This window comes from Odocoileus virginianus, unplaced genomic scaffold (genome assembly GCF_023699985.2).
Source record: "Odocoileus virginianus isolate 20LAN1187 ecotype Illinois unplaced genomic scaffold, Ovbor_1.2 Unplaced_Scaffold_6, whole genome shotgun sequence".
Taxonomy (NCBI): domain Eukaryota; kingdom Metazoa; phylum Chordata; class Mammalia; order Artiodactyla; family Cervidae; genus Odocoileus; species Odocoileus virginianus.
Window position 1 is genome coordinate 1,830,030 of NW_027224268.1, and position 288,358 is coordinate 2,118,387.

A 288,358-nucleotide genomic window follows, 5' to 3' on the forward strand; every position below is an offset into this window, starting at 1 on the left:
GTGCTAGATTGCTCCCTGCCCTGCAAGCCAGGTTTGAATTCGACTTTATTCCAGGGAACAATTTAAAGGCTTAGAGTAAGTGAAAGTTCAAAATTAATTTAAAATATATCTTCCTGGCTAAGTTTTAGAGAATGAATTGAAAGGAAGTAAGTCTGGTATGGGCAGACAAATTGACTATTTCAATAATTGTGAACCACAAAAATGTTTGATCTTGAAAGAGTTTATTGAGTCTGGTGTTGATGTTTTCTGGTAAAGGACTTTGCATTTAATCATTGATTTTTCCTGGATCAGCCAGAAGACTTAGCTGGCATTTTTCATGAAAGAATGGGGAGGTTCGTGGAGCTGCTGGTTTGCTTTTGTCGAGTATCACCCATTCCTATAGTAGGCAGATGTTCTGCAAATGTTACTGTAAAGAACACAGAAAAAGCCTGAGGGCCACTGTCCAAGCACCTGTGACCATGATTCCAATACGTTAGTAATGGAAATGCAGGCCTATGCTTGGGCAAAGAGGGCATCCTGTATTCTCTCTGGTTAGACATGTGTCTCCTCTATGCACTGAGACAGTTCCATCTAAAATGGTACTTTCCTCATATTATGATTAGACTTCCCCCAGTGTGCTCTATTTATTCACCCCCACCCAGGGTTAGCCATTATGTCTACACTATGCATAGCTTTAGAGTGCCTCCTTCTTCACTCTTTCAGTACATGCCTGTCCTTACCAGCAAGGATCACAGCTGTCTGAAACCTGTTTCATGTCTATTCCCCGTGTATTCACTATCCACCCATCATCACCCTCCACTCATTTCCCCCAGTATGTCATAATTTTTCTCTCCACCATTCACTAAATCCCATCCACTCTATCTCAGAAAACCCTTTCAAGACCAGTTTTTGCTTTCCACACCTACTGTTGACTTTCTACCCCTTTTTTCATGCACTTACCTTCTCTTGAATGACTTGGACAGAATGACCCCAGATGACTTCCTTGCCCAGGCTCCCTACCCTACTTCATTTTTTTTTCTTATGTCAAGAAAATAATGTCTTTTGGACACTTTCCTTTCACCTACACCACAATCAGGATTCACTTTTAGAGTTTCTGAGACTGTTACTGCCCATTCTATAAAACCTATGGTCACTATTCAGAAAAGTGAAGAGATACATGAACCGAGAATAGACTTACTTTCCTTGGGGCTCGTCAGAGGAGGCAGTTGTTTTTTAGCAATTCGAAAAGTTCAGTCTTTGCCCAGATGTCATAATCATGCTGCTAATCCATTGTCTACACACCTTCCCCAAGTCTGTGAAGGTTTAAGTACCAGGACTCCCTTCAAACCTGTTCCTGGTGCTATCACTTAACCTGGATAACAATACCATCTTCTACCAGCACTGTGTCCCCAACTCCTTCTGATCTCTCACCCTGCACCCAATCATGAACTGCTCCCCATTCTGTTTCAAAAGCTCATATCATAAAAAGCTTAGCCTTTTTACTTCTTCCTCCATATCCAGACCCTTATCATCTCTGGAATCATCTGCAACTGACCTCCCTGTCACCGCTCCCCCCTTCTGTAATATTTACAATTATCTAGACTCTTCCACAAATACTAAACTGCTATGTTACTCTTTAAAACTTTTGAAGATTACCTCTGTAATCTTCATACATATATATATATATATGTATATAATACATATATTTTACGTCTATTTAATTGTATTCATTGTACAGATATACTGTGCTGTGCTGTGCTTAGTCACTCAGTTGTGTCCAACTCTTTGCGACCCTATGGACTGTAGCCCGCCAGGCTCCTCTGTCCATGGGGATTCTCCAGGCAAGAATACTGGAGTGGGTTGCCATGCCTTCCTCCAGGGGATCTTCCCAACCCAGGGATTGAACCCAGGTCTCCTGCATTGCAGGTGGATTCTTTACTGTCTGAGCCACCAGGGAAACCTGTGAATACTGGAGTGGGTAGCCTATCCCTTCTTCAGGGGAACTTCCTGTCCCAGGAATCAAACCAGGGTCTCCTGCATTGCAGGCAGATTTATTTTTTTACCAGCTGAGCCATCAGGGAAATCCCATATAGATATACTACATTTTGTTTATTCATATATTCATGAATGAACATTTCAGTTGTTTCTAGATTTGGGGGATTATGAATAGTGTTGCTATAAATACTTGTGCTCAAGTTTTTATTTGGATACCTGCTCTCGGTTCTTTTGGGTCTATATTAATACCTGGGAGTAGAATTGCTGAGTTGTATCATAACTCTGTGTTTAACTTCTTGAGTAACTACTGCAGGGGCTACATTGTTTTACATTCCCCTCAGGGAGGTATTGATCTCAGCGAGGCAGCAGTGAGCAGTGGCATGAAGTGAGATCTTAATTCCCTGCCCAGGAACTGAACCTGGGTAGCCTGAACGAAAACCAGGAATCCTAGCCACCAGACCAGCAAGGGCTAGAGGCTAGAAGCCAAGTTTCCCTGGATCTTTGACCAGTGAAAAATGCATTTCTCATGGAGGCAGAATCGGTAAATGCAGGTACAACGTTTATTATTAGAGACATAGCACAGCAACAAGTGGGAGAGCACATAGAGAAACAGTTTGTTTAGTTGAGATAGAAGCAAGGCAGAGATGCACACCTGGGAGAGAAAGGGTGTGGGTGTCCCCCTTAGTGAGGAGGACTGCAGTAAAGAGGATGGTTAAGTCATTTATATAGGTCAGTTCTTCTGGGTCTTTGTCTTCCTTCAGGCCAATTATCTGGTTTCTTTTTCCACACCTGACCTACCCTGGGACCCTCCCCTGGGTGTGCATGCACCCCTCAGCCAAGATGGATCTCAAAGTGAAGGCTTCTGGGAGGAGCAAGACTCATTATGGCCTGGAGTTATTTCTTGACTTTTGACCCACAAAGAGCCTTTCTGCACATGTGTAGTGTCTCCCTTGTCCCAAAAGAGGGGGAGCAGAGATCCCTTAATCCTTTACTCAAACAGGATTTTGCCCCTCTTTGTCCTTGCCGTGACTATTACCTTAAGGTGTTTACAAGAGACAAACACTGGCTATTTACCCTGTTTCTGTTGTTACTTCCATTTTGGAGAGCAAACAGGAGGCTGATTGTAAATGCCTCAGTTGGAGCCCACCTATCTCTTGCTTCAGGAAATGCAAACCAGAGGCTGCTTGTAAATGTCTAACCTGGAGCCCAGCAGCAAACGGCACCATAAAGAAAGTGAAAAGACAGGGCTTTCCAGGTGGCTCAGCGGTAAAGGATCCGCCTGCAATGCAGGGACGCCGTATGTTTGATCCCTGGGTCGGAAAATCCCCTGGAGGAGGGCATGGCAACCCACTCCAGTATTCTTGCCTGGAGAATCCCCTGGACAGAGGAGCCTGGCGGGTCACAGTCCACAGGGTCTCACAGAGTCAGACATGACTGAAGCGACTGAGCATGCGTGCAACGTGGAGCCCATCTATTTCCTGCATCAGTATGACGGCTCTAATATATCTACATCATTGTCATCTCTACATCTAATATTGTTAGCTGTTATTTTCTGTTTATTTTTTTATTGTAGCCATTCTAGTACATGTGAAATGGTATCTCAGTTTGACTTTGACTTGCATTTCCTTAATGATTAATGCCATTGAGCGTCTTTTCATGTGCTTATTGGCTTTTTGTACATCTTTTTTGAAGAAATGTCTCTTCAAGCCCTTTGCCCATTTACACATAGATTTATCTTTTTTTTTTTTTGCTGTGTTTTAAGAGTTCTTTATATATTCTGGATATTAAACCCTTATCAGATACATGATTTGCAAATATTTTCTCCCATTCTGTAAGTTGTCTTTCAATTTATTTTTTAAAAAATTTTTGGCTGTGTTGGGTCTTTGTTGCTGTGCATATGCTTTCTCTAGTTGTGATGAGCAGGGGCTACTCTTCATTGTGGTGCAGGCTATCTCATTGTGGGCTCGAGAACTTGGGCTTAGTTGTAGCACACAGACTAGTTGCCCTATGGCATGTGGAATCTTCCTGGACCAGGGATCAAACCCATGTTCCCTGCATTGGCAAGCAGATTCTTTACCACTGTGCCACCAGGGAGTCCTGTCTTTTCACTTTCTTTATAGTGCCATTTGCTGCACAGAAGTTCTCAGTTTTAATGAGGTCCAATTAATCTATTTTTTCTTTTGTCATTTGTGTTTTTGTTATCATAACTAAGAATATATTGCCAAATCCAAGGCCAAGCCTACTTTTAATTTCCGTTTCCCACCAAGAACCTTCATCCTGTAGAGTGATTAACCAAAGTGAATCTCTAATGAGTCCTTGGACATGCAGCTTCCTTTACCTGGCAAACCTCTTCTTTTCCTTCCACATCCAATTCAAATATCACCTTAGTGAATTCTCAGTGTCCACAAGGAATGATGCTTTTTCGAATACTCACCTCCTTCAGGCACTGATCCTGTCTCTGTATTAACCTGGTGTGTAAATTTATCTGCGTCTTTTTCTTCTTTTAAGGTTATGGTGCTTTGAGCACAAGGATGAATTTTGTAGTGTTCTGAAGGCTATCAGTTCAGTTCAGTTGCTCAGTGGTATTTGACTCTTTGCAACTCCATGGACTGCAGCACGCCAGCCCTTCATGTCCATCACCAACCCAGAGCTTGCACAAACTCCTGTCCATTGAGTCAGAGATACCATCCACCCATCTCATCCTCTGTCACCCCCTTCTCTCCTGCCCTTCAATCTTTCCCAGCATCAGGGTCTTTTCCAATGAGTCAGTTCTTCGCATCAGGTGGCCAAAGTATTGGAACTTCAACTTTAGCATCAGTCCTTCCAATGAACATTCAGGACTGATCTCCTTTAGGATTGACTGGTTGGATCTTCTTGCAGTCCAAGGGACTCTCAAGAGTCTTCTCCAACACCACAGTTCAAAAGCATCAATTCTTTGGTGCTCAGCCTTCTTTATGGTTCAGCTCTCACATCCATACATGATGACTGGAAAAACCATGTCTTTGACTAGATGGGACCTTTGTCAGCAAGGTAATGTCTCTGCTTTTTAATATGCTGTCTAGGTTGGTCATAACTTTTCTTCCAAGGAGCAAGTGTCTTTTAATTTCATGGCTGCAGTCACCATCTGCAGTGATTTTGGAACCCAAGAAAATAGTCTGTCACTATTTCCATTGTTTCCCCATCTATTTGCCTGGATGAAGTGATGGGACCGGATGCCATGATCTTGTTTTTTGAATGTTGAGTTTTAAGCCAGCTTTTTCACTCTCTTCTTTTACTTTCATCAAGAGGCTCTTTAGTTCCTCTTCGCTTTCTGCCATAAGGGTGGTGTCATCTGCATATCTGAGATTATTGATATTTCTCCAGGCAATCTTGATTTCAGCTAGTGCTTCATCCAGTCCAGCATACCCTTAGTAAATGCTCAGTTTGTAGAATGAATGGATGAATGAGCATTTATGAGAAATAACACATTCTCTTGTCATATAGTTTTAAAAGCCATATAAAATCTATACATTTTGTGGAAAGGGGAGATAAAATTCCCACTGAAAGGGTCAGATAGATACAAAACTGATTGGATATGTGGCATTATCATTTATTACTGAACACCCAGCAAGGTCTTCTCAGCTCACCTACTTCCTGTGGTCCTTTTTGGAGATCCCTCAATTTTCTAAGGCTGCTTATGACTCTCTTTACATGAAAAGTCAGGAGAAGGGAATCTCATAAGAGATCTAATCTGTGCTTCATATTTCTAAAGAGGTAGTCCACATCTTATTTAATTTAAAGCTAGGGACATGCTATCAATAAGGGTTAAAAAGTTAGTCATGGGATTCAGGAACTCTTTCACAGACGTATATAAAAAATGAGTGCTGTCCAGCTGGCTGAATTTTAATATATTTCCTGATTTCAAAATAGTTGTAATAAGACTTAAGACTAACTTTACCTTTGCTTCTTATTTCTTTCTCCTTTTGTTTCTCTTCAGTATCTCATGCTCGCTCTTATTCTCCCCTTTTGTGCTAGTATTGGGGTAATTAGATTATGCTGTTAATAGAACATCATTTTGTGGACTTACGGTTTTTGTAGTTCATGATGTTGGGAACATTACCTTTCAGAGGAGCAGGATCTCCCCATATACATTGATAGAGCTCTTAGGTTGAGATGAGATGTAGCCCAGACTTTATACTTTTTTTTTTTAATAACCACTCAATACCTTTTTTTATATATATATTTTAGTGGTTTTGTCATACATTGACATGAATCAGCCATGGATTTATATGTATTCCCCATTCCGATCCCCCCTCCCACCTCCCTCTCCACCCGATTCCTCTGGGTCTTCCCAGTTCACCAGGCCTGAGCACTTGTCTCATGCATCCAGCCTGGGCTGGTGATCTGTTTCACCCTTGATAATATACATGTTTCGATGCTGTTCTCTCAAAACATCCCACCCTCGCCTTCTCCCACAGAGTCCAAAAGTCTGTTCTGTACATCTGTGTCTCTTTTTCTCTTTTGCATATAGGGTTATCATTACCATCTTTCTAAATTCCATATATATGTGTTAGTATACTGTAATGGTCTCCATCTTTCTGGCTTACTTCACTCTGTTTGATGGGCTCCAGTTTCATCCATCTCATTAGAACTGATTCAAATGAATTCTTTTTAATGGCTGAGTAATATTCCATGGTGTATATGTACCACAGCTTCCTCATCCATTCGTCTGCTGATGGGCATCTAGGTTGCTTCCATGTCCTGGCTATTATAAACAGTGCTGCGATGAACATTGGGGTGCACGTGTCTCTTTCAGATCTGGTTTCCTCGGTGTGTATGCCCAGAAGTGGGATTGCTGGGTCATATGGCAGTTCTAATTCCAGTTTTTTTTAAGAAATCTCCACACTGTTCTCCATAGTGGCTGTACTAGTTTGCATTCCCACCAACAGTGTAAGAAGGTTCCCTTTTTTCCACACCCTCTCCAGCATTTATTGCTTGTAGACTTTTGGATAGCAGCCATCCTGACTGGCGTGTAATGGTACCTCACTGTGGTTTTGATTTGCATTTCTCTGATAATGAGTGATGTTGAGCATCTTTTCATATGTTTGTTAGCCATCTGTATGTCTTCTTTGGAGAAATGTCTGTTTAGTTCTTTGGCCCATTTTTTGATTGGGTCATTTATTTTTCTGGAATTGAGCTGGAGAAGTTGCTTGTATATTTTTGAGATTAATCCTTTGTCTGTTGCTTGGTTTGCTTTTATTTTCTCCCAATCTGAGGGCTGTCTTTTCACCTTGCTTATAGTTTCCTTTGCTGTGCAAAAGCTTTTAAGTTTAATTAGGTCACATTTGTTTATTTTTGCTTTTATTTCCATTATTCCAGACTTTATACTTGAGCAGCCATGACTTCACAGAGAAGCTCTACCCTAAGTGGTACTAAACTCAGCTCCTTTTGAAGTAGCGTACATGCCCATGTGAAACTGTGGCAGTGTAACCCTTGTGGTATCTTCCATTGTTCTACACAATTTTGCTAATTCACAAAAGCCCTTACATCTCTCTAAGGGGACTGGAGAATGACAGGTCACTCTCTAGCCATGGTAACAATCAAACCTCAGAATAGGATCAGTTTTATTCATCACTAATTACTCTCTGAAGGGCAACCAATCGGCAACAATCTCACACTTTGACAGTCAGCTGATGGAAACCTGCTGATTCTTCACGTTTCTGAGGCTGACCACTCCTGTCTCTTTGACAAATGTAACCTGGACAAACCCATCCCCTAAATCAGCAGTTTATTTTTCTCAGGGAGACTCTATCTGACTAGTAAAACTCTCCCTTACTTATGTAAGAAAGAAATTTAGGCTCTTGGTTTCAGAAATTGTGTGATAGTCTTATCCTTTGTCAGTTTTCCATTGTGTCTTGAATGTCTGCCTATGCCAGTATTACAGAATACTATCTGTATAGGAAAAGGAGTACGTCAAGGCTGTATATTGTCACCCTGCTTATTTAACTTATATGCAGACTACATCATGAGAAACACTGGGCTGGAAGAAGCACAAGTTGGAATCAAGATTGCCGGGAGAAATATCAATAACCTCAGATATGCAGATGACACCACCCTTATGGCAGAAAGTGAAGAGGAACTAAAAAGCCTCTTGATGAAAGTGAAAGAGGAGAGTGAAAAAGTTGGCTTAAAGCTCAACATTCAGAAAACTAAGCATCATGGCATCTGGTCCCATCACCTCATGGGAAATAGATGGGGAAACAGTGGAAACAGTGTCAGACTTTATTTTTTTGGGCTCCAAAATCACTGCAGATGGTGATTGCAACCATGAAATTAAAAGACGCTTACTCCTTGGAAGGAAAGTTATGACCAACCTAGATAGCATATTAAAAAGCAGAGACATTACTTTGCCAACAAAGGTCCATCTAGTCAAGGCTATGGTTTTTCCAGTGGTCATGTATGGATGTGACAGTTGGACTGTGAAGAAAGCTGAGCGCCGAAAAATTGATGCTTTTGAATTGTAGTGTTGGAGAAGACTCTTGAGAGTCCCTTGGACTGCAAGGAGATCCAACCAGTCCATCCTAAAGGAGATCAGTCCTGGGTGTTCATTGGAAGGACTGATGCTGAAGCTGAAGCTCCAATACTTTGGCCACCTCATGCGAAGAGTTGACTCATTGGAGAAGACCCTGATGCTGGGAGGGGTTGGGGGCAGGAGGAGAAGGGGACGACAGAGGATGAGATGGCTGGATGGCATCACTGACTCGATGAACATGAGTTTGAGTAAACTCCGGGAGTTGGTGATGGACAGGGAGGCCTGGTGTGCTGTGATTCATGGGGTCGCAAAAAGTTGGACACGACTGAGCGACTGAACTGAACTGAACTGTTCTATATAGGATATATCATGCTAAAAACAATAGTTATGGAACATAAAGGTTTAGCCTTGCTATGTACACGATGCTGAGTCTTTTAGTTACTGAGCACAAATCAAAGTATGTTTTACACAGTCACCGGTTAAGAGAGGTATTATATCTCTATAAGGGGATTGGATAAGTATTTCTTGTATTCAATTTTTAAATGCTCTCTGTTCTTATAGGTTGATTTTTTAAATTTTAGTTTAGAAAAGTCAAGTTTTCCAATATGGCCTTTGGGCCTACCTGAGCCTGAAAATTTGCTCTTACAAACACTTAAACCAATATTTAGAAGTCTGGAAATTTCACACTTAAGTCTAGATTTTGTTATTTAAAAAAGCAAAAGTCAGCATGGTATTCCAGGGCCTCCCCTGCTACCTAGCAGCACTGAGCATCAGGGAAAGGGAGGATCATTTTCCCTTTATCAACATTCTCTTTGTGTTGTTTTTCTTGTAATAGGGACCTATCACTCTACACAGAACTCTCTGTCATTCAGTTATCTGTGTTGAGTGCATTTAAGCTTCCGTGGGTGAGCATTCCAGTTCATTTACAGCCTTTAAAATGTGACCCCTTTGACCAATAAAAACAATCCAGGTGACAAACCCTTTCCTAGTCAGCTTGTGTTATAGATCCTTTTCCCTTACTGGTGTTGCATCTTCATTTCAAATTCTTTCAAGTCATACATTTAGGTGTTTGTGTATCACTGTTTTGGAGGCTTTTGTCTTGTCATTACTTCCATTAATAGCAAATTTTCTTCCTTAAAAATGACAACAACAATTTTATCCCCTGCTATGATACATTGTGAAAATGGCTACAATTTTTCTACTTCTATCCATGATCTGGTGGCGCGCTCTCCCTCACTGACTCCTGACTGGCCTCATGACTTCTTAAGTCATCCTTGTCACCCCAGCCTGTGTTCAGCCAACTTCCAGACACATGAAAGAGGGCATCCTAGGCCATCCAGCCCCAGCCAAGGCGGCCCAAACCAGAATTGTTTAGCTGTCTTGCGGAGTTGTGAGAAATGATAGATTTTTCTTCTAATAAATTTTTGTTTTAAGCTTCTAAGTTTAGGGATGGTTTATTATATAGCAGAAACTAATTTGTACAATCTAAGTCAAAGAATGTTCTGTTACCAAAAAGACCTACATTTTTCAAAAATGTCAGTATCATAGAAGAAAAGAAAAACCAAAGAACTGTTCCAGATTGGAGAAGAGTAAAGATGCATGAAAATTAAATGTAACACATCATACTGGATTAGGTCTTGGACTGGGTGGGGGAAATGTTCTAAAAGACATTGATGGGGACAATCAAAAAAATTGGAATATGGGCAATAGAATAGAAAATTGTGACACTATCAATCTTCTTAAAGTTGGTAATTATATTGTGACTGTAAGAAAATATCTTTGCTCTTAGGAAATAAACACTGAAGTGTAATGAGGTAAAGTGATATGATTTATGCAACTTACTCTCAGAGAAAAATAGCAATAATTATATTTTCTCTTAAAGAATAAGTAATAATAATAATGTGTATGAGAGAGAGAGAAAGGAGGGAGGGAAGAAGAGAGAGAGTTAGAAGGAGGAGGAGGAAAGTGGGAGGAAGAGAGAGTTATAAAGCAGTTGGGGCAAATGTTAAAAGTTGATCAGCCTAGATAAAGTTATATAAAGGTTTTTATACTATTCTTGTATCTTTAAGTTACAAAATATTTTTAAAAAGGAGAAAGGAAAAACTCAACAATTGAAGAAATAAAATATTAACTGATGTAGCTTTCTTCAGAAACCCCTAACAACATTATCTCAATACATTTGTTGTAGGCCAAAGCCAAGATAGGTATTTATATAGATATCAGATCTAGGGGCTTATGATTGAAATGGGAAATGGAGGATGCTAGAATATTGTTCATTTTATGCCCAAGACATGTGGAGGTCAACAGAAGCTCTTTAAGAGGTAGTGAAGAGGCTGAGGGAGAGGGGGCAGAACATCTGGAATTTTGTCTTCTTTCTGCCACAGCTATCTTTAAGTTTTAAAGCAAGTTATTCAACTCTCTTCGTCTCAGTTTTCTTTATCAATTACATGGGAAAGTAATCTCTCACGGGTCCTACTAATGCTAACATTTACAAAATACTTATAAAATGAAGCCAAATGTGTTGATCAGTGACTTCAAGTGTTGTAATCTCAGTGACCCTTTGTTACTCTGTAATAACTACCATGTATTTATGGCTGTAGATAGGTGCCTCATTATGTATATAGAAGTATAGTGGGCATGGGCTTGAGTTATTGCATGGTTCCCCCTGTAGAAGCTAGGCTATCTGGGGTGATATTAGCAGAGAATGACGTTTACATGATCATGATGTTGGAGGGCCTCATTGGTGATCGGGATAAGTGATATAGATTACAAGGACTGGCATTAGTCAGGATCAACACCTTCTCCTCCCTCTCAATAAACACACATACATATAACCCTAGCTCCCCAAACTGACACAGGAGAGAAGAATCACAATGACAGAAATGACAGGATGGCATATGGAACAGAAAGACACATTATAATCTGGAAGACATGTGGTGGAGTGCCCATAGGAAAGATTTGTATTTTTAGCAGCATTAAAACTTAGCCCAAATAAGAATACCAATGTCACTGTGTAACAGGGGCTTGGACCCTTCTGTTATTGTCTGGGATTTGGGATACATAACACAAAATGGCATTTTTTAGAAAAGTGGTAGATATCTCTGGTTCTTGGTATTCTGCAGCCTTATTATGCATCCTAACCATCTCCCCTTCTCTTTATGGCTTGCTTTCACATTTCTCTCCTCCTGATCCTTTTTGCACCCCACCCCTCTTCAAAGGCTGGTGGCACTCAGGAGCAATATTTAAACACTTTGAGAGTCTCTCAAGGGAAGGATGCAATTTGTAAAAAACCTTTTTATTGTTGTAAGTACAGCTTAATGACTTTGCACACGCTTTGTGACACTGGCATTTTGTTGCCAGGCACCCACCCCCAATTCAAGAGGACACTACCTGCATCCCACAAGCCATTCTCACTCTATTCCTAGTCAATAGTTCCCTCTGAAGGTAGCCATCATTCTGACTTCTCATAGCATATAAATTTTGTCTCCTTGGAACTTTCTAATGTATTTGCACATGACTTTTATGGCCCAAGCACCTTCCATGCCATCCTACATGAAGCTTACACTGCTTCTGAAGACACTGAGGTTTAGAAGGGTTAAGTAAACTGTGCAGAGTCCCGTATTATTTGGATTAGAGCAGAGATTAGAATCCAGCCTGACTTGACTTCAAAGCTTGTTGTTGTTGTTATTTTTAAATGACACCTTACCGTAAGCTTACCTACATCTGATCTCAGATTTAGAGCTATGCCACACTATTTTCATATGATTTAACGATAAATGGTAGTGTCTTTCCAAGCAATGCTCTTTATTTTATCGGTAACATTTCTAGCTATAAAAACTTTTAATGTGTGTATTATCTAGAAATGCTGGGAAAAGAAAAGAATGCAAAATGGTAGAGATCTGTGTTCTCTGTTCCAAGGTGAGGCAGAGATGCTACTCATTTTCCCAAAATTTGAGCTCCCTTGTTGTAGTGTTGAGTTGGTGCTGGCAAACCAGAATCTATGTTTCTTATCTTGCTTGTATCTATTGGAACCACATGACAAATTCTCACTACAGAAATGTATGTGATAGTGATGTGTGTCATCTCCAGGCATAAATGGTTCAAAGCTGATATTCCTCCTTCTCCCTGTCTTTTTCTGCATATCAGACAGACATAGACAATTCAGTGTGGGCCTTTATGTCCATGGTGATGCTGAAGCCTTCAAGGGAGTCTGAGTCCCAAATCACAGCTTGAAAGAGATGAAAGCTACCTGCGCATCAGGAATGCCCATTTGGACTTTGCAGGAGTGAAGAACAATAAACTTCTGTTGTGTTAAACCTCTGAGATTTGGGGGCTTGTCTGTTACAGCAGCTATTGTTACCTTAGGGCTTCCCAGGTGGTGCTAGCGGTAAAGAACCCACCTGCCAGTGTAGGAGACATAAGAGACATGGGTTCCATCCCTGGGTCAGGAAGATCCCCTGGAGAAGGTCATGGCAACCCACTCCAGTATTCTTGCCTGGAGAATCCCATGGACAGAGGAGCCTGGTGGACTATAGTCCATAGGGTTGCAAAGAGTTGGACACAACTAAAGTGACTTCACACACACACACACACACACACACACACTTACCTCAACTAATACACATGGGACATCTCCAGGCTCATCTCACCATTTCCTCCTACTTCCATCATTTGGATTCTGGTAATTTTTTCGTGGCTGAAACCCTGAAGACTAAATTCCCTGCCTTTTCTGACTGGCTAGAATCATAGGAAGTAAATGCTGTGCTCTTGTAGGGCCCTGATCTGATTATCTTTGTGAATCATCTTAAGCCCCATTATTTATTACGTGTGCTGTGACAATGTGATGTAATTTAATGTAATTTAGCCTTTGAACCTCTTTGTTCTTTGTGAAGAAAGCCATTATAGAATGAAAAAAAGGCCTTTTTGTGGCAACAATAGAAAACTTAGTGGAACCTTTTTTATATATAGCTGTGAATTTGTACAGCTCTTTTATGCTTTTCAAACTTCAGCCCTCACAGAAGCTTTGTGACATGGGACAGGCAGCTTTTATTATCTCCAGTGGGCAGTTGAAGAAAATGAAGTGCAGAGAGGTTCAGTCATGCTGAACTAGAAACCAGACTAGTGACTGCAGTCCACTGTCCTTTTGACTCCTCTCTGATGCCCTTATGTCTGTGTCAGGAGTCAGAGAATTATGGCAGAATCTACCAAACCTCATTATGATCGGCTATTATTACATTTAAGATTCTTTAATCTGGGTCTGAGGAATTAGTAATTTAAAGAAATCAGTTTCCTAATAATTTCTTTATTGTTGACTTCTTGTGGGTTAATTTTACATGTTAGTTCACAAAGCCTTATTAGACTATCACAGGGCTGTGTTGTACAGCATTGTAGACGGATCACAATATAACCTTATCTGGCAGCTCATATGGTCATAACAATGACAATACTCTTGTCACAAGATCTGGGTAAGGATTTTGGCACATTATAAGCACAGATCTGAGCCCTCTATCTATAGGTGTAAGCCCTTCCTCTTTTCTTCTACTTTAAGACTGGGAAACAAGCAAGGTTTCCAAATTCTGATGCTCATTAACTTTTTCTGCTGGCCTTTTTTTCTTTTTTCCTCCCAGTTTTATTGACATGAGGTTGACATATAGCACTGTATAGGTTTAAGATGTACAGTGTAATGATTTAACTTACATCATGAAATGATTACAAGTTTAGTGACCACCTATCATCTCATACAAAATTGAAGAAATAGAAATTTTTTTCTTATGATGAAAACTCATAGAATTTACCCTTAAGAACTTTCATGTGTAACAGTAGTGTTAATTATAGTTATCAAGTTGTTTATCACATTCTTAGTATTTATTTATTACTGAAGTTTGTGCTTTTTGACTGCCTTTTATCCAGTTCTACCTCCACTGCCTACCCATTTTTCTTACTTCCAGATTCACTCTGGCTACCTGCTATAAAGTCTCATGCGAATATTCCTTGCTTGGTTTATCTGTCCACCAAGATTTGTCCTTTTTCCTCTGCTGACTTCTCTTCCTTATAGGTCCAATTTCTTTGCAAGGTCTTCCCACCCTTAGCTTTCACATGATCTTCAAGTTAATTGACCAAACCATTAAGATTTTAATTCTCATGAGGTGCCCTCCCATCACTATTTTTCTGTCATACGCCCCTTGTATGTAATGCCTTCCCTCATCCAACCTACTCTTCCTAGCCCTGCTTGAGCCTTACTTTCTATAATCAGAGTTTCTGCAGCCCTTCTCATATTCCTGTCCTCTAAACACTGCCATGGGATGCTGCAGAAGATCCCTGGAGAAGGGACCAGAAGTCCTGGATCTACTCTGACACTTCCAAAGACTTTGTGGCCATGGGCAAGTCACATAGTGCCTCTGAGCCTCAGTTTCCATTTCTATAAAATGAGGGCATTTGGCTGATGATCTCAAAGTTCCTTTCCAGAAGGAAATTCTCTGAATTTAGGCTTGATTTACACTGATGGGATCCATCCAATTTTGGGGCTCATGCCCTGTTTAGTTTTCTATAAACACCAGAGCAGATTCAGAAAGTCTTGGTTGATTTCCTAGCAGTAAGTACCTAAGGATTCAAATCAGTTGAGCTCTTTGGGGAATAATTTGTCATGCATTTAATCTTGCTCTAGCATTCATTTACTGAATGTATTAGTTATCTATTGCTGCACAATAAATGTCCTTAGAATGTAGCAACTTAATACAACTAACATATATTTTTGCCCAGCTTCTGTGGATGAGGAATCTGTACAGGGCTTAACTGGGTCCCCTGGCTCAGAGTCTCTTACGAAGCTGGAATCAAAGTGTCAGCCAGGACTACAATCAACTTAAGGCTCAAACAGTGGAGGATTTGTTCCCAAGACCATTTATATGATTATTGGCAGCCTTCAGTTTCTTATAGGCCTCATAGGGTCTGAAGGGATTCAGTTTCTTGCTGGGTGTTGACCAGAGACCTCCGTCAGCTCCTTGCCACATAAGCCTTCCTGTAGGGCAGTTCACAACATGGAGCTTGCTTCTTCAGAGCAAGTAAATAATAAAGAGAAGAGAGAGCAAGACAGAAATCACAGTCTTTTGTAACCTGACCCCAGAAGTGACATCCTGTCCCTTTTGCCATATTTAATTTATTAGTGGAGACCAGCAAAGAGCTGTCTGCTTTTTCCATTGAGTTGTGAACTAATTGAAAAGTCAGACAGATAGGTAAGGCAGATGGGAAGGCCAAATGCAGACATCTCTTGCTTAATACTGGTTTTCTGTTAGTTAAATTATATGTTCTGCACACAAATTCTAAAGGATCCCTTTCTCAATTATTTTAAGTGGGAAAAAATATTATGTATTACTAATCAACCCATGCCCCCAACCAACTAAAGCACATTAAAATGCCCATATGTAAAGAGCAAACTCTCATATTATGAGGTAAAATGCTTAAAACATGGCTTCCTTGACACCAATAGTTAATATGGTTGTTAACAAGCAGTTGCTTTGTCACAGTCACCTCTTAGTGCCAATAACATCCTGGCCCTTTGTTGACACTCTGCAGAACATTACAATGTCTCTGCGTGCTTCTGATTCATCCAAACTTGATTTATTCTAAATGCCAATTGTATTAGGAGTGAAACTTGAGAACGTTTCTCACACACTCTTTTGTTAAAAAGGTTTTTATTGATTTTTAAGGCATAAATGTAATTTTTTAATACAACCCTCATTCCCCTGTAAAGTATTCAGGTGAAATTTCGATATTAAAAACCAAGAGACATTTTCCTGAGAAAACATTAACCAAAGATACATTCTGTGTGGTATATACCTGTGTCACTTTTTTTGCAAATAGTGCTGATATTGGAAAATGTGATTTACATCTGTGGGTGTGCAGGCTCTAAAACTCTGCTCTGTAGAATTATTCAGACTTATCTGTTGAGTCATACATCATGCTGAAGAACCGTGGGCTTTCCCTAAAGGGAAATGTTGAAAACATTTCCTTTATGGGTAACATTTCCATTATGTTGAAAGCATATGGCAAGACCAGAGTACAACATGTAATTTTGGAAGATCAGCCATTCCCCAAGAGAAAGGAGAGAGGAGTGGGCAGGAAAACACTTTCAAACTTCCCAATCAGATTCAGTCACTTTTCCAGGAAGGAGCTGAGAGAGGCCAAAAGAAATACCCCAGTAAGTTCTCTCCTCATGTAAAGAAAGCCCCTGAGTTTGGGAGACAAGACCCTTGCTACAAATCCTATAGTTCTAACACTTTACAAAATTGAATCTCACAATGGTGTTGCAAATCAGGTGTTGCTATCATTATTGCTATTAGAGATGGGGAATCTGAGACTGTAAGAGAAAAAGCGACACATCAAAGGACCTGAGACAAAAAGGGACAGAGAATGACACATTTGAGACTTGATCCCAGTCCTATCCAATGCTAAATCCTATAACCACAGAGTGATAATACTGTATTGTTTTGTGTACAATACTTAAATCTTGATTGTAACCAGAAGTGAAATGTTGCTGAATTTTTAGCTGATAACATGGTGAATTTAGACAAATTTTAACTAGTAAAAAATTGTATCTACATTTCTAGGATCTATTTTGTTTATGTCTTTGTCTAGGCCAGAAGTTTTCCTCCTTTGCTTAGGTTATGTTCAGCAGTAGATGAATCTTGTCAAGTTACAACAGGAATATTTAATTTAAAAACTTTAGAGATCACCTCTCTTTCATCTTTGTCTGATCTCCTTTATACTCTGCAGCCGGAATTATGTTCCGAAATGCAAAATCAATCTTGTTCCTCCCCTGCTTAAAACCTTATAATGGCATACCATTACTTACAAGAGAAATCCCAAGGTCCTTAACCAGGCATGCAACGTTATATTTTTCATCCCCACTTTTATTTTTCTAGACTTATTTCTCATTCCCATTCCAAAATAAGAGCCAGCCATTTTAAGTTATCTGTAGCTGGCATAGTTTCTCTATGAAGGAGAATGTGGAACACTAATAGTGAACACTGAATGATTTAGTAAAAATATAACCATAGGATCAGATCCCCAAAAGGTCTCAAATACAGCTCCAACTTGCCCACTAAGTGCCCCAAAGTACCCCTAAAATATTCATAATTACTTAAGACTGTTTCATAAAAATCCAGAGTCCCCAGCCATCAGTTTCAAGGCTTTTATTGTGTTTAGAAGTGACCATACGCTCCCAGCAAAACATCAGATTGTTTGTTTGTCCAACTAAATGGGAAAGGTGAATGTCATTGTTGGATTCTGAATACTTTGGAAGGCAAAGAAGCTGAGAAGATATAGCTGGAATCAAGAAAAAATCATATCCTCAGTGGGACTAGAAAGGAAAGTGGGACTATTAAGTCAACCTTAATTCATTTTTAATCTGAGGTTTAGAGTTCTATTACCCCTGCAGTCAACCCACAGACTGGATGGAGCCAGGACACAGTAACTTCAGGTTGATATGTAGCCTGGTGTTGTCTTGCCACTTCATTAACAGCTTGTTAAACCAGTCACCAAAGCCATTAAGAAAATTCCTGGTAAGAGGGAACCAATAGAAACACCATGCATTGAGCATATTGAATGTCACTTTGATATCTCCCAGAATTCACTAACAGAATTTTTTTTAGCCTGTCTTGATGTGTGATGTTCTTATATTTGCAATCTGCAGACTCTTAAATGTGAGCCCATTTTAATGACACTGGAGAGCAAAAAAGGGGAAAAAAATGTAGATTCAGCCAAGGCTTTCTTGAGATCAATACCATAATTACATTTTAGACCCTCCAGGTATTAATCTCTTTTCTTTCAGAAAAGCAATTCAATTTTCCTAGCATTGGTCTCTTAGAAATATTACTGCTTCTTCATGGCTCTGTTGAATTTTTTTCCCCTTGAGGGAGAAGGAAAAGCAAGCTTTTGTTTTCACTGTCTTTGCTCCTATAGCCCTTTTCTTTTTTAAATTGAATGTTCATTCATGCTCTAAAAAGACCATGCACAAAGAAAGGGCTAATGTGACAATATTTTATAATATCAACAGCTTGAACATAAGCTGTTTTCAGTGCTTTCTGACACTCCTTGATTTCATTATTTTATTTAGCAAATGCTGTGTTTTTTCCTCTAAAAATAATGCTAATACTATTTGTTAAGCACTTGTTATGGGCTAATGATTTTTCTAAACACTTGTCATGAATTGACAAATTTAAATCGCATTAGAACTCATGAAATAAGTACTGTTTTCACATTAGAACTTCAATGCACATAGAGTTTGGAACCTTTGCCCAAAGGCTCACAGCTAGTAAAGGCAGAACTAAGATTTGATCCCAGGCAGTCTCACTCTAGCACCTGCATGCCCAACCACTAAGCTATATATGGCTGAATCTATATGTACCTTACACTGCTACATGCATAGAAGGTGGTAAAAAATTAAACACAGTTGGTGCATATACTGGGTTGAGTAGTGTTTCCCCCAAATTCATGTCCACTCAGAACCTCAGATTGTGTCCTTGTTTTGAAATTGGATCGTTGTCAATGTAATTAGTTAAGATGAGATCATACTGACCTATACTCTGAAAACTATAAAACACTGATGAAGAAAATTGAAGATAATGTAAAGAAATGGAAAGACATCCTGTACTGTTGGATTAGAAGAATTAATATTGCTAAAATGGCCATATCCCCAAAGCAATCTACAAATTTAGATACTTTTGACATCTGTGGTTTCATTTTAGTCTCACAGCATCCTTGAAAGGTGGGCAGGTGAGGCAAATATCATCATCATCATTCTGCAGACATTGCCTAGTGTCACATGCTAAAACATAGTGTCGTTTCAATTTCTTTCTCCCTAGAATGATAATGGCAGTGATGATGATGGTTGTCATGCACAGATCAGGCTAGGATCTCTGATGGGAAAACATTCTTCTCTAGTTTACGGGAGAATAAACTGAGGCTATGAGAGAAACTTGCCCAAGGCTGCCATGCCTGTGATCACAGGATGATCTGGCAGAATTTTTTGTGAAAGCAATTTGTAAACTGTCCTGGTGCTGCACAAATGTTAGTTAAACACAGCAAAAGTCCCAATAACTTCCTCCCACTGAACCTGGTATGCCAACTAAAACATTTTCAGCACTTCAATCAGGAAAATATTCTCCTCTCTGTAATAGGTCAAAGTGAAACTTCTATTTCCCCCTTTTACCAAGGATGTTTTTTCAGACTATCTATATAGAAAGGGTCTTTTCACTTTTAGTCAGGCTTTTTGATGTTTAGATGATAATTTAGAATTGTAAGAGTTACAGTAGACCACACAAGAATATATTTCGTTCACAGGTGGTAGATTCTGAATGATGTCCTAAGTGAAATAAACATTCATTAAAAGTAGACATAGAAGGAAATTAGAATTACTATTTATTCAGGTACCAATCAATTTAGCTCTTACCTACAATTGTATAAGTAGATATTATTATGTTATATATATTTTACAATATCTTCAGTACTGTGACTTAGAGACATTAAAGCTTTGCCCAAGGTCATCCTGACAAAAATGAGACAAAGGGAGAATTTGAACTCAGTTCTCACTCCACAAACTATGCATTTATAACCATGCCACCTGCCTTCAAAAAGGATGGGCATATAATTACATAGAGGTAGAATCATTTGAGGGAGAAAAATTCCATTTCGGTTTCTACTTGGGATACATGGAAAAAGCTGGTGGGAGTATTTAGAAAGGAACCAAGATAGCATTCAGGGGATTTTGCTTTGAGCCCAAAGTTATACCTATATGCTGTGTGGTATGAGGCATGTCACTAATGCTATATGTCTTGGTCCTGTCCAGTTCAGTTCAGTTCAGTCGCTCAGTCACATCTGACTCTTTGTGACCCCATGGACTGCAGCACGCCAGGCTTCCCTGTCCATCACCAATTCCCAGAGCTTACTCAAACTCATGTCCATCGAGTCGGTGATGCCATCCAACCATCTCATCCTCTGTCGTCCCCTTCTCCTCCTGCCCCTAATCCCTCCTAGCATCAGGGTCTTTTCAAATGAGTCAGTTCTTAACATCAGGTGGCCAAAGTATTGGAGCGTCAGCTTCAGCATCAGTCCTTCCAATGAATATTCAGGATTGATTTCCTTTAGGATTGACTGGTTGGATCTCCTTGCAGTCCAAGGGACTCTCAAGAGTCTTCTCCAACACCACAGTTCAAAAGCATCAGTTCTTCGGCACTCAGATTTCTTTATAGTCCAATTCCTACATCCATACACGGATACTAGGAAAACCATAGCTTTGACTAGATGGACCTTTGTTGGCAAAGTAATGTCTCTGCTTTTTAATATGCTGTCTAGGTTGGTCATAACTTTTCTTCCAAGGAGCAAGTGTCTTTTTTTTTTTTTCCATTTATTTTTATTAGTTGGAGGCTAATTACTTTACATCATTGCAGTGGTTTTTGTCATACATTGAAATGAATTAGCCATGGATTTACAGGTATTCCCCATCCCGGTCCCCCCTCCCACCTCCCTCTCCACCCGATCCCTCTGGGTCTTCCCAGTGCACCAGGCCCAAGCACTTGTCTCATGCACCCAACCTGGGCTGGTGATCTGTTTCACCCTAGATAATATACATGTTTCAATGCTGTTTTCTTGAAACATCCCACCCTTGCCTTCTCCCAGAGTCTTTTAATTTCATGGCTGCAGTTCCCATCTGTGGTGATTTTGGAGTCCCCCAAAATAAAGTCTGTCACTGTTTACATTGTTTCCCCATCTATTTGCCATGAAGTGATGGGACCAGATGCCATGATCTTAGTTTTCTGAATGTTGAGTTTTAAGCCAACTTTTTCACTCTCCTCTTTCACTTTCATCAAGAGGCTCTTTAGTTCTTCTTCACTTTCTGCCATAAGTGTGGTGTCATCTGCATGTCTGAGGTTATTGATATTTCTCCCGGCAATCTTGATTCCAGCTTGTGATTCATCCAGCCCAGCATTTCTCATGATGTACTCTGCATATAAGTTAAATAAACAGGGTGACAATATATAGCCTTGATGTACTCCTTTCCCAATTTGGAACCAATCTGTTGTTCCATGTCCAGTTCTAACTGTTGCTTCTTGACCTGCATACAGATTTCTCAGGAGGCAGGTCAGGTGGTCTGGTATTCCCATCTCTTTAAGAATTTTCCACAGTTTGTTGTGATCCACACAGTCAAAGGCTTTGGCATAGTCAATAAAGCAGAAGTAGATGTTTTTCTGGAACTCTCTTGCTTTTTCAATGATCCAACGGATGTTGGCAATTTGATCTCTGGTTCCTCTGCCTTTTCTAAATCCAGCTTGAACATCTGGAAGTTCATAGTTCATGTACTGTTGAAGCCTCCATTTGTTTACATATTCTCTTAGTTTTCACACCATAAGAGCAGGTTGAGTAATTTTAGCAGAGACAGTATGGCCTACAAAGCCTAACCATTTTACTATCTGGTCTTAAAAAGTTTGACCACTCCTGGTCTAGGGAAGAGTGCCAGCAGAAGAAATAGCACCAGCAAAGGCTCTGATGTCGAAGTGTGGTTGGCGTGTTTAAGCACTGGGCACTATGCCTGGAGGGAAGGGGCGGAAAAGGGTTAGGGGGAGCTCAGATCATGTGGCCACAGTGAAGGTTCTGACTTATTCTCTAAGTAAGATGGGACGCCACTGGAGGTTGAATGTAGAGTGGAATGATCTGACTTATGCCTGGCAAGGAGCTTTCTTGCTACTGTCTTCCTTTTATCTCTTCTGCCTTTTTCACTACCCTGCTCCTAAAGCCTTCTCCTCAGAAAGTAGGGCTAGCTTAAGAAATAATTATCCATGGAAGGTGATACAGCCTTGGTTAATCCTAATCCTTGCATATGAAGAGTCTCCTATCTCTTGATTCTGTCCTTTTTGAGGACCAGGAACTTCTGATGAGACTTCAGTGTGTGTGAGGACTGACTGAGCTGTCTACTCCACAACCAATCTTACTGGGAAAAGGCTGGTGTAGCACGCACTTCACAAAGAGCAACCCAGAGCTTTGCTCTCCTCTTTGAAGACAGATTCACCTATTTATGAATCATTTATGCCAAATTAATAATGAACTTTCTAAATTCTGGCTCATGGTCTAAAAACATCTAATGCACACTACCCTCACCTTGGAGGAAGCTGAATTGCTTATGATTTTTGAGATGCATTTTCACCAAAGTAGCAATATTGCATCTTTTCTTCAGTGAGGACATGTGTGACAGTGTGAAGGTCATTTTCCCTCCTTCAAAAATGGGAATAAATACCTTCTAAACTAAATTCCATTTGTCTTTTTGTCAACTCCAGTGTGTTTTGGATCATTCAGTAACACAAGACATATACTCTCAGTGAACATGTTCTTAATACTATATGCACCATTTGTACTACCTCTCTTAGGCATTTTCAACAGAAATGTTGTATGCTGTCCTTTACCAATTTATTTTGTTATCCATGAGTGTGGGTCAGTGGTACAATGACTTTTTACTTTCCAGGCTTTTATTTTCTTAGGCAGTGTGGTCTCCAGGGGATCTTCCCAACCCAGGGATCGAACCCAGGTCTCCCGCATTGCAGGCAGATTGTTTGCCAGTTGAGCCACAAGAGAAGCCCATGGATATAGTAAAAGGAAATAGTCTGAGGAGTTAGGAAACAAATGTGGCAGATGTTCAACCTCTAATATGTTAGATGACTTGAGTAAGGTATATGATTCCTGGAGCTTCTGTTTATCAATTCTTTGTGATCTGTCTACCTTGGATTATTATTAGAGTTGAATGCTGTTGTAGACATAAAATCATGTTTATATGTTGAAAGCACTATATGAGTATGAAGTTGTGGTGCTATTTTCTACTTTGTAATCTGTGAAGAGCATATATTACTTGAATCATTCAATCTATACTGCAAAAAAGAGAAAAAAGCCAAACCCAAACTGGTGAAAATAAGAAACAGTTTAAAGCAGAAGTTAAAAGTAATTTAAAAAGAGCATTTGGCAGATATATTGTTTATATTCATTCAACAAATTGGCTTCAGGCTTAAACTAGGAGATGCAAAAGTCCTAAAAAATATTCCAAAGAGGTTTTTTTTTTTCCTTTTCCAAAGTGGTGAATCATATGATATGGAATTTTATGCTGTGTTTTAGTTAGAACCTACTTATTTGATATTAAAGGAGTAAGCAAAATGTAAAATGATATTCATTTAATCTTTATTGGAGAATTTGCTTTCAGAATTTGACTTTTTTTCCGGTGGCATGGATGCAGCATGTGTGTGTATGCTCAGTTATGTCCGACTCTGCGACACCATGGACTGTACCCTGCCAGGCTTCTCTGTCCATAGATGAGGAGCTTAGTGCTAATACTGTTTGGAAGGATTTTTAAAAATCAACAGCCAGTCTGGTTTGTAGAATCTATTTTGGACCAAGGTGTTTGAGAGTGCCACAAAGAGTCTTAAGCCTTGAATCATCTCAATCTGTTCTTAAAACCAAGTGGTAGGAATTGAAAAATGTTTAAAAGTCAAATCCCCAAGTAATCCATTATCTGAAAAGTGGTAGCAGTAATTGGTTACTTTTCATTGCTTAATTGGAAAAAACTTATATAAACTTTGTCCAACAGGCACAGCATAGCCTCCTTCACCAAGTTTTCCCTTAGTGATAGTAATGATACTCATCGAGCATTTCAGCTTTGGCAAGCAGTACAGAAAACCTTAGAAACATAACCATGTTCTTCCAGAAGCTTCCAATCTAGTGAAAACTGGTGGTAAATTCTTTTCCTCAGAGCCATGATTTTACTTTTGAACTATTTTCTTTCAAGTACTATTGTGAAAGAAAAAATATCCTCAATTCTTCCATTATAAGGGAATTATGTATTTTGTCAGAATATGTGGTGCTTAAAATCTTTCCCTTGAGATTTTATTTATATAACCCAAATTCAAGAGTGATTTCTAATGAAAGGCAAATTCCATATGATGTAACTTATGTGTGTAATCTAAAATACAGCACAAATGAACCTATAGACCAAACAAAAACAGACTCACAGATATACATAACAGATTTGTGGTTGCCAAGGCGGAGGGGATAAGGGAGAGAGAAGAACTGGGAGTTTGAGGTTGGTAGATGCAAACTGTTTTATATAGGGTGGATAAGCAACAAGGTTCTAATGTATAACACAGGGAGCTGTATTCAATATCTTGTAATAAACCATAATGAAAAAGAATATGAAAATGAATATATATATGTATATATAACTGAGTCACTTTGTTCTACTTCAGAGATTAACACAACATTGTGAATCAACTATACTTCAATTTTTAAAAAAGTTCTTCCCACTGAATGTGGACTATAATTAGAGAAAAGTCAAGAACACTTCTTGCCATCTAGGATGTCTTTATCTACTTGTGTGGCTGGCAGATACATTTAGACGTGAATATTTAAACATTTTTTCTAATGTGGGGACTACACCCTCCCTCTGAAAATTATACAGTCAGTATACACTTTAATTAGACATGATTGTTCAGCTTTGGATTTTCCTCCAAGGTGCCTCCCCATCCCACCATATGTAGCCTCAGGGCTCTTCCTAGTACACTTATGTGGTCAGGCCCATCTTTGGGAGGCATTTTAGCCTCAATTTTACTACTTTACCGTGGGAGCAAGAGATTTGAGACCAATCAAAGACTTTGCCTTATTTGTTTGGGAAGGAATGAACAATAAGACAGAAATAGTGTTTTGTGAAAGAGGCAAAAAGCATGGCATTAATCTAGCCGAGGCTAGGAATTGTATAGCTTCTTACCCAGTGTAGTACAATTCATAATAATAATACTGATTTTATTATTATCTGTTAGTTATTGAGAATTTACTATCTGCTAGACCCCAAGTTAATGGCTTTACTTGCATTTTTCTCAGTTTATCGTTTTAAAAGTCTCTGAAATAGGAGCTACTCAGAAAAATCAGGTAACTTATCTAAGGTAACCCTGTTGATAGGTGGCTGAGCTAGTCTTTCTGTCTCTAAAATTCATGCTTTTAGCCATTCTGCAATATTCCTTTCTATGGAAATGATTCAATATTTGAATAGGTTTAAAAGGCCATAAACATCAGCTTAGAAATCCACATCTTCCTGAAAATTTTATGATGGATACCTTTAGTTAACAAAAATCTACAAGGGCCAAGATGAGTTACCTCTATTTCACTGGGGCTCTCGGAATTATTTTTCATCATGGAACTCTATTCCTGACAAAAGCAGGGTGGATAGGTGAACAGGTTGATATTTTAAATTTCTTTTCAGTTTGGTATTTTTTGATTCCTAAGTGCTCTTGAAAGTGTTCTGTATCTCATATCCAGCATTAGCTTCTGCTTACAATGACTACTAATACTTCCTTGTCTCCATTTCCTTGTTTCTACAATGAGAATGATGTATTTTTTCTTTCTTCATGGAGCTACTATGAGCTACATTTTTATATTACAACAAAAGTATAATAGCTATGTAAGTACTTCAAGTTTATGAGGAAGACTAGAAACAAAAGTCTAAGTTACCATTCTCATCTAAATTATTTACATTATAATGCAAGAGTGGAAAGACTTAGCTTCTGTGGCACACTTAGCTTTATTGAAATTGAACAAATATTTTTAATAACCCCTTTTACAGCACATGTAAAATTTAATTTTTCATTATATTTTTTACAGGTTGTCTTTTATCTGAGTAAGCAAAAATACGTCTTTTTTTTTTTTTCTTACTTAAAACATGTAGCCAGGATTCAAACCACATAGCTCTGGTACCAAAAAGGAAACAGGTTATGAAAATCACAGTACAACTTTAAAATTCTTTAAATTAGTTAAAGATATTTCAAACAATATTCACTTGGATTGACAGTAGAAATCATGGGTCAGTTGACATTAAGATTAATAGTTATACCTACAATGAAAGCAGAAATGGGAAGTTCAAGCTAATATGAGCTACATTGTTTAGGACACATCATCTTCATAAATACTGTGGCTGAGAGGCTGCAATGGCTAAGTCACACTTGAGCACTTAATTGCACATAAATATAGGCAAAGCGGAAAAAAATGTTGTGTGCTAACTTGGATCTAAAAGAAAATGGGCATTTATTTTCAAGAGGGCATATGATCAAATCAACTTCACAATATACAATTCAAATCCCCAAATTGCATCTCGGAAAGAAAAAGAATATTAAAATGCACACTTACACAGACAATAAAGTAGAAACCTGTTCTTTGTGATTGGTATGTATTGTTGTTGTTGTTTTCTCAATAAGAAATTATTTATGACCACAAAAGGATTTCTCAGGTGAAACACTAATTACAGACATTGTAAAGAACATAGCTCAGGAGGCTGTTTTAAAAACAAGGCAGCATTTTCCTGAAAAATTTTGGTCCTCAACTCACTATAGTCTAGTCACTATGGTCAGATGGTAAGCATTTTCTGTGTGTGTGTGTGTGTGTGTTCAAACTATCTTTTCAGTACCAGAATAAGTCCAAACCAAACCAAAAAACAAATAGCCCTCAAGTACTTGACCTTGCATATCATGTCTAATTAATGCATCATCTGAAAGAGCAATGCTAAAGACTATGAATGTAATTATGCTCACGTGATTCTGCAAAACCTTAATTTTGTGCAAACATTTTCCTTCATTGCCCGGATAACTTATCTTTATTCATGTAGGTGCCAGGAAACCCACCCCCATGATCCTCCCTCCCCCCTCCCCCAGTCTTCTCTGTCAAAGTGATATAAAGACAATTTCACTGTATTTACAAGCACAGCAGTTAGGCAAGAAGGTCCCAGGATCTGAAGAGCACATCTATTTCTTATGGACATCTTCATGCCGAATGATCTTGTATGTGATCCAGTAAAAGATGTTGAAAATGAGGAAGGCCAATGGGAAGGCAGCTCGAGAAATCGTGTCAATCCTTTTTGCCCGGTCCACAAACTTCTTCTTGATGGCATCTGCATCTTTGGGGGGCTGTGGGAGCTGGTTGGCAGGTGTGGCCTTGACAGCTGCTCCATCTTTCACTTGAAGGCAGTGACCCATTCCATAACCACTGAAATTAAAGCGACTTTCACGAGTAACATCTTCTTCCTGCGAGAATAAAGACAGAGGAAGTACAGATTGGTTGTCAGTCAAATCAGATGGAAGATGCTTAAAATTCTTCAGAAGTAAAAGGATAAATCACAGTTAACTGGTAGTGTGGGAGGCTTTTGGAATGGGGAGTTGTCTTTCAAGTTCAACTCAATTATTCATGGAACAGATATAGTTCATTAACATTGCAGGCTCAGAAATTAAGGGTAAGAATAATGACTCTGTGGTCATTTTAATTAAATGAAAAATAGAAACACCTGCATTATATTCAGCACTGACTTTCCTGAAATCTAGTTTATTAATCCACAGCTTTGGATAGATTTGTTTTTAAAGCCAAGTCTTCAAATCCCAGTACTGTACTCTAAATTTCTAAAGAGGACAACTCATTCATTCACTCATTCACTCAATCATTCATTTACCCATTCATTCATTCAACAAAGCATTTACTGAATCCTCGTCATGTTCCTGAGCTGTTGTGGCCCATTCACAGCCCAGTTCTTTCCATAACCTTGGCTTTAATATTAGTGTTAGATTTAATAACTCCTTAAATGTACACCTTTCCCCCCTCCAACCCTCCAGTTCATCTCAGTTGGATAGCAGAGATTAAATATTCATTGTTTGGTGTCCAATATTTCTACCATAGCTAATTTTTCTGTCAATTTTTTACATTGCTTCTTTGGCTATTCATCTCTACCATATTTAAACGTATGTCATTTTAGCTCATGTCAGTACCTCATTTCTACATGAATCAGATAAAAGACTGCAAAGTTATAACCTCTGGGTAAAGAGAAAATACCCTTTACAGAGACAAAGGTATGGAATTTTGGTGTGTGGTTAGGTTGAAAAGGTAGGATTGAAATGATCTGCTTAAAAAAATTTAATTCTAAATAGTCATCAATTGAACCATCTTCTGCAACTAGATTAGTGCTTTCTACAATACTGTGCCACCCTTTTGACTCACCAAAGATATCGCACTCTTTATCTTTCCAGAGAATAATATTATGTTAATTAATTTGGTTACATTTTTCCAAAAGACAGTAAAATTCGGTATTTTATTTCATCACTGTTTATTGCATGTCAGTTGTGCCTTCACGCATATAAAAGGTATACTGAATGAAGGACTTCTTAAAAAAATTTATTGGAGTTTAGTTGATTTGCAATGTTGTATTACTTTTAGGTGTAGAGCAAAGTGACTGAGTTATACATATAGGTATATCCATTCTTTCTCAGACTTTTTACCCACATAGGTTATTACAGAATATTGAGTAGAGTTCCCTGTGCTACACAGTAGGTCCTTGTTGGTTATCTATTTTATACATAGTAGTGTGTATATGTTAATCCCAAGCTCCTAATTTATCCCTGCCCCTACCACATTTCCCCTTTGGTAACCAAATTTGTTTTTGAAATCTGTGAGTCTATTTCTGTTTTATAAGTAAGTTCATTTGTATCATTTGAATGAAGGGCTGTTAACATAATATTAGTGAGTGCGAGCCCAACTGTAATCCAAATGGTACAACAAAGGCAAATTTAGGTGAGGAAAATCAGGCCAAAGCTCTTCTTATAACTGTAAAACTACTCCTTTATAAAACCATCTTCCCAATACTTTTATGTATTTGAGACTGTCTTTCACAAGTTGGTTCAGGATACTCTGTCTCATTTCTTAACAAATATAAGTAAGATTTTTGATTCAATAGTTAGTTGTTGAGTGTTGAGTTTATGGCAAGCATTTTGCTAGATGCTGGGAGACAGTTGATGAAGTTGGACAAGAGCCCTCCTTGCATGGAGCTTTTAGAACCAAGTGGAAGTGGCCAAACTAAAGACATTTTCATGTAAGGAATGTGGCTAAGAAAACCCAGCTGGATATTCGAGTACTGCTATGTGCTCAGCTCTCGAAGTTCTATAATAGACACTTCAACTGGACTCAGATTCAAGTAGTAAATCTGCTTTCTTTGTCTTAAAATGGGAATGATATATTTTATAGGTGTAAAAGTTTCAAATAAGTATTTTAAAATGTGGAATAAACAGATATATTAATCATTACAGTGTCATTGAAAGACTTATTAGTTAGCAAGTAAAGAAACACACAGGTCTCTTGAAGGAGGGAATGTGTTAGTTATGAGTTATAAGCAGTCTTATTGTTCCTACCTACTAATTAGATAATTAGGTAATTAGATCTGAACCAGTGTGTGAGAGAAATAGAAATGGTGTCAATTGGTTTAGTAAATAGATCTAGACTAGGAATTTGACTGTTTGGGTTCTAAGCATGTCTCCAAGGGTTATAAGCTATGTTTTTCTTAGGCAGGATATTTATTCTTTCAAGGCTTGGAGACCTCATGCCAAAATATTGAGGCTTGGCTAGGTCTGTGGGTCTCAGCTTTGGCTGCTAGGGAAATTTTACAAGTTATATTTATACCTGCTTCCCCTCCCAGCCTCTTCCAGGTCAAGTGAATCACAATCTCTGGGAATGAGAACTGATAATCCATATATTTATATATATTTTTTTCATTTATTTTTATTAGTTGGAGGCTAATTACTTTACAATATTGTAGTGGTTTTTGTCATACATTGACATGAATCAGCCATGGTATTTACATGTATTCCCCATCCCGATCCCCCATCCCACCTCCCTCTCCACCCGATTCCTCTGGGTTTTCCCAGTGCACCAGGCCCGAGCACTTGTCTCATGTATCCAGCCTGGGGTGGTGATCTGTTTCACCCTGGATAATATACATGTTTCGATGCTGCTCTCTCTAAACATCCCACCCTCGCCTTGTCTTCAATACAAGTGGTTAGAAACCAGTGGCCTAGATCAGCTCTAATGTCCAGCTCTAAAATGCTGAACCTAGTCTGTTATTAAGTCTAAGATAACTTTTTAAAGTGAAAATCAGCCCTCAAAATATATTTCCCTTTATCTGCCTAAAATTACTGTGCTGTTTTTCCTTTCCATATCTGTAGAATCTTACAAATTGCTGTTCTGTATCAACACTTAGAAAGTCATGATTAAGTGTGTAGTTCACTGCCTGAGTGAGATAAGATTCTTTTAAAATTCCTGGGTCCCTGAAGAAATAAAAAAGGGTAGTTAGCTGGTAACTGGTTTTTAGCACATGAAACCAAAGGAAACCTAAATACATCCATTTTTTTTCAGACTGACTCATTCATTTAATTCCTGTTGTCTATTGGCATACTGTGAATGGACAGCTGGAGAGGTTAACTCATTCGGTTAACTAGCAGGACTAGAATAGAATAATGCCAGATTAGGTTATTATCATGTCATACATTGCCGTGAAAACTGTAGGTGCTTAATAAACTTTCATTGACTAATGAACAAAGGAAATTTTAAGAGAGTTTTCTCTCTGCTTGAAAATACTTTCCCTTTCCATTCAATGGTATTTCAAATTATACTTCTGAGCATAGTTACAACTAATTAAATCAATTCTTTAAAATTATCCACCACAAAATAAATCTGTCGTAGGTAGAAATTATCCATTTAATTTTTCATGTGCAGGAGATATGAATGCTAGTTTAAGGGTATTCTTATTTACCATTATGACTCATTGAATGCATTTTAAATATAGAACCTTAAATTACCCACATCAAAGGGCTTAATTCAGAAAACATAATTGCAACCACTTTGAATTTTTGTGTTATAATGAATGACTAATTGCCTTTATAGCAGGTTCAGAATAAAATGCTATGGTATGCCTTTATAGCAGATTCAGAATAAAATGCTATGGTAATATGGCAAGATTCCCATATGAAGGCAAAATGGAGATGAGCTTGAGTCATGGATAAACTAAAACTGACATAAAGAACAATCTGAAGGCACAGCTTAGTTGAATGTTTTCACTGGGAGAGTTGGTGTGATCCTCTCAGTGAGGAAAGAATTTCAGGCACATATTCTCCATTTCTTCTAATTAGCCAGAAAACGAATTACTTAATTATTGCTGCTGACCTGCCATCTTCAGTATCTTTGAGCAGTGAATACATCTAGCTCACTCTGTTTTGTTATTCACCGATTCAATTTCATAGAAAATGAATCATCCAGTCAAAGTTTCAGTACATGCAATTTCTGTATCCCACTTTGATAAAATCTCCTTAAATCCTGTCTACATAGAAAGCACTGCCATGGCACTATGCAATTCATTGGAGCCTTATCACCTTATTTTACTTATCTTAGCCATTTGTTTTACTTATTATAAGATTTACCCATTCCTGTGTTTGGAATAACTCTTGTCTAGATGTGAAATTGAACCTAAAGCTCAGCAGAATTGCATGGTACTGAATTGTTTGTTATAAGCAAATTATTTCAATATAATTAAAGATTATGGGACTTATGCAGTGAAAGATTTCAGTGGGACCAGCATTTCTAATTTGTCTTTTATGTCCTAAAAAGGAGGGAAATAAAAGGACTCCTATAAACTGAGGTGGGGAAAAACTCCATTCCATTTCTCACCCAGATTCTTTGATTGAATCTTCAGTCTTCTGGGCCAGGATATGGCCCAGTTGGAGGTGAAAGTTGCAGTGAGCTTCAGTCAATGCAAGGACATAAGGAAGTCTTCAGCCCTACTTAGGAAAATGAGTCCAAACACAAGCAGATTTTCCCCCAGAAAGTCACCTGAGCAAATGAAGCCTTGCGTGCATGCTTTGTTGCTCTGTCATGTCCCACTCTTTGCGACCCTTTGCACTGTAATCCTCCAGACTCCTCAGTCCATGGGATTCTCCAGGCAAGCATACTGGAGTGGGTTGCCATTTCCTTCTCCAGGGGATCTTCCCAATCAGGGACTGAACCCACATCTCCTGTGTCTCCTGCACTGTAGGTGGATTCTTTACCTGCTCAGCCATCAGGGAAGCCCAGTTCTGGGTGGTACTTAATTGTAGACCTGCTGATTTCTATCACCTAGACTTGGAGAAGAGGGATGGCTTTGAGAAATTCCCAATTCTTATGGCCTCGGTTTTCTTCTCTGTATCATGGGGACTTGGGAGTAGATGTGAATAATAGATACCATATATTGATTATAATTATAAACCATGCACTTAAAACCACAGTCAATCCTATCACCAAACTGTCCCTACAAGTCACAAGGTTTCAGAGGAAATTGAGCCTGAGAGAAGTTATGTGGCTTCCTGAAGTGATATTGCTAACAAATGTGGAAGCTGAAATTCAAATCTGATTTGTCAGATCGCCAAACTCTCTGAACACTCTGAACAAACATTCTGAACACTCTGAAAGTCTCTGGTTTTTGTGAATTTGTCTCTATCAAGCCCCAAATGACTTCCATTCAAGATTATAGATGAAGAATCCAATCGAAATTTGTGGAACGACTGATCTAAAATAAAGTAAGCCAAATATAATTCCTTGTTGCTTAATGATGTGGCAAAATGAATTAAAACTGTTGCAGTGTCATTTGGGGGTGGACAGTGAATAGTATTGTTTCCCAAAAGAAAGCCATATCAGTGGATCATCTCTTTTTCAATGCAGGATATCAGTATTATTGATTTTCCTTTTTAAATTATTTTTAATTTGAAGATAATTGCTTTACAATATTGGACTGGTTTCTGTAACCTCCCTCTTGAACCTCCTTCCCACCGCCCACTCCATCCCATCCCATCCATCTAGGTTTGAATTCCCTGAGCCACACAGCAAATTTCCACTGGCTACCTATTTTATACATGGTAGTGGGTGTGCTTCCATGCTACTCTCTGCATTCCTCCTATTAATAGTGATTTTTGAAGGAGAATGAACTTCTGGTGTTCATTTCTTGAGCAGTTGCCATTTATGTATTCATATTTCCAACAAATAATTCCTTGAGCCAGGAATGTGGCCAGGAATTGTGTGCCAGGTATGTGGTGAGGATACAGCAGTGAACAAGGAGATGAAGTCTCTTCATTTTTGGAGTTTACATGCCATTGGAGAAAACAAGTAACAAGTAGAGAAATCATGTGTACACACACACATATTTATACATATATATACATATACACAGTTAAGACACTCCCACATATTTGTGTACACACACACACAGATAATGATGAATGCATTGAAATAAAACAATCAAGGTAAGACACCTAAGAAAGATGAAAGGCAGAGAAATGGGTGTTTTAGATTGAATGGTCAGAAACGTCCCGAGGACATGCCAGGCACTATGCCATTTGCCAGGAATCCAGTGATGAGCAAAACAGATGAGACTCTTGCCTTCAGGTAGTTCCCAGCCTTGAGGTGAAGACAAACATTTATGAAAGAATCACATGAATACAGAATTACTAACTATGATAGGGCTCTGAAGGAAAATTATAGGGTGCTATGAGAGCTTATTAATAGTGGTCCTGGTCTGATCTGGCAGATAAGAGAAGCTTTTCCCTGGGGAAGTGATATTTCATTAGAGGTTTGAAAAAAAAAATGAGAAGCATTAAAGAAGGGACAGCAGAGTTGGGAGATGTCTGAGATCAGAAAGTTTCTTGCAGTTGAGAGATGGTAGGATGGCCCGTGGAATGCAGAAAGAAAGGGGGGTGAGACAAAGTTTCAGAAATGGCCAAGGACTGGATCATATGAGGCCTTGCAAGCTATGGTACTGGTTTCGAGCCTTATATTAAGAACCAAGAGAAGGAAAAAATGAATAAGACCTTAGGTTTCGGGGGTCATGAGAACTGAAGAGAATGATATGAGAGAGATATGAACAAAGGTTTATTGGGGCTCAGGTGAGCCTGAAGCCTTTAGAGTTGGTGAGGGTATGGATGGTAATATTACTGAGAGATATGCAAGGCAATGTGCAAATCATCTATAATCCCCTGATTCTGAAAGAAAACTCTGTAGCTACCTATTGATGTTTAGAATTTGTTTCCAATTTTCTTTTTTATTATTATTTAAAATTTTTGCTTCCCAATCATATTAAAGAATAGGTAGACAAAGTCTCTGGATTGTGATAGCTGATTCCCACTACTGTCTTCATTCACCAAAGGATAAGCTCTTGAGAGTGTGCCTGAGTCATTTCTGTACCCTTCTTCCCTGGCACGATGCTAGGCCCATGAGTTATTCTAAAATTGTGCTTGGAAAGATCCTCTTGATTCTGACAAAGGTCTCAGAAAGGATGTGCTCCCTGGGGGAAGGGAGGGGACAGCAATTGTCTCCTAGCTGATTTCCATTTCTCGGTCACTTGCAGTCCTTTCTACAGCCTCTGGATCAGTCTTGCCCAAAGAACTTCCAGCCTATCCCTTTCACTGCAGACTCACTAGCCTTGACATTGTAGGGGAGGAGGAGACACTAGGATAGAATCTAAAAGGCTTGGATTGAATTCCCTCAGTCTCTCAACATTTTTGGTCTCCTATTTCCTCTTTAAAATGAAGAGATTAGCCATTTGGCCATTTTCTGAGTTTGAGTATGGGACTATAATGCTATCTAGTATATTGCCTCGAGACTAATCTCTAGCTGGTTGATATGCTTAAGACTTTTCTTCTCAACTACAGACTAGACAGTATGCAAACAAAGGTCTTAATGTCTTCTTCCTCCCCCTGCCCTGATGCCTTCTGGTAGTGTTGGCCTTGTGGGCAGGCATATGTGCAATCATACACACCCCAGTGCTTTGAAGGGTCCTATACTTGGTTTAATGCTTTGCTGTAGCCATCTTGAAGTTCGTAATGGTTTTTGAACAAGCACCCCACATTTTCATTTTGTACCAGGTCCCACAGATTTTGAAGCCAGCCCTACTTTCTGCTCTAGTGAAATTGAAGGAATGCACATTGCTTCCATTCCTGGCTTAATACTTTTTAGCAGTTTCTCATCTCTTTAATGACCACTCCCAAGCTCCTTTGTGACTTTCGAGGACCCACCATGTCTTGTCTTATACTTGATTATCTCATGGTGTTTCATGGTCTTTGGCTTTATTTTTTTGCATAGAATAGTCCTCACCTCCCTCTACCTGGTGAGCTCCTGCATGTTCTTCCAGACTCTACTCATCTCTTTCAGGATGCCTTTTCTTGACCCCTGTGCCTGGGCCATGGGTCTGTAGCCCTGAAGCTGACCCCATAATGGAACCTGTTGCATCATACGTTAAGATTAGCTGCTTATATGTCAGCCTCTTTTATGTGACCTTCAAGTGTAAGGACCCAGTTTTGTATACCTTGATTGCCCCAGTACCTAGATCAGTACTGGGCTAAAGTTGCCTATGTTGAATACTGTTGGTAGCTCAGCTGGTAAAGAATCTCCCTGCAATGCAGGAGACCCCGGTTCGATTCCTGGGTCTGGAAGATCCCCTGGAGAAGGGATAGGCTATTCACTCCAGTATTCTTGGGCTTCCCTGGTGGCTCAGTTGGTAAAGAATCTGCCTGCAATGTGAGAGACCTGGGTTCAATCCTGGGTTGGGAAGATCCCCTGGAGGAGGGCATGGCAACCCACTCCAGTATTCTTACCTGGAGAGTCCCCATGGACAAAGCCCTGGTGGGCTATAGTCTATGGGGTCACAGAGAGTCTCGGACACGACTGAACGACTAACCACATATATAAGATAAATGCTTCTTAGATGAATGTTGGAAAAGTCTTTCATGATATGAGAAATGCTTTTCTAGCTTACTTATTGCATGGTCTGTTTTTGCATATTGAATTTATAGAAAATTAGGGCAAACCTCAACTCCACAGTGCCACTCAAGAGCTGAGGTATTTATGATCTATATTTGAAACACTGTCCATTTTTTTTGTTCCAGTGTTAAGTTAGTGAGTAGACCAGATACTGTGAAAATATATAAAATTAGATCCATCTTGTTAACAATCTTAGCAAAAAATATGTACTTCTTTGCAAAGAAAATAAATGGAATAGACAAGCCAGAGTACAAGAAATAGTTTTTCATTTATGCATCTACTCACAAATCAAAATAATAAAGCTAGGTAAATGAAAAGCCAGTATGTTTTATATACATGCAAGTATTTTACCAAATAAATGAGACCTTATCAGTTATTACACATAGCAAAGACTAAGGAATATTTGCATAATATTAAGGGTATTTGAATTCATATGCAATCCATTTGGGTTTGATGAAGAGAGTAAAATTCTTGTAGATCTACAGTCATCACCGAACAGCTTTAAGTTTTAAGTCTTGAAATTTTAATTAATAGAACATTTTTCTTCACAAATCTCTTTAAACAAATTAATACCTGCACTGTAGTGCTCTGCACCATTTGCCTGTCATTACACAAAATCCCTTTCATCGTCTCAATCACACTTGTTATTTTTACAAGCTTCTCTGTGTGTGTGTACAGAAAAAAAGGCAGCAGAGTTTCTTATTTGGGACAAAGCTCACTTCCAATAACTGGGGAAAGATATGTGGGCAAGAGAGAACAAACAGGATTCAGCTTTGATATGAGCTGGGATTCCAAAATTGCTGTTGCCACAGCCTGCAGATGCCTTGCAGGAGTTAGGGCACTGGGAGTTGAGCTGGGCTAAGACTCCTAGTTATCCATGAAAACCCATCTTTCTTCTTCCATTAGTGGGTCTTTCTTGAGGTCAAGGTTCCTTACCTATAGCATTGTTGACATTTGGGGCCAGGTAATTATTTTTGTGGTAGAGAACTGTGTTGTATATTTTAGGATATTTAGCAGCATCCCTGGTCTCTATCTGCTAGAAGCAAGTAACACACTTCCGCTGCAGTTGTGACAATCAAAAACATCTCTAGACATTGCCAAATGTCCCTTGGGGGGCAACATTGTGCCTACTCAAGAAGCTCTGCTTTAGTTGGTCATACATGTGCACGACTGTATCGAGCCTCCCCTGCACCTGGCGGCGGCGGGGCGGGGTGGGGGGGCATGTAACATATCTAGTACCGGGAAGTCTAACCAGCTCAATCTCCAGACCAGAGTCTAGGCATCCCTTAATAGCTCCTCCACTCCTTGTTGGTCTGAGCCACCTTACAGTGGTTCATCAGAATCATTTCCACCAGAATCACAGAGATCATCTTCTATCTGATCCCCTGGCTTCTAGACCCTCCCTCCCAATAAGAACGTCTATTCTTAATCCAGCAACTAGAGGGATACTGTTAAAATGTGAGTCAGGTCAGATCTTCATGAGCTCAAACCTCCAGTGGCTCTCACTTCAGTAAAATACAACTCTTTGTAATGTCCCATTTACTTCTCAGGGCTCAGCTCTTGCTGCTCTCCCTCTAGTCCAGGTGTCAGCAAACATTTTCCTTAAAGGGCCAGGTGTAAATATGTTAGACTTTATGGGCTATCCTGAAGATATAGGTCCATTTAATGCATATTTTGAATCTAATTTTCTAAAGTGAGCTATATACTTCACTCTACTTTGGACCACACCTCACCTCCAACACTCTATTTTTTTTTAATAGACTGAAAGGAATTATTTAAAAATAATTGACTTTTGACTCAAAATCTATAAAACAGAAATATTTTCACTTAATGTCAGCTGCAGTCTTAGAAAGTAGTTTAGAAATCAATAACATGGTTGTGATGTTTCAATGCCTCGAGAGGGAAGCAATGCCTTGCATATGGAGATTCTTTTCTAGTAGTCTCTGTCAATTCTGGTCTGGTCAGAATGCTCAGAAGACACACTAAAGTCTAAGAAGCATGAAGGTGAACGTCTTCCATCTGGAGTATGAGCTGTTCAATTATTAACATAGCTTGCCATCTGTTCAGGCTGTAAGCAAAGTGAGTGTTGAGAGTGTCTACACAGCACAGACTGGAGGGGACAGGTGATCAGAGGGTGAGTCCACTGCCAAACTAAAAGCAATAGCAATAGAAACAACAACCCATCATATCAAACACTCACTTGCTTTCTTATGTGGATGACTGTGACTGCCAGATTCTTCAGACTGTTGTCATGCTTTGATCTGTATATGTAACATATACACTTGGTGTCAAAAAGTGGTTACTGTGTGAGATTATCTGTTGTTTACCTGGCACTTCCACTCCTGGAGAAGTGCCTGCCTACAGCTGGAAAAAACTACATTGCCCAGAATTCCCTCTTTGATTGGTTCCAGGTAAGGGTTTGCCAGTGAGAGGAATTTGGGAGATCTGGAAGGTAGAAGGGAAGGAGAGGCCATTAGTTTGGAGAGTGTTTGGGGGTCAGATGAGGCTGATTTGTTGGATAGAGTGGCATTCCACACCTTTCTATGGGCTCCAATTTTATGATCCCACTTTGGAGGTGAAATATGGTAGCTTCTGAGATTTTCCTGTGAATACCTGCTTACCTCACGAGAAGTTCTGTTTAAAGTTCTGTCTTCTGACTGTAGCCTTCCGGACCTTCCTTTCCCCAGTTACTGTCATATTTATATAAATTGTAATTTCTACAGTAAACCCCTTATCCTAGTAGTATGTATAGTGTCTCTGTTTTCCTGACTAAACCCAACCAGATATGGATATATAGGTAATCAAGGCTTCCAAGCATCTTGATGCAAGTTACTGTAGTTTTCTTCAATTAAGATTTATTGAGCATCATAATGTACCAAGTATTGGAAAGAAATAAGGGTACAAAGACAGAGCCCTGCCCTTGAAGTCATTGTGGGATTGGTGTAAGAGGTCTAGAATATGTGGACCAGTGGCTTTCAACCAAGAGTGATTTTGCCCCCCACCCTCCAGGGGACATTACATAATGTCTGGAGACGTTTTTGGTTGTCACAGTGGAGCAGAGCGTGCTTTTGGCATGTAGTGGGTAAAGGCTAGAACACCGTTAAACACCCTACAACACACGGGGCAGCACCTCACAACAAAGCATGACTTATCTAGCTTCAAATGTCAATAGTGCTGAGGATGGGAAACTATGATACAGACAAATGATTCCAGTATAATGTGATATCTGCTACCTGATAAAGGAATGTACAGGCCACAAGATACTATAGAAGAGGTGATGTTAGGCTAGAGTAATTAAAGGACAGCTAGATGGCAGGTTTTTTCTTTAATAATACCCTGGAATGCACTGCTTCTGGAAGAATACATGAATATCCAGATATGTTATAGAATGTAAAAGCACTCTCACCTGGTACACTGACCCTGCTTTTTAGTGCAACTAGAGAGCAGCTCAGAGACACTTGTCTGTGCTATTTAGCCAGGTGAGCTGACTGTGGCTCAGATCATGAACTCCTTATTGGCCAAATTCAGACTTAAATTGAAGAAAGTAGGGAAAACCACTAGACCATTCAGGTATGACCTAAATCAAATCCCTTACAATTATACAGTGGAATGAGAAATAGATTCAAGGGATTAGATCTGATAGACAGAGTGCCTGAAGAACTATGGACAGAGGTTCGTGACACTGTACAGGAGGCAGGGATCAAGACCATCCCCAAGAAAAAGAAATGCAAAAAGGCAAAATGGTTGTCTGAGGAGGCCTTACAAATAGCTGAGAAAAGAGAAGCTAAAGGCAAAGGAGAAAAGGAAAGATATACCCATTTGAATGCAGAGTTCCAAAGAATAGCAAGGAGAGATAAGAAAGCCTTCCTCAGTGATCAATGCAAAGAAATAGAGGAAAACAACAGAATGGGAAAGACTAGAGATCTCTTCAAGAAAATTAGAGATACCAAGGGAACATTTCATGCAAAGATGGGCTCAATAAAGGACAGAAATGGTATGGACCTAACAGAAGCAGAAGATATTAAGAAGAGGTGGTAAGAATACACAGAAGAACTGTACAAAAAAGATCTTCATGACCCAGATAACCATGATGGTGTGATCACTCACCTAGAGCCAGACATCCTGGAATGCAAAGTCAAGTGGGCCTTAGGAAGCATCACTATGAACAAAGCTAGTGGAGGTGATGGAATTCCAGCTGAGCTATTTCAAATCCTAAAAGATGATGCTGTGAAAGTGCTGCACTCAATATGCCAGCAAATTTGGAAAACTCAGCAGTGGCCACAGGAAAAGGTCACTTTTCATTCCAATGCCAAAGAAAGGCAATGCCAAATGAATGCTCAAACTACCACACAATTGCACTCATCTCACATGCTAGCAAAGTAATGCTCAAAATTCTCCAAGCCAAGGCTTCAACAGTATGTGAACCGTGAACTTCCAGATATTCAAGCTGGATTTAGAAAAGGCAGAGGAACCAGAGATCAAATTGCCAACATAAGTTGGATCATTGAAAAAGCAAGAGAAATTGCTAAGAAGTCCAGGAGGGCAAACCACATTGAAGGTGCTGACCCAAGTGCTGGAAAGATTTACTTAGTAAACTGTGCCCTGCTATGACCCTCATTATCTCCTGGAAGTTTCTGGTCATTCTGATCCCATTTTGAGAAATTCTGCTCTAATATAATCAGCACACAACAACAGTTTGGTTCCGGTGTATTTTCTCTTTTGATAATCTTTGATTTGCATACTATTCTATGTCATCATTTCCAAGGGTTTCACTTAAGCAGCAAGTTGCTTGCTGCCGTTATAATGTTGAAGAAGATTATAATATGTAATATGTGTATGTTAGTTGTTCAGTCGTGTCCAACTCTTTGCATCCCCGTGGACTGTAGCCCACCAGTCCCTCTGTCCATGGGATTCTCCAGGCAAGAATACTGGAGTGGGTAGCCATTTCCTTCTCAAAATATATAAAATATATAATATGGAATAATTTTAAAAAACATAAATAATAATGTGTAACCTCGTTTTATGTAAACTAGGCACAGAATGGATTTATTTTTAGAGGTCTACACAACATGTTTGTGGAGGTCTCTCTCTATCATAGCCAGTTTTGACAGCCTAGAGGCTCCATACTATAATAACACCCTTCCAAATAGCCACTTCTTTCTTTCTCCTCTTCCCTCCCACTGCTCCATTTCTGCTGAAAGCTGCTCAGTGGGAGAGCAGTCAGTGCCGTTGGCTGTCAAAGTTTGGCAAACTGTTCATTTCTGCAGGGAGCTCAATAAACTCAAAAACTGAGAGCTCTATCCACAGAATTGGACCTATATTTGGTCTTGCCCTTGATCCTTTCCTCCCAACTTTGAAGAGGAAGGTTAACATCATGATGAAATCACCCAGGTGTGACTTGGAGAAGCCTTAGGAAGGTTTGACAGAATGGCAGTGAGGCGTATCCTGAAAAAAGAGATGTCTCTGGGCCATCACTTCATTGCTTTGCACAGTTGCAGAACAAACATGTTTTCTCCAGGTAAAAAACTGTAAACCTACTTTCTGTGGCTGATCATATTTTTTGTGGAATTTGAATGATCCTCATACGCTAGGTCTACTCTGTTGAATATGGATGGACTATAGGTTCTGTGTTGAAATTAACAGCAAATGAAAACTATAAACCATCAGGAGGCACTTTCCTGTTGCTTCTTCCAAGGACATGCAAGGCAGTGAAGTGAACCAGAAACACAATCTATGCTCCATTCTTCTGGATGATTGTTTACTTCTGTAGATCATCTGTGCCTCAGCTTTCTTCATCCTTCCCTGAAACCATTTATTCACTAGCACTTCAACTGTAGTTTCTTGTAAGCAACTCTTGCAGAAAAAAATATAGGAAAAGGGAAATGGAAAATAACAGAGTTTTTTTTTTTTTTTTAAGTATCTGTGCTGCATTTCCAAGATGTCCCCTCCTTCTCTTTCATTACTATGGTTACCAGATCTGAGATTTCAGGCAGAAAATTGTCTGTAGGCCCAGAGGGAAGATTTATTGCAGTAAACTCAGAAGACAGAGATTGGGCAAAATTTGAAAATAATACTGGAATCCGTTGATCTAATTGTCCACCAATCAAGTTTCTAATTAAGAGAATGTACATGAAGGTAGGTAGCATAAGACATGGCAAGTAATGGGGACTCTGCCTCCTTTTCCTTTTCAAAGATGCCAATGCAATAGTTATAATCAGAGTCAAAGAGGGAAACTTGAGTGGTGATAAGAAGAAACATTTTCATAGAAAACAGATGGAAATCCTGAGCAGATGTATCTTTTTCCCCCAGTGTATGCCTCCTTATGACACAGCTTCCATGCTATAGACACAGGTTACTTCCTGGTGAGCCCATAGGGTCTTGGGCACCACAGTCATCAGGTGGGGTGTGGATGGGGGCTGGTACGTAGGACAAGGGGTTCAGTGCTTTGTGGTGAGGCATACTAGTGAGAGCAAGGTAAGCCATCTGTCCCTGTCGTCATAGCAACCAAATAAGGACCCTGTGCTACTGGAGCTTGTGACTGAGTCTTAAGGGTATTTGAGAAGGTTTAATCCAGGAAGGCTCAGATGAACTTGTTTACCTAACCTGCTGTACCCTGAAGTCACTTCTTTGCTGTGACCCAAGATAGAACACATATTTTCCATTACCAGCCAGGCCATGCACACACATCCCAAACACACTGATATATCTAACAGAAACAAAAGGTTTGCAAAGTGATATTTAATTTTCCAAAACAGGATGCACTCTGGCATTTTCTAATTTTTTTCTAATTTTTATTTTGCAAAGAAGCTGGTAGTAAGCCACTGAGCTGATTTGATGACCCACAAGTCACTCACAGCCCACAGTTTGAAAAGTAGTATGTTTAATGGTCTTGGTTGGTTTCTTTGCTATCATTATTCATTTATCACATCTTTACTGAGTATCTGCTATATGATAGGCATGTGCTATGATGGGTACATGCTTGTCACAGGAAAATTTAAAAGAGAGGCTTTCAGATCCACAGAAGAGTCCTGACCAAGTGTCACATGTTCTGTTTAAATACATAGCTGCTGTCATCTGTCATGATTGAAAAAGTGCTGAGGTTTCACAGGGAGACTGGGAGACAGCCTGCTGTGATCAGGCATGGTGGTAGGCCCTGACACTTCCTGCTGAGCCCTAGACTCTATATACAGCTTTTGTTTGATTTTACCAATGAGGTAGCAGTAAATGCTTCCAAGTTTTCAAGAACTTCACAGGGGAAGCAACTTTTTGTTACAAGAAATAAGATCCAGTGGTGAAAGTTTCTGAATTCACTTTTCTGGTTATCCATGAACTGATAGTTTCCCTCCAGGATAAATATCCAGATCCTGTTGGCACAGATTGCTAGGCCCTTTATAATCAGGCCCTAACAGATTGTTTGAGTTTCACTTTCCATTGTTTCTCATGACATACCCTTTGCTTTAAAAACTCTCTGTTCCCTCAATAACCCAGACTTTTCTTCCTCTCTGGGCCTTCCTTTTCTCTTGCACTCGTCTGCCTGATGAATGACAATTCAACCTTCCATCCTTAGCTCCAGAATGATAGCTCCCTCCCAGAGGCACTTCCTCCTGCCACCTCTAGCGGTAGCCACACCTTTTCCCTATTCTCTCCTAAATGCTTCCCTTTTTTAGGTTAGAGTTGAATAATATAGTTGTGAGCCTCTTATGCACTGAACAGTAGGCAGTGAAATTAATCAAAATAATATGCAGGATTGTTTTCAAGAGTCAGAGGAGCATGTGGAGATACTTTTACATCAAGAACTCAATTATAGTATTCCAGGTAACTGTCTATTCCTTTCCCCGTAGATTTTTGTGTGGGGCTAGAAGTCAGATGCCAGTGGGCTGGATTCTTGTGAAGACATAATTTTGGATCTTTAAAATGCCCTGCATAAGAAATGACATGACTTCTAATGACTTATTGCTGACTGGTTTCCTACCTTCAGGCCACTGAGCAAGGAGCCCTGAGTTGAAACCAGCAATTCATTCAACATTTCTCAAGAACCTAGTATGTACTAGACAATGTGACAGGCTCTTCAGATTGAAAGATGAATGATAGCCTCTGCTGTTTAGAAGATTGCTGATGACCTTTTCTTGTGGGCTTAAAAAGAAACAAGACAGACAAATGAAGAGAAAGGAAATATTTGATGAGTGTTGGCTGTGTGTAAGGCACTGTGGTTTGCATATGAAAAGTGAAAAATCTCTCAGTCGTGTCCAACTCTTTGAGACCCTATGGACTATACAGTCCATGGATTCTCCAGGCCAGAATACTGGAGTGGGTAGCCTTTCCCTTTTCCAGGGGATCTTCCCAACCCAGAGATTGAACCCAGGTCTCCTGCATTGCAGGAGGATTCTTTACCAGCTGAGCCACAAGGGAAGCCCAAGAATACTGGAGTGGGTAGCCTATCCCTTCTCCAGCAGATCTTCCTGACCCAGGAATCAAACTGGGGTCTCCTGCATTGCAGGCAGATTCTTTACCAACTGAGCTATCAGGAAAGCCCCATGCATAATCTTTATTGTTGTTAAGTCCTAAACTCATGTCCGACTCTTTGCAACCCCATGGACTGCAGCACACCAGGCTCCCTGTCCTCCACTATCTCCTGGAGTTTGCTCAAATTCACGTCCATTGAGTCAGTGATGCTATCTAACCATCTCATCTTCTGCACCCTCTTCTCCTTTTGCCTTTGATCTTTCCCAGCATCAAGTCTTTTCCAGTGAGTTGGCTCTTTGCATCAGGTGGCCAAAGTGTTGGAGTTTCAGCTTCAGCATCAGTCCTTCCAATGAATATTCAGGGTTGATTTCCTTTAGGATTGACTGGTTTGATCTCCTTGCTGTCCAAGGGACTCTCAAGAGTCTTCTCCAACACCACAATTCAAAAGCATCATTCTTCAGTGCTCAGCCTTCTTTATGGTTCAACTCTCACATCTGTACATGACTACTGGAAAAAAACCATAGCTTTGACTATACGGACCTTTGTCAGCAAAATGATGTCTTTGCTTTTTAATACACTGTCTAGGTTTGTCATAGCTTTCCTTCCAAGGAGCAAGCATCTTTTAATTTCATGGAGTACATCACTTCAAAAAAGTGTTTCTACCCTGGGCTTGTTACTCAAACTGGGAGAATATATAGGAATCCTCGCTCCCTATACTAGCACAGGAATTGAGAATAACCAATAACAAATGCACTTTCCCAGTTGCAGACTGTAATCAACAACTCACTGGAGTTGCTGGTGTATGGACTCCATCTTGACTATCCTGCTCTAGATCAGTACTTCTCCAACTTTAATGCACACGAGCATCATTTGAGGCCTAGGTAACATACCAATTCCCGGGCCCCAGCCCAAGAGATTGTGACTTTGTAGGTCAGAGCCTGAGACTTTCCCAACAATTGTGTGCAAGGTAATGCTGATGCTGCTAGTCCAGAGACCCATTCATTGGGTAATGAGGTTCCAGAGAACTTCTAAAATGCCTTTCAGTAATAAAATGCCATGTTTGCCTCACACCTTTGCTATAAATGTGTGTGTAGTCATGTCAAGGACATTAACCCCACAGAGTCCATGTTGGGAAACTAGCCATTGAAAGATTAACAAACAGAAAATACTTTATAAAGATATTTTTAGATTGAAAATGCAAGGCTCCTTTTTTTTTGGTCCTTGAATGGAAGTTTTCTTCTTTCAAGACAAAGACAGTAAAATAGTGCATGTTCTCTTCAGTCATTTAGCATTTTTTCCATATTCTGCCACACGTTTGCACAAAGTGTTTAAAGAGGATTTCATAGATCATTAATTAAGGTAACAACTGCTTCCTTAGCAAGCAGGATTTTGAAGAGGTTGTAAATGCTTAGCCTGGGAGGTAGGTGGCATGTTTATTTTTTGTCTTAAAGGTTGAGGGGTTTAGATGAGGCTTTAGCAGACCTGAGTGGATTAGGAGTTTGGACTTAATTGTGAAAGCCAGCAAGAAAAAATAAATGTCATGGTGCTTTTTAATCTCCCTATATCATCAAGGTAAAGAACTGGTGCTTGTCAGGGGTATATAGTCCTAAAATATTTTTCAGATGTTCCTTCTTCCAAGTTTTTTCCATGTTGTTAGTTATTATGATTGACTGTTCTTCCAAGTTTTTTCCATTTTGTTAGTTATTATGATTGACTGTCCTTTTAGGGCATGCAATATGGAATTCCCTTTTGCAAAAAGAAAAGTGACTTGCAGAAGCAGCCTTGCAAATTAAATCCCTGTCTTTTTACTGTTTTCCTCCAATTCTTTTATCTCAGGCTATTTACCATTATCTATATTTTCTTTACTACCTTCCTTCCTACTGGGTCATATCCGATTCTGATTTTCTTCTCTTCAAAATTATTCTTTTCCTTTGCTTTGAGACTATTTTATTGATTCATTCATTCATAGACCCAGTTTAGATGTATTGCATACCTTCTATAGTTCAGTTCAGTTCAGTCGCTCAGTCGTGTCTGACTCTTTGCGACCTCATGAATCACAGCATGCCAGGCCTCCCTGTCTATCACAAACTCCTGGAGTTTACTCAAACCCATGCCCATCGAGTCGGTGATGCCATCCAGCCATCTCATCTTCTGTCGTCCCCTTCTCCTCCTGCCCCCAATCCCTCCCAGCATCAGGGTCTTTTCCAACGAGTCAACTCTTCACATGAGGTGGCCAAAGTATTGGAGTTTCAGCTTCAGCATCAGCCATTCTCAAAGTTTGCCCTTGAGATGCTTACAGTCCAGGGAGAGACAGAAAATGTGTCTGCTCACTAGTCTATGTACATATGATAGAGGCTGTCATGATATCATGATAGAGGCTGTATGTAAACACTGTGGATGCCTCACCCATATCCCTGCAGCACTCACTGTACAATCATGGTTTTCTGCCAGAAGCTCTGCTCTACCTTGTTGTGAGAAAAAGGGTAGTATCTTAGGCCCCAAAAGTATGCTCAAGTTTTGCAGGGCAAGCTGGCAATGCTGAGGGCTTACTCCAGAAACAGCCCTCCATTAATACCAGTTGAGGGCAGGGGATAAATATCCCAACTTCTTCCCTCTGAGGCTTGTTCTACACTGGCTTGCAGGGATTCCAAGAGTGGGAGTTTGGGATTAGCAGATGTAAACTATTATATATAAGACAGATAAACAACAAGGTCCTACTGTATAGCCTCTTGATGAAGGTGAAAGAGGAGAGTGAAAAAGCTGGCTTAAAACTCAGCATTCAAAAAACGAAGATCATGGCATCCGGTCCCATCACTTCATGGCAAATAGATGGGGAAACAATGGAAACAGTGACAGACTTTATTTTCTTGGGCTCCAAAATCACTGCAGACAGTGACTGCAGCCATGAAATTAAAAGACGCTTGCTCCTTGGAAGAAAAGCTATGACAAACCTAGACAGCATATTTGCAGACAAAGGTCTTTATAGTCAAAGCTATGGTTTTCTAGTAGTCATGTACGGATGTGAGAGTTGGACCATAAAGAAGGCTGAGCGCTGAAGAATTGATGCTTTCCAACTGTGGTGCTGGAGAAGACTCTTGAGAGTCCCTTGGACTTCAAGGAGATCCAACCAGTCCATCCTAAAGGAAATCAACCCTGAATATTCATTGGAAGGATTGATGCTGAAGCTGAAGGTCCAGTACTTTGGCCACCTGATGTGAAGAGCTGACTTATTGGAAAAGACCCTGATGCTGGGAAAGATTGAGGGCAGGAGGAGAAGGGGACGACAGAGGATGAGATGGTTGGATAGCATCACTGACTCAATGAACATGAATTTGAGCAAACTCCGGAAGATAGGGAAGGATGGTGAAGACTGGCATGCAGCAGTCAATGGGGTCACAAAGAGATGGTCATGACTGAGTGACTGAACAACAACAAGCCTTTGGAGAGGCAGAGAAAGGTGTTCAATTCAGTTCAGTTGCATAGTTGTCTGACTAAGAGAAAGGTGAGAGGCCTTGAAAAGCAAGATTCTCAAAGGTTGACCATACTCTAATTATAGTTCAATGGATTCCCCATTTGCTTAGATTTGTTTGGCGGTTAGGCTTAGTGGTAGTGATGTCTGCATTTCAGCAGCGTTCTTTTAAAGTCCATTTACATTCTAATTGAATTGGCAGGGTCTTTATTTTGTAGATAAGAAGCGATTTATTAGAATAGGATGCTTATGAGGCTTACAAGCAAGCAGACTTGAGGATGGAGTTGGCAGCGTCTTAATGGGCTCTCTGACTTTGAGAAAAGTGGTCTTGTGCTGACTGACTGTGGCTAAACTACATCTTAGCAGTGGGAGGTAAAATGGAAGAATTCAGGTTGCCCTTAATGTTTCTGCTTCTCTTGTGTAGACACTAGAGTAAAAGCGCAAATTCATTATTTCAACTCTGTGATTATAAACATAGCTGTACTTGGGACATCTTGCTGTGCGATCTGACTTCCCTTTGTGAAAGAAAGATAAGAGGAGTAAAAATAGGGGAGGGCGCATGTTGGCAGCCTATTGCTGTATTCTAAGATAGTTGATTTTAATCTGAGAATGTGTGTGTGTGTGCGCCCTCAGTAGCTCAGTTGTGTCTGATTCTTTACGACTCCATGGACTGTAGCCTGTCAGGTTCCTTTGTCCATGGAATTTTCCAGGCAAGAATACTGGATTGGGTTGCCATTTCCTACTCCAGGGGATCTTCCTGACCCAGGGATCGAACCCATGTCTCCTGCATTAGCAGGCAGATTCTTTACCACTGTGTCACATGAGAAGCCCAGTGTATAGAATATGTTCTCTCATAAATTGAGCAAAACCTTTATGACCCTGTTCATAAAGGATACACATACCTTAGAGGTGAAGAAAGTGGATACTCAAACAAGCACTCATTATACATAGAACTTAGCACATGCCAGGGCCTGTTGTAGGAGCTTTACCCATGGAAACTCATTTTTACCACAGTCCTATAAGATAAATACATTTTAATTCTATTTACAGATGGGAAGACAGAGGCACAGAGACTCTTTTTAAAAGTAACCTGCTAAAGTCACATAACTGGTAAATTACAGAGTTTCTGTTTGCATGTTGGTGGTTCAAATCATCTTGCAGAATACCATCCTCAAGGTTACTCTGAGACTATGATCAGAGTAGTGAAACAAAACAAGGTCACTTCATAATGTTCGCTAAGCACAGATGAGAACAAAGTCACTATGACACTCAGAAAATATTCAAAATCTTTCTTTCAGTTAAAATGAGTGATTCCTTCTTCTTTACCAAATAAAATTTTATTGTAACTCTAGTCTTCCCTCCTATAAATAAGATTTACTGAGATACCTAATCCTAGAATTTCCCCTGCTTTCTGACAGCATCCAGTCTAGAGCAGACCTCTGCTTCCTTAGACTTTCTTCCCAAATTGCCCAGTTTAGAGTTCTCTCTATAGTACATGTTCTTCCTTGCTGCAAAGAACAGTAAGCCTAACTTAATTACTGGCTTGTTCCTGGTGGCCTTTGCTTGAAGGGCATTGGCACCTATTTGTCAGTGTTAAAGAGCTAGATGTGGTAGCTAATTTTCCAAATGACTAAATCACTATCAAGAAGATTAATGCCATCTAAAAAATGGGCCAAATTCAATGAGGTAAAAATTTGTAACAATAAATATAAAGTCCTTTGTTTAGGTTTGGAAAAAATCAAGTGCATAATTAAGAACAGATAACTTGACAGCTATTTGTATTAATAGGAAAAAAGACTTGGGAAATGAACAAGCATTAGTAACATCAAAATGAGTCAAATGTGAAATATGACTACTGAAAAGCACTACTATAATTTAATGTTCTATGAAAAGTGCAGATGAACATAGGGGATATTACTGGTTTTCTGTGTTACATCCCGATCATGCCTGGGCTGTCACATTCTGTGACTCATTCTTCAAGATGTCACTAGCAAACTGCAGAAAGGGTGACCAGTATGCTGAGGAGCTATAAGCCGTATCATAGGACGGACTCGGTCAGTTTAGCCCAGAAACTTTGAAAAGGCCTTCCAGTTCACCATCCATAAGTGTTTAAAGGGATGTCTCCAGGAAAAGAGGAAGGAGACTTTGGTCCTTAAGGAGGGGTATTGGTCTGACTGGGGACCTTCCAGGACCCCATGGTTGTGAAAAGCCACTCCTGGATGAACATCTGCTCCGGGTCCCTATGGTCTTCAGGCTTGTGGGCTTGTGTCCCACTGGGGTGGGCTTTGAAACACTGGGGAGGAAATAGTGCAGAGCTCCTGGACCTAGTGAGTGGAGGGACAGGGCTTCTTCTAAGTTGTTCTCCTCTTGAGGCATGGCACTGGGATTTGAGGCTAAAGCCTGGATAATAGTAAAAAAAATTACTGTGCTTGTAGGTTTATTCTCCTCTAATAGGTCAATGGGAAGATAATTAGTTGAGAGCAAGATTCGGGTATTTCTAGGTACAGTGTCCTAAATAATATCTACAATACATTTCAATTTTATATTCTGTAAAACATGCAATAATGGGTAGAAACTGACACCTTATAAAAGGAACAAATTAGGTAATATGGATGCATCCTTTTAGCCCTATAGGATCAGGAAATTATTTTTTTTAATTGAAGCATAGTTGACTTAAAATATTGTATTAGTTTCAGGTGTCTAGCAAAGTGACTCAGTTATATGTATACATATTTCAAATTAATAAGTTATCTTTTGAGAAATTAACAATTTAGCTAAGAATTGAAGGACAGATAAATGAAGGGAGGGAAAGAGAAAACTGCAAAAAATGAGTACTTTCCCAAGTTACTTTCATGTGAGACATTTTGGTCAGGGCCTTACATTCTTACCCTGTTGTCTAATTAGGTTAAGACCTCTTATTTTCTTCTGGGGAGACTGAAATCTAAACAGTGTGTTTACAACATTCCCTTTAAAAGGTTGCTCAGCCTTCAGTGGCTTAGAAGCCATAACCGTGTTCTCAAACAGCTTCAATTTCTGTTTAGTCACTGAAAATAAAAAAGTCAGGGCTCTATAGGTAACTGGAAACCTCTGAAATCAGGCCCAATGCCAAAATCAGGAGTGGTGTGGCCAAATATAAAAACACAGGGTGAGTGAGGCACAAGTGAGGCTTTAAAGTTCTTATGGAACAGTTGTTAAACTATCACATGGTGTGAAAACTTACTGGAGCTGAGGATATAACATAAAAATAGGATTTTACTACATAGACCCTGGACATCAACTTCTAATAGACCAAGCTTGGCCCAATCATAGGGATTTGCAGGATCTATCAGTGAAGATCTTGGCTTGATTGTTACTGAGAAACTCAGCTTTGATAAACTTGGCTGCTTTTTGAGATGTAGAGTAGGAAAAGCAAATGTACCTAATTGCAAATTGTCTGGCACCTCCGTGACAGTGACCCTATTTCATAACTTGTTCAGTAAGCACCAGATATTCTTCCCACAGAAGTAATTGTAGTCTCAGGGGCTCCCTCCATAAACACCTTCCTTGAATAAATCATCATGCCAGTGTCACTTTGGCAAGTAATCTGCTCTTGGATATTCTTACACCGTCTAAAGAATCAACTGTATTGTGCTGGGGAGGTCAGTTTCCTAGTGGGAAACTAAAGAGATGCCTTTTTTCATTGGAGACATTGAACATTTATAAATGGTGGCTTGTTTTTCTTTTATATTCAGGCTACAACCTAGTAGTGAAAATTTAATAGTTCATCACCAGCTGGGCTGAAACTAGAGCAAGGTGAGTAAGGTCTCGGGTGCAAAATGTAAGGGGTGCCAAAACCCCAGTACTTCAGGGCATTATTTTAATGCAGTATCTGAAAAATTCCTTATTACTGCAAAAAACCCATGGTGGAAAAAAAATACCAGATTTAAATAAAAACCAGATCTGACCCTGTCCTCATATGACTAATTGCACTTGCCTCACTCCAACCTCATCCCTGATGGACTGGCCTTAAAAAAACATAATAGAAAATATTAGGGTACATTAGAGATGTTTAAGTGTGTGAGTGAGCGAGATACTGGATCAGAATGTAAGATGTAGAACATGATATGTGCATAGCAGCAGCTGAGGTCGGGGACCCTGGAGGCAAGTTGCCTGCATGTGTGGCTTTGGTTGTTTTCCTTAACCTCTCAGTGGTTTCCTCTTGCCATCTGTAGGATGGAGATAAGAATACTGCCTTCATTATTGACAGGATGACCACATTTTATCTCAACGAGGACAGTTGTGATAGTGGAAAGTGGCACGGACCATCCAGCTCTATAATGATGATGCTTTGTTTATTTTACAGTAATTATCAAATAATAAGGCAATTACCGATTTAAATGATCAAAAAATCACAAAGCCATTCAATCATGAGCATTCAGATGCCCACAGCAAGACTGCTCAGCCTCTATGATGATGGCCTCATGTTCACCAAACCTATGATTTTCCCATGTTTTCTGCTGACCCCACCAAGTAGTTGCCTAGTGGCTTAATGGGTTTTTCATGCCATGTCATGGGCCCAGGCTGGTGCCCCAAATGCTTGTTAGCAGGACAGAAGTATCTCACCACTGACAGACCAAATCAAAGATTTATTTATCCCCAGCCTCTTTTGTCTGAGTGCACTTCATTTTATCAGCAACTTCTGTTCCAGTTATCCTGGAAAGAGTCTTAGTTCTGACATTGCTTTTGGAAAGGTTCAAGAAAAGAAGCCACAGATGGTGATTTTTTTTTTTTTTAGATTTCAGCACTTGTTGAAGTGAGAACTTGTGTACTGCACCTGTATGTCCCCACCCCAGAAGGTCACACCATGATAGAAAGCAGATGTATACAGAGTAAAGGTCCACCAAACCCATCTCAGTTTATTCTAATGCAACTATTAATAGGTGTTTTATTTTAGAACTAATAATTCAGGACAAATGCCAAATTACACAGGGCATCAGAAACATAGGCAGAACTAGGACTTTCTGTAGTAAGCCAGCTGTATGATTACAGCACTCACAGTTGTCGGGATTAAATCAATTCCTGTATGGAAAGTATCTAAATTAGTGCCTGGTTTATAGTAAGCCCTCAATCACTGTGAGTTCTTGTTACCATTTTTTGTTAACATAATTTAGACTCAAAAAATTTGGAGAAGGCGAGGGTGGGATGTTTCGAGAGAACAGCATTGAAACATGTATATTATCTAGGGTGAAACAGATCACCAGCCCAGGCTGGATGCATGAGACAAGTGCTCGGACCTGGTGCACTGGGAAGACCCAGAGGGATCGGGTGGAGAGGGAGGTGGGAGGGGGGATCGGGATGGGGAATACATGTAAATCCATGGCTAATTCATGTCAATGTATGACAAAAACCACTACAATATTGTAAAGTAATTAGCCTCCAACTAATAAAAATAAATGAAAAAAAAAAAGAAAAGCACTGGCTTGGAAAGATGTCATTTCCTAAGGGATAAATAATTGGAAATGCCTCCTCCTCTTTTTTTTCCCCAAATTTAATTGTCAATGGTAGTAAGAGCCTTGACTACAAAGGGTCACACACCTGCTTGTTGTTTTAATTAAAGTTTTAAATTTCAGCTTAAACTTTAAATTCATAGCCGCAGACCTCAGATGCAGTCTCCCACTACATCTGCCTCAGCATCCTGACCCCATCGCTCTCTTGAGAGCATTGATTTTTTACTCTCCCAAACTACTATTTAATATCGTATCTCTTTCCTCCTTAAACTTTATATATTCCTTCTTTCCATCCCATTTTCAGCTTATAACTTCCCTGATAATCCTTGGAAATGATCGGAGCAATTAGGAGTTCCTCCATTGTACCATCATCAAACTACCAATGGATCAGCACCCACTGTCATTCTGCCCTTTTGTCGGTACAGTGGTAAAGCACATGGTCTCTGGAGACAGTATCACACTTCAGATCTTGCTGTGCTACTTCATGGCTCATGAGCATGGGCAAATTTTTTAACTGTTTTGGTATCCTCATAAATGAACTGACCCTAATTTAAGTCATTATTAAAATGGCTGAAATATCTGTCCCCATGTAAGGTTAACCCTGACCTTGACTCTGAATTATCACCCTTTCTTCTCAAGGTGTTTTTTTCTCTTGAAAGTATGGTGTTCTTTCACTGCAGTGTTGATTTTTCCCTTTTAGCGATAGTATTCCTATTGTTAAACATGTTCTTTTATCTTCCATTTTGAAAAAAGGTTCCTCCCATTATCCCACATTATCTTCCATGCTATCTTCTGGGCTCTCCAGCACAGCAAAGGCAAATGGAAGTGATGTCTAAACTCTGCCATCATTTCCTTTGTTCTAGACAGGCTTTTTAAGTGGTGGACTGTTCCATTCTCAGAGCTTTTTTTTTTTTTTCCTTTTCTTTGAGGAATGATTTCATTACTCAATGTTGTAATTAAGTTACCCCCCCCAAACTTTATAATTGACAAATAACAGTTGAGTGTATTTAAGATGTACAGTGTGAGGTTTTGCTATAAGTGTAATGATTATAAGTGAAATGATTACCAAAATCAAACTAATTAACATATCCATCACCTCACATGGTTACCTTTTTTGTGAATTTACACTTAGGAGGTGATCTTACCCAGTTTTGTGGATTTAAAACATTGTTTGCTGATTACTCTCAAAGATCCTTTTTCAGATTTCCTCTCTCCCTTAGGTGTGTTTATCTGTATAATTACTTGCTAACCCTACTGGCATGTCTTACAGGCATCTAAATTTAATGGCATCAAAATGACCTGAGTTCCACCCCAAGTCTGCAATAGTCCCCAACATAAACACTACCCATGAATTTGTTGAAGCCAAGAATATGAGACATATTCCTCTCTTTTCCTCACCTCCCCACATCAAATGCATCAGCATGACCTCTTGGTTTTACCCCAAAAGGATAACCACTAGAATGTAAGTTTCATCATGGAATTGCAATTTGTCTGTGCTGTTCAATTATGTATTCTAATGATGTATATAGCTCCTGGCACACAATATGAATCAAATATTTTTGGAATGAATGAATGAATCTTGACTCTGACCACTTCTATGACCAGTACCACAGTCTATGCCAGCAACATGTCCCCATATTTCTGTAATAGCCTCCTGACTAATCTGCTTCTCATGAACTACCCACTCAACATCCTGATATTTGCTATGTTGAATCTAGCCAGTGATTCTAATCCAATCAGAATAAAATCTGTTCTTTCATACTGGTCTACAAAGTCTTATATGAACTGGAAATTACCATTCCTCCAACCTCATTTCCTACTCTTTTGTCTTTCCCATCCTCTACCACTGCTCTAATACTGCCCATGTTTCTCCCAAACAACCTTATCGTAGGACTCACGGGGACACTTGTGAAAAGTAGTAATTCTCGGTGACCTCCCTGCAGACTCTGTTTCACAAGATTTGGGGTGTGACACTCTCTCTACTCTTAACAAGCATTCTGGGTGACTTATGATAAGATACAGATACAGCCTAAGAATCCTCCACACAGCATTTCATGAAAGTATTCCAGTTATTCAGAATCAGGGAGCAAAATGAAGCTCCTTTTCTATTTCTGGTCTGGGAGAGCATACAGTCAGTGGGTAATTACTAAGCTAAACCAGGGAATTCTGAGAATACAGCTTGTGTAACTGTAATACCTTTACATTCTAGGAATATTTCCTGAGTGGCGACCTCAAACTTCTGCCACTTTGTGCTAGACACCTATGGGAGAGGTTCAAGAAATGGTTATCACCAACAGGAAAGTGAAAAGTGAGAGAGGCTTCATACTGAACAATGTGCAGCAAAGGGCATGCACTTGTGTGTGTTGTTTCCTGGGATGAGGGAAAGAGAGAAAGCGGGCACACACAGGGTACCAGCCCAGAGTATGTGAGGAAACATTTTGACACATGATGTAATGACTCAGTTTTTACACGTATAAGCTCCTCAATGTAAGCAACATCTAAATTGCAATGTTCGGACTTCTTTGGTGGGCCAGTGGTTAAGAATCTGCCTGACATATTAATGATGCTCAACATCACTCATTATCAGAGAAATGCAAATCAAAACCACAATGAGGTACCATTATACGCCAGTCAGGATGGCTGCTATCCAAAAGTCTACAAGCAATAAATGCTGGAGAGGGTGTGGAGAAGAGGGAACCCTCTTACACTGTTGGTGGGAATGCAAATTAGTACAGCCACTATGGAAAACAGTGTGGAGATTTCTTAAAAAGCTGGAAATAGAACTGCCATATGACCCAGCAATCCCACTTCTGGGCATACACACCAAGGAAACCAGATCTGAAAGAGACACATGCACCCCAATGTTCATCGCAGCACTGTTTATAATAGCCAGGACATGGAAGCAACCTAGATGCCCATCAGCAGACGAATGGATGAGGAAGCTGTGGTACATATACACCATGGAATATTAATCAGCCATTAAAAAGAATTCATTTGAATCAGTTCTAATGAGATGGATGAAACTGGAGCCCATTATACAGAGCGAAGTAAGCCAGAAAGATAAAGACCATTACAGTATACTAACACATATATATGGAATTTAGAAAGATGGTAACGATAACCCTATATGCAAAACAGAAAAAGAGACTCAGATGTATAGAACAGACTTGTGGACTCTGTGGGAGAAGGCGAGGGTGGGATGTTTCAAGAGAACAGCATTGAAACATGTATATTATCTAGGGTGAAACAGATCACCAGCCCAGGTTGGATGCATGAGACAAGTGCTCGGGCCTGGTGCACTGGGAAGACCCAGAGGGATCGGGTGGAGAGGGAGGTGGGAGGGGGGACCGGGATGGGGAATACATGTAAATCCATGGCTAATTCATTTCAATGTATGACAAAAACCACTGCAATGATGTAAAGTAATTAGCCTCCAACTAATAAAAATAAATGGAAAAAAAAAAAGAATCTGCCTGCCAATGCAGGGGACATGGGTTTGATCCCTGGTCCAGGAAGATTCCACATGCCACAGGGCAACGAAGCCCATGCTCTGCCACTAGAGAAGCTACTGCAATGAAAATCCCGTGTACTGCAACTAGAGAGTAACCCCCACTCTGTGCATCTAGAGAAAGCCCTTCAGCAGCAAGGAAGACCTAGCACAACCAAAAATTCATAAATAAAAATGTAAAAAATAGCATACCTTACAATATTCAGCTTTACATCTAGGTATTTGGAAGCATTAAAACTGACAATGAAGCATTTTTGGTTTTGCTCCAACAGAGTAGTGTATAACTATACTTTACCAGCGGGTTCAATTTATCATTTTTTAGGGGGAGGAGATTTTGAAAACTGTCTTTCATCTCCTGTGTGTAAAACTTGAACTTCAGTTCTCTAGTGATATTGTTACAGGCACTAATGTTCTACATACCAAAGATCATGTTTCTCTCCTGGAATCTTAAACTGAAAACAAGTGCAAGGCTTCTGGAGTGCTATATGAATTTGAATTATAAACCAGACCACTGGTTCCCAAATGCGTCTGTACATGGAATTACCTGGGGAGCTTCAGAGATACTCCTGTGCCCCATTCTGAGACTGAGATTAATGGGTATGAGGTATGACCAAGGTTTGGGATTTTTGAAAGATCTCCAGCTATTCTCATGTGCAGGCAAGTTTGGGAACCACTGAAGTGGAGATTTTGAGCCATGTATTTCCAACTTCAAACTTCTAAGTAATGTAAATTTGGGGTTTCTGCATTAAAATGTAAGTTGAGACAATGAAATCAGTCTATTTGGACTTATCAGGTTGAAATCAACATGATTGGGACCTTATTTACATAAAGCCAAGCAATTCATGAAAAAGTCAAAGTAGTTTTGTGCGCAAAGACACACAAATTATTAATGTTCAAAACAACAAGGTTTTAAAGTAATTTTGTCAGATGGAGTATATATCTCCACTACAGTTTCTAGGCTGTAGCAAAACACAAGGCTCTCAGTTAGATTTTAATTTCAGATAAACAAGGAATAATTTAGTAATATAAGTCTGTTCCATGCAACATCTGGGATGTACTTGTACAAAATATTGTTTATCATTTATCTGAAATTCAGGCTTGTGTGCCCTATATATATTTTTAATTGAAGCATAGTTAATTTACATTGTTGTGTTAGTTTCAGGTGTATGGCAAAGAGATTCAGTCATATATATGTGTGTATATATATGCAATCTTGTTCAGATTCTTTTCCATTATCAATTATAAGATACTGAGTAAAGTTCTCTGGGCTATACAGTAGGTCCTTTGTCATTTACCTATTTTATATATAGTAGTATATATATGATTTTTGGCCTCTTTTAAAATTATTATTATTTTTTTAAATTATTAATTGGAGGATAATTGCTTTACAATGTTGTATTGGTTTCTGCCATACAACAATGTGAATCAGTCATAAGTATACATATGTCCCCTCCCTCTGAGCCTCCCTCCCACCCCCTGACCCCATCCCACCCCTCTAGGTTGTCACAGAGTACTAATTTGAGTTCCCTGTATTTTAAAGTAACTTCCCACTAGCTATCTGTTTTACATATGGTAATGTGTATGTTTCAGTGCTACTCTCTCAATTTGTCCCACCCTCTCCTTCCCCTGCTGTGTCCACAAGTCTGTTCTCTATGTCTGTGTCTCTATTCCTGCCCTGCAAATAGGTTCATCAGCACCATTTTCTAGATTCCATATATATGTGTTAATATATGATATTTGTTTTTCTCACTCTGTATAACAGGCTCTAGGTTCATCCACCTCACTAGAACTGACTCAAATGTGTTCCTTTTTATGGCTGAGTAATATTCCATTGTATATATGTACCACAACTTCTTTATCCATTCATCTGTTGATGGACATCTAGGTTGCTTCCATGTCCTAGCTATTGTAAATAGTGCTTCAGTGAACATTGGGGTACATGTGTCTTTTTGAATTATGGTTTTCTCAGGGTATATAATGCAGGGGACCCAGGTTTGATCCCTGGGTCAGGAAGATCCTCCGGAGAAGGAAATGGCAACCCACTCCAGTACACTTGCCTGGAAAATCCATGGATGGAGGAGCCTTGGTGAGCTACAGTCCATGGGATTGCAAAGAGTTAGACACAACTGAACGACTTCACTTTCACTTTCAGAGTACATGCCCAGTAGTGGGATTGCTGGGTCATATGGTGGTTTTATTCCTAGTTTTTAAAGACATCTCCACACTGTTCTCCATGGTGAGTAGTGTGTACATGTTATTCCCAGTTTCCTAATTTATCCCTCCTCTCCCTTTCCCCTTTGGTAACCATAAGTTTGTTTTCTATGTCTGTGAGTCTATTTCTGTTTTATAAATAAGTTCATTTGTATCATTTTTTAGATTCCACATATAAGTGATATCATATGATATTTGTCTTTCTCTGTCTGACTTACGTCACTTAGTATGATAATATCTAGGTCCATCCATATTGCTCCAAATGGCATTATTTCATTCTTTTTATGGCTGAGTAATATTCCATTGTATATGTATACCACATCTGCTTTATCCATTCATCTCTTGATGAATTTTCTTTGTTAAATGTGACAAATCTGTCCCAATTTTAAAGGACCAACCTGAGCAGTAATTCAGTACAGTAGGATGAATCAGGACAAAAATTAACTTCAGCTTCTTGCTCACTATGTGTTGTTCTGTTTTCTAAATTACATTGACTGGTTAAACACCTCAAACTCTGCCTGACTTTGTCTGCACTCAGAGTCAACGGTACCTTATTTTGCCTCTTCTGTCTTCTCCGGAGCCTCAGAAACTCCTTGTGCTGCCTGGAGACAAAGTTCACTGCTGCATATTCCAGTAAGGCTGCAAACACAAACAGAAGGCACACCGCCATCCAGATGTCAATCGCTTTTACGTAGGAGACCTGAGAGAAAGGGAGAGAGAGAAGCTCCTTGAAAACTGGTGGCAAAACCGGGTTCCTATGGTGTGAGCAGCAGACAAACCTCAGTTCTCTTCAGCAAGGATTATTTTCTAGACTTTCCTTAAGAAAATACTTAAGCATTTTCCATCCCACTTTGCAGATTCTGAGCAGAGCAGTGAGAATTACAGCCCCCTCTCCAACCCCCGCCCCAGGTCCTTCTGTCTTTCTCAGTATAGTTCACCTACTCAAGTAGCCCGAGACCATCCCCAAAGATAACTACAAGAATTGCTTTGTGAAAACAAGGAAGAAAAACAAAACTTTGAGGTAAAACAGAGTCAGGGTTACTCTTGAAGCTGCTCATTTCCTTATATTTTTCTTAACATTTAAAAACTCATTAAGATAATTCTAAAACTCAGATGAGAAATAAACTATATGTGGCCTTGGGTCCTTGAAAAACCAGTTTGTAATTTCCATTCAACTTTTGATCCTAACTGATGTGGAAGCACATTTTTTTTCTTTTTTTGTTGAAGTGTACGATAATATAGGTTACAGGTGTACAGTATAGTTATTCACAATTTTTAAAGGTTTTGCTCCATCTGTTGGTTCATTTCCAAGGCAAACCATTCAACATCACAGTAATCCAAGTCTATGCCCCAACCACTGATGCCAAAGAAGCTGAAAGTTGAACAGTTCTATGAAGACCTACAAGACTTTCTAGAATAACAACAAAAAAAGATGTCCTTTTCATCATAGGGGATTGGAATGCAAAAGCAGGAAGTCAAGAAATACCTGGAGTAACAGGCAAGTTTGGCCTTGCAATATAAAATGAAGCAGGGCAAAGGCCTACAAAGTTTTCTCAAGAGAACATACTGGTCATAGCAAACCCCCCTTTTCAAAAACCCAACAGACCACTATACACATGGACATCACCAGATGGTCAATACTGAAATCAGATTGATTATATTCTTTGTAGCTGAAGATGGAGAAACTCTATACAGTCAGCAAAAAGACCTGAAGCTGACTGTGGCTCAGATCATGAGCTCCTTATTGCAAAATTCAGGTTTAAATTGAAGAAAGTAGGGAAAATCACTAGGCCATTCAGGTATGACCTAAATCAAATCCCTTATGATTATACAGTGGAGGTGATGAATAGATTCATGAGATTAGATCTGGTGGGCAGAGTGCCTGAAGAAATATGGACAGAGGTTCATAACATTGTATAGCAGGCAGTGAACAATCACAAAGAAAAATAAATGCAAAAAGGCAAATTTGAGGAGGCCTTACAAGTAGCTGAGAAAAGAAGAGAAGTGAAAGGCAAAGGAGAAAGGGAAAGATAAACCCAACTGAATGCAGAGTTCCAGAGAATAGCAAGGAGAGATAAGAAGGCCTCTTAAGTGAACAATGCAAAGAAATAGAGGAAAGCAATAGAATGGGAAAGATTAGAGATCTCATCAAGAAAATTGGAGATATCAAGGGAACATTTCATTCAAGGATGGGCACAATAAAGGACAGAAATGGCAAGGACCTAACAGAAGCAGAAGAGATTAAAAAGAGGTGGCAAGAATACACAGAAGAACTATACAAAAAAGGTCTTAATGACCCAGATAACCACAATGGTGTGGTCACTCACCTAGAGCCAGACATCCTGGAGTGTGAAGTCAAGTGGGCCTTAAGAAGCATCACTATGAACAAAGCTAGTGGAGGTGATGGAATTCCAGCTGAGCTGTTTCAAATCCTGAAAGATGATGCTGTTAAAGTGCTGCACTCAATATGTCAGCAAATTTGGAAAACTCAACAGTGGTCACAGGACTGGAAAAGGCCAGTTTTCATTCCAATCCCAAAGAAGGGCAGTGCCAAAGAATGTTCAAACTACCATACAATTGCACTCATTTCACCTTCCAGCAAGATAATGATCAAAAATCTGTCAAGCTAGGCTTCAGCAGTATGCAAACTGAGAAATTCCAGATGTACAAGCTGGATTTAGAAAAGGCAGAGGAATAAGAGATCAAATTGCCAACATCTGTTGGATCATAGAGAAAGCAAGAGAATTCCAGGGAAACATCTACTTGTGCTTCATTGTCTATGCTAAAACCTTTAACTGTGGATCGCAACAAACTGTTGACAATTCTTAAAGAGATAGAAATATCAGACTGCCTTACCTGTCTCCTAAGAAACCTGTATGCAGGTCAAGAAGCAACAGTTAGAACCAGACATGGAACAATGGATTGGTTCAAAATTGGGAAAGAGTATGTCAAGGCTGTATATTGTCACCTTGTTTATTTAACTTCTATGCAGAGTACATCATGTGAAATGCCAGGTTGGATGAATCACAAGCTGAAATCAAGATTGCTGGGAGAAATATCAGCAACCTCAGATGCTGCAGATAATACCACTCTAAAGGCAAAAATTGAAAAGGAACTAAAGAGCCTGTTGATAAGGGTGAAAGTGAAAAAACTGGCTTAAAACTCAGCATGCAAAAAATTAAGATGATGGCATCCGGCCCTATCACTTCATGGCAAATAGAAAGGGAGAAAATGGTATCAGTGGCAGATTTTATTTTTGTGGGCTCCAAAATCACTGTAGATGGTGACTGCAGCCATGAAATTAAAGACACTTGCTCCTTGGAAGGAAAGCTATGACAAACCTAGACAGCATATTAAAAAGCAGAGATGTCACTTTGCTGACAAATGTCCCGATAGTCAAAGCTGTGGTCTTTCCGGTAGTCATGTATGGATGTGAGAGTTGGACCATAAAGGATGAGCGCTGAAGAATTGATGCTTTTGAGCTGTGGTGCTGGAAAAGACTCTTGAGAGTCCCTTGGACAGCCAGGAGATCCAAACCAGTCAATCCTAAAGGAAGTCAACCCTGAATATTCATTGGAAGGACTGATGCTGAAGCTGAATGTCCAGTATTTGGCCACCTGATGCAAAGAGCTGACTCATTGGAAAAGACCCGGATGCTGGGAAAGATTGAGAGCAGGAGGAGAAGGGGACGACAGAGGATGAGATGGTTGGATGGCATCACCAATTCAGTGGACATGAGTTTGAGCAAACTCGATGAAATAATAAAGGAGAGAGAAGCCTGGGGTGCTGCAGTTCGTGGGGTGGCAAAGAATTGGACGCGACTGAACAACAACTCCATTTGTAGTTATTGTAAAATACTGTAAAATACTGTTAAATAAAGTGAGAGTGGGCATCCTTGTCTTGTTCTTGATCTTAGAGGAAATGTTTTCAGCTTTTCACCATTGAGTATGATGTTAGCTGTCAGTTTGTCATATACAGCTTTTATTATGTTGAAGTTAAATGTTTTTAAGCTATCACAATTCAGGAATATTCAGCCAAAATAAAATATCAGTGTTCTGGGCCTTGGGAAGGTATCTGGTTAGAAAGGAAATTTTCATAACCCTTTGGTGATTGGTTGAATATTTCATATGAAATACCTCATATATTTCATTATAATTTGATAAAGCAGAATCTGAAAGCAAATACTTTTTACTTGCAATGCAAATTTTCCCTCACGTCACTCAACTTCCAATTATTTTTTAAAATATGAGGGGAAAAATAACTAGATAAAGTTGTAACCTATTGGACAACAAACTACAAAGCTACCAGCTGTCTGTGTGAATGTGTACTGTGCTGTGCTGTGCTTAATCGCTCAGTTGTGTCCAACTCTTATGCTACCCCATGGACTGTAGCCAGCCAGGCTCCTCTGTCCAGGGGATTCTCCAGGCAAGAATACTGGAGTGGGTTGCCATGTCCTCCTCCAGGGGATCTTCCCAACCCAGGGATCAAACCCGGGTCTCCTGCATTGCAGGCAGATTCTTTACCATCTGAGCCACCAGGGAAGCCCATGAATGTGTACTATCTAGTTCCAATTTTAAATAGGGTTTCCAGAGTTTTGATAGCTGACACTGAATGTTTGCCAGTCAGAATTTTAAGCATTTTATATATATATTAATTTTCTAACCAGTATAACAACTGTATTACCCCCACTTTGTGATGAGGAAACTGGGTTACAGAGGTTAAATTATTACTGAAGATCAGAAAGCTAAAAGGTGGCAGAGCTAAGATTAGAATTGGAACTCAGTCTGACTGGTGATTCTTCTTTCTGAACATACACAAACATACTACTAGGATTATACCCTCTGTATCTTACATTTATTTCTCTTTGATCTTTATAGTAAGCATTTCCCATGTCATTTGACTTTCTTCTAAATCATAATTTTCAATACTTGTGTAATTGTCTAAACCATCATTAATTGTTCTGTATGATAGGATATTTAGGTGATTTTTTTGTTTTATTTTATGCTACTATAAATTCGGGGGCTGTGAATATCCTTCCCCTAATATTTGGCTGTATTTCATTTATTTGCTAGGTCAACTTTTAGACTTGGGACTATGGGAGTAAATTGTAAGAAAATAGGCTTCTGACTTAGAAAGTGTTAGGAACATAGAAGATGTAAAAGCAGAAACTCTAGAATAAGATGCCTGAAGTTAAGAAACACTACTCTTTTCCTTACTCTGACTTTGCCAGGTTGTTTAACCTCTCTTTGCCTCCCCTCCTCATCTGTATAAAGGAAAATAATAGTAGCTATTTCATAGAGTTATGTGGATAAAATCACTTAATGTATGCAGAGTGCTTAGAGTAGTGTTTGGCATAGAGTAAGTGCTATATAAATGTTGGCAATTATTTGTCTACATAAGGGTGTGATTTTGTTAAAGAAAAATCTTGGAAGAGACAGAAAAACAAGAAAGAAAATAAAAATCACCTACAGTCCTAGGATATTCCAATTATTATTTTTAAGGTTACCACTTGCCTTACACTATTTGTCTCCATCAATCTGAACTACTTGTCAGTCCCACATATGTTGTGACAAAGTGGTACAGCACCTGGGATGCTTATTCTCAGTCTTTCTGATTAATCGTTGACTCAGAACCCTTCATGAGTTGGCTCAGATACCAGCTTCTCCGGGAAGCCTCTGTAAGATTCCTCCTACTTTCGTCTCATCTGGGTTGGGGACCACTTTTCTTTGCTCCCTTATAACTCTCTGTTGAACCTGTCTGTTTCGTTTTAGTCCACCAGATTCCCTACTCCAACACTAGACCCACTAGACTGTAAACTTTTTAAAGAAAGATCCTATATAGTATTACTCTGTGTATCACCAGTCCAGGACCTGGCAAATAGTGAGTAGACATTGGATGTGGGATGAATGAATAAACGGATGTTTGAATGACAGAAGGAAGGGATGAAGGAAATACCTCATTGTCTTTCCTTTTTGTCCTGTAATTTCAAGAATTCTTCACTATATAACATTACCCACAATTGCATATATTGAATATTTCTGAGAGTGGACTGTTAGTGCAGTTTAAGTCTCTCTGTTCACCAAGCATTCCTGGAATGTTTCTTTCCTTAATAAGCAATAATTTTTTTTTTTTGTATTTGCTGTTCTGGAGCAGTCCTATTCTCCTGTAATAATAGAATATTTCCGATCACAGCATTCCTGGTTATATATTATTCAGATGGCCTTTAAATGTTTTAAGACCTAATAATGAGAAGAATTTGTCAATGCCTGTTAGATGTTCACATGAAGAAAGTCCAGTAGAATTCACCATCATTCCTCCCCTTCCTGATGTTTACAGCATTCAGTCATTTGTGAACCTAGCCCCCCACCCCCCTTCTAGCCATCAGCAGACCAGGCACATAAATGGCTTCTTTTATAACCGCCTATAAACGAATCCTCATCTCTTAATCATTTTGGCTGGTCTCCAAGTTTCCTCCAAATCATGATCATCTTTCCAGCATTGAAGTGCTGGTATTAAATGCATTATTCACACGGACTTAGAAGGTACTGTGAGACATCTATTACATATGATGGGATGTCCTTCCGTGCCGCTCTCTCAGGACTGAAATGCCTTTTTGTTACTTTTATCCAGCTCTGATGTCAGATTCTCTCTCTTTGGCTGCTAATTCTTACATGTTTTTAGCTCATGTTTTTTCCTGTCATATTATCTTTATGATTTGGGGGCTTACATGAGCCATTCCTGAACTACTTTACTACAATCTTGCAAAATACTTTTTGTATAAATGAAATTCTCAAAATGCTATTATGATTCATTGAATTGTTAGTTTTCCAGGTATATTTAATTCAGAAACATAAACATTGAGGGCCTACTATGTGAAAGGCACTGTAGTAGGTGCTGAATGGAAGACGGGGCAGAAGATATGAGAATAACTAAGATTCACATCTGTTCTTCTCAGGACTCCTCAGATGAGACTTTGGGGAACCTGTTCACATGGTTCACATGCTCCAGAAAATGTCACTCACGTAGGTCAGTTCAGTTCAGTCGCTCAGTCATGTCTGACTCTTTGCGACCCCATGGACTGCAGCACGCCAGGCCTCTCTGTCCATCACCAACTCCCAGAGTTTACCCAAACTCATGTCCATCAAGTCAGCGGTGCCATCCAACCATCTCATCCTCTGTCTTCTCCTTCTCTTCCCACCTTCAATCTTCACAACAAACTGTGGAAAATTCTTATAGAGATGGGAATACCAGACCTGCCTTACCTGCCTCCTGAGAAACCTGTATGCAGGTCAAGAAGCAACAGTTAGAACTGGACATGGAACAACAGACTGGTTCCAAATTGGGAAAGGAGTACGTCAAGGCTGTATATTGTCACCCTGGCTTATTTAACTTATATATGCAGAGTACATCATGCAAAATGCCAGGCTGGATGAAGCACAAGCTGGAATCAAGATTGCTGGGAGAAATATCAATAACCTCAGATATGCAGATGACACCACCCTTATGGCAGAAAGTGAAGAACTAAAGAGCCTCTTGATGAAAGTGAAAGAGGAGAGTGAAAAAGTTGGCTTAAAACTCAACATTCAGAAAACTAAGATCATGGCATCTGGATCCCATCACTTCATGGCAAATAGATGGGGAAACAGTGGAAACAGTGAGAGACTTTATTTTGGGGGGCTCCAAAATCACTGCAGATGGTGACTGCAGCCATGAAATTAAAAGACACTTGCTCCTTGGAAGAAAAACTATGACCAACCTAGACAGCATATTAAAAAGCAGAGACATTACTTTGCCAACAAAGGTCCGTCCAGTCAAAGCTATGGTTTTTCCAGTAGCCATGTATGAATGTAGAGTTAGACTATAAAGAAAGCTGAGCGCTGAAAGAGAATTGATGCTTTTGAATTGTGGTGTTGGAGAAGACTCTCCAGAGTCCCTTGGACTGCAAGGAGATCCAACCAGTCCATCCTAAAGGAACTGAACCTAGGACACCAGTAAACTAGAATTTCCAGTTCAGCTGGATCCCCAGTGGAATGTGGGAAGAAATAATACACACTGCTTTAAAAGACACAGGGCCACTCAATTCACAGTGTAATGTAATGTGAGAGAGACATAAATTTTTATTCTATTAAGCCATGGAGATTTCAGGGTTTTGTGTTTCCCACACTCAAGCCCATCTCTCAGCCCTGATCACTCACCAGCATTCTTGTACTAATTCTAAAAAGCCCAGACAATTCCCTGGTGGTCCAGTGGTTAGGAATCTGTGCTTTCACTGCAGGGGACCCAGGTTTAATCCCCCATGACAAAGAATTATACAGTTTCAAATGTTAGTAGTGTTAAGGTCTGAGAAATTTGGTCTACACTCTTCTCCTAGCATGGAAGTTCTTCCTCCCTTTTCCTGCTTTCTCTGTCTGTTTAGCTCAAAGTCCATCTCCATGCTTTTTCTGCCTAATCTAGGCCACAATAACCTTACTCATCTTTAGCATTTGTAATACACTTATAGTGAGGATCAGATAGTTGAGAGTTTGCTAAATGTTTGCATGTGTTATGTGTCCAACTAAAGTATAGGATGCCTGGAGGATAAAGACTGAGGGATGTCTTTTGTATCTATACCACCAAGGGCAAGTCTTTATGCATTAAGTGCCTTATAGTTTCTGTTGGTTGACAAGTTATTCAAGCTGCATATAAATTCAAATTTCTTTCACAGTCACTGAAGGGAAAAAAATTATCTTACATCTTTTAAAGCCAATAACTGATGATATTGAGATTACTCTAGATTTATTTTCACTAAGGGAAAGAAGAATACTTACTCTGTTGAATTTACAATTCAAGTACTTTACAAACATATCTGATGAAACAGTAGAGTAAGTGAAGTTGTTTAGGTTTTTGTGACACGAAATAAGCATTTATCTGATATTTGAACAGATTAGTTAGTTGGTGCAGTTTAGCTCATTGCTCAGTTACTTTGGCATCATGTTGACATTTCCTAGAGATGTTTTTATTAGTGTTTTTTTCCCAACACTGTCTAGGTATGTTTTAAAAACTTGGCAGTTTTTCTTAAGGAAATCTTTTCATTAATTATATATTCAGATTAGATTCAAAATGGAGAATCAAGCCATGAATGTATTTACTTTAGTCCCATAATTTGTTTTGTCTATATTTGTCTATATAGTCTATTCCAAGACTATACTATTTCTTATGTCATGAAGCCAGTTATTCATGAGTTGGGCCATTTTCTACCCAATGAATATTGCCAGCATAGAAGAGTGGCTTGTTGTATAAAATTGCCTAAATGTGCTTATAGCATGTATGTCTTCTCCACCCATCATGAGCAAGGCACTCCTATTAGACAGTGTGCCAACTAAAATATATCCACATTCCCAGCCCCTAGGCTGACCCCAGAGAACTGTGACAGTCCTCCAGTAGCCAGTCAAGGAGGATGGGTTATGAACAAGAATGGACGGAAGTTCTCTACAATAGAGAAAAATCACAAGTGATTGTGGTAAACCAAATATTATTTTAATAGAAAAGATACAAAATGGAATTTATAGGGCAATCTCAAAATACTAAGATATTTTTCTTGCTTTAAGTGGAATGATGTCTCACACCCATCTGCTTGAGTTAATGTTTAATTATTCTCAAAGTATGCATACAAGCCCTTGCTAAACTGGAATAGAAGCTTTTCTGCTCTGTACAGTACAGTTTATTTTTATCCAATTTAGAGAGAAAAATTTTAATTAACCCTGATTAATGCAGCTGTTGAAATGGATACCTATTGGTCACAGTAGCCTGACTTGTGCTTCCATTACACGGAACAAAAGATTTTGGTAGCTTCAATCAATTTGTCTTTAATTGAGTGCTATGAAGTATACCACCACCCTCTCCATCCTTATTTTATGGGGAGAAAAATAAGTTTATTAAATGCATGTCTCACCCTTATACAGGTAGCAATCAACAAAGATGAAAATGAGAATTCCGGCTTTGACTTTTTGTTTTGTCTCTTACCTACATTCAGTCATGGTAAAAAATATCATCAGAAAAAATATAGACAGTCGAATTAATCCTAGTACCAAAGATTCATGGTGTTGTACATTTTTATCTTTACAATTTTACTGTCAAGATGCCATTTTTATTGCCCAATTAAAGAGCTCACATCTGCTGTTTGATGCCAGGAAAATCAGATTTCCTTGGCAGAGAAAGATGGTGACAGCACTGACTACCTGGCCTGTCCCAGTGTAACCACCCCCACCCCGTTTTCTCTCCATGTCTTAAGCTCTCACTGGGTTCTGGGTAGAGTACTGAATAAAGGAAACTCTTATGAGAGTGCTGTTTGTAGAAACAGCCATTGGGTGGCAGTGCCTCCAAGCCTGGTACCTGCAGGATCCAGCTAGTTACCAACAATACTTAGATCATCAGGACAGGATTTGAACATCATTCAGGGACCAGATAATTTTGGTGTTGAGAGGCACACAAGTCTCGTTAGCTGGTATTATCTCCAAAGATGAATAAGTTTCATTATGGTAGTCAGAAAACTGTTCAAAGCCAAGCACACTATTCATGTGAATTTTGTGAGTGGAGAGGTAGGAGAAGGGCAGAACGGCCAGCCCCAGAATGCACAAGTAATCCTAGGTGACCACCTGCTATGAGAGGCATCATGGGGACACCCTGGGCTTCCCTGGTGGCTCAGCAGTGAAGAATCTGCCTGCCAATGCAGGAGATGCAGGTTCAGTCTCTGGGTCAGGAAGATCTCCTGGAGAAGGAAATGGCCACCCACTCCAGTATTCTTGCCTGGAGAATCCCATGGACAGAGGAGCCTGGTGGGCTACAGTCCACGAGGTCACAAAGAGTTGGACATGACTTAGAGACTAAACAACAACAACAACTTGACACCCTAGAAAAAGGCACCCCCCAAGGCTCAGCAACTGTAGGCATCTGGGTGAGGGAGCCAAGGTGAGGAGAGAGTGGCATCTGAAGAAGGGGAGGAAGCAGGACTAGGGGAGATCTTCTTCCTTGTGCTGTGTCTGCCACATGTCTCACCATATTCTCAGCTGATAGACAGGAATAGTGACTCCTTCCATAATCTGCTTCCTATGGGCGTACCTTCGATGACAAAAGAAGTGCAATACATTGCTTCTTAAGCCAGGGCAGGAATGAGGAAGGAGTTGGGAGCAAATTGCCCATCAGTGTAAGAATAACTGCAGTGAAGAAAAGAGCCAATTGGATGGTCTCAGTTTTGGAAAGACAATCACAGGGTTTTGCTGGATAATGAGATGATGCTCCACTGAATAGATATCTGTGTAGTCAGTGTGTGTGTGTGTGTGTGTGTGTGTGTGTGTGTGTGTGTGTGTGTGTCTGTTAGAGAGAGAAGGAAAATTGGGGAGAATATGAAGATGGGAAAAGAAGAAAGGTAATGAAGAGCTTTGGAGCCAGACCACCTTGGATTTGAATCCTAGCTGAATGACCAATGAACATTTTGGAATCTCAAGTTTGTCATATTAAACTAGGGACCCAAGGATTCCAGTGTCATTGAGAGATTGCATAAAACACTTTAGGTAAACCTTAACGCTTAATTGGCAGATTGTAGACCCTCAGTCACATTGGTTTGCCAGGGATGTGTTCTGTAAGACATTACATAATTCAAAACTTGCATAATTCAAGACAGTCTTCCCTGGAGGTATAAATGTAAATTTGTTGTATTTCATGTTCTGTGCATGCAGTAAGACTTTATTGGTATTTTTATACTGCCCTATTTCAAATTCACATAAGCTAAGTTCACGTAAAATGGCACCTCATTGTAGTGAGCACTCATACATGTCAGGAGGGCTGAAATGTGCTACTACAAAAACCAAACAACAAACTTTCACCACCATCATCAGTGAAATGCTTGCAAGCACACAACTCTATGAGTTATCTCTGAGACAAAGATAGGAAAACTGAGTTACTTGTTAAGTTTACCAAGATCACACAAGTGGATGAGCAGCCATTCACATGAACTGTGGCTTGACTCCACCCTAAGGGGTTTTCTGGTTCCCTGATCGCTGTGGAAACTTCTGTCCCCAAGGAGTGAGTCAGGAGAATTATAGACTGTGATTTCACCAGAGGACAACATCTGATGTAAAAGAGGTAAGAGAATCCAGGCAGTGGGCTGGGTGATTACAAAAGAGCACAGTCACACCTGCAGCCATGGAGCTCCCATGAAAGGAAATGTTGAAAGATGAACCACAGTTTTCCATTTTCTTTCTCAGCCATGAGTGCTTTTCCTACATCTTTGTTTACTCACCACCCACCTCACCCCAGGTTCAAATTTCATACTTGTGAACAAGGAAGCAGAGGGGAGAAATGTGGTAAAAAAAAAAAAAAAACTGTCCAGTCTCCTTCTTTGGAATAAACCTGAGGGAAAGGCCTTGGAATGGTGGGTAGGTTTTGCAGTGATGACAAATGTTTTCTCCTGCCCTCCATCCAGTGCTCCCCAGAGAGGAGGCTGGAAAGGAGAGGAAATCTGGAGAAGCTGAACAGTCTCACCCCCGAGACTGGGCTCATTGATTTATGATGTCCAAGTTGGCTGTGCTCCCTGGAGTAAGATGTGGAGACTGGATCAGGAAGGCAGCACAGGCCAAATCTCTCACCCCCAACCATTTCTGAAACCCTGAACCTTAGCAGAGTGAGTGGGTGGGCCACTGTGGGACATGCACAGGCTCTGTATCATCCCAGAGCAAACATGATGGTAGACTTCTGATGCAAGCAAATTTCTGAGATGCTTGGGGTTGGTGAGATAGATGGGCAATGGATGATTCTGCACTACAGAACCGTGGCAGTCTGAGAAGCCTTTTTCAACCTGCAGTGATACCTCCAAGAACATCTGGGATCCTGTGATGACTCTGGGGTACAAAGAGTCTTCTCCAGGTGCTGGACTTCCCCACAATGCACCTGAATTCTCTGAGTACTGGGACGCCACTGCCTGTGGATGAGGACGGGTATTCCTTTGGTGGAGGACCATAGTGTTTCACAACTGAGATAGCGGTATCAATTAAATGGCAGTCGGTGGTAGCCAAGAAGCTTTGCACCCACCCCTTGGCCTATGAGCTGGTTTAGCATCAGTTCTGTACTTTATTGTGAGCTCATGATGCAGGCAGCAGATCAGTGAGGATGGCACCACAGGAGCCACCTTAACAGAAACCTTCCCTTCTTGACTTGAGACCCTGGGCACTCGTGCCTGGGACATGCCAACCTCAAGCTCCTGAATCAAATCGGCTCCCTACGGTCTCATAGCATCCACAATGAACCTGACATGGAAATAGTCCAGGCCCTCATCACATTCAAGTTTACATGTGGGGAGAAGAAAACAAGAAAAAGAACTGCAGGTCAGTCAGAGGCTGGGAATTAACGTGATGCAAGAGTCTCTGGCTGGGCTGGTGATCTCACTTTTTGTTACTGTAAATTACCAAAGAGCTAGTCTCAACTGTGTCCATTTCCTGAGCAGCATTTTGATGCAAGTCAGTTCCATGTCTTTCTCCTCACCACAAAATGAGAAGTTTTACAAACTACCCACTAAAAATTAGACTTATTTACACTAGATATGAGCCTATAGGAGTCTGTTTGTAATTCAAAAGAAATACTACAGCATCTTGAATAAAATGACACAGAAAAGCAAGCTCTTTGACAAAATTTAAAAGGCCATGCCATCAGGAGGCATTTTAATATTTCAATATGTTAAGTGTACAGAATGCTTAAAAAAAAAGAAAGAAAAAATGGGAATGTGGAAAGATTTGGGTTGGACTTATTGAGCACATCAGTTTCTGATATGTAAGCTCCATATATCTGCTTCACACAGTTTAAATGAGTCCTACTCCTTTGGTGGAAATCAATCCTGTAGCATTACAGAAGCTAAGAAAAGGCAGCAGGGCTGTGATGGAGAGAACAATGAGAAGATGCCAAGGATGTGAGTCTTGGCTTTGCCACTGGCTGACATTGCAAACATGACCACATTATTTCACCCTTATGGGCCTCAGGTTCCTTCTTGGAAATATAAAAGTGTTGGATGATCATCTCTAAGGTTTCTGATAATCTATCACTCAAGGGAAAGAGAAAGTGATGAGAGAGGAAACCAAATCAGTAGCAGGACGGGGTCTCAATCTCAAGGTAACAGGGGCCATGAGTACCAGAACCAGCCTCCAGGCTCTCTGGTCTGCCATCTTACAACATTCAATGTCATCCAGTAATGTGTATTCATTGAGCACCTCAGTGTTCTAGGCAGCGCCTGCCTAAAATGGTGAATTCCTTGCTCAGAAAGAAATTGTATTGATAAAAACATTTATCTGCATAAGGCTGTGTGGAGCAAATGTGCTACGAGTTCATCTGCAAGTTTAGTGAGAGAATCTCCTGTAAATCATTAAATACTTTAAGCTTTTGAACCTTGCTGCTTTTTTGCCTAAGAGATTTTTTGGGGGGAACACTTTAATAACTCTCAACTTGCATACAAAGAAGCTCTAAACCATAGAGGGATAGGAGTTGATAAGGCTGAATTTCTGGTTACCTGGTGGGATAAATCTGATAAGAATTCTATATGATTTTCAAAGGATCCCCAGCAGGATTGAATTGCACTTGCTGCTCATGGTAAGTGATTCAGTAATAGACTTTATTGGCTTTTCTCGTTTCCTCGTTTACTCTCCATGTTCTCTCACTAGCCATTCCTGAGACTGCCTCCTAAACACTTGTTATGCAAGTAACATCCAACACTTGTTATGTGATCTGTAGTTTTCTGAAGCAAGTGGCGCAAACCTACAATTAAATCGAGGAAACCTGATGCGAAAGTGATGCCTGTCATATATGCACTGTTTAGAACCAGATTAGCAAACAAACCACAGGTCCTCCTGAAAATTCCTTTCCCATTGACAAAAGCCCTATACCTGGCTGGTTTGCACATCATCAATGACAATGGAATGTCAACACAGTTCAGAAACCAATCTGGAGAAGTAAGCATCAGAGCAATTTGGGATCTATATTACCTATGCAATTTAACAACCATTACATCCCCTTTTGCTCTTCACAGCTAGTTTTAAATTGACAAAATTAGAATTATGTAACTATAACAAAAACTAATTTCCAATCTATTACTACACAATTCTGCATATACCAACCCTCCTGGGGCCAGGGAAATAATGAGAGTAGCTTATTTGTAGAAACATCATAGAAACTGTTCCATGCTAGGTATGCAGTTTGTTAGGGAGATTGAATCACAGTTATATTTTGAGCCCAAAAGGATGTAGCTATTGTTTTATTTTTATTTTTTATTAAAAAAATTTATTTATTTATTTTAATTGGAGGCTAATTACTTTAAAATATTGTAGTGGTTTTTGCCATACATCGACATGAATCAGCCACGGGCTGTAGCTATCATGAAGGAGCTATTAATCATTGTTGGAGGATGGAGGGAATGAAAAGTTCCCATAGAACTGAGAAGGCATCTTGAGACCAAAAAATGAGGGAGGCAACTCCATATTATTAGTAAATTAGTTTATTATAGGGTAGCATACTCACAGGGTGAGATCAGGATCAGGCAGACAATGAACTGGAAGCATATGCAACTGCACTCCACATGGCCAAAGGGCCACTGGTACAGATTTACAGTTAATCTGGAGTATAGGGGTAGGGGCTTGGAAATAGGACATGCCATCCTAAGTCAGAATTCATGAAAGGGTAACTAGTCTGGTGGGTGCCAGGAATATGTCAGCAAAGATTTTCATCATTGTTTGGGGACTAACAGACCATAAAGGCCATCTGGGTTCTAATGATTATTAAACAATTGTTGGAGAAGACTCTTGAGAGTCCCTTGGACTGCAAGGAGATCAAACCAGTCAATCCTAAAGGAAATCAACCCTGAATATTGCATTGGAAGGACTGATGCTGAAGCTCCAATACTTTGACCACCTGATGCAAAGAGCCGACTCATTGGAAAAGACCCTGATGCTGGGAAAGATGGAAGGCAAAAGGAGAAGGGGACAGCAGAGGATGAGATGGTTAGATAGCATCACCAACTCAATGGACATGAATCTGAGCAAACTCCAGGAGACAATGAAGGACAGGGAAGCCTGGTGTGCTGCAGTCCATGGGGTCACAAAGAGTCGGACACAACTTAGCGACTGAACAACAGCAGTTAATTACAAAATTCTCTTGACAGAGAAGAGCTTTACTGCATAATATAGTTCTGGGCATGATCAGCTAAAGGACAGAAGAAACTAAGGGCCCAAGATGGCCTCACTTGGGCTGGCAGCCATACACTCTGATTTTCAGGACATCAATTAAAACTGTTAATGGCATCACACTGAAACACCAATGAAAACTTGGTTTTACTATCATGTGGTAGGCAGCCTTCTAAAATGGACCCCAGTGATTCTTGCCTCCTGGTATTTATATTCTTGGCTAACCCCCTCCACTTGACTGTGGGCTAGACCTAGCAACTTGCTTCTGACATACAATATGGCAAAAATGACAGGAAGTTACTTTCATGATGAGGTTGTAAAAGATCGAGTTTCATCTTTCTTGCACTTTCTTTCTTGCTGGCATTCTCTCTGGCTCTCCTCATGGCTTGCCATCACAGAGAGGGCTGCCTGGCAAGGAACTGAGTGTGGCATTCAGTCAATAGTCAGTGAGGAATTGAGGCTTCAGTCCAACAGCCCAGGAGGAACTGAATCTTGCCAACAACTACTTGAGTAAGCTTGAAAGTGAATCCTTTTCTAGTTGGGCCTTAATGTGAGACTGCAGTCCTAGCTGACACCTTGATTTTAGTCTCCTGAGAGACTTTGGCAATATGTGCATTTATTTATTTATTTTTCATTTATTTTTATTAGTTGGAGGCTAATTAGTTTATAATATTGTAGTGGTTTTTGCCATACATTGACATGAATCAGTCATGGATTTAGACTTTGAAACAGAGATCTCAGCTCTGTTGTGCCTGGACTCCTGACCCACAGAAACTGAGAAAAAAAATTTGTTGGTTAAGCTTCTAAGTTGGGGCAGGTGGGAATTAGTTAGGCAATAGTAGGTAACTCATAGATGGTGTCATTAGGAGAGAGTGGAAGAGAGAAGAGAGATGAATTGTTAACTTTTGACCTCATGAATCTAGAATTTGGTAAGATTTGATGGTTTATTTTGGATTTTTTTAAAAAGGAAAAATTTAAATAAGAAACCTAGTAAGATATCTGTGAGTATAATTGATATAAGAGAACAAGAACCATAGTGTGTGTGTGTGTGTGTGTGTGTGTGTGTGTGTGTGTGTATTTACTTTTGAACTAAAATAGTCCTTGGGAAATTTTTTTTAACATTTTATTTTGTATTGGGGTGTAGCTGATTAACAATGTTGTGGTAGTTTCAGGTGAACAGTGAAGGGACTCAGCCATACATATACATGTATCCATTCTCCCCAAACCCCCTCCCATCCAGGCTGGCACATAACATTGAGCAGAGTTCCATGTGCTATACAATAGGTCCTTGTTGGTTATCCACTTTAAATATAGCAGTGTGTACATGACCTTCCCAAAGTCCCTAACTGTCCCTTCCCCCAGCAACCATAAGTTCGTTTTCTAAGTCTGTGAGTCTCTTTCTGTTTTGTAAATAAGTTCATTTGTATCATTTCTTTTTAGATTCCACATATAAGGGATGTCATATGATATTTCTCTTTCTCTGTCTGACTTACTTCACTCAGTATGACACTCTCTAGGTCCATCCATGTTGCTGCAAATGGCATTATTTCATTCTTTTTAATGGCTGAGTAATATTCCATTGTATATATGTACCACATCTTCTTTATCCATTCCTCTGTTGATGGACATTTAGGTTGCTTCCATGTCTTGGCTATTGTAAACAGTGCTGCAATGAACATTGGGGTGCATGTATCCTTTCAGATCATGTTTTTCTCTGGATATATGCCCAGGAGTGGGATTGCAGGGTCATATGGTAGCTCTGTTTTTAGTTTTTTAAGGAACCTCCATACTGTTCTCCATAGTGGCTGTACCAATTTACATTCCCACCAACAGTGTAGGAGGGTTCCCTTCTCTCCACACCCTCTCCAGCATTTGTTGTTTGTGGATTTTTTGATGATAGCCATTCTGACTGGTGTGAGGTGATATCTCATTGTAGTTTTGATTTGCATTTCTCTAATAACTAGCAATGTTGAACATCTTTTCATGTGCCTATTGGTCATCTGTATGTCCTCTTTGGAGAAATGTCTATTCAGGTCTTCTGCCCATTTTTTGAGTGGGTTGTTTGTTTTGATGCTGTTAAGTGTCATAAGCTGTTTATAAATTTTGGAGACTAATCCCTTGTTGGTCACATCATTTGCAAATATTTTCTCCCAATCTGTGGGTTGTCTTTTCATTTTGTTTATTGTTTCCTTTGCTGTGCAAAAGCTTTTGAGTTTAAGTAGGTCCCATTTGTTTATTTTTGTTTTTATTTCCATTATTCTGGGAGATGGATCAAAAAAGATGTTGCTGTGATTTATGTCAGAGTGTTCTGCCTATGTTTTCCTCTAGGAGTTTTATAGTGTCTGGTCTCACATTTAGGTCTTTAATCCATTTTGAGCTTATTTTTGTGTATGGAGTTAAAGAATGATCTAATTTCATTTTTTTACATGTGGCTGTCCAGTTTTCCCAGCACCATTTGTTGAAGAGACTGTCTTTCCAACATTGTGTAGTCTTGCCTCCTTTGTCATAGATTAATTGACCATAGGTGCATGGGCTTATTTCTGGGTTTTCTATCCTGTTCCATTGATCTATATTTCTATTTTTGTGCCAGTACCATACTGTTTTGATGACTATAGCTTTGTAGTATAGTCTGAGTCAGGGAGCCTGATTCCTCCAGCTCCATTTTTCTTTTTCAAGATTGCTTTGGCTCTTCAGGGTCTTTTGTGTCTCTGTATATATTTTGAGATTTTTTTTGTTCTAGGTCTGTGAAAATGCCATTGGTAATTTGATAGGAATTGCACTGAATCTGTATATTGCCTTGGGTAGTATAGTCATTTTGGCAATATTGATTCTTCAAACCCATCAATATGGTATGTCTTTTCATTGTTTATGTCTTCTTCAATTTCTTTCATTATTTTAAAATGTATTCATTCAAATAAGATCCATGCTTAAATATGTATCAAGTAGTTATTAAAATAAATTTACCAAAAAAATGCCACCCAAAACAGAATTAATTTACCTATCCTGGAGTTCAGTGATTGACCAACTGTTGCCCACGGGTTAAATCAGTCTTGCGGCCTTCTTTTGTAAATAAAGCCATGCTCATTCTTTTATACATTGTCTGTAGCTCTCTATTCTCTACATAAAGAGTTGAGTAGTTACAGTTAGAATCTTACAGCCCAGAAAGCCATCTAGTCCTTTACAGAACATTTTTTTAGTGATCTCCCAATCTAATCATATATTATGGTTCAAGGTAACCACTATCCAAGGTAGTCCAAATTAGTAAATTTTCTGTATACTTTGGTTGACATAGAAAATAAAACTGGACAGTTCATAATCCAGAACTCCCCTATAGGGTTTTTATTTTTGGAATCACTTACATTCTCTCTCAATTTTGTGTTTTCCAGTACAGATATAGGATCCCAAAATGAATTGCATATTTTTATCAGTCAGCCCACAAATGATTATAAACTGTTCCCCATGTATGAAATGCTGAGACATACACAAACATAATTAATATTTACTTTTTTCCTTTCAGAAACCTGCTTTCTAAAGGTAGAGAAAGATAAGAAAATAGATGATGTCCATTGAGTTGGTGATGCCACCCAACCATCTCATCCTCTGTCATTCCCCTTCTCCTCCCACCTTCAATCTTTCCCAGCATCAGGGTCTTTTCAAATGAGTCAGTTCTTTGCATCAGGTGGCCAAAAGTATTGGAGTTTCAGCTTCAGCATCAGTCCTTCCAATAAATATTCAGAACTGATTTCCTTTAGGATGGACTGGTTGGATCTCCTTGCAGTCCAAGGGACTCTCAAGAGTCTTCTCCAACACCACAGTTCAAAAGCATCAGTTCTTCAGCACTCAGCTTTCTTTATAGTCCAACTCTCATATCCATACATGACTACTGGAAAAACCATAGCTTTGACTAGACGGACCTTTGTTGGCAAAGTAATGTCTCTGCTTTTTAATATGCTGTCTAGGTTGGTCATAGTTTTTCTTCCAAGGAGCAAGTGTCTTTTAATTTCATGGCTGCAGTCACCATCTGCAGTGATTTTGGAGCCCCAAAAATAAAGTCTGTCACTGTTTCCCATCTATTTGCCAGACGTGATGGTAAAATCCATTAGCACCAGTGTTTGACTTTGAGAGTCCAAATCAGGTCTTGCCTCTTCCTAGCTGTACAGTTTGGACAAGATACTTAATCTCTCTGTGCCTCAGATTTCTCGGTTGAAAAACGAGGACAATAATGGAGCCCCTCTCATGAATCTGCTCTGAGGATTGAGATACACATGAAATAACAAATGTGTAGTGCTTAGAACTGGGCCTGGTACCTTGTAAATGCTCAAACATGTCAGCTCTCATCATCATGGTGGAGTTGACCTCTTGAACTCATGTCCTGTCATTAGAGTTGATGCCTTGAGTATTGCAAATTAGTTAGATTAATTAATAGTTTTATCCAATTTAGGATCTTCATTAAAGTTAAATGTGGGAGCCAGCCTTGCACGACTTCTTTCTGGATGGAACCACTTAAGAGATTTTGAGCAACTGCTGTATCCTGAAATCATTGAGGGGCTAATTTTTCTGCTACATTCTTGTTTTAAAGTTACCCTTTGCCCTGAAATGGCTCAGTTGTATGTTTAAATTCCAAACTGAATATTCTGAGAACTGAGAAAAATTATTACTGTGGAATTCTAGATAAAAAGGATGCATACTATATGTTCTGTCAAATCCTATTTAGCAAATGTTTTTATAATTCATAATTGAATTTGATCTTTTATATAAACTTTGGTTGAGTTGTATCCAATATTATGACTCATGGTGGTAATATTGAAGGCATTTAGTTTATAAGTAACATCATGAAAACAATAAATTTGCATGTTTGTGTTAGTTGCTCAGTCATGTCCAACTCCTTGTGACCCCATGGAGCCTGCCAGGCTCCTCTGCCTATGGGACTTTCAACTTTGTCCAGTTTTCTCTAACATTCTAAAGTGTATTATCAGCATACATAATTAGTATTATGCATGTTATGTAAGGTACATTGATCTTTTAAAAATATTTCAATATATACTTCATTTTTTCCTGGTGGCTCAGCCTGGTAAAGAATCTGCCTGTAATGCAGGAGACCCAGGTTCAATCCCTGGGTTGGGAAGATCTCCTGGAGAAGGGAATGGCAACCCACTCCAGTATTCTTGCCTCAAGAATTCCATGGACAGAGGAGCCTGGCGGGCTACAGTCCATGGGGTTGCAAAGAGTCAGATATGACTGAGTGACTAACATTTCCACTTTTGTAATTTATTCTGTCTCCACAGACTGCAGTTGTGCAGATATTTAGTTCAGAGAGCTTGAACGATTTTCCTAATGTTAAAAAACCAGTTAAGAACAAAGGTCTAATCTTGCTCTAATCTTATTTCTACTGTAATGTCACCTATTTATTCTAATTTTAACACTTAAAACATTTTTCTTGTAAATATTGTAATTTCTTCAATTTTTTATATCCTAATTCTTAGATCTATTAATCAGAATATTTGATTAACTGGAATGCTTCTTACAATACCTATTGCCAAGTAATTCATGCCTGTGAAAAGGGTTTGAAACAGATATTCTCTTAGACCCTTCCCCATTCTTTTATTTGTTTTTGGTAATTGATAACAGATTTTTGGGGCTTCCCTGGTGGCTCAGATGGTAAAGAATCTGCCTGCAATGGCAAGAAACCTGGGTTCAATCCCTGGGTTGGAAAATCCCCTGGAGAAGGGAATGGCTATTTTATTCACTGTTAAGATGATTTTTGCCATGCATCAGTGTTGTGGATGGTCGAAGACTGACTATACGACCTCTCCCCTAATTTTAGGATCTGTTGAACTGAATATTTACCTTGCTTGTCCCTATTAATTCTCCAGTGGTGACTGAATCTGTTCAGAGTAATTTGTAAAGGGTAGATGACAGAACACTAATCATAGAACTCTAGAACTGAGACAACTTTCTAAATCAATTAGTCGAATTCCGTCATTTTTCAGATGAGGAAAGTGAAGGAAAAGGGCAAGATTTTATATGTCTGCCTGCTTTAAACTCTGCAGATTCCATGAATTTTGAAAGCATAATTAAGCATGGTGGGGGAGGGGATATTTGCAAGAGATAGGTAGCCACAGGATACAGATTAGCAAGCTCCCATTTGGGGATGAAAAATGAAGTTTATAGAGTCAGTCACAACTCATAGCAGATTACTTTAATAAAACCAATACTCAACTGAGACCAACCTAATTGCCTGGAATTTCCATTGTACAAGTGAAAAAATGACTGAGGAGGTTTCCGAATGTTGGAACCAGAGCAGTCATATGAGAGTAGCGGCTACTTCAGGGGCAGGGTACAGAATAAGGGATGTATAAAATGCTGGTAATAAAGTGGATAACCAACAAGAACCTACTGTATAGCACATGGAACTCTTGGCAGCCTGGATGGGAGGGAAATCTGGGGGAGAATAGGTGCATGTATATGTATGACTGAGTCACTCTGCTGTGTACCTGAAAGTTTCACATTATTAATCAGTTATATTGGAGAAGAAAATGGCAACCCACTCCAGTATTCTTGCCTGGAGAATCCCATGGACAGAGAAGCCTGGCAGGCTACAGTCCATGGGGTTGCAAGAGTCGGACACGACTTAGCGACTAAACCACCACCACCACCATATTCCGGTATAAAATACAAAGTTTTTTTTAAAAAAGAAAGAAAGTGCTGGTGATAGACACTGGCCACTTTGCAATTTTTCCTAGTTCACTTTTGCGGATGATGTACTATGGATCACATCTGAGTACCAAGATGGTAGACTGCCAATGTCTGGATGGGAAAATCACAGGACTTGTTTGGAAGACTACCTACTTGCCAGACACCTCCAATCTATCCTCAATATTTTCTTCCCAGTGTCTCACTCCTTTTCTTCAGTTTCCAGCTCTAAGAGGAATCCTAAAGAATAGAAAGTTAGGGAAATATTCATCCATCCATTCAACAAATGATTATGAGGCCCTCTGTGTGCCAAGAGCTATCAGATTCTGAGAATACAACAGTGAATGAGACATGCTTTCTGTTCTTAAGGACCTTGAATTCGTTGACAAGTAAATAAGTAATTATAATTCAGCACAAGAATTGTTAAAATAGCAGGAAATACAGGTGCTAGACGAGCAGATAGACAAAGAACTTATCTAGGCTTAGGGTGTACCTGGTTTGAAAACATGTCTCAGAGGAAATTTTCAGTAAGTTGAGACCTGAAGCAAGTACAAATGGAAGACCTCATACTGTAATCAATGAATTAATATCTAACTGATATTTTCTAACTCTGTAGAGAATATGACTTATTTGCAAATATCCACAGAATGCTCACAAAAATCAACCATGTGTTAGACTACATAGACAATCTGAATAAATTGCAAAAACTGAAAATAGCCCAGCAAACATTTTCTCATGATAATATGGCAAAACTAGAAATAGCAAAATAAAGAATAACAATGCTCAGAATATAAAAAGCCCTTACATTCTGGGGGGAAAAGGAATTTCTCTGAATCCTTGAATCAAAGAAGAAATATAAATTGAAATTGTGTAGTATCTAGAAAATTGTAATAAAACTATGTATTACAATTTGAAAGACATATTTAGAGCTTACTCTGAATGTTTATATTTAATATTTTAACAGTAAATAATAGAATATAGGAAAGTAGAAGGAAGGAATTATAAAGATAAAAGCAGGAAGTAATGATTTGGAAAAAATTATTTGAAAAATAAATGAAAAACTAGCTTTTTATGTAAAATAACAAAAAACTGATAACTAGACTAACATAACTATATAAAATAGGACATGATAATGGGGAATAAAACAAAAGAAAGTTAAGACTCATAAGAGACTACTTTGTTCAACTTAACATGTGTATTTCAAAACCTGGATGAAATGGACAATGTTGTAAAAAAATGCAATTTACTGAAAGTGATCTCAGAAGAAATTTTAAAAAAATCTAAGTAGACAACTTCCCTGGAAGAAATAGAGACATTTCTTTAGGTGCTTCAAGGGCTTTTTCAACATATAGATAACCATGTGATAGTATGAAGTATTTTAGTAATAGATTTGCTTATAGCAAATTATTACATTCTTGAATACATCCCACTTGGTGATGACTTACTATTTTTAATACCTTACCAAATTGTTTGCCACCCAGAATTATTACACTCATTTGCCTAGGTAAGACTTGCCTGCAGTTATCATGTGTGTGTGTGTCTGCATGCATGTGTGTGTGTGAGTCTAATCTTTTTCGGGAATTTTGACATCACTGTTAGGTTTGCTTTGTGGTTTAGAAGTTTTTCTGTCATGTACTAGGTTCTGTAATAGACAAAACAGAGTAGAATTATTTATTCTTTCAATGTTTACTAGAAGTCCTCTGTGAAACCATCTGGACCTGTGACATCTAATATGAAAAACTGTAATACCATTTACTGATAACATGATAAGCAGGTATTTGTGAAAAATTCAACATAAAATCTTAATGAAATATTTAGTAGTACTAATTTATAAAAAATACATATGCAAAAGCTGGAACTATGTTTAACGGGGAAAGGCTGGTAGAATTACAAGTAGTATTAGGAACAAGTCAGGGATGCCAACATTAATATTATCATGTAACATTGTACTAGAGGTAAACATTAACGCAATTAAAAAAAGATCTTATCTAGAGGTATAAAAATTGCAAAGGTGGTGGTAATATAACTACTTGTGAATTATAGAACAGTCTACCTGGAAAACACAAGAGAATCAACTGATAAATCTACAAGACTTAAGAGAATTCAGTATAATTCTCTCAATTATAGCAAAGTATAAAATTAATATATAGAAATAAAAAACTTATTCATATAAAATATTAACAATAGAAAAATAATAAAGTGTTTCAGCAAACTTAACAGGAAATTAAAAGACGCTTGCTCCTTGGAAGAAAAATTATGACCAACCTAGACAGCATATTAAAAAGCAGAGACATTACTTTGTCAACAAAGGTCTGTCTAGTCAAAGCTATGGTTTTTCCATTAGTCATGTATGGATATGAGAGTTGGACTATAAAGAAAGCTGAGCGCTGAAGAATTGATGCTTTTGAACTGTGGTGTTGGAGAAGACTCTTGAGAGTCCCTTGGACTGCAAGGAGATCCAACCAGTCCATCCTAAAGAAAATCAGGTCCTGAATATTCATTGGAAGGACTGATGCTGAAGCTGAAACTCCAATCCTTTGGCCACCTGATGCGAAGAACTGACTCATTTGAAAAGACCCTGATGCTGGGAAAGATTGAAGGCGGGAGGAGAAGGAGACGACAGAGGATGAGATGGTTGGATGGCATCACCGACTCGATGGACATGAGTTAAGCTCTGGGAGTTGGTGATGGACAGGGAAGCCTGGCATGCTGCGGTCCATGGGGTCACAAAGAGTCGCACATGACTGAGCGACTGAACTGAACTGAACAGGAAATATGTAAGAATGCAAAAGTTGATTTGAACTGAAAAGACATTCCATGTACTTGTGTAGGATTTGTAGCTATAATGTGTTCCTCATTAATAGATGAAATGTTGACCTGTTGAGAGGGATACAAACTTAGGACCTGTGCCTGTGGAAGATGGGATCAAGGGAGACTTTTTTTTAAATTACTTTATATGGGCATTCATGCAAATGTATTACCTGTTCAGAAAATTAAGTAAATATTTTTTAAGCCAGATGCAATTAAACATCTAAACCTTGGCATTCTTACCCAGATAATTTCTCTATTTTAAATCATTATTCACACCTAAAATACAGTTTTGAAACTGAGTTAGTTTAAGTGAATTGTGTTGTTCATCTTTCTGTGCAGTAATATATAACTCGAAGTTAATGTGAAAAAGTCTGAACTGAGCTTTCTGGAACTCTGAAATCAAGTTAAATCTGTCCCTTTAAGTAAAATTGGCTTGTTGGTCATGAATTTTATTTAATAGGTCTTTGTGTGTAAGTGTGTGTGTTTGTGTATACATGCACAAGTGTGTGTTTTGTTCTGCTTCGTTAATTTAAAGAGATCAATTTTATAATGTATAATTCACCCTTATTTGTCTGAAGTCACCAAATAGAATTATAGTGACAAACTAATGAGTATCCAGGAAAGTAATAAATCCCAAATGTCCTGGCACTTCATTTCTTTCCACCTACCTCCTCTCTCAGATATGATATGGAAATTAAAAATGATGAACTATTTATATCATTATTACATTTATTTAGACAGAGTTGTAAATTTTAATAAATCATAGGCTTAATATTATTCAGCTCAAAAATTATTAAAAATCTCTGAAAATGTATGTAATCCTTAGACTGGATGATACTGGTAAGTTTTTTCTATTTTAAAATTAAGTTTTAGCAGAGCTAAATATTCCTAGAATTTATTTTTTCTCTTGGAGTAACTTTCAGCTATAAGTTTTTCCCAGATGAATTAATTTTTATGCCTTCTTTCTTTGGAATTCAATTTCTTTGATCATATTGCTTGCCCAGAAATCAACAACCCTTCTTTGATCGATATGAACCATTCTCTTATGACAGGAATAATAAGAACTGGGACTGCCAATGTATTATCTCATAATACAACTAAAATGATGGGAAAGACAGTATACTGCCAAGTTTGAAGGTTTTGTATTTGATCCTTTATCATGACCTACTTGAACATGTCTTCCTAAGTATCATTACAGGTAGATGAGATAATTTGAGGTCTTCGTTCTTGCACAGATTGAAAATACTCTTTTCTTAAAGTGCATAAATCAGTCTCGTGAAAGTATCTGTCCTTTCATCTATTCATTCATTCATTCCTGTAGCATTTTTAAACATCAGTAAAATACAGTGATCAATAAAAGTCAATGAATTTTGCATCTCTAGACAGAGCCTTGTATTAACTCCATACTTGTATATCCAATGCCAATTGAATAATTCTACTTTTATGTCTAGTGGACATATATAGTAACCCATTCTACCTGCCATCTTTCTCACGGTCATGTTGGTTGGTAACTCCGTCATTCTAGATGCTATACTACTTTCTTTCATTTAAATTCCATATCCAACCTATCAGGAAGATGTTGGTTTTTCTTCAATATACACCCACCAGAACGTGACCATTTTTCATCTCCCCACTGCCAGCCACTGGGTCCACTGTCTAACATCTCATTTGAATGACTGTAACAGACTCCTCACTAGTATCCCCACTCCCTTCCTTGGTCTTCCAGAGTCTATAATCAACAAAACAGCTGTAGTAACCTTTTTAGAACATAAATCATCTTGTTGGTTCTCTATTCAAACCTTCCGTGGCCTGTATTTCACTTAGAATATAAACTGGAATCCTTCCAGTTGTCAACAAGAATCTACATGGACCATGGACCATAATTACTTTGACCTCATCTACTATCCCTTTTACTTTCTACTCCAGAAGCACTGTCTTCTTTGTTGTTCCTGCCTTAGAGTCTTTGCACTAACTGTTCTGTTTGCCTGGAATGTTCTTTCCTAGATATTAATGTGCCTTTCTTTTCACTCCATTTAGTCCTTGCTCATTAGGAAATGGCAACCGACTCCAGTATTCTTGCCTGGAGAATTCCATGGACAGAGGAGCCTGAGTCCAGTCCATGGGGTCTCAAAGAGTCGGACACGACTGAGTGACTAACACACACACACACACACACACACACACACACACACACACACGAGTATCATCTTCTCAATGAAATAAATTCTGACCACACTTTTTAAAATTGCATCCCTTCATTTGTCCTCTCCATCTCCAATCGACTTTTCCTCCCCTCTCCCCAAAGCACATATTACTCTGAAGTACCATATTGTTTACTTATTTACTCTATGTATTGTTTGTTATCTGTCTCCTCCTGCTGGAATGAAACCTGTAAGAGTACAGAGGGTCTTTTTTGTTCACAAATCCCAAGAGAATTGGGCACATAGTAGATAGTAGATACTCCATAAATATTTCTTGAATGAATTTGCTTGACATAGTTTTCCAGAACCCAATTCATAACAAATAAATTCATGAATGGCCAGTTTACCACATTTAACAAACTTATCAAATTACCAAACTATTTAAAAACTATTTGTGACAAATTGCTATTTCCAGTTAATTGCTAGACATGCTGTGAGGGTCATATACTTGAACAGGAGTCAGCAGACTTTATCTGTAAAGGGCCACATGGTGATTATTTTAGGTTTTGTGGGCCATGCATTCGCTGTTGTGTGTTTGTGTGTGTGCTTCGTTGCTCAGTCATGTCTGACTCTTTGTAACCCCAAGGACTGTAGCCCACTAGGCTCCACTGTCCATGGAATTCTCCAGGCAAGAATACTGGAGTGGGTTGCCGTGTCCTCCTCCAGGGATCTTCCCAACCCAGGGATAGAACCCAGGTCTCCTGCATTGCAGGCAGATTCTTTACCAGCTGAGCTACCAGGGAAGCCCACATTCGCTGTTAAAACTACTCACTTCTGCCTTTTAGTGCAAAAGCAGCTATAAACACTATGTAAATAAATGACTGTGACTGCCTTCCAGTAAAACTTTCTTTACAAAAAGAGTAAGCTGAGTTTGGCCCATGGGCCATCACTTGTTGACCTCAGCTTTAGAGGACACTGGAGCACTTCAGGGGGGTTGAAGGGAATAGGTCACATACCCAGTGGCTCAACTCAAGGATTTTTAATCTACTCAGACTGGATTCAGATTCTGACTCTGCATTAATTTAACCTATCTGGTTATGTAAATGAGCTAAACTTCATGTTTAAAAATCTTAAAATAGCAAAAATTTAAACCCCTCTCCGAGTGGTGATAATAAGTTGAGAGACTGTATATGACAAGGGCAAAATATAAGCATATGGATGGCCATTGTGTCTTCTCTTTTTCTTGTGAGAGGAAGGTTTTAGTTGCTCTTCTACCTCTGTGGTGAGGTCAATTGATTCCACATTCATCCTATTGGCTGTGTAGAACCCAGACAAAAGAAGCCTAAAGTATAGTAGACTTGTTTATATTGGAAAGGATACAAAGCTACTCAAGGAAAAAAAATAAACTGGAATTGGAAAGGATGAGGAAGGAGGCAGAAGGAGAACGAAAACCATACTGGGGTGAATTTCAGGGGGAGAGTTTTAGAAGTTTGAAAGAAGTGGGTTATTGGAAGAAGGGCTTGTGCACTGCTTTGTAGGCTGAAGCGTGCATGGGGGTGGGGATGTTGAAGGAGGGAAAGAAGGATCCTAAGAAGTATTGCTCTGTATTATGAATGTAACTCTCTTTCTGGAGTTTCTAGAGTATGCAATGAAGACTAGAACTACAATTTAATTTTACAGCATAGGACTTGAAGTACAATCATTTTATTGCCTGGCCAGGAGGCAGCCTCACTTTATAACAGTTACATAAGTATAGGATGAAGCACAGAGCCTGACACAGAATAAGAATTTAAAAATGTGAATTATGTAGTTTTACTTCTAGTATTTATACCTGATGAGGGCGAGAGAAGGGAAAGCTATGTAGAGAGTAGACTCTTAAGTTGAATTTTATAAGCTAAGTTTATGAGCTCAGGCTTTGGAATCAGAAAATCTGGAGTTTCAGACCTGGTTCAGTAACTTCTTGTGGGCCTTTGGATAAGTTGTCCAATCTCTGTGTGATTCAGATTCCTGGGAGTGAAGATGACAGTAACTAATGCATAAGAAGATTGTGGGGATCTAATTTGATAACACATGTGAGGTGCTTAGAAGGGAAATGAAACAGTTAGGTTTATCTTATATTGGTCAGTGTTGTTGTAATTATGTATATTTAACCTGCTATACTAGAGACAAATACCATGTGGAAAAGACGACACCCATCATGGATACATTAATCATTATCATCATCAGAAATCATCATCATCAAGCACTGTTTCTTTGGGAGCTTATATTTCTGACTTCAGGATTTTGCAGTTAAGACTTCTATAATTGGGACACAAATCTCTGAAACCTAGATGGATTTCGGCAGTTGCATCTGGGTGGGGTAAGTAGTTTAAGAAGCAAGCTGTTGTTGTTGTTATTCATTTGCTCAGTTGTGTCCAACTCTTTGCGACCCCTTGGACTGCAGCACATCAGGCCTCCCTGTCCATCACCATCTCCCAGAATTTGCCCAAGTTCATGTCCATTGCATCAGTGATGCCATCCAGCCATCTCATCCTCTGATGCCCTCTTCTCCTTCTGCCCTCAATCTTTCCCAGCATCAGGGACTTTTCCAATGAGTCAGCTGTTCACATCAGATGACCAAAATACTGGAGTTTCAGCTTCAGCATCAGTCCTTCCAACAAGTATTCAGGGTTGATTTCCCTTAAGGTTGACTGGTTTGATCTCCTTGTTGAGATCTCTCAGGAATCTTCTCCAGCACCATAGTTCGAATAATGATGTTCCATATCTTGGCTGGAACAAGAGACTCATGAAATCTGGAACCAGAGCCATGGACTCCAGGCCCAGAGGGTTGGCTTTCTCTTGATCCTGATTTTCTGAACCCTTCACAGAGCTTCTATAAATCAGAGAAGAAGAGACAGAAGCAAGAGAGTGCCTAAATGGACCTTTCATCACCCAAGAGAGCAGGAGTAAATCCACTGAACTCAAGGCACTGCCTAGTGCAGTGATGGTTTGGGAAGCAGACTCCTGCAGATTCCAAAGTAGAATATTATACTGAGTAAAGAGGTTGAGCCAATGATGATGATGTTCTGGTTTTCTGTTACTTTTCTGATGTCCCAAGTATGAGCTAGTTTTGCCTTCAGGTAGTTTATATTCCTCATAAATGCACTTAAAGCTTTGATAGTTTCAAGACTTAGAGAAAGAAGTCTACCTGATTGCTTAAGTCATAGACTAGAGACAATTACAAAGAATCCTGCTGCAACGACCCTTGCCTTCTGTCCTCCCTTGACCTCTCCTAGGTTTTTTCTGCCACAGGGGTTTCATTCTTACAGGATCTCAGGCTGTGTTTGCTTAGCTGGCTTCTTCCGTCATTCTGATCTCTGCTCAAATGTCCCCTCCTCAGAGTTCTTCTGTGGTGACCCAGCTGAGTTAGCTTTTCCCACTCTCACCTAACAACGTACTACTCTCCAGTACTTTACTATGCTTCATTTTTATTAGTGCTTACAACTATCTGCCTCTATTCTGCATTCTATTTATTTGCTTGTTTGTTATTCATATCTCTCAGTATAATGTAAGTTGTAAGAGGACAACAGCTTTTCTTGTCTTTGTTATTTAAGCATGTATCCTCAGTGCCTGGAACAGCACCTAGAACAGAATAGATGCTCATAAAATTTGGCAAATGGATGAATGACTAATAACTGATATAAAATCATTCATATTTGACTGATAAAAAATTGACTTCCCAACAAGTTTAGGGGGCTGCCTAAGGTCAAAGATGGCATATCGTGCAAAACCAGGACATGAACCCTAACCTTCTGCTGTAATACTTCCTCAAGCATGAACATGTGAGTAACCACCATATGTTAAGCACTGTACAGAAGGCAATTTGGAGGACACATAAAAAATAGCAAGAGGTGGATTTGACCCTCAAGGATCTTCCAATCTAATGTTGAATATACAACATGTATGGCTTTTAACCATACAAATTTTACCTAATGTTGTTTATGCTAGACATAGCATAGTGTTTTTCATCTGTGACTGCCCTTTAAATTAAATGTGAAATTTAAACTTTATATTGGGGCTATTCATCAAACTAATTAAAATTAGAATCTATAGGAGTGGGACCCAACTTTGGTAATTTTTTAGAGTTCTCAATGTGACTGATGTACCGTCCCTGCCTCAAAAGCCACTGCTAATGTGCACATGAATCACCTAGGGGCCTTGTTAAATTGCAGATGAGTGAGGTAAGTCTGGGACAGGGCCTGAGAGCCTACACTGCTAACAAGCTTCTGGGTGATGCCCATATTACTGGTCCTTGACCACAGTATGGAGGTTTCTGAGTACAGGAAGTGATTTATGTTAGAAAATAATGTCTTTATATTGTTATGAAGTAGATTTGCATAGAACCATGCTATAACTTGGGCTTCCCTGGTGGTTCAGATGGCAAAGAATCTGCCTGCAGTGCAGGAGACCTGGGTTCAATCCCTGGGTTGGGAAGACCCCCTGGAGGAGGGCATGGCAACCCACTCCAGTATTCTTTTTTTTTTCCCAGTATTCTTTCCTGGAGAATCCCATGGACAGAGGAGCCTGGTGGGCTAAAGTCCATGGGGTTGCAAAGAGTCAGACATGACTGAGTGACTAAGCATGCATGCATGCTATAACATAGATGGATACATGGCATAAACTACATATTTCACAGCAAAGTTCCCTTATATTTAGGGAAAAATTGAAAAATAACAATGTGCAAGTACAAGCAACTCAGCCCACAAGTATTAGGAGCATGTAGAGGGAAGCAATTAAGAAAATATCCTAAAGGACTTTAGGATTTATTGTATAGCACAGGGAACAATATTCAATATCTTGTAATAAACTATAATGGAAAAGAATATATATATACATATACACATACATGTGTATAAATGAGTCACTGTTGTACACTTGAAACTAGCACAATATTGTAAATCAACTGTAGTTCAATTAAAAAATGTTTTTAATGAAAAAAAATATCCTAAGAACAGAAAATAAGTACCAAGCTGTGGAAACCTTCTTCTGGGCAGGTTCTGAGAACAGAACAAATTTATAAAGTGCAGCTGCGGAAGCTGACTGCAAATTCCTTCAGGGAATAGTGGCCATTGAAGAGTCAGAAGGGGTTTATATAGGAGGACCCCTCAGTTTGGATTATTTTCACCAAAATAACAGATGTCTCATGGGACTCTGGTCTGGTCATTACCTTTCCAGATGGACTGTCTGCCATGCTAAGCTGCTTCAGTCGTGTCTGACTCTGTGTGACTCCTTGGACTGTAGCCCACCAGGCTCCTCTGTCCATGGGATTCTCCAGGCAAGAACACTGGAGTAGGTTGCCATTTCCTCTCCAGGGATCTTCCTGACCCAGGGATCAAACCCACATCTCTTACATCTCCTGCATTAGCAGGCGGGTTCTTTACCACTAGTGCCACCTGGGAAGACCTTACAGATCTACAACAGGGAGTAAATCAGGGATGGCTGAAGAGAAAATGAAGTGAGCCTCGGTCCAGGTGTCCTTGGCCAGAGTAGAGGGGAAGAAGGGGTACCTATCACCACGAGAGTAATAGAGAGCTCTGGCAGGCAACCCTCCCTTCTCACAGATGCACCGCACAACCCAGCCTCGCTCAGCTCTCTCCTGGTTTGTTTTTATCTGGCATCCCCTATTTCCAAAATGAAACCTATCTTATTGGTGTCTATCCAAACAGCTCTTCTCTACTACATCTCAGAACACCTTGAAGAATCCAAGGTACCATACCTTTCATCCCCAAATATTTTCAGGATCTGTCATGCTTAGCTCACCAGAGGTGGATGCTGATTTCAGGGACTACAAATGCATTAGGGGAGAGAAACACCCACATGCTAACTATGGGTGGAGAGTGAGCTTGGAGAGGGAGACCAAAGCAGTGTTCTTCTCCCATCTCAAGGACATCAGGATGACTCTCTGCCTTCATTTACATCTCTGATTTGATTTCTGCTCAGTCAGGCTCAGCACTGACTAGATGACAGCCTTGAGAAAGCATGGAAAGCAAAGGTAGTTGCCTGCGTTCTAAGTTAGGCTGGTTCTTTGGAGCATTACTGTTCAACAAACCTGATTTTACTGTGGAACATCTGAATACAATAACATGGAATTAAGCTATAATTGTGTGACATATATGTATACTTTAATATAATAATGTATTTTACATTTAAAATTATAGAATGTTATATTATATTATACAATATAATATCAGGCCTAGTTTTACTTTGAAATCTCTCAACACTCAGATCTTCACATCTAAAAAAAGCACATTGCTCCCCATCCAAAGGTTTGGAATTACAAAGTGTAGGATAAACAGTAGTCAAGACTTACAGTTGACCCATTAACAGTGTTGAGAGTTAGGGGCATTGACCCTCCATGCGGTCAAATATCTGAGTACCACTTTACAATCGGCCCTCCATACCCTCGGTTCCGCATCTGTGCATTCAACCAGCTGCATATCATGTAGTACTTTATTTTTTTTTTCTGGAATGTTGACAGTTTATTTATTTATTTTTAATTTATTTTTATTAGTTGGAGGCTAATTACTTTACATGTAGTACTTTAGTATTTACTATCAGAAAAAAGCCATGTATAAGTGGACCTGTGTGGTTCAAACCCGTGTTGTTCAAGGGTCAACTGTACTTAAAAGCTACTGCTTGAACTTCATTTATAGGCAGATTCTTCCCTCATGAACAATATTACTTTCACAAATGATTATGGTCTAAGTGTTATTCAAATTCAACAGGAGAAGAATAAAGTTTGCACGCAGTCATCTCAGAGATGACATGCTCTGTAGTGACTACTCCACTATGATAGTTGAACTGTTGACACACATTTTCTGGAATCAGTTCAGTTCAGTTGCTCAGTTGTGTCGGACTCTTTGCGACCCCATGGACTATAGCATGCCAGGCCTCCCTGTCCATCACCAACTCCCGGAGTTTACTCAAACTCATGTCCATTGAGTCAGTGATGCCATCCAACCATCTCATCCTCTGTCATCCCCTTCTCCTCACTGCTTTCAATCTTTCCCAGCATCAGCTTTCCCAGCATCAGGGTCTTTTCAAATGAGTAAGCTCTTTGCATCAGGTGGCCAAAGTATTGGAGTTTCAGCTTCAGCATCAGTCCTTCCAGTGAATATTCAGGACTGATTTCCTTTAGGATGGACTGGTTGGATCTCCTTGCATTCCAAGGGACTCTCAAGAGTCTTCTCCAACACCAGTTCAAAAGCATCAATTCTTCGGTGCTCAGCTTTCTTTATAGTCCAACTCTCACATCCATACATGACTACCAGAAAAACCATAGCTTTGACTATGTTTTGCCAAGAGAACGCATTGGTCATAGCAAACACCCTCTTCCAACAGCACAAGAGAAGACTCTACACATGGACATCACCAGATGGTTAATACTGAAATCAGATTGGTTATATTCTTTGCAGCCAAAAGATGGAGAAGTTCTATACAGTCAGCAAAAACAAGACCAGGAGCTGCCTGTGGCTCAGATCATGAACTCCTTATTGGCCAAATTCAGACTTAAATTGAAGAAAGTAGGGAAACCACTAGACCATTCAGGTGTGACCTAAATAAAATCCCTTATGACTATACAGTGGAAGTGACAAATAGATTCAAGGGGTTAGATCTGATAGACAGAGTGCCTGAAGAACTATGGACGGAGGTTTGTGACATTATACAGGAGGCAGGGATCAAGACCATCCCCAAGAAAAAGAAATGCAAAAAGGCAAAATGGTTGTCTGAGGAGGCCTTACAAACAGCTATGAAAAGAAGAGAAGTGAAAGGCAAAGGAGAAAAGGAAAGATATACCCATTTGAATGCAGAATTCCAAAGAATAGCAAGGAGAGATAAGAAAGCCTTCCTCAATGATCAATGCAAAGAAATAGAGGAAAACAATAGAATGAGAAAGACTAGAGATCTCTTCAAGAAAATTAGAGATACCAAGGGAAATTTTCATGCAAAGATGGGCACAATAAAGGACAGAAATGGTATGGACCTAACAGAAGCAGAAATATTAAGAAGAGATGGCAAGAATACACAGAAGAACTATACAAAAAAGATCTTCATGACCCAGATAATCACAATGGTGTGATCACTCACCTAGAGCCAGACATCCTGGAATGCAAAGTCAAGTGGGCCTTAGGAAGCATCACTACGAACAAAGCTAGTGGAGGTGATAGAATTCCAGTTGAGCTATTTCAAATCCTGAAAGATGATGCTGTGAAAGTGCTGCACTCAATATGCCAGCAAATTTGGAAAACTCAGCAGTGGCCACAGGACTGGAAAAGGTCACTTTTCATTCCAATCCCAAAGAAAGGCAATGCCAAAGAATGCTCAAACTACCACACAATTGCACTCATCTCACATGCTAGCAAAGTAATGCTCAAAATTCTCCAAGCCAGGCTTCAACAGTAAGTGAACCATGAACTTCCAGATGTTCAAGCTGGATTTAGAAAAGGCAGAGGAACCAGAGATCAAATTGCCAACATCCGTTGGATCATCAAAAAACGCAAGAGAGTTCCAGAAAAACATCTGGAATACAGAGTTTTACTAATCTCATTATGTAGATAATCAAAAGGATGTAGGAAAAAATCCTTCTACCTTCCATCCAAGAGCACACTTCTCAGCACCCACATTCACAAAATATATTCTTTTGATTTTTTAGTTAAGCAGCATAGCACTTATTCTGGAGTATGAGTGGATATTTATGAAGTCACTAAAGCAATAAAATCGCATATCGAAGTGCTTGACAAGCTTGGGATGTCATAGTTAAGTTTTCTGTAGCCTTACAAATACAGGAAATGTGGGTCTTTCTGAGGTTTCTTTTGAGGATGCAAATGAAAATGAGATCCTTGTGCACTTGAGGGCATTGGGCTGAAGGTGAGATTGTAATGAAATAGAAGGCAAAGGAGTGAGTTGCCTCTATTATTTAAAAAAACATGCAATGTACAAGTCACATTTTCTGTTTCTGGCCCATACTGTATTGACAGCTATTAGAATTCCTTGGTGGGTGGGAAAGAGCTGGGATCCACCCTTAGGTTTCAAGCTCGGGCTCCATTAGGGAGGAGGCTGAAGAGAGTGGTTGGAGGCACTCTCTAATGAGCCAGGAGACTTCATTGTTTTCACAAAGGTCAAAGGTACAAGAACATTCTGATGTATTTTCCCTTCTTGCCATATTTACTTGATTAACATGTCACTAAAGAACAAAAGAACAGAAGGCAACAAGGGAACAGGGATTTTGTTATTTTTTTTTTCCTGAACAGAGCTTAATTTGCACCCCATGAAGAAAAATTGATCCTTTTTCTTACACCCGCTACTCTGTTGAGAATGGCCTATGCAAAAAATCAATTTCCTTGTCTCAAGTTGGTTTGCCTATTTAATTAACTTAGAGGCTTAATGGAGACAAACATGAGTAAAACACAGTTTGAGAAAGGTTTCAAAATTGCCATTTATTATATATATTAATATTTCATCAGAGATTTTCCCTACAGTCATTATGGTGTGTTTAGATTTTGTTTTCCCTGTGCCAATGTTTGATTAGTTCTTGAAGGTGATTAGTGCAGGAGTCCTGTGATAATTAGAAACTGAAATATTCCTATTATGCTTTAATATGTACAGTATAACATTCCTTGGGTTGGCAGATGATGTTTCATATGAGTCTATAACTTGGTGTTTTATTTGTCTTATGTAGAATTTTTGTGGGCTTCCCTGATGGCTCAGCAGTAAAGAATTTTGCCTGCCAATGCAGGGAATGTGGGAAGATCCCCTGGAGAAGGAAATGGGAACCCACTCCAGTGTTCTCGCCTAGGAGGTCCCATAGACAGAGTAGTCTCGAAGACTACAGTGCATGTCGTTGCAAAGAGTCGGACACGACTTAGCAACTATGATTCTATTTGTATGAAATTTCCAGAATAGAAAAATTTATAGTGAAAGAACTTACACAGATTAGGATAGCAAAAGACTAGAAAAGGTAGGCAAGGGGGAAGGGAGGAGCTGAGGAAACTGAGGCCTGACTGTTAATGGAAACGGGATATCTTTTGCGGGGGGATGAAAATGTTCTAACATTTATTATGTTGATGATTACATAGTTCTGTTAATGTTCTAAAAACTACTGAATAGTAACCTTTAAATGGGTTAATTGTATGGTATGTAAATGGCACTTCAATAAAGTCATATTAAAAAAAAAACAGAATTCTTGCATTGAACAGTCTTTACATTACATATTTGTCAACTAACTAATTTAATACAGTGGTAAAGAATTTTAAAGATCAACTTTTGGAAATTACCAGTTATCCAAATGTTTTGGATAACATTTTTTAGCTCTAGTTTTTTTTTTCTTTTTTTAAGAGTAAGTGATCAAAATCCATGTATCCCTGACTTGACAGAGAAGATGACTTAAATAGGAATATATATTTGGAGTCAGATGAGGCAGGTTGGAGAACTCAAATATTAGGGAGAAAGATGACATACTGCATCTTGAACTTTATTTGCTTTAAAAGTTATGTTAGTCCTTTTGCATCAAAAACATTTATTTGAAGTTGCTTAAATATTTTAAAATCATTAGGCAGTGAACTTACAGTCCTCTAATTTTTGCTAGCTATGCTATATCTACACTGTCAAAGCATAAAGCAAACATTATGTACTATGTTTTCTCCTTAATGGCCTTAATTTAGTTTTAGTTCTGCAGATAAATAAGGACCATCAGTCCTTATACTCTTAAAGTTCATGGTATAGTTATACTACAGTGAGCTTATTCATTCAACTATTGATGGACATTTGGGCTGTGTTCAGTTTTAGAATATCATGAATAATACTACTGTAAGCACTCAACATCCAAGTCTCTATGTGGATTTATGTCTTATTCTTTGCGTAAATGCCTAGGAGTGGGATTGTTGTGTTATATGGTAAGTGTCTCTTTATCATACACTGCCATATTATTGTCAAATAGGCTTTCACATTTTGAATTCCTGGCAGCAATATATGAGGATTTCAGTTGTTCCACATTCCCACCAACATTAGTATAACCAGTCTCATTAACTGTAAGCATTCCAGAGATGTATAATGGTGTCTCATTGTGATTTGATTTTGTATCACCTTAATGACTAATGATGTCAAGAATCTTTTGTTGTTTGTATTGACTATTTGTGTATCTTCTTTGTAGTGTCTGTTAAAACTTTTTGGTCCACCATTTTATTGGGTTGTTTCTCTTGTTATTATTGACTTGTACAGCTCTTTTTGTATTTTGGATATAAGCTTTCTCTTTAGTTATATGTCTTGCTAATATTTTCTCCCAGTCTGTGCCTTGCATTTCTCATTTTCTTAAATGCCAATTTCAATTTAATAAGGTCCATGTTACACTTTTAATTTTATGGTTTGTGCTTTTTGTGATTTGTCTGAGAGAACTTTGTCTAATCCAATATCTCAGATTTTCTCCTGTGCTTTGTTAAAGTTTAATAATTTTAGCTCCTACATTTTTAGATTTATGGATATTCAAGATTCAGTTCAAGTATCACTTTCCTTGTGACTCTTTGAGGAAGAGTTCATCAAACCTTCCTTCTGTACTTTCACAGAACCATATGGACATTTACCTCAGAGCGCTTAATTGCAATTATATAAATGTTTGTTTTCCCCACTAGACTGTGAGCTTCAGTGCATAGTGATAAGTCTTACTCGTTTATGAATACCAAGTGCCTAGACTATGCTTGATATATAATAGGCCTTCAAATAATACTTGTGAAATGAATGGATGAATGAATAAATGAAAGAATGCAATTATATAATATTAATATTTATTCCTTAAATCATATTTTTACAAAGCACTTTAGTATCCGTGCTTCAGCAACATCTTACAAAAAACTCGTGAGCAGACATTGTGTCACCTCCATGTTTACAAACTGTTGTTGGTTCTCCAAAGCCTAATGAATTAAGATCAAACTATTTAGCTTAATATTCAAAACTGCCTCGGATATTATTCCCCCCATCCTTTCTAGCTTTGTCTTCTGTTTTCCCCTTTCACATAGCCAATGGAACCGTTACACTGGACAACTTGTTATTCTTTATTTATGCCCTTGATTTCTGCCTCTTCACATTCATACAAGTCATCTTTTCCACCTTAAAATTCTTTACATTCCATCTCTGCTTGAGAATACCCTATTCATCTCAAAAGCCAATACTTCAATATACCTTCCCATGATCTGACCAGGTAAACAACCAGCTAAATGTGACTGCTCCTTCACTTACACAACCACGCACCTCCATCTTTCTTACCTTAATTAAAATAAATGGTGTTTGTCCTTGGCTTTAGAACACTTTTCTCTTGGTACCTGTGTCCTGGCTGTGGCTCTCCTTGATTCATGGGTCCCCCTTGCTCCTCAGCTGTTCCTCCCTCCAAGTTGCCCTGTTAAACCTCATATATCCTCAAACTAAGAGTCATGAGATCTGGATCCAACTCTAGTTTTGTCAGGCAGTGGTAGTGGGACTTGGACCCTTAGTTGTCTCCTTTGTGAAGGAGATCTAGACCTGCCTCCCTTTGAAGACTGCTCTAGAAATTAAATAATACAATGGATTAAAAGTCACTTGTAAATTTAACATGCCACACAAATGTAAGCTGTTATGGCTATTATTAAAATCAACATTTAGCTTGCCTCCATGGATCTTTCAACTCCCACAGTTGAAGTCAGATGTGTTTGGGAGGAGTGTTTTAGGGCCAGTGTATTTATGGCATTTCCTCAAAATGGCCCTTAATTCCTCAGCCTCCCTGTAGCCACGGTGGGCCCTGAACACCACCCTCTTGTTCCTCCCTCTGTTTTGCTTTATGTTTAATTAGACATTTTTGGATCCCTCTGGATGATGCTCAACATCTGTGTATGCTTCCTCCTGACAGCCTTTCTCTAGCTAATGTGAAGGAGAATGATGACTTATTTTGCCTGTTTTACTCAGGTTGTTGTAGTGGTGAAGCCTGGCCCAAATGTGGCTGTCATTGTTTTTTATGAGGGCCAGGGATCCAGATGGCAGGAAAGGAAAGCTTCAGCCCAGAGTGAACAGTTCATTCCTGTCTTCACCAGGGCTTCCCTGGTGGCTCAGACGGTAAAGAATCTGCCTGCAATGCAGGAGACCCAGGTTCAATTCCTGGGCTGGGAAGATCCCCTGGAGAAGGGAATGGCTACCCACTCCAGTATTCTTGCCTAGAGAATCTCATGGACAGAGGAGCCTGGTGAGCTACAGTCCATGGGGTCGCAAAGAGTCAGACACAACTGAGCGACTTTCACTTTCACTTTCATATTTTCAGCACCAGCAAAGGATTGTGCCTCCCTAGGCAAAACTAACTGCGAGGTTATTGCAACTTGGGTGCCCACCTACCTTGACCAATGGACCCTTCCCACTCATTAAACCTTCCCCTCTGGACTGTTATCACCCTTGGTCATCTCTGTCACATGTCCACCTGCACATCCCAATTATCTTCTTCTAAGCCCTTTGGATTGATCTGAGACTGAGTCAAGTTCCCCAAATTAAGTTTTCTTTCCTGACTCCTTCTCATGGGGAAGGTTCAAGTTATTAGTTATTTAGTGACACATGGAGAGGCCATGGTAAAAGCATAGTCTCTGGTGCAAGATATTCTGAATTCAAATTCCGGCTTTCCCATACTCTCTTTCTATTGATTACAAGTTCTTGAACTTCTCTTGCCTTAGTTTATAAAACTGTAAAATGGGCTTCTGAGAGTCCCTACCTCACTCTTTGTTGGATTAAGTGAGTCAATTAAAGGGTTTAATGAGTTAATCACATAAGAGATTCATTAAAGTTTCCAGTACCAAGTAAGCAGTCAGTACAAATGCTATATGCCTGTTAACTGAATTGAACCTAAAACAGAGCCATAAATCACATGGCTTCTCACCTTTAACTGTCTAGATTCAGATCTTCTTTCTGCCATTTCTTGATCACACAATCTAAGTCTAAATAATTAATCTTTGTAGGCTGAATTTCTTCATCTGTAATAAAATCTTCACCATATAGATGTTAAGCATTAAATAACATGTATTATCAAACAAATAACTTTAACACCATGCTTGGTACATAAACATGCATGAATTGGATACTTTTATTTCTTAGATGACTAGAATTCCCCTTCCTATTTATTTAATCATGGTCTTCTGGAGCACTATTCAAATGTCTCTATTTATTCCAGAGGGATGGCTTTCATGGTATATTCATAAAGTCAGGTCAGGTGGTAGAAGAGCTATTTTTGCATAAACTTGAATTGTGATACTTCTCAGCTCACAGAGGATCAACTGAGGTATTGTACAAGGAAGACAAGCAAGGGAACAAGCAAGCAAATGGGCAGTTTTAATTAACCCAACAAATAAAAGCCCTTTAAGTATTTTTCAAAGCACATCTATCATCTCACACTGTGGGAAACCAGCTATCTAATATTGTACCAAGTTCGGCAGGCCCCAGGTGGACTCTGTTCCAAAAGCTGTGATGAGTTCTTGTTCTAGTCTTTCCTTTAGATTAATTACAAAGAGGGAAGATAATGAATTGAGAGCCATGTTTTGTTTATATCTATGTTCAAAGAATTTTTCTTTGAAAAATGACTCTGTCATTTGCACACTTATTTGTGCACAGTGTGTAATTATGGGCTCAAAGAAGAAAAGTTGAAGAAATGGAGTTTACGATTATTTCTCCATATTTTCCTGTTTTCTATTCCTAAGAGTATAACTTAATTCTTGTCCCAGAGGAAGAGACTGGAAAATATAACCCAGTAGGAAAATGGAGCATGTACAGCCATCAGGAACAGAAAAGAGAAAAATGAAGGCATTAATTAAATGTTCACCTTTACTCTAGTCCAAAAAAGGAAGAATATTTATTAGACACTTTGATCTGTAGGTATAAAGAGTCTATGACTCACATCAAGGAAAATATACATCCTTCACCTTGCAATTATCTTTTATCTACCCAAGCTGAGTAATCAAACCATGGACAAAGCAAGAATGGGATTTGCTGTTCACCTTTACCTGCCTATGCTATTACTGTGGATCACAGAAGTCATATTTGTGATATAAAATCGATGTTTCTCATTAATGCTCATAGAATAAAGTTGTTCAGGCCATTTTATTTGCACCTTGATCAAAATTCTTCATATGAAGATGAAGGCTTAAGCATTAATATGTTTCAGAGATTGAATAGTGAACACTGTTTACGATACCCTTTAAAACGCGTGATGCCCGAGCACTTGTCTCATGCACCCAACCTGGGCTGGTGATCTGTTTCACCCTAGATAATATACATGTTTCGATGCTGTTCTCTTGAAACATCCCACCCTCACCTTCTCCCAGAGTCCACAAGTCTGTTCTATACATCTGAGTCTCTTTTTCTGTTTTGCATATAGGGTTATCGTTACCATCTTTCTAAAGTCCATATATATGTGTTAGTATACTGTAATGGTCTTTATCTTTCTGGGGTGGGAGGGGGGACTGGGATGGGGAATACATGTAAATCCATGGCTAATTCATTTCAATGTATGACAAAAACTACTGTAATGATATAAAGTAATTAGCCTCCAACTAATAAAAATAAATGGAAAAAAAAATAAAAAAATAATATATCAAAAAAAAAATAAATAAAAATAAAATGCTGTGATGAGTCCTAGAGGTTAGCACTAGAAAGGTATAGGATAAACAAGCAGGCAAGAAATTGCTTTTATCAAACTTTAAAGCCAAAAGCCAATACTGAACTGGATTATCTTCTCCTATTAGTTCCTTTTCCTCAAATCAGCATTTAATTAGACTAGTAAGAATATTTCAGGACAGAACAATAGTTTAAACAATTTAGAACCACTAGACGATTGTAGGGGGTAGAGAAGTATATTCTTCCCTTAGTGGCTTCTTCCTTTTGCTCCGTGTTAAACACACATAGGATGCATACTCCTAATCTATTTATTGTGACATCTATTCTCTGTAGGCTTTAATAATGGATTTTGTGATGATGATGCATGATGTCAGCATATTCCCATTTCATTGATGGAACTGTCAAGGCATTCCTGGTCTTGGCCATGTTGCTAGGGGAATGAGAAAGAGCCCTTCTAAGTTGAAGAAGAAAGGGAAGCGCAAAAAGCAAGATGACATTCCTGGTATGATTCAAATTTGAGGAAAAATGACTGTCAAACCCAGCACTTGGTGAACTCTCTTATGTTCCCACTAGAAGACTCAATATTCTTTTCCTTGCCCCAATTGTATTGTGATAATTACTATAAAGATGGTGTCAACTGGAGCCTCCTTTTCTTGAAATGACCCCATGATCTCTAATAATCTGTGTTAATCTTTGCATGTTTCTCGGGCCTTTTAATTTTCTCTACCCAATCCTTGCTTGGCCTTTTTAAAGAATGCAAAGAGAAGAAGCCAGAACTATTAGTTGCTTAAGTCTTTGTAACATGCCACCACAAATTCAGTGGCTTTTAAATAACACCCACTTATTAACTGATTTCTGTAGGTTGGAAGTCAGGCTCAGTATGGCTAGGTTGTTTGCTTAGGGTCTCACAAGGCTGAAGTCAAGGTGTCCGTCGGCTGTGTCCTCATCTGGAACTTGGAGAGCTCTTCCAAGCTCATTCCTATTATTGGCAGAATTCAGTTCTTTGCAGTTGTAGACTGAGTTACCTATTCCCTTGATCTCTGTCAGCCAGGTGACTCAGCTCCTTAAGGCTGCCCACACTCCTTCTCCACTGTCTTTAAACCAGAGTTGAATCTTCTGTGTGCTTCAAAACTCAGACTTTCCACAGCCAGCCAGAGAAAGGTTTCTGCTTTTAAGGACTCATGTGATTAGATCTGGCCCACCTGGATTATCTACCTATGTTAGGGTCAACTTTGCCATACATAAGATAGTCATAGCAGTGATATCTCATCACATGCACATTTTCTGGGGGAAAGGGGCATGGAGTCTTGATGGGGAAGGGCATTTTTAGAATTCTCACTACCACACTGGGCCAAAGAACATGTGATACAGGGTCCCAGGACTATCTTTCCTTTGAACCAAATAATTCTCAAGAATCATTTTATTAAATCCATGAAGCCTTAAGTTTTTTAAAAAAATAAGATAAAAGTAACTATCTGCTCAGTGGACATACTGATAGCAAGAAATCCATGTAGTTATAACTTGAATTGTACAAAAGGAAAAAATCATGACCAAGTGCAGATCATTGCACATTCTTACATGATTGTTTATGGGAAGCTAACATCCCGATGGCATTGATAATAAACAGTGTGATTCCCCTCAGAATTTAATGAGTTTGCAGAGGAAGGATAGTCAGTCAACACTGTCCTCTGTCTGAATCGCATCAAGTGAGTGAGGAGCTTGGTCACTGTATGTATGTTGTATGTTGAAATGTCTCTTTTCTGAAAAAATTGTTCCTGACATCATGCTGGCACATGCAAAGGAGTAGAGAGGAAGACTTATTTCTTCCAGTATCAGGAAGAGCAGAGTCTCATTAGCAGAAGAACTGCCAGGCACCTAGCCTAGACAGATGGACTTAATGACAGGAAAAGCTCATGACCCCCTTTATGTTACTGACAGAGAGGAAGTGCTCTTACTGAGGCAGTTTCTCCCCTGCCACATTTGACTTGTGCTCTCTGGCTACTTGGATATCCTTGAATATATAACCTTTAGAGGAGTGTATTATGGATTTTAGAAATTTAGTCTTGTGAAACCCAAGTTCTCATTTTATTACAGTGCTCCTGTGTCTTGGGCTGCCTGAAAGGGGAGCTGTTCTTTTTCTCCTAAATCTTTTATTTCCTATTCAGAGCCAGACTGAGCAATTTACAAGTCATGAATATGTATAATTTGGCCTAGGTCCTCCTAACTCATACACCAATGAAGCCATTAGGCATATGTTGGGTCCTCAAAGCCAAATGGACCAGAAAGAACATTTTCAACAGGCTTCAGTGATCATTTCAGTGGTCGTTTCACACAGCCAGTTCTGTAGAATCACATCCAATCTCACAGTTTTTTTTTGAGTGGTCCAGATCCACATGTGAGTGCATCCTCAATTCACTGGATGATATTTCAGCCTTCTTTTAATTGAACAGGCACAGTGAGGGCATAAACTGAACCCCCCACCCCCAGTAATGTTATCAATAATGCCGTACACTGCACATACTCTAAGAGCTTTATATAGGTTAACCCAAATCATCTTCACTGTGAGGCAAGTACTGTCATGATACCCATTATACAGATGAGGTGTCAGAAGCATATAAGTACAACCAACATCATATGACCTGAATCTAGGCATCTTGGCTTCAGAGTCTATGTTCTGAACTACTAAACTGTTTAGGATTTTTTCTCACTTCTAATAATATGTATAGGATAAGAACCCTATCATATAAAATTCTACACTTTAAAAAATAGTCATTTTGAAATTGGATTTTGAAAACCACCATAGAGAACTTCTTAAAAGGTAAAAGGTCTTACTTCTGAAAAACCTTATTAGATTGATTTACTAAAATTATGTAGATCTCAGCATAGTATATTCAGATAATTGAGTTAAACTAAAAAATTATGGTTAGGCAATAACATAACATACAAAAACTTGGCATAAGCACTTCACAAAAGAAGATAAATGACCACTAATTATATGAAGAAGTGCTCCTCATCATTAGTCATTAGGGGTAGGCAAGTTAAAACTGGGTTTCCCAGGTGGCTCAGCAGTAGAAGAATTCACCTGCAATGCAGGTGATGTGGATTCGATCCCTGGGTAGGGAAGATCCCCTAGAGGAGGAAATGGCAACCCACTCCAGTATTCTTGCCTGAAAAATCTCATGGACAGAGGAGCCTGGTGGGCTACAGTCCATGGGGTTGCAAAGAGTCGGACACGACTAAGCAACTGAGGATACACACAGGTTAAAACTACAGCAAAGTACCTCTAAATACCATCTGAACAGCCAAAATGAAAAAGACTGACATTCATGAGTGTTGACACAGATGTGGAACAACTGGAACTCTCATACATTACTGGGGAAATGTAAATTGTTTCAACTAGTTGGCAAAACTGTCAATATATACTGGAGCCAAGCATATTCAAATCCTGTGGCCCAGCAATTCCATTCATAGATATAGTCTTAAAATGAATGAATGTGTATATCCATCAAAAGTATCAATCAAGTGCTCATAGCAGATTTAACACTTAATAAACTAAAACCTGGAAGTGATGCCATCAACAGGAAAATGGAAAACAAAGAGTAAGAAATTATAGCTGCATGAACATGGAAACATTCCACAAACATTACATTCTGTGAAAGAAGCCAGTCATAAAAGAATACATACTGTAAAATCCCACTAATATGAAATTCAAGAAGTGGCAAGACTAATCAATAGTTAAATAAGTCAGAACAGTAGTTACTTCTGAGGGGAGGTACTGACTCTGAAGGGGAACTAAAACTATCTGAAGTACTGGAAATATTCTCTATTTTGATCTGAAATGTATATACATGTTAAGATTCATTATATTCACTTTATATCAGGGCATTTTAATTTATGTATTTTTTTCAACTCCAGAAAAATGATTTGTGCCTGGGAAATTTTTTTACATGTGGTTAGACAGGGTGTTTTAGCACTTTTTCACTTCCTTTTCATTTGCATGATATTCCTTCCCTCGTGGTGCAATACTCAATTATTTTTCTTATGATGAGTTTATTCTAGGCATCCTTCAAGCAGATTTGTTGAGGCATTGCCATTTTTCTTTCTTAAAAATGCCTGCTATATTTTGCCTATGTCTTGATAAAGAAATGGGCTACTTTTCTTTTTTTAGATTTAAAGATCTGTAACCACAAGCACAAATCGTTAAAGGAAGCAAACGTTTAAAATTTATATCCATTTAAAATATATGCCCACATGCTGTGGTCTGGCTTGGGTGTCACTCTACTATGGCCATGCAAAGAGGAAGAAACTGTGCAATGATATGGAAAAAGAACTGTAAAATATTCTTCCAATTAGGAATTAAAATTGAATTTCCATATTAAAATACTGATTGGATCACCAAATGTATGAAATTCACATATAAGATATACTTGTTCTGTGTATGAGTGTGTGTGTGTGTGTGTGTGTGTGTGTGCTCAGTCGTGTCCAACTCTGTGACCCCATGGACTGTAGCCCACCAGACTCCTCTGTCCATGGAATTTTCCAGGCAAGAATACTGGAGTGGGTTGCCATTTCCTACTCCAGGGGATCTTTCTGACCCAGGGATCGAACCCATGTCTCTTGCATTGGTGGGTGGATTCTTTACCACTGTGCCACCTGGGAAGCCCATATTTGTTCTATATACCATGCAAAAACTTTTTGTTTACTATGGCTATTTTGACATCTGTTATAGTAATTCTCTTAATTACTACAAATATTTAAATAATATGTTTTTTAAAGTTATATGAAAACATTCCCATGAAAAATAAAAGGAGCAAATATAGCAAACAAATGGAGGCTTATTTAAATAAGATTAAATTCTCAAGTTTTGATATATTTCAGTCCTTTTGTGGATTTTTTAGGCTTTTATAAGAGTTTAGAATCTTTCGGAGGCCACACAAGTCTCAGAATTGCTATTGATGGGGAGGGAGCATTTAAGGAGTAGAAAGCAGAGGAGCACAGGGCCCAGAACTGAGGAGCTGACTAGCAATCATTCCTGGGGTTCCCATGTGCTCATTTGCTTCCTACTCTTTGCAACCCCATGGACTGTAGCTCACCAGGCTCCTCTGTCCATGGGATTCTCTAGGCAAGAATACTAGAGTGGGTTGCCATGCCCTCCTCCAGGGGATCTTCCTGATCCAGGGATTGAACCCGCATCTCCTGCACTGCAGGCGGATTCTTTATCCACTGAGCCCCCTGGGAAGTCCAGGGTTCCCACGCTGACACGGAAAGAGAAAAGCATTGTCACTGAATAGTGAAAACCATAAATAACTGCAGTGCAGGAGGGAATTTATTCTGAGTGTTAAATCACCTAATTTAACTAACTGTTGAGGATTTCCTTGCTTCTGATGTGAGATTTCCTCCAGTGAGAAATTCCCAATCTTCCTCTAGTTATTCATTCAACAAATGTAAGTGGAGCACCCTACTTCATACCAAGCTCTGTGTTATTCTGGGTACACAATGGGTCTCTGCTTTCATGAAGTGTATGGTCTACAGTCTCGTATTTCTCAGCATGGAGGATATGATTCCCGTTAAGATTCACCTGGGAAGGGAAGTTTGGGTGACTTCCCGAGAAAAGAGTTTGAAGGAGAAAAAACTATCTTTTATGGAATACACCATGTGACACTTTATTTATAAAATGTCAGGTGAGAGCCCACAGTAGCCTAAAGAGGTAGCTTGATCAAGGGCACTTGTGGCTCATAAGGGATTTAGATCCAAGGAAATAGGAACTCTGGATATTTTATCCTACTGCAGAAGTCTACCCCACGACCAACCTTCCCAAGGATCCTTGGCAAACCTTTCTTTTCATAGTCCTCAAGCATCAAAGAAACTGCATATTAAGTAGCTTTGGTATGCTTTTACCTACATGCTGAAAATGCCAATTCAATAACGCCTTTCCATCTGAGCTCAGAGTGCTAGAATTTAAGGGTGCTGGATTAGCGATTAGAAGGCATGCAACTGAGACCCTATCCTTTCCATAGTAAAATCTTCTCTAGGTACCACTCTCTTATCCATAAAAGGCAATAATGTCAATAGTATCTGCCCTGTTTATGTCCACAACTTGTTTTGATGATTAAAAAAATAACAGATTTGAAGACTAAGAATTATTTTTGATAACAGAGTTAGCCTGTCCTCCAAAACCAGCATAGATACTGTGTACTTTTCTTTCAATGTTTAAATTTTTTTTTCTTTGTTTTCTTCCATGGTTTTTATTTTTGTAGCTCTTATTTTCAGAGCTACATGGCAATTGACATTTATGTTCTTCAATATATGTTCTATTATATGTGTATCCCTTAAATGAAGCTCATGGGAGCAATTAAGCACTGTAATTCAGAGGTTTTCAGATTTTATTAAGGTAATACTGTAACATATACAATTTATTACATATTACTTCTAGTAGGGCTTAGGGACAATCCTGTAATCAAACACATTAATATTTCTTTGGCAAGTGGTATGAATATTCACACTAAATGGGATCCGTAGAGCCTATAATTAGCCTCCCATCAGTTCAGGACAGGTTTGCTGCCAAATGAGCTATGGAAAACCTTTTGGTTTGCAGAGCTTTGAGGGTTTCAGAAGTGTGGATAGGGGTTTTGGACCTGCATATTTTCAGAGGTGCTAAGTATTTACATTTTATATTAAGTCTGCTCCCCCACCAAATCTTATATGCTTATGGCCATTCTTTATTTGGAGGGAGTTGCCCTGCCGTCCCCACTGCTCTCCACCCTGCGAGAAACTCCTCCTCCTTGTCCCACCTGCCCATGGCTCCCTACTATCTGCAGGGGGTCTCTGAGCAACCATGTACATACATGTAACTATTTCTTTGATGATAATTGATTGTCTGGAGTGAACAGACAACCAGAGCTCCTTGGGTAATCAGAGCTTTCCCTGACCCTGCCTATCACAGCTACTGGAAACAGAGGTGGATTCCTGTCCCACAGCAGATGACCATTTCCTTTGGAAACCTGGGACTGGACCCAAAAGAAAGAACAGTCCTTTTTTAGGTGCCTCAAATTACAAAAATGAACATCCTAGCACATTCTATAGCCAGGCTCTGTACCCTGGGCAAATAAGAGAGAAGCAAGAAAGAGAACAAATCACGTCTCTTATTTAGAGACAGCCAAAGAGGTTCCCCCTAGTACTTTTCATCCCCCAGTCCAGTTTGGATGCCCAGGTGCACATCGATTGTTAGATTTATAGGATATTTCAGTTGTTGCAAAATAGGCATCACATATCAAAAATAAACTTTAAGAAGTTTAGAATAAATTTAGATTTATAGAAAGTTGCCAAGATAACACAGAGATGTTCTATATACTCTCCACCCAGTTTTCTCTGGTAGTAGCATCTTACTTTGGTATGGTTCGTTTATTGTGCCTAAGAAACCACTATGGATAGCTTAGTTTTTGCCTAATTTGTTGTTGTTGTTGTGGAAGGATCCAATCCAGGGTACTAAGTTGTATTTAGCTCTTACCTTAGGCTCTCTTTGGCTTTGACAGTTTCTTAGACTCTTCTTGCTTTTATGACCTTGACAGTTTTGAGGAGTGCTGGTTAGGCATTTTGTAGAATGCCCCTTATCTCGGAACTATCTGATGTTTTTCTCCAAATATGACCAGGGTTACGGGTTTTGGAAAGAAAGACAACAGAGGGAAAGTTCCCTTCTTATCACATCATATCCAAGGTTCATACTATCGATATGACTTTTCGCTATTGATGTTGACCTTGATCATCTGGCCGTCAGGTTTCTCCTCTCCTCTTTATTTTTCTTTCCATATTGTCCTCTTTAGAAAGAAGTCACTATACAGAGCCTACATTTAAGATTAGTAGAGAAAAGCTGCACCTCCTTGAGGGTAAAATATCTACATAACTTATTTGGAATTCTTCTGCATGGGAGATTTGCCTACTATCCCTCAACTCTTTTATCCAATCATTTATTTATATCAGTATGGACTCCTGGATGGGCTTCCCAGGTGGCTCAGTGGTAAAGAATCCACCTGCCAATGCAGGAGACCTGGGTTCGATCCCTGGGTCAGGAAGATCCCCTGGAGAAGGAAATGGCAACCCACTCCAGTATTCTTGCCTGGAGAATCCCATGGACAGAGGAGCCTGGAGGGCTACAGTCCATGGGGTCACAAAGAGTTGGACACAACTGAGCACAAGCATGCACAGACTCGTGGATATTTATTTTATAATTTGGGTTATAATCCAATACTACTTTATTTTGTTGCTTATGATAGTCTAGCTTTGGCCACTGGGAACTCATTCAGTTGACTCCTGTGTCCCTTTGATATACCTCTATTGTCAGTTTTTTTTTTTCTTCTTTATCCCAATCTCAGAATGGCCAGGGAAGCAGTGATTCTACTTGGGCACAAGGGAGACTATCTCTTTGCTCTCAATTAAAACTGTGATATTTGATCCCCATGACTTGGGGCTAGGAGACATGTACAGTACCCAAATCTCCTTCCTAGAGTTTCCAGTAGAGAACATGAGGTACATGTCTCGCATGACCAAATTAATTCCCCATAATAACATATTAACACTTCCCTGGAGGCCCCCAAAGAGAGTGACAGAAATTGTCTCACATTCTCATATTGTGAAGTGTACGAAGTGTACATTATATCCTTCTTATACATATATCCTTCTATTTCCTTCAGAATAATGACACAGGTGGCAGCCCTTGTATTTCTCTTATTTGCTTATTTGGTGACATTTACTAACAAAAGAAGGTTCCAGCTCATAAGCTACAACCTACGTACTCTCACAGACACACAGGTGTTATATAAACAGATCCTGCTGATGGGCGGTGTCACTATTTGCTCCTAGAAAATTTTCCATAAATGACTCTGGGCCCTCTTTTCTCTCAGCCATCCGTGTGTAGTCAGATTCCATTTCTGCTGTCTGTCTTCATTTTCTCAGTTTACATGACAAAGTCGATTTATGATTCTGCAGTTTTTTACTCTCAGTGCAGTTCAGAAGGTCCATTTAAATGCTAACCACTTCATGTTTTTCTTTAAAGAACTGCTAACAAGCTATGTCTTTGTGAAATGCTATACATTTTGCAAAATGATTTCTATAGGAATACTAGCCATTGCAAGAGGATTTGAGAATCTTTATCAGCTTTTCTGTCTTTTCAGGTTAAACTTGCCAGAGGCAGTTTTGTCTGCTGTTGCATAATTAATAGAATGCATAAGGTTTTTACTCATTCCCTTAGCTTTATTATTCATTTTCATACCACACTGATTTGATTTTAACCCATTTAAATTATTTCAAATTTCATGCAAAAATGTATTCAAACATAAAGATTAATTCACTTAATTAACCTTTTGATTAAAAAATAAAACCCCAGTACTTATCTATATGGATTTTTCCCTTGAAATAGACTGTGGAGAATTGCAACTTAGAAGCTGTATTTCAAGTGACTACTAATTATGGTCAAATATACATGATGGAGGAATTAAAGGAATTAACCCATGCACAATTGCAAACTGTCTTACCAAAACCCTTGTTGAAAAATCAAGGTGCTACGTGATAATGAGTGAATATTTTCACTCTTTGTCGGCCACCTAGTTTTTAAACTCTTTCTGCAGAGCCTCAGTTTCTTGTAAGTCCAAATGGTTTGGGCTGCAGTGGATGGTTTCTTTCATTAATCCCATAGATACTTTTGCTCTGCTGCTGGGTTCCATCCCTGTGCTAGAAACAGTGGTGTTTCAAAGATGAGCAACATATAATTATGAGCAATATATAATCCTCACCCTAAAGGTGAAGATTGTCTAGTAGAGAAACAAAAAGAAGTCCCCAAACCGCCATACTGTAAGGTAGAATGAGATCATGAACTAAAGAGAGGATCTAAACCAGTCTGGGCTTCCCTGATAGCTCAGTTGGTAAAGAATCCACCTGCAATGCAGGAGACCCCAGTTCGATTCCTGGGTTGGGAAGATCTGCTGGAGAAGGGATAGGCTACCCACTCCAGTATTCTTGGGCTTCCCTTGTGGCTCAGCTGGTAAAGAATTCACCTGCAATGCGGGAGACCTGGGTTTGATCCCTGGGTTGGGAAGATCCCCTGAAGAAGGGAAAGGCTACCCACTCCAGTATTCTGGCCTGGAGAATTCCATGGTTGCAAAGAGTTGGACATGACTAAGCATCTTTCAGACCAGTCTAGAGAAGGAAGACATTCTTTCTGTCTGGAATGGGGACATCCAAAGACCTTACAGTCTCTTACTTTCCTACCTTACTCCCGAGAATGATTAACATCCCAGATAAACAGGACAAGTTACTTCTATAAGATCTCCAGTGCTTACTCATCTATAATGTTTATTTCAGATCTTCCATGATCACTTCTGCTTATTGTAGTTCTATCTAATCTTAATACAGCAATTCAAATATTGCTGCTTCTATTAAATCATTCATTGTTTTTACAAACCACCTATGAAGACATAAATCTCCCTTCTTTGACATTCCATGGGGCTTACTTTGGTTATCATTTTAATACATATATTTTTGATGTATTTCTCATCTTCTTCCCATTAGAACAAGGGTTTTGTTGGATCACAGCCACACTCATTTGTTTATGCATTGTCTACTGCTGCCTTTGCACTGCATCTGCAGAGTTGAGTAGTTGTGACAGAGACCTTATGGCCCACAACACCTAAAGTTTTTACTGTCTGGCCCTTTTCAGAAGTGTGAAGAGGGTTTCTTTGGACCAGTCAGCAAAGTAGTGATAAGTGCATACATGTGAGGAAAGTAGCTGAGGCCAAGAAAAGAACCACATGCACACACACACACACAAACAAACACTAGAGGAAGAAGCACTTGGAGTTCTCACAAGCCTGAGAATAGTGCTTGTTATTCCCACAAGCCAGATTAGAACATTTGATTATGCATGGGGCATTAGACAGTGCATTCAGAAGGGCTTTGCCTTAACTAAATTGCTGCTCTGAGCCTACCTGACAAATCTTAAAAGCAAAACCAAAAGGGTCAAGTTGTCTCCAAGTAACTTGTGTCTCACCATCTCAGTAATTTTATGGAAGAGGAAAATGCAGCACCCAACAAAGTAAAAACAAAGTAAAAACCACAATGCCTGGCATCTAATACAAAATTACTAGGCATGCAAAGAAGCACAAAGAGACACTTAACTGGGGAAAAAAAGAAATCAATCAAAACCAAACCAGAATTGACATAGATGTTAGAATTAGAGGATAAGAACATTAAAAGTCATTGTAATTGTATTCTGTCTACTCAAAAAGCTGGAGGAAAGACCGAACAGGCTAATAAGAGACATGGGAGATGTGAAAAAAACAAAGACCCAAAATGAACTTCTAGAGACAAAATATAATGCCTGAGATAAAAAATATAGTATATTTGGATTGATGGCGGATGATACTTTGAAGAAGAAATGATTAATGAATTTAAAACTATGCCAATAGAAACTAAAATGAAACAGAGAAGGTTACAAAAAGAACAGACGTTCAGTGAGTTGTGGAACAAGACCAAGTGGCCTAATATACATGTAATTTCATTCTCCGAAGAGAAGGCAGAGAGAGGTATAGAAAAATTATTTGAAAAACTAATGGATAAATGTTTTCAAAATTTGGTTAAAACAGTGAATCTACAAATATGGGGAGCTTGAGAAACCCCAAGAAAAATTAAGGAAACAACATTGAGGCACATCATAATCAAATTGTTCAAAAGTAGGAATCGAAAGAAAATAGTTAAGATAGAGGACAAAGGACATATATATAGGAAAAAATAGGATTACAGCAGATTTTTAAATAGAAACAGTGCAAGGAATGAGACAATGGAGCAACATCTTTAAAGTACTGAATAGAAAATAGTATTTTATGTTCAGTAAAAATATGTTTCCAAAACAAATGTGAAATAAAAGACTTTTCAGACATACAGAAGCTGAAAGTATTCATCACTGGCAGATTTGCACTACAAGAAATGTTAAAAAAACAGTCCCATAGGTAAAAGAAAAATGATACCAGATGGAATTATGTATCTACCCAAGGAATGAAGCACACTGGAAATGGTAACTCTAAAGGTGAATATACAAGACATTTTTCAAGTTATTAGAATCATGTAAAACATAATTGACTATAGACAAAAATAATGCTTTATAATATATTTTGAAATAAGAATATGACAGTAGTGCAAAAGCTGTGAGAGATGAAATGGAAGTTTGCTTTGTAGGGCTCTTGTACCATATAAGAAGGGATATAATATTAGTTGAAGGTAGACTTTGATGAGTTAAACATTTATACTATAAACTTTAAAACAACCACAAAAATAATACAAAAAGAGCATGGACAATAGGCCAACAAAACATATCACATAACAAGCCTCTAAGGTGTTGTGTCCAAAAGAAGGGAGGGAAAGAGGGAAAAGGTTAAAGAATATATGGGACAAATAAAAGACTAATAGTAAAATGAAGCTCAGTTGGTAAAGAGTCCTCCTATAATGCAGGAGACCTGGGTTTGATCCCTGGGTTGGGAAGATGCCCTGGAGAAGGAAATGGCAACCCACTCCAGTATTCTCGCCTGGAGAATCCTATGGACTGTAGCCTGCCAGTCTCCTCTGTCCATGGGGTCGCAAGAGTCGGACACGACTTAGCAACTAAACCACCACCACCATATCAATAATCACATTAAGTGTAAATATTCTAAGCACTCCAGTTAAGAAACCCTGGTAGGATTTTCTGCTAAGGACTAAAGGTCATGAACCTGACAGGTTGATGTCATCTCAGAAGTGGGGATGCAGTTACTGTTTCTTGTTGATGCCAAACAGTAGGCCATGGACTCTCCCACTTCTTTGGTTCAGACAAGCAGTACCCAATCCACGGTACTCTGATGATAACCTTGAATTGGGAAGTACACTTCAGCACCCAATGCAGTACTCTTTGATATGTAAGCTGCAAGTCAGTGCTGCTTGTGTTCCCACCACTTTGTGGAGGAGGCTTTCCATGGTTTCTCACAGCTTTCCTTCCCGAGGACTCATGTTTGAGTTACAAATCCCAGGCTGTACTCAGAAACCTGCTTCTTCCAATCCTGAGATGTTTTCTTTGGCTCAAGCCTCTAGGCCCTCATTTTTAATTCCCTTAGGATGAGTTTTCCTCCAGCTGTTGACTTTGTTTCCATTTCTGTCTCCCCCATTTCCTTACATATAGTCATGTGTTTCTTACTATGTCGAATTTTACCTCCAAAATTTATCTCAAATATATCATATCTCTTTATTCCTATCCAAACTACCTCTCCATTGCTATTGCTGTCAATCCCCAACTAGTCTCCCTGCATCCACCCTGGCCCCTCTCAAATCTCACTCTACAGAGTGGTCATCATGGCCATTTTACAAAGATAGATCATGTCACAGCCTTACAGGAAAAAAACTCAAACATCTTACTGGTGCCTACAACGCTCTGACTGACCTGGGCGGCTTTGCGTTTGCCACTTTGTTTTAGTTTTCTACATTCTACCATGTTTTCTTTCTAATTCCCTGAAGTTCACTGGCTCTTTCCAACCTCAAAACCTGCAGACCAGCTCTTTCCCTCCCTGAGATCATCCTCTGTCACCTTCATCTAGACACCTCTCACTTAGCCTCCAAGTTCCACTCAGACTTCACCTCCTTGGGAAAAGTATTCTCCAAGACTCAGAAAAGCACCCATTTCCTTGTTGCATGCTCTCATGGCACCCAGGATTACTTTTTAATATGCATGCATGCATGCTCAGTCGTGTCCGACTCTTTGTGACCCCATGGACTGCAGCCTGCCAGGCTCCTCTGTCCATGGGATTCTCCAGGCAAGAATACTGGAGTGGGTTGCCATTTCCTCCTCCAGGGGATCTTCCAGACCCAGGGATCAAACCCACATCTCTTATGTCTCCTGCATTGGCAGCGGATTCTTCACCACTGAGCCACCTAGGAAGCCCCTTCTTAATAACGCATCTTCAGCTAATTACATGCTCAATATTTGTCACTCCAGTGAGATATGAGGCCAGAGAGCATGTCTATTTTACTGGCTTCTCTATGCCCAGTGTCAAGCGTAATGGCTGGCTCTAGAAGAAGTTCAATATAGGAGTTCATTAAATCTAAGATTCTAGTGACTATACAATGCACTATTATTTTACATACCACTAAGAAAGAAAACCATCTCCAGTTAAACTCTGATTTGCCTTCAGTTAGGCTACAATCCAGTCTCAGAACTGTGAAAATAGGGGAAAAAGGCATCTTAGAATATATACCATGAATAAGTAAATAGACTGAATGAATGGATAAAAACTAATCCTATAACACTTATTACCATATTTAAAGAGCATACTTTCTCTGAAGTCTCCCCCAAAGAGTAATCTATGCATATGATTTAGAACCAACAATAAAATTTATGGTTTATGGGGAATGGTTTTCTACATGAACCAGTTACATAATGTTAATTCCCTTTGCAATTTCTCTTTTATTTAGGGTTACTTGGGGCAAGAAACATTAATAGGTACCAATTCCTGTTTAACATCTTGTATCTTCATTTTCTCTCCAATGACAGAGAGGTGCTAATTTCCCTTTTTATAAGAAAGGATTGTTTAGAAAGTGAGTAGAAAACGGCAGTGGAAAGCAAAGTAAAAGGTGGAACTCTTCCAGGGAGAAGTCAGAACTATATGGAAGATTCACTATGATTACTCCAAACTGTGAACCACAGCTTAGGGATATGGAAGGAATCTCTAGGTTACTGAATCTGTTGAGCACCATCGATCTAATTTCAAGCATATAAACAACAGGAGGTATAAAGGACATCCATCTTAAAGGCTAAAGGGACATGAGTTATTACAGAGTGAGAATGAGAGTAGCATAGTAAGACAAGAATAGAAAGGAGGGTGCCATTAAGTTTGAATTCTGGCTTTGGTACTTATTAGTTGTATAACCTTGAGGCTCAATTTACTTATCTAGAAAATGGGATCAATAATATCTAGCTCATAGGATTGTTGAGAAGATTAAATAATGCACAAATGAAAAGCACTTAGTAGCAGTCTGGAGCATAGAGTCAATTAGTATCAGCTTTTGTTATTTTCATTCTGAAAAAGGGAGAGGAGGAAACTGCCTAAAGTGTATGCATAACCTCTATTATTTATTCATTATTGGTGCAATCTGGTTTTTTTTTACTTCTTTATTAAAATATTTAAAAGTACCAGGATCAAAAGAAGAGAAAGAGTGGGCTTGTGCTAAAATGTTCCTCTAAGCTTACTTGTGGAACCTATATTTCTTTGCTTTACCAACTAGCCTTTATTAGTCTTTTTATAAACACAATGTCCCATTCATATTGGAAAAAAAACATACCAGGATCACAACTGTCCAGTTCAGCGAATCACCACAAAATGAACATGCCCATCTAATTGCCACCCAGGTCAAGAAATAGAACATTTCTTGCCCCCGTGAAGCTCAGTCTCTCATTGTCCCTCTCAATCACTAGTCCAATGCTACTTCCCAAATCCCGTCAAAATTCTAGTTTGGGCACCATAGAAGAATTTTGCCCGTGAATATTTTTTTGTGATTGTTAACTTTTCCTCAATGTTAGATCTGAGAGATTAATCTTTGTTATGTGTGACTGCAGTTCTGACATTTTTATTTCCATCTAGTATTTCTCTGTATGAGTAGGTCACAATTTATTTAACCATTTTATTTTTCATGGTCATCTAACCTACTTTTGCTCAACCTTTTAGTTGACATTAAATGACAGATAATAGTTTCTACCAGGTTGGGCTCTTAACACATTCACACTGATGAAAATGAAGGTTCAAATGACTATAGCTAACACAAGCAATAGATAGCAACTGAGTTCAGTTAGAAAGTCTGCTGAGGATGAACATGTAACAGAAGCCTCAGGAATCATTGTGAGTTATTCTTAATATGAAAGAGAAAAGGCAATCAGGCAAACATTGTCTCTTCATCAAAATGATAAACAAAGTTGCCAACTGCATGTAATAAACTGTGAATGCAGTCTGCACAGCCAAAAGACAGGGATTGCAGAGTCTAGAAAAGAATTTACCTCACCCTCTAAAGCTTCCACCTGTAATTAGCCTGGTACAGACAATGTGATGACACTTAAAATTCTTAGTTCTTCCTCTGGGAGAATTTGAATCAACCAGTGGTTTGAATATTAGGTCTTCACTTGCTAGCAGCATAACTGTGGGCAAATTGCTTAACCTCTTGATGTTTCCATTTTCCCTACCTATAAATTGGTGCTTATCTCATATATTTGCTGTGGGATAAACTATGTAAAGGGTTTAGCATGGTGCAGGGCATGTTGAAGAAACACAGTAACTGTGAAAGGTGGTATGGCATAGTGATGAATTACACCAACTCAGACTCAACTGCCCAGATTCAAGGTCTAGCTCTATAGGAACTTGAGCCACTTACTTTACCCCTCTGCACCTTAGTATCATCTACAAAGTGAGGACAATAATGATATGTAGTTCATAGTGTTGTAAAGTTTAAATGCGTCTATGTTCTGACAAATGATAAACACAGTGAATATACTTCCCAAGACAAGAAATTTAGAGCCATGGTTCTCATCCCTGGCTACACATTAAAATCACCTGGACATCTTTAAAAAATGCTGATGCCTAGGCCAAACTGCCAGATAGTTTGATTTAATTTATCTCTGGTGGGGTCTGGGATAACTTTAAAATCTCTGCTGATTCAAATGTGAAGCAGAGGTTGACACACTCACTTTACTGATACTTCCTTATCAGACCTGCCCTTGCTCTGATCACAGAAAATTAGGAATCATTGAACACAGTTCCCACAAAATAATAACTACTGAGGGCCTCTCCTATGTAAGGTCATGCAGAGTTGAATGATACTTGTTTCTTTCTGCAAACAGTTTATAAAACATTAGAACAAGGACGTAGGGCTCCAATCACTAAGCCACAAGTTTGAATGCAGTATGTCATGTAAGACACGAAGTTCCATGGAGGCAAGGAAGAGAGAGACCATTTGTATCTGATGAAGATCTGTGAGGGCTTCATGTAAGAAGTGGCATCTAATTCAAGGAGATCTTAGAAAATGAGAAGTAAATTAACCTCCTAGCCATCAGTCTTCCTATCCCTAACTAGATTGCTGGGGCCCCCTTTTCTGTTAAGAACAAAAAAGTTTAAGATTTTTATCAGTTCATATGTAGTTTTGAAAATATTTGTATATTTGAGTTTCATTAAGGCATAGTCAATTTTGAAAAAAGAAAAAACCTGAGATCATCCCCCTTTTCTCATTAGGGGTGGATTAGGTTTGCTTTAGGTGTATCGTGCAGTTTACTTTAGATTGGAGCTCGTGGCTTCTTAAGACCTAGATGATGATACAGTCCAAAGACATGCTTAGGTTCAGATGCACAGATACTGTTTAATGACACATTAAAATCAGAGAAAAACAAAAACCCACTTGTTTCTTGTTCAGTAAAGAAAAGGAGGTGTTTTCTGATGATTGGACCCCTATGGAAGAGTATGGGGGCTGCACCTCTGGCCCAGAGTGACTGTAGACAGTTCAGGGGAGGAGACCCCTGGATGCCTTTATCAGAATTCAAAGAATATATTTGCATCCAGAAAATTGGAGGAGCTAGAAGCAGAGATGGACACACACATTGAGAAATCTCCAAATTGGTTGAGATAGTACTGAGGAAGCAAAGAAAACAGAAATAAAAATAGCCCATCTGGGTACCCTCTCACATAAACCATTGCTGCTTTATTAGTGTTTCTTTGGTTACATTATTCTATAAGAAACAGCTATCAAAGAAAAATGTATATACCACTACTTGATACAATCCAAGAAAGAAGCAAAACTTTATAAAAATATTATTATGTTGGCGTGACATAATGTAGTTAGCCAAGATTCTCAGTGGTGAAGAATAGTTGGTTAAGGAAAGATGGGCCCCTGGTTGTGTGATTTCCCTTTTATTTGTTCTATCTCCTAGAGAAAGGATAGATGAATTCTTCTCAGTTACTAGACCTTAGAGATGTATTATGTATATTCATTAAGTCAATCAACATACATTTATTGAGCATATACTATAAGCTAGGTGCTATTATAGTGGCTTCCCTGATAGCTCAGTTGGTAAAGAATCTGCAATGCAGGAGACCCTGATTCGATTCCTGGGTTGGGAAGATCCACTGGAGAAGGGATAGGCTACCTACTCCAGTATTCTTGGGTTTCCCTTGTGGCTTAGCTAGTAAAGAATCTGCCTGCCCAGGTGATGCTAGTGGTAAAGAATCTGTCTGCCAATGCAGGAGACGCAAGAGACACAGGTTCGATCCCTGGGTTGGGAAGATCTCCTGGAGTAGGAAATGGCAACCTACTCCAGTATTCTTGCCTGGAAAATCCCATGGACAAAGGAGCCTGGCAGGCTACAGTCCATGGAGTCACAAAGAGTTGGACACAACTGAGCACACACAAAACAGGTGCTATTATAGGGAGCAAGCCAGATAAAGATCTTTGTTTTCATGGAGCTCATATTCAAGCTAAATGAAACAGATAATATACAATAAAGACAAGGTAATAGAATTTGATACAAATCTGTGTTGTTCTAAAATGATAAAATACAGTGGAGGAACAAATGGAAAAGTAGAGTTGGGTCAAGGTGTTGATGAGGGCATGGGTGAAGTGATAATGGCTAGAACAGGTCAGAAGATAAGATTTGAATAAAGACTTGGAAAAGGTAGAGAAGTTACTCATGTGAATTATCTGGGGCCAGAGTGTTCCAGGCACAGAGAACAGTCATTGCAAAGGCCCAGGGATGACAGCATGTACTTAGCATATTTGAAAAACATCAAAGAGTCTAGTGTGCCTGGAGTAGTGAGCAGGAAAATTGGTGGTTAGCTGGCTGCCATCTTGGTAGTTGAATAACTGACCATCTGTCTCTCATCATTCAGCAGGCTAGCCTGGCTTTATTCACATTGTGGTATTCTTAGGGTCCCACGAGCAGTAAAAGAAAGCTAGCCACAATGTGCAAGCATTTTTCAAGTCTCTGCCTATGTCACATCTGCCGTTGTTCCTTTGACTAAGACAAGTCACATGGTCAAGTTCACAGTCAGTGTGGGAGGGGGCTATTACTCAAAGGGTATGGATACAGAGAGGGGATTATTAGAACCATACTTGTTAAAATTCTATCTCATTGCCCTTACTTTGCTGAATTATAATCTCCAATTTTATGTATATATCAGTCTGTTTCTTCATGTCTATATCCTGAGTGTATAGTACATGCTCCATAATAGTTCAGTTTTTCCTCACTGTGTGGCATTTGTAAGAACTGCAGTCACTTAGGTTATATGACCCAGATAGAGTTCCCATTTTAGTGAGATGGAAAGAGAATTCAAAATAATCCTGAACCTCAAAATACTGTCCCCCAAATATTTATAAGCCTCACTGGGAGGTGAGCAGAGGCACAGCCTGGATAGCTTCTCCTACTGTCAACTCCCTTTAAAGGCTCCCAACGACATTCTTGAATTAAAGTACCAATATTGCTCCAGCTCTCTCCCAAGAGAATTTGCACATGTCATCTCTTTGCATATTTTTATCACACACTCACTACAGCAACTCTTCAGTTTGCTGTGGCTCAGGAAATGTCAGAAGGGAAAGTTTATGAAGTCTCCCACGTATGCAGACATCTGGCTGAAGCGAGCAGGCCCAAGGATCAATTTGCTAAAGCTTGGCTTTGTTACTTTTCAATATTTTATCCAAGAGCTCAGTAAAATCCTGATTTCTCAAAACAGAACTGTTCCCTTCCTCTTTCAGAAATGCCAATATGACCTAGGAAATTCCTTCCAATTAGCTGGGGATTAGGAGCATTCATCTTTATTTTTTAAGAGTTAAAACAGACATCCCCCAAAAATCATTATCTCAAAACTTTTTGTAGGTATCAATCTTGCTGCTTTCATAGTTTCTCTTGCTGCAATCTCTAGATAGAAACATTCTCATGGGGAATAAAGCATGACCAAACATGACAGGACTCTTGTTTTAAATTCCAAGCTGCCTGGGTCTGGCAGCTTCTTGAAATGGCCCAGCTGGTCTTAGTTGACCAGATGGCTGAAAAGCAAGGCAAAATTTCCTTATATAGGAAATAGGGCATCTCAGTTAATAATGGCTAAGGATAATGCCTCTGGAACTTTGCTCCAAGGAAATGGTTATGGACCTATCAGAGTCACCTGCACACTGCATCCCAACTGTCCCCTATCAGTGCTTGCTCTCAGCTCTATAGCCTCTTGGCTGTAGCCACAAATTAGACTCAAAGACACGTTTACGAGTGGCTGCAAATCATTTAGCTGTAATAACAAACAGCATAAAGGAGAAGAATTGTTTAACTCCAGTTGGCCACACTCAAAGCCTGCCTGATGTCTCACAGCCTTGTATTCAGTTCATCCTGATATTTTCCTGTGGGTCAGAAAGACAACAATACACCCAGCCTTTAGTCTGCCACTGGGGTTTTATGCTCTGAACTGTTAGAACATAACCAGCAGAACAGCTTCTTGGAAGCTGGTAAAAAAAAAATGTATATTTCAGAAACCAATTTTATAGTTTCAAATGGCAAAGTACCTATGGAACAGATATCATGCCGTTATTTCATTTTTCTTTTTTTGAGGGAGGAGACTGAACTTCTAAACACCAAGCTAAATAAAAACTACAAAAAGCTTTGGTTGGCAGGAAGGCAGGAAATTAACTTGGATTCAATAAACACAATTTCTTACTTGAAATGTGTTTAAAATTCGTGAAGCATGTTGGAAACCTGCCCAGATTGTCTTCTCGAAAAGCTTGTTTTATAAGTGTAGCCCAAATATTATGAATAGTAAAGACCTCATTGCCTGGAATGACCTTTACCTCCTCCTACTGCACCTATTTAGTCGGCTTCATAGATTCAGTTAAGGATCCCTCCTTCAGGTCATGTTCCTAGGACTGCACCTTCCCTCTTCTCTGGCTCCCTTCCCCTCTCCTCCTTCCCTCTTCTCTCTCTGTTTCATACTCCTTCATTTAATAGGTTAGGCATTTTCACTGATGTCTTGTATTCCACATTGTTTAATAACCAACATTCCACATATCTGTCTTTGGCATATCAGATTACAGGCCCCTGAAGGCAGGGGCAAGGGCTGTTTTATTCTTTTTTAATCTTTGGTTTCCCCAGTCCCTAGCACAATGAATAGCACAGGAGAGATATTCAATAAATGTTAAGCTGAATAAATAAATGGATGAATGAACCACCAATTAAATTATACTTGGAATACCTCTTCACTGCAAGCTTTTTTAACACTATTTATTCATTCACTAACGACTCTTTACTGAGCACCTCCTATGAGCCAGGTGTTGTACTAAGTGGTAGGTATGTAAACATGGACAGGTCAACAGAGTCCTTGCCTTCACAGGGCTAAAACTCTAAAATTAAACATATTTATTTATTTTATAAGGATAATAGCACTGGAGGTGGAGACTCTTATTGTTTCAGAATTTCTACGAAAGACTCACTGTGAAGGGAGAATCTACATACATGCTTTTAGGATACAGGACTTTCTAGAAGAACTGCTATCTAGAGACTTTTATACCTGACACCCTGTATTATGGAAGACTAGACATTTGAAAAGAATTAATTGAAATAATGGAATTTGTGGATGTTGACAGTGCTATGGCATTTCCCCCACTCTTCTAAAGGTGGGAGGAGAGGAGAAGGTTGTTTACCCCTATCACACTAAGGGAAGAGGTTGGCATCTCCTCCATATGTCATATCTGCTGAGCTGCTGAAACTCCAAGTTGCACTGGGATCAGACAGTAAAAGAGTTACTAGGAGAACCTGTCTTGTATCCTTAGTAGTGTGGGCTTTGTATGAAAATATGAACACCAGTACTTCTTTATAACAGTACGACAGGGCTGTCTGCTGTCACCCTGTTTGTTTAACCTATATGCTGAGCACATCATGAGAAATGCTGGGCTGGATGAGTTACAAGCTGGAATCAAGATAGGTGGGAGAAACATCAACAACCTCAGATATGTGGATGATACCACTCTAATGGCAGAAAGTGAAGAGGAACTAAAGAGCCTCTTGATGAGGGTGAAGGAGGAGAGTGATAGAGCCAGTTTAAGATTAAATATTTTAAAAAAATAACATCATCGTGAAATGCAAAAAAAGAAAGAAACTCTTAAATATTCCAGATGTTAAAATAAATGGTGATTATTCTCTTCAAGAAAATTAGAGATACCAGGGGAACTTTTCATGCAAAGATGGGCACAGTAAAGGACAGAAATGGTATGGACCTAACAGAAGCAGAAGATATTAAGAAGAGGTGGCAAGAATACACAGAAAAACTATACAGAAAAGATCTTAATGACCCAGATAACCATGATGGTGTGATCACTTACCTAGAGCCAGATATCCTAGAGTGCAAAGTCAAGTGGGCCTTAGGAAGCATCACTATGAACAAAGCTAGTGAAGGTGATGGAATTCCAGCTGAGCTATTTCAAATCTTAAAAGATGATGCTGTGAAAGTGCTGCACTCAATATGCCAGCAAATTTGGAAAATTCAGCAGTGGCCACAGGACTGGAAAAGGTCAGTTTTCATTCCAATCCCAAAGAAAGGCAATGTCAAAGAATGTTCAAACTACCACACAATTGCACTCATCTCACACACTAGCAAAGCTAGCCCCCAAAAAATCAAGGCTCAAAATTTTCTAAGCCAGGCTTCAACAATACGTGAACCAAGAACTTCTAGATGTTCAAGCTGGATTTAGAAAAGGCAGAGGAACCAGAAATCAAATTGCCAACATCATTGGATCATAAAAAAAGCAAGAGAATTCAAAAAAAAAAAAAGCATCTACTTCTGCTTCATTGACTATGCTAAAGCCTTGGCTGTGTGGATCACAACAAACTGTGGAAAATTCTTCAAGAGATGGGAATACCAGACCACCTTACCTGCTTCCTGAGAAATCTGTATGCAGGTCAGGAAGCAACAGTTAGAACTGGACATGGAACAACAGACTGGTTCCAAATAGGAAAAGGAGTACATCAAGGCTGTATATTGTCACCCTGCTTATTTAACTTATATGCAGAGTATATCATGTGAAATCCCGGGGCTGGATGAGGCACAAGCTGGAATCAAAATTGCCAGGAGAAATATCAATAATTTCAGATATGCAGATGACACCACTCATGGCTTTTAAGAGGAAGAGGAACTAAAGAACCTCTTGATGAAAGTGAAAGAGGAGAGTGAAAAGTTGGCTTAAAACTCAACATTCAGAAAACTAAGATCATGGCATCCAGTCCCATCACTTCATGGCAAATAGATGGGGAAACAATGAAAACAGTGACAGACTTTATTTTCTTGGGCTCCAAAATCACTGCAGATGGTGACTGCAGCCATGAAATTAAAAGACACTTTTCCTTGCAAGAAAAGCTATGAGAAACCTAGACATTGTACTATAAAGCAGAGACATTTTTTGCCAACAAAGGTTGGTATAGTCAAAGCTATGGTTTTTCCAGTGGTCATGTATGGATGTGAGAGTTGGACCATAAAGAAAACTGAGTATTGAAGAGGTTTGATACTTTTGAACTGTGGTGTTGGAGAAGACTCTTGAGAGTCCCTTGGACAGCAAGGAAATCAAACCAGTCAATCCTAAAGGAAATCAGTCCTGAATATTCATTGGAAGGACTGATGCTGAAGCTGAAACTCCAATACTTTGGCCACCTGATTCAAAGAACTGACTCATTTGAAAAGACCCTGATGCTGGGAAAGATTGAAGGCAGGAGGAGAAGGGGACAACAGAGGGTGAGATGGTTGGATGGCATCACCGACTCGATGGACATGAGTTTGAGCAAGCTCAGGGAGTTGGTGATGGACAGGGAAGCCTGGTGTGCTGCAGTTCATGGGGTCGCAAAGAATCAGACACAACTGAGCAACTGAACTGAATACACCAAATTTACTATTAAGTTACTGCAAATTTAGTCATGATTGATTTGAAGTGGCACATATTAATATATAGAAATGTATGCAACTTTGATCTAAATTTTCTGTTTGTGCATGTGTGAGGTTTGGCTACAAATGTACTTGGAAAAATACACTTGAAGGACATAAATCTAAATCTTAATAGTTATATACTCGTTCATTAATGTCTATGATATTTTCTGTGTTTTCTGTCTTATTTATCACAAGTATGTCTTACTTGTTATAGATAAGATAGTGCAATGTACATACCTATTCTGTATAGGGCATTGCCATAGGCCCAGAAGAAACTGTGCAATCAGGAGAGTAAAGCACTTTCTCAGGGCCTGCTATGTGTATAAATTAGAATGAGCGTGTGTGTGTGAGTAATTCTTTGTTTTCCATGATTCATTTTTTTATCCCATTTTCCTTTCTCACTGTCATCCATATGAATCACATCTCCCACAGCCAGTTGAGAGCCAACCATGTTTAATAATAGCCTAATAAAAATACACATAGAAAGATAAACCTATGATAGCAAAAGGATAACCATGATGAGTTCAGAGCCAAATATAAAATTTTTTTATTATACTCTCTTTAGGTTTATCTGAATTCCTGATTGCCTCTCATACAAAGATTACTAATCAGTGACCACTTATTTAGCAGTAGTTTTTTTAAATTGAAATATACTAGATTTAAATAGTATATTAGTTTCATGTGTACAGCATAGTGATTCAGTATTTTATAGATTATTCTCCATTGTAAGTTATTACAAAATAACGACTAGAATTCCCTGTGAGGTATGATATATTCTTGTTGTTTTTTTATTTTATACATAGTAGTTTATACCTCTTAATCCCATAACTCTGTCTTCCCCCACCCACTTCCTTCTCTCGACTGATAACCACTAGTTTGTTCTCTGTATCTGTAAGACCGTTTGTTTTTCTACATACCTTCATTTGTTTTACTTTTAAGATTGCAAACATAAGTGATATCATACAGTGTTTGTCTTTTTTTCTCTAACTTATTTCACTAAACATAATATTGTCTAGCTCCATCCACATTACTGCAGATGGCAGAATTTCATTCTTTATACAACTGAGTAATATGTTCTTTATCCATTTGTCTATTGATGAACAGTTGGGTTACTTCCATATCTTGGCTATTGTAAATAGTGCTGCTATGAACATTGGGGTGCATGTATCTTTTCGAATTAGTGTTTTTTTTCTGGATATACACCAAGAGTGAAATTGCTGGATCATGGTAGTTCTATTTTTAGTTTTTTGAGGAATCCCTGTATTGCTTTCCCTAGTGGCTGCACAAATTTACCTTCCCACCAACTATGTATGAGGGTTCCCTTTTCCCCACATCCTCACCAACCAATATTTGTTATGTGTAGACTTTTTGATGCTAGCTATTCTGACAGGTATGAGATAAAATTTGATCTGTGGTTTTGATTTGCATTTCCCTGATGATTAATGCTGTTGAGAAACTTTTCACGTGCCTGGTGGTCATCTGCTTTTCCTCTTTGGAAAAATGTCTATGTAGGTATTTTGCCTACTTTTTGATTGGGTTGTTTAGTTTTTTATATTGAGTTAATATGAGTTATTTATTTACTTCAGATATTAACCCCTTGTCAATCATATCATTTGCAAATATTTTCTCCTATATAGTAAGTTGCCTTTTAGTTTTGTTTATGGTTTCTATTGCTGTGCAAAAGTTTTGAGTTTAATTAGGTTCCATTTGTTTATTTTTGCTTTTATTTCTTTTGCCTTAGGAGACAGATCCAAAAAAATATTACTATGATTTATGTCAAAGAGTGTTCTGCCTTGGAGTCTTTCTGGAGTTTTATGTTTTCTGGTCTTACATTTAGGACTTTAATCCATTTTGAGTTTATTTTTACATATGATGTGATGAAATGTTTTAACCTCATTCTTTTATGTGTAGCTGTACAATTTTCCCACCACCACAAATGAAAGAGACTGTCTTTTCTCCATTGTTTATTCTTGCCTACTTTCTCATAGATTAATTGACTGTATATGTTGGATTTACTTGTGGGGTTTTTATTCTGTTCCACTGACCTATGTGTCTGTTTTTGTGCCAGTGCCATGATGTCTTGATTAATGTAGCTTGGTCATATTATCTTAAATCAGGGAGTGTGATATCACAGCCTTGTTTCTGGATGTCTTTCCATTCCTTTCTATCATTCTCAGTTTCTTTCATCATTGTTTTATACTTTTCAAGTCAGGTCTTCTACCTCCTTTGTTAAGCTTTATTTCTGGATATTTTATTCTTTTTGATGTGATTTAAATAGGATTTTTGCTTTCTCTTTCTGATAGTTCATTATTACTGTATAGAAATGCAACAGGTTTCTATATATTAACCTTGTGTCCTACAACTTTTATGAATTTATTTATTAATTCTAGTAGTTTTTTGGTGGATACTTTAGGATTTTCTATTTAAAGTGCCATATAATCTGCAAATAATGACAGTTTTACTTCTTTCCTTCCAATATGGGTGCTTGTTCTTCCTTCCTTCCATCCGAGTACTGTTACTAGCACTTCCAATACTATGTTTAAAAAAGTAAGGAGAATGGGCATCCTTATCTTGTTTCTGATTTTATTTTATCTTTATCTTAAATGGAGCAATTTATTTTCTCATGTTTCTGAAGGCTCAGCGTCCAAGATCAAAGTAGCAGCAGGGTTGTTTTGTTCTTTTTAAAAAATTTATTTATTTTAATTGGAAGCTAATTACTTTACAATATTGTAGTGGTTTTTGCCATACATTGACATGAATCAGCAATGGGTGTACATGTGTTCCCCCATCCTGAACACCCCTCCCACTTCCCTCCCCATCCCATCCCTCAGAGTAATCCCCGTGCACCAGCCCTGAGCACCCTGTCTCATGCATCAAACCTGGACTGGCAATCTATTTCACATATGATAATATTTGATATTATCAAATATGATAATATTTGATATGTGATAATATTATCACATATGATAACATGTTTCAGTGCTATTCTCTCAAATCATCCCACCCTTGCTTTCTCCCACAGAGTCCAAAAGTCTGTTCTTTACATCTGTGTCTCTTTTGCTGTCTTGCATATAGGGTCATCATTACCATCTTTCTAAATTCCATATATATGTGTTAATATACTGTATTGGTGTTTTTCTTTCTGACTTACTTCACTCTGTATAATAGGCTCCAGTTTCATCCACCTCATTAGAACTGATTCAAATGCATTCTTTTTAATAGCTGAGTAATATTCCATTGTGTATATGTACCACAACTTTCTTATCTATTCATCTGCCAATGGACATCTAGGTTGCTTCCATGTCCTGGCTATTGTAAACAGTGCTGCAATGAACATTGGGGTACACGTGTCTCTTTCAGATCTGGTTTCCTCAGTGTGTATGCCCAGTGGGATTTCTGGGTGGTATGGCAGTTCTATTTCCGGTTTCTTAAGAAATCTCCACACTGTTTTCCATAGCGGCTGTACTAGTTTGCATTCCCACCAACAGTGTAAGAGGGTTCCCTTTTCTCCACACCCTCTCCAGCATTTATTGTTTGTAGACTTTTAGATAGCAGCCATTCTGACTGGCGTATAATGGTACCTCATTGTGGTTTTGATTTGCATTTCTCTGATAATGAGTGATGTTGAGCATCTTTTCATGTGTTTGTTAGCCATCTGTATGTCTTCTTTGGAGAAATGTCTGTTTAGTTCTTTGGCCCATTTTTTTATTGGGTCATTTATTTTTCTGGAATTGAGCTGCAGGAGCTGCTTGTATATTTTTGAGATTAATTCTTTGTCCATTGCTTCATTTGCTGTTATTTTCTCCCATTGTGAAAGCTGTCTTTTCACCTTGCTTATAGTTTCCTTTGTTGTGCAAAAGCTTTTAGGTTTAATTGGGTCCCATTTGTTTATTTTTGCTTTTATTTCTATTACTCTGGGAGGTGGGTCATAGAGGATCCTGCTGTAATTTATGTCAGAGAGTGTTTTGCCTATGTTCTCCTCTAGGAGTTTTATAGTTTCTGGTCTTATGTTTAGATGTTTAATCCATTTTGATTTTATTTTTGTGTATGGTATTAGAAAGTGTTCTAGTTTCATTCTTTTACAAGTGGTTGACCAGTTTTCCCAGCACCACTTGTTAAAGAGGTTGTCTTTTCTCCGTTGTATATTCTTGCCTCCTTTGTCAAAGATAGTGTCCATAGGTGCTTGGATTTATCTCCGGGCTTTCTATTTTGTTCCATTGATCTATATTTCTGTCTTTATGCCAGTACCATACTGTCTTGATGATTAGCTTTGTAGTATAGTCTGAAGTCAGGCAGGTTGATTCCTCCAGTTCCTTTCTTCTTTCTCAAGATTGCTTTGGCTATTTGAGGTTTTTTGTGTTTCCATACAAATTGTGAGATTATTTGTTCTAGTTCTCTGAAAAATACCATTGGTAGCTTGATAGGGATTGCATTGAATCTATAGATTGCTTTGGGTAGTATAGTCATTTTCACAATACTGATTCTTCCAATCCAAGAACATGATACATTTCTCCATCTGTTTGTGTCATCTTTGATTTCTTTCATCAGTGTTTTATAGTTTTCTATATATAGGTCTTTTGTTTCTTTAGGTAGATTTATTCCTAAGTATTTTATTCTTTTCATTGCAGTGGTGAATGGAATTGTTTCCTTAATTTCTCTTTCTGTTTTCTCATTGTTAGTATATAGGAATGCAAGGGATTTCTGTGTGTTAATTTTATATCCTGCAACTTTACTATATTCATTGATTAGCTCTAGTAGTTTTCTGGTGGAGTCTTTAGGGTTTTGTATGTAGAGGACCATGTCATCTGCAAACAGCAAGAGTTTCACTTCTTCTTTTCCAATCTGGATACATTTTATTTCTTTTTCTTCTCTGATTGCTGTGGCTAAAACTTCCAAAACTATGTTGAATAAGTAGTGGTGAGAGTGGGCATCCTTGTCTTGTTCCTGACTTTAGGGGAAATGCTTTCAATTTTTCACCATTGAGGATAATGTTTGCTGTGGGTTTACCATATATGGCTTTTATTATTTTGAGGTATGTTCCTTCTATGCCTGCTTTCTGGAGGGTTTTTATTATAAATTAATGTTGTTGTTTTTGATTTTAAAAGAAAGGCTTTTAGTCTTTCACCTTTGAGTATGTGGTTAGCTGTGGGTTTGTCATAAATGTTTTTTTATTATATTGAGATATATTCATTCTATATCCACCTTGATGAGAGTTTTATTAATATCATGAGTGGATATTGAATTTTTTCAAATGCTATTTGAGATGATTATGTGATTTTTATTTTTCCTTTTGCTAATGTTGTGTATCACATTGATTAGTTTGCAAATATTAAAATATCCATAAGTCCCTGGAATAAATCCCACTTGATCATGGTATATGATCCTTTTTATATATTGTTGGATTCAGTTTGCTAATATTTTGTTGAAGATTTTTGCATCTGTGTTCATCAGTGATACTGGCCTGGAATTTTCTTACTTTGCATTGTCTTTTTCTGATTTTGGTACTAAGGGTAATGGTGGCTTCATAGATTGAATCAGGAGTGTTCTGTCCACTTCAGTTTTGGGGAATAGTTTGAGAAAGATAGGTATTAGCCCTTCTTTATATGTTTGGTAGAATTTTTCCTGTGAAGCCATCTGGTCCTGGACTTTTGTTTGTTAGGAGTTTTTTTTTTATTATTATTATTACAAATTTAATGGCACTGCTAGTTATTGGTCTTTTCAAATTGTTTCTCCTTGATTCAGTCTTGGCAGGTGTATGCTTCTAGAAATTTGTCCATCTCTCTGAGGTTGTACTATTTGTTGGCATATACTGTTGGTAGTATTCTCTTATGATTCTTGTACTTATGTGGTATTGTCCATTATTTCTCTTCTTTCACTTATTGTATCATTTATTTGGGTCCTCTCTCTTTTCTTCTTGGTGAAACAAGCTAAAAGCTTATCAAGTTTGTTTCTCTTTTTGAAAAACCAGCTCTTGCTTTCTTTGATATTTTCTTTTGGTCTCTATTTTTATTTCCCCTTTTGCCTTTATTATTTCCTTCCTTCTGCTGACTTTGGGCTTTTTTGTTCTTTTTTAATTCCTTTACATGGTAGACTGTGTTTTTTATTTGAGATTTTTCTTATTTCTGGAGGAAGGCCTGTATTTGTATAAACTTCTTTCTTAGAATTGCTTTTGCTGCATCCCATAGATTTTGGAAAGTTGTGGTGGAAAGTTGTGTTTCCTTTTTCATTTATCTTGATTTATTTTCTCATTTCCTCTTTGATTTCTTCATTGACCCATTAGTTTTTTAGTAGCATGTTGTTTAGTCTCCATGTGTCTGTTATTTTATCATTTTCCTTTCTGTAACAACTTTACACTGTTGTGATAAGAAAAGATGCTTGAAATAATTTCTGTCCTCTTCAATTTGTTGAGACTTATTTTATGGCTTAGCTTGTGATCTGTCCTGGAAATTGGTCCATGTGCACTTGAAAACAATATGTATTCTGCTGTTTGGGCATGAAATTTCCTGTAGATATCTATTAAATCTAACTGGTCTAGCATGTCATTTAAGACCCCTGTTGCCTTATTGATTTTGTCTCTGGGTGATCTGTTCATTGATGTAAGTAGGGCATTTAAGTTACCTACTCTTATTGTATTATTGTCCATTTCCCCATTATTTCTGTTAGTATTTCTTTATATGTATAGATGTTCCTTTACTGGATACATATTTGTTCATGTGTGTAATATCTTCTTCTTGTATTGATCACTTTATCATTTTATAATGTCCTTCTATGTCTTTTGTTATAGCCTTTGTTTTAAAGTCTATTTTGTGTGATATGAGTATTACTACCCCCTCCTTTCTTGTCATTTCCTTTTACCTGAAATGTCTCTTTCCATTCCCTCTCTTTCAGTCTTGTGTGTGTCTTTACTTCTGAAGTGAGTGTTCTAGGCAGCATGAAGATGGGTCTTGGTTTTTTTTTAAAATACAATCAGCCACTCTATTTCTTTTGATTGAAACATTTAGTCCTTTAACATGTAGAGTAATTACTGATAGATATGTACTGATTGACATTTTATTACTTATTTTCTGGCTGTTTTTATAGTTTTTCTGGTTATTTCTTTTTGTTTCTTTACTTGTGGTTTGATGATTTTCTTTGGTAATAATATGCTTATGTTTCTTTCTTTTTAGTTTTTGTGTATCTATTGTAGGTTTTTTTATTTGTGGTTTTCATGGGGTTCTTACCTGTTGACCTATAACCAAATCTACCTATTTTAAACTGATAGTCATTTTAGTTCAAACACATTTTAAAAGATCTACATTTTTTACACCTCTCCCCAACATTTTCTGTTTTTAATGTCATACTTTACATCTTCATGTTTATCCCTTTAACTCTTTATTGTAGTTATAGTTGCTTTTGCAAATTTTTGTCTTTTAATATTTGTACTGGCTTAGTTAAGTGGTAGATCCTCAATCCTTACTATATATCTTCCTTTCCTTTCCTTCTTGGAATGTCAATTTTCTATAGATTCTTACTTTTTTCCCTTCTCCCTCAAAGAGAAAACCCTTTAACATTTCTACATTTCTTTTCAGTAGGTTTAGTATTGATGAACTCTTTTAGCTTTTGCTTTTCTGAATAGTTTTATATCTCCTTTGATTATAAATAGCAGTCTTGCTGCTAGCATATACTAGGTTGCAGGTTTTTCCCTTTCAGCACTTTGAATATGTCATGCCACTCCCTTGTGACCTGCAAAGTTTCTGCAGAAAAATCAGGTGATAGCCTTATGGAGTTTCCTTGTATATGAGTCTGTTTTTATCTTGCTGCCTTTAAACTTATCTTTAAGTTTTGCCATTTTAATTATATCTGTCTGGTTCTCTACTGTTTGGAACTCTCTCTGCTTCCTGTACCTGGATACTCTTTCCTTTTTCACCAGTTTGGGAGGTCTTTAGCCATAATTTTCTCAAATACATGTTCAATCTCCTTCTCTCTCTTCTCCTGCTGGGTGGAACCCCTATAATTTGAATATTGGTACAATTAATGCTAAGCCAGAGATCCCATAAACTGTTCTTATTTTTTAAAATTTGTTTTCTTTTTTGTGATTTCCATTACTTTGTTTTCCAGATCACTTATGCATTCTTCTGTGTCAGTCTGCTTTTCATTCCTTCTAGTGTGGTTTTTTTTCAGTTATTGAACTCTTTATTTCTGATTGAGTCTTTTTTATATTCTTTGTTCCTTATTAACATTCTCACTGTGTTTATCTATTGTTTTCCTTAATTCAGTTAACATTCTCGATACAGTCAGCAAAAACAAGACTGGGAACTGACTGTGGCTCAGATCATGAACTCCTTATTGCCAAATTCAGACTTAAATTGAAGAAAGTAGGGAAAACCACTAGACCATTCAGGTATGACCTAAATCAAATCCCTTATGACTATACAGTGGAAGTGACAAATAGATTCAAAGGATTAGATCTGATAGAGTGCCTGAAAACTATGGATGGAGGTTCGTGACATTGTACAGGAGACAGGATCAAGACCATCTCCAAGAAAAAGAAATGCAAAAAGCAAAATGGCTGTCTGAGGAGGCATTACAAATAGTTGTGAAAAGAAGAGAAGCAAAAAGCAAAGGAGAAAAGGGAAGATATACCCATCTGAAAGCAGAGTTCCAAAGAATAGCCAGGAGAGATAAGAAAGCCTTCCTCAGTGATCAGTGCAAAGAAATAGAGGAAGACAATAGAATGAGAAAGACTAGAGATCTCTTCAAGAAAATTAGAGATACCAAGGGAACATTTCATGCAAAGATGGGCACAATAAAGGACAGAAATGATATGGACCTAACAGAAGCAGAAGATATTAAGAAGAGGTGGCAAGAATACACAGAAGAACTATACAAAAAAGATCTTCATGACCCAGATAATCATGATGGTATGATCAACTCACCTAGAGCCAGACATCCTGGAATGCAAAGTCAAGTGGGCCTTAGGAAGCATCACTACAAACAAAGCTAGTGGAGGTGATGGAATTCCAGTTGAGCTATTTCAAATCCTAAAAGATGATGCTGTGAAAGTGCTGCACTCAATATACCAGCAAATTTGGAAAACTCAACAGTGGCCACAGGACTGAAAAGGGTCAGTTTTCATTCCAATGTCAAAGAAAGGCAATGCCAAAGAATGCTCAAACTACCACACAATTGAACTCATCTCACATGCTAGTAAAATAATGCTCAAAATTCTCCAGCCAGGCTTCAAAAGTACGTGAACCATGAACTTCCAGATGTTCAAGCTGGTTTTAGAAAAGGCAGAGGAACCAGAGATCAAATTGCCAACATCTGTTGGATTATGGAAAAAGCAAGAGAGTTCCAGAAAAACATCTACGTCTGGTTTATGGACTATGCGTGTGGATCACAACAAACTGTGGAAAATTCTTAAAGAGATGGGAATACCAGACCACCTGACCTGCCTCCTGAGAAATCTGTATTCAGGTCAGGAAGCAACAGTTAGAGCTGGACATGGAACAACAGACTGGTTCCAAATCAGGAAAGGAGTAGGTCAAGGCTGTATATCGTCACCCTGCTTATTTAACCTGCTTATTTATATGCAGAGTACATCATGAGAAATGCTTGGCTGGATGAAGCACAGTCCGGAATCAAGATTGCTGGGAGAAATATCAATAACCTCAGATACGCAGATGACACCACCCTTATGGCAGAAAGTGAAGAACTAAAGAGCCTCTTGATGAAAGTGAAAGAGAAGAGTGAAAAAGTTGGCTTAAAACTCAGCATTCAGAAAACTAAGATCATGGCATCTGGTCCCATCACTTCATGGCAAATAGATGGAAAAACAGTGGAAACAGTGACAGATTTTATTTTTGGGGGGCTCCAAAATCACTGCAGATGGTGACTGTAGCCATGAAATTAAAAGATGCTTGCTCCTTGAGAAGAAAAGTTATGACCAACCTAGACAGCATATTAAAAAGCAGAGACATTACTTTGTCAACAAAGGTCCATCTAGTCAAGGCTATGGTTTTTCCAGTAGTTATGTATGGATGTGAGAGTTGGACTATAAAGAAAGCTGAGCGCCGAAAGAATTGATGCTTTTGAACTGTGGTGTTGGAGAAGACTCTTAAGAGTCCCTTGACTGCAAGCAGATCCATCCAGTCTATCTGAAAGGAAGTCAGTCATGAATATACATTGGAAGGACTGATGTTGAAGCTGAAACTCCCAATACTTTGGCCACCTGATGTGAAGAACTGACTCATTTGACATGAAACAATGGCGAAAACCACTACAATATTGTAAAGTAATTAGCCTCCAACTAATAAAAATAAATGGAAAAAAAATTTTTTTTAATTAAAAAAAGAACTGACTCATTTGAAAAGGCCCTGATACTGGGAAAGATTGGAGGTGGGAGGAGAAGGGGATGATGGAGGATGAGATAGTTGGATGGCATCACAGACTCAATGGGCATGAGTTTGAGTAAGCTCCGAGAGTTGGTGATGGACAGGGAGGTCTGGTGTGCTGCAGTCCATGGGGTCACAAAGACTTGGACATGACTGAGCGACTGAACTGAACTGGCCCGACCTGAATTCTGTATTTTCAGTGGTTTTTTTCTTACTGTTTCAGTTAAGAGTAGTTCCTTTGCTTTATTATTTTCCTTAACTTTTTTTGCCTCTATGAATTTAAATGAAACAGTTATCTATTCCAGTCCGGAAGAGGTGTTCATATATGGAAGCATCCCTATGCAGACTGTGTATGCCTAATGCCTTTGGAGAGAGAGCAGATTTGATGTGGAGATAAGCGAGGTCTTTCCTCACGTTGTGCTGGTAGCTATTACGTTGATATGAGGCTGGAGGTGGAGGGGCTAGAGCTGTAGTTAGGTGTGGGTTGGGACTTTCCTTCCACTCAGTGGCCATCACTGCCCTCCACGTGGCTGGAGTAGAAGCCCTGTGGGTTGGACCTGAGCTGGCTCCGTTCCCTTTAGGTGTCTGCCTTCCCCTTTCCCAGCACTGGGACTTTTGCCCCAGAGGTGGGAATTGCTGAAGAAGGGAAGCCCATGTGGGCCCTCTCAGCTCATTTTTGCCACAGACAGAAGTCTGAGTTGTTTCTGATGTGCTGCCTGTGCAGGTGCCAGCGATTATTTCTCTCTATCTGCTTAGATGCAGCCTCAGGTCCAAGTTCCACTTGTCCCTCACTGCTGACCACTTCCCCCAGTCTGGGACACGGCTGCCCTTTCGTGGAGCTGCACTGCAGGGCGGGAGGGGCCAGTGTGGACTGTTTGTGTATCGGGGTTAGCTGTGGTGTAGTAGCCGCCCTCAGAGTTCAGGGCTGCTTCTGAGATGATGCTTGAGTATGTGCCAACAATAGTTACTGATGCCTCACCCAGACTTTGCCCCGGGACTAGGTCATCTCTGTATCCCATGGCCGTGCTTTTTCCCCCGCTGTGGCAGCCCTAGATCCCACACCACACTCTGTCATGTAGTAAGCTTTGCTGGAGCAAACACCAAGGCAGTTGTGGGAAACTTGATTGCCCCTAGAGCAGTCCTCTAACCATCTTCTCTGCCCTGCCCCAGGGGCAAGCCGGTGCACCAGCACTCCTCAGGAGCAGAGACCAGGCTTCCCACAGACCTCCCGTTAGTCCCAGTGTCCTCCAAGCAGCCAAGAGGGGCTCGTCTACTGTGCATGACCCCAGGACTGGGGCGTCCAGTCTGTGGTTTTCACTGCTCACTCCCCAAAGCTGGTGTTTGTTCATCTAATCTCTCTTTTCCCGAGAGCCCTTCCAGGGTCACGGGTCCTGACTTGGTTGTTTTTCTCCCCTTCCTACTCGATTCCATATGTATCTTTCTTACAGCCTTGCTTGTACAAGTCTTTCTGCTAGTTTCCAGTTAGTTTTCAATGAGTATTGTTCCACATGCAAATGTATTTTTGATGTATTCATGGCAAGAGGTGACTTCCATGTCCTCCTACTCTACCATCTTGATTAATCTCCTTTTTTGCAATAGTTCTGACCATGATGTAAAATCACAATGGCTAATAAGAGTGAATAACAAATTTATAAAATCTCAAGCTCCCATTTTGAAATAAATGACTATTCTTTTTGTATCAATGAGTTGTTGGAGGCTAAATATCTTATGTTTTGACATTATCTGTTTGCAGTGTACCACCAATACTTTAACTTTCTATTAAATTGTACAATATATTTGTGTGTCCTAAGGTTAAATGGCATGGCATACAGTGATGGCAATAACTAATAAATAATGGGCAATAAACAAATGAACCTGTTTGGGAGGAGGCACAGAGTGGATTAAAATTTCTGTTAGGCAGTATTGATATGTGATTATATAGCTGAGAAAAAAAGCTGTTACCATTTCTGACATCTGTATTCCAATAGAAATATGATATAGGTGTTTTGTACTATTTGTTATCCTATAAAGTAAAAAAGTATCAGAGACAGATCTATTCCTTTCTCTATTAGCATACAATATCTAATATTTATCTTTGGAGGCATGAAACTTGAAAAATTAGTATAAGTATTTTCCCACTATTCAACCAAACTCCATTAAAGCCACAGAACTCTTCCATATGTCATCTTATCTTCCAACACAGGCGATAATGTGGAACATGATATAACATTTCTTATCTTGTCAGTTGCAGCACAACTAAACATAAGCCCAAGCTAGCAAAAATAGAGGATTACATCTCAGTTACTTTCTGGAACTGGGTTTTGTAGTAAGTGCTAAACCAGTATGAGACAGTGTATACTGAATAGTAAATTGAACTCACAGTCCTGGAAAATTGAGGCTAATGACTCAATGAACTCAGTGAAAGGGGGAAATATACATAGGAACATTCTGAGGTGCTGGGGCATTTCACAAGCAGGAGGTTTATCATTATTTTCCTGAGCAATATTGACAAATGCAGACAGCCACTCTTACATAAAAATAGATTATGCAACCATTATGATTTATTATTCAAGGTACTTCAAAATGTCTTTTTGCCCCCGATATCCACTCCATACTTCTTTGTGAACCTGCCACAGTTGCCAGAATTTTTACCATCCTCAGTGACTCCACTGTTATTCTCTAGGTAACTATGTCACTCAAAATAGTAATTTTATTAGCCATTATTGTAAATTAAGGCATAGCGAACAAACATATCCAATTTGCTACACCCTAATACTGCACGTTCATTTCCCATGTACACTCATTGCATATGGCTTTTCTGTGTAAATTTGCAGTAGCTTAATTACAGTCCATGGGTTCACAAAAGAGTCGGACACAACTCAGCGACTAAACAAGAACAAATTCAATCTTTTATTACAGTAAATGACTTCACTGAGTATATGAATCACAATAGCCTCCCCAATAAATACTTGACAATGCAACATAAGTTGTATCAATCTTACTCCAATTCCTGCAAGCTTCATGCCCCATAAACAACATGAGGTCAAAAGTACTCAAGGGCTTCTGAGAATTCCAGAGCCATGTTTCTGCCTCCACTCATCCCTCTTCTCTCTCAACCCTGAATCCCCTTTCCCGTAATTAATCTGATTACAAAGATTCCCCCTTGTTCTAAGAGCTCTAATGCTCTCAAACTCAGCTTTCCAATTCTCTTACTGAATTTGCATCTCCAGCAGTGCCGCACAGAAGCAAACATTTCTGTCTTCACAGAATTCTCCAGCCCGTAAGACCTTTGACAAACCTCTCAGGTCACTTGTTGTCAAGTGAGGAGATCTCTTACCTTTGGCAGAGATGCCCTGGAGCCTGAACTCTGGGTGGTCATTGTTAAGACTGTCGTTATGCCCAGTGCAACTCTGGCAGGGGCTGCATCCATGTTTATCCAAAAAGAGACCCAGGACAGAATGACTATCAACAAACTGGGGATGTACATCTGGATCAAATAATATCCCATCTGGCGTTCCAGGTGAAACTTAACCTCAATGCAGGTAAACTTTCCTGGAAACAGGAAATGATGATTTAAAAGCCAATTTGAAATTATCTTTCCTGTTCCAGCCCCCCACTTTATTAAAAAAGAACATTAAAGATGGATTTGAAAGATTGCACAAAACACTGACCCTGCATACCCAATTCAACTGTTTTCCAACTCAACCAGTGATGAAAATGACAATGTGAGAATGAGTGATCTAAAGAGTCACTGGCCCAAAACCATGTGGCATATTTAATTTTAAAATCTGTGCTTGTTGCAGTGTGATTATTTAGACAGAGCTTCAGAATTTTCTAGACTGTTCAGTGGAAAGAAACTATTCAGTTTTGTGGGAGTTATAGTATGTAATATATAGCATACAACATGTAACCTACAGCGTATATGTGTAGCACACACTATATAGCATTTAATATGTAATATATAATATGAAATATTTGAAACCTTGCCTTCCTAAGCAGTGAAGTTCATGTGAGGCTCCTAAAGGATTTGGTTAATTGTGTATCTATCTTCATGTTTGCAGTAGCAAGAGAAAAATAGACATTTTTAGAAGCTGTGAATATAATCTGATCATTGTAAAAATTTCATAATCTCCTGGGTAATTACTTGAGGACATTTAGAATATACCTAGAATCTTTACAGTGTTGCATTGCCTCTAAAATAGAGTACATGTGAAGACATTACGATTTTTAACATACTATTAAGAGACAGATGTTCCTGCCCCTTACCACTTCCCTTCCTTTTTAATTGGCTTGGCATTAGAAGCCCAGAAGGTAATTTGGCTTAGCTCACACAAATGATAAGAGATAGGGTTGGGTTCTTCTTGCTCAGGAAGAAGACCTTACAATCAGATTTTAGTTATTTAATAGAAAGCATTGTTGGCTTCTAAAACAAATGTTCATGGACCATTTACTCAGCAGTGACTCCTTGAGCAGTCACTGAACAAACTATCATTTCTCAATTGCTTCTCCTTGGTCAGCTTGTGTGATATGAAAGACCAGGACATTCACAGGAAAAGCCAGCGACTTTACCGGGCGGGCATAATCTTCCTGGTAACAATGCCCACTTGTTGCTACTACCTCGGAGTCTCGCCTTGCACCATGTGTCTGTCAGCACTAGTGATAGCGCATGACTCTAGAGCCAGCTGACTTCCCACCAACTGATTCTCATGCATGCTCTTTAGGACTGGAGAGTGCAACAGCTGTATTTCTGGGTTTGCAAAGACCTTTTATTTCTCTCTTCCACTAAGGCAGAGTGCAAATTTAAAATCGGTTTGTTAATTTATTTGGCTGCCTCAGGTCTTAATTGTGGCATGCAGGATCTTCATTGTGTCATGTGGGATCTTTTGTTGTGGTGCATGGTCTCTTGTTGTGGCACACAGGTTCCAGATCACACAGGCTCAGTAGTTGTGGCGCACGGGCTTAGCTGCTCCACAGCATGTGGGATCTTAGTTCCCTGACCAGAGACCGAACCCGTGCCCCCTGCATTGCAAGTGAATTCTTAACCACCGGCCCATGGAAGTCCTGAAAGTGCAGATTGATCTGAGGAGCCAATGTCAAGAGTGGATGCTGGGAATGGGCCAAAATTTATACATTTCTTGTACCACTTACAAGGTCTCATACATCTTTCCTCAAAGTCATTTGATAGTAGATGGTCAGCGAGAGAATAGCACAAGATTCCCAAATCTCTTTCCTTCTCTCTCTCTTTTGGAAAAATTAACTGTGTGCTCTCTGACCCATTCCAAGGGGTATAGGCATCTTATGTGTTGAAGGGATTTTGAGCCAAGCCTAGGACAGTTCTTTGTAGCTCCACTTTCTTGATCAATATGCAGAAAATAAGGTGATAAGATATATACGCCAAGCTACATATGGAGCCCATTTGAGTTTAGCGGCTGAAAGGAAACTTACCAGTGTTGTAGTGCTTTGTGCAGTAGCCGAGTTCCTTCTCTTCTTTCAAAATAAACTGAGGCAGGGTCAATCCTTCAGCAACTTGAACTGGACCATCACTTAACCACTCAAATATCAGGTCATTCATTGTGTATCCAACTGGAACAAATGAATCATAGTGAAAAATTGAATGCATCTTTCCAAGAAAGCTTGAAAGTCTAGCCAGGTAAAGAAACAATCAAGGGGGTCATCTAAAGCAGACATGGTCGGCCAATTCAAGAGCATTTTTTAATAAAAGAGCTGTGATCATCATGACAACTACATGTCATTGGAGCCAAAGAAATTGAAAACAACAAGCTATTTCTGAATGATTTTTTTCTGTATAACGAGAGAATAGAATCTATAAAGCCCATTTTGCCTCTGCCTTCTTTATCCACTAAATCTTCTGAAGAACAAACAAGTAAACAAACAGAAATACTTTGAAGATTGTCTTTACTTGAAAGAGCTGTGTAATGCAATTCATGGCACCAGTCTTAGTATTTCAAATGAAAAGCATTTTTTTTTTAATGAGGATGGATTCATCACAGCCCTGCTTAAAATATTTCCATTACAAACTTGGCTCCTCTCTTTGGGTCTATTACCTTTGTTTTCAGAAATTTATGTTCAAGTCCTATGGTCAATCCTCAATTACTTTAGCAAGTGGGAAGGGCTGTAGGTAGGTAACCTAAGAGAAAGTTGTAGAATATGCAAATTAAGCATATTCATTTGTGCTAGTTTCTTGCTAAAGGGGCCTACTCATTACAATGCTGAATATGAAGTAAAACAGATTCTCTGTTATATAGTCATATTGTTACATGACTTTTGAGCCATTCGAAGTAAGATTATTAGTTTAGTAAACCAAAGTCAGCTCTTAGTCTCCAAGCTCCAGCTAACTAGGTTGTTATGTCAAGTACTTCTGGATCTTTTTGCACCCTGGAAGTGAAGGCTACTCTTTTTTCAGGCATCAGTTCTCTCACCTCTTCCTTTATTTGTGATATGAACTCTAAAAGGAGAGTGAGGCTGACAAGGGTTATTATGTGAGGTTTTGGCTAGCCAGTAACCTCAGCATGTTTATTAAGGTTACAGATTCTTATTCTTGTTTACTGAAAGGTAATGACTCACCAAAGCTACCCAGAAATCAATTGCAAAATTAATTGGAATCTACTTTCCTCTTTCTTTGGACCACCTTTTCCATTCAAAGCTAGAAATTAAAAACAAGCAAGGAGTCACAAAGAGGGCTTTGTACAAGCATTGATGGTCCACAAAGCGAGTGGTCAACCCTGTCTCTTCCACATCAGTGCTGTATGAGGACTTCTTGGATATCTCCATCAAATACTAGAGGCTTGCCAAGCACCCTTTTCTTGCTGACCGCTACAGTAATAGTCCTTGTCAGCCACTTGGAAGCTGCAGCTTGGGGTCCGTCAAATAGAAGAGGAAAAAATGTGGGGAAGGAGGGTAGAATATGAGGGTAGAAAAGTAAAGGACACTTCCCACCCTTCACAGTCAAAGTTAGTGGTAAACACATCACTGCCTCTTTGATTTCATTACTTCTAGATCCTGAAAGCACCAAGCATATTTACTAATTGGAGTTTTTAAGCCTTGAAGGGGGCTTCCTTAGTGGCTCAGCTGGTAAAGAATCTGCCTGCAATGTGGGAGACCTGGGTTTGATCCCTGGGTTGGGAAGATCCCCTGGAGAAAGGAATGGCTACCCACTCCAGTATTCTGGCCTGGAGAATTCCATGGACTGTATAGTCCATGGGGTTGCAAAGAGTCGGACATGACTAAGCCTTGGAGGAACCTCAGATGAGAGCTATGGTTGCTGCTTTATAGAAAAACTAAGTAATAGGTTGAGGCAGGGGAGGGTTTGGAGCAGTAGAGAAGACACAAAGAAGGAATCATTACATAAGAAAAAGTTTTTCTTAACTATCTTCTGAAGAGAAGGGGCAAGGCGGAAAAAAATGAATACATAAAGCCTATTGTAAATCAGAAATTCTCATTTTATCTCTGACAACCTCTTCAAACAAAGATGTTTCATTATTTTGTTTACTTTTGTAGGAAGTTTCAAGGGAAATCTACAATGATTTTAAATGATCAGAAGAAATCCCTGTCACCGCCTCTTTTTAAATAATAGTTGATGTGTCTTTTTGCATTTATTATTTTTCTAAACCAATAAGTTAAAAGTATTTTCTTGCCCCTGCCTCATTAAATCTCCTAACATCCCTGTAGGTCAGTAGCACTTATTCTTCTGTGCATTTTACAAACAGAGCGACTGACAGAGCAAGCCAGAAAAAAATTTCATGTCTGCTGACTGAAAATTCCATTACCTTGGAGGCATCAGCAACTTATGGCACATATAAAGATTTCAGTGGCATCAGAGCCAGGACATAAAGGGCACAGAGTAGTAGCATTTCTCTAGCTCCTTCACCTTGTCTTTGTATGTCCATGGATCGAAGGGAGATCCCTTTATTCCATGTCATCTCAATGCCCCTCATTTTTACATCCTCTTCTGACTAAGGCCCCTGTATCTTGTCCTCAAATCAACTATCCCTTCCTGCTAAAATTCCTTTGGAGTGAAGGTCTATACAAGCACAAGACAGAAGGAAATACAATTTTCTGACTAGAGAGCGATTCATTATAGAGGTTAAATGACTAATAATCTTAATTTTCCCAGGAGACATTTTCATTTCAAAGAAAAGCTTACTGAATCAGGCTTGTTTTTTTATGAAGGGCAAGTTATTTGGCTTTTTACTTTGAAAAATGGTCTTTGTGCTCTTGGGTCCGTCCCTTAGGACCTTGGGAGTTGTTAAATAAGTATAGATGGACTCTTATGGGTTTTTTTTCTCCTTAACAACACACTGAGAAGAACCAGGTCATTGCTTAAAACAAGCAGGTGGTTATTTCAGTAGTAGTGACTTACAACTCTCCAGCTGCATTGTACAAGTCTGGACATCCATTGGAAAATTCTTCAAGTCCATGGGACAGGATAAGGTCAAGGTGAGCCTTACCAAAGAAAAGAAAATTGAAAACAAGTTTTTAATTTGTGAGATCTGATTCTTGAGAAGCAAACCAAAAATATATTTGGTATTAAGCAGAGTGACACTGATACAGAGGATGAACTCTCAGCTCTCACTAAGGACAATGTTTTCTAATTTTCAAATGAGCAGTAGCCATTGGTAACTTTTTTAAATACTGTAGAATTTTGCTGTAAACTTTTACTCTCCATTTCCCATCTTCCAGTCTCTGACTGTCACCTCCCCAGTAGCACTGGTCTGAAGTTTATTCTAGCATCAAGAAGAGGTGTCTGGGGGGAAGGGATAGTTAGGGGTTTTGTGAAGGTCATGTACACACTGCTGTATTAAAAATGGATAACCAACAAAGGACCTATTGTATAGCACAGGGAACTCTGCTCAATATTATGTGCCAGCCTGGATGGGAGGGGGTTTGGGGGAGAATGGATACATGTATATGTATGGCTGAGTCCCTTTGCTGTTCACCTGAAACTACCACAACATTGTTAATTGGCTATACCCCAATTACAATAAAAAGTTTAAAGTTACAAAAATAAATAAATACATAATGTAAGTGATTAAATAAATAAAGAAAGAAGAGCATTGAGAAATAATGTAACAGGAAAGTGGCCTTTTATGCACACTGATGTCCAAAAGATGTAAAATTTATCATGCTTTGAAGTTGGACAGGTGGGCTTTGCTTCAAGGACAAAAAATGGTGTAATAAGCATAATTGGTTGTGGCAAGTATTGGCTCTCCTTCCATCAAATGGGCAAATACTTCACTATCTTTTCATTTGCTAACTACATGGACAGGTCAATTGTATATTGTAGCATTCATTCTAGAATTTTCACAAATCTGGAGCAGGTAATTCTGGATCTAAAAAGCCATTTGAGGATCGTAACTTGTACATAGTCTTCACTTCTCTGCATCCTTGAGGGACTACTGTTTCCCTTTCCTTAATTTTCTAAGCTCCAGCCACCTCTGATCAAGTCTTTTATCAGGATATCGATTAATTCACCATCTCTTTTCCACTATTTCCTTTCTCAGTCCTCGAGGAAATGCTGCATACCTCTTGCTCTTCAGTTTTTTTATACCTCAGAGATTAAAAGAAGGAAATTAAGGTTGAGAATCAGCAGATCTGTGTTCCCTTTCAAGAACTGCCTCCGACTGTCTCTGTCCCCAAAGCAAGACATTAAACTTGATAAACATGCATCCTTAAGAATCCACCTGCAGTGCGGGAGACCTGGCTTCGATCCCTGGGTTGGGAAGATCCCCTAGAGAAGGGAAAGGCTACCCACTCCAATATTCTGGCCTAGAAAATTCCATGGACTGTATAGTCCATGAGGTCACAAAGAGTTGGACACAACTGAGTGACTTTCACTTCACTATCAAATGATGAAGTAGAATCAAATGATGCTTATTGCCACTTAGCTATAATGCTAGAATCCATGTTATTCTGAAGTTCACTGTTCCAAGTTTCTGTTCGTTTTCTCTCAAATATCCCTTCTATCCATAGACCCCTTTGATTCTTGCACTGTTACCTAAACTCTTCCTTTCTGTCATGCTCTCCCTTCCTGGTTCCCTTTTCTTTCCTTTCTCAGCTTTATGCTATACCTATTCAATCCAAAACAAAATAATAATAATAAAAAAGAGTGGCCCAGTTATTTTAAAGAAAGAAAAGATTTGGGATTTGAAGTGAGATTAGACAAAGAATCCATGATGACAATCTTCAAAATCATTAAAATATAACAATGACAGAGAAAAGCAAGATACAAAAACAGATCAGTGTACTCCCAATCATGTAAAAATGTTTTCAATATTAGAAGTGAACACAGCACTATATTAAGAGTAGTTATTTTTGGTTGACGGGATGATTCATACTATTTGTTTTTTAACTCTTTATTCATTCTGTGTTATCTATATTGACAAGTATAGGCTATTTGAAGATGATCAACTTTATGTGTTAAGAATGCCTTTCTTCAAACAATAGCTGAAAGGTAAAATTATTAAATTATGTTTTACTCAGTAATGTTTTGCTATTACTATAATAGTAATATATTATTATATTATAGTATATATTACATACCATATTATATATATAGTATACTATATACTATACTATATACTATATAGTATAATATATATAGTATACATTAGTATATTATACATAATAATATATTATTATATATAGTAATATATTATTATTGTTAAAATTTTGCCACAAACATACAGTATTTCACCTTCATTGCTAAATAAATTACCTACCTTCTGTGAGCTATTCTGAGAACACAAATACCACATATCTAAAGGGAAAGAAATAGTTCTGAGTTCTAAATATCCAAGTTAAAATAACATTTTAGACAGGAAAAATGATTTTTGTCAGTTTTGAAGTTCATCTACATATATCAATATAAATATAGTTAAATATATTTAAATTTCTTCCTAGCATAAATACTTTGTTGTTTTTTTTTGAGGTTTTATTTTATTGAGATCAATGTCATGAACTCTTCAACATAAAGGAAGAGTAAGAATCAAAATGAAAATCTCTAGTAATCAGAAATTTTAAAAAAATTGACACTTTATTAAGGGAGGGGAATTTCAAAAGGATCTGTAGGTTTAAAATTGTTATTAACACAGTAAGAATCTATTTTTTTGAATTTTTTACAGAGGAAATATTTTCATCAAACAAAAATATGTCTATCATATAAAAATAACCAGAGGGCATGTGCATAGTTTAATTGAATCAAAACCAGAAAACCTGGAAATTTCATTGTGATTTTGAAAAGTTTACTTTTGAGAAATTAGAAACTAATAGTAGAAATGAATAGTTTTAAAACATGCAACAAGGGAATCAGTGGAATTTTGTTTGCTGTTGGAAGCAACCCGATTTTAATATTCTTAATCATAGGTTTGCTTAATTGGATTCTTTTATGAACTTTTCACATTTATTTAGGGAAAAAAGCTTCAGGCATGATATTTCTGGCTTTGTGGCAGCTATAACAATCCTACAGAGTTCTTGGGGTCAAAACTATTAACACCATGGAAAAGCCACACTGAGTGAAATTCCCAAAGAGCCTGAAATTCTCTGAATCTCAGTCTCAGCTGAGAACTGTGTGTGTATTTCCCTCCTTCCTTATTTGTTTTTCTATTTCCCTTTCTAGATAGGTTTTGTATGGGAACTCAATGGGTGTCAATAACAAGGAGGCAAGTTAACAGCTCCCCACTTTATTAAATCATGTCACCATCTGAGCAAATGGGAAGCGATTGGAAAGATCTAATAAGTTCTTTCATGGACCACAGAGTCTATAATTTATGATGTCTAGTTTACCACACATCTGCAGGCCTAAAACACAGACTTGCATTTTACTTAGTTTTTTTTTTCTTTTTCACTGACGTATATGTTAAACACAGTAAAAATATACAAATCGTAAGTTACAGCACGATACCTTTTTTACATCTACACCCAACTGTTTAACAAGCACCGAGATCCAGACTTAGAATATTCCCATCACCCAGAACACTCCCTTGTGCTCTCTTCTCAGTCAAGAACCTTCCAAAGTAACCACTATTGATTTTTAAAAGCTATCTTTAGATTTAAAAACATGGGTTTGGGAGAAAAGTGAGCTTGATATTATTTTGTACAGAGATACAGAGTGAAGTGAAAGTCACTCAGTCGTGTCCAACTATTTGCGACCCCATGGACTATAGCAGTCCATGGAATTCTCCAGGCCAGAATACTGGAGTAGGTAGCCTTTCCCTTCTCCAGGGGATCTTCCCAACCTTAGGGATCGAACCCAGGTCTCCCGCATTGCAGGCAGATTCTTTACCAGCTGAGCCACAGGGAAGCCCAAGAATACTGGAGTGGGTAGCCTATCCCTTCTCCAGCGGATCTTCCCAACCCAGGAATGAACCAGGGTCTCCTGCATTGCAGGCAGATTATTTACCAACTGAGCTATCAGGGAAGCCCAAGAGATGTAGAAATTGCACCAAATAAGACTGGCACATACAACATGTACCAAATCTTTTATCTCCTTTACTCTGGCTCTCCATCTTTTTTTCCATGAAAGTGAAAGTCACTCAGTCGTGTCTGACTCTTTGCGACCTCATGGACTATACAGTCCATGGAATTCTCCAGGCCAGAATACTGAATGGGTAGCCGTTCCCTTCTTCAGGGGATCTTCCCAACCCAGGGGTCAAACCCAGGTCTCCCACATTGCAGGCAGATTCTTTACCAGCTGAGCCACCAGGGAAACCCAAGAATACTGGAGTGGGTAGCCTATCCCTTCTCCAGCAGATCTTCCCAACCCATTTGACTTTTCTTAAAGAATTCATTTAATGAAGCATTATCACACATCCCCCTCTGTTATTGTGAAGACATGCAGGCATTCAGAGCACACTTGCTCCTGTTTGCCCAAGAGAAAGAATAAAGTTCCCTTATAGAAACCCTGCTTCTTTATACAGAGTGAGAAGGCTGAGCAAACATTTCTATTTTGAAAGCAAAAGGATAAGACAAAGCACAGGAAATCAGCTTCCCCCATTCCATTCCTTACTACTTTCCTATTTAGTTCACCTTGCTCATCATACCAGCTTAGGTTTATATCTTACTTAAAGTTTAAATGACTGATAGATGCAGACATTGTAAACCATGTTAATATTACAGTTTTTTAAATCAAATGAATTTTTTAAAATTTACTTATTTCTCTCCTATGCAAGGTTCTTCCCTTATGCAAGAACCACAAAGGCTACAAGTTTCCCTTTTTACAATCTAAAATAATGCCTTTAACAGAGTAGGTATTCAGTAAACATTTGTTGAACAAATGAATGAATCAGCATCCTCAAGGTCTGTGGGAGAATGTAAGGCTTTTATTCAGCAGAAATGGGAAAACACAAAGGATTTAGACGAGAAGCAGGGTCATCAGAGCCCATGTCGTTTAGTTGCTCAGTCATGTCTGATTCTTTGCAACCCCATGGACTGTAGCAAGTCAGGCTTCCCTGTCCTTCACCATCTCTTGGAGCTTGCTCAAACTCATATCCACTGAGTTGGTGATGCCATCCAACCATCTCGTCCTCTATTGTCCCCTTCTGCCTCTCGGGAGGCAGGTAAGGTGGTCTGGTATTCCTGTCTGTTGAAGAACTTTCCACAGTTTGTTGTGAAGTCAACAAACTTTGACTTTGTAAAGTCAAAGGCTTTAGCATAGTCAATGAAGCAAAAGTAGATTTTTTTTTTAAATTCTCTTGCTTTTTCTATGATCCAACAGATATTGGCAATTTGATCTCTGATTCCTCTGCCTTTTCTAAATCCAGCTTGAACATCTGGAAGTTCTTGGTTCATGTACTGTTGAAGCCTAGCTTGGAGAATTTTGAGCATTACTTTGCTGGTGTGTGAGATGAGTGCAATTGTATGGTGGTTTGAACGTTCTTTGGCATGCCTTTCTTTGGGATTGGAATGAAAACTGACCTTTTCCAGTCCTGTGGCCACTGCTGAGTTTTCCAAATTTGCTGGCATATTGAGTGCAGCACTTTAACAGCATCATCTTTTAGGATTTGAAATAGCTCAGCTGGACAATTCCATCACCTCCACTAGCTTTGTTCATAGTGATGCTTCCTAAGGCCCACTTGACTTTGCACTCCAGGATGTCTGGCTCTAGGTGAGTGATCACACCATCATGGTTATCTGGGTCATTAAGATCTTTTTTGTATAGTTCTTCTGTGTATTCTTGCCACTTCTTCTTAATATCTTCTGCTTCTGTTAGGTCCATACTGTTTCTGTCCTTTATTATGCCCATCTTCACATGAAATGTTCCCTTGGTGTCTCTAATTTCCTTGAAGAGCTCTCTAGTCTTTCCCATTCTATTGTTATCCTCTATTTCTTTACATTGATCCCTTAGGAAGGCTTTCTTATCTCTCCTGCTATTCTTTGGAACTCAGCATTCAGATGGGTATATTTTCCTTTTCTCCTTTGCCTTTCACTTCTCTTTTTTTCTCAGCTATTTGTAAGGCCTCCTCAGACAACCATTTTGCCTTTTGCATTTCTTTTTCTTGGGGATGGTTTTGATCACTGCCTCCTGTGTACAATGTCACAAACCTCTGTTCATAGTTCTTCAGGCACTCTATCTATCAGATCTAATCCCTTGAATCTATTTGTCACTCCACTGTATAATCATAATTATACAGTGTAAAATCATAATTATACATAATTGTTATAATTGTACGTGTGTGTAATTGTAATTATACGTATAAGAACACTCCAGAGCCCATGGGGTGTTGCCAAATTCCAAGACCGGCAAAGGAAGCCAGAAAGCTTGCCTGGCCCCTCTCTGTAAGTTGCTAGCATTTCTAGTGGGAACTAGAAATTAGGCAAACCAAATGGAAAGAAAGCCAGAAAGCCATGTCCACCTGTCCTCTAGCCTTCATCAGGTAGCTGGGTCCATGGCCAGGACTGTTCTCATATTGCTAGAAGCATGCATGTTAATCACTTTATAATTTCGTGGTGGACAGAAGGTTCCTTGACTTGTAAAGCAACTACTCATTCATAGAGAATTCCGTGTAAGTGGAAGAGCCTTCCCAGTCAAAGATTCTTGAGGGAAGAAAAGGCTATTTGAAGAGAAAACGAATTTTCAGATGGAATTGCAAATTGTCCTGAGAGATCTTCTTGCCTAAAGAAAAGATTTCCAACATTCAAAGAGAGTTAATTTTGATATAGTAGTCTGTCTTGTTTGGAAAGGAAGGGTAAAGGGAGGCTTTTGTGTTTTAGGAAAAGCAAGAGTCTCAGGTATATTCCTGCCGTTCCTCTCTCAGGGACCATGCTTAGCATATTCTGTGTGGCATATGCAAACCTTCAGTGGGACATGGAAATAGCAGAGGGGATAGAACCTATGTTCTTTTAGGGTTAAAATGCTTAATGAGGAAAAATAAAACTTCAAGTGATTTCAATAGTATTTATAATCATTCTGTGAGCACCTGCTTCAAGTCAAGTGCTCTCATTATTTTGCAGTCATGGAGTACTATCCCAGGAGGCAGAGAGAATTCTCTCTGGTTTTGAGATAAGCACATTGGAGCTCAGAGAGGTTAAGCCATTTCCCCAAAGTCACAAAAACGGTAAGCAACCACAGTTAGATTTGAACCCAACTGTAATTGATGTCAAAGTTTGTTTATTATTTTCTGCTCTACAATGTTCCTTCTTAGAAAAAGAATCTGTTGCTAGTTTATCATCCTCTTTTGTCTGTGAAGCTAGCAGAATAGGTTGTAGACACCTTGGTTGTCTTCATATTTTCTGCAGTTATTCAGGCTTCCCATGACTTTTTCTTTTAAAAACTCCTCGAGCCTCCCCTGGCCACCTCCTAGAATGGAAGCATCATTGACTGCGGATCCAGGGGCCTGGGTGGTGGACCAGGCTTATAGAGAAAGAGCGGTTTGACCTTAACTATATCTCTGAGCCTCATTCCTTACCCACAACTCCATCCTGCTCAAAATTTCTATGATTCTAAACTGCAAGTGAAGGTGACTAGCATAAAAATTTCCTCTTATAGGTGGATTTCCACTCTTGAATGTGATGAAAGCCTTAAGTTTAAATAATAATGCTTCTTAAAATTAGAACTTTCTGGCAGTCTGGGTATATATTTGTTTCCCCCGTAGGGCTTTGTCACACCACATCCTAGAACACTATTCACTCTTTCTCCTAAAATGTTAAGGACAGCCTTACTGTACAGTGTAGGTCGTGTAGGTCTGTTGACTCTTTCCTCTCAGGTACTTGGAAATTTCTGAACCACGTGACATTCTAATGCCAGGGAGATTTGACAGGATGCATCATGTATTAAACAAGAGTGTCCTTCTTAAGTGAAATTAGCCTGGAGCAAGTTAGAAGTCAAGTTAGACATGCATCATTTATACAACCCACACATATGGGGAGATGGAGGGAAGGAGTTAGAGTGGTCATTGGATTAAAAGATACCATTAGGCTAGTTGTCTGACCAGAGTCTTCTTTAGCACAGTGGGTTTCAAAGTCTGGTCGATGTAGGTATCATCTGAGGGGCTTGGTAGGAATGCAGATTCTCAGACCCTCCTGAGAAATAGCTCAGTTAATGCTGGGCTGATCTTGTGGAGTACATTTTAAGAAGCTCTACTTCAGCATGTCCCAAGGAGGACTTCAGTTACTGTCCATATGATGGACTAAGAGGAGAACATTTTGAAAGAGAAATAGGCAGGGATTTAGAAAGAGGTCTGTGGTTTTTTCAGTGGCATCAGCACTCTCTTTGGAAAATAAGACTTTCTACTCGAAACCTTGTCTGGACAATTAGGCTCAAGAAGACTTCTAAGTGACTGGATCAGGGGTAGTGAGACAGTAAGGGTGATTAGTCATGAACCTCAGTCACCAGGGAGAGGCATGCTGCTAAGGGCAAGGCAGAACACACAAGGTCAATTCATTGGCAACCAAGAATATGGTAGGTATGGCTAGAAAAAAACTGGGGTAGCTGCTGAGAAGAGTGGAAGGTGCAGCAGAGAAGAACTCAAACCAGATGCTTGTTAACACACACAAGTGTGCAAAAGTAGGTAGTGGGACTCTACTCAGGGCAGTAGCAGTGTATCAGAGTGCTATCTCTGGTCTCTGACTAGAAAATCTAATATCCCCAAGAGTTACTGAGAAATTTTAAATAAAGTTGGGGTGGTGACTGCAACATTCACTGGATGATCCCCAACTAAAGATTTATAAAAACCCCTGGTACTGGTCAGGGATGAGGACAGCGCATGGAGGGAGACCAGCTCCATGTCTTTAGTCAGGAGGGATTCATGTTAAACAGAACTCCATCTGTGGTATAATCTAGTATATCCATTCAGCAATTTTTGGCAAGCATTTATTGGGCATCATGCTTATCAGACACTTAAAATAACAGTTTCTTTGAAGGGATCATAGATTATATTACTAATATATTAATATATGTGTATATATGTATTCTTTTTATGGAGTCTATTCCAATAGTTGTGCATTTATTACTCATCTTTTTAAAGTTGTTTTCAAATTCTCATTTAAAGAATGTTCCAGGTTATGTAAATCAGACATAGCTGAACTCAGTCAACTAAAAGGCTTTTCATTACTCCCTTTCATTACACTGGGTAGAGTGAATAACCTACCTTACAGATATAGACCCTGAGAGGGCCCTTTGGGTCTGTCAGGGAAGTATGACTTACAATAATTATTTGATTCTGAATTAAAACTCAAGGTACCCACAAAAGGATCCTTGTCCACAGAGAACAAAAATAAATCGGTCCAAGTTTGGCTAGGCAGGCAAGGCATGAAGTTTTGAAGCTCATCTTCTGAAATCTCTGTAATGCAATGGCCACTTTGACCTTGCTCATCATGTGAAGCATAGAGATGGTCTTGCTCATTCCAGCCCTAAGCCGTTCCCCTGGTCCCCAGGCAGGCGCAGATGTGGCATTGCCTGGTAAGACTGTTTATATAAGTAAAGGTTGAAAAGTCATGGTGTGGAAATTATTAGGATTCTGGAAAGATTCCAGGGCATTGTCCTGATCAAACTCCTCCCAACTCTTATCCCTGGGTTTGGAAGGTCTGCTGGAGAAGGGAATGGCAACCCACTCCAGTATTCTTGCCTGGAGAATCCCATGGACAGAGGAGCCTGGTGGGCTATAGTCCATGGGGTCCCAAAGAGTCAGACATGACTGAGCTACTAACACTTTCATAATGGAATAATAGACATTTAGTTAAAGGCTTCCCTGACTATTAAGATGAAAATCTAGGGAGAGAGTACTGTTTCAAGTACTGCTAGTCATTTCCTCCTTTGTGTATATGAGTTGATAGGTTCTCAGGTTCCTTACCAGTATCCCCAAGAGCAGACTTTGATATTAAGAGTATCAAATGGAGGGATGAAGCTAGATGGATAACAGGGCTCAAAATTTTGTGGCTAGGACACTGGTGAGAAATCATTTCTTCAGTTTTATCTAAGATTGAAACTAAACCCAAGGTTGGTAATAAGCTTTGCTATTAGTCTATCCTTTTAGTTAATTCCAAATAAGGGTAAGACCTGTTTCTCCATGTTGACCTTGGGTTTTTCAAGGAGTGAATGGCAACAGTGCTGGTTCATCAGCTATTCTGCTCCTCTCCCCTGACTAAAATACCAGTGGCTGACTAGGAAGGTCTATGTTTACCAAACATAAAGGCATCACAGAAAATACCCATATGCATTCAGCAGTGCTAGCTGGGAAGGACAAAAATACAATATCTGCTCCCATCTGTGCCTTGTCCCTTTGGAAAATGTGCACACATATGGTGGGCCCATGTTAATTAAGTCCAAATATGGATTGGATTCAACTTGGAGAGCAGCAGATAAATCTGCAGCTAAAACTTTTCCAAATGCTCTGATGCTTCCTGAACGAAAATGTTTTCAAGGTGTTGAATAGGAGAGGGATACAATGAACGCCATCAGAAAGAAGAGCTCAGATGATCAAAGATTCAAATCACCAATTCTGCCCACATTTTAGTTACATTTTAAATTTCAGTCATTTAACAGCTAATATTTATTTATACACCAAATATTCATGAAAACAAAATGTTACTAACCTGCACATTAAAATAATGAGAGCTAACTTGTCCATGGTTACTGTATTGTCTGAGTTCACAGCTATTTAATGGTGATGCTGAGTTGAAAAAAGAGGGAATAGCCTTGTATAGCAATTCTCTTACTGTTTTATTTGGCATTATTTTACTTTTGGCAAAAAATAAAAAGAACTGCCGATGTGATTTTAAGAAAACCAAAGTAACTTTTATCTGCTGATAGCTGAGAGCAAAATTGTGTTGCTTGGCTAGCATTTTCCTGCATTACAACTTCAGTTGTAGTAACTGATGGAAAGTTGTTGGCCACTGTTTCTCCACGGCTAAGGTTGAAGAGAGACTGAAGTATTGGTCAGAGGGAAAGATAGCCCATTCTTGATTAGATAACACTTTGAAACTAAGTACAGTTCCTTAGTTGACTCTTAAGCAGCTAACATAGGGGCCTGCTAACTTCTGAGGCTGGACAATATTTTCCCATTTTAAAATGGGAATGTCCTTCCTTTGGGTTATGTACTATGAGAATGCACGAAAGCAATCCGTGTGTCTCACGAGCATCATGGTAATATTGTGTGTGTTTATTTTGGGATTAATGCCATCCAGGAAGCCTTTGAAAAGCAGCACTATGGACCAGGCAGAAGCCCACATCAACATAAGTTGAGCAGGCTCACCAGGACCTCTGAATTTCCTTTGGTTTCCTGTCATAAGAAAATGCAGGTGATGAATAATGGTATACTAGCCCTTGAACTCTACTGGTTCAAATCTACTAGGTGATTTCCTTCAGTCTACATATCCAGATGATAATTATCTCAGTCAACCATCTTTGTATAATTGTCTGAAAGTATATAAACCCATAATTCATGAATACATTCTAAAATGATATTTCTTGGATACTCCTGCTGGTTGAATCAGAGAGTATGCATGATCTAATTTGCGATTGGGAAATTTCTCAGTAGGGAGCTTAGTATTAAGTATTAGTCTCTGTGCAAACTATATGTTGAATATAAGGCTGCCTCTTAAACAGCAAGTAGTCTAACCTTCCCTACCCCACTCCAAAGTCAGGTTCCTCTCCTCAGAAGTTAGATATTCAGTTTGGGAGAAAAGCTTCAAAGATCCAAGAGTAGTTTGAGATAGGCCTCACAATTCAGAATCTCCTATTGCTGTCTCCCAAGCCCTAAGGAACATGAAGAACCCACTCATTTTTCCTCATCCCAAAGGAACCTTGTAGTTAGGGAAGGAAGAGATCATTTTGAAAATTATTATAGACTTAGGACAGAGCCTCAGACTTCCTCTAATCTCCTGGTTCAATCTCATTTTATAGTAAGGAAAGTGAGACTCAGAATGATAAACTGATGGGCTTAGAGAGGCTAGTCTTTGAGCCTAGAGGATACAGTGAATGATGGAAGGAAGTGTGGTGCTCCTGTGCCCTAAGCTACTATCTTGGTATTCTGTTCTTTGCATCACCACTTTCAGAGCAAACTCTAATGAATATTAATGCAGTGGAAAGTTACCTCCAAAAAAAGAATAACCTACCGGTTGCTATTGCTAGTCCAATCAGGTAAACAGTCAAGGACACGTGGTCATGCCGCCTGCCTTGTATTTCATTGCATAATTCCTCTTTTCCTTCAAACAGGGGTAAGATCCTTACTCTGTTGTGTCTGAACCAGTATTACGCCCTTAAGTGTATGTGTATTTCTGAACCCAATCAGGAGTGCAGTTTCTCGTGTTGTCAGAGAATCTGTCAGGTACAGAACATACTTTCTAGACTTTAATGCTTCTACCCTCAGCTGCTCCTTTTTTGAGGCCCACTCTCCAAACATGCACCCTCCGCACCACTTAGCTCAGTTTCCTGCTGAAGCCACCAGCATATATGCATGCCAGCGCCTCCCAGCCTCCTAACCTTGCTTGCCTCTAGGAAGAAGGGAATCGTGGTTTCCATGGTATTTTCCAGCATTTCTCTGAAGCCTCACTGCTTAATTCCGATGTGGGCGCTTATGTTACAGTCATTAATTACTGCATTAAGTCAAGTCACAAAACTAATGAGGATTTGGACACAGAGTTGGAAAATGAGAATGTAATTTTGCCTGGATTATAGGATATAAAGATAAACATGGTCCAAATATGCACAGAGAGAAGAAATCACAGCTTTGCATAGCTGCCTTCTAATAGAAAATATGTGCTTATGTGTCTCATCAAAATTGAGAGTAAGATAATCAAAGTATCACCATTGGTAACAGTTAGGCAGGTCTTAGTTCGCTGTGCATTCCATTTTCAGCTCTGACATCTAAATAAAGAATGTTCTTTTTTTCCTGTGCCATAACAATCATTCTATAACTGAAGTTAGAATCTTTGAGGTTCTTGCATCAGGCCATAGCATGAGTCAAGAATAGGAGGCGATGTTAGAAAAGCTGACCTTTCATGTGTGTGGATAAAGACAGGTCATTAGATAGGATTATTTGGGGAGCATGGTTGGATACTTGTTTAGAAATCTACACTTCACCTCCTCTCATTGCTGCATGTAAACTATAATCCGAGAGAGAGAGAAGGCATGTCAGTTCCAAAGAGTTCTCTATGACAACTCAGATACTACTGGGATGGTGGGACACTGAATCCTCGACACCTGGATTTATGAATTGAATTAAAAGGAATTAACAAGGAAATCACCTCTAACACCATAAAGGAGTAAGTTTCAGGTCAGATTAAGTTGATGATGAGGGTGACATGGAGTACTGTTGTGGAGGAACAGTCGCAGAACTATTTATTGTTTGGAGAACTCTATGCAGCTGGCAGATAGCATAAGACCCCCAGCTACTTGATCAGTCAAAGAAGAAGACAGTGAAGGCAAACAGTAATGTCCAGAAATAGTGGGGATCTATTCTGGTCAGCTTACTCTTTGACTTCTACAGACTGGGACAGAAAGCACAATCATGAAATTACAAGAAAATACCAAGGGCCCCAGAGTGGAGGGCAATGCCATTTTTGACTATCTATGCTTGTAGCATATACTGTGTTCTACTAAAGCTCTTAAGCAAATCATCTCTATTTCAAAGCTGAGGAAATGGAGGTTCGGAGGGAGAACAAATTTTCCCTAGCTCACACAGTTAGTTCTGAGGCCAGAGACCCTAGCTCAAGGCTATTTGACTCTAAAAGCGTTGTTGACTATAGTATCAGAAGGAACCAAGATAGCATTCAATATCATAAAGTTCAGAGTAGGGGCCTCAAACTGTGCAGCAAACTGAAAACTGCAACATGAAGAACTTCTTGGTGCTGATTTTACACACTGTAAAATTAAACCAGAAACATAATATTGGTGATCAAACATGTCCACTAACTCTGGTGTGGTGAAAATTTATGAAAGCAAAATCAGTGATGTAATCCCTCCATCCTTATAAAAATGGTAGCCATTTGTTTATCATGTTAACAAATATAGGGAAAAGACTGATTTAAGTTGTAGCAAATATGATTTAAGTTATATAAGGAAGAATTTCTGGAGGTTTCCCTGGTGGTCCAGTGGTTAAGAATCTGCCTTCCAATACAGGGGACACAGGTTCGATCCCTGGCTGGGGAACTAAGATCCCACATGCCACAGGACAACTTAAGTCCACGCACCACAACTAGAGAAGCCCACCGTCCAAACTGCTGAGCCCATGTGCTCCAGAGCCCATGGTAAGCAGCTAGGAAAAGCCTGTGCACTGCAACAAAGACCCAGCACAGACAAAAATAATAAATAAACTAAAAATAATAATTATGCACAATATTAGAGTAACATATAAAATCTGCTTCTTTGATGGTCCTTAAAAATCGAATAGGGCTTCCTTGGTGGCTCAGAGGGTAAAGCGTCTGCCTGCAATGCGGGAGACCCGAGTTTGATCCCTGGGTCAGGAAGATCCCCTGGAGAAGGAAACGGCAACCCACTCCAGTATTCTTGCCTGGAAATCCCATGGACAGAGGAGCCTGGCGGGCTACAGTCCACGGGGTCGCAAAGAGTCGGACATGACTGAGCACAAACCCAAAATCAAAACTGTGGCATCTTGAATTTAAACAGTCTTTTTGGTCATTTGTGAAATTAGAAGATACTTTACATTCACATCTTAAATCTTACCTCTTTCCTCTAATAGTCCTTTGAAAATTGAGTCCCCAAAAGATTTTTTCCAAAACCATATGTCTTTTGAATCATATTTGTTTGTGTCTTTAAATTGGAATTGGAGTAAATGAAGAATTAATGTGAGGTAGGAGATGATAGCTCTGAAACAGATGTCAAGAGCTTTGATTGTTGTCCACGCTTTCCTATTTATGGTCTCCATTATTTTAACTCATTTAATTTTTGAAAGAAGTCACTTCCTTATCAGTAAAACAAGAATATTTTGCAAGGTAATGCGTTAAAAAAAATCCTATGCATCTATAAAAGTCAGCATTCTAGCAGAAAATTCTTAGAAGCAATGAGAAGGAAGGGAAGAAAACAGATATTAGCAAAGACATTGTGGACATCTGAGACCAGCTGCTTCTCTTTAAAAATGCTCACCCTCTCCTTTTTTCTTTCATATTGCACACCATATGCTATGATGTCCTAACTTCTACTACAATTTACTATACTTGATTCAGTAAATATTATTTGAGCAATAATATGTATGATACTCGAGGCTCACTTCTTTATTTCACTATGGATTTTGGCCTTTTTAAGTAATATAAATTTAGAATTTGAGTGTCTCTGAAGAGACTGTACAAAGCAAGATGTGTGTCCTTGTTTACATTTTGGTCAAGAATGGTCAGTACTTAATGGGGTGGGTCAACAGAAAAGCTTCAAAACGGAGTAAGATCAAACATGTCAGGGAAGTGAATAATTAAAAAATAGAAATCAGAGGTTAAGTAGACAGAAACAAATTTGACACTTGTTCGCCAACAGAGACTATGTCCTGCATCACTGTATATATTGCTTAAATTTTATTCAGGTACTCCAGGTATTTGAATCTGCAGGACACTTATGGATTTCTGGTCTGCTGTCACTCCCTTTTTTAAACTTTTGTCTTCTGACTAACATATATTACATTGTGGGAAGTGGGATCTTGCTTGTTATAAAGTCAGTGGCTGCATAGTTCTCTTTGTGTTTTGTTTGGCCATCAAAGCCTTGGGCTCTAGTCTCCATGCAGAGTTAATTCTACCTCTGCTCCTACAAAATTAAGAAAGTGTAGAATTTTTCCTGGATGCAGCGCTTCTATCCATATGCTTTAGGTTTCAGGAAAATTCATATACGAAGCATAACCATAGGACATTATTTTTTTTTAATGTGGACCAATGTTGAAGTAATTATTAAAATGTGTCAGATGGAGGCAATTCATGAGTTTATCTTTGGTGTTTCTGTTGTATCCCTTCCTTGTATCTTTCTTAACTCTCTTTGTCCTATCTGAGCTTTCCTCTCAGGCATCCAACATGCTCGTTCCACTATTCTTCACAGACATTAAACCTACTATCTGAAAGAAAATTTCATGTCAGTTCTTTATAGTTTAGTATGAATCGAGGACAACATGTTCCCTCTCCTGCGGGCATTTGCATTGTAAACCTGAGAATCGAGAGAAAGTCTTTCCTAATGGAATGTCAGCGAGGACTTTCCAGCACCTTTTAGACATCAGAAACTAATCTTTAACCTTGAGTTGGACCTGTAGCCGGGCATGTCTTAGCACTAATTCCTCCTTACCCTCTAGTTAAGATGGGCCAAGTGACTCAAATAAACAGGAGTGTAGGTGCCAACCCCCAAATTCTAACAATATTTGAGTCACAGAATTCGTTTGCAGAGTTAGAGCCACTTTTCTTTCCCTTGTTCCTATTTATTCCTGCTACTTAAATTATCTTATGTGTGCCTGCCTTGTTAGGCTGGAGCCCTTCCAGGGCAGAGACCACATTTTACTCAGCTCTGGATCTCTAGGCCCGGCACGGTGTCTGGCTCACTGAAAAAACCCTTCCTGGCAAATAATTAGATTCCTGCAGTTCAAATCTGCCAAAAGCCGTGTTTCCTTAAAATTGTATGCCCAGTTCTCTTACACCAAGGGTCTTTCCCCTCATTTCATAGACTATCCACCACGAAGGAAAAGTCGAAACTAGTCTGTCCACCCAACCCCAAACAATTGTTGGGGGTATTTCAGAGCCTACTGGGAAGCAGAGATAGAAGAATTGCCTCTGAATCTAGTCTGATGAACATTATATTCTTCATGGTTCTAGAATGCAAGGGCTTTATAGAACAGAAGGAAAAGAAAGCTAGTTTCATTTCAGCAGTGCATGATGCCAGGTATTTACTAGAGCCAGTGCCACCCAAGGCCCAGAGGGTTAGCTGGAGCAGCCGATACTCTCTGCTGCTTTTTATAACTCTCTTTCCCAGCACCATGCTCTGTGTATTCCCATTTCATCAGGTCACATCAACTTAGGTCGTGCCCAATACTGCATCTTATGCCAAATGCATCACTGTGTGGAATATTCTGTTTCCTTAAAAAATTATAAAAATAAAGATAAATTCCTTAAAAATAAAGTAGGAGAAGTCTCCCTGATTCTTTGTGAAAGCAGTGACTTTGCCAGTTTTTCCTTCCAAAAGACATTGCAGCTATCCACTATCAGCAAGCTGTGAAATTGCTAGGTTAAGAATGGAATGTACAGTACAGAACCAAATTGTACATAGAGTTGTGAAATACAATTTTGGTGGTGGTGAGTGGTAAGTCTGCAAACTTGTGAAAACCATTTGCAAAGATACTTGCTGTCCACTTTGTTTTTTGGTAGTAAGATTAGAGAGAAAGGGGATTCTATAAATGATCTTTAAAATGTCAATATTTATTCAATATATTTGATAGCTCTCATATACAATACACAGTCTTGGCCATTTGGGAGGGGATATAAAAGATGGAAAATCCAAATATCTTGACTTTAAAAGACTTATTATTTAGAAAGAATGTTAATTTTAAAATACAAAGAGCCATCATATCATTTATTGAGGACATACCATACATGTCAGGAACTGTGGCAAGTATTTTTATATACTCTATATCAGCGGTTGGCAATCTGTGACCAAAGGGCTAAATCTAGTCTATCATCTGTTTTTGTAAATAAAGTTTTACTGAAACACAGCCACATCTATTTGTTTGAGTATTTCCTATGACTGTTTTGTGCTATAATGGCAGAGTTGAGTAGCTGTGAGAGCGTTGAAACAGTCTGACCTGCAAAACTAAAATAGTTTCTATCTGCCCCTTATAGAAAATATTTGCTGACCTTTGCTGTATATAATTCATTCTCACAAGAATACTCAGAGATACAGTGTTTCGCATTTTCCAATTAAGGTAACTGAAGGTATAGCTTATGTAACTTAGCAAGTGGCAAAGCATGGATTTAATTCTAGATTTATCTGGTTCCAAAAATCTATGTTCTTATGATATATTTGTATATAGAAGTAGCCAAAATATGGGGTAGGAAGAAGTCAGAGCCTTATAGATTCACAGAGAAACTATTATTAGGGTTCAGAAAAGAGAGATTATTTTGATCATAGGGTGATAAAGATTCTGGAAAAGATTATATTTGAATACAGAAGTAAAAATGCATCTGAGGAATTTTCTGTCCCAAGCTCAAGCCCAAGAAAAGTTAACAGATGAAGGTCAGATGTTTAGTTAGAAGTAGAGCTGAGATTAGAACCAGTTTCCCATTCACTGAGCTCTAAGTATGCCGTCAGTGACCATACTGAACCATTGAATCTTTGTGTGTGTGTGTGTGTGTGTGTGTGGTTAAATGCCATAGAATGGCATAATTATTTGAAATGAAATGTATGTTGAATGACACATACAAAAACTTGTATGTTTTACTTAGTAGTAATTGAACTAAACGGCCTGCACTTCCTTTATTGAATCAATCAAAAAAAAATATTTGTGCAGACATTTATATGATACCACCACCTAACCAACATCCTACCAAATATATTTTGGTTGTGGAAGATTACACTTCTGAGACAATGAGAACCACTGGCATGCTCAACGACTTTCATTTCAAATAATAAACAAGAGACCACAAAGGATAATATTCATATCCATCTTGCCCTGCAGAATCAGGTGGCTCTAGGCCAGGAGGAGAATGGAGAAGCGAGCCGAGGGTAGCTGAAGGAAGCTTACCTGATACTGTAGAGGACTTTGCCATTTTTTGAAATGCGAAGTAATTTGTTGTCAGTGGTAACATCATGGAAGTTGGCCCCCTTCTCATTGGCAAAGAACAAATCTGGTTTCCAAATGGAGTCCAGCATCGATGGGTCCAGGTCCAGAGAATCATCAGGGTACTCGCTATATGCCAACCGTGAATCGTTCCACTGTTGTCTCAGAAAAATATTCACTCGGTAGTCCTACAGAAACGCCATGCATAAGAGTTATCTATCAACCACTCTGACATATTTTCCCCTCACTCTTCTCCCTGATTTGATGTGTGCCGTGTTGGTATCTGAATAAACCCGACTGTGTATATCTTGGCCAAAATAAACCACTCAATTCTATTAGGAGTGGGAACAGACGGGAGAAAGAAAGAAACCAAAACACTAATGGAACAAGCTGAGTTGGTTGAATTTTTATTTAATCATTCTGGGTGGAAAGAATTTGCCTGCAATGCAGGAGATGTGAGTTTGATCCCTGGGTCAGGAAGATCCCCTGGAGAAGGAAATGACAACCCACTCCAGTATTCTTGCCTGGAAAATCCCACAGACAGAGGAGCCTGGTGGGCTACAGTCCATGGGGTTGCAAAGTCAGACATGACTTAGCAACTAAACAACAAATAACAACCATCCAATTTTGCTGTAGAAAAAGATAGTGGTAAGAACAGCAGTCAGCCTGCGATGGCATATTGTCAAATAAAACTGATTTATTTTCCAAATCAGAAATGACATGATCTCTGTTTTCAATCTTCTCAGATGCTTTGGGCAGAAGAAAAGCCACTCTGTAATTTTGTAGTGGAAATCTTATTATAAAACTCTGATATGATGGGGCAGTATTTTTTAAATTCATCAACATAAATATTAAGATGTTTCATGTTGACAAGATAATTCCCTTACAGCTACTTACTTTTGAAACTCTTAAATATTTTATCATTTCTCTGAATGGGTTGTATATACGGTAGTCGACTTGATGCTTCATCAAAACAGAAATCTCTTTCATGTTTTCCTCATCTGAGCACCTTTTGATAAAAGTGTTCCTCCCCGTGGAAACTCAGATACACCCTATCATTCCCACTTGGCCTGGAAATTTTCTTCTGTGCTAATGAATCAGCGTGAAGCAGTAACTTCTCTTCAGAGGAGTTTGACTTAAAGGCCTTTAGGTTCAAGGAAATCGTTGCTTTGCTTGATAGAGCACACCCAATAGAGGCTTCAACAGCCTTCCCTAGTCAAGAGGGACTACGGTTCAGAGTGAACAGTTGTCCACATCTGCCACCTGTGGGCTTTTAGGGTGATATATACTCATCCCATCTTACTCTCTTTACCTTTTCCACCTTCATTTGCTTTGTCTCCACATCTTTGTTTTGGCATCTGGATCTTGTGTCATTGCTTACTTTTCTGTAACGGTGACCAACATGTCCTAGTTTGCCTAAGAACTTTTCCAATTTAGCCTCAGAAGTCCCACATTCAGGGAACCCACTCAGTCATAGGCAAAACTTGGATGATTGGTTTTTCTATCAGGTACAATGGAGACCACCTCAGGATGGTCTGTTTTGGTTAATCCCTTTAGAGCCAAAAGAAAAATCGTAACTAGATTATAAAGATCTGGGTGGATAAAAGAGCATCAATCCAGTTCCTTCTCCTTAATCAGTAAACTCTCCAAATTATGACTTTTCCCCATAATACAGCCATTTGACAATCAGGCTGGTAGAGTATTTTGGAAATGGCAGTTCTTAGAAAGAGTGCCCCATGCGGGTTTAAAGAATGCTAATAATCAAATAGTTACTAACTTCTGGAAATGAGTCATTAAAGCCTAGCTTCTTAGGAAAAGCTGAAATACATTTTTAATAATGACTATATGTTTCTCTATTGTACAACATAAAGACTTTTTGACTTGGAAAATTTTATCAGCTGATTTTTATTTGGGATTATTGGACAGAGGAACTTGGCAGGCTACAGTCCATAGGGTTGCAAAGAGTCGGACACAACTGAGCAACTTCATTTTACTTGATACCAGGCCTGCGAAGCAAATTCCCAGACCTGAGAGGGTGCTGTTGTGGGCCCAGGGAAGCTTCCATTCCATTCTATTTGCTCATTGGCTATCCCCTCCCCTCAAGAGTAAACCAAGAGAATGGCAAAATCTTAAAAGTTCTCCCATCACATATTTTGCATTTTTGGAATTATTCAAAGGAATCAGAGGATAGTAACTGGAAGGAGATGACCACTTAGTGTTTCATTGGCAACAGGAGTTACTGGAAGCTTTGGAGTTTTGTGTGAGTAAAGAATGGAAATGTGTGATTTGTGGGAAACAAAACAGGGGCTGTTGAAAATAAAATAATCCAATTTGCATATAAATAGGTACTAGATAGACCAACTGTGATATTTTCTAAAGATTTCCTGAAGGAAAAATAATGCAGTGTCTCCACTATGTGACAACTACCCCTTTTATTTCCCTTAGGGTGGGAACCAATTATCCTTAATAAAATTTTTTTTGTGTGAGGGTTTATGAGATTGGTTCAGTAGGAGGTAGGAGAGAAGAGGATGTCATCTCTTAGTCAATTCTGGAGGTAGAAAAATTCTAAGTATAGGAAGTAATGATAGCTGGAAATAACAGAGATGAATGGGTTAAATTTCTTAGGCCATAGGGAGACCCCTACCCCGGAAGGAAACAGAAAGAGAGAGGCCATGAAAAGTCGGAGAGTGAGCGTTCAGCAACAAAATCACCAGGAGAACATCACTGTAGTCCTCCTTTGAACCTGAGAATGATTTAAATATGCATTTTGAGAGATTCCAGCGAATATTACATTAGTGACATAAAATATGAAACATTGACTTTAAAAAAAACTCAATATAAACTTTCCCAGCTAATGTACATCTTTTAAAAAAGTCTTTCCCACAGGTTTTCTTCTCCAGTGTTTCCTATTTTGCTATTTTGAATTTTCTTCCAATATCAGAACTTTAAAAAAGAGCACTGAATCTATCTTATCACAATAGACCCACTAACTGTCTAAGAGTTAATTTAAAATAAATTAATTAGCCTGTTCATAAGCAAGGATAAGTGGAAAAGTTAGAGGAGAAAATATATTTTATGCCATAGTGACAGGAATTATATGAAGTAAGACTTATTAGATCTTTTGGAAGTATTTTTTCTTTATAATGTATAGGAATTAAAATTTTCCTTAATTTTGTTCATGATGGTAATACATTATTCCAGAATAAATGGCAACCCTTAAAACTTTAAAGAATAGAAAAGAACACCCAAGGATATAGAGAAGTAGATAGCCAAAGAAAAGATCTTCCAGGGCTGTGCCCGTATGATTCTTTCAGTTCACTATCATTTTCAATGTAGGGTACAAATTTGACATATGATTTATCCATGCACTGCCTCTGTTTATTTACAGATAGGTTTATTCTCTCAAGATATTCCAAACCACTGGAGATGGTTATATTGCTCTGTAGCCTTTCTTTGTCTTTATTTTTGCTTCTAGGTTTAATGAAATATTAAAGGAGAAGTAAATATTGAGAGACATGCTTAAGTGCAGACTGAATTTTCTTTTATACTGCCTTGTCTCTCCAGAGATATATTCTACTTCAAATAAATGAGATATCTCCTTGTATTAAAATTTGTTTTTCTATGATTGACTCCCTGGGTACTAGATTAGATAATGGAAACATTTAAATTAAAAAGTATGTGTATGTATATCTATATATATTTATTTTTGTATGTGCATGTCTGTATGTGTGTAAATGCATACATATATCTTTTATTTTTCAAGGCTATGTGTAAGTCATAGAATCTTTATATATTCTTAACACAGGTAATACAGGTACCTATATTCCCTACTATTACTTCACATCAAATTTAGAATTTCTAAAGTTTTACTTTTTTGGTACCTTCTAATTCTATGCCCATGCCACAGAGATTGTTTCCTTAAATTGAATTATTTTGTTATATTTAGTCTAGCATTTGTACTTGGGGATTGCCACTCTATCTCATCTGCATTCATATTAAACTTCACTACGTCTCTCTTTTTATTTTATATGTATATATTTTTCAGTCCAGTTATGTCATAAAGTTTTCAAAGATATGCTTTGTGGATTTTTCACAGACCTATAGGGCAGTTTGGTTTTAACTTCTAGCTACACTGCAATAATGTTTTCATCATCTTGAGTTTGTGCTAGCTTTGAATATGGAAAGTTAGCTTTGAATTTGAAATTATGGGAGGAGCAGTTGCTTTATGATGAATTCAGGTTTTAACATTGCATTTTTAATTTAGAGACCAAGGTCACCTTGTAACTTACATTAACAAAATGTTAGGTTGATTCTTGGTTCTCCCTTAAGAATTTAGAAATAAAGAATGTAGGTACCTGCTATTCCTGGTAAGTTAGCATGTCTTTATGAGTTGCTTATGCGACTGTAGAATGAAAAGGAGCCTGTAATGTCATTCCAGCAGTTAGAGCAACCATACATTCTCCTAAGGGAATATCCACATCAATCTTATCCAGTTCTTTGGGAACGTGATTTCAGTCTAGAGGTAAAACAACTCTTAACCCTGCAACAGTAACCAGCAGAGGATGTGGAATTTGGGGAAGATTCCGGGGAGCTGGAATCATATTCTAGAGATACTCTCTGAGTAGACACATTTTGTACACTCTCAGCTCTTTCTACCCCCTCCCTGCTGTTGCGATCTATTTCCTGCTGCTTTGGCATGGGGAATGTTCTAACACTCACAGGTTCAAGTCACATTTTGTTCACCCACATCCTTCCAGGCAGTTATTTGGAAGGTTTGGGGAGACTGTCTCTTCTCCATTTTTTAATGGCCCAACCTTGGGGACAGCTGCATGCAGATGGCATACAAATATTCTTGATCTTTACTGACACTATCCGTATTCCTGAACTATGCCTTTGTGTTAGGAAGGAAGGGCTTGCAAATACAGCCCTCATCCTGTAAATTAACTTGCCGTCACTAGCTAAAGAAAAGGGGGAAAGAAAGAAAAGGAAATGGTAAACTGACATTCCGAAACCAAATTATAACCTGTCTCATCATACACCCCTTTCTGGTCTAATGAGTCTTTTGGAATCATAAAAAAAAAAAAATTGTCCCACTGAATACTCCTAATACAGGGTCAGCTAGTGACCATCAACAGATCCCTGTGACTTTTAATGAACAGAAGTATATATTTTGAAATAATGTGTATGACCATAATGATCCATCCATAAAAATATTCCTTAGAATAACACAAATATATTGTCCTGTGAGTGCACATCTTCAACAATAATATGCCAAAGAGTAAGAGGCAATATGAGTCCCTGTGTGAACCTGTTCTTTGCAGGGAGTAAGTAACAACAGTAATTTAGTGGGATTTCATCAAGCATAATAAGAGACACTGCACAGCACCAAAAGAAAGTCATACTGAGTTCTTAAAACAGATACTTATTGCCTCTTATTTAGAAACAAACATCCAAACTAAATTCTTCAATAATACTGCCAAGAGTTGTGGGATAAGAGTGGGATATGAGAGAAATCAACATGTTTAGAAACTCAAAATTCTGATAAATTCTTGGGGAAAAAATCATTCCAGAAAACATAGGGAAAGCAAAACTATTATTCTCCCTCCATTCATAGCACTAATCAACATCCTCGATAACTACATACATTACTGTGCATAAAAGCTAAGAGTCTGATGTCTTATCAACTAAAGAATTCAAGGAAGAATTTGGTTCTGTTTAATTTTTTTGACCATTTTTTGAGCCATATTTTGTGAGTATATTCATGAGCGGTAGAGTCTCAGGGTTTTGGTAAGGGAAATTTGGGCTGTGATGACACTCTCTGGGTGCATCAGGTAGATACCTAGGCAGAGCCTAAAAGATCTGGAAACATAAGATCTTTTCAAGGTGAAGCAATTCTCATGTTCTTATGATCACCTGCATATAATGTCTATTTAAATGATGATGCCTTACATCCCCAAATTGACAATCTATGGCCTGTGGGCCAAATTTGGCCACAATCTGTGTTCATAAGTAAAGTTTTTTTTTTTCTGGAGTATAGCCATACCCATTTCCTTACTACTGTTTGTGGCTGCTTTTATGCTGAAAGGGTGGGATTAAGTAGTTGTGACAAAAATTGTCTGGTCCTCAAAGTCTTAAGTATTTACTGTCTGGTGTTTTCGAGAATGTTTGCTAGTCCCTACCCTACATGACACGAGAATTTATTCTTTGACTTAAGCATGGTAGAGTTTCAAAAATTTTTTTTTAGTTTCACATAAGAGCCATAATTAAAGAAAATAAAGATACTTTTTAAAAGCCAAATTCAGTTTGTTATTACATCAGAAGCTAAGAAATAAAATAGAAGAAGCATATAGGCATCATTCTTCTGATCATGCGATTCAATACATCTCATAGAGCAGAATAGACAGGCCATTGATATTACGCTTGGGCAATGATTTCCAAGTTTTCTCATAGGAAACAAGACAAAGGACACTTTAGTAAGTGGCCAAGAAGCACCTAGGCAGCCCGTTTATTAAATAACCTTCAGTAGCTCTTAAAGACACAGGAAAACAAGGATATCCATAGTTATCATTTTCATCTCCTTAAATGTTTAGCTTTATCTTGCATTAATGAACATTGAAGAGGTTTATATTTACATTTTTGATTGAGGGTAAGATGCAATGAGGAAATTTAATCAAAGCAACTTAGGGGTCTAATTAATGCAATCAGCATTAGGTCGTGCAAGTATTGTCATTGAATGCCATCGTGTAAAGCTGGTGATAGTGATTTGGGCGGCTGGAATATCTACCCCTCTGTTATCAAGATAAAACCAAGAGGGGAGAGACAGACACTGAATGCCAAGTCCAAAGCTGGAGTCTTCTTTCCATGTTGAGCTTTTCTTATGAGCTAATTAATAATCCTATCAAAACTATCTTAGTTGGGAAAAATTCTTAATGCACTACATATGGTCAAAGTCCCAAAAGTTTCATTTCTGGACAATGCTGTGTCAGAATAGTATTAAAATGGATGGTGGAGTTATATTATGTCTGGCTTGCCAGTGGAAATGAATGTTGAGGTAAATTATTCTTTTCTAACATCAAGGATATCAAGAAGTACAGTAATTTGTTAAACACAATCCTAATAGTCTAAAAGAGAATTCATAAAGACAGTGGAACACGGTTTTTTACTTCTCAATGGCACTATGCTTATTATTTCATTTCTTGAGTGTTTCTAGGACATCAGCCACCATAGTACTTAGTCAGGCTCAACTAACTATATTTTATTTTGATCTCATCCAATAATACAGCTGTGTACTTTACGTATACAGGTGGCGCTAGTGGTAAAGAACCCACCTGCCAATGCAGGAGAACTAAGAGACAGAGTTCAGTTCCTGGGTTGGGAAGATCCCCTGGAGGAGGAAATGGCAACCCACTCCAGTATTCTTGCCTGGAAAATTCCATGGACAGAAAAGCCTGGCAGGCTATAGTCCATGGGGTCGCAAAGAGTCAGACATGACTAAAGGGACTTAATACAACAACATACTTTACATAGTCATGAAAATTAGAACCTGTCAGTGGACTTAAATTATATGGAGGTTAAGAAAATATTTCACTCAAAATGTAATCTCCACACTATAGCCTAGCACTGTAAGGTTACTGATCTAATAGGCTGTGTCACAGGCAACAACACCACTTTGACACCGATAAGGAGTCTTGGTGAATTTTAAAGTAGCTGAAATCTTTTTCATGTACTTGAAACATGTCTGCACTTAGAATATGATGGGGTTTTATTAGTTTTATGTTTATTTTGGGTGGGGGAGCCATGCATGTTATGTAATTCCTGTGGATTTGGAACAACTTTCTATTGCCATCAAATTGGTGTGTGTGTGTGTGTGTGTGTGTGTATTTTAAGGTCAGCTTCTTGGCATATATCTTAAATGTAGCATGTCTGAAGCTTGATTATGTTAAAGTGTCCCATTATATGAAAATATCTCCTAAACTTGGAAATTTGTACTTCTGAAACATTGGAGATGCAAATATTTAAATATCCTTAATTATGCACCAGCTCATTACTGATAATTCTACCTAAATATAACCAAACATCAAGTGCTTCCAAAATTTCTCTGGCATGATGGATGAAAGATTATTGAATTTTAAACAAATGAATATCTGACTAATGAATTCCTAAGGTGAAAGAGTATAACTAATTGCTTTCTAGAGGTGAATGAATTTGGAAATTAGCACTCAGTAAATGTCTCACAAATGTACAACAGTGCTCTTTGATCACACATCCCATTCCTTCACACGATGGCTTCAATGCTCAGTCCCACTCACCATTGTAGTTTCTGCTATTGACCCAAAGCTGTTGATAAATATGTTGCAGGTAACATTTACAGGAGGTCCTGCAAGTTGAACAATAAATAGAAAATTTGACAGGTTGTGTTCATGGCATAATCAAGTCATGTTTTTCTCTTGCCAGTGGCATTGTAGCACTTACCATGGTGGTTTCTGTGACTGATCCAAAACTGTTGATAAAAATATTGCAAGTAACGTTTACTGGAGGACCTGCAGAACGTAATAAGAATGTTGCAATAGACATTGAAGCAAAAATACAGCCCCATCAACATCTGTGCAGATGACTAGAGATGTAACCAAATTAAAATGATGGTGAGATTGCAAAAAAAAAAGAGAAAGTTTTACCCAGAGAAGTTCACAGTAATAACATTCCCACTAGCCTTTCAAATAATGACAGTTAAGCAATGATAACTTACCCTGAAGAGTTTTGGACTTGGAAAATATAAGCTGAAGACTATTAAATGGAATTCATTGTCAATAGTTGTGATCAAAATTGCCTTTTGGATGAGTGGCTTTCTTTGACCTTAGGCTCGTCAACCTTGTAGATGTCAACAGTGAGTGCACATGACGATGAAATAGCCTGGCTCATAATTTCAAATGGAGCTACATTTTGAACGGTGGATGGGTCAGGAATATCCACCTCCTTTTGTGGAATACCCTTTAAATCAATGGGTCTAGTTTGATTCTCATGATACCTCTGAATTTACCCCATTCCTTCTTTATACCCTGTGACTGCCTAATGAGAAATGATGCACAGAAATACAAAACCAAAGAAGATTAGCTCACTTAAAGAAATAAACCCAGCAGTGTCGCTTAATGTCCAGATTGTTACATCAATAAATATAGTATAAAGCAAGGTTTCGTTTCCCTGGTGACTCAGATGGTAAAGAATCTGCCTGCAATGCAGGAAACACAAGAGACGTGGGTTTGATCCCTGGGTTGGGAAGATCCCTGGAGAAGGGAATGACTACCCACTCCAGTATTCTTGCCTGGAGAATTCCATGGAAGTTTATTAATCCTAGATGTGCTTTGAACAAAGAGCATGCTTTTTCCTCCAGAGACATAGGGAATAACTCTTTTTTCCTCTTGCCCTTTGTTTCTCCCCCAAACAAGCACTAACCAGCCTGCCCTTGTTTAGCTTCAGAGATCATGTAAAATCAGGCATGTTCAAAGGGTACAGCCACAAACTCTTTGCCCTCTGACAATAGATTAATCACCTTTTGATGACCTCCAGTTTCATGTTATGCTGTGCAATATATTTATTGCCCTCATGTAGTTTCCACATAATGCTTTCTAAAATATGCAACAGTTCATATTGCCATGAACCATCTGTGTGCTTGTTGCTTTCTCCTATGGAAATTTATTTCTTTTCACTTAACAAAGGCTCAGTATCCTGGCTCAAGCTACACCCCAGTTGACTCTGTTTGCAACAAGCAGGTAGGATCTGAATGAGGAGGAGTTTGGCTTGAAGCCTCCTTCAAAGGCTGATAGTAGAACACAGCTGCAGCAACACTTGAGTGCCATGTTTTTACTTCTCAAGTCCATGTTGAGTTCTCAAAATGAAAAAAAGAAAAGGGCTCAACAGCTAATGTAAATTTCCAGGCAAGGAAACTTTGGTAAAAGAAGGAACAAGGACTATGGATAAGAGAGATGTAATAAACGGTTTTTCTTTTTAATATAACTAACTTCTCTGCTTTTAATGAGAAAATAGTGTTTTTTAAAAAGTGTTTTTGGGCATCGGATCATAAACATCACCATATTACCAAAGCATTTTTCAGCCTACATCTTTGAAATATTCCACGTCTTTTTAGTTTGTCCCCTTGTTATTCATCATTTGCTAAGATGACTTTTTTTCCATGGTCACTTCCTACTCTGCTTTATTTTGTTTTTCTATTTAGGTTACTCGAAAAAAAAACCAGCAAAAAAAAAAAAAGAGTCTCTTTCTTGGCCATAGAATTTTATTCTATAACAAATATATTTTTATGCTAGTAAGAGATAAAGTAAACAAGTAAGAGTCAAGTCACGAGAAATTGTGTGTCTTTACTTTTTTTCCTCTCTTCACAACAAGATATTTCCTTTTAGATGCTCCAATTCAGGATGGAAAACTTTCGTGAATTTTTATATACAAGATAGAAAATGAATAATGTGGGAAAAGAAACAGGAAAGAGAGAAACATCATCTTAACAGGAGGAATTTGAAAATCCAAATGTAGGTTCTCTTGTACTGTAGATTATCTGAATGTCTGGCCTCCCCAGCTGGCTTCGAACCAATTAGAAGGCTGGGTCATGCCATCATGCATCTGTTTTTATCCTTCCCAGTACATGGCAGTGTGAGTATACTGTTAGAATTCAAAATATTTTTTAAGCTACCACATATTGACATACTGTACTGAGCACATTTAAAAAGTCATCTGTTTTAATCCTCACACAAGAGGAATTGTTTCAGTGCTCCAATAAATATTTTCAGATGAGGAAACTGGGAGTTAGAGAAATTAAGTAACTTGCTTAAAGTCATGCCACAGTAATTAGAGAAGCTGAGACTCAAGGTCTTATCATTCTGATTCCAAAATCCTAAATTTTTCAACCATTTTGCTGCACTAGATTCATGGCCTAATATCCTCTGACCTGCAAACCAGGGTATTTTTCATTGGTTTGTACGCTTCTGGGATAGTTTGACCCTTTGCATCTGATCATTTCAATCTTGGCCACTGCCTTAAGAATCATTTGTATTTGAATATAAAACCTTGGAAATGAAAAAAGAAGTAACTTTCACATGCATGTATTAATAAGGAGCTCACATATATTAAAATTTGCTGTATGCCAGTAAGTGCCTTATTTCATTCTTCAATAATTACATGTTAACCATGTCTCCCATTCCCAGTGAAATGCCCATTCCCATTCCCATTCCTAGCAAAATGCTGGGCTGGATGAAGCACAAGCTGGAATCAAGATTGCAGGGAGAAATATCAATAACCTCAGATACGCAGATGACACCACCCTTAGGTGGCAGAAAGCGAAGAGGAACTAAAGAGCCTCTTGATGAAAATGAAAGAGGAGAGTGAAAAAGCTGGCTTAAAACTCAACATTCAGAAAACTAAGATCATGGCATCCAATCCCATCACTTCATGGCAAATAGATGGAAAAACAATGGAAACAGTGAGAGACTTTATTTTCTTGGGCTCCAAAATCACCACAGATGGTGATTGCAGCCATGAAATTAAAAGACGCTTGCTCCTTGGAAGAAAAGCTATGACCAACCTAGACAGCATATTAAAAAGCAGAGATATTACTTTGCTGACAAAGGTCTGTCTAGTCAAAGCTATGGTTTTTCCAGTAGTCATATATGGATGTGAGAGTTGGACTATAAAGAAAGCTGAGCACTGAAGAATTGATGCTTTTGAACTGTGGTGTTAGAGAAGACTCTTGAGAGTCCCTTGGACTGCAAGGAGATCCAACCAGTCTATCCTAAAGGAAATCAGTCCTGAATATTCATTGGAAGGACTGATGTTGAAGCTGAAACTCCAATACTTTGGCCACCTGATGCAAAGAGCTGACTCATTTGAAAAGACCCTGATGCTGGGAAAGACTGAAGGCAGGAGGAGAAGGGGACGACAGAGGATGAGATGGTTGGATGGCATCACCGACTCAATGGACATGAGTTTGAGCAAGCTCCGGGAGTTGGTGATGGACAGGGAGGCCTGGTGTGCTGCAGTCTGTGGGGTCGCAAAGAGTCGGACACGACTGAGCGACTGAACTGAATGCCTCCCATTTTATAGATGAGGAAACTGAGGCACAAAGGAAATTCATTAATTTTCCCAAGGTCACAGAGTTTGGAAGAGGCAGAAACTGCCTAACTTTAGGGACACCTTTTTTAGCTAGAGGGATAAAATGCCTGAGGCCAATAAAATCACCTGGAGGATAGAAGTTACCTGAATATGGGACAATGTCTTCAAATTCTTTGTGTAGAATAATGGCATTGTTTTTCACTGTTAAAAAATAAAAAGAGTTATCCTGACATGTGCCAACACAACCTCCCATCTGTGTTTTAGCCCAATAATTTACTAAGGTGTTCTAATTAACAGTAACACATTCTTAGATGTGATCACCAGCAAATGAATGTGTTCTATAAACTGCAGAAAGAGTTAACACTACTTAAGCTCATCTAATTGGTTTATCAGCAAAGATACTCCAAAGTGAATTTGATGAGAATTTGACTGGGAAGTATTATATAGACATCTGATCACTCGTATCACTTTTCTCTCCTTCCTTCCTCCCTCCTGCCCTCAACAGAACCAAAAGTTGGCTCTCTTAAAAGATCAAAAAACTTTGCAAACTTCTTCTAATGGGAAAAATCTCAGTTGGCTATGATGTATAATCCTTTTACTATGCTGTTGAATTTATTTTGATACTATTTTGTTGTAGATTTTTGCATCTATATCCACAAAGGTTATTTGTCCTTAATTTTATTGTCCTGTGGTGTATTTATCTGTCTTTGGTGTCAAAGTAATTTTGGCCTTATAGAATGAGTTAGGAAGTATTCTTTTCTCTTTTATTTCTTGGAAGAGTTTGAGAAGGATTGGTGTTAATTCTTCCTTATGTGTTGTAATAATTCACCAGTGAAGCCATCTGGTCCTAAACTCTGTTGGAAGGTTTTTGATTTTTCAGTAGATTTATTTGCTTGTTATAGGTCAAAGATTTTCTATTTCATCTTGAGTCAGTTTAGGTAAATTATGTATTTCTAGGCATTTGTTCATTTTATCTCAGTCAGTTCAGTTCAGTCGTTCAGTCGTGTCTGACTCTGCGACCCCATGGACTACAGCACGCCAGGCTTCCCTGTCTATCACCAACTCCTGGAGCTTACTCAAACTCACGTCCATTGAGTCGGTGATGCCATCCAACCATCTCATCCTCTGTCATCCCCTTCTCCTCCTGCCTTCAATCTTTCCCAGCATCAGGGTCTTTTCCAATGAGTCAGTTCTTTGCATCAGGTGGCCAAAGTATTGGAGTCTTCAGCTTCAGCATCAGTCTTTCCAATGAATATTCAGGATTTCCTTTAGGATAGATGGGTTTGATCTCCCTGTGGTCCAAGGGACTCTCAAGAGTCTTCTCCAACACCACAGTTCAAAAGCATCAATTCTTTGGCGCTCAGCTTTCTTTATAGTTCAACTCTCACATCCATACACAACTACTGGAAAAACCATAGCTTTGACTAGACGGACCTTTGTTGGCAAAGTAATGTCTCTGCTTTTTAATATGCTGTCTAGGTTGATCATAGCTTTTCTTCCAAGGAGCAAGTGTCTTTTAATTTCATGGCTGCAGTCACCATCTGCAGTGATTTTGGAGCCTAAAAAAATAAAGTCTCTCACTGTTTCCATTGCTTTCCCATCTATTTGCCATGAAGTGATGAGACCAGATGCCATGATCTTAGTTTTCAGACTGCTGAGTTTTTATTTAGGTTACCTAATTTGTTTACAATCTACTTTTATAATTCTTTTTACTTCTGTGAGGTCAGTAGTAATGCCCCCACTTGCATTTCTGATTTTAGTTATTTGAATCTTCTTTTTTTTTCTTTGTCAGTCTAGGGAAAGGTTTGTAATTTTTGTTGATCTATTAAAAGAGCCAGATTTTAGTTGTGTTGATTCTCTAATTGCTTTTCTATTTTTTTCTCTACTTTGCTCTTTATTATTTCCTTCCTTCTGCTAGCTTTGGGTTTAGTTTGCTCTTCTTTTTCTAGTTCCTTAAGATGTAATATTATGTTATTGATTTGGGATCTTTCTTCTTTCTTAGTGCAGGCATTTAGCTTAAAAATTTCCCTCTGAACACTGCTGTCAGTGTATCCCATAAGTTTTGGTATGTTGTATTTTTGTTTTCATTCTTCTTTAATTTCCCTTGTGATTTTTTCTATAACCTGTTGGTTGTATGAGTGTGTTATTTTCCAAATATTTGTGAATTTTCTGATTTTCTTGTTTTTAAAACTTGTTTTAAATTCTTGTGGCTGTGCCATGCAGCATGCAGAATCTGAGTTCCCTGACCATTATTGAACCCATACCCCCTGCAGTGAAAGTATGGAGTCTTAACCACTGGACCACCAGGGAAGTCCCTGGTTTTCCTTTTATTATTGATTTTTACCTTCATTTGACTATATTTGGAAAAGATACTTTTTATAATTTTAATCTTTTAAATTTTATTAATATTTTGTCTCCTGTTGTTGAGTGGTGTATTCTTTATATGTTTGTGAGGTCTAGTTTGTTTATAGTGTAGTTCATATTCTATATATCCATACTGATCTCTGTATTGATGTTCTATCTATTACTGAAATGCTACATTAAAGGTTCCAACTATTACTGTAAAAATATTATTTTTTCTATCAAGTTTATCAAGGTTTACTTCATTATTTTGGGATTCTGTTGTTTGGTGCGTGTATTTCTAGGACTGTAATATCATCTTGATTATTTGACTCTTTTATCAATGTATATTGTCATTCTTTGTCTCTTTTAAGAGATTTTGACTTATGTCAGCATAGCCAACGCCACTCTCTTTTGGTTACTATTTGCATAGAATATCTTTTTCCATCCTTTCACAATCAATCTACTCATGTCCTTGGATCTAAAGTGAGTCTCTTATAGACAGCATATAATTGGATCATAGTTTGTTTTATACAGTCTTCCTATCTATATCTTTTGTGTGAAAGAGTTTAATGCATTTACATGTACAGTAATTACGTATATAAGGAATGACTTTTGCCATTTGGTATTTGATCTCTTTATTTTACAGCATTTTTTGTTTTTCCTTTTGTCTATTGCCATCCTCTTTTGTATTTAGTTGATTTTTTCTTTTAGTAAAACATTTTGATTCTCTTTTATTTCAAAGAGATATACTTTTTAGATATTTTCTTTGTGGTTACTGTGGGGATTACATTTAACATCCTAAATTTATAACAATCTAGTTTGAATTGATACCAACTTAACTTCTATAACATACAAAACTCTACTCTTATACTGTTATATCCTCCTCCTTTTAGGTTTTTCTTCTCACAGATAGTATCTTTATTTATTATACATCCAATAGCATAGAACTTTATTTCTTTATTAGGCTTCGAATTACTGTCCAGCATCCTTGCATTTCAACCTGAAAGACTCCGTTTATCATTTCCTGTAGGGCAAGTCTAGTTCTAATGAACTCTCTCAGCTTTTGTTTATCTCTGAATGTCTTAATTTATCTTTCATTGGTGAAAGATAATTTTCCTGGATATAAATTTTTAGCTACATTTTTTTTTTTCATTTCAGCATTTTAAATATATCATCCCTTGCAGTCTGGCTTCCCAGGCTTCTTCGGAATGATTGGCTAATGATTTTATTGTACATCCCATGTGAGTAATGATTTGGTTTTTTCTTGCTGTTTTAAAAATTCTCTCATTGTCTTTGTAGTTTGATTGTAAAGTTTCTCAGTATGAATCTCTTTGGGTTTTCCTACTTGACATGCATTGAAGATTGTGGATTTGTAGATTTCTATCTTTCATCAAATTTGAGACACCATTATTTCTCCAAATATTCTATTCAAATATTCAAAGATCCTTCCTATCCCTCTGTCATTCTCAGAATGTGTATGTTGGTCTGTTGGTGTCCCATTGGTCCTTTAGATTCTGTTTAGTTTTCTTTATTCTTTTTCTTTGATGTGCCTCAAACTCAATAATTCACTTAGACCATCATCACATTCACAGTTTTTCTTCTGCCTGTTCAAATGTACTGTTAAATTCCTTTGGTGAATTTTCCATTTCTCTTTTTTCACATTTCAGCTCCAGAACTTCTTTTTGGTTCCTTCTTATAATTTGTAGCTCTTTATTGATATTTTCATTTTACTCATAAACCAGTCTCCTGATTTCATTTTATTATTTGTCCTTGTTTTCCTTTAGATCTTTAAGCATATTTAAGACAGTTGTTTTACAGAATTTATCTAGTAAGTCCAGTGTCTGAACTCCTCATGGATGTTTATTGTCCATTTATTTTTTGCCTTCAAATGGGACATATTTTCTTGTTTTTTTGTATGCTTTGTGATTTTTGTTGATAACTAGACATTTGACTTTTATAACTGATAACTCATGGGGAGAAGGGGAAAGTAGATTCTCCCCCTTTGCCAGAGTTTGCTGGATGCTTTTGTTGTTGCTGTTGTTGTTGTTGTTGAAAGCTATTATAAGCCATCCATTTGGTGACTTTCTAACACTATTTTTGCAAAGACTATGTTTCTTAACTTTTGTGTGGCCATTATAGCCTGTTTCTCAGCTTGTACTCTACTAGAGTTTTGATGGAAATTTTCTTGAACACCAAGGGCTAAAAAGAATCAAACAAATAAACAAACAAAAGATACCTCTCCCAGTTTTTATTTATTATCTCTATTCTTGGGGCACTCTTTTGATACTTAGACAGTCTTGAACTGAATCTAGCGATCAGCCCAAGGTGAACTCTTCGGATCTGCTCAGATCCTTTCTGAGTATTCATCTTGCCCTGAGAATGCCTGTGGCTTTTTAAATTCTCCTGCATGCCTGGCTGATTTTGAATTTCCTGATTTCCCTAAGAAACTCTTGTCAGCTTTTGCTGTTAGGCCTTTAAATGGTCTATTGTATGTTTCAACTATAATCTTTTACTCCAGGCATCTAAATGTTTTTAGTGTTTCTTGCAGTGTGTTTGATCAATACCTACTGCTTTTCTATCCTGAGTTCTACTGGGTTAGGTGGAACAAAGATGAGCACTCTTATAGGCTGAATTGTGTTCTTTCAAAATTTATATGTTGAAGTGCTAACCCCCAGTACCTCAGAATGTATGTGTATTTGGAGAGAGGGTCTTTAAAGAGGTAATTAAGGGTAAATGAGGTCATGAAGGTAGTCCCTAATCTGACATGAATGAGGTCCTTAAAAGAAGAGGAGAAAAGAGATATCAGAGATGTGTGTGCGTAGAGGAAAAACCATATGAGGACACAGTGAGGATGTAGCAATCTGCAAGCCAGGGAGAGAATCCTTGGGAGAAACCAATCTGCTTTCACATAGATCTTGGACTTCTAGCCTAAAAAATTGTGAGAAAGTCCATTTCTATTGTTTAGGTTACCTAGCCTGTGTTATTTTGTTATGACAGTCCTAGCAAACTAATACAAGCTCTTTGCATATGTCCTTCTGGTAGCACACAGGCAGGTTAGAATAGATAGACAGAATAATTTGTGAATAATGTTTGCTTGTTTACTTTGCCCTCTCCAGAATGAGGGACCAGGGTTCCACACTGGGAATGTAGGTTGCCACTGATTCAAAAACAAAATCACTGCTGGGGAGAGGATGGGACAAGGACAAGTAAAGACACCAGAAAACTTTCCTGCCATTTTCAAGTAAGCTTTTTCCTGATTCAGTAGTTTCTTGTTTGCTATAGACTTATGACTATTTTCCAGAATTCTAACAAAATTAGTTCTGACAGTTTTCACTTACTTTTTGACGCTTCTGTGTGGGAACAAGAGCTTGGAGCTGCCTACTCTGCTGTTTTGTTGATGTCAACTTTTTCCTCCCCAAAACTTTAATGCACTCATGTGAATCATGGTGCTTCTAAAGGAGAGCAAAGTATGTGTTGTTGTTTCCCAACTTTATTTGAACATAGGAGACTATGTTTTTTTTTGAAATAGATCATCCTCTTTTTTAAAAAAATTGAAGTATATTTGATTTACAGTGTTGTGTTAGTTTTTGGTGTACAGCAAAGTGACTCAGTTATACATATATACTGTTTTTCATATGTTTTTCCATTATGGCTTGTCACAAGATATTTAATACAGTTCCCTGTGCTGTATATAGTAGCATCTTCTTGTTTATCCATTCTCTATATGATGGTTTGCATCTGCTTGTCCCAAACTTCTAATCCAACCCTCCTCCACCCCTCTTCCTCTGGCAACCACAGGTCTGTTCTCTAAGCCATCCCCATTCATGGAGCACATTTCAAAGATGACATGCATTCTTCAAAACATAGTTCTGAAAATGTTGACGTACAGTAATTTATTTATGAATTCAATTAACAAATTCTTATTGAACAATAAGTATATTAGATGATAATAATAATAAGACTAAAGACAATTATAGAGGTATTATCCAACCCTGTGATCCTACAAGGAGGGAATCTTTTACTGGGGGCTGCAGGGTCAGTGCCTGGGATGAGGAGGTAATGGGAGAGGAACAAAGAATCAGTAAACAAACAAACAAACAAAAAAAGAATCAGTAAAGATCAGCTTAATCTTTTCCAGGTATTTGCCTAAGACTCCCAATTTATGTAATGGTCCTGTAGTCTAGGAATGTAATTCAGGGATGCAAGTCACAAAGTCTGCTTCTAATCAGATTTGATAAATGTATTAATTCCTAGATGAATTCTCTTAAAAACTCAGTAAGCTAGATGACAGGTCAGCAGCATTTTTTGTTTTTTTTTAGGTAAAGGGCCAGATGGTAAATATTTTAGGGTTTGTGGGCCACAAGGTCTCTGTTACAATTACTCAGTTCTGTCTTTGTAGTGAAAGTAGCCATAAAGAGTATGCAAATAAATGAATGTGGCTGTGTTACTGTAAAAACTTTATTCACAAAACAGGTGGTGGACTAGATTTGGCTAGGTTTGCTCCACTACTTGAGCCACCTCACATGAAGAGCCAACTCATTGGAAAAGACCTGATACTGACAAAGATTGAGGGCAAGAGGAGAAGGAGGTGGGAGAACATGAGATGGCTAGATGGCATCCCTGACTCAATGGACATGAGTTTGAGCAAACTCTGGGAGATAGTGGAGGACAGGAAGCCTGGCGTGCTGCAGTCCATGGAGTCACAAAGAGTCAGACATGACTTAGCAACTGAACAATAAGTTGGATGGGCCTTCCTCTGAACTTTTAGAGTCAGAGATTAGGAGCAACAGAAATTGTCCCAGAATTCCATAATCTTTCCATACCCATAAGTAAGGACTGGCCATGGACATGCAGGATCATAGGGACTGTTTATAGAACTATTTATGTGAGTAAATAGTTTTATATCATGCTTTGTGGCATGAATAAAATCCACTTTAGCAGAAAGGATGTATGGGAAATGGTATTCTTTGGGCCAGCTGCACTGTAGCGGTCCCAGATGAAAACCATCAATTTCCAGTCAGACCACTTCATTGTCACAAGAGCTAGGAGGCAGTATGGAAGAAAAGTGAGGCCAGGACAGATCATGTGGATAACAAATATTTGACTCAGCAATTATATTTAATATGACTCAGACTTGCTCATAAAAATGAATCAATGAAAAGAGCACTCTGTATCTTGCATATTTAAAACCTGGAACTAATTTTTATAACTTCTACCATGGTAATGAAAGGTTTATCTATTATTCATAGTGACTATATTAAAATAAGATTATATATATTCATATTGAACAAAGCTTTCTAAATTAACAATAAATACTGTTTTTAAAGCTTTGTGATGGCTAATTCATGTCAATGTATGACAAAAACCACTACAATATTGTAAAGTAATTAGCCTCCAACTAATAAAAATAAATGAAAAAAAATAAATAAAAGGATATTAGCTTAAAAAAAACAAAAAAAATAAAGCTTTGTGATGGATTCTACTTAAAAATAATCACCAAAGACACATATTGTATGATGTCACTTATTTGTAAACTCTAAAAAAACCAAATTCATAGAAACAGAAATTAGAGTGTTGGTTACCAGAGGCTGGATGAGGGGAAATGGGGAGGTGTTGGTCAAAGGATACACACAGTTATAAAATGAGTAAGTTCTGGGGATCTAAGGTACAGGATTAGTGGTGGTGGCTATAGTTAACAATACTGTATTATATACTTGAAAGTGCTAAGTGAGTAAATCTTAAATGTTCTCACTATAAAAATGAAATTGTAGTTATGTGATATGATAGAGGTCTTAGCTAATACTACATGGTAATAATTTTGCAATATATAAGTGTATAGCTCAACACCTTTTATATCCTAAATTTACACAGTATTATATGTCAATTTTACCTCAATAAAGCTTGAAAAAATTTAAATGAGGGCCACCGCATAGGTAAAAAATAAGTACTAGGAAAGAGTAGAGGATCTCTGTAACACCAAAACAAGTAACCACTATTCATCAGTTTTGCCTCAGTTATGTTATTTTCCAACATCATTTTAGGGCAGAAGACTTGAAAGCCAGCATTCTTTCAGTTCTGAGATGAAAATGTTATTTTTTCTCTCTTGTCACAAATAGACAAGAATGACATTTTGATTTTGCATTTTATTCCTTTTAAATAATTTAATATGTCCTCAAGTATCACAGTTGACTTAGCGTGGGGCCCCTGGATGGGAATGCAGTAGTAACTTATGTGTTTGATATCTATAGAAATTAAATTTCTTTTGGAATAAGAAGATTTTTATCTAGCAGAAAGAGTCTCACCATTAGCTCAAGTGATAAAGGGAGGAAATAAAGCACATAGAGAAATCAAGAAGATGTATAGTTAACAGAGGCTTGTTTGAAAATAGGGAAGCAGTGTTTCTTATGACAGCTTCCTGTGTTGTATGGCGCTTTGATGCCCATGAAAGAGAGAGTCTTGGACGATAAGAGAGTTGCAAAGGGACGGAATGGCTTTTCATGGTGGCACTCCCTTTGTGAGGGGTAATTTGTGGCATCTAATTCAAAGAATGGAGAAAGATTTTTTTTCTTTTAACGTCATGACATTAATTAGAAATGGTCACCCAAACTAACTCATTGCATTTTTAAAATCTTCTTGAAAATTCATGACTAATAAACTATATACTATTGATTCTTCTGCCCAACACATGGTCAAAATGATTTTATCAGTTCCACTACATTCAGCTTAGTTGCTGACATCCAGGTCTGTGCTGATTCCCACAGCCGGATGAGATAGTCTAGCAAATCATTCGCTTTGGACCAGCCTTGTTGATAAAAGGATAGAACTGCCAGACAAAGCAATTAATTAGCAACTAAGGTAGCTTGAATATAGAGAACCAAATGGCAGATTCTGTGAGTCCTTCCCACTAATGGCTACCAGTTGTCAACTGCTCTCACACAAGGATGAGTGAATGGACATATGTGCACAAAGCTCAGATCCATGTCAGAGGGCTTTGAGAATGCTGACAAGTTTCTATCTTTGCATACTGTGGATTTCTCCATGATTAAAAAAGAAGGAATAAGACAGGAGCCGATATATGAAGTATGGTAACTACCAGTCTGTCTTGTTTTTGCCACTGGCTTTGCTTATTATCACCTGTGAACTTTAAACAGAGTATAGAAACTCTCTGGGTTTGTTAATTCTGTAAAATGGGAGTAATGGTGCTTACTTTGATGTTAATTATGAGAATTAGGAGTGATTTAAGGAAAGCCCATAATAGTTGCTAAATAAATTGTAGCTTGCCTCCAGGAATTATGCATAAGCATTCTTTGCGTCTGGACAACTACACAGCGCTATAGACTTGGGATCATTCCTGCTAGCTTCCTTATTTAAGATAGGGTTTTTCAACCTAAGGACTACTGGCATTTGTGGGAGTCTGTCCTGTGCATTGTTGGATGTTGAGCAGCATCTTGAGTCTCTAGTCACTAGATACCAGCAGCACCCCGCCTCCCACAGCCCCTGCCGTGACAGCCGAAAACATGTCCAGATATTGCCAAGTGCCCCCCTCCCCGGGAGGGGGGACAAAATCACTCCTGATTGAGAACTACTAAGTTATAAAAGTCAGGTAAAAATGCAGGATTAGTGGAAAGGCTACTTAACAAGGATTATGTTATATAACAATGAAAGGAGCTTCAGAGTATTCTTCTGCCTAGCCAAACAAATGCTAGGGACGTATTATATTTTTGGTCATATGACTTTCTGATGAGAAAGTCATCTCTCTCATGTGTTTCAACAAAGAATGTGGATTTAAAAAAATATTTAAACATACTTTGGATGAACACTTGGCAGTATTATGGAACTTGTACTCCTTTGTTGGGTGTATTCATCAAGAAATTAAATGTGGTGCCTCTCTGCAGGCATTTGCTAAATTCTGTGCATTTCCATCTTATACCTCTTCATTCACTCACTCAATCAGCAAACATTTATTGAGTATCCATTATATGCTGGTCTTGTACTAATTATCCTTTACATTTAGATGGTGAATTGTGGGACAAAATATAAGAAAGTTGGGCATTAAGGACAAGTCAGAAACAATTTGCTGAAAAGCCCTTGAGTCATTCTGCAAGAAATGTCAGATGAAACAAAAAGTGTGTGCTCAACCAAGCATCACAGAGAGGGCATTTTTGTTAAGCCTCGTTCTAATACAAGTGAACTGCTGCTTTTTTGTTCTTTGCAGGATCATAGCGACCTTAAAGTGAGCAGTTTATGTTCTGGGAGATTTAGGGTGCTTTGCTTGTGGTGACAAGGTTCATTTTCTATTTTAAAGATCTCAGATACTAAGTGGAAACCTTCATGTTGGGAATAATTTTTAAGTGTAATCTACATATATTTCTATTTATGCTATAAATAAAATGTCATCAGATGGAGAATTGCTGGAAAACACAAGGTTCTTGCTATCTTGGGATTAGGGTAGATAATAAGTAAAGGCCCACTTAGCCTTAGAAGAAGACAATTTTAAATGCCATTTGGAATTAGTTTTGAAATGAGGAGATCTGAGACTTTCTCATGAACCCAAATGATATTTCCTTTCATTTTAGGAAGTAACAAAAATAGAATTAAAGAGGACTTTCTCTCATTAATTGAATCCTCTACTACTTTGAGAAATGAATAGCAAGTTCATCAACTTGTTAGGACCTGACAAATTGAAAATAGATTTGTTTTGCATTAGTTAATTTTTGAAGAAGGAACTATGCTGTGTTTGAGGTTATGCTAATGAAATTGGTGTGTGTAATTTACACATATATACATATATGTTCACATGTTCAAATCTTCTTGTTCTTCAATCAATACCTACTCAGTGAATTTTCCCGTGATTCTCCACACTGGAATATCATATTTCTTGGAACTTCCAGAGCCCAATAACCCTTACCATATTGTAATATAGTCAACTTTTTTCATGCTTGTCTAATTCTTAATAGTGTGCTCTAGACAGAGTATGATTCAAATCTGATTCACTGTAATGTTTCTCAAGGCATTTGTATAGTACTCAGCACATAATAGGCATTCAATAAATTCTCAGTGAATGCTGTTGAGCAGAATATAAGCCTTTTTGTGTAAGTAGATGCCAGTGGCATGCTAAGAAATCTGCATTCCCGTTCCATTTCAGAGCTACTTTCAGCACAAGGCATTTTAACCCCATCCATTGGCCTCCATCCTTTCAGCTTCAAAGGGGAGTTCATTCAAAAAGTCTTTCATTTAGACCAATCATTTCATCTCAGCCTGTGAAGTCAAAAGTGAATTTTGTTTACTCTCTTTCCAAAGCATTCAACAAAATGAGAAAATTATAACAAAAACATCACAGTCACCAACAAGCAGCATTACAACATGGTCCTCTGAAACTACTACTGAGCTGCCATGTGTGAGGCTGTGGCCCTCCCTCCTGGCATCTCACCAGTACAGCATGGAATAATGGGGGGAAAATCATAAACCTCAGAGCTGGAACTGGACTTAAAACCTGGCTCTGCTTTTTACTGCTTGTGTAACTCTCTGTAGGCTAGTTAATCATTCTGGGTTCTAATGTCCTCATCTATAAAAGAAAAAATCTTTGCCTAAATCACAGCTTTGTTGGGAGGACTGAATCTGATACTGTGTGTGAAATTCCACCTTTTTCTTTCCTCTTACCATCTCCTTCCCCTACCAAGGAAGGGTCTTCCTCTTAAACCTTGATATTTTCCCCTTTATTTAACAATCAGATGTACTTTTCTCAAGCACCATCTCTCTGCTTTACATTTTATTATGCTCATCCCTACTCACTGTGTTAAGAAAAATAACCTGGATTTGAAATAATCTCTAGGAAAAAAAGAGAGATCTTCTTTTTGGAGATGGAGTATATTACTGAATCTTAGAATCATGAGTGTAGGGGAAAATTGTGCTTTAAGAAAAAAATACTGTGGATTGTCTGTAGTATACCCCTTCCTGTCATCTGAGTCTCATTCTTGGGAGCTATTTCACAACTCTTTAAATTGTATAACTGATAACAATGGGAAATATTGCTTGCTTAGAGACATGCAAATCCTGCCATGTGCTGTCCCAAAGAACAAGTGACTGCCCTCCTCCACTGTGAAAGCGTCTGGTTTTGCCTCTGTTTGCACATTCAGGCCAATATTCTTCATCTATAAATGTGTCTGTTTCTTAGGTTTTTATTTTGAACTGGTTATGCCATCTGCCTGGTTCCCTCATTGATTAATGAGTTAAAATCTTTAACATGCATTCATTTTATATCTGCATGAGAGTTGTGATTTTATCTTTTTTTTTCCTGAAAAATCATCTTTTTATGTGAATTTTTAGAAACATTATCACCCTTTGGAATTGTTAGACTCAGAGCCAGGCTGTGGAAACTTAAAGACCAAAATCCTGTTCAAGGCCATAACAGTGCTGGGCAACCCAGCACTTCCTGTTCCACAGTCAAAAGAGATCTTAGAACACCGTGTCTGCCAATGAATAGTACCTAAGCTCTCCTGTCCCTTCTCTGTTCATCTGTGGCTTCCACAAATGGGAACTTGTTTCCTTATTAGGCATTCTGCACCATTTCTCGGAGGTAGGAAGGTCACCATTGTTCTGAGAGGAAACAGAAGTTTTCTATGTCAGCAAGATATCTAAAAATAGAAACCAGAGTTCCTGACATGCACTATTCTCTGCTAACAACTAGGACAGCACTTCCCTACTGCAGAGGGAAGCCCTGAAATCGTGATGCTTGTTGTGTTTCTGTGTGTTCCTGTTTGACTGATGGGCCCTTTGCATTTATGTAGCAGAGGCTTCCATCTCTCTTATCTCATGCTACACTAGCCAGCTTTGTAACTCAGTTTAATTAAAATGATATTTATTGGACTTTTTCTGTATGTTGGGTGCTTACTTAATTTGGGTTACCCTGGAATCAGGGATTTGGGTGAAAGTAGTTTATAAAGGAGGTAAATAATGCACCAGCTGGGATGTGGGGAAGAGATTCAAAGTTGGGAAGGAAGCCAAGGAAAGGTGCTTTAGTGAATCCATTATCTCCCAAAGGCACATGAAGCTTCATCCCATAAGTAGCTCTGGCAGACACACTCTTCTGAGCTATTCTGTATCAACACCCATCAATCATTAGACGGGAATTTTCTCGGGGGCATTAATTTATCTTCACTTCTGGTTGGTCACAAGGGTGGGCAAAGTGGCTTAGGTGAGAGAAGACCCTCAAGCAAAGAAATTGAAATGGTGGAGTTTGGAAGTCAGACGGTACAGTGGTATGGTAAGGGGTTGGGGGTATAGGTTGGGTGCCAACGGTGGTGTCTCTTTGGTGTTGGGCATACCAACATGTGCATGATCCTTGAATTCAATAAACTCACAATCTATCATGGCAGAAAGATTTTTTTTATTTTTTATTTTTTTTCCATTTATTTTTATTAGTTGGAGGCTAATTACTTTACATCATTACAGTAGTTTTTGTCATACATTGAAATGAATTAGCCATGGATTTACATGTATTCCCCATCCCAGTCCCCCCTCCCACCTCCCTCTCCACCCGATCCCTCTGGGTCTTCCCAGTGCACCAGGCCCGAGCACTTGTCTCATGCACCCAACCTGGGCTGATTTTAATATCATATATTTCCACCTCCATCTCAGAGTGACAGGATTTCTGATACTGAGCTGAGTAGAGCTGTCCCTCCGAGAGTCAAGAACCTTCATGGCCTCCTTGCATTTATCACAGCTGTGTTTATACTTAAAGTGGAAAATGCCTTTCTCCTACAAGATGCCAACACTTCTTGTGGGCTCATGACAATGGGCCACATCATCACCTTGGGACCTCAAGAGGCTCACAATTTGAAGACATGGGAGCTTAAATGGGGGTACAGAAAAAATGGGGTTTGTACTCATAATCCTTTCACATTAGAGACAAGATTTGTTGAGGATTTTAAAAAGGTTCTAATTTGGTGTGTTATACCAAACACAATAGAGCAGTGTTGTAGCAAAGAAAATCACTTGATGAGAAATGGCCCCATTTTCAAACTCTCAGGGAAGGAAGACAGCATGTCCCTCAAGTTAAAAGGCAAGAATCTTTCTAAGAGAATCTTCTTTCTTTTTTATAAATTTATTTTTAATTGGAGGAAAATGACAATGTTCTGTTGCTTTCTGTTGCTATACAGCAACATGAATCAGTCATAATTATATATCCATCCCATCCCTCATGAGCCTCCCTCCCTTCCCTCCATCCACCCTTCTAGGTCGTCTTTCTGAGGTTTAACCTGAGTCAACACACACCTCTCTGTAAATGTTCCCTTCCAGGCAGATGTGTGTCCATTTGCAAGCACAGACAGTGGTGGCTGCCTAGACCACCACAGGGAAGAGTGTGGTGGATAAGTGTGAAGGCTCCAGCCCCAAATAGTCTGGATTTGACTGGCTGCTCTGCCACTCACAGCTGGGCCAGCTGTAAGGATTCTGAGCATCAGTTTGTAGATTTAGAAGAAAGGAATTGACAACAGTGGTACTTAGCGATTTTGTCGGGAATAAATGAGATCATGCATGTACCGCACTTAACATTTACTTGGCATACCACAATGCACGCCGTTGTCTCTGTAAACCCCACCTACACTTCATGTCCTCACTTGTTTCCTACCTCTTCCTTATACTTGAGCCATGATCTCCACTTCCTCCTAGTTTCCATGACGTCATTCCCTATGGAGCTGCATGTTTATATAGACAAGACTTGTTTTCTGTGTACAATTTCACTTGCTCCACAAGACATCACATTGCTAGAAGACTGGGGTTGTCTGATACTGCTTTCAGGAAGTTCCCAAAGCCCCTGTAAATTAGGCACAAAACTTTGTGGTTCATTTGTAGCTTGCTACAAAGTAAACTTGACCTTGTACATAAGCACTAAGTACTTTCTCTGTTTAAGAAACAACCACTTACATTGTTTCAGGTAACAGTCTCAATTCTTTAACACTGCTACCCTGGCAAGGAAGCAGCACTCAGAACATTCCCTCCTCTCTTCCTTGGCAGGCTTGGACTCCTCATATATGTTGGAAAGTAATCATAAAGAGAATCAAATTGCAAGCTTCTGGTCTCAGACTTAGCATTTTCTCCCACTACGCCCAAATGACTGAGATTATTAAATGAAAACATTCCTAGAGCCCAGATAGTAAACTGCACTAGGAAGCAGACTATAGGACTAGAGAAAAATGCCAGATGGAAGGACATGCTTTTGGTATGTCATAGTCAGCATTTTCCTGGAATATATTTAAATGCCTCACACATTTGTACTGAAAGGAGGTGTAAATGATTCCAAAATGCCATTAGTCAGAGACAGAATCACAGAATGCGTAACCCATCAAGGTAGCAGTTGCTGTATCCCATCTCCTTTGCTCAGCCACTAACTGCCTCCCCCATCCCCCCTCGAAAGATCTACAGGCTAGTTCCAATACATTCCAAGCAGAAAGCTGTTGGGTGATTGGAAAGAAATCAGCTTTTCTCATTCATTTAATTATTCATCAAACATTTATGGAGGATTAATAATGTGCTTGAATCTGAGGATGCAAATTTGAATAATAAACAGATTCTGAAGCAAAATGCTCAAAGGCACTTGCAGGCCTCCAGACTCGGAGCTCCTAGCATAGCTCTGTAATTAAGAAACAGATATAAGGCTAACTCATGAATTTGGTGTACAATAGACAAATCTTCTAGGCCTTTACCATTGGTAACTGGATGGACTCCTGCCAGATGGCCTGGAATTGAAATTTAGCTCTGCACCCTTATTACCCATATAATCATAAGCAAGCACATCAGCTCTCTTTTAGTAGTTTCTTTGTCTCTAAAGCAGAGATAATAATAACATGCATGTACTTCTCTGTAAAGTTATTGGGAGGATTAAGTGAATTAATATGCAAAGTACTTAGAAGAATGCTTAACACATGGTAAGGACTCAAATAATATAAATACGTGATGTTATCATCATTAATGCTTTCTGAGCTGCTACAATTAAAATGGTGCAAAGTATATGGATGGATGTAGTGAAGAATAAAGTGTTGGTCAAGAAGGAAGATGATGGATAAGTTGGACCCTGAGCCCCTCTACTTCCCCCCATCTTCTGTTTAAGTATTGCATCTGATACCTTCTGTCTTCATCTTCTGAGCCTTACATTTAAAGTACATTAAAAAATTCTTTCTATTCAATAAGCTTACTGAGAAGTACGATTTAGTAGAAAACTCTATTTTATGATGTATTTAAATTTTACAAGTGTTTCCTGAATGTCTGGGTGGCCTGTCCTGATGGGAAGGAAGTCCATCAAGACACAGCACCAAGGGCCTAGTGCTCTTTGTCAGCTTCATGCTGACTATACTCAGGACCAGCCGGCCCAGCTGGTGGTGGTGGCCCATCTGTGCCCGATGACAGAGCACCGCTTCACCAAGAAAAGAGGCCATTTTAATGTTAAAAGCAAAAACAAAACAAAAAACCTCCCTTCCCTCAAACTTTGTGAATTAATATCTAATCTCCCCTTTTCTGTCTGGCATTAGTCTTTTAAATGAGAAATCTACACACACACTTCCTCCCACTTTCTCTGATCTCATTCACTCTCTAACCAGCTACAATCTGGGCTTTGGTCTCACTGCTCTAGAGATATCACCCTCACTAAGGTTAAAAATGTCCCACTGACCAAATCCAGTTGCCCATTTCCTTACCTCTTTCTGTTCAGCATTCCTGCCACACTTGGCAGGTTTGATTTCCTTACCCAAATGCTTTCTCTTCCCTTGACATCAATGACTACATCTTTTCCTGTTCTCTTCCAGATGTTCTGACCATGTGTTCATATTTCCTGTCCAGTCCTTCTTTTGCCCCCATGCCATCAATGTGCATGTTCATGGAAGTCTCATCCTTACTCCTCTCTTCATTCTACACACTTGCACTGAGTGATCTGAATTAATACTATCATGATCTGATGGCTCCATTCCTGCATTGATAGCCCCAACATCTGTTTTTAGTTCCAGATTAACATTTTCAACAGCAGATTAGACACATGAATTAGTGGCGGTCATCTGAAAAACATGCTCAAAACTGAACTCATTATCTTCCTCAGCATCTTCCTCCTTTAACATCTCCTCTTTGAGCAAATGAGAGCATCATCTGCTCAGCTGCCTAACTTGGAACCTTGAGTCAAACATTATTCTTCTTCTTGTACCCTCTATATCCTTTCTAATGCATTTTGACTTTCATTCATCTTATTAATTAGCTTCCCTGGTGACTCAGATGGTAAAGTGTCTGCCTACAAATGTGGGAGACCTGGGTTCGATCCCTGAGTTGGGAAGATCCCCTGGAGAAGGAAATGGCAGCCCACTCCAGTATTCTTGCCTGGAAAATCCCATGGACAGAGAAACCTGGAGGGCTACAGTCCATGGGGTCGCAAAGAGGCAGACATGACTGAGCGACTTCATTTTCACTTTCACTTTATCCTGTTAATTTAGCCTCGCCTTTCCAATCCCACAGCTGAAGCCTGAACTTTCATCATTTCTCTCTTGTGAATGATTGTCATGATGCCCTGATCCACCATCTTTCTAGTATATCCTTCTAAAGGCATCTTGAATTATCTTCTTAGAATCTAACCTACATCTAATCATACCCCTTCTCTACTTAAAAATCTTAATGTGCCTTCCTGTTACCTACAATTAGATCTGAATGCCTTAATAATCAATTTGACCCTCTAGCTCTACCTAGCTTTATTCTCTAGCCTCATTTTTTATGACTTCCCTCCTTTTACTTTCTTTAGGTATAGTCATGTTTTGTTATCCCCCAAACTCGCCAAATTCTTTCCAGACATGAGAATTCCCTACCTGAAGTTCCCTTGTCCATTCCTTGAATGCCTACTCTTCTCTCAAGACCCAATTAAAACATCACCTTTTATATGAAGCCTAGAGCTACTTCTTTTTCTCCTCTGTAGATTGAGCTCTTTCATGTAAAGGGCTCCAGAGAAATATAAACGTTATCATTAGTGGAAGCTACCTTAGTTGGGCTTCCTAGATTTTATAAAGATTTTTGGTCCATTGATACATAATCTGGGACAATCCCATAGCTTGAGAACCACTTTTCAATTTCTGATGAGAATGGCAAATGAGGCCCAAAAGGAGAATTCTTTAGAAGAATCAGTCACAAGCTCACTGTTTGGAAGGAGTTCATGCTATAACCATGATGCCAGCAAATCTGACATTGCTTTGTTGTTGTTAAGTTGCTAAGTTGTGTCTGAATCTTTGTGACCCCATGGAATGCAGCATGCCAGACTCCTCTGTCCTCCACTATCTCCTGGAGTTTGCTCAAACTCATGTCCATTGAATCAGTGATATTATCTAACCATCTCATCCTCTGCTGCCCCCTTCTCCTCTTGCCCTCAATCTTTCCCAGCATCAGGGTCTTTTCCAATAAGTTGGCTCTTCGCATCAGGTGGCCAAAGTATTGGAGCTTCAGCTTCAGCATCGGTACTTAAAATGAATACACAGGGTTGATTTTCTTTAGGATCCATTGATTTGATCTCCTTGCAGTCCAAGGGACTCTCAAGAGTCTTCAGCACCACAGTTCAAAAGCATCAATTCTTTGACACTCAGCCTTCTTTATGGTCCAACTCTCACATCTGTACATGACTACTGGAAAAACTATAGCTTTGACTGTACAGACCTTTGTTGGCAAAGTGATGTCTCTGCTTTTTAATATGCTGTCTAGGTTTGTCATAGCTTTTCTTCCAAGGAGCAAGTGTCTTTTAATTTTGTGGCTGCAGTCACTGTCCACAGTGATTTTGGAGCCCAAGAAAATAAAATCTGTCACTGTTTCCACTTTTTCCCCTTCTATTTGCCATGAAGTGATGGGACTGGATGCCATGATCTTAGTTTTTTGAATGCTGAGTTTTAAGCCAGCTTTTTCACTCTCCTCTTTCACCCTCATCAAGCAGTTGGAAATTACTGGTAATTCAGGTATATCAAAAAATTAACAATTGGTTATATTGATTTTACTTACTAAACATTTCAAGCACTGAAGAGGAGAGTTGCCTCAGGCCAGTGGATTCTATTTGGGTAACCTTAATGCCACCATATATCCATATTCAATATTGGTTATAGAAAATAAAGCTTTTTATACATGAGATGTCAGTCCTGGAATAGTGGTAGAGTAGAAGGAGTTGGATAGAAAGGCTGGGGATAAGAGTGCTGGTACAGTAACAATTCTTTTTTTTTTTTTTACATTAACAATTCTTAATTCTCCTTTACTTGATACCTAGTACAATGCTATGTGCATAGTAAATGCTTGATCTGTATCTATATGTGAATGAATCCATTCATTCAGGATTAAACATTTGTTAAGCTCCTACAAAGACAGGAAATACACAAAACCCTGCAACTTCGAAGATAAATTAGAATCATTCTGTAATATAGAAAAGGGGGGACATCTGTGTTAAAAATGCATTCAATAAAGTATTGCAGGTCAAGAATGAGTGTCATTGTCATCATTACCTGAATGATGACTTATACTCCTCTCCATATTAAGTTTTATGTATCTGGAGAGCTAGTATTGATCTAAATCCTGTCTGGAAATAAGATAACTTTTTCTCCCCCCTAAACAGCAAGAATGATGAGCAAAATTACAGCTGCTTTCCATTATGAGAAATGCCTAAGGAGTGAAATGAGATAATATATGGGAAAAGACTTCATGCATTTTGAAAGAATCACGAATATTAGATAATAATTTATTATTTTAGTTCAGTTGCTCACACCCACCCACCTTTTCAGATTCTGGGATTAATAATTGGTGTTATGGATTCTTATATTCATCTGATACTAGTTCATTGGCTCCTTGTCTACTGTCATGTATTGGAGGTAAACAATGAAGAATGAGATAAGCCCGGTCTATGGCTTCCTTGACCTGGTCTAGGAGGGGAAGGGACAAGGAAGCAGCCAGTCACAAGAGAGATTGTAGACTGTGCACGTAAGAGAGGTTGGACTTAGCAGTTTAAAGGAAACTTTCTAGAGGAAATGGTACTGATGCTGGTCTGTCGGATGAGTAAGATTAGGCTGGTGAAAAGGCAGGCATGGTAAAGGGAAATGAAAGTGCCAGACACAACAATGAAAGGTGTGAGGAATAGGAAACAGGGTACTGAGGCTGGAACAGAGTGGGAGGCATGGCTTGGGATGCAGAATGATGACGCTGAAGAGGATGATATTGATACTACCTCCAAGGTCCTTGGATCCCATTTACCATCTTGTGCCTCTCACCTCAGTATGCTTTTTTTGGAAAATTGAAGTAGAGTTGATGTAAAATATTAGTTACAGGTGTACAAGGCTCAGGTAGCGCCAGTGCTAAAGAACCCACTTGCCAATGCAGGAGACGTAAGAGACCGAGATTTGATCCCCAGGTCAGGAAGATCCCCTGGAAGAAGACAAGGCAGCCCATGGAGAATCCCATGAACAGAGGAGCCTGGCAGGCTACAGTCCACAGGGTCACAAAGAGTCGGACACAACTGAGCAACTGAGCGTGCATGCACGCACAGATGTGCAGTATAGGAGTCCACAACTTTTTTTTTTTTTTTAGGAGTCCACAACTTTTAAAGGTTATACTCCATTTATAGTTGTTAAAAATGTTGGCTATATTCCTCATGTTGTATAGTATATCCTTGTAGTTTATTTTATACATGATAATTTGTTTCTCTTAATCCACTACCCCTATATTACCCCTTCACCGTTCCCTCTTCCCACTGGCAACCAAGAGTTTGTTCTCTAGATCTGGGAGTCTGCTTCTTTTTTTTTGTTATATTCATTAGTTTGTTGTATTTTTTAGATTCCACATGTAAGTCATATCATACAGTATTTGTCTTTTTCTGTCTGACTTATCTCAGCACAATACCCTCCAAGTCCGTCCATATTGCTGCATGTGACAAAATGTCATGCTTTTGCTTCCAGTAGCCAGAACATGTACTCCTGCCTGGAGAATCCCATGGACCGAGGAGCCTTGTAGGCTGCAGTCCATGGGGTCGTGAAGAGTCAGACACGACTGAGCGATTTCACTTTCACTTTTCACTTTCATGCATTGGAGAAGGAAATGGCAACCCACTCCAGTGTCCTTGCCTGGAGAATCCCAGGGACGGGGGAGCCTGGTGGGCTGCAGTCTATGGGGTTGCACAGAGTCGGACACGACTGAAGCGACTTAGCATCTGCAGCAGCAACCAGAGCATGTGGTTTTTCACCGAGGACTGTTCCAGAGCTACTGGAGCTTACTTTACCCACCTTCTATCTGGGAATTTACTCTCCCCACCCACCCATACACATCCTGAGAGCCATCTTTACCCAATAACTAACAGAGGAGATATGAATAGTCAGCTCTCTTATCTCTAGTCAGAACAACTCTGGGGTATATCTTACACTCCAGAGTTCCCTTGAGGGATCAGGTCACACTCACCCACTATTGGGCTTGGCTTGAGATCATGCTCTTAACTGGGATCTTACCACCCGTTGTCTGATTTCATCACTCTCTTATATGTCTCCCTTGCTCAGTTATCCTTAACAAATCACTTCCACACAGCATCTGCTTCTCAGAAACCCAACCTCAAACAGATGTAGGCAAAAGTCTAACCGTGAAGATCCCAGTAAGCCATGTACAGGTATGTAGACTTTATCTGGAAGTGATGAGAAGTCCCAGGAGAGTTTTAAGAGTCATGGAAGGGCCTAGAAATTCAAGGATACTAGTATTCTGAGCTCTTCACTCCCTCGGATGACAGCTCAGCTTGCTTTTCCTATGCATTCAGATAGAGACATAGCCAATCAGGCACCCCAGAGCAGCTGCACTATGGATTTTCTAAAAAAAGCATAAGAGTTTATTTCTGATCTTAGCTTTCCTTAAGAATCTATTTATTATTCACTCTATATTTCTTTGCTTTATTTGCACCTGCCACATCTCCCTCAAAAGTCTGTGACCTTTTTCAGAGGCATTATTCTGTGATTTATATGGAATTTTGCATGATGTCACTAATGGATACTTTTTGTTAATACCCTCAACTGCTTTGCTTCATCACTGAAGCAGATAATTTATTCTGACACGTATGTGGATAGTTAGACACTGAGGTGATACCTGCTTCCTTGAGACTTTACATATGCAGTTTATTGTGGCAGATGTTATTAGCATCTGGTTTCAGATTCTTATGTAATAGTTATGCTCTTTCAATGTATGGTGGAGTGAGGAAGGGCCCATGGTAAAGGACACATAACTCAATCATGGACACTTCACATGTTCATCCACTTCCACTGAGTTCTTCAAAGATTCCTTCACACAAGCTATATTGCTGTTAATTGTACACTGACATCTCTTAAATGAATTCAGTTGAGGTGAATGGGTGCTATAGAAGACTTTTCACCCAGGGACTCATGCACGCCCAGTTGCCATAGGCAGGAAATAAAAAATGTGTATGTGTGTGTGTCTATGTGTGTGTATGTGATTATGCCATTTGCAAAGTCTTGTTGACAAGTAGAAATGTGGAATTTTTCCCCTTGAGATAAGTGTATTCTCTTGCTGAGGAAATTCTTTTTTTATGGGCTTTGGGATATTTGCCCCAAGTCAGAGATTTATACATTTTGCTGAAAGCCCTCCATGTTACAAACTTGGTTGGCATCAGATCTGTGGAACAGGAAGCTGCCTGCTGAGTTTTAAGTGGGAATATTTGCTCTGAAGATTTGAATAAAGGATGAGCTTAAATGAGGCATATGTGCACAATAAACAAATGTGAATATTGGCAATGTAGGTGCTTGGGGGAAATAAAAGGAATACATATCCCAGACTGTGGGTAATTCCTCCTATTTCGAACTAGAGAAACACATCTGATAATATAGGATTAGTCTAGCAAGGGTCAGGTCAAATATGCCACTGGTCATAGAGAGGTCACTAACTCAAGAAAATAAAATAGGAATATTCCAGGGAAAATAAATGCTGAATAGTATAGCAACCTTATTGTTAACAAGCTATGACCTCAGATTTTAGAGAGAACGAGCAGAGTGGCATTTTATCTATTAAAAAAAAATCTTCCTGAAAAAAACAGAAATTGTGGTGCCAGGGTTTTCTATTCACAAGGTGTGGCATTGGACCTCTGTGACATTTCTTTTCAAACAGAGATGATCTCTTCTTAAATTTTTATACTTTGAGAAGACACTACATACATCATTTTACTATCAAATTTCAGAAAATACTAGGGAAAATGTTAGCCTTATCTTCATATCCCATTACTGCTACAACTAAGGATTCAGCAAAGCCATCTCCTCATCCCCCAGTATAATGCCACTATCTGCCTCCTAGAAATGGAGAAGCTACAGTGATACTGGAAGCAAATGATAGCAATGAATCTGAGTCAGGCACTCAGGCTATATGATACAAAATCTGAAGACAGAGCAAGCAACCTGTGTGTGTGCTAAATCACTTCTTTATAGTTCATCTTCACTCAGTTCCTCTTCTAGGTCCAATATATACCAACCTTCAATGACCAGTAAAGCAGAAAAATTGATAGTCACTCAGTCATGTCTGACTCTTGCGACCCCATGGACTGTATAGTCCATGGAATTCTCCAGGCCAGAATACTGGAGTGGGTAGCCTTTCCCTTCTCCAGGGGATCTTCCCAACCCAGGGATCGAACCCAGGTCTCCTGCATTGCAGGCGGATTCTTTACCAACTGAGCTATGAGGGAAGTCCTCAATGACCAGAAAAGCTGAAAAAGTGCTATTGCATTATCTGTGGGTTGTACAGTGGAATATCAGCACCAATGCCATTACATGGATACCTTGAAGCAATGTTTCAAATAAGGGGCTTGTTTGCTATAGAATGTGTAGCAGTTCCATCATCAATGTGTCTTCATCTACTGTGTGAGATACAGTTGACCCTTGAACAAGATGAGTTTGAACGATATGGATCCACTTATATGCAATATTTTTTCAATAAAAAACCTAGTGGTATACAATTCTCTCTCTTTGGTTGAATCCACCCATGCAGAACTTGAATAACAGAGGGCCCACTGTAAAGTTACACATGGACTTTCAACTGCTGGGATTTGGCTCCCCAACCCCACATTGTTCAAGAGTCAATTGTAAATGATGTGGATCAGGCTAAGGTAGCTTTAGTATTGGGCTTCCCTGGTGGCTTAATGGTAAAGAATCCATCTGCCAATGCAGGAGATGCGAGTTCTATCCCTGGGTTGGGAAGATCCCCTGGAGAAGGAAATGGCAACCCACTCCAGTATTCTTGCCTGGAAAATTCCATGGACAGAGGAGCCTGGCAGGCTACAGTCCATAGGGTCACACAGAGTCGGACATGACTGAGCACACATGTGCAGGGTTAGTATTTCCCCGCCCCCTACTTTGTTCTCTACATTTTACTAAGACCTTGAAATAAGAAACAGGAAGAAAAAAGTTATACTTGCTTATTTGACAAATTCAGAGAAAGTATAAGGGAAGAACTAGTAATTAAAAAGTTTTATATATAGGTAACTCTTTTCTCAAGACATTTAGTGATATTTCAAAGACATTTCTCTTTCTGCATCTATCTTCTTTGAAAACAATTTTCAATAGTTCTTCCTGGGAATTTATATCTAATTACATGAAGCATCAATTTTGAGCAGACCAACTTAGAATGTATTTTAATACTATGAATACCTTAACCCTAAAATCTGCACACACTGAGATAAATACTGCATAATTTCAATTGTCAAATGAAGTTTTTTTTAGTATGCATTCAATTTTTTTTAATTTCAAAGAAGTGATGGGGAAAAAAATTCTTAACAAACAGTTGAATGGAAATCATACGAGATTTATTCATCTTGGAAAACTGCCTGAAAGAGAATGGCAATCCAAAAGGAAATTTTCCATGTAGCCATGAAATTTTGTCATGTTCTGCTGAAAAAAAATGTCTTTAGTTCAAGGTTAAAGGTCACTTGTTTAAGTGTATATTTGTCACTCAGCATTCAAGAATCATACAGACTAAAACAGAAGGTGATTATCAGATCAAAGTATTTTGCTGTACTGACTAATGTCTTTTCTTTTGTTCTCAATGTTTGTTTTTTCAAAATGACACTGTTTGCTTATTTATTCATGTAAATGAAGCAGGAGATAAATAGTCTGCAATAATAATCTAACTTGTAGAGTAATTCTCTTGTGGCATCGGAATGCTAATGTTGACCATGTATCAAAACAAAAGCCATGTTTACTGAATTCTGGGGCCTTCCCACCCTTATGAATATTATCTTTCTAGCAGATAAACATATTATATATATATATATATGTAGGTTTCTCAGCAGCAGCAGCTATTTTCATGGTAAAAAAATCTTTTAGTTAGTCCCATAGTTTTTAGCAAGACCACATTTTCCAAAGTATAGTCTGTAAAACACTAGTTCCCGAGAATGTTATTCATTTAAGGAATCTATGATCAAATAAGTGGAGGATAAGCCCTTGTGTTAGAAAGAAAACTTTAAAAATATTTATTTGTATATTTTTACTGTAGTTTGTTTTCAAAACATTTTAACATGCTAATGAATATTGGGAGTCTCTTAGAGGATGTTTTGCAGAATTTCCATTCTTATTTTACATTTTAAACCTTATATCTGAGAACATTTCACGGGACTAGTGTTTTCAAAAATATCTTTGACCAGATGCTGAACTAAAGAAACATGATAGCTACTTTTCCTAGAAGCAGCCTCTGTACATGAATTTGCTACATGCAAACCTTTTAAGGGCACGAAAAAAATTGTGAATGGCTGATTCCTTCACTAACCCTCTCAGAAGTTTCCAGAGTCTTCCAGAGAATAATGATCATCCTTGAAATATTGGGAGTTGAAATAAGATATAAGCAACTGTAAAGAATTCTGAGCAGAATAATTTCTCAGAGACCAGTTCTCTGGGAAGATTGGTTGCATCCAAGCTCTTCTGTGGGTGAACCAATAATTTAGAAAGGGACATACTCAAAAATATTAACTTAGACTGTAAAGACTAGGGACTATCCAAATTAGAAGTGAAATAGACATCTTGGTCCAAGTCTTTTATTTGGGAGATGACAAGAATTAATCCCAGAGAGGTTGGGTGGCATGCTCTAGGTCACAGCTGGCAAAACTGTAGTTCAAACAAGGCCTCATGAGTCTCAGTTTAGATTTTTTTTCTTGTGGGATGTCCCCCACCTTTATTTGGTAAGGCAATACTGGAGCACAGTATCTTGGGGAAAAATACTTTAAGGAAGATATTATTCTTCAGTGAAGTCGAAGTCACTCAGTCGTCTCGGACTCTTCGCAAACCCGTGGACTATAGCCTACCAGGTTCCTCCGTCCATGGGATTCTCCAGGCAAGGACACTGGAGTGGGTTGCCATTTCCTTCTCCAGGGGATCTTCCCGACCGAGGGATTGAACCCGGGTCTCCTGCATTGTAGGCAGACGCTTTACCATCTGAGCCACCAGGGAAGTTATTCTTCAGATACGGGAGCAAAAATTTCTCATTCTGGACCTGTAGTTCTTAAACTATAGGGAGTAATGAATTTGTTAAAGTGTGTGTTTAAACATCCTTTCATTCATTGATTCTAGAGAGGTAGAGTTGGAAAGGTGGGACCAGCTATGTGCCTTTTTAACAGTACTTGCATGGCTCTAAAGCAGGTATTCTGAAAAGCGTGGTTTGAAAAACACATCTGATTGGTTGCCAGTTTGGTTTAGCCTTAAATCCCAAGTCATTTGACTTGGCATACTCTACCCCTGGAGAAGGAAATGGCAACCCACTCCAGTATTCTTGCCTGGAGAAACCCCATGGACAGAGGAGCCTGGCGGGCTACAGTCCACAGGGTCGCAAAGAGTTGGACACGACTGAGCGACTTCACTTTCACTTCACTATACAACATTCATGTATTAAAACCACAATTAATTCAAAATAAAAAGTAGAATATGAGAAATCCATTGTGAGAACTCTAGTATATATATAAATTACCCTGAATTATATTATCTTCCTGGGGTTGTTACAGTGTGGTTTACCAAATGTGTGTATCCTTCACTTTTCAGACTTGGAGGTTCAAAGCTAAATAAACAGACTCCTTGTTTTCTGAATACATTTAAGGGGGAAGGGTGCAAAGAATGCCATTTCTAAGAGAAAGGCTGATAAAAGAAATCTCAGCTGCCTTGTCGGGCATGAATTTGTTCTTAGAAACCCACATCTTGAAGTATTTAAATGTAAATAAATCAGAAGAAGATAGATTATATTATCTTCTATGTACACTTGGGTTTTAAAAGTGAAAGAAAAATTAGGTGGTAAAGTGGTTCTGAGGTTTTCCTAAAGTAGTTAGAATTGCTGTGATAAGTAGCTGTATTTCAGGTGCAGTAATCAAACCAACCAAGCAGTGGAAAACAAGCAGCTGTCCCTTAGACCCACCATTTCCTCAGAACACACACTTCTCTGCCCCTAGGCTTCTAACACTTCTTCAGCTCTGTACAGACAGAAGAGCAGGCAGGAAAGGCTGTGTCTCAGAAATGCTGCCCCAAGAGACTTGGCATTTAAGTCTTGTGCTTCAAATCAAAGCCCACAACACATTCCAGCGTGGGAAGCCTGGGGTGGGGGGGGGGGGTGGATTACTGAGGGGCAAACACAACAATGTTAGCAAACATATAAACATGTTAAGTCAGAGAGAAAGGAAACAATATTAATTATTTTTGTATATTCCACAGGAAGACTTCTGTCTCCCCCCTTTTTCCCTCTTTGCCCCTACCCCTTTACACCTCTTTAACTCGTCTGTTTAGGAAACAGAACTATCACGTTCCATTATCTTCCTCTCTCTTCTCTGCTTTTGGAGGTATCATGTATCTATCGGGATAATATGTCCAAGTGGGTATCCCGTTCTCATTTCCCTCCTTTCCCGAGAGTGACAAAGGAAGGCTTATTAAACCTATTGTCAGTTTGGGAACGGTCTGTTTGATCACCTGAAGGTGAAGGGTGGCTTTGCTCATAAGCTGACTTTGTGCTGATTATCTTCCACTCCCCACCCACCTCAAGATTCTGTCTTTTTTGTTCTCTATACTTTGAGAAGCTGACCTTCTGGGTTTACATCACTGAGCTCCCTTGCCCTCAGACTTCTAGTTGGATTTGGCCAACGAGAGGGTCCACAAGAAAATGGAATGCAGGAGGAGAGTGGGGTCAGAATATTTATTCACTAGCTTCCTCCTTGCTAAGCCAGCACATAGTGACTCCATTGCTCCATAGATCGCACTGCGTGGCTTCTCTATAGAGCCACTTTCTCTAGGTTCTGGCAGCTACTCCCCTTCTCGCCTCTTCAGGTCTACTATTGACAGTCCCAGAGTACTACATTCTCCCTTTAGGGATTGGTTTTTTCCAAACTCTCCCACACCCTGTTGGAATATGCCATCTCTTTCCTGCAAAGATCCTGGATGGTACAGCATTAAACTTACAAATTATATTCCAGCTTTTACTGAAGTGAGAACTGACATTTAGAAGCTTAACTTTCTGTTTACCACTGTATACTTAGCAAGGAACATTGTTCCTGGCACATAGGTACTGCTCACTGCTTATTTATTAAAGGAATAAACAAAAGAATTGCATGTTTAGATTGAAATATAAAGATGGAAAACCTTTACATGTAATTATTTTGTGCTCACATATGTGCTCCCTTGCTGCAAATTTATTCTGTTGCTTTGACAATGCATGGGCAGGTGTAGCTTATTTTTCCTCAAGAAAGTATGAGCCATCTCCCAACAGAAAAAAAAATAGAAAACAAGACTTATTCAGTCACATTCATGGTAACTGCCTATTCGGTTTCCACATTTTGACTTGACCCAGGATTTTGTTCTTCCCTCTTGGAGGATATGTTAATGAAACAGAGCCAGCATTTGGGGTACTCCTGTACTTCATAAAGGAGTGGAGGGTGCATAAGCCAGGACACGAGTCAGAGAGAGTGTCCAGTTTTCCTCCTGTACTTGCCCCCTGGCCACATTTGGTTGGCTAGCAGACTAGAACTCCAAAATGGAGATCTCGTTACTTTATTCTTACAGGTCCTTCACAGCTAAGAATACCAGTTAGAGACCTATTCTTTTCACTCATGTCCCTCCTTTAGTGAGCTTCACATGGCTTAAAGTATCTGCAATCAGTCACAAGTGTTCAGAGTAGTCCTCTCAAGAAAGAAGTCAATGAGAAAATGTTGCCTCCTACAGTCAAGACAGCCTCTTAGGTGTTAACTCCGAGGAGAACACAGAATGCTTCCAAAGACCTTATAATGAGGCTTAATCAACTAAATTTTCATTTTTTAAGACTGAACATGTCTGATCCAACACACCAAGAAAAAGATCCAACACCACCAAGAACAAGCTAATAACTATTTTTCTCTAAACCTGATTATACCAACTAGACACATTATAATGTCCTCTCTTTAAGTACTGAGACACCCTGATATATATGCCATTATTTCTTAAAACGAGGTCTCAGATTATCAAGAAAATGGACTGAATTGTTCTTCAGCATGGGGAGTAACAGAAAGCACTATAGAACTCAGGATAAAATGTTTAGGCTCTTTCAATAATGAAAATTAAGGATATGAAGTCACCCAAAATCGACCAAGGAGCAATACATTCTCAAAAACTAAATTATGGGCTTCCATTTCCAGTGCTCTTAACCTGCCATGTTGCAGAGACTAAATGTTCTTTTTAAAATACTTATTCTAAAATTAGAAATCAATTCAGCACGTTTGTGCAGTGACCCTTGCAACTGCAGTAACTGGACAAGAAAATACAGCAGAAATGACAGTCACATATCTTGCATCAAATTCAGAGTCCTTTCTAGACCAAGCAAAATTGGTTCTATGTCTTTTACTTGGTTCATTTAAAAAATGAATCTAAGAAAATAATCAAGGATGAGATTTGAATAAAGATTTGATAAAGATATTTCCTTCACACAAATGGCTCCCTCTTTGTTTCATATTAAGGAATAGGAAATAGCCCTCTCAGGCTGAAAATCTTCCCACTGGACTAATAAAAAAAGAACCATCTGAGACATATGACATCTACATCCTGGTTACTGTGGTAGGACTCTAAAATGCTTGAACCTCTTTGACTCTTTTTTTTCCCCATTAAAAAAAAATTCAAACAACTTTTAAGGACCCAATCACCATGAAGGGTAAGTTTTGAGAATACATAGTCAGTGTCAGTTATAATAGAGAAATGGAAGACTGGTAATAATTCAAATTACTTGTAATAATTTTAATAGTTAGAAGCAAATCATTCAGATTTATGATTTCATTGGATATTCAGAACAACCCAAATGAGGTGAGCAAAGTCAGAATAAAACCTGAGTCATAGAGAGATGGAGACATCTCATCTCCAAAGTGGCTGAACTCGGACATGTACCTGGGTTTTCTGGATCCAAGTCCAAGACCCCTCCCACTCTACTACTCTGTCACCATGGAATGGAAGACATGCTTCAATAAATGAACTTATACTTTGGAGGAGACATTGCCAGAGTGTGTTAGAATACTGTAGATGCTTCCTTCTTGGTGTTACCTCAAATTCCTGACAAGCACCTTGCAGGCCCATCAGAGCAGCCTAGTATATACAAATGAAGCTAAAAATAACTTGTGGCACAGCTAGTGGATTTGGGATATTCAAAAATCTTCACCTACATCATACCTGAATAAAACTATCATATATAAATTTCTCTTTGATACATCCAGACTTTCCCTTCAGTAACCGTTTCCCCCCTTTTATCTCCTATTGTGTGATTCTAAAATGGCTGTACCCTTTTAGGTGTCTGAAGGTTTCGACTGCTTTCTGCATTCAAGTCAAATACTTCTGCAAAAGATCTTTGTGATCCTTGTAAGCATTCTATTCTTTTTCTCAGAATCCATGGTAATATCTGCTGCCTGCATCTACCAGGGTGATCAAAGAAATGATTATGCTAGGGCTTCATTACCGCTCGCTGAGAGAAGCACTCTTTCCAAGGGGCCCTGCTGGACATTTGCGCTCAGGTCATGCCCTACAGGAACGATGAGGACAACACATGGTCTTGAGCTCCTGTTGGCTACAGACAAGAGAGTTTTCAAGGGGAGAAACCTGAAGACCTCGAGGTTTTTGAAAGTGAATCTGTTTCTTATTTGCATCTGAAACACCTTTTGAGCTGATAACTCCTTGGAAAATAAAGGAAACCATATTGCATGCAAATGTAGGTTTTAATGTCACACATCACACTTTCAAATTTAGGTCTCCAGATATGGGGGAAAAAAATCAGTGTGCATGGCATGCACAAAAAGGTGGAGAGAATAATTATCTCCTGGCATGATCTATTCCAGATCCTATCCCAAAATGAATGTTCTGGTGAAATGCATTTATTCACATTGGGATGAAACTTAGGATATAACTCTAAGTTAATTTTCTTTTCAAAGAAAATTTTGTTAAAATAGATAAAGGCTTTGTTTCAAAGAGAGAAAATCAGAACTAATGCATTTTGCCCAGGTTTGAGCATTTCATTTGGCTTCTTGAAAAGCTTAATGTTTAAAGTGGCATTTTCAAGATACAATAATACTGACAAAGGAATATCTGATAGGACGATGGAATAACACCATGATAAATCAACTGAGAATGAGACAAATCACCTAAGTGGGGAAAGAGTCTTCTCTGTTGACATAGAATCAACATTTACCATGGTTTCAACACAGGTAATTGTGAGTAGATATAGCTTGTGTTTTTATCTGAAGTGAGGATTTTCAAAATTTATGTTTTGACGAGATCTGACCCAAGTCTCTGTGGATCTCATAGATGGAATGCAATTGGCAGCTCTGACTCATGACTTTGTTTATACACTATGCTTCAGCACATCAGAAAAGCTATTTTTTTTTCTGATAGTTTCTAAGAATGGCTCTCAATTACAGAGTCTAAGTCTGAATCATTTCTGGCTCCCTTTTCTAGCATACATCCATCTTCCTTCCTTGTATATATGCCCATTACGACATCTTTCAGAGCCCATTAGGGATATGGAATAGACATGAAATATTTTACTGACTTGAAAGTATGCAGGAAAAATTTCTTCCAATAAGAAAAATTGTGCATATACACTTTTTTTCCCATGCCAGTACATGGCATCAAAGAAAACAGAGAAATGTGCTATTATTTCTTACAGCTTCTAGAAAAGCCATTTCCTTTTTCTCAACAGCCCATATTTGGCTTTTGCTTGTATTCTTGTGGTCAGATTTTGCCCTTTTTTCTTGTTATTAATCATCATTATTGTTATTTTCAATATCATTGTCTTCATTGTCACCATGTTTATTGTTATCATAGTCAGTTTGGTTTTGGCATTTACAGGGAGTCTATCACTATTCCAGATACAATCACATTTCCTAATCACCTTTCATATCTATCTACTATATAAAATTTCTCATTGATACATTGCTGATCAGCTATAGTAAGTACTATAGTTTTCCTAGTCTTCTTATTGTTACAAGTTCCTTATTATCTCTTTTATTTCTTTCTCCTAAACTCAGCTAAAATCATCTTTGCTAGCCACTAGAACCACTGGTGGGTCCCTCAGAAGTTCCCACCCCTTGCCAATATCTGATAGTAACCTATACCTGATAGTAACCTATAATGGAATATAATCTGCAGAAAACCCTGACTCACTATGCTGTACACCTAAAACTAACAAATACTTTGAGTTAATTATACTTCATTTCTTAAAAATGTTCCCTCTGCCCTCAACTTCTACTACAATTTATTGTAAGCACTAATTTTCAAAAATTGATCTACATTTTCACTTCTTTCTTGGTCCTTATTTCCTCATTCTGGAGAAAATGATGGTTTCTTTTCATATACATATATATATATATATAATAAGGTGTGGTATGGGGATGGGTTGATAAATCATAAATATGCAATAGAACTATATTAGACATATAAAGTTCCATGGGAACACTAATGAGGGAAGATCACGTCTGGAATCAAGTAAAGAATGTTTTACACCGAGGAAAAACCAAAATCCTCATAGTAAAGAGAATTGTGGGAGCTGTTCTGTAATTGTTCTGATATAAACGGTCCATGTAAGTAACATTTATGAAAGAGTATCACAGTTCATTGAAGTGAGAGTTAAAGGGAAAGGGAGAGAAAAGTCAGTGAAGTTCATTCATGTTAAGAGTCCTAAGTGATATTCACCTATTTCCCTTTGATAAGTCTTTAAAACATCCTGTACTCAGGTCTTTAGGACAGGTCTCAAAAATATGGCCATGCTTTGCTATACTTGATATTCTTCTCATTTATTTATTCTTTTATAATCATGAGAAAAAATCATTTCCAAAGAGTGACGTCCCCAAAAGAGCCAGAAAAAAACTGTGTGGAAATTATTGCTTATTCTATGTGGTCACTTAAAGTAGATGCGAAGAACTGACTCACTAGAAAAGATCCTGATGCTGGGAAAGATTGAAGGTGGGAGGAGAAGGGGACGACAGAGGATGAGATGGTTGGATGGCATCACTGACTCGATGGACATGAGTTTGAGCAAGCTCCGGGAGTTGTGCTGATGGACAGGGAGGCCTGGCGTGCTGCAGTCCATGGGGTCGCAGAGTCAGACACGACCGAGCGACTGAACTGACTGAACTGAAAGTACCACTGACAACATGGGTGTTTATTTTATTGCTCTTTGCACTTTTCTCCCCTTTTAAAAAATTATTGCTGGAAAATAATGTTAATAACTGCTATTAAACAAGATTCTCATAAACTTGAAACAATTCATCTCTGGTCCTTCTCTATGAAACTTTCCATGAATAGCTTAATAGAAAATCATCTTTCCTTTTGTTGGAATCCTGTAGTATTTTATCTGTACTTCCTAATGTTACTTAACTATTAACTAGTTATCTCTTTCTATCTAGTATTATGTATTATATTATTATACATAGATTTATGTAACATCTGCTCTCTCCACTGAAATTTTTGGTGGTAGCATCCAAACCTGTTACATCTCTCAAGTTTTCAAAGCATGCAGTAATTAGTTTTTTACATGTAGTTCAGATTAAAAAGTAATTAGATGGTTCAATGAATAAATGTATGAGTAAGCAGTCTCATTGACAAAGCTGATTCTCAACTAGTTACTCATAGGATTTTATTTCAAATATTGACTTCCAGTGACCATAAAATTAATATGAAATGTGGTGAACATGAAAATTTTCAGGAAAATCGATCTTTGAGCTAAGTTCTGTTGTCTCTTTTTTATATTTAATCTATAAATCAAAATATTTGTTTTGTCAAAAATCTGATATGTTTCTTTAAGTAATGTGCCCTTCGCTGGGTATATTCAGAGGTGCAACATTTAAAAAAGAAAGGAATTTAGAATTTCATTTTCATGCTCATATTTGCCAATAATAAAAATTAATCAACCCTCAAGGAAAGCAACCCAATTAAATAGTTAATAAGCAAAACCAAAGCAATGCATGAGTTATGACATAATACCTAGACTATCATAGGTTTATCATTTTATAAAATACTATAAATATTTCACACAGCATGATTTTAAAATTAAATTACAAAATAAAATGCACTTATTTAAAATATGTTTTAAAATTAAAACATCAAAACAATTCAATAAATAACTGGTTCTTTCTTATTTTGGTATTTTTCTGATTCAGAATAAAAATTAATCAAATAGATCAAAAGTAATTTTTGCAGACTATTAATTACATTTTTTAATGCTAAACATACAAAACACCAAAGTTTTTGGTTTGTTTCTAATTGAACAGAGAAAGTATCCACCATCTTTGACATATGCACTTTACAATTCTATGATCTTCTTTGTTACTTTCTGATAAATAATTTCAAATAAACAATGAGAATGCTTAAACAAGAGGAACCAATAGTTTGTAATATATTCAATTAGAGCCTTTTCTCACAAGGTTTAAAAATGAGGGCTTGAAAGTATATATAATGGCATGTTATATATTGAACTTTAAACTTCATTTTAGGGGTAGGCATTTAAAACCCAAACCAAAGACCTTGGTGTAATCATTCATATAAATCAAGTCTATCATTTGCTCTTATAGTCGTTTCTGGTCACACTCCCACTCAAGATAACATAGGGAATGTGGCAATAATCTCAGATTTTAGTTTTCCTTGTGGAACATAACACAAATGAGGAAAGTTTTTGCAAGTTTATGTGTTTGTATGCAAACAACACATAAAATTTAAGCTATTAAATCAACTAGTTCGAAAGAATGGGAAAATGAAATGAAATACTGTGCTTTTTGTTTTCATTTTGTAATAAAAAGTCCTGAAAACTTTTTCAAGTATTCAAACATCTGGACTTCCCATAGGCTTAATTAACATAAGTTTAAGTGGAACCTACCTTTAAAATTTGGTCTGATTCTTGCATCATATCCTGATGTCCTTCCCATTAATTTGTCCAAGAAATCTGAAGGAGATAGGGTCTGTGAAGGTTGTTTTCCAGACCTGGAGTCATGGTCTTTGCAGAAAGCCGCCCTAAACACATCATTAACTCTTTTAGCAACAATTCCATTCTTATCACCTGAGAACTAATGTTCACACAGTGTTTGACATAGTGTTTTATAAATATATTTGATATGTTAATAAGAAGAAAAAAATTATAAACTTTTTGGTCAACTTCCTAACTTGTATATGGTCTTGAGGTAACTTTAAGTGGTGAAGGGTATAAATCCTGAGTCATATTTCCTAAGTTACCAAACTTTGCCATAAGATGTTTAAGATGACACAGCATGCATAGCTGTAGATTATAGGTTTTATGGATATATAAAGCTCTTTCTAGTGTCATCAGGGAAATGATGATAATTTCTAAAATTTATGTGATTGTCTCATTTCCCCATGATTTTCAAAATATTCTTCCAGCATTTCAGCCCTTAATGTAAGTCCTCTACATATGTGTGTGTGTGTGTGTGTGTGTGTGTGTGTGTGTATAAAATAAGATGAGCAGAACACAGTAAACCATGAACTAATTATCCCATTGCTTATTTTCTCACCTGCTAGATTCTGTTCCAACTTTCAGCTATTTTCAATGTGTTGTTTAAAAGAAAATCTTCACTTGTAAATTTAACTTCATTCTAAAATAGGTCAACAATGAGCATGTCTGTACTTCTATTTTATTTTATCATTGTTATTTATATATTAGCATTTAAATTGTTGACTTTCTAGTAAAGTATTCATGAAAAAGAACTTATAAATCAGTTTGTCTTTTGCATTGTTAAGGCACTAAATGGTAATTGGACAACTTCTCAGATTTTTATTTTCCTTAAAAGGCTTATAAAAAGAGCATATTTGGTTTGTAATGAAATGAATTCTTTCATAATACATAGTTGTTAACTGAATGTTGATTTCTTCCACAAAGTATGTATTTTCAAGCTTTATTTTCAATAGTTTAACAAATAATCTTGTTAGTTCTTATCACTAAGAAAATATCACATTCTTGACACTTTTTCAAAGAAGTAATATTAAATATAAGTGCAAGGATGATACAAACATTTGGTAAAAGTTAAAATTGATACAATCACCTAGAAATACTCACATTCCCATAAGCAGATTCATCTGATTAATCAAGTATTATTTGATTATAATGGTGATGGTGGTGGTGATGAAGATGATGATGATGATGATTCTAATAAAACCCAGCCTACGATTTTTCTTAATCATAGTAGGAGGTGTGAACCTGAAAGGAACATAGAGGGTTTTCCCAGTACTCATAGCATTATTGCTATATGTTCCATTTCTCTTGGTTCTGTGAAAAAATACCATAAAATTTGGTGAAAATTAAATGAAGAGTCCTATACGTTGTTGTACGAACATCTCTTATTTCTATCTTGTCTTAGAACCTCTTAGCCATTAGGATGGCTATTTCACTTACTGCTAATAATCTGATATTTTGAGGTATCAATTGATTAAATGATTTATAAATTAAGTAGAAAATGCAAGCATGCAAATAATGATTTCTTGCTTATTTTAATTATGCATAGTCCATTTCTCATGCATGAATAAATACAAAGATGTCATATTAATTTAGTTTTGATAGGCAATAACATTTCTAAATTTATTGAACAGTAGACTACAGTGATAGCATGAGTTTTTAAATGTTTTTGATGTTTCAAGAAATTTCCTGAATTGTAGTTCTCATAGTATGCATCTAGTTATTGAAATACAATAGAAGTCCCAAGTTGGCTAAGAATTTGGGTTCTTTTATATTTTATATAAAATGAGCATGCTCCTAGCAAATTAATTCAATCAGTTGCACCATATGAAAAGCATTGCATTCAATAATCCCTTTAAAAGACTTACAGAAGAATTTGAAAACAAAAAAAAATCTCCATTATACAGGAATATAAAGAGCATGCAACTCATCAGAGTATCTTAATATCACATTGGCTGTGAAAAAGCATTCAAGTGCATAAAGTAGGATTATGCATCGTAAAACTTGCCTTTGTGAAAATTTACCACCTTCCCACCATAATTAAGCTTTTTAAAAGAACAAAAGAACTCTAACTCTCTTTTATAAAATTAGCATAATATGGTCCAGGACATAGAAAAATAGATAAAAATTACATGACACGTTCTCTTTCAAACAGTTTTCATGTGGAAAATATCAGCATGCAAAGTCGTTTCACCTACCTGAAGTGGTTTGTCTCTAAGAAAAATGCAAACAAGGTTGTCAAAATGTTCACTAGCTGCCGGTTCATTCCTGTATCTGTGATGCTTGTGGAAAATATTCCCGAAATGATTCCAGAAAGAAGCTAGGACAAAGTATCTATTTATTGTCCAGACTCAAAATTTGGCAGGAATCTAGTTTCCTTGAAAATCAAAAAGAGATTTGGGTTTGTACAGTTTGCTGAGAAAAAACAAAAAGTGCCAGTTCTAGGCATCATGGTCAGGTCAAACGGGGGCTGAGGACCATCAGTTAACCCAGGAGAGACAAAGCCTTAGAACTGATGGATCCCCGGCTGCTTTTCTTGAATAATAAAAATGCTGCTACCTTAATCACATCACCATGCAAAGGGGGCTGGTGACAATGCCATGCTGGAAGTCGGTTGCAGTGGCTTTTGTTTTCTGTCCTTTCTATTTAGCGAATCTCTTTTCTCTAGAAAATGTTCTCTTTTTAAAAGAAGTTGTAAATGAGGGATAAGAAAGGACTCTGCGTGCTAGAGTGGGTAGGAAGAAGAGGGCAAAATTGCTGAGATCCTGTGCTGGAATGAGGGCTACAGAAAGAGACGGAGACGTGATCTTACCCAGCCGATAAATTTCAGCACTCGGACAGCTCCTAGCTCTGAAGTGCGCATGTTTCCTTTTTCAGTCGCTTGGGGCGGGGGTCGGGGAGAGGCATTCCAGAGCGGACATGCCTGCTATTTGAAGGCAAAGAGTGACTGGCTGTTCAGCGAAGGGGTGCTGAAGGGGTGCGGTGCTGACCAGAGAGGAGCAGAGGTCAGGATAGATGGAGAGGGTGAAGGAGGCTAGGGTCTGAGCTCCTAGAAATGCGAGTCTGTAGGTGGGTGGGCGGGACGGGAGTTTGAAGCTGAAAAAAGAAGGGAATACGATCTAGGCGTGGGAAAAGAAAATTGGGCGAAGCAGAGAACAGAATCGATAGTACTGAAATTACAGTAGGGGAGTGGGCAGTCTACTCCTTATCATTGGAACCTAAAGGCAAAAGAGGAATCCTGTGCTGAAAAGGAGGGGACATTTCCTTGGCATGGAGAAAAGCCCATATGCAGAAAATGATTCTTGAGGATCGATAATTTAATTTAGAAGCCCTTTATACCTTCCTCGCCCCTTGAGTGTTTTCATTTGATTTTAGCTGCCTGTTCCCAAAGAGTCTCTCTACTTCTTTACTAGGGAAAGCCCCTTCGCTGAGCTTTCTTTAGCGGCTCAAAATCCTTGGGCATCCTCTTCGAGTCACGGATTTGTAATGGAGAAAAAATAAAATGGGCCGGCAGGGGGCAGTAGCAATCTTTTCCTGTCCTGGTTAAAGGTTAGATTGGGGCTCCCAGTAAGAGCTGGAGCAAGGAAGGGTGAGACTGCAGGTTGAGTTTCTTCTGCCCATTACAGATGTTAATCACCAGGGATGAGTCATGTAATAAAGTGTAAATGTGCTTCTCCTAAATTGGCTAAAGAGACAGAAAATAGTGCAAGTTTATAAATCCTGTACAAAAAGCATGACAGGTAACCTTGTTATTTCAAATTAAACTTACAAATAATACTAATAAAAAAGAGGAAGGATAAATAGTTCAATGTAAGTGATTATCAACTTCTGGCAAAGGGAGATGAAAAATTCATGTTCTGCCATGAGCTGGGTGAGTAACCTACTGTTTGTCTGCAAAATATACTTTGTTCATCTCCTTGGCACTCCATTGCAGGTCTTAATTTTAAAACAAAATAAAATGATTAATTTTTATTCCATAAATGACTAATATGCACACGGATAAGTTTAAATATCATAGCAGAGTAACAAGGAATTCTGTGATTTTAAAAAGGAAATTCTGAGAAAAAATGCAGTTCTTTTTACCTTTTAATCTTAACATAAATCACCTGATGGTCTGATCTGGTAGGTCTGAGGTAGTGCCTGAGATTCTGGATTTCTAACAAGTTCCTAGCTGATGTTGATGGTGCTGGCCCCACTGATTACACTTTGAGTGGCAATGTTTTGTATGCCCTTTTAGCAGATTTCTATCTCACCAAGACAGTGAGAATATAGGACCTTTCTTTAGATGAAAAGCAGCAGTGTGCAAGCATTCTGTTTACATACAAAATCAGTTCTTTGGAAGTGTTCTCTTAACTCACAAAACCCAGAAAAAGTGATTCAATTTAAAAGAAAAACAGTCTAGTGTAAAGTGAGACATCCCTGAACTGCAATTTGAATCTGTTCACTTCCAAATTCATCCACATGGAAACTCTAGACCTGATTTTATCCCTGCAGTCCTGACCCAAAAAATTAAATCAATTCCTGGAAATATATTTCTTCAGTTGGTGCTATGGAAAAATCATACAAGATTTTTGTGTGCTCGAGATTCTTTCCAAAAGCAAAACTATGTACGTAAAAGTATAGGAAAATTATTTGTCCAAAATTTTTTTGAGGTTGTAGTGATGCTTCAAGTAATAAAGTCTTTGCCAGTCATTTCTTTCAAAGTTAGTAACCAAGAGTAGGGTGAGTAGGGAAACCTGTGACAAAGGGAGACTCTGGCTAGCAGCATGAAATCAACGTATATATTATTTTAGAGTTGAAGGGAACTTTAGAGAAGACCTAATGTAACCTCCTCATTATACTTCTCAGCTCTCATCAATTTGGATTCCAGCTCTGTCAATCTATAGAAACAGCTCTCCCTGAGTTTGCCAATGAATTCCTTGTAACTAAGGCTGAAGGATATTTTTTCTGTTGTCATCTTACTTGCCATTTCCATGGCACTTAACATCTCTTTTCCCCTCTTTTATTTAAATTTATTTTTTATTTTATTTTGGAAAGAGCTCTTTACTTGAAATTTACTGTCTCAACAGATTTTTTAGTGTAAAGTACAGTTCTTAACTATAGGCTCAGAACCATACAGTGCATCTCTAGAACTTATTCATCTTATATCACTGAAACTACCCAGTGATTAGCACCTCCTCGTTTCTCCCTATCCTCTGCCCCTAGCAGCCACTATTCTGTTCTCTTCAAGGACTTTCCTCTCTAGACCCTGTGACACAGTACACTCCTGGCTTGCCTAGTGTATTGTCTCCTTGGCAAGCATTTCCTCATCCTCCTGGCTTATATTAGTTGGATTTTCTGAAGTTTGTATTCTAGTCTTCTCATCTTCTCATTCTACACTCTCTTAGACAATACAATACACATCTATAACTTGCATTTTCCTTTTATGCAGATGACACACAAATATATATATTTCTATGCAGACCTACACATCCAGCTTCTTCCTAAACAATTCCCGTTGAATATCTCAAAGGTTCCATAAAGTCCACATGTCCAAACCAAGGTTTTAATACTTCCTTCAAATCCTGTTTCTGTTCTGCTGCTCCTGTTTCATTATCACCAAACAAAAGCTAAGGTATCAACTGTAAGACTCTCTCTCCATCACCTACTGTATTCAGTCTTTACCTAGCCCTATTGATTTTCTCTCTCAAACATTTACCATGTCTGTCCACTTCTTTCCATCTCAGCCTCCGTGACCCTAGTTGAGCTATCCTATCTCTTGCTTGGATTGCAGCAATAGTTACCTTACTTCTCTACCCGCACAAACAGCAGATCCTCTACCACCTCATTATTACACTGCAGCCAGAACAATTATTCAGAAATCAAAATCTGATTATGTCATGCCCTCTGATTAACATGATGACTCTCTATTGATATTTGGGTAGAACAAGAAGAGTACTTAACATGATCTGAAAGTGCCACATGGTCTGACCCATGCCTACATTGTCCTTCATCTTATTCCTTCTCTTCTAACTGTATTGGTCTTTTTTTAGTCCCTCACACTTGCCATTTTGCTTAATCCCAGAGAGTGCTCATGCCTCTCATTTTGTCTTTTTTACATATCTTTTTTCTCAGATCTCTTTTCAAATGTCATTTCCTCAAGAAGGGTTTTCCTGACTTGCATGACTCTGCCAACTCTCCCTATTACAGTTTTCCTTACTACTCAGCAACTTTGAGTCAAAGAGCTTGTCACCATTGCATGTATACATGTGTACAATTATTGCTTAGATAATGAGGTTTGTGGGGCTTCCCTCATAGCTCAGTTGGTAAAGAATCTGCCTGCAATGCAGGAGATCCCAGTTCAATTCCTGGGTCGGGAAGATCTGCTGGAGAAGGGATAGGCTACCCACTCCAGTGTTCTTGGGTTTCCCTGGTGGCTCAGCTGGTAAAGAATCTGCCTGCAATGTGGGAGACCTGGGTTTGATCTCTGGATTAAGAAGATCCCCTGGAGAAGGGAAAGGCTACCCACTCCAGTATTCTGGCCTGGAGAATTCCATGGACTGTATAGTCCATGGGGTCACAAAAAGTCGGACACGACTGAGCAACTTTCATTTTTTCAATTAGCTTTGTAATGAATGGGGGAGGGGATGGCCTCTGGTTTTTTCTACCATAGTATATCCATCCATTCAATGTTAATGACAGGAAACGTAATGGTATCCATGGTGATTAGAATGTAGTTTGTTGAATGCACCCAAAAGTGCTGCTTAAAAAAACCAATATACTTAAATATGTATCATTCTGTCAAAAATTACTTGTTAGGGAATTAATAAGTTAAGAACTATAATTATTTGAAAGAAAAGCCAGCTCAGTGGCTCAGGAGTCTATAGCATGAAATGAAAATACAAGTAGGAGACTATGAATCGGATGTCCTTAATTCAGGTACCACCTCTAACACTGATCAGTTATATGACCTTAGGCAAGTCATTTAATTCCACTGAGCTTCATTGTCATAATATGTAAAATATGGATGATAATATTGCTACATAAAATATAGAATACTCTTGAAAGTCTTATAAAATCAAGCTGACTGTGTGTTTTGGGTTCTTAATCTCAGTTCTTAGCATCTATTGGCTGGTAAAATTCACGTTTTCACTCTGTCCCTTGGACAATTCCACTTTCAAGGAGAGTAAGTCTCTGGAGTTTGAAAAAGGTCATATTTGCAATGCAATGGAATCCCAAAGTCAAATCCACCTGTGGTTCTAATTCACTAAATCACAGCTGGTTAAGGCATGTGGCACCCTCATTTTGTACTCATCAGAGAAACGAGGAGATTCTGACCCATCGTATAACATCATAAAGATCAATACACAGTATTTGGTCTATATGATACTACATGTTTAAAAACTCTAAATAGATGTAAACAAAGAGACGTTTCTTATGAACATCGGTATCATTTGAACATAAGTATTATTTACAGACGTTGATAAATTTCTAACATACATAGTGCTTTGTAGTTTTCAAAATACCAATTCCTTGTGGTAGGCAAAACAATGACTTGTCACTATTTTTTCCAGTGAGGAATTGGTTGTTGTTCAGTCGCTCAGTTGTGTCTGACTCTGTGACCCCATGGACTGCAGCATGCTGGGCTTCCCTGTAAAGCTCATGTAAATTGATTAATTCTCCCTCCCAGGTCCACATGACTATTAAGTAACAAAGTCATCCTTTCTATATTCCCTATCCAGGGAACAGACTTATTTCTTATCATATGTATGACTGATATTTTTCAAGTCACTGAGAAACTACTATATACCCAACTATATTAAAACTGTGTTTATAATTCCATTGCAGTAATGCCCCTTTCTTGATGGAATTTTGGTCTCCTTTAAATTCATACACACAAATGTCAAATGAAAAACTCATTGTTAAGAGTCACAAAGTCTATTTCCTTAGGAAAAGCGTTGAAAGATGTCTAATAGATCAATATCCTGCATCAGGTTGTCTCATGAACTCTTACGGGTCTCTGTGAAGAGACATGGTCCTTCTCAAATATGAGCATCCTGCCTTCCATTGAAAAGATGAAGTAGTGATTAAAAAAGGAATTATTAATTTATAATTGATACCAACTGAGAAGCAGGGGTTTGAGGTAAATTAGAGTGGGCAAGAAGTTGTTTTACCAAATCTTTGGTTGCTTAAGGATGCTTCCTAACAGAAAATGATAAAGCCAATTTCACTTTGATAAAATGCACCTTGTGAATTTTAGGAGAAATTCTTCTGCCTCCAACAGACCTTCTCACTAGAGGGCCCTAGGTTAGAATGGATTTCTGAGTGAGAAAATCTTTTGACATGAGCCTGCGTGGTTGTTATGATACTTGTTAAAATGTATAGCGTGTGAGATCAATGATTAGTGATTGCCATTTTTAAAAATGTTCTTTCTTTATTTTGGCTGCGCTGCGTCTTAGTTGTATGCAGGTGTTTCTCTAGCTGCGGGGAGCGGGGGCTACTCTCTCGTTGCGGTGCATGGGCTTCTCATTGCGGTGGCTTCTCTTGTTGTGGAGCACAGGCTCTGGAGGCAGGCTGCAGTACTGTGGCATGTGGACTCAGTACTCCTGGGCTCTGGGCTCCAGAGGATGGGCTCCATAGTTGTGGCCCACAGGCTTAGTTGCCCCGCGGCATGTGGGATCTTCCCGGACCAGGGATGGAACCTGTGTCCCCTGCATTGGCAGGCAGATTCTTTACCACTGAGCCACCAGGGAAACTCCTGCCATTTTGAGGGGGGGGGGTTGCTATATATAATATCTCAGGGATCAGGTAGAGAGTCTGTCTCTTAAATCCCAGATCTCTAAGCTACCACTACAGATTCAACAACTAGCTTTCAACTTGCATGGCCCCTCACTGGCCCTTTATGTCCTTTATCTCCTTGCAGTGGTTATATTGGAAATAAAAGGCATGCTGTAGAGCCCATTTCATTGGGTTAAATAAATTGATAGGAGGGCTGGAATTTTACCAGAGAGGTAAAAAAATGAAGCATAGTTCCCACTGCTACTAGTATTCATGACTTTAAAGCTGTTTTTTAATGTCCAACATTGTCTACAGAGCAAGGCCTAAAGAGCTGATGTCACCCTACATTTATTCTTTTTAATCTTTAGAAATCCAGCTAACTTCTCTCTTTGTAATCTTGTGGTATGAATAAAGATGCTCCGCATACAGAGAGGCAAGCTTCAAGACCGTGAAGTGTAAATGTGAAATCACTGCTCCCCTTGGTTCCACGCAGACAATTGGATGTCTGTCCAGAGCATTTCTGGATTAAATGACTTAGAAGTCAGAAAAATCATTTTATGATTGGAATTCTTCTGCTTGTTAGTGCTCAATGTTTACAGACCACAAATGTGTCCAGCACTTGAAACAATTTCTATTTCCAGTGATGATTCATACAAATGATTGCTTCTCTGTTGGCTAATGTGAAAAATGTAGCGTTTCTTTTCATAAACATGAAGGAGGCAAACAATAATTTGGAGGATAAATCAAATATAGTCCCTCTTGAATGTATTAGAAAGGTTCCTTCTTTGGTACAATTCTCAAAATGAAAATAATGAATAACAATAAGATTGACTGCTGCAGTATCACTTGTCTTAGACTCCTAGGTTTGGTTCTGCAACTGATGCAAAAACCACCTTGACATCACCTTAGTTATTATTATACTCTTGCTGAAATTTTCTTTTGGAGATTTCTCAGGTTTTAACTTTTTATTATTGACTTGATGATGTTTGCCCCCGCTCATATAAAATGCCTCATCTAAGTTCACAGAAGACTGAAAAGAAGCTGATTTTGAAAGAGTGAATTATTTTAAGTTGGACAATAGCAATAGTTTTACATTTGCAAGTAATCTAGCATTTAGTAGTTGAAATGGAGTTCCATTCATTATATTCAATGATGACATTTTTATTATTGTTGTAAAGTGTAGTATAGATACTGACAGTAAAGTTCTGTCAATCAACCAGTCAACAAATATTAATCAAGCATTTATTATATACAAAATACAGTGTATTTTTCTGAAGATGAGGCAAAGTAGTACGACATTATTTTGGCCCTCTAGAGACTTATGATCTATATGTGAAGGTAAGAAAAATAAATACTATAGAATCAGGTCTCTAAGTAAGGGTATCGTCTGGGGAGATCAGCCTACTAACACCTAAGAGCTTCAAAATGTGGCATTCACCTATGGATTCTTCAGTTTAAATTTTGGTTATTAGCTCGGCTGGTTCACAAAATTAATCTTATCTGTGTGCCAAATATGTTAGAATGTGACATACTAACTATATAGCATATAAACCTGACATATAAACTACATAGAATGAAAATGTTGCTATCAGGCTGCCAAGTAACCCATGTGGACTGAATGATGTGTAAGCTTCTTGTGTGCACATTGCCTGGAAAGTTTCATGATAAACAGGGATAAACAGGAAATTAGACATATTAGAGGTATAGGATCTCTACCATATGGTTGAAATGTGAAAAAGTTGAGTAGATCCTATCTCAAGTGGACTGATACAGACATCTCAAGCTCTCAGACTTCTCTTTTTCATGCTCTATTTCTAATCAACTCCACTGCTAATTAATAGGGCTTTCCAGATGATGCAGTGGTAAAGAATCCACCTGCCAATGCAGGAGATGCAGGTTTGATCCCTGGGTCAGGAAGATCCCCTGGAGGAAGAAATGGCAACTCATTCCAGTATTCTTGCCTGGGAAATCTCATGAACAGAGGAGCCTGGTGGGCTTCACTCCTTGGAGTCACAAAGAGTTGGATGCGACTGAGCCCTCACTCATAGGTCAGGCTCATAATATTTTAAATTGCTTTTTGAAAATGGTATATTATGAAATATTACATTTTTATTAAAATATGTATGTGAACTATTTATATAATATGCATAATAATGATAAAACAAATTTCTATGTAACCACATATGGTGTAAGACGTAGAAAACCAAAACTTCTGAAGCCCCCTGAATGCTAATCTACATTCTCATCATTTTCTTGCTTTGCTTTATTATCTAACACACACATACACACATATTGTGTAGTTTCTCATGTTTTGATGCATACATAAATTGAATGAGATTGTGTTTTTCTGTGACTTATCTTGTTTGGTCCATATTATGTTATTGCACGTAGCAAGAAGTCATTCATTTTCACGCTGTATTGCTCCGTTCTCTGAGCATTTCACAATTTATTCATCCATTCTATTGCTGATGGATGGGTTTTTGGGTTGTTTCCAGGTTTTTTGCTATGGTAAATAATGCTGCATAATATTCTTATACACTTCTCCTGTACATGTGCATATTTAGAGGAAGAATTACTGAATCCTAAGGTATGCACAGCTTCATTTTATTAGATGATACCACGTTGTTTCTTATAGTGTTCTAATAATTTACACTCTCACCATAGTGGAGAAAGTTTCTAGTTTTTTTATATACTCACCAACATGTGGCATTGTCAGACTTCTTAATTTCTGCCAATGTTAAATAGCATCTCATTGTGCTTTTAGTCTATATATGTTTCTTTATCTAATTACTAATGAGCCTGAATACCTTTTCAATATGTTTACTGACCATTTTTGTTATATATATGAAAAATCTGTTTATTTCTTTTGAAGACTATTCAATTAGGTTGTTTCTTTTTCCTTATTTATGTGTAAAATCTATTTTACAGCAATCTTTTGCTAGTAATATATGTTACAGATATCTTTTTCCAGTTTTTGGCTTTTCACGTTTAGTGTACTGTTGTTGTTCACTGATCAAGTTGTGTCTGACTCTTTGCGACCCCATGGACTGCAACACGCCAGTCTGTCGTGTTCTTCGCTGTCTCCTGGAGTTTGCACAAATTCATGTCCATTGAGTTGGTGATGCTATCCAACCATCTTATCCTCTGCCGCCCCCATTCTCCTCCTGCCCTCAATCTTTCCCATCATCAGAGTCTTTTCCAATGAGTTAGCTCTTTGCATCAGATGGCCAAAGTATTAAAGTTTCTGCTTCAGCAACAGTCCTTCCAGTGAATATTCAGGGTTGATTTCCTTTAGGATTGACTGGATTGATCTCCTTGCTGTCCAAGGGACTCTCAAGAGTCTTCACCAGCACTATAATTAGAAAGCATCAGTTCTTCACCTGTCAATATTCTTTATGGTCCAACTCTCACATCCGTACATGACTACTGGAAAAACCATAGCTTTGACTATACAGACCTTTGTTGGCAAAGTGATATCTCTGCTTTTTAATATGATGTCTAGGTTTGTCATAGCTTTCCTTCCAAGGAGCAAGTGTCTTTTAATTTCATGGCTGCAGTCACCATCCACAGTGATTTTGGAGCCCAAGAAAATAAAATCTGTCACTGCTTCCACTTTTTCCCCTTCTATTTGCCATGAAGTGATGGGACCAGATGCCATGATCTTAGTTTTTTGAATGTTGAGTTTCAAGCCAGCTTTTTCACTCTCCTCTTTCACCCTTGTCAGTTCAGTTCATTTCAGTCACTCAGTCATGTCCAACTCTTGTGACCCCATGGACTGAAGCATGCCAGGCTTCCCTGTCCATCACCAACTCCCGGAGCTTGCTCAAACTCATGTCAAGTGAGGTGATGCCATCCAACCATCTCATCCTCTGTCATCCCCTTTTCCTGCCTTCAGTCTTTCCCAGCACCAGCATCTTTTCCAAATGAGTCAGTTCTTCACATCAGGTGGCCAAAGTATTGGAGCTTCAGCTTCAGCATCAGTCCTTCCAATGAATATTCAGGATTGATTTCCTTTAGGATTGACTGGCTTGATCTCCTTGCAGTCCAAGGGACTCTCAAGAGTCTTCTCCAACACCACAGTTCAAAAGCATCAATTCTTCAGTGCTCAGCTTTCTTTATAGTCCAACTCTCATGATCAGTCCTGGGTGTTCATTGGAAGGACTGATGTTGAAGCTGAAACTCCAATCCTTTGGCCACCTGATGTGAAGAGCTGATTCATTTGAAAAGACCCTGATGCTGGGAAAGACTGAAGGCAGGAGGAGAAGGGGATGACAGAGGATGAGATGGTTGGATGGCATCACCGACTCAATGGACATGGGTTTGGGTAAACTCTGGGCAACTGGCGATGGACAGGGAGGCTTGGTGTGCTGCAGTCCATGAGGTTGCAAAGAGTTGGACATGACTGAGTGACTGAACTGAAGTGAACTCACATCCATACATGACTACTGGAAAAACCATAGCTTTGACTAGATGAACCTTTGTTGGCAAAGTGATGTCTCTGCTTTTTAATATGCCCTTTAGTTCCTTTTCACTTTCTGCCATTAGAGTGTTATCATCTGCATATCTGAGGTTGTTAATATTTCTCCTGGCAATCTTGATTCCAGCTTGTGATTCATCCAGCCTGGCATTTTGCATGATGTACTCTGCATATAAGTTAAATAAGCAGGGTGACAATATACAGCCTTGACATACTCCTTTCCCAATTTGGAACCAGTCCATTGTTCCATGTCTGGTTCTAACTGTTGCTTCTTGACCTGAATACAGGTTTCTCAGAAGACAGGTAAGGTGGTCTGGTACTCCCATCTCTTTAAGAATGTTCCACAGTTTGTTGTGATCCACATAGTCAAAGGCTTTAGTGTAGCCAATGAATCAGAAGTATTTCTGGAATTTTCTCCCTTTCTCTATGATCCAACAAATATTGGCAATTTGATCTCTTGTTCCTCTGCCTTTTCTAAATCCAACTTGTACATCTGGAAGTTCTTGGTTCACAAACTGCTGAAACCTACTTGAAGGATTTTGAGCATAACCTCACTAGCATGTGAAATGAGCACAACTGTATGGTAGTTTGAACATTCTTTGGGACTGGAATGAAAACTGACCTTTTCCAGTCCTGTGGCCACTGCTGAGTTTTCCAAATTTGCTGACATATAATGTGTAGCACTTAAACAGTCATCATCTTTTATGAAATTAAGTAGCTCAGCTGGAATTCCATCACTTCCACTAGCTTTGTTCATAGTAATGCTTCTAAGGCCCACTTGACTTCACACTCCAGGATGTCTGGCTCTAGGTGAGTGACCACACCATCATGGTTATCCAGGTCATTAAGATCTTTTTTTGTAAACAGTTCTTCTGTGTATTCTTGCCACCTCTTCTTAACCCCTGCTGCTTCTGTTAGGTCCTTGCTCTTTCTGTCCATTATCACGCCCATCCTTGCATTAAATGTCCCTTGATATCTCCAATTTTCTTGAAGAGATCTCTAGTCTTTCCCATTCTATTGTTTTCCTCTATTTCTTTGCATTGTTCACTTAAGAAGGCTTTCTTATCTCTCCTTGCTATTCTCTGGAACTCTGCATTCAGTTGGGTATATCTTTCCCTTTCTCCCTTGCCTTTCACTTCTCTTCTTTTCTCAGCTATTTGTAAAGCCTCCTCAGACAACCACTTTGCCTTCTTGCATTTCTTTTTCTTGGGGATGGTTTTGGTCACCACCTCCTGTACAGTGTTATAAACCTCCATCCATAGATCTTAAGCACTCTGTCTACCAGATCTGAGGCTTCCATGGTGGCTCAGATGGTAGAGAGTCTGCCTGCAATGTGGGAGACCCAGGTTCAAACCCTGGGTCAGGAAGATCCCCTGGAGAAGGAAATGGCAACCCACTTCAATATTCTTGCTTGGAAAATAGCATAGATGTTGGAGCCTGGAAGGCTACAGTCCATGGGGCTGCAAAGAGTTGTACATGACTGAGCAATTATTCCTTTCACCAGATCTAATCCCTTGAATCTATTCATCACCTCCACTGTATAATCATAAGGGATTTGATTTAGATCATACCTGAATGGCCTAGTGGTTTTCCCTACTTTCTTCAATTTAAGCCTGAATTTTGCAATAAGGAGCTGATCTGAGCCACAGTCAGCTCCAGGTCTTGTTTTTGCTGACTGTATAGAGCTTCTCCATCTTTGGCTACAAAGAATATAAACAATCTTATTTCAGTATTTACCATCTGATGATGTCCTTGTGTAGAGTTGTTTCTTGGGTTGTTGGAAAAAAGTGTGTTCTCTTGACAAAACTCTGTTAACCTTTGTGGCCCTGCATGGTGTGGCTCATAGCTTCATTGAGTTATGCAAGTCCTTTTGCCATGACAAGGCTGTGGTCTATGAAGGGGTTATTGTATTACTAATATAAATTTATTAATATTCCCCTTATGATTTTTATTATTTTTGGCTTACAAATATCAATATTGTGATTATGAAGATGTGTTCCTCTATTATCTTCTAAGTTTCTAATGTCATTCACACTTAAAGTGATTAGTACCTAGAGCAAATGTTGTCTATTTTAATTGTCTATGTGACTGTCACGCACATTTAGTTGTTAATTGATGGGTGTAGATCATATATGAAAACAGGAATTGGATGCTGTCCTTCTAAGGATTTGGAAATTAAAATGTCCTATGATATTAGCGTAGCACATCATAGCCTAATTTTGCAAAGGCACTTCAAAAGATAAAATGGCTCCTAATCCAAAAAGACTTAAATGTCGTTCTGATAATGTGTGATTGTATAATAAAGTACCCCCAAACTTTTATGGTTTAAAATAGGTATTAGTAATGGATAAAGAAGTTGTGGTACATATACACAATGGAATATTACTCAGTCATAAAAAGGAACACATTTGAGTCAGTTCTAATGAGGTGGATGAACCTAGAGCCTATTATACAGAGTGAAGTGAGTCAGAAAGAGAAAGATAAATATCGTATACTAATGCATATATACAGAATCTAGAAATAATTTATTTACAGGGCAACAGTGGAGAAACAGACATAGAGAACAGACTTATGGACACGGGGAGAGGGGAGGAGAGGGTGAGATGTATGGAGAGAGTAACATGGAAACTTACATTACCATGTGTAAAATAGAGAGCCAATGGGAATTTGCTGTGTGGCTCAGGGAACTCAAACAGGGGCTCTGTATCAACCTAGAGGGGTGGGATGGGGAGGGAGATGGGAGGGAGGTTCAAAAGGGAGGGGACATATGTATACCTATGGCTGATTCATGTTGAGGTTTGACAGAAAACAACAAAATTCTGTAAAGCAATTATCCTTCAATTAAAAATAAATGAATTTTTTAAAAAATGTTATATTTATAATAAGGAAAGGAAATAATATAATTTTTAATAAGAAACAAACTTCAACATAATAGCATAATAAATGTGCAAAAATATTAACTCTGGTTTTGGATGATGGAGCTACTGATATTTTTGAATTTGTGTTTTAAATATAGGTTCTAATTTGTCTATTATGAACATGTTTAACTTTTATGATTAGAAAAAGATAAAGTATTTTAGAAAACTCAGTAACATATTTACTTTTGTAACAATTCATGCTTTTCTGCCATGTGAAAAATATATAAAATAACAATTGCCAATTTATATTTCTTCCCAGACCACAAATACAATTATCGAGTCTTGGAAATTCCATGGACAGAGGAGCCTAGCGGGCTACAGTCCATGGGTCACAGAAGAGTCAAACACAACTTAGTGACTTAATGACAACAAAGATGTCCAAGTAGAATGCTATTACATACAATTCAATAAACTTTGATTTAAAAACAAACATCAAAAATAGCTATTAGAATTACTGTCTCTCAAGTTTCTGTCTCAAGCTATAGTGTGGAAGCTGAGGCTTGAGTTGTCTGAGGGTTCAGTTAGGTCAGACTTCCAGGTGGCTTCTTTGCATGACTGGTATTGATATTTCATATTACGTGCTGGATGAGAACTCAGCTGGGACAGTCAACCAGAGGATCTATACATGGCCTTTCCCTAGGATTTGGGCTTCAGACACCATGGTGCCATAAGTTCTGAGAAGGTGAGTCTCAACAGCTAGCCTTCTAAAGGAATAAGGAAGATGCTGCTGCAAGGATTCTTATGACCCAGGTTTGGGGGTCATGCTGTGTCACTTCTGCTGCGTATTACTGGTTACACATGGCCAATTCAGTTTCAGTACGGAAGGAGACTTCTCTAGGATATGAATGCTAGGGGGTATGGTTCACTGGGCAGTTGTCTTTGAAAATTAACTATAGGAACAATGTCAAAGGATTGTCAGTATTGTTTGCAGAGAGTGTTGTGTCGTCTTCCAATTCAAACAATAAAGAAGAGTAGATAGACTAGAAAAACCTCTTAAGACAAAACACCTAAAATTTGTGGATAAAATATGTTTTAAAAGCGAACTTGAATGGCCGTGAACTGAGAAAAATTCTCAGAGACCCAAAACAAGAGAGCATGAATCCAGACTAAAATTTAAATGCTCAAGACAGGAGTCGTGCTGGAGTATCTCTTTACTTCCCAAGATTTATGACTTCAGTTTTAATGGCAGCTTGGTGGGTTGGGAGAGGGAGAATGATGGAGAAAGTCTAGATCCTAGACAAGGTGTGTGGTCTATTTGGAGACCCTCTGTATAAACCACAGAAAAGGACAGAGAATGCAGAAGTATTTGCCTACCTAAAACTTGACTCTAAATGAAACTAAAGCATATCTGAGAATTTGTAACCACAGGAAGACATCATATGGCCTTGTGATACTACATATATACTTCAAACACCTCAAACCAAGAACTTATTTAAAGTTATTCTAAGTTGATGGCTTCAAATACTTCTGGTGGAAATGATGCTAGTCCACTTGGGAGAGACAAAAAGTTTTCTTTCAGCTAAAGTTATAAGATACAATTTTCAAACAAAAATCACAGTACATATGATGAAACAAGGCCTCCAAAAGTAAGAGCCAAGAGAAGCAATGAATAATACACTCACACACTTCAGATATTAAAAGTATCAAACTTAGAATAAATGTATTAATCATGTTTAACAATTACAGAACCAAAGATGGAGTGAGAAATAAGTGTCTCAAGAAGAACTATATACAATACCTAGAAATTGAAACTGTAATAATTTATATTTACTAATCAATGAGCTATTTAAATGTCATATTAGATATAGAATATGAGATTACTATTGAACTGCAAGAGAGACTGAAGGTATTATCTGGAGAGATAGCACAAAGAGACAAAGAATTTGAAAACATGAAAGAAAGGTTAAGAAATATAGAGGATGGAGTGAGTAGATCTATCACATGACAAGTAAGAGTTTCAAAGAAATAATAGATTTCAGGAGTGGTGATTTGTGAAGAAGCAATGACTAAATTTTTTCAGAACTGATGAAAAATTGGACTCATCAGAATTAGAAATTCTAATGAAATCCAAGCAGAATAAACAAGAAAATGATGACACCTAAATAAATTGTACTGAAAGTGAAACTAAAGACACTCAAGGCAAAGAAAAGACCTTGAGATCAGTCAGGAATCAACTTTTTAAAAATTACTAAGTGATCACAATTAGATGGACAGCTGATTTCTCAGCAATAAGAGGACAAGAAGATAATGAAATTAATTATTCATTATACTGAGGGAATATAGCCATCAATCTAGAATTATATATCTGCAAAGTTCTTTTAAAAAGTTCTTTTTAAAACAAAAGTGAAAGAAATATATTTCCAAATGAAACCTAGACTATTTACTGACAATGGAAATGTCAAGAAAGGAATAAAAGAGAAATTGGAACTTTCCTGGTGGTCCAGTGGCTAAGACTCCAGGCTCCCAATGCAGGGGGCCTGGGTCAATTCCTGGCCAGGAAATTAGATTCCATATGCCACAACTAAATCTCCTGAATGCCTCAAGTAAGAGCCAGCATTAGGAAACTTCCATAAGCCTCTTATCCTTATCCATCAGAGGGCAGACAGAATGAAAACTACAGTCACAGAAAACTAATCAAACTGATCACATGGACCACAGCCTTGTCTAACTCAATGAAACGATGAGCCATGCCCTGTACGGCTGCCCAAGACGGTCATGGTGGAGAGTTCTGACAAAACGTGGTCCACTGGAGAAGGCAATGGCAAACCACTTCAGTATTCTTGCCTTGAGAACCCATGAACAGTATGAAAAGGCAAAAAAATATGACACTGAAAGATGAACTCCCCAGGTCAGTAGGTGCCCAATATGCTACTGGAGAAGAGTGGAGAAATAACTCCAGAAAGAATGAAGAGACAGAGCCAAAGTGAAAACAATGCCCCAGTTGTGGATGTGACTGGTGATGGAAGTAAAGTCCAATGCTGTAAAGAACAATATTGCATAAGAACCTGGAATGTTAGGTCCATGAATCAAGGTAAATTTGAAGTGGTCAAACAGGAGATGGCAAGGGTGAACATCAACATTTTAGGAATCAGTGAACTAAAATGGACTGGAATGGGTGAATTTAATTCAGATGACCATTATATCTACTACTGTGGGCAAGAATCCCTTAGAAGAAATGGAATAGCCATCATAGTCAACAAAAGAGTCCAAAATGCAGTACTTGGATGCAATCTCAAAAATGACAGAATGATCTCTGTTCATTTCCAAAGCAAACCATTCAATATCACAGTAATCCAAGTCTATGCCCCAACCAGTAATACTGAAGAAGCTGAAGTTGAATGGTTCTATGATGACCTACAAGACCTTCTAGAACTAACACCCAAAAAAGATATCCTTTTCATCATAGGGGACTGGAATGCAAAAGTAGGAAGTCAAGAGATACCCCTGGAGTAACAGGCAAATTTGGCCTTGGAGTACAAAATGAAGCAGGGCAAAGGCTAACAGAGTTTTGCCAAGAGAATGCACTGGTCATAGCAAACACCCTCTTCCAACAACACAAGAGAAACTCTACACATGGACATTACCAGATGGTCAATACCAAAATCAGATTGATTATATTCTTTGCAGCCAAAGATGGAGAAGCTCTATACAGTCAGCACAGACAAGACCAGGAGTTCACTCTGCTTCAGATCATGAACTCTTATTGCCAAATTCAGACTTAAATCGAAGAAAGTAGGGAAAACTTTCAGGTATGACATAAATCAAATCCCTTACGATTCTACAGTGGAAGTGACAAATAGATTCTAGGGATTAGATCTGATAGAGTGCCTGAAGAACTATACACGGAGCTTCATGACATTGTACAGGAGGCAGGAATCAAGACCATCCCCAAGAAAAAGAAATGCAAAAAGGCAAAATGGTTGTCTGAGGAGGCCTTACAAATAGCTGAGAAAAGAAGAGAAGCTAAAGGCAAAGGAAAAAAGGAAAGATATACCCATTTGAATGCAGAGTTCCAAAGAACAGCAAGGAGAGATAAGAAAGACTTCCTCAGTGATCAATGTAAAGAAATAAAGGAAAAAAAATAAAATGGGAAAAACTAGAGATCTCTTCAAGAAAGTTAGAGATACCAAGAGAATATTTCATGCAAAGATGGCCACAGGAAAGGACATAAATTGTATGGATCTAATAGAAGCAGAAGATATTAAGGATGCACAGAAGAATTATACAAAAAAGATCTTCATGACCCAGATAACTACGATGCTTGATCGCTCACCTAGAGCCAGACATCCTGGAATGTGAAGTCAAGTAGATCTTAGGTAGCATCACTACAGACAAAGCTAGTGGAGGTGAAGGAATTCCAGTTGAGCTTTCTCAAATCCTAAAAGATGATGCTTTTAAAGTGCTGCACTCAATATGCCAGCAAATTTGGAAAACTCAGCAAGTGGCCATAGGACTAGAAAAGGTCAGTTTTCATTCCAATCCTAAAGAAAAGCAATGCCAAAGAATGTTCAAACTACCACACAATTGTACTCATTTCACATGCTAGCAAAGTAATGCTCAAAATTCTCCAAGCCAGGCTTCAACAGTATGTGAACCGTGAACTTCCAGATGTTCAAGCTGGATTTAGAAAAGGGAGAAGAACCAGAGATCAAATTGCCAACATCCGTTGGATTATAGGAAAAATATGAGAGTTCCAGAAAAACTTCTTCTGCTTTATTAACTATGCAAAGTGTTTGTGTGGATCATAACAAACTGTGGAAAATTCTTAAAGAGATGGAAATACCAGACCACCTTACCTGCCTCCTGAGAAATCTGTATGCATGTCAAGAAGCAACAGTTAGAACCAGACATGGAACAACAGACTGGTTCCAAATTGGGAAAGGAGTATATTGTCACCCTGCTTATTTAACTTATATGCAGAGCACATCATGCAAAATGCTGAGCTGGATGAAGCACAAGCTGGAATCAAGGTTGCTGGGAGAAATATCAATAACCTCAGATACGCAAGATGACAGCAACCTTTATGGCAGAAAGTGAAGAACTAAAGAGCCTCTTGATGAAGTGAAAGAGGAGAGTGAAAAAGTTGGCTTAAAACCCAACATTCAAAAAGCTAAGATCATGGCATCCAGTCCCATAACTTCATGGCAAATAAATGGGAAACAATGGAAACAGTGAGAGACTTTATTTTGGGGGGCTCCAAAATCACTGCAGATGGTGACTGCAGCCATGAAATTAAAAGATGCTTGCTCCTTGGAAGAAAAGCTATGACCAACCTAGACAGCATATTAAAAAGCAGAGACATTACTTTGCCAACAAAGGTTCATCTAGTCAAACCTATGGTTTTTCCAGTAGTCATGTATGGATATGAGAGTTGGACCATAAAGAAAGCTAGCACTGAAGAACTGATGCTCTTGAACTGTAGTATTGGAGAAGGGTCTTGAGAGTCCCTTGGACTACAAGGAGATCCAATCAGTTCATCCTAAAGGAAATCAGTCCTGAATTTTCATTGGAAGGACTGATGCTGAAGCTGAAACTCCAATACTTTGGCTACCTGATGCGAAGAACTGACTCGGTGGGTAAGACTCTGATTCTGGGAAGGACTGAAGGCAGGAGGAGAAGGGGATGACAGAGAATGAGATGGTTGGATGGCATCACCAACTCAATGGACATGAGTTTGAGCAAGCTTCGGGAGTTGGTGATGGACAGGGAGGCCTGGCGTGCTACAGTCCATGGGGTCACAGGGAGTCAGACATGACTGAGCAACAAACTGAACTGTACTGAAGACCCAGTCAGCCAAATGTGTGTGTGTGTGTGTGTGTGTGTGTGTGTGTGTGTTTAAAAAAGAGATAAAAGAGAAGTAAAATTTAGAGGTAAATACTATTTCAAAAAAAAAGAAAATGACTGCAGAAGGAAGGTATAAGATGCAAGTAAAAGCAGTGAACATAGAAATTACTATATAGATCGGTAAATATGAATAAGTAATATCAGTACCAGTTTTATCAAGACCTACATGACCTTCTAGAACTAACACCAAAAAAAGATGTCCTTTTTCATCATAGAGGGGATTCTCCAGTGGCTCAGTTGGTAAAGAATCGGCCTGCAATTAAGGAGACCTGGGTTCGATCCCTGGGTAGGGAAGATCCTCTGAAGAAGGAAATGGCAACTCACTCCAGTACTCTTGCCTGGAGAATTCCATGGACAGAGGAACCGGGCAGGCTACAGTGTGTCGTATCGCAGAGTCGGACAGGACTGAGTGACTATCTTTTCATCATAGGGGATTGGAATGCAAAAGTAGGAAGTCAAGAGATACCTGGAGTAACAGGCAAGTTTGGCATTGGAGTACAAAATGAAGCAGGGCAAAGGCTAACAGAGTTTTGTCAAGAGAACACACTGGTCATAACAAACACCGAGATGACTCTACTCATGGACATCACCAGATGGTCATACCGAAATCAGATTATATTCTTTGCAGCTGAAGATGGAGATGTTCTATGCAGTCAGCAAAAACAAGACCAGGAGCTGACCGTGGCTTAGATCATGAACTCCTTGTAGCAAAATTCAGACCTAACTTGAAGAAAGTAGGAAAAACCCCTAGGCCATACATCACTTGGCCAACAAAGGTCTGTATAGTGAAAGCTATTGTTGTTCCAGCATGGATGTGAGAGTGGGCCATAAAGAAGGCTGAAGAGCACTGAAGAACTGATGCTTTCAAATTGTGGTGCTGGAGAAGACTCTTGAGAGTTCCTTAGATAGCAAGAAGAACAAACCAGGCAACAAACAAACAAATCCTAAAGGAAATCAACCCTGAACATTCATTGGAAGGACTGATACTAAAACTCTAACCCTTTGGCCACCTGATATGAAGAATTGACTCAATAAAAAAGACCCTGATGCTGGGAAAGATTGAAGGCAGGAGGAGAAGTGGGTGACAGAGGATGGGATGGTTAGATAGTATCACTGACTCAAGGGACATGAATTTGAGCAAACTCCAGGAGATAGTGAAGGACAGGGAAGCCTGGCATGCTGCAGTCCATGTGGTCACAAAGAATCAGACATGACTTAGTGACTGAGCAACAAGTATTAATTTGAGGCAAAAGTAAGTTTCCACTATCACAGTCAAATGAGGCCATTTATATAATAGTTTGCTTAATAATTTACTTAATTCTGAGGAGAAGATAGTGGTCTTCCCAGGTGGCTCAGTGGTGAAGAATCTGCCTGCCAATGCAGGAGATACAGGAGATGTGGGTTCAATCCCTGGGTCAGGGGAAAATCCCCTGGAGAAGGGCATGGCAACCCACTCCAGTACTCTTGCCTGGAGAATCTCATGGACAGAGGAGCCTGGTGGGCTACAGTCCATGGGGTCGCAAAGAGTCGGACAACGGAGCAACTGAGCACAAGGAGAGGATTATAATTTGTATTCAGTGTTGCACATTAGTTTAGGAAAACAGGAAAAAAAGATGTTTTTCATTGATGATGGATAGTGTATACAAAATATTTGTTGGTGAAGAAAGCAAGATCCTGTTATTTTTCAGATGGGAGATTATCATATGAGCTTTTGGAAAGAAAACCTAATTCAACTTTAAAGTTCCTAACTTTAATAATAAAAGTATGTTGAATAGTCATGCCAAATGACTTGGATCAATTGCTAAATATGAATGAGGGGAGAATTAAATTGACACAAAGGAAAGGTTTTCTTGTCAGGGAAAATTTTGTGAAGAGAGCTAGAGATAATTTAATGTAATCATAAGACTGACTCTGTGGAAAATACTGAGTTGTGTTTGCTTCTTGACCAGCACACCAAGAAATGTAATCAACTAAAGAGATGGAAACAATTGAGTAACCATTTTTCTTTCTCCTTTTAAGGAAAACTATTTTTGTTTTGGAATGCAATGCTTTCAAGATAAGGCCAAATTATATTGTAAAACTAAGTCAGTTTTTAAGTAAATACTAGATAAATCTAGTTGCACAAGCTCCCATCATTAATTTAGAAAATAAGCTTTTCTGTTTATTTATAGGTTACCATATAGAAAGGATAAGTGCAATTGTCAGTTTCATGTATACAAAGTCACATTGATATGGATAAAAATGAAAATAAAAGGTGAATGATGGATGATAAATCATTTTCTTTGGTCTCCAGAAGCCACTTAAAAATTGAAATGAAAGGCTGCCATGATTAATCTTTTGTTATTTAATATATAAGGACATTGAAAGTAATCTTAATATGGACTTAAGACCCCTTGATTCCATTGTGTTGAATAGACCTATTATCCTCAGCGGCATGTCCTTTCACCATGGAGTCATAGCTTTTTGCACCAGGATTTCATACACCTACTTTCCAGTTCTGTCTGGCACTCCATTCTCTTTCCAGTATCTCCTCATCAAGAATCTATAGGGCCATTGGGCATTCTCTTTTCCTTGTGTGTCCCTCCAGCTTCTGGAGACTGTTGACAATGGGCTACACAAATTAGGTTTTATTGACACCTAATTTCCAGGTGATTTCAGCCAATAGGCATCAGAAGGAGATCAGAGTTGGGAAGGAAAGAGAGTTGGAATATTTATTCCATCAGCTCCCTCCAAGCTGAGCAGAAATTTGCCAGTGGCTTTTTTTTTTTTTATCAAAGCCAAATTCAAAGAGATAGAAAATAGATGAGTGTTTCCCAGCAACTTAGGAGAGAGAAAAATGGGGAGTGATTGTTAATGCATATGGGGCTTTGGTGAGTGCTAAAAATAGTCTTGAGTTGGATAGTGGTGATAGTTGCAAAACTTTGCGAGTATGCTAAGGCCATTTAATTGTGTATATCGAGTGAATTTTATGATGTGTGAATTATATCTCAATTGAAAATGGATAGAAAATATACAGTGGAATATTATTCAGGCATAAAGAAGAATGAAATCTTACCATTTGCAGCAATAGAGATGGACTTTGAAGGCATTGTGCTAAGTGAAACAATGTCAGACAGAGAAAGACAAATACCATATGATCTCACTTATATGTGGAATTTTTTTTTTTAAAATGAGTTCATGAATACAGAGAACAGATTGGTGGTTGCCAGAGGTGGAGGGAGGAGGCAATGGGTGAAGGGGATCAAAGGTACAAACTTCCAGTTATAAAATAAATAAGTCATGGGGATATAATATACAGCATGGTGACTGTAGTTAGCAATAGTATATTACATGTTTGCTATTATAATAATAATACTGTATTGCAAGTTGCTAAGAGGGTGGATCTTAAAAATTCCCATGATAAGAAAAAAATGTTGTAACTATGTATGGTAACAGATGTTACCTAGACATATTGTGGTGATCATTTCACAATGTATATAAATATTGAATTATTATGTTGGACACATGAAGTTAATATAGTTGTATGTTAAATATACCTCAATAAGAAATGGACAGAAAAGTTGCAAACCAAACTTTTATAGCACAAAACAAAAAATATGGGTATACAAAAGAGGAAAGACTAAAAAACAAAATCATAACATAAAAATTGCAGATGAAGAAAAACGTATCACTTATATCAGTTAAAGTACATCAACAGAAAGGACACACACACACACACACGTACACACACATAACCCACAGAGCTCCTGGGAACTCTGTTTTGCAAGGTACTTGCTCTTCTTCCTCATCAGCTTTAGTACATGTTTTCTATGCTGTATTATGACTTTGCACTTGATTTTAAATTAATGTATAACTATTTAGTTAAGTGTAAGACATATTACATGTAAAGATGACAGAGAAATTCATTTTTTATACTTTTCATAGCTTTTAGTCCAGGAAGAGGCACTAGTTAGGAGCAAGATTTGAAATTTTAGCTCATTATTTCTTGATTTGCTTCTCTTCCTCTCTAACCTTTCCTATTTTCTTCCAATCTTAACCAATGCTTTCATCCCTATTTTTCTCCTGAACCCAATTCTTATAACCCTTTAAGTCCTGAGCATCCCTTTATGAAGCCACTAAATTAGATTATTAATGACAAACAAAAGGACTCAGAGTTTATGAGTCTGCAAGTCCTTTGCTCTCTCAGTATAACAAAGTCTGAATTTTTTGACCTTCAGGGTACAGCATAGAGCTCATCTTAAGCATTCTTTTTGGCTGATCAAAGAAAGGAGGTCAACTTACTTGGAAAGTGCTTTCATGTTTACTTAAACTAAACACTGTTGTTAGTTCTCTTACTGTATTTTTAAAAAATTCAAGTGAAAGATGCTCAAGGGTCATATAGTACACAAGGCTGTTGAAACAGGGAGGATAAAGATGAGACTGGAATGGATTTTTGGTAACAGATTCCACTTTGGCTTTATACTTCAATCTATTGCAATAATGTCTCCTTTTGTACTCCCGAGGGCCAGCTTATGTTCTTCAAGACATGGCTAGAACACATTCTGTTGATAGAGGGAGGACTTATTTGCCCACAGGAGAAGGGTCCAATTCTATTCTCATGGTAATAAGCTTAAGAGGCACCACTATATACCCCTCTTTAGAGAAGACTGAGAGCAGTAAGGGGTAACTCAGTCCCATGGAGTCTGGGGAGGGGGGCATTGTGGGGCCACCCCATTTATGGAGGGCTTGGCTATTGTTTCTGATGTCATCTATGTGGCATGCTATAGTAGAATGAGCTTTGAACTCTATGTTTGAATCCTGGTTCAGTCATTTACTGGAACCAGACATGGTGGGTGGAGCCAGATTTCTGGAGGGATTCTAGCTTTGGCAACCTTGGAGTTACGTATTCATCCAACAAGTATTTTATTGAGTGCCTACTATGTTCCAGGCTCTATTCTGGACATGGAATATATTTTTAAAAATGGAAGTAATATGGAGTCCTTAACCTCATCAAATTTACCATGACTTTGGAGGCTGGCCCCCTCTCCAGCCTAAAAAGGATGGTAAAAAGGGCTAGATGGCACATTGCCCCGCCTGTGTCCATAGGCAATCATGCAAAATGCACTAATTAAATGTCTCCATAATGACTGTGTGCTTCAGGAATGGCCTGGTGCCAATGCCTTGAAAAAGACTGTGCTCCAAATGCTGCTCTTGTCCTGGAGCTAATGGATAAAGTGACCACAGCATACGCCTAGAATTGATTGTTTTCTTTGAATTTAATCAAGCTCTCCTCTCCTCCTGCCCTAAAAATGTTAATGCTTTCTCTTTACTACAGCCACTATACCTTAATATGAAGAGAATTAAATTTCCCCTCTGACTTTTAATTATCCCCTGACAGCTTTGGGAAATGGCATGGGTAACACAAATCAGAAATGCCAATCGGCCTTGGAATGCATCCTGCATGCTTTGGAACAGATTTTCTGAGTTATGTTTTGAACAAATGTTAATGTTCATTTGTGTTTTTTTTTAACAGACACCAACAAACGAGCAGAAAAGGGGAAAAAGTTCTTCGCAAATGTGATGGTGTTACGGGAGGACTTTCAAGGATCAACAATACCATGAAGGTAATTGGCCAGCAGAAAGGGGAGAGGTCATATACTATTTCTTAAGAATGTCTCTCCAGCTGACGTATGCAAAACTGTACAACAGATACTTCTTCAACTGAGGTCTCGTTTATATCAGGGCTTCTCTAAGTATACTTGGAAATTGAATCATTTTTAAAAAGGAATTTTGTAGTCTAAAAGTTTCTGAATGCTAACTCTCAATTTTTGTACTCCTTTTTCCATCACAGACCAGCAATGAAAAAACTAGCCCTGGTCCATAAATTGCAGTTTGATTAGCCCTGTTCTATATAGTAGGCAGCACCTTTTAATGGGTAGGCATTATGCCAAATATTTTATAAATACCAAAATTTAGTCTTCACAACAATCCTGTGAGACAGTTCTTCTTTTCTGTTTTGCATATGGAAAAATGAGGTTTAGAGAGTTTAGGTTATAGGCTGAAAGTCTCAAAATCAATCATTGGTGATATATTTCTTCCCGAGTCACATCTGTCCACCACCATCTTTCCTTAAGGATCAGCATGGAGCAAGGTTGGATAGTTTGTAATATGCAAGGGTTATTGACAGATAATGACACCAAGAAGGATTGGATCCAATAGGCCAAGGTCATAAATTGGAAGCAAATTTATAATAATAAATTATTATTACTTAAATATAAACTATTGTTACTTATAATACTGGAAGCAAAAGACCAGGAGAACCAGGTCAGGCATGAGTCAGGTACTAGGTAACTGAAGATAAGAATGGTTGAAACTGAATTGGCTGCCAGGGTATGGAATGTTCCTCATAAGCAACTACCCCAGTAAAAAAAAAAAAAAGACTTATTAACAGCTGTCACCTGATTATTCCACCACCTTCTAACACACTATCTGGATCTCATTATAACTCAGTGGTCCTGATTCTTTTAAGGCAATAAGGTCATCAACATCTATACATAACACTTTACATGGCAGAGGGAAGACCACATCCTTTGGCACCGTTAGAGGTTCAATTGGAGGGTCTTTATCCTCAGGGAGACCAAATAGTGTACTAGTTAGAGTCAACAAGTTGAAGAACTAGTCTCCTCTTCATTAAAACATCCTCTTTACAATAAAACGGAGCAGAACTGGGAGCAGATCACCCCCTATGGCTGGGAGTGACTACTAAGCTATTTTCAGGTAAACAAGAGGACTTCACCAGGTTATTAGCACCTGGAGATACCCACTGGAAACAAAGTGTGGTGTCTTAGGGCTGGATCAGCCCCTTGAAAGCAGGGGACATTGAAGCTCATAATAGAAAATCACACTGCAAGCTAAAGTAAGAAAGTGCATTGTCAAAGTAGGGATGTAAGACAAAGGGGAGAATCCAAGGAAAAAGCCTCTGAGCAGAGGGAGATAGTATGTCAAATGTAATAGCACAGGCAAAAGCATGTTCAAGCCCCAGAGATAAGTATTACACTCAAATTATAGAAAATACCGAAAGGCACTCACACATGCACACACACAGACACACCACAAGAAATTCATTGCCCATATTCCTGCAGTCCAGACATGATCTTTTCAGCCCAATTGAGCTGGTTCCTTGACTGTGTTCTGACTAGTGTGTGTGTTGAAGAAACAGAGAGATATTGAGGCCAGGACTCTGAAAAAAAGGGGCAGCTAATCCAGTTCTGAAAAACAGTGATCATGTTTCAGATGAGCATTTCATCATGGCATTTCTGATCCAGAGAGACCTTGATGCTCATCCAGTTGGTGGTTTTAAAGGTCTGTTCTTCAGAGCAGTATAGGTGCCACACAGATGTCTCAGGGGCTGTCTGGTGCAGAAGGGGGTAGGGTTGAGTGTAGAGCAGAAGTGGTCAGGGTTGTAGGTCCCCAACCTGACTTCAACCCAGTGGCTCTGCATTAGCTCCTGGTTATATTCCTTTCTGGCTAAGATTTCATTTGAAGAAAGGATTCTGCTGCTCTTAAAAGAGAAAAATAAAAATGATTGAAAGCCAAGTAATCATTTTGCTGATGAAGAAACTGAAATCCAAAGAGATGAAAGGACATTTAAAAGGCCCCATGGCCTGGGTGGTAGCTATAAGGACCATTCTTGATTCCCTGACCCTTCTATGACATTTGCCTTGAAATCAGCTGTGTCGTTTTACATCTTCTGAAGAAGAGGCCTCCTTTTATTCAGAAAACCACTGGTCTTGGCTCAGTATTATGCAGCTGTAGGGCACTCTACTGTCCCCATTTCCCTCAGGCTGAGAGATTGCCCTGGGTGTAGGACTTGGTGCTAAAACGGAAAGTCCAAGACAAACCAGGACAGTTGGTCACTCTATCAGAAAGCCCCTGATGCCCAGATGTTTCTTTACCATCACTCTGTTTTGTGGCTAGAATCCTGAGTAAGTTTCTGTCTCACTTTAGAGTCTCACAGTGTCCTTCAACCTCTGGAGCCCAGTCTTTGAGCCTAGCTTTCTCAATTCTGCCTTCTGACCCCAGGCTTTCTGATCCTTACTCAGGTAGATGCATTCTGTCTGCTTGCTTCTGTCTGTTGTGGACAAAACCCTCTATCTAGCCTTGATTGTTTCCCCCCCTGGGGTCTGATCACATGGAATCATTGGAGATGTCACTGAGTGCCATTTGCTGTCCATGACAATTGCAATAACTGCTGGCTCTTTTCCTAATCAGTCTGTTAAGCTTCTCATACATTCTGGAAGATCTTAGACCCATATTCAGACTTTTGTCAGAGCTTCATTCCATCAGCTTTTCTCCTCACTATTGACAATTTTGGAAAACACTGTATCTTGGCTGGTAGAGGTCAACTACAGATTTTATCCCCCATGCAGTCCATGACCTGAGTGCTTGGACCCATCAGATTAGCAGGGGATAATTTTTTTTAAATCCATTCATCAAATAGCTAGAAAGAGTCTCTTCAGACCATTGTTGATCAGTATATCTAAATTATTCTCACCACTTAGTTTTACCTTAAGAAGACCTGCTACATATCATCCAAGGAGGATTTTGTTAAGTAACTCGAGCATGGAAGTTTAGCATCTTATTTGATAACTCCACCAAAGTGCTCCTGTTACTTCACTCAGCGTTTGGCCTGCTTGGAGAACCTTGTGGCCTCTGCTCTGCTCATCTGCCTACTCGTATCTATTCTAGGCTTACTTGGTAGATTCTGATCTGAACTATTTTTTTGAGTCCCAGACATGTTCTTTTTCAAAAACAAAAAAACTGATTTGGCTCAATTCTGTGTGTTTCCTGCTCTCTCCAGCTGCAGTGATGCTACTCAGACCTCTGTGCTCAAGGGATGTGATTAGAGACATGAAATGGCATTGAACTTCACACCATAGAGTGTTCAAGTTCAGCTAGCATGTGAGAGATCATAGTAGTTTTCTTCCCATTCAGTAAACACAGAGTTATATTTTTGCCCTTTCACTTTTAGTTTCTTTGGAGGGGAAAATCATTTTACTTTCTACCAAACCTTAAATAATGAGAGAGCTATCAGCGATGTTGTAATCATGCCATAGGGAAGAAAATCAGTAGCTATTTCAGTGGAAGAAATATTGGAGGGGGATGTGCCCTGGTAATTTTGAAATAGAATTTAAGGTTGTAGTTCATAGCACACTGTGTTGGGAGTCATCAGATTCCAACATCTTTTTCTACAGATGAGGAAAGTGAGACTCAGATAAAAGTGATGATTCTCCACTCTGCTGCACATAAAATCTCGCTGAGAGCTTTAGAAAATAGGGGTGTCTGTGCCCCACCTCTAAAGCCAACCTGATTGATCAGGGATGTAGCCTGACATTGATGACTTTTTATTGTTATTTTTTTTAATTTGGTTCAAGTATAGTCGACATATGATATTATATTAGTTTCAGGTGTACAACGTGTCTTAACATTTAAATACGGTATGAATTTATCAGAATAAGTCTAGTAACCATCTGTCACCATACAAAGTTATTATAGTATTATTGATTGTATTACTTTTGCTATAAATTGCATCCTTGTGACTTATTTTGTAACTGAAAGTTTATACCTCTAAATCCTCTTCATCGAGGGAGGCGGGAGGGGGGATTGGGAAGGGGAACACATGTAAATCCATGGCTGACTCATGTCAACGTATGGCAAAAACCACTAGAATATTGTAAAGTAATTAGCCTCCAACTAATAAAAATAAATGGGAAAAAATAAATCCTCTTCACCTAATTTGCCCAGCCCTTGACCCCTTCACCTCTGACAACTACCAGTTTATTCTCTGTATCTATGAGTCTTTTCCTATTTTATTTGTTTTTTAGATTCCACACGTAAGTGAAATCATATAGCATTTGTCTTTCTCAGTCTGATTTATTTCACTTAGCATAATACCCTCTAGGTCCATCCATGTTGTTGCAAATGACATTATTTCATTATCTTTTATAGCCAAGTAGTAGTCCATTGTATATATGGACCACATCTCCTTTATCTATTCATCTGTCGATGGACATTTAGGTTGTTTCCATGTCTAGGCTATTGTAAACAGTGCTGCTATGAACATAGGGTGCATGTATCTTTTTGAATTATAGTTAGTTTTCATTTTCTTCAGATAAATACCCAGAAGTGGAACTGCCAGATTGTGTGGTAGTTCTATTTTTAAGTTTTTTGAGGAACTATCATACTGTTTTCTATAGTATTATGATTCCCTAGTATTAATAGCTGTACCAGTTTACACTCCCAGAAACAGTACATGAGGGTTCCCTTTTCTTTACACCCTCTCCATCTCTTGTTATTTCTTATCTTTTGATAATAGCCATTCTGACAGGTGTGAGGTGATATCTCATTGTGGTTTTGATTTGCATTTCCCTGATGATTAGTGATGTTGAGAATCTTTTCATGTGTCTGTTAGTTCTCTGTATGTCTCCTTTGGAAAAATGTTTATTCAGGTCCTCTGCCCATTTTTAATTGAGTTGTTTGGGGTTTTGACTTTGAATTGTATGAGTTCTCTATATATTTTGGATATTAACTCATTATCAGACATATCATTTGCAAATATCTTATTCTTAGTTGTTAATTATTTTATTATTTTTGATACAGTCACAAATGATATTGCTTTCTTAATTTCTGGTGGTTTGCTATTAGTGTATAGATATGCAACAGGTTTCTATATGTTGATTTTGTATCCTGCAAATTTATTTAATTCATTTATTAGTTCTAATAGCTTTTTGGCAGAGTCCTTAGGATTTTTGGTATATAGTATAATGTCATCTGCAAATAGTGGCAGTTTTGCTTCTTCCTTTCCTATTTGGATGCCTTTTCTTTTCTCTCTCTCTCTCTCTTCTTGGTCTGATTGCTATGGCTAAGTCCTCCAATACTATGTTGAATAAAAGTGGACAAGAGCGGCATTTTTGTCTTGTTTCTGATCTTAGAGGAAAAGCTTTCAGCTTTTCACAATGAAGTATGATGTTACCTGTGGGTTTGTCATATATGGCCTTTATTATATTGAAGTATGTTCCCTCTATGCCCACTTTCTGGAGAGTTTTATCATAAATGGATGTTGAATTTTGTCAAATGCCTTTTCTGCATCTATTGAGATGCTCAAGTGATTTTTTGTCTTCATTTTGTTAATGTGGTGTAGGGTGTTGAGTGATTTGTGGATATTGAACCACACTGCTGGTTTTTGAAAAAGCCTCCCCCAGGTGGTGTTCCCACCCAGCCAGTGTCCAGAGTCCCTGTTTTAGAGTTCAGTGGCAGAATGGAGTAGAACAAAGCCCAGGTCAGAGATGGGTCCATTGTCCCCATGCCGCCACCTTGCAGAACGCTGGCTGTTGGCACTGCAGACAGTACTGAAAGTAGGTGAGTCACAGCCACACAAGAGAAGGAAAGGGTTGCATCCAGGAATTAAGTAAGAGGGAGAATGCTAGTTCCATGTAAGTCAGTTGCAAGCATTTCCTGGGAGGCACATGATACACAAGGACATGCTGACATGCTAGATAGCTTGGACTTCAGTAGTGTCGTACCCTGATTGTGGTATCCTCTGGAAAGAGATACTAATCATTCAGCAAATGGAGTGATGGAGAAGCTCCTTCAGGAGGCACATGCTTGGAATCCTTTCCTTTCCAGCATCATCAGCGTCAGTTCAGTCGCTCAGTCGTGTCCGACTCTTTGCGACCCCATGAATCGCAGCACGCCAGGCCTCCCTGTCCATCACCAACTCCCGGAGTCCACCCAAACCCATGTCCATCGAGTCGGTGATGCCATCCAATCATCTCATCCTCTGTCGTCCCCTTCTCCTCCTGCCCTCAATCTTTCCCAGCATCAGGGTCTTTTCAAGTGAGTCAGCTCTTTGCATCAGGTGGCCAAAGTATTGGAGTTTCAGCTTCAACATCAGTCCTTCCAATGAACACCCAGGACTGATTTCATTTAGGATGGACTGGTTGGATCTCCTTGCAGTCCAAGGGGCTCTCAAGAATCTTCTCCAACACCACAGTTCAAAAGCATCAATTCTTCGGCGCTCAGCTTTCTTATATCCATACATGACCACTGGAAAAATCATAGCCTTGACTAGACCTAGGACCTTTGTTGGCAAAGTGATGTCTCTGCTTTCTAATATGTTGTCTAGGTTGGTCATAACTTTCCTTCCAAGGAGTAACCATCTTTTCAGAACATTCCTGTCAACTGCTTAGGTCAGCAAGTCATTCACTGAACTCCTCTTTTACCACCCTATCACTCTCTACTGGCTATACAGTAAGCATCACTGAAGAAACTATGAATGGAACTACTTGAAGATAGCGTCTTTAAAGAGGAAATTAAGGTTAAATGAGATCATTTGGGTTAGCCATAGTCCAATATGACTGGTGTCCCTATAAGTAGAGAAGATGAGGACACTGACATGTACAGAGGAAAGGCCATGTGAAGACACAGGGAGAAGATGGTCATCTGTAAGCCCAGGAGAGATGCCCTCAGAAGAAACCATACCTGCTGACAGCTTGATCTTGGACCTCTACCTTTCAGAAACATGAGGAAGTAAATTTCTGTTGTTGAAGCCACTTAGACTGTGGCACTAACAAGGTAATACAAATGTAGTGATACTATCAGTATCAGTGCCTGACAGCTAAATAAGACATGGCCCCAGACTCCAAATCACTCAGAGTCTAGCCATTTGTCAGAATCCAGTGAAGGCAGTTTTCTTCAGGGAAGGAGGAGTAAGATTGCGAATGAGTCCGTGACTAAATCTAGAATTTTGGAACTGCCTGTAGCAATGGGGCAAGGGAGAAAAAGTGCTGGATCCTGGGCCAGAACCAAGTGGGACATAAAGGTGGCCAAGCTAGAACACAGCACCAGGAGGGGTGCCAGCTCACAGAATTACAAACAAAACGGGGCGGAGCTGTGCTGGATGAGAAGCAAGCCAAGTGATCCAGCCAAGAAAGGGGACCAGGTCACAAAGGCAAATGTTTAAAAAGCAGAGCCCAGGTAAAAGACAATGGGAAAGGGATCATAAGGACTGCTTCCTAGGTCGATAGCCCATCTGAGACCCAGTTGGCCAATGACGTATAGCTTTAAAAAGCTTGAACTCACTTTCCTTTCATGCTATCTTATCTGTATAAAAGCCAGTGTTGAAATTGAATTCTGGCATCCCCATTAAAATATGGTTGAGGGACAGACTGTTCATAACTGTGTCGTGTTGGGTTCCCCAGAAGCAAACCCTGAGAAGAAGATTCTGGATTACAGTAATTTTTAATAGTATGGAGGATACATCTCTCCTTATTTACTACCTTCTCAAAAACATCTTGGCAAATTGCATACTTTATTTTATTAAATGCATTCTTGTTGCATGTCCGACTCTTTGTGACCCCACAGTCTGCAGTATGCCAGGCTCCTCCACCATGGAATTCTCCAGGCAAGAATACTGGAGTGGGTTGCCATGTCCTCCTCTAGGGGATCTTCCCAACCCAGGGATCGAAACCTGTGTCTCTTATGTCTCCTGCATTGGCAGGCAGGTTTTTTACCACTAGTGCCACCTGGGAAGCCCCATGCATTCTTAAATTATTTTAGATTTAAAAAGAAAGCCTGTTTCGATGCTGTTCTCTCGAAACATCCCACCCTCGCCTTCTCCCACAGAGTCCAAAATTCTGTTCTGTACATCTGTGTCTCTTTTTCTGTTTTGCATATAGGGTTATCGTTACCATCTTTCTAAATTCCATATATATGCGTTAGTATACTGTATTGATCTTTATCTTTCTGGCTTACTTCACTCTGTATGATGGGCTCCAGTTTCATCCATCTCATTAGTACTGATTCAAATGAATTCTTTTTAATGGCTGAGTAATATTCCATGGTGTATATGTACCACAGCTTCCTTATCCATTCGTCTGCTGATGGGCATCTAGGTTGCTTCCATGTCCTGGCTATTATAAACAGTGCTGTGATGAACATTGGGGTGCACGTGTCTCTTTCAGATCTGGTTTCCTCGGTGTGTATGCCCAGGAGTGGGATTGCTGGGTCATATGGCAGTTCTATTTCCAGTTTTTTAAGAAATCTCCACACTGTGTTCTCCATAGCGGCTGTACTAGTTTGCATTCCCACCAACAATGTAAGAGGGTTCCCTTTTCTCCACACCCTCTCCAGCATTTATTGCTTGTAGACTTTTGGATAGCAGCCATCCTGACTGGCGTGTAATGGTACCTCACTGTGGTTTTGATTTGCATTTCTCTGATAATGAGTGATGTTGAGCATCTTTTCATGTGTTTGTTAGCCATCTAGGGTGAAACAGATCACCAGCCCAGGCTGGATGCATGAGACAAGTGCTCAGGCCTGGTGCACTGGGAAGACCCAGAGGAATCGGGTGGAGAGGGAGGTGGGAGGGGGGATCAGGATGGGGAATACGTGTAAATTCATGGCTGATTCATGTCAATGTATGACAAAAACCACTACAATATTGTAAAGTAATTAGCCTCCAACTAATAAAAATAAATGAAAAAAAAAATAAAAAGAAAAAAATTTTTTTAATGATTTAACATAAAAAAATAAATAAAAAGAAAGCCTGTTTTGTTTCTGATTGAAATTATATGAAATTGATATATTTATTTGAAAAGGATTAACATTTTTATTATATTATGACTTTCTATCCAGGAGCATGGTATATCTCTATATTCAAGTCTTGTTTTATGTTGCTCAATGAAATTTATAGCTCTCTCTCAAATAAATCTTACATTTCTTTGTTAAATTTTTCCCTGTATATTTTGTAGCTTTTGTCTCTATTGTTAATGGAATGTATATGGGATTTTTTTTCCCATTTTCATTCCTATCTTGTTTCTACTAGTAAATGAATTGATTTTTAAAATATTTGCCTTGGTAACCAGTACCTTACTAAATTATTTTGCCTGCAATCCAATAATTTACTTTTAATTGTGCCTGATGTTTTTCTAGAAAATGATCATATCATTTGCAAATCAGGCTAATATGACTCTTCCAATATTTACATAGCTTCTTTACTTTTTAAGGCTTATTGCATTAGGTAGAACTCTGAAGAAATGAAAAATAGCAGCATCTCTTTCTTGAGTGAGCATAAGCTACTGGCTATTGTTTATGAGTTGTAATTGTGACAGCAGTTACTTTGTCTGTAATCCCTTCTGCAGTCTGTCAGCAGGATACCAGGATGATATTACATAGTCAGAGTGCCTCCTTGGGCAGAACCACATGGAATCAGAGGGGTTTTAAGGGACACATTTTGACAGAGTTCTTCTGCCTATCTGTGAGGTTGAGTAGGGCCGGGGAAGGGAGCACAAGGGGTAGGCGTGAATTACATCTCAGGGATTGACTGTCCCACGAAATTTTTAAAATTATCTTAAACAGCTTTATTGACGTATAGTTAACATACAATAAGAGCAGAAGTTTTTAATTTTGGTGAAATCAAATGTATCTAATTTTTATTTTATAATTTTTTTTGGTGTCATATCTCTGAAATCTTTGTTGAACCAATGCTCACATGGACTTTTCTTGTATATTTTCCTCTAGCACTTTCATAGTTTTAGACTTTTCATTTAGCTCTATGCTGTATTTTGTGTGAATTTAGGGGGATGGTGTGAAGCCTGGTTCAAAGTTCACGTATTTGCATACAGATTTCCAATTGTTTCAGCAACTTTTGTTGAAAAAGATTATCCTTTGTGCTGTTACAAATCAGTCATCTATACATGTCTGAGTATATTTCTTGAATCTATATATTTTTTCATTGATAGTTTTTTTTTCATTGTTTCCACTCTTACCACATTGTCTTGATTAGTATAGTTTTATAATAAGACTGGAGTAGACACACTTTAAAAAATTTTAAAAATTCGAACTTTTTACTTGTGAGGTCTGGTCAAAATGCCCCCTCTTTAAACAGAATGGAGTGAAAACACTGCCAGCAACATGTGCAGAGCTGATGGGAAGCTGGAGGTTCAGTTGGCCCCTCCCTGTCTATGTGTAAGGACTGTGCTGCCGGCCCGTGGCTCTGCTGTTGTTTGCAAGGCCCAGGGCCACATCTCACACCCTCCTCTCTCCCCAAAGGCAAAACCCACTTCCCATAACCAGGCCTATGTGGATCTACATGACCGCACAGAGCTTGTTTTCCTTCTCTTACTCATCTTTTTGCTACCCTGCTTTGAAATCACCAGGCAAGCTCAGAGCAGACAAGATCAAGTCACCTGGGTTATTGGATGATTTCTGTCTTCCGTCTTGACCCCTTACCATCCCCTTTCCATCATCTTTCCACGTGGTATAAGTATTTATTTGAGTGCCTTAGCCTCGATGTTCTCTACAGCAAGCAGCTATACTTTCTTTTCATCTCTTCTGTGTGCTGACACCTGTAATAATTATCAGCCTAAAATTAATCCAATCCATCAGATGCACACTGTTTGGTTGCTCCTCAAAGCTTCTCATTTTTCTGGGCCTATCCTCACTGGAATGACATTGTACTAAACTAAATTTAATGTATGTACAATGAGAAGATTTTGCCTCATTTTTATAGGACTTTGATGCTCTGGTATTTCGAACCAGCCAGGCTGTGACAGCTCAAGTTGCCTAGTAACCATCCAAAGACCAGCACCAGAGTGAAAGCCAGAGAAGCCACATTCAATAATAAAGAGAGCAACAGCCAGGAATGAACGGGTCCAGGGTCATGGCTGGGCTAGATCCACACTCCTTTGAGGATGCAGCTGACACATCTTTGGTTAAGCTGATCAAATCCTCCATCTGTAAAATGGGCTTGACATTTGAGAGCAGGTACCTTCTGTACATATTGTGAGGATTAATAAAGAATCCAGAAAACAGTTTGAATCCTTCAAACTAAATGCACTTGGGAAATATGTTGGATTTATAATAATTTGATGCTGACACGCAGATAATGTTGGGAAGCAGGATCAGTTCAATCACTGATTTCCAAGATTCTAAGACAAATACAGTATTATCAGCCTCTATGCTTGCCTTCTAGCTGAGATGACTGTCTGGACACATCTCAAGGATGGAGAGTAGTGAAAAATACATTGACTATTGAGGGGAAAAATGAATCCAAGTATTCAAAAACTACCTGAGTTATGATGTCTGAGGTCAATACACATATATGGGATTTACTCACATTTAATTTGTCTAATTTTAGAGAAGTCTGTCACTTCAGAGGGTAGAAACTCAGGATAAAGGTATATAGCACCACAAATAGAATATAAAATGGCTTCATTTGGGTTTCAGTCACCTCTCTCAATGCCAAGGTGGAATTTCGGGTCATCTGAGCCAATATGCCTTAGCTGGGGTTCAAGTCTGCTCTCCTCACCCTGAAGTCTGGGCATCTCCTTTTCCCCGTCACCATTACCACAGGCAGACCTTGCATTTTGCTCATGTTGATTTATTTCTTCTCCCCCCAAACATACTGAAGTCTTCCCAGTTGCAAACATCAAGGCTCACAATCTTCAGCCTTTTAACTTTTTTCATAGTCCTCTTGAATGATCTGAAACAAAATTATCCTGAAAACCCCAGCTCAAGTGCTCCTTTGTAAAATGGATTGTTTCATTTCCCAGGCCCACATGGGTCATAAAGCCCCTGATGTATCACCAGGCACCAAGACGAACTGGCTTCAAATCTTTTCTCTGTTGTTTTCTGTGCATACCTAAGGCAAATTACTTCATCTCACTCTCAGATTATCATGTTTAAAACAGATCATAATGTACTCAAAGATTGTTGACAAGATTAAATAAGGATATATGTAATAAATGTGTACATATGTATTATTATATGTGTATATATGTGTAAGGATAACAGATACAGACTTGGAAACAGACATATATGGTCAGATATCTATATAGGTACACAACACACATAGTCAGGAATTTTCTAAGTATTCAATGCTCCGTAAGCTTGTTATCAATTCTCTCTCTGCCTTTTTTCTAGCTCTTGTACCAATCATGGCAGCTTTTCCAGAGGCTAGAGTTGGACCCTACATCACCTAACAAAATCCGCTTGTAGATGTATTCCTTTGGAGGAGGTTTATTTTAAAACCACATTAAAAAATAAAACATGTCTGCTAGCCTGTAATATCCACCAGTCTGCGTTATAATTTTCTACAGTATTAGAGACTCCGACCACTGTGTCTGTTCCTCCACCCCATGCTGAGATCATTTGTTAATCACAAATGCAAAAAGCATGGTTATGAAATAAGGCAAAGAAACCACCTATTTTTTTAAAAAGGAAGCATGTCTTGATCCTTTCTTCAGGGGACAAGTTTTGATTGTCTTATAGAGAATATTTTTAAGTGATGTTTACCTGTTACAAGAGAAAAACGTCAAAACTCACAGTTCTGGAGAAAAACCATCACACTGAAAGCCCTCCCCCTGGGCCATTTGTGCCTTCTCTCTGGGCATTAGGGAACGCATTGTACAGCGACACATGATTGCCTTGACTACATCTGATCCACCAGCAAGGACTCTGAAAGGCATTCATTTAATCACTTGTCCTGAAATCACCGCTGAAATTGCAGCCAGCTGAAGTGACACAGGAAACCACGTCCCTGCACCTAGCATGGGAGATGAAAAGAGAAATCATAGAGAGGACTGATTAAAGGCCAGGTGCTACAGTGGCCCTCATCCTCAGAGCACCAGGGCTAGTCTTTTTTTTAAATTTATTTTTAATTGAAAGATAATTGCTTTACAGTATTGTGTTGGTTTCTACCAAACATCAGCATGAATCAGCCACAGGTTACCTATGTCCCCTTCCACTTGAGCATCTCTCCCATCTCCCTCCCCATCCCAGCTCTCTGGGTTGTTACTAAGCGCAGGTTGGGGCCCCTTGAGTCATACGGCGAATTCCCATTGGCTCTCTACTTTACATGTGGTAATGTATATGTTTACACGTTCCTATCTCCATACATCCCACCCTATGTATATTCCCATTATATTGAAGTATAACATACATTAAGTATACTAATCGAAAGGTCACAGCTTGATGAATTTTTACAAACTGAACAGACCCATATCACCAGCACCCAGATAAAGAATAAAACATTACCAAAAACAAAAAGAAAGAAAGTAGGGCATTACCATCGCCCCAATAGGACTCGTTTCCCCTTTCAGTAATGAGCCCCCCAAGGGTAAACATTACCACAACTTCTGACATCTAAGTGTTTGCCTGCTTTTCAATTTCATATAAATGAAATCATCTAGTATGCACACTTTAATATTTGCCTTCTTAAAATTCAGCGTTATTTTTGTGAGAGCAGACCACATTATTATGTGTAGTTGCAATTCATTAATTCCCATTAGATTAACATACCACATTTTATTTATCCATTACATTGTTGGCTATTTTTTAATTAATTAATTTGAAATATAGTTGGTTTACAATATTGTGTTAGTTTCAGGTATACAACAAAGTGATTCAGTTATATATACATATCTATTACTTTTTCAGATTCTTTTCCATTATAGGTTATTACAAGATATTGAGTATAGTTCCCTGTGCTATAGAGTAGGTCCTTGTTGTTTATCTATTTTATATATAGCAGTGTGTATATGTTAATCCCAAACTCCTAATTTATCTCTCCTCTCCTCTCTTTCCCCTCTGTTAACCATAAGTTTGCTATGTTTGTGAGTCTATTTCTCTTTAGTAAATAAATTTGTTTGTATCATTTTTTAAGATTTGAATTATTGTGAATAGTATTACAACAAACACTTTCATGCATGTCTTTGGGTGAACAAATGTTGGCTATAAACCAAAAAGTAGAACGGCTGGGTCCTGGAATATGCATATGTTCAGCATTAGTACAATTGTTTTTTATTTTTAAATTTACATACAGTGAAATTCACTTTTGTTTTGGCATGAAGTTCTGTGAGTCTTGACAAAAGAATAGAGTCTTATAACCACTACAATCAGGATTAAACAGCAAAAAATCCCCCCAGATTCCATCATGCTGCTCCTTTATAGTCAACCCTTAACCTACACTTTCCCCTGACAAACCACTGATCACTCTAAAAGTTTTGTTTTTGGGTTTTTTTTTTAATAAATGGAAATATGCAGTATGTAACCCCTTTTAGACTGGTTTATTCAATGCAATGTATTTGAGATTCATTTGTGTTGTTTATATTGTTGTTCAGTCACTCAGTCATGTCTGACTCTTTGTGACCCCATGAACTGCGGCATGCCAGGCTTCCCTGTCCTTTGCTGTAAAGTCTGAATTCAGTCCTTTTTATTACTGAGTCAGTTCAGTTCAGTTGCTCAGTCGTGTCTGACTCCTTGTGACCCCATAGACTGCAGCATGCCAGGCTTCCCTGTCCATCACCAACTCCCAGAGCTTGCTCAAACTCATGTCCATCAAGTCGGTGATGCCATCCAACCATCTCATCCTCTGTCATCCCCTTCTCCTGCCTTCAATTTTTCCCAGCATCAGGGTCTTTTCCAATGAGTCAGTTTTTCGCATCAGGTGGCCAAAGTGTTGGAGCTTCAGCTTCAGCATCAGTCCTTCCAGTGAATATTCAGGACTGATTTCCTTTAGGATTATTACCAAGTAGCATTCCATTATTTGGATCACAATTTGTTAGTTCATCCATCTGTTGAAAGACATTTTTTTTCTTTTTAAGGCTTCTATGAACATTCACATACAGGTTTGTGTGTGAATGTAACTTTCATTTCTCTAGGATAATCACTTAGGAATGGTTTATTTGGTATTTTGTTGGCCTTTAGAAGAAACAGCAAATTTGTTTTCTGGAATGACTGTCCCATTTTGAGTTCCCATAAGGAATATATTAGAGTTCCTGTTGCTCTGCATCCTCATTGGCACTTGGTATTGTCAGGTTATTTTGTAAGCCATTCTGATACTTGTGTAATGATTGCTTATTGTGGTTTTTGTTTACATTTCCTTAATGATTAATGTTGTTGACCATACTTCTGTGTGTTTACTTGCAATTCTCAGAGAGTTACTTTATGTATTTTTAGTTGTAATTCATGGGAGGATAGGGTGAATTGTGCTTCCTTCATTTCAACCAGATCAGAAGTCCCCAATACCTTTTGAATTTAATTTATTATATGCCTAGGAGAATGTGCTTTTGTTGGTCTCACAGCCAGCACAGCAAATAAATGGACCATTAACAGCACGAGGACTCCAGATGATATAAATACATCTCAACGACACTCAAGGACACCTATTATCCTTTGGATCATGTCTGCCAGTTTGTTGAGAGCCTGCTGTTCTATATGATAAGTTCCTATAAAATTCAAGTGGACAAAAGAACTGGTGTGAGTTAATCTTAAATGTACCCCACACTTTTCTGATTGTCACCCCCATTTTTCTTCCCACAGAAGCAAGTTCACCCATTCCTCTTGGCTTATGGTGTTTTAAACTGCTATCATAGAAAGTAACTGGATCTGCTTAGGTGCTTTCTCCCTTTTCCACAGTTCTATTGTAATGATCTCATGTTTGGTTGGACTCAGTAGTTCTCAAGGTAGGGAAGCAGGCTTTCCCCTGCTTCTTAGTTAGGCTGCCTTAACAACAGAATTGGTATGCACGGGTCATGATGGTGACAACACATTTGTCAACCTGGAGCTGGTCTCAAAACATACTGTTTCTGGTATAGCCAAAGCTTAAGACTTAAGATGTCCAAATATTGATATTCATTCTAGTTTATTAGGCAGGATTACTTGAACCCACACATAATCCTCTAGCAGGATGTCAAGTGTTTCAAATGGCTGTATGTACTCATCCAGGCCATGAGGATAATGCTACTCAAAGTGTGGTCTGCAGACCAGCAGTGTCAGGATCATCTGGGAGCCTGTTAGAAACCCCAGTGTCCAGGCAACCACTGCTGAATAAGATCTCTGATGGTGGGCACAGGAATCTGGATTCGAACAAGCTTTCCCTGGTACTTTTATGCATTCTAAAGTTCAAGAATCACTGCTTATTCACTTATACTTATCACAAAGCTAAATTGAAAAGTTGGTAAGAGGAAATGAGATGCCTCTCCCAACATTTTCAAATTTCTGAGTGTTGGTTTATTACTCTTTTAGGACCAGACTTCCCTAAACCTAAAAAAAAGGAACTAAAATGACTTCAGTAATAGCAGTTAGCAAGACTGTCAGCTTACAGGAGAGTGTGTGGCACTCCTTTTACAATTATAGGTGGTAAAATATTATTGTGCAATGTAGGTAAAAAAAAAAAACTTATTTTTGAGCTGTTTTAGAGTAAATGCCCACCATAAAGTAATTTTAAAACAGAGACAGTTTCTTATTTTCCTTATAATTCATGTTTTAAAAACTAATATTCAGAAAACAGGAAAAACAAGCAAAGCTATTGGTGGTGTACTTCCCTCAGGAAAGAAATTATTTTCTGAGCATAAGACCAGGGCAAAGTGAGCAAGTTTTAGAGTAATTCAAACTATCTTCTCAATCTTGAGCCTTGTTAAAAGAATTCTGAGTGCTGAAATCAAGTAGAGATGGCATGGGAAGCTGGCAAAAAAAAAAAAAGAGAGAGACAGAAGCAGTCTTCTAAATTGGTCTCGAATTGGTCAGATGCTGTTAATAAATATTTATTGGGTGCTTATTATGTGTGGAATGTGTGCTTCATGCTGAAGCCAGCCATCATTATACCAGTTTGGAAGTATGCTACCAATTTGGAAGTCTGCTACCAATTTGGAAGTATGCTAAGCTAGCCTTATAAAATGTCCACCAAACCCATGGAGGCAATAGAAGGCAGAGAAGTTTTCTTCTTTCTTTCTGTCCTCTTCCTCGACTCTTCTGCAATCTCCCCACCCCTTATCAAGTTATGTTTTCTTCCACAGGAAGCTGTTAGGACTGAGTCAGCATCAGGGGCACTTTCATTTTTCTGTTTCGTCCAGTCATGGAGATTCACCCTCCCCCTTCCAGTTAACACAAAAAACACGCCTTTTTCAAGCTGATGAAGTGAAATCCGAGGGGTAAAGGGTGGACACGAGCTAAGTTATTATCCAGAAGGCATTTATTTTTTGGAGAATTATCTGTTCCTGCTATTCGAACTTCAAGCAAAAGATACATATCATATAATTCTTGTAGCTATTTTTCCAATTAATGTCCCTATGAAAAAATCCAATAGAAGTGAATTAATCATGGCATCTTCTCACTTGAGCATGGGACTGGAGCTCAGGTTCACCAGCGGTTTTAAGTGCTTACTCTGCCCCCCCCTGGACTTCAACTGCAGCTTACTGAAGATAGTGACTGTTTCACCAGAACCGCAGAGCTGTTTGGCACATTGCTGCCTCTGAAGGAATCCTAACCGGCTACTCATCTTCCTACAGCTTGAATCTCAGGCAGAAGAGTAGCCTGAGAAAGAGGCAGATTAGCTGAAAAGTGAGGGTGCTGGCTAACACATTAACTGGGCACTGCCTCCATCCGGGAATACCTAGGGAAGTCCAAAACAGGACAAGGGCATGCTTGGGGGAGAGACTCAATGGTCAGGTTCTGGGGTCCCTGTATTTCTCATCGTGTTCCCTCTAGGTACTATTCTTCCCTTCTATTTGGAAAGAAATTGTGGTGTTAAAGGATTTTTCCGAAAGAGGACGGAAACAATCACTTTATATCAGCAAAGGGGTTTTTTCTTTGGTTGTAAGAGGCTTTTGCTCATTTTCCTTTAACATTATAGACATCTGTCTCAGATTCTGCTCCAACAATATTGTAACTTCATCAGGGATCAAAAATGGCTTCTGTTGATCAAGGATTGGGAAAGCCCATTTGCAGACGTTAATTCTAGATGGGGAAGGAGCCAGATTTGCATGTCTTTGACCAGAGTTTGCTAATTCTTATGAATTTGAGAAACCCTTTATACCATCAGGAAAATTTCCAAGTCATCATATAATTTTACCTATGTTTCTAGTATTGGTTTATTGAGCAAATGCTTGTACTAGGAAAAGAAGCTATCATTTCAAAAACAATCTTAAATGATTCTTATTTGATCAGTAACAAGGTCTGAAAAGCTTTGAAAGTAGTAGTCAATATATTGGAACATTTATTTTTATTCATTATGCAGTCAATACTTGGTGAGAAGAGGGATTAAAGGTCCTTTCACATAGCAGTCAAATTTCCTGAGTGTCCACAGTGCACAGATTTGAAAGCAATGACTTAGACAACAAATATTATTAAACGAACAAATGAATGAATAAATACAAAAAATAAATGATGGGGGGAAAACAAACCTGGACTTATAAAACAGAAAGGAGCAGATTTCTATTGATTCTGAAATTAGAATTACTTCGATTGGTAAATGGGAAATTATTTTGTGATAATTCTTGTTACTACCCTGAGCATCTATGATGAATTTAGGGGTACTTGTTGCTTTGAGGTAATCAAACTGTATTAGTAGAGAAATCAGATAAAAATAAGTCTTCTTTAGAAGTAGATTTTAGCTATTAAAATGGTTTTCAAAATGGTTTTATCTTCAGAGATTCAGGAGTACAGAACATGCAAACATTCATGGCTTTGAGATGTAACTTCCAGGATGGATAGGAATGTCCCAAGTGTCCTGATGAAGGATAGAAGGTAACTTGATGCCTCCTACTGTACTGCCTCTAGTGTTGACGGAATGATGATTACCTATGAGCTGAGAGAGACACCTACTTAAAGAGGAATGGCGGCTCCTCACAGAGCAGTGTGACAGCTAAGAGCAGGCTCACGACTCCTACTTCTCTACCTCCTCATTCAACTCTTAATCACGAATCCCCATCTGGGATCTCTGGGGATGAAGATGGGGCTTCAAGTGCCGTTAAATGGAATCTTGAGCTACGGACAAAGTGTCACCTGAATCTTATCTTGGTCCATCCATTCTCTTCTCCTTGAGGTCCTTAAGGTCACTCGGCCCACAGTGGACAATGGCAAGGGCAGAAAGGCTCTATATCTTTGCGGTGAGCCTGTGCCTGAAACTTCAGTGCACAGCTTTCTAGGCAACTAGACAAAAATCCATGTCTTAGACCCAGGCTGGGGGTTGAGAGCTCAACCTTACTCTAATCGCAAAGCCCACTTTTAAATTTTACCACCCTTATGGAAACTGTATTAGGAATGTAAGGCCAGGGTTTAGAATATCCAACTGTATGTGAGATAGAGGGGAAAAAAAGGAAAGGAAGCCAGAGCCCAAGGCCAGATTCTCCTCCATGGAGGTAAGACAGAGAAATACACCTGTATATTTGACCCTCTAACACACAGGGTGAGACACACACTGAAGTATCAGCCACTCAGATTAGCAACACACGCTTTGGAGAGGACCTACAGAGTAGACAGGAAGAAGAGATCTCCTTTTTCATTCCAGAAGACCACTGTCCTCTTATGAACTCCACTCTAGAGGATACCTAACTTTGGAAATCACACAATGAAATTTTTTGGCAGATGAAATTCTGCTCACAACCCTAATGGCACAAGAAACTGCATGGAAACAGTCTTTGACTTCCTGAAGCAGAAGAAATAATCAGGCTCATGCTGGCATTTGATGAGTTAAGTGAACTGAAGTATGAAGTCTGACAAATTTGTTCATGGAATCTCCTTCAATCAAGAGGAGAAACAAAATCCATAGGAAGTAAATCTTTGCTTCCTCTCCTACTGCTGTTACTGAAAGAATTATGGAGACCTTTTCATTTTTTACAGAAAAGCAATGAATTGCCTCTTTTTATTAAAATGGATAAAGTAAGTAAGTAAGTAAAGTTGCTCAGTCATGTCCGACTCTTTGTGACCCCATGGACTGTAGCCTACCAGGCTTCTCCCATGGGATTTTCCAGGCAAGAGTACTGGAGTGGGTTGCCATTTCCTTCTCCAGAAGATCTTCCCACCCAGGGATCGAACCTGGGTCTCCCACATTGTAGGCAGACGCTTTACCATCTGAACCACCAGGGAAGTCAAAATGGATAAAAGCAGTGTCTAACTCTAAAGAGACAAGAATGTTCTAGAACAGCGTTGCCCAGTATTCTATACTTTCCAATATGGTAGCTAGCAGCCATGTGTGATTATTAAGCATTTGAAATGTGGCAGTATGGCTGAGGCATGAAATGTTTAATCTTATTTCATTTGAAGTAATTTGATTTTAAATAGCCAAATGTGTCTAGAGAAGACCATATTGTAACACACAGTTATAGAAGAACTGTTTTATGCATGGGTGCTATATTTTTATGAAATATATCATAGACATAAAGTAATATATAATACATACAGTTAAAATAATATTGGAATAATTCACATACCCTCTAAACCTTCCTAAGAAAGAGAATATTACCCAAACCTCTGAAGTTCCCCAAGTTCCCCTGCCCAATCCCTTTGTATCCCATCACACCTCCAGAGCTAACTATTATCCTAAATTTTCTGTTCATTGTTCCCTTAGTTTTTTGGTATGTTTTTACCAAAATTTCTGTGCATTCTAGATATTAATCGTTTGCCAGTCATATATACTGCAAATATCTTCTCCCTATTTATGAATTGTCTTTATTTTATGGTCTATTTACTAAACTGGAATTCTTAATTTCAATGTGGTTAAATTTAGCATATATTTCCTTTGCTTGTGCATTTGTTATTGTTAAAGTATCCTCCCCACTGCCGAGGTTGTAACATCTTTCTCTTATATTTTCTTTGTTTTAGTTTTCTGTCTGCCTTTATGTCTTTGATCTATCTGATTTTATTTATGATATAAAATGGGGATACAAATTCATTTCTTTCCATAGGGATAGCTATTCTACTATTAGTTATTGAATAGGTGGATTACTTACTCACTTATCTTTCATGCCAACTCTTGTTAAAGTGGGCTGATTCTAGGCCCTCTCTTTTCATGTAGCTTTCATCTCTCTTCATCTTCCCATGTATCTTTTCATCTCTCCTTTGTGTATGTGGGTACAATTCCAGACACTACCTTCTGTTCCACTGGTCTGTTTGTCTAATCCTGAGACAATACGGCCATCTCTTAATTACTACAATGCTGAAATAAAGGAACCAGACAGAAAATAACAACCAATCTATACTTCCATTTACTTTTAAAATTCAAAGCAGAGTGCTTCGCATTCTTTCCAGTGAGGCATAGAGAAGAGCAGGAGATGAAATCATAGAAATACTGGCTGGGACGGATTTTGGGGTGAGATGGAAGCCACTAGAAGATTTTCAAGTGACATGACCTAGCTTATGTCTTCAAAGTATCACTCTGGAGCTTAATTGAGAATAGAACTTTGTGAGGCAAGAGTGGAAGCAGAAAGACAATCCAGGTGAGAGAAGATAGCAGATAAGACCAGAGTGGAGGCAGTAAATGTAGTGACATGTGGTCAGATTCCAGGTTATGAAGACCAGGCTGATCATACTTTCTGATGAATCCATTGTGAGGTATAAGATAGGAGAGGCATCAAAAGAAGAAGAGAGTTATCAAGAATGATGCATTAGTAAACAACAACAACAAAAAGAATGAAATAATGCCATTTGCAACAACATGGATGGACCTGGAGATTATTATACTAAGTGAAGTAAGATAAATATAAAGGCAAAGATAAATAGCATATATCACTTATTTGTGGAATCTAAGAAAATGATACAAATGAACTTATTTACAAAACAGTAACAGACTTATAGGCTTCAAAACCAAACTTATGGAAGACATACAGATGGCACAAAAACACATGAAAAGATGCTCAACATCACTCATTATCAGAGAAATGCAAATCAAAACCACAGTGAGGTACCATTACACGCCAGTCAGGATGGCTGCTATCCAAAAGTCTACAAGCAATAAATGCTGGAGAGGGTGTGGAGAAAAGGGAACCCTCTTACACTGTTGGTGGGAATGCAAACTAGTACAGCCACTATGGAGAACAGTGTGGAGATTCCTTAAAAAACTGGAAATTGCACCCCAATGTTCATCGCAGCACTGTTTATAATAGCCAGGACATGGAAGCAACCCAGATGCCCATCAGCAGACGAATGGATGAGGAAGCTGTGGTACATATACACCATGGAATATTACTCAGCCATTAAAAAGAATTCATTTGAATCAGTTCTAATGAGATGGATGAAACTGGAGCCCATTATACAGAGCGAAGTAAGCCAGAAAGATAAAGACCATTACAGTATACTAACACATATATATGGAATTTAGAAAGATGGTAACAATAACCCTATATGCAAAACAGAAAAAGAGACTCAGATGTATAGAACAGACTTGTGGACTCTGGGAGAAGGCGAGGGTGGGATGTTTCAAGAGAACAGCATTGAAACGTGTATATTATCTAGGGTGAAACAGATCACCAGCCCAGGTTGGGTGCATGAGACAGGTGCTCGGGCCTGGTGCACTGGGAAGACCCAGAGGGATCGGGTGGAGAGGGAAGAGGGAGGGGGTACCGGGATGGGGAATACATGTAAATCCATGGCTAATTCATTTCAATGTATGACAAAAACCACTGCAATGATGTAAAGTAATTAGCCTCCAACTAATAAAAATAAATGAAAATAAATAAATAAATAAATAAAATAAAATAGGAGGAAAAAAAAAAAAGCTGCAAGGACCAAGAAAGTGAAGTGAAATCGCTCAGTCGTGTCCAACTCTTTGCAACCCCGTGGACTGTAGCCTACCAGGCTCCTCCATCCATGAGATTCTCCAGGCAAGAATACTGGAGTGGGTTGCCATTTCCTTCTCCAGGGAATCTTCCTGACCCAGGGATTGAACCCAGGTCTCCTGCATTGCAGGCAGATTCTTTAACCTCTGGGTCAAAGAACTCTTAAGGACCAAGAAACCAGAAGCTAAAAAGAAACCCACAGGAAAGAAACCCACCATAGAGGAAAAGAAGGCTGCTGTATAAACTTCGATTTGTTTATCCCGTAAAGGTCAAATCATTTTAGACAGCTGATTTTGAATAAAGACCTGATCAAAGAGGCAGTAAGAAAAAATATCTTATAATAACTTTAATGAAAAAGAATCTGAAAGAGAATATATATATGTATATATATGTGTATGTATGTATAACTGAGTCACTTGGCTATACACTTGAAACTAACACCACAGTGTAAATTAACTCTACTTCAGTTTTTTTTAAAAAATGATGCATTAATATTTTTGGCTGAGAAATTGTAAGGATATATTATATATATACACATACATATATACTGTATATATCACATATATGGAATATACACAAGCTACACACACACACAGAGTGCCCAGTACAGATTTGGGACATGTATTTATATATATATACATGGAGGCTCAGACAGTAAAGAGTCTGTCTGCAATGCAGGAGACCTGGAGTTCAATCCTTGAGTTGGGAAGATCCCCGGGAGAAGGAAATGGCAACCCACTCCAGTATTCTTGCCTGGAAAACCCCATGGACAGAGGAGCCTGGAGGGCTACAGTCCATAGAGTGGCAAAGAGTTGGACATGACTGAGCAACTTCACTTTCATACAGACACACACACACACACACACACACACACACACACGTATAGATATGTGTGTGCATGTATGTGTTTAACAAATAGGCCCTCTCTCTCCCTCATGGGACATAGACATAAAGGACATCCTAGTTCATTAAAGGTAGAGATACTCTAACACTTAAGTGGTAACCCTGTGTAATGCATGCCTGATAATGGAGTGGTGGCAGATGACTGATGTCTGTAAGCCTTGATTCTTAGGCATTTGATGGGCATGGACAATGCTGCCCATCTTAGGAAATAATCAGAGTAAACAAGAGTCGCTATAATAATGTGGCTTCCAATAGGACTTTTTTTTTTTTTTAAATCCAAGTGCTATTTTAGCATGTGCCTGAGGATGAATGTTTACAGTAGAGAGCTTTTGAGATTTCTGTGTTATCTGGATATAAATAGAACATTTGAGCCCCTTGGAAGAAAGCTTAGGTATTTACCAAGTTGACCACTATTTTCTGCTGCTGACCAGTGAAAGGCTTTCCAAATGTTTTTCTGATTGTATCAGCCCTTTAAGATGGATGTTTTGATATGACCTCATTGACTAGGTGACTTTCAGAGATGACAGACCCGTCACCAACATGACACAGTATCACCCCACACATCTCAATCTGCAAAGCCAGGACCAGGCATTTGTTTTCAGTTAACATTATGAACACCAAATTAATGTGTCATTTCTACAGAAACTGTGCTTTCTCCTTTCTTGGGTTTATAATAGATGTCTAACCAAAAGACTTGGTCAAGAACTACATTCCTCTGGGTCACTCTCACGCGTCCTGTACCTATCATCACTCATATCCCTAAAGACTCATATAATTATGCCCAAATTCTACTCTCCATTCAGTTGGGTTAATTGCTAATATAAGGTCAGCAACATTGTGTTCTTAAATTGGGTGTTATTTTTAAGACATTATAAAAAATGCAGGATATTAATCAGCAGTAAACATTGACTGCTGCTGCTGCTAATGCTAAGTCACTTCAGTCGTGTCCGACTCTGCGCGACCCCATAGACGCCAGCCCACCAGGCGCCTGTCCCTGGGATTCTCCAGGCAAGAATACTGGAGTGGGTTGCCATTTCCTTCTCTAGTGCGTGAAAGTGAAAAGTGAAAGTGAAGCCGCTCAGTTGTGTCCAACTCTTAGCGACCCCATGGACTGTAGCCTACCAGGCTTCTCCGTCCATGGGATTTCCCAGAGTACTGGAGTGGGTTGCCATTGCCTTCTCCGAAACATTGACTAGATTGAAACAAAACCTTTCCTTCAAGGTAACGCCAAGTATATAAGAGATGCTTTACAGTGATTTGAAGATCCTTTTCAACTTGCATCAGCAGTCAAGTACAACAGTTATGTTTATATTGTCATGACTCTAGCCTTTGAAACTTGTAAAACTAGTATAAAGATGATCAGGGTACAAAATAAAAGGTCTTCCCTGTCACTGGTAACTTCTTAATGGAATAAGACATTATGGAGTTCTTTTACATTAAAAGGCAATTGTGCCAGGGATTAGGAGGTATATAAAGATAGAAGATGGCCTCCACCATTAAGGATTTTATTATCATGGGGAGATAGAGTTGGAAGCCAGTGGTTTTAAAGACAGCAAAGGCCCAATGATGACTTCCAGGGGACAGTTTCTTAGTGAATAAGAGATGAATGCTATTAATCAGATAATAATACACATTCAGATTTATTGCATATGTGTTCCATGTATCATCTCATTTAACCTTTACTACAACCCTATGAAGTAGGATATTATTTGTATCACCGTTTTGCAGTTAGGGAAAAGGTACAGTCAGGTTAAGTGACTTCCCAAGGCATACAGGTAGCAAGTGGTACAGCCAGGATCTAGAAGAACTGAAGAAGTTCTGTCTCAGAATCTGCATCACAACCTCTGTGTTGTTTTGCCATTTTGATGTCAAAGTGGGAAAATCAACTTTACCACTTACTGTAGTAACAAAGGGTGGGTGAAAAGAGAGAACTTTTTATTTTGTTCCCTGGTCTGTCTGTGCACCACTTTTACAAATTTGGAAAGCAGGAGTCATGATAAGGTAAAAATAGTTGCTTCTTGACTAGTCAAGTAATGGTAAAAGGATCTTAAATCACATTTGGATATCTCTTTCATGTTCTGTGTTGGAAGAGGGTTACCCTTCAGCCTACAAATTCTTCTTGCATGCTTCAAACCTTAGATGTGTTATCTTAGGAAGAATGCCACATTAAAAACACTGAAGGTTGCTGGGTCCATAGTGGCAGATAACTGGATAAATAGCACAATTTGGAGTTTAGTGGTATATATTTAGCTGCTCTGAGACTTAATTTGGTCCCTTGTAAAAGGAGAATAATGATATCTACCTTATAGGGTCTTTGTAAACATTAAATGAGCTACTGAGAGTAAAATGCTTAACTTTATGCCTGGCACATAAAAAAAATATTCCATGATAACAACAATGAAGATGATAATGATGATAGTGATGATGATGATGATAAAAATCTCTCTGCTGATGACAGGCTCAATTTTCAGTCAGTTCAGACACACCTTCCGAAGGAGGTCACCATTATCTTCATTATCTCCACCATAGTTTGGTCTCAGGTCAAACAACAGGGAGGGAACACAGCCCCATCCATCAACAGAAAGTGAAGTTGCTCAGTCGTGTCTGACTCTTTGCAACCCCATGGACTGTAGCCTACCAGGTTCCTCCATCCATGGGATTTTCCAGGCAAGAATACTGGAGTGGGTTGCCATTTCCTTCTCCAGGAGATCTTCCCAACCCAGGGATTGAACCCGGGTCTCCTGCATTGTAGATAGACTTTACCCTCTGAGCCACCAGAGAGCAACAGAAAATTGGATTAAAGATTTACTGAGCATGGCCCCACCCATCAGAACAAGACCCAGTTTCCCCCACAGTCAGTCTCTCCCATCAGGAAGCTTCCATAAGTCTCTTATCCTTCTCTATCAGAGGGCAGACAGAATGAAAACCACAGTCACAGAAAACTAATCAAACTGATCACATGGACCTCAGTCATGTCCAACTCTTTGCAACCCCATGGACTGCAGCACACCAGGCTTCCCTGTCCATCACCAACTCCCAGACCTTGCTCAAACTCATGTCCATTGAGTCAGTGATGCCATCCAACCATCTCATCCTCTGTCGTCCCCTTCTCCTCCTGCCTTCAATCTTTCCCAGCATCAGGGTCTTTTCCAATGAGTCAGTTCTTTGCATCAGATGGCCAAAGTATTGGAGTTTCAGCTTCAGCATCAGTCCTTCCAATGAATATTCAGGGTTGATTTCCTTTAGGATGGACTGGTTGGATCTCCTTGCAGTCCAAGGGACTCTCAAGAGTCTTCTCCAACACCATAGTTCAAAGCCATCAACTCTTTGGCACTATTTTCTTTATAGTCCAACTCTCACATCCATACATGACTACTGGAAAAACCGTAGCTTTGACTAGATGGACTTCTGTCAGCAAAGTGATGTCTCTGCTTTTTAATATGCTGTCTAGGTTGGTCATAGCTTTTCTTCCAAGAAGCAAGCATCTTTTAATTTCATGGCTGCAGTCACCATCTGCAGTGATTTTGGAGCCCCCCAAAATAAAGTCTGTCACTGTTTCCATTGTTTCCCCATCTATTTGCCATGAAGTGATGGGACTGGATGCCATGATCTTCATTTTTTGAATGTTGAGTTTTAAGCCAGCTTTTTCACTCTCCTCTTTCACCTTCATCAAGAGGCTCTTTAATTCCTCTTCACTTTCTGCCATAAGGGTGGTGTCATCTACATATCTGAGGTTATTGATATTTCTCCTGGTAATCTTGATTCCAGCTTGTGCTTCATCCAGTCTGACATTTCACATGATGTACTCTGCATATAAGCTAAATAAGCAGGGTGACAATATACAGCCTTAATGTACTCCTTTCTCAGTTTGAACCAGTTCGTTGTTCCATGTCCGGTTCTAACTGTTGCTTCTTGACCTGCATACAGATTTCTCAGGAGGCAGGTAAGGTGGTCTGGTATTCCCATCTCTTGAAGAATTTTCCACAGTTTGTTGTGATCCACACAGTCAAAGGCTTTAGCATAGTCAATGAAGCAGAAGTAGATGTTTTTCTGGAATTCTCTTGCTTTTTCTATGATCCAACGGATGTTGGCAAATTTGATCTCTGGTTCCTCTGCCAGATTTTAGAATCTTAAATTTTAGGACACTGAGGTGAGATGTTCTATGTATTTTGCTTATGAATATAATATTTATAATATAGAAATTATCCAGTCAGTTCTTCTATCATCCATTAATGACTTCTACATGCTTAATCTCTGTCATCTCTCTGAGATCTTATAAAAGCATTTAAAAGAAAATTTTACTAATTACCCTATAACTGGAGTTGAGCAAAACTGGGTGAGAGGATTTTTGCTTAGATGAAAGTTTCTTTACTCCTCCACCACTGCCCCCTCTGCCTGAGTATTAGAATTTACAGAACATGGTTCTGAACAATCTTGTAAACAGATTAGAACATTTCTGGGGATAAAAGAAATAGTGTGATAATGTTGCCTGTAAATGGAATATCTCACCTAATTCATTATGCATACTATACATACATCTACTTCCAATCAGTATTGTCCACTGTAACCAGGCACACTGAATTTCAATAAATAATTCCCTGGACAGTCTTTATCTAAATTAGTTTATAATTGTGTTCGCTGAGCATTATGTGTTCTTTGTGATTAGATATGAGACGTCAAGAAAGGCTTCTTTAGATTCCTGAATTCCTTCCATTCACTATCACAGAAAGTATACTCTCAGATTCTAGAATACTAATTGAAAGTTAAAACACATTTTAAAAAATCTGGAATATATAATTAAACCAAATGGTTAGTCCTGCTTGCTATTGTGTGCATATATAAGCATTTTATTTGTATTCAATTCTATAAAAAAGAAGCATTTAGCTGCTTTTTTTTTCTTTCATCTTTCCAAAGCAATATTTACAGTGTATTCTTAGATATGAGAGGGGGCTAAAACACAAACTTATAAATAGGACCAAATTTCATTGAATTGGAAGAAAAATTCACCACTAAGAGGGTGTGCATATGTGTGTGTGTGTGTTATTTTTATGCCCAAACATTGTCATAACTCTTCAGAGTCTGAAATGATGAGACTATTTTTGTGGATCTCATGTAACTCATTTACAGTCACAGCATGTAGGAAAATCTCTCCAGATCAGCATATTAGAGTGTATAGTAGGGAGAAATAATATAGCTTTAATTTTAGTAATGAAGATTGGGTGATTTTCTGTCGTTTAATCTTTCTTTCTGCATAGGCCTCACTTCCCTTGCCAGTAAACCTCCACTGTTAAGATGTGAACGAGCATGAGGGACAGACAGCTGGATTTTCACTTGAAATTGCTAGCTTGCATGCACTGCCAGCTGCCAATATCAAGTGCTCATCCCTGTTTCATTACTCGCCATTGACCTCAGTGAGATAAACCATGGCTTTGGGGTGTACAGTAAATATGGAGGGCTTAGTTAAGGTTAGGAGAGGCCACCCAGGCATTAATTAGGCCAGTAGGTGAAAAGTGCAATCCAGCAACATAGATCAGAAGTAAAGCCAGAAGATGCACTGGAAACTAGTCTAGAAACAAACAAATAAAAAACCTTCCTGGATATAGCAATATTAAATCTGATTCAGTTAAAGAAGATATTTAAATGATGATCCCTCAGTGGTGTAAAAACTGAGAACAAACTCTGTCTCTGATATTTGGCACTTGGCGTACTTCCCTCTAAGCACCCAATAAATCTCTGGAGGATAACTGAAAGAATGAATGTGAACGTTGACAGCCCAGTTTAGTGTTCCATCCTCTGCTTTGTCTATTTTCCTGCATGCCTACTTCTGTCTTCTCTCACTCTTACATTTTCTCTCTATCTGTCCCTCTCTTGACTGATATTCTCTCCTCCCCCATCCATGTAACATGACCATATTATGACTTAACTCCTGAGTTCATGTCTCTATTGCAAAGACCAACCTAAATGGAACCAAATGTCTTAGTATGAATTCCAAATAATCTGTGCCCCACCTTCTCAAAAAGTACTGGAGTCAACTTAAAATAAAAATGCATAGACACTTGAATCCAGGCTAGGCAAAAGGAATTTAAATTATGATCAGGAATCATATAAAGAAAGTGAGACTATAATAAGAATAAAATAATGAAATGAAATAATCACCATAACTGACATGTAACTTTACCTGACAGGCAAGGTAATTAGAGAAACATTACAGATCATAAAACTGCCACCCCTAGTAGAAGAAATTGTCATTTTTTAAAAAACCAGCTCTTATCATGATGTTTGACACATAGTAGGTACTCAGTAAACCTTTGTCAGATAACTGAAAGAAGATAAACAGTTTCACGGAGAAAATAAGAAAATGTAACACAGAAACACATGAATACATTCACGTGCAGACAAACACATTCACACAAATAAGATATAAGTCAATGTGAGTATTTTTTCATCCAACTAGCAGTACAACAGGGGCTACTTCATATCTCTATACAAAATGTGGATATCTTTTCTGTAAGAATTCTGGTCCTAGCTGAGAGATAACGTGAGGGTAGTAGTTCAGAGAAGGCTCTAGTCCTGCTTACAACAACTTTGGCTATATAGCAAAAATGGAATCGAGTGAACCCAAACTAGTATAAACTAAAAAGTCATCATTTATTATTAAGATACAATAACATGGACCTCAAAGGCCTTGGCCGGAGAAGGCAATGGCACCCCACTCCAGTATTCTTGCCTGGAAAATCCCATGGACGGAGGAGCCTGGTAGGCTGCAGTCCATGGGGTCACTAAGAGTCAGACACGACTGAGCGACTTCATTTTCACTTTTCACTTTCATGCATTGGAGAAGGAAATGGCAACCCACTCCAGTGTTCTTGCCTGGAGAATCCCAGGGACGGGGGAGCCTGGTGGGCTGCTGTCTATGGGGCTGCACAGAGTCGGACACGACTGAAGTGACTTAGCAGCAGCAGCAGCAGCAGCGAAGGCCTTGGCAATAGATTAGAATGAAATCTAAAGACACCACCTACATTCTATGCCTTTTTCATCTCTATCCATTCTGCAAGTCTTCCTCATTTCTTTCTCTTTTTCTCAGTTTCTGTATCTCTCTCCTCTTCTTGGGATCCTCTGTTTTTTAATCCATGTGCACCCCACCAATCATGGATTTATATTGTCTCCTTTTAAATAAGATGTCCTGGTGGAAACTGGAATCTCAATCCAAGTTCCAAACTTTCAGAGAACATTCTCTATTCTGTTTAGTCAGACAGTCAAGTCTGGACCAGTCAACTGCACAGGAAGCCAAGGCCATATCAGAGAATATGGTTGCTAGGGGACTGTTCTTACCTCTCAGGTGGGAGTGGGTGTCCTGAAGGAAGGATTCTACAGCAGGCAAGATAATATTATTGAATTCATTGCTTTCAGTGGATGGAACACTTAACACATGGCTAGAAGCAAGAGATCCTAGAATTACTGGTGGAAAACATAGGTCATCTCTTGCAAGTATAACCCTTCCCAACCATGATTTTGGCAAAAGCTTCATGTCAGTGCAAAAATAAGCTTTCCAACAGGCATCTGATAGGATTGTGATTCTGTTTTTGAAAGAAACAGACCCTATGATCTTGCTTTCCAATGACTATGTGGAAAACTTAAACATAATTTTTTTTTAAAGTTGAAGAACCGGGTTTGTATTCTCACTTAGATAAAAAGTCATCCTACCTTTAAACACCCTCTTGCAACAACACAAGAGAAGACTCTACACGTGGACATCACCAGACGGCCAACAACCAAAATCAGATTGATTATATTCTTTGCAGCCAAAGATGGAGAAGCTCTATACAGTCAGCAAAAACAAGACCGAGAGCTGACTGTGGCTCAGATCATGAACTCCTTATTGCAAAATTCAGACTTAAATTGAAGAAAGTAGGGAAAACCACTAGACCATTCAGGTATGACCTAAATCAAATCCCTTATGATTATACAGTGGAAGTGACAAATAGATTTAAGGGATTAGATCTGATAGAGTGCCTGATGAACTATGGATGGAGTTCATGACATTGTACAGGAGGCAGGGATCAAGACCATCCCCCCAAAAAAAAGAAATGCAAAAAAGCAAAATGGTTGTCTGAGGAGGCCTTACAAATAGCTGTGAAAAGAAGAGAAGTGAAAAGCAAAGGAGAAAAGGAAAGATATACCCATTTAAATGCAGAGTTCCAAAGAATAGCAAGGAGAGATAAGAAAGCCTTCCTCAGTGATCAGTGCAAAGAAATAGAGGAAAACAATAGAATGGAAAAGACTAGAGATCTCTTCAAGAAAATTAGAGATACCAAAGGAACATTTCATGCAAAGATGGGCTCAATAAAGGACAGAAATTGTATGGACCTAACAGAAGCTATTAAGAAGAGGTGGCAAGAATGCACAGAAGAACTGTACAAAAAAGATCTTCATGACCCAGATAATCACAATGGTGTGATCACTCACCTAGAGCCAGACATCCTGGAATGTGAAGTCAAGTGGCCTTAGGAAGCATCACTACAAACAAAGCTAGTGGACATGATGGAATTCCAGTTGAGCTATTTCAAATCCTAAAAGATGATTCTGTTAAAGCCCTGTATTCAATATGCCAGCAAATTTGGAAAACTTAGCAGTGGCCACAGGACTGGAAAAAGGTCAGTTTTCATCCAGTCCCAAAGAAAGGCAATGCCAAAGAATGCTCAAACTACTGCACAACTGCACTCATCTCACATGCTAGTAAAGTAATGCTCAAAATTCTCCAAGCCAGGCTTCAGCAATACGTGAACTGTGAACTTCCAGATGTTCCAGCTGGTTTTAGAAAAGGCAGAGGAACCAGAGATCAAATTGCCAACATCTCCTGGATCATTGAAAAAGTAAGAGAGTTCCAGAAAAACATCTATTTCTGTTTTATTGACTATGCCAAAGCCTTTGACTGTGTGGATCACAATAAACTGTGGAAAATTCTGAAAGAGATAGAAATACGAGATCACCTGACCTGCCTCTTGAGAAATCTGTATACAGGTCAGGAAGCAACAGTTAGAAGTGGCCATGAAACAACAGACTGGTTCCAAATAGGAAAAGGAGTATATCAAGGCTGTATATTGTCACTCTGCTTATTTAACTTCTGTGCAGAGTACATCATGAGAAACTCTGGGCTGGATGAAGCACAAGCTGGAATCAAGATTGCCGGGAGAAATATCAATAACCTCAGATATGCAGATGACACCACCGTTATGACAGAAAGTGAAGAAGTAAAGAGCCTCTTGATGAAAGTGAAACATTCAGAAAACTAAGATCATGGTATCCAGCCCCATCAGTTCATGGCAAATAGATGGGGAAACAGTGGCTGACTTTATTTTTCTGGGCTCCAAAATCACTGTAGATGGTGACTGCAGCCATGAAATTAAAAGACACTCCTTGGAAGGAAAGTTATGACCAACTTAGACATTATATTAAAAAGCAGAGACATTACTTTGCCAACAAAGGTCCATCTAGTCAAGGCTATTGTTTTTCTAGTAGTCATGTATGGATGTGAGAGTTGGACTATAAAAAAAGCTGAGCACCGAATAATTGATGCTTTTGAACTGTGGTGTTGGAGAAGGCTCTTGAGAGTCCCTTGGACAGTAAGGAGATCCAACCAGTCCATCGTAAAGGAGATCAGTCCTGGGTGTTCATTGGAAGGGCTGATTTTGAAGCTGACACTCCAACACTTTGGCCACCTGATGTGAAGAGCTGACTCATTTGAAAAGACCTTGATGCTTGTAAAGATTGAGCCCAGGAGGAGAAGGGGATGACAGAGGATGAGATGGTTGGATGGTATCACTGACTCAATGGACATGAGTTTGGGTAAACTCCGGGAGTTGGTGATGGACAGGGAGGCCTGGCGTGCTGCAGTCCACGGGGTCACAAAGAGTCAGACATGACTGAGCAGTTGAACTCAACTGAACTTCAATGGGCCTCAGATGGACTTCAGGACAGAGTCCACATTTTTCCAGAACAGAATTTAAAATCCACCTTGAGTCCTGCATGAGAACTCAGAGATCCCATCCACACCCCAGATAAACAGATTATGGGATATAGGAGAGATATTTTGACTATGAAAGCTTTACTGGAAGGTGTTAGGATCAACTGCCATGAGCACCAGAGCAGCCTTGTGGTCCTGAGGACTGTGTGGGTCACAGGTGATAGAAAACATGTGATGACATCAGATTCCCAAATATCTTTCCCGTGAAAGCATTCATGACATAGGTGTTAAATCAGCTTATAGTAATCAAGAGATGGCAGTTGTGTATAGTTGGGCCAGAATGCAGCATTCTTAGGACAGGAATGAGTCAGTCCCCTATCCCCATATAGTAAAACATTCAAAGCTGGTTCATTCCTACCATGGGTAACAACAGAATTTTCAGGGAGGTCCAGACTTACCTGTGTCCCCCTTCCTCTTTCTTCACAACCAAAAGACAAACTGGATAGAAGTCACATTAATGCATTAGGAGGAGAGAAGGTAATACATCAGTAATAACTTGTCCTTTGTCCAGTTGCCACCAAACATGTAAAATTTCCAAAACTGTTTCATTCTCTGCTTGTTGTAGTGAAATTTCCAAAAGCACAAGGCACAGTAATAAACACAGGCCAATAGATTCAGACTGAGACCTAGCAGACCCTTGGAGAAAGAAATGATTAATAGTATCAGAATGACATCCTTGAGAAGCTGATCTCCTATCTCTGAGACAACAGTAGTCTAACTTTGCAGAACAAACAGCACCACTAGACTGGGACTTGAGCCATCTTAGTGCATTCTGAAGAATCGGAGGAACTAAAAGAACAGCTTTAGAATCACAGTCAGGAAACCTGCCAGTAAGACAATGGTTGGAGTGCACTTGGCAGGCTTTAGGGAAACGCCAGCTGAATCCAATATGTTCATTACACAATGCAAGCGAAATCTGAGCAAGTGGAAACCCAGCTGAAGTAAATGTAGTTGGAAAGCAGTAATAAAAAAAAAACAATCAGGAAATGGGGCGAATGAGGTTAGAAAGCAGTAATAAAAATCAGTCAGGGAACTTGGGGATTTCTTAGGACTTGTGGACCAAATAAAAGAGATTGGAATATATAGGGCAGCGGTTCTCAAAGGAGCAGCATCAGTCTGCCAACTTGTTAGAAATGCAATTTCTTAGCCTTGTCCCTGTCTTGCTGAATCAGAAGCTCTGGGGGTGGGACACAGAAAGTTGTGATTTTTAACAAGTACTCCAGGTGAATGGTTATGAAGAGGTATTTATATTGTTCACTTGATTTGTCATTGGTGATGACAAATCCAGGGAGTGTAGTTGGGATAGAAACCAGATGCCTCTCAGTATACCAGGATTCTAGCAAGATTGTACTTCCTGGCCCCATTGTGTTCACCATCTGACTAATTTGGGCCAATGAGTTGTAAGGGGAAGTTATATGAATCCCTTTGGGGTTGAATATTTCATGATAACATTTAGAGCTGCTTCCCTCTACCACAGCATCCACCACATTTCATGGACTGTTCCTTCATTTGGATGAGCCTGAACTGAGGAGACGTGTATAAAAGAAAGTGAATCTTTCTCATTATTAAAAAAAGAGGCATTTATTAAGCATGGAGGGAGAAACACTATATATTTTCCAGGTATGGATAGGAGGAGAAACAAAAGTGTTTGAAAAAATGCATATTCCCTAGAGTTCTGATTTTCAAAAGCCAGGTCATTACACATTATTGGGTCATGAAATATATCTGAGTCATGGATCAGCATGTAGAAAACTTGATTAGAAAACATCTATTGAATTTAGGGTATTTTCTTCTCAAAACCTTCTTTTCGGTTGTCTCTCTTTGTGTATATGTATGTATGTGTGTGTGTGCAGTAAAAATTATTTATTATCTTGGATAAAGGTCAAAATGTTACAAAAGCCACTTTTCTAAGACAGAGATTCTCTTTTTAAAAATTTATTTTATTGAAGTATAGTTATTTACACTGTTGTGTTCTTTCTGCTATACAGCAAATATATATATATATATATATATATATATATATTCTTTTTCATATTCTTTTCCATTATGGTTTATCACAGAATATTGAATATTGTTCCCTGTGCTTGTTGTTTATCCATCCTATATATAATAGTTTGTATCTGCTAATCCCAAATTCCCACCACATCCCTCCCTCACCCCACCTCTTTCCCTATGACTAAGACAGTGATTATTAAATTTTAATGTACAGAAGAAATACACAAGTATGTTAAAGATGAATTTCCAGACCGAAGGCAGAGACTGTGGTACACTAGACCTGAGGTAGACCCAGGAATCTGCATTTTAACCAATGCCCTAGCTGATTCTGATTCAGGTGGTCTGCAGATCCATTTTGAGCAACAAGTTTCTAGAGTAGACTGACATTAACGACAAAAATTAACAGTTCATATTAAATACTTTTGAGTCCCAATTAAAGCTAGGCTAAAGGTTGTGGAATGTGTAAATTTGAATTAGACCTGGATTCTTCCCTCAAAGACATAAAAAAGCAGTCTTTATTGTTGGGCCTGCCTGATTTGGAAAGTCTGCAAAAGACAAAAAGGCTAAAATATCCCTGGGGATATTATTTGCCACTTACAATTCAGTTAGCAAGAAAAAATATACTGGGGCAATCAGAATCTCTGCTAGCACATATAGTGCCTTTGTGAGTTGTAAAAAGGGGTACCCATTCTGGGTAAATGAATTAGGAAAATATTCACCTAATGGGTGGACCATCTAGAAAGACTTGCCCCTTCCTCCATATTAATATAGGCTCTGACACCACCACCATAGTTCTGTGTGGGACACAGAATATTCTTTCTACCCATACCCTTTGATACTGCCCTTCCACACTAGTTCTGGACTGTTGTTAAGACTTGATTTGGCCACCAGGACATCAGCAAACATGATGCAATCAGAGACTTGAAAAAGGTTTCTACATTGGAGTTTGCCCTCTTGCTGCTCTCAGTAACTATTCCTACTATGCAGAGTCCATCCAGGTTAGCAAGGGGGATGGTGAGAGTCTATAAGGGGAGAGGTCTCAGTCGTCCCAGCCATCCCAGTTGAGGCCATCCTAAACCAGCCAGCTCCAGCCCGTTCATTAACTGACTATAGGTGAAAAAGCAAGCTAGCCAAGGTCAGCCAAGCCTAGAAGAACCACCCAACTGAGCCCAACCCAGATTGCTAACCTATAATAATGAGCAAAAATAATGGTTACTGTTTTAAACCACCAAGGTTTGAAGTATTTGGGTATTTGGTGAAGGCTCATGAGCCACCTAATGAGCTTTCCTGGTGGCTCAGACAGTAAAGAATCCACCTGCAATGCAGGAGACCTGGGTTCAATCCCTGGGTTGGGAAGATCCCCTGGAGGAGGGCATAGCAACCCACTCCAGTATTCTTGCCTGGAAAATCCCCATGGACAGAGGAGCCTGGTGGGCTACAGTCCATAGGGCTGCAAAGAGTTGGACATGACTGAGTGACTAAGCACAGCAACGAGCCACCTAGACAGTAATCTCCAGTTGGAAACAGTCCTTCCTTATTCAAGCCCACAAGCCCAACAGTCTGTGGAGGACACAAGTTGCACCATTACACATGACAGCCTGAGGTGCAAAGTATGTTAAGCCAGATTAAGCTTTATAGGCTGCAGTCATGTCCAACTCTTTGCGACCCCATGGACTGTAGCCCGCCAGGCTCCTCTGTCCATGGGATTCTCCAGGCAAGAATACTAGAGTGGGTTGCCATGCCCTCCTCCAGGGGATCTTCCCAACCAGGGATTGAACCCACATCTCTTATGTCTCCTGTATTGGCAAGTGGGTTCTTTACCCATTAGCACCACCTGGGAAGCCCAGGCTGCAGGATAACCACCGAGAAATCTCTGCCTGGTAGAGTGATTAGAGTCTGTCTATCTGGTAATTCATGAAAGAGTGAGATGACTCAAGAAGAGCCTGCTGAACTGGGAAATTAGATGGTCTAATGATGAGATCAGACTCAATGAATGCAAAATAGATTGGACAGCACAAAAATTCCAGACTGACTGTTGTAATGAAGGCAGTCATTGTAAATACATAGCCTCTTTGGCTGAAGGATCGCTTTGGGCTATTTTTATTAAGAAAACTATGCACATTTAGAAGACATAATTGGGTCTCACTGGTGGCTTAGATGGTAAAGAATCTGCCAGCAATGCAGGAGACCCGGGCTCAATTCCTGGGTTGGGAAGATTCCATGGAGAAGGGAATGGCTATCCACTCCAGTGTTCTTGCCTGAAGAATTCCATGGAAAGAGGAGCCTGGTGAGCTACAGTCCATGGGTTGTGAAAAATTACTCCAGTGTTTTATTACCCATCTGGATCCTGTACAAAACCATTCATAAAATGTGTTCCTATGTAACAGAGCAGCAGGAAACAACCAGACAAGCTCCAGTGGTAATTTCCCTTCACTCTCTACTCCTTATCATGCCATCAAATGTGAAGGGAAAAAGCTGTAATCTCTCTTCCATATTTTCTGCGATTTGGGAAGTTTTCCTTTCAAAATCTGAAAGAGTTTCCTTTCATAATATCCACAACTACCTGCATTGGTTACATAAAAAAGGAAATCATATCCCTGCACATTCCCCTGTGTGCAGATATGAAGTCTGAGCCGGCTGGTTTATCATTCTAAAATAGGAGTGGAAAACTGTTGAATGAGAGATGAGTTGCATGTGGAGAAAGTGAACAGACACAGAGATGTCCACACACAAAGGTAGCACCTTATACACCTATTAGGGGTCAGAGGAAACCTGGAACAACTCTGAGAGCAAGCAACAATTTTGGTGTTCTTTAATGAGGCCAATGAATAGCCCATAGCTGGGGTGCAGAAACTCTGGGATTAAGCACAACAATTCATGTGAACGAATTGTATGCTTTTATCTGTGGATAAGTTCTGTTGCTTTCATCAGATTCCTAAAGGGATCTTTGTCTTCACTACCTTTCCCCAAAAGGTTAAAAATCATTACAGTAATAGAATCTTAACTTGTGAGCATCTCACTTCATTAGAGGATGACTTGGTTTTCTTTTTCTTTTCTTTTCTTGGACAGCTTTATTGAGGTATAAATGATGTACAAAAAACTGCTCATGTTTAATATATACAGTTTGATGGGTTCTGACATATGCATCCACCCATGATACTATCCCCACAATCAAGGAAATAACCATATCAATCACTTCCAAAAGTTTCTATGTGTCCCTTTTGTGTGTATGTGGTAAGAACATTTAACATGAAATCTACTGTCTTAAAAAATCTTTAAGGGCACAACACCAAGTTATTAACTATAGTTGGTATGTTGTATAGCAGATCTCTAAAACTTACTCATCTTTCATACCTGAGATTTAATACCCATTGAACAAAAATACATGGGGACCTCTTATTCAATTGTTTTTCTTTTTAAACCAGAGCCTGATTGTCTTTTACACAGAAGTACTTTGCACTCAATGTGTAACATGAGTCTTTTCTTTCCCTTGACAGATGGGTCAATACAGAAATCAGACTGATTATATTCTTTGCAGCCAAAGGTGGAGAAGCTCTATACAGTCAGCAAAAGACAAGACCGGGAGGAGCTGACTGTGGCTCAGATCATGAACTCCTTATTGCCAAATTCAGACTTAAATTGAAGAAAGTAGGGAAAACCACTAGACCATTCAGGTATGACCTAAATCAAATCCCTTATGATTATACAGTGGAAGTGACAAATAGATTCAAGGGATTAGATCTGATAGACCGAGTGCCTGAAGAACTATGGGGTAGAGATCTGTGATATTGTGCAGGAGGCAGTGATCAAGACCATCCCCAAGAAAAAGAAATGTAAAAAGGCAAAATGGTTGTCTGAGGAGGCCTTACAAATAACTGTGAAAAGAAGAGAAGTGAAAGGCAAGATAAGAAAAGGAAAGATAAGAAAGACTTCTTCACTGATCAGTGCAAAGAAATAGAGGAAAACAATAGAATGTGAAAGACTAGAGATCTCTTTAAGAAAATTAGAGATACCAAGGGAACATTTCATGCAAAGATGGGCACAATAAAGGACAGAAATTGTATGGACCTAACAGAAGCAGAAGATATTAAGAAGAGGTGGAAAGAATACACAGAAGAACTGTACAAAAAATATCTTCATGACCCAGATAACCATGATGGTGTGATCACTCACCTAGAGCCAGACATCCTGGAATGTGAAGTCAAGTGGGCCTTAGGAAGCATCACTACAAACAAAGCTAGTGGAGGTGATGGAATTCCAGTTGAGCTATTTCAAATCCTAAAAGATGAATCTGTGAAAGTGCTGCACTCAATATGCCAGCAAATTTGGAAAACTCAGCAGTGGCCACAGGACTGGAAAACATCAGTTTTCATTTCAGTCCCAAAGAAAGGCAATGCCAAAGAATGCTCAAACTACCACACAATTGCACTCATCTCACATGCTAGTAAAGTAATGCTCAAAATTCTCCAAGCCAGGCTTCAACAGTATGTGAACCATGAACTTCCAGATGTTCAAGCTGGATTTAGAAAAGGCAGAGGAACCAGAGATCAAATTGCCAACATCTGCTGGATCATCGAAAAAAAGCAAGAGAGTTCCAGAAAAACATCTACTTCTGCTTTATTGATTATGCCAAAACCTTTGACTGTGTGAATCACAACAAACTGTGGAAAATTCTTCAAGAGATGGGAATACCAGACCACCTTACCTGCCTCCTGAGAAATCTGTATGCAGGTCAAGAAGCAACAGTTAGAACTGGACATGAAACAACAGACTGGTTCCAAATTGGGAAAGGAGTATGTCAAGGCTGTATATTGTCACCCTGCTTATTTAACTTCTATGCAGAATACATCATGCAAAATGCCAGGCTGGATGAAGCACAAGCTGGAATCAAGATTGCTGGGAGAAATATCAATAACCTCAGATATTCAGATAACACCATGCTTATGGCAGAAAGCAAAGAAGAATTAAAGATCATCTTGATGAAAGTGAAAGAGGAGAGTAAAAATTCTGTCTTAAAACTCAACATTCAAAAAGCGAAGATCATGGCATTGGTCCCATCACTTCATGGCAAATAGATAGGGAAACAATGGAAACAGTGAGACTTTATATTTTGGGGCTCCAAAATCACTGCAGATGGTGACTGCAGCCATGAAATTAAAAGACACTTGCTCCTTGGAAGAAAAGCTATGACCAACCTAGACAGCATATTAAAAAGCAAAGACATTACTTTGCCGACAAAGGTCCATCTAGTCAAAGCTATGGTTTTTCTAGTAGTCATGTATGGATGTGAGAGTTGGACTATAAAGAAAGCTGAGCACCAAAGAATTGATGCTTTTGAACTGTGGTGTTGGAGAAGACTCTTGAGAGTCCCTTGAACTGCAAGGAGATCCAACCAGTCCATCCTAAAGGAAATCAGTCTTGAATATTCATTGGAAGGACTGATGCTGAAGCTGAAACTCCAATACTTTGGCCACCTGATGCGAAGAACTGACTCATTTGAAAAGACCCTGATGCTGGGAAAGATTGAAGGCAGGAGAAAGGGATGACAGAGGATGAGATGGTTGGATGGCATCACTGTCTCGATGGACTTGAGTTTCAGCGAATTCCGGGAGTTGGTGATTGAATGAGGGGCCTGGCATGCTGCAGTCCATGGGGTTGCAAAGAGTCGGACACAACTGAGCGACTGAACTGAACTCCACTTTATAATGAAAGTAGATGTGTGCTCCAAACAGGTAAGAAAAAAAAAGCTTCCAGTTGTTACTTTTAAATGTCTTGACAAGAAAAGGGTCAAGTGAAGAGGGGAAATTCTCTCTCCTAATCTCTCCTCTCCAATTTCCTATGGCCTCTTTTTAATTTCTTCTGTGTTCCTTTCACCTATTAGAACTTTTTTTTTTCTGACTTTAGGACACACCTGATGCTCTTTGCCTCTCCCCAGGGACTAAAGCAATTGGTTTGGGTCCTGAGCATCCTTTGTGATCCCCTGGTTTACTTTAGGTGCCAGAGTTCTGCTGTCCTCCTGTATGTGAGTATTTGGCAGAACTGAGATATTCAATATATTGGCCTTCCCCTCACATCCCCAACACACAAATGATGCACAAAGTATGAATCAGTCCCCTTCTTCGTCTGAATCTGTGAGTTCAAAACAGTGATTGTTTGTCTCATTTAACCAAATGCACCTAACAGCCCTTTATAAAAGAGATGCTATGCAGGGTTATCAAAAGTTTCTCCATTTTACCCTCCTCGGTGCTCTTAGAAAGAATCTGTAAGTGGGGAGTTATGAAAGTCTTCATAAATATCTTTCAGCAACAGACTAGCCAACCAGGAATCTTCAGTAGGGGGCAGGGGGCAAACTTGATTCCAGAGCCCAAAGCTGATTTGGGAACATAGGCAGTCTGTTTTAACAACAAAGCTGATTTGGTCAGACATTCTGAGCAACTTCAGATTGAGGTGAGGTAGGATCTGTCCATTCTTGAGGGAGGTAAAGAGAAGAGGAACTTATTTGGTGACTTCCATTCTGTACTTAGCCGTATCTGACTCTCTGCGACCTCATGGACTGTAGCTCACCAGGCTCCTTTGTCCCATGGAATTCTCCAGGCAAGAATACTGGAGTGGATTGCCATTTCCTCCTCCAGGGGATCTTCCTGACCCAGGGATTGAACCCACATCTCTGCATCTCCTGCATTGGCAGGCAGATTCTTAACCACTGTGCCACCTGGGAAGCCTGGCTTCCATTGCTTCTCATTTTAAAAGCAGCAAAACCACATCACAAAAAAGAAAAAAATTGGAACATAAGATAAAGAATAAAAAAGAACTCCCAACTTCACCCATAGTCTTACCACTCTCACACAACAAAATTAAGTTGTTGCTGTGTCTTAATCATGCAATGCAATCTACTTTTTCAATGTGTATGTATAAAACTGAATTATCACAACCCTTGTTAGTTCTCAGGTGATTCCATTCTAGGGACATCTATAATAGTTTATGATTCTTCCCCAGAATTTCAAATTAACTGGAAATATATGGGAAAACATCTTCCAGTCAATGAAATGAGGCTACGGGATAAAATTGACTAGACTGCCTCATTTATTAGCTGTGTAATCTGGACCATTGCTTACCACCTATATGTATTGGTTTTTTCTTATAAAATGAAGATAGTAATGATCACTAGCTAAATGTATTGTTGTAGCATTAAATAAGGCAATCTTTTTTATAGAAATATAGTTGGTTTCTAGTGCTGTGTTAGTTATTGATGTACAGGTGTATAGTAAAGTGATTCAGTTATATATATGTGTGTGTGTGTGTGTGTGTGTGTGTGTGTGTGTGTGTGTTCTTTTTCAGATTCTTTTCCATTATAGGTTAATCAGTTCAGTTTAGTTCAGTTACTCTGTCGTGACTGACTCTTTGTGTCTCCATAGACTGCAGCATGCCAGGCTTCCCTGTCCATCACCAACTCCCAGAGCTTACTCAAACTCATGTCCATCGCATCAGTGATGCCATCCAACCATCTCATCCTCTGTTGTCCCCTTTCTCCTGCCTTCAATCTTTCCCAGCATCAGGGTCTTTTCCAATGAGTCAGTTCCTTCGCATCAGATGGCCAAAGTATTGGAATTTCAGCTTCAGCATCAGTCCTTCCAATGAATATTCAGGACTGATTTCCTTTAGGATTGACTGGTTGGATCTCCTTGCAGTCCAAGGGACTCTCAAGAGTCTTCTCCAACACCGCAGTTCAAAAGCATCAATTCTTTGGCATTCAGCTTTCTTTATAGTCCAACTCTCACATCCATACATGACCACTGGAAAAACCATAGCTTTGACTAGACAGACCTTTGTTGGTAAAGTAATATCTCTGCTTTTTAATATGCTGTCTAGGTTGGTCATAGCTTTTCTTCCAAGGAGCAAGCATCTTTTAATTTCATGGCTGCAGTCACCATCTGCAGTGATTTTGGAGCCCTGCCAAAAAAAAAAAAAAAGTCTCACTGTTTCCATTGTTTCCCCATCTATTTGCCATGAAGTGATGGGACCAGATGCCATGATTATAGGTTATTACAGGATATTGGATATAGTTCTCTGTGCTCTATATACAGTAGGATCTTATTATTTTATATATAGTGGTATGTATCTGTTAATCCCAAACTCCTAATTTATCCCCTCCCCCCTCTTTCCCCTTTGGTAACCATAAGTTTGTTTTCTATGTCTGTGAGTCTGTTTCTGTTTCATAAATAAGTTTATTTGTATTATATTTTAGATTCCATATATGTGATATCATAAGATATTTGTCTTCCTCTGACTTCCTTCACTTAGTATGATAATCTCTAGGCCCATCCATGTTGCTGCAAATGGCATCATTTCATTCTTTTTATGGCTGAGAAATCTTTTGAGACACATAGCAGATTACCTAGAACATAATAAAGTGAAAGTGAAAGTCGCTCAGTCATGTCTGACTCTTTGTGATCCCATGGACTATACAGTCCATGGAATTCTCCAGGCCAGAACACTGGAGTGGGTAGCCTTTCCCTTCTCCAGGGGATCTTCCCAACTCAGGGATCAAACCCAGGTCTCCGCATTGCAGGCAGATTCTTTACCAGCTGAGCCACAAGAATGTAATAAGTCTTCAATAAATACTGGCTACTAGGATTAGTAATAGCCTACCCTAGCATTTGTTGGTTTATGTTTCCCACATAATGTTTAGATCCCCCAAGCCAAGAGCACAGAGCCTCTGAGTCAAAAAGAAGAAAGAGGACTATAATAATCACATTATGATCTGTAGTGTCACAAATAGTACTTAAGTGAGGATAGAGTCCATGTATTACGCTCTCAGCCTTATGTTTGTTCAAGATACTGCGATACCACATTGGTTGAAGGTGCCCTTGTGAGCCTGCTCTGCACTAATACTGCTTTCTATCACCATCAATCAGGGCCACACATGTTAATTAAGCACTTTACTGTTTTTGCACATGATTTATTAGATCTCTTTTCATTAATGTGTTTGATCAAAAAGAAAAGTAATTAAGTGGGGAACAGTGGTGGCAAAACATACTCGGCATCAATTATTAAAAATAAAAATTCTTAGGATGAGAGCCTGATCATTCATCCTTAAGCCATCTATGGGCCTCAGCTGATGGCAAACCATCTGAACCATTACTACCTCTAATTCTTAGATTCACAATTAATTTTTAAAGAGTATTACAGGGAAATATATTTTTATGTTTACAGTCAAAATACCAGTAGTTGGCAAAGAAAGAAGGGCATTGCATAATCTTCTCTTTATCCCTTAATCACAGAAAATCAATAATACTCCTCTCCAGTCAAAAACCTGTGATTTGTCCCCTAAATATCCATAACACAACTTTGTAAGATAGGCTTCTCAGAAAATAAGGAGTGCACAATTTTAATGGGGAAAACACTTTTTAAGGGAAAAAATACCCACCATTTCTTCCTTCAATAACTTGTTTTTATAATGGAAAGATTCAAAACAAGTTAAAAGGTAACCCCAGGGGTCATTGTGTGGATTCCTCATTTTTAAAGGCAGGGTTATAAACAAAATCTTCTAGAATTTTGTTCTCACTGTTTCAATAAAGCACCCAATGTGAAGACTATTATTCAAGTATTATGAATATTATGAATTATGGTATTCTGATGAATCTGTAAAATGAAAATCATCATCTCCTACACTCAGAGATATTTAAGAGGCTATGGTTTCTCAGTATCTTAAAACTGATGAGTTTTAATTATTGGAGTCAATTTAAAGACACTTAGAGAGTCACCATCAATTATGTCTGCAACAGGATAGGGTATAAATATACAAATAAATTGGATGCCACTGCCAAGGAATATTCAGATATGACAAGAATTCAGCCTTTTAGATTATAAGGATAATGTACTGACTATAATGATGAAGCTAATTTTCCACTGTGCAATTTATTACTATCTTTCATTTTGAGACAATTTTTAAGCTTCAGTGTTTTTATCTTATATCAAACAAATTTTGTATTTGAAGGTCCTTATTTTTAAAAATGGGCCAAATGTGAAAGCCACATGACCACATGACCATATGCAAACTGGAATATGAGATCTGCTGAATGGGAGGTAAAAATCTTGACAAGGATGAAAAGAGATACTTTGACTTTAGAAGGATCTATATGAAAGTATTAGTGGTTGTGGCACTTAATAATTATAAGTTTTTGTGCTCTTCCCTATTTTTCAAATAAAATTCTATAATAAAAGTACATTGATTTTGGAATTGGATTAAGAGGCTATTTTTTAAAATAAATTTTATCAAGTTAAAACAGTAAGAAATTAAAAATAGTATAAACCTCATTTTTTTTTCTTTTTTTTTCAGGTTTTTTTTTCTTCCATTTATTTTTATTTGTTGGAGGCTAATTACTTTACAACATTGCAGTGATAAACCTCATTTTTTAAATTTCAGTTTTTGATGTAGGTATGATTGCTAGATATTCCTGATTTAACTCCCATAGTAGGATGTTGTGGGCTTCCCTGGTGGCTCAGATGGTAAAGAATCTGCCTACAATGCAGGAGACCCAGGTTTGATCCCTGGGTTGGGAAGATTCCCTGGAGAGAAGGGAATGGCTACCCACTCTAGTATTCTTGCCTGGAGAATTCCATGGACAGAGGAGCCTGGCGGGCTACAGTCCACAGGGTTGCAAAGAATTGGACACAGCTGAATAGGATATTGTACCAAAAATGGAAGTAGCCTTAGAAAACATTTTTATTTCTCAAAGTAAATTCTGTAAAACATTAATCTTTTGAAATGGTCTTTATTTATTTATTTGTTTTATTTTTTAAAAAAAATTTTAATTAATTTATTTATTTATTTTACTTTACAACATTGTATTGGTTTTGCCATACATTGACTTGAATCCGCCATGGGTGTACATGTGTTCCCCATCCTGAACCCCCCTCCCACCTCCCTCCCCATCCCATCCCTCTGGGTCATCCCAGTGCACCAGCCCCGAGCATCCTGTATCATGCATCGAACCTGGACTGGCGATTCATTTCACATATGATAATTTACATGTTTCAGTGCCATTCTCCCATATCATCCTGCCCTCGCCCTCTCCCCACAGAGTCCAAAAGACTGTTCAATACATCTGTGTCTCTTTTGCTGTCTCGCATACAGGGTTATCATTACCATCTTTCTAAATTCCATATATATGCATTAGTATACTGTATTGGTGTTTTTCTTTCTGACTTACTTCACTCTGTATAATAGGCTCCAGTTTCATCCACCTCATTAGAATGGATTCAAATGTATTCTTTTTAGTAATGAGTAATATTCCATGGTGTATATGTACCACAGCTTTCTTATCCATTCGTCTGCCAATGGACATCTAGGTTGCTTCCATGTCCTGGCTATTATAAACAGTGCTGCAATGAACATTGGGGTGCACGTGTCTCTTTCAGATCTGGTTTCCTCAGTGTGTATGCCCAGCAGTGGGATTGCTGGGTCATATGGCAGTTCTATTTTTAGCTTTTTAAGAAATCTCCACACTGTTTTCCATAGTGGCTGTACTAATTTGCATTCCCACCAACAGTGTAAGAGGGTTCCCTTTTCTCCACACCCTCTCCAGCATTTATTGCTTGTAGACTTTTGGATAGCAGCCATCCTGACTGGCATGTAATGGTACCTCACTGTGGTTTTGATTTGCATTTCTCTGATAATGTCTTTGTAAAAAGGAGAAGAGGGCAGCGGAGGATGAGGTGGTTGGATGGCATCACTGACTCAATGGACATGAATATGAGCAAACTCCAGGAGATGGGGAAGGACAGGGAAGCCTGGCATGCTGCAGTCCATGGGGTCACAAAGAGTCAGACATGACTTAGTGACTGAACAACAAAAAGGGTTCCACAATCAGACAAGTGTGGTAAATCCTGCTCTCCATATTCAGAGGCTCCATGTAAAGAACCCAAGAAGCTTGCTTCTAATGAAACCTGTTTAAGTGTACCTCACCCAAAATCTGCATACCTCATTTGACCACAGACAGCATTTTTCCACATAACTTCAATTAACATCCTGTCACACTTTGAGAAACACTAATTTTGATTAATCCTGTCAATAGAGAAACTTTAGAGAGCTGTTGCTCTCTAAAAGTCCAACAGCTAGTTAATAGAGGCATTGTCCCTGGAACTCAGACATTCTGACTCCCTGTCAAGTGCTTGCTTTTATTAAACCCAAGTCTTCAACACTTTTACCCAAAGGTAAAGAGAGACCAATTCCTCCTTCCATATCCATCCAATAGTCCTTTTCTCACCTCAAGGAAACAGAGCAGGGAAGATTCCTTCTGACATTTCCTTCCAAGATTCAAGCCAATCTAATGCTGTAATACATCCTCATGTCTTAGAACATTTGGATGATTATAAACAGACTTGAATAGTTCATCAACTGGCCCACTTAAGAAGGAAAATTCTGCCTTACACTTTGTTATTCCCATTCCTGCTGATTTGAAACACTCCTCCCAACCCAAATAACCTTGAAGTAAAGCATTTTTTTTTACTCTTTAAACACTAATGCCTCTTGAAGGCCATTCATGTCACACTTTAGGAGTTTTTTTTTTTTTCTCATTACCTGAAGAATCATGAGAGAGTG

At 38.7% G+C, this 288,358-nt stretch overlaps 1 protein-coding gene across 5 annotated transcripts; it reads right to left on the bottom strand.

Moving 5' to 3' along the window:
* Window positions 1-26,068: 26,068 nt before the first annotated feature.
* Window positions 26,069-215,303, bottom strand: GLRA2 (glycine receptor alpha 2). Of its 5 annotated transcripts, none has more exons than XM_020877627.2 (10): window positions 215,057-215,302; window positions 214,443-214,621; window positions 212,158-212,291; window positions 172,816-172,883; window positions 164,308-164,531; window positions 145,518-145,600; window positions 142,583-142,720; window positions 140,475-140,689; window positions 59,836-59,985; window positions 26,069-27,579 (listed from the first exon to the last, which is right to left on the bottom strand). In XM_020877627.2, the coding sequence occupies exons 2-10, from the start codon at window positions 214,508-214,510 to the stop codon at window positions 27,301-27,303; spliced, it is 1,359 nt and encodes a 452-aa protein (XP_020733286.1). In that variant the 5' UTR covers window positions 214,511-214,621; window positions 215,057-215,302; the 3' UTR covers window positions 26,069-27,300. The 5 variants fall into 5 exon arrangements, with proteins under 5 accessions (XP_020733286.1, XP_070318706.1, XP_020733287.1 ...); XM_070462605.1 differs by lacking the exon at window positions 215,057-215,302 and adding an exon at window positions 213,349-213,558 and having other exon boundaries at window positions 214,443-214,524; XM_020877628.2 differs by lacking the exon at window positions 172,816-172,883 and adding an exon at window positions 172,653-172,720 and having other exon boundaries at window positions 214,443-215,303.
* Window positions 215,304-288,358: the final 73,055 nt, after the last annotated feature.

Excerpts from the sequence above, each read along its gene's own strand:
- GLRA2 (XM_020877628.2), bottom strand. The coding sequence starts at position 214,510 with ATGAACCGGCAGCTAGTGAACATTTTGACAACCTTGTTTGCATTTTTC. Across the intron at positions 145,601-164,307 it reads AAAGTCCTCTACAGTATCAG|GCTCACCTTGACCTTATCCT; the intron begins GTAAGCTTCCTT and ends TTCTTTGGTAAG. Across the intron at positions 59,986-140,474 it reads CCAGGGCATCTCTGCCAAAG|GTCTCCTACGTAAAAGCGAT; the intron begins GTAAGAGATCTC and ends CCTTTCTCTCAG.